The 219,791-nt window shown below is 35.6% G+C and overlaps 5 protein-coding genes across 7 annotated transcripts; 3 read left to right on the top strand and 2 right to left on the bottom strand.

Annotated features, from left to right (window-relative positions):
* The first annotated feature begins 5,592 nt into the window (after positions 1-5,592).
* Positions 5,593-69,959, top strand: LOC106138933 (mucin-2). 2 transcript variants are annotated; one of them, XM_013340240.2, is made up of 12 exons: positions 5,593-5,752; positions 32,663-32,688; positions 47,678-47,776; positions 48,338-50,449; positions 50,642-52,146; positions 62,908-63,072; positions 64,108-64,344; positions 65,620-65,757; positions 66,215-66,500; positions 66,932-67,120; positions 67,464-67,648; positions 68,089-69,959. In XM_013340240.2, exons 3-12 carry the CDS (start codon positions 47,743-47,745, stop codon positions 68,140-68,142), a joined length of 4,905 nt encoding a protein of 1,634 aa, XP_013195694.1. In that variant the 5' UTR covers positions 5,593-5,752; positions 32,663-32,688; positions 47,678-47,742; the 3' UTR covers positions 68,143-69,959. The 2 variants fall into 2 exon arrangements, with proteins under 2 accessions (XP_013195694.1, XP_013195695.1); XM_013340241.2 differs by lacking the exon at positions 32,663-32,688.
* A 5,088-nt stretch (positions 69,960-75,047) lies between these two features.
* Positions 75,048-82,691, bottom strand: LOC106138921 (uncharacterized). The gene is made up of 9 exons (XM_060948608.1): positions 82,602-82,691; positions 81,530-81,764; positions 80,481-80,617; positions 79,889-80,005; positions 78,666-78,809; positions 77,670-77,868; positions 76,652-76,728; positions 75,571-75,682; positions 75,048-75,175 (listed from the first exon to the last, which is right to left on the bottom strand). The coding sequence occupies exons 1-9, from the start codon at positions 82,689-82,691 to the stop codon at positions 75,090-75,092; spliced, it is 1,197 nt and encodes a 398-aa protein (XP_060804591.1). The 3' UTR covers positions 75,048-75,089.
* A 2,789-nt stretch (positions 82,692-85,480) lies between these two features.
* LOC106138935 (zinc transporter ZIP3) lies at positions 85,481-90,023 on the top strand. The gene is made up of 4 exons (XM_013340243.2): positions 85,481-86,363; positions 87,800-88,012; positions 89,183-89,339; positions 89,880-90,023. Exons 1-4 carry the CDS (start codon positions 85,833-85,835, stop codon positions 89,891-89,893), a joined length of 915 nt encoding a protein of 304 aa, XP_013195697.1. The 5' UTR covers positions 85,481-85,832; the 3' UTR covers positions 89,894-90,023.
* Positions 90,024-90,095: 72 nt separating this feature from the next.
* LOC106138934 (uncharacterized) lies at positions 90,096-194,089 on the bottom strand. 2 transcript variants are annotated; one of them, XM_060948501.1, is made up of 5 exons: positions 193,928-194,089; positions 145,939-145,987; positions 117,008-117,165; positions 96,025-96,119; positions 90,096-92,700 (listed from the first exon to the last, which is right to left on the bottom strand). In XM_060948501.1, exons 3-5 carry the CDS (start codon positions 117,041-117,043, stop codon positions 92,181-92,183), a joined length of 651 nt encoding a protein of 216 aa, XP_060804484.1. In that variant the 5' UTR covers positions 117,044-117,165; positions 145,939-145,987; positions 193,928-194,089; the 3' UTR covers positions 90,096-92,180. The 2 variants fall into 2 exon arrangements, with proteins under 2 accessions (XP_060804484.1, XP_060804483.1); XM_060948500.1 differs by lacking the exons at positions 117,008-117,165; positions 145,939-145,987; positions 193,928-194,089 and adding an exon at positions 114,206-114,514.
* On the top strand, positions 148,251-156,515 carry LOC132902665 (uncharacterized). Its single transcript, XM_060948624.1, has 2 exons — positions 148,251-148,305; positions 155,476-156,515. Exons 1-2 carry the CDS (start codon positions 148,251-148,253, stop codon positions 156,513-156,515), a joined length of 1,095 nt encoding a protein of 364 aa, XP_060804607.1.
* Positions 194,090-219,791: the final 25,702 nt, after the last annotated feature.

Below are 219,791 nucleotides of genomic sequence, written 5' to 3'. Positions count from 1 at the left end.
TTTACAATTTTTGAATGTTTTACAAGTTTTTAAAGTACAAGTGTGTAATTCCGAATACTTTTCGGAGAATCACGATTCTGCTTGGTAAAAAAATATACAATTTCAGTCCAATATCTCATGTCATGATCATATCCTTATTCAATCCATTTTCTCCTTTTACTAATTCATATTTCATTTAAATTTGTAGGAAAATTACCCATTTTATTAATATTAAGTACATTAAAATTTATGATGTAGCACAATTAATTTATGAGTTTCAACTCTGATCTGTTACCAGTTAACTTGTATTTTTTAAATTGTCAGTTACCTCATTGTTATTTTAATAATTGTACGGTCTCTTCTTTATATGAATAATCGCAAATATCTCTTTAAAAGGATTCACCCGGGGTACTTCCCAAAGAGTTCCAAGTTTTTACGTTTTAAATTAGTAAGTAAGTAAGTTTTTTTAAGTGTCATGGGAACTTTAATTCGGACCTATGTCTCCCCATTTTTAAAAAGTGCTGTGCTCTTGAATCTAATATACTTATTATAATTTTATCGATAACGTGACGCGAGAGTCATGTTCCCCTGCAAAGTTTCTGGAGGTAAGACTAGTCGCTTCGTGTAAAAAACCTGACTGACCCAATCCAAGATCATGATTGAAGGCGCGCCCCGGACTCCTCTCTAGAGGGGTGAGGATGTAGCCGGGGCTAACAGGAGTGTGATGGTGATGAAGAGAAAACATCAAGAAAAACCATGTCAACGATTATTGTTTTAAAAATAAATAAAGGGAGACCGTACATAACATTCCTTTAGTGATTATGTTAATGTGAACGAAGTCGACAATAATTAAGTTGTATCTATCGATTTTTGTAATACATGTACATCTCAATCGAGTGAATCTGATAATTATAGTGTTTGTAATCGCTGTTACCATATCGATTAGTGTGTTGCCCCTTGATGATAAACATTCTTTATTTAAAATTTTGTTGGCTTTAATTTTTTTGTTCTTAAACAGTCCGATGTTCAGCTGATATAAAAACGGAACTATAAGTTGACCTATTACGAGTGTATTATTGGTCTTCAAGTGACTATATTTGCAGATATTCGTTTATATAGCTAACTACCGAACGGCTCCGGCTTCGCACGGTAGCATTCATACATACAAACCATCGTCTTGGATCACTATCTATTAAAAAAAAACTCTCCAAATCCGTCGTGTAGTTTTTAAAGATCTAAGCATATATACAAACATACAGAGAGACAGGCGCGGGAAGCGACTGCTTTATACTATGTAGTGAAGTCCAGTGTATAGTTAAAGTTTTTCGTTACTGAGGGGTAAGTGCGTGTTTTACTCGATCAAACGCGTCGAGCAAGTAATCACGAATTTGTATGGAATTGCATTAGTACCATCGCGTTACCACTAGATGGCGCTAATCAATTCAAATAAAATTCGCGTTTCAAGTAAACGACTCGACCAACCCCTCTGATACCTCTAAAATGTCATATACAGTTTGATTAAAATGTTCGTAGCGTTGTATAATTCGTATGTTCTTTTGCCAGTGATTAAATTAAATTTACCATAAGTATTGTTGACTTTCACACCCTATAGTTTATTCTATCTAAGAAGCTATCTTTTTTTATTTAATATCCCGCCTATTTTTTAATTTTTTCCTGCCCCCGTAGTATGGCACGCGTGACGTCGTTTTATCGCGCGAAAAACTATCGCTGTCCCGTCTCACGTCATAATAAACAGCGAAACAGCGATAGTTTTTCGCGCGCACTGGCAAATAGTTTTATTTATCATCAAGGGGTGTTGTATTTTATTTATTTTTTCTAATCTTGTTTATTTATTTTACGGATAGCTTATTGTAAACCGTTGTTTTTATAACATATTGATGAAGTACTCTTGTAGGTACAGATTTGTGTGATTTGTTTGAGGTTGAGATTAAATGATGTGATGAAATATATATTTTCTTCATTCATTGGGTAAGCCAGTGCCAGCACTCTTGAAAGACTGTAAACGTTCAGCTGATAGGCTTAATGATATAATTGAGATTCAAATAGTGACAAGTTGCGAGCTCATCGCCTTAAAGAAGAATCTCAAGTTTATAAAGTCTTAGTCACCTTTTACGACATCCGTGGTAAAGACAAGGAGTGGTCCTATTCTTTTTTATATTGGTGCCGGTAACTACACGGCATTGTTTTATTATTTACATAAACAATTATAATACACTTTTCCTTCCATCCATCGACCATTTTTTGGTTTGCAAGAACAGCGGGATGTCTCGGTCCCTTTTATTTAGACCCCTCATCCCAGTATTATTACCAAGTAGTCTTATCAGTAAGAACACGGGGAAGTTTGATTTCACTAGACTTACCAGTAAAACAAAAATATGCTTATTACAGCGTCGGCGGTAGCGTTGCCAGGCGTCCGGATAAAGCCGGACATAGTTAGGCTTTTTGATCGCATGTCCGGCCAAAATAAACGGTGTCAGTCTTGTCCGGCTTTTGTTAGGCTTTTTACATTTTACATACAATTGTTTTGTCGTACCTATTAATACTAAGACAAAATCCTCAATAATATAGCGTGTCCGGCTTTTTTAGCCAAATGTCCGGCCAAACTGGCTGGTCTGTCCGGCTATTAGGTTTGGACCTGGCAACCCTAGTCGGCGGTCAAAACTAAGGTGTCCGGTTAAAAATGCATGATTCGTATAAAGGCAAAGGTTCAAATCTCGCCTCGCCATTGGCCTACTTTATATTTGTTTTTATTGTGATGTTACTGAGCGGCGATCCCACCGTACCATGTCCGCAGAAGAAACTAGATTTTCCGCGCACGCTTTCTTGCGACTCCCGAGTGTTTCGCATAATTTATTGACAAACACACGGCATCCACGCGATTTATTCGTTTTCTAACACCGCGCCGTGTGCTCGAATAATGAGATCACAGAATTTATACAGGGGGTAGAAATAATCATTAGATTTAGTCTTTATTATTGGGTGTGCCCGAGTCTCAGCTGTTGAGGGTGTGCAACCGATTTCAGATTTTTTTTTCTTATAAATAATCTCGTATACGTCAGATTTTTTTTCGGTCTACCAGTTTTACCTGACCCGTTTTAGGCGGCATTCGGATCTCAGATTTGGATTGTAATGACGTGTATCTTAGGAGCGCGTCTTTTATACAAACTTTAGGAAGAAATAATAGTTTAAAAAAAACTAAAAAACTACGCTTTTATTGCTAATCAAACTAAAAAATAGAAAATAAAAATTAATGACAAAGGAATTCAGTAGTAGCAAGTCGAACAATCAGTTATAGTCAGTTGTAGTAGTAATTACCTCGGATTAAAATTATAACAAAATTAAATTTATAAACAAAACAATTTAAATCAGAGTAAAAAGCGTGGGGTGCCTGATGTAGTAAATATTAAAATCATTCTATTAGCATATATTTATGACAAGAGAGTTATGAAAATGAAGTAAAATGCACCCCACGCTTTTTACTCTGATTTAAATTGTTTTGTTTATAAATTTAATTTTGTTATAATTTTAATCCGAGGTAATTACTACTACAACTGACTATAACTGATTGTTCGACTTGCTACTACTGAATTCCTTTGTCATTAATTTTTATTTTCTATTTTTTAGTTTGATTAGCAATAAAAGCGTAGTTTTTTAGTTTTTTTTAAACTATTATTTATTTTCTATTTTTTAGTTCGATTTGCAATAAAACGGGTAGTTTTTTAGTTTTTTTATACAATTATTTTTTGGAAGTTAACACTTCTGGTATAACTATCTTACTAGAAAAGACTTTCGCAACCATGCGCCCATCGCCGGAGGTTTTCACAACTAACTTTCTTAAAGTTATATGTGGCCTGATTGGATTAAATCTCATAATATTCTCATCATCATGATTCTTTTTAAGGCGATGGGCTTGCAACCTGTCACTATTTGAATCTCAATTCTATCTTAAAGCCAAATAGCTGAACGTGGCCTATCAGTCTTTACAAGACTGTTGGCTCTGTCTACCCCGCAAGGGATATAGACGTGATTATATGTATGTATGATGATTGTTAAACCCAGTTGAAAAGAATTTTATAGTGATAACACTGTTAATAATATTTTTGACTATCCAGCAAACATAATAATTTTCGATTGTGGCCTTGCCAGGAATCAAACCACTAGATTAAGAGGCAGATTGATACAGGAACAAAAATATTTCAAACATACCTCCACTGCCTTTACAACCAGGAACGCAACAAAGTTTATCTGAAGACATCGTGGCACTTTTGTTGTAAAATCTGTCTTTCACAAAAACAAACACAAACTTGGGACTCCTATCTCAAATAATAAGGTACTTTTTACAGGAGTCCTATCTCAAAATATCTGCACAACACAGTCAGAGTCCAATCTCAGATGATAAAATCACACGAATATCCGGAAGAACAAAGCTCGACTCAACGGAAGATTCCAAACTCCAAATAACGACAAGTTATCAGCACAAAACAAAGTGCAAATAGGTAAATACACAGGCACCGGTAAAAAACAACAGAAAGAAAGTTTACAGGTGTTCGAATCGAATTCAATCAAAACTTACTGCAAAACTTATAAAACTTATTTGACATAAAAAACTGTCACTCATTTTCCAAACGAGTATTACAGTGTTGCTATTATAAATAGGCAAAAGATACCTAATGTTAATTCAAGAATTGCATTAATATGTTAAATACGTATTAAATATCGCAAAGTTCTGTAGGTAGTAACTTTATTCTTGTATTTTTGTAAATTTAGTTGTTCAATTTTCATTTATTACTTTTGTTTTATTACTTATATATTTTTTATTGTTTTAAAATATTCTACTAATTCTACTATGGTTTCTAATGGTAATTCTAAATGGAGCAATGCGATGAAATAAAGAAGCCTCAGGTTAATAGTAACATTATATGGAAATATATTACATCTCTTTTTGACTCATTATAACTATTACTGGCACTGGTGCTATCTCTGTCTCTCTTACTCTCATACGAAGGATCTAAAAATGAATTTATTAATCCTGGCAGTTTTAATAAGGATAATGAGAAACTCTTATCAAAATATTGCATTGTCATCGGTCCTTGATACGTGTGCAAAGTTCCAAGTTGATCAGACGTTTAGAAATCAGTGAAAATTAAGCTCAAAGATTCCGTTACATACATACATACATACAACCCAAGCTAATAAAAGCGTAGTAAAATAAGCTCAAAGATTCCGTTACATACATACATACATACATACATACAACCCAAGCTAATAAAAGCGTAGTAAAAATAGAACCACAAAGGGGCAAGGGTGTGTACCGTTTACAACTGTTGTGACTTCATTACACCGTTAGTGAAGAAGAAGATTAAAAACATATTATCTTAACGTTCGGTTATGACGTTTGGGTATGCTTAAGCTGTGGTAACTCTTACACAAGGAGCGCAAAGGACACAAACTCCCAAAGCTATTTGCGTAGAATGCAACCCTTTAAAATTAGATAATAACAATTTTGTTCGCTCTTTATTTTATGGTATAATGCAATCATTATCTCGTGCGTGTCTGACCAGTGTTCTGGCTTGGCCATCAGTCCGCATTCAATTCAGTTGGACTGTAGACGCCTCGCCGAACGGTCGTATCGTTGTACGACGAAAAACGCGCGGACAGATCTATTTAATAGTGATCTTTTTTTATTGTGTTTAATTTGTGTAGTGCTATTGTGGATTTATTGGTGTATCACTGGACCTGCGCACCCAACAAGGTTGGTATAACGTGATCTTATTTCAGTTTTATGTCAATGTTTTGATTCGATAAAGTTTTTTTAATTAAATTTCGGAATGGCGCGAAATGCTGACTTGACGTAATATAATATTGCCGAGAAGTTTTGATATAATATATATAAATTGAGTAATCATATAGTTATTTTGATTATGTTTTATAACTGTAGATATTATTAGTGATAATGATAACACAATTGTTATTAGAAATCATTTAGGGTTTCATAAATTAATGATAATGTATCTTTATTACTTACATTATCATGTATCTATTTGTAATTAATTTAATTAGTAGGTTGTAAGTTACCATTATTTATTTCCTAACTTTCATACCTACGACCTTATGATTTTGAAATAAATACAAAGCTGTACAAAAAATCTTTGATTTTGTGTGTGTCCTATAAATTGTTTTATTTTATTTATAAAATTCCTTGTTTATAAATAGTAGGAAAACTTAATTTTTACTATCAACCAATACTATAAAGTCTCCTTGTTTTCTCTGTCTGTATGTATGCGCTAATCTCGGAAAGTTATGGACGGATTTTGTTCCTGTTTATGAGTATCTATGTATAAATGCTACCCGTGTGAAGCCGGGGCGGGTCGCTAGTTATACTGTAAAAGGTATTAACACATTAATATTTCTGAGAGCTTTAAGTTAAGGAAATCGCAAGGCTTACCGGTTGCTTATATCTTAAGAAGGAAACCGGTTTAAGCTGAGCTTTTTGTACCATTCGTAGTAAAAGACTTGTATAAATATTGACTAGTTTCGCTCGCGACTTTGGTCTACACATATACATAAACACATAGAATCACATCTTTATCCCTCACGAGGTAGACAGAGGCAACAGTCGTTTAGGTAATGATGAAATTAATAAGGGAAGAATAGATCGAACGTAGGCAAATTATCTAAGTTTATACATATTTTGTATTTCTGTTAGTATATTTTTATATTGTTGCTAAAAACACAGTGACTTGCCGCTTTTTACTTAATTATCTAGTTCCTTTATTGTTTGCCGGTTGACTGGAAGAGATCCCTTCATGGGATAAGTCCGCCGTTGCAAGTGATTTATTTCTATTATAACTATGTAGGTATGTACTATTTCTAGTAACTGTGCAAATTTCTGTGCAATAAAGATATAACATACATACTTACAAACATACATTCAAGTTTAGTAGCCGCACATAGGTACATACAGGTAAACACGTCTTCATCCCTTACGGGGTAGACAGAGCCAACAGTGTGAATATATTGAAACGCCAGAATTGAGACTATTTATTATTCGTTTTGATATTTAGATAGTTGCACCGTGTGGTTCACGGCACCAATATAAAAAAAAGAATAAGGCCACTCCATCTCATTTCCCATGGATGTCGTAAGAGGCGACTAAGGCTTATAAACTTGGGATTCTTGTTTTAGGCGATGGGCAAAGCAACCTGTCTCTATTTGAATCTGAATTCTATAATAAAGCCAAAAAGCTGAACGTGGCCTATCAGTCTCTTCAAGGCTGTTGGCTCTGTCTACCCCGCAAGGGATATAGACGTGACTTGAATGAATAAATACTTAGTTACAAGATAATGTGGATGTAATAAGTTGTTGTAAGAACTGGTATCGAGGTCGCTAGCCTCCGGTACTCCTGTCGTAACCAGGTTATGTTCTGACTCAGTGTCGTGTTTACATCGACCGTTTCGGATAATGGTATCTATGTACATTTTGTGCCGTGTGGTTCCCGGCACCAATACAAAAAAGAATAGGACAACTCCATCTCTTTCCCATGGATGTCGTAAAAGGCGACTAAGGGATAGGCTTACAAACTTGAGATTCTTTTTTTAGGCGATAGGCTAGCAACTTGTCACTATTCGAATCTCAATTCTATCTTAAAGCCAAATAGCTGAACGTGGCCTATCAGTCCGCTCAGGACTGTTGGCTCTGTCTACCCCGCAAGGGATATAGACGTGATTATATGTATGTATGTATGTATGTACATTTTGATCGATTTCAACGCTAGGTCAATTGTGCATCTAATATTTTTTAATTAATGTCCCTAATTTAAGCAGCATTTTAATAGTCCATTGAAAAGGTCTAAACGTAATCCCTCAACTTTTTTTTAATATTTGCTTTGTCTACCCTGTAAAATACAAGAACGTGAAATATAATATTAACTATAAAATAGACGCGAAAGTGATTTGTATACTCATTCGATCTAATCACTTCTAAGTAAGTACTTACTCTTGTGGGGATATGCGCCTATCACACAAGTTTTGACACCATTTCGTTCCTATCTATTAAAATCGTGTGGTTTTACCCGGGCGCCGTGTGGTTCCCGGCACCAATGGAGAAAGAGAATAGGACCACTCCATCTCTTTCCAATGGATGTCGTAAAAGGCGACTAAGGGATAGGCTTATAAACTTGGAATTCTTCTTTTAGGCGACAGGCTAGCAACCTGTCACTATTTGAATCTCAATTCTATCATCAAGCCAAACAACTGAACGTGGCCTATCTGTCTTTTTAAGACTGTTGGCTCTGTCTACCCCGCAAGGGATATAGACGTGATTATATGAATGTATGCTATTAAAGTCCCTAAAAATAAACAAATGAAATCAATACCTCGTCCGTCATGAGAGTTGTTTTTTTTTCTTATTAGATCTCTAAAGGTCACTCCGTGATGCAACCCTTTTAATTGCAACTTATCACTGCAAAATCGTGGGTGCTATTCTGCAACTCCATAATTCACTGAAAACCGGTGAGACTAATGACAACAAATCGATTGGGATTGATAAAAAACTTTTTAATTTTAAGATTAAAATCGAAATTTTAGGATATTTAAAAATCACTGTTAAATCCGTTACAGACGCGCTTTCCAAGAATAATAATTAAGTATTTAAAATAATCTTTCTGCGTTTTTCTGATAGAACGTGCGCTTACTCAAACCTTGGATTCTAGAATTGTCTAATTTTTACATTACCATAATATTGAAAGTTGATAAGTACTTACATACAATATATGATATACATATCTACATATGAACATTACATTACACATAATGTTCGTTCTATTGTAAATAGATAAGAGAAAAATATGTATCTTTGTCTTCCATTTACAAAATTGACCTTAAGGTCATTAAGAATTCATTTATAAAGTGGTCGACAGCACCATCAAGTTACGCTTACTACTTCTCAGTAGGTGAATCGTATGGTTACTTAATAGGAGCCATTATTTATTGTCGTGGTGGTAACTACTATAATGACGTTGAGTGACCTTCTCAGAGCACCATTGTATGCTAAAAAACTTCATGAAAGGGAAACTTGTTTGCTAAAAATACTGTTAGTCGTAATTTTGTTGATAGATTTAGAAATCTCCAGCTGAGATTTGAATAGATTGTATATGTTGGTAGAGGCTTTTTCGTATAGCGAATTATCTCGTTTATTAACCGTGGGTATTTTAAAAATCTCCCCCTTGATTACACAAGAAACCTTCATCTCAAATTTCAAAACTCTAGACTAAAATCAGCGTTAGTTATAGGCTGTGCGTTGAATATTTCAGTCAGTGTCCTGTTTAGTATGTTTAGAAGAAGATACTCAAGAAGATTTCTTATGACATAATTTGTAAGTTGTCGTGTGTCGTGTGGTTTCCGGCCCTTTAGGATATAACCACTCTACATATATCTTCCAATGGATGTCGTAAAAAGCGACTTAGGGATAGGCTTATAAACTTAAGATTCCTCTTGTAGGCGATGGACTAGCAACCTGTCACTATTTGAATTTCAATTCCATCATAAAGGCATACAGCTGAACGTGGCCTTTCAGTCTTTTTAAGACTGTTAGCTCTGTCTACCCCGCAAGGGGTGTAGACGTGACTATATGAATGTATGTAATTTTTAAGTACTTTGTTCATGGTTAAAACGCCAGGTAATAGAGTCAAAACTTATGCAAATTCTTATTCTTGTTGTAAACATCGTTATTAAGTGGTACCTTGTATCCTATTTTGAAACTAATATAAATTCATTACATTGGCATGTACCTAGCTGGGTCGCATTATGCAAAACGTAACTACATTGACACACAGACAGATCGGCCAATAATAGAGAATTTAAATGTCGACACGCGCCTTATTTCAGGGTTCAACGGGCACGATCTCTGAATATTGCGAGATCTATAGGTAATTACAAATCAACATTAAATTGTACTTTTTACTGTTTTTTTGAAAAGATGTTTTTTTTTATGAATTTGTTGGCATTGCATGTACCCTAATCTGTATTTCAAACATATCGATTTTAAATGCGGAATGCGAAACGGGCAGTGAAATGAAAATATCGTGAGGAAACCTGCACATACAAAATTATTCATCCTCGAGAGCTTCAACGATGCCCAAAATCTCCATCGCTCCACGCGGACTAAGTCGCGGGCACAGCTTTTACGATATAAAATTTCACAGTGCAAAATAAAACAAATGGCGTGTTAGCAGTTGGTAATTTATGATCGTTAGTTGCAGGCATGCGCGAGAGTGCGGCCCGATCTGCTTTTAATGGCACATCGCATCTCCAAATAGCGTGAAGATACCATTAGATCACTCATTGCAGCATGCACTTGCGCAGGAGTGCATTTTGTCTTGAAGCCACAGCGTAGAAACAATGTCTGGTACCTACTAATTTTTCCGTGTCTTCAAACGGGAATTTTCCAATAGACGTTTTGAAGAACGTTAATTTCTGTTCTTTAAGAGGGATCTTAGCTTCTTGGGGGTTAAGTGCTTAGGTAGTTTGTAGCTTTATGACAAATAATATTGTTTGAATTTCGTATAAATGAATTAATCATAAAGGTTTTCTATCGTCCACATTTCTATTCTAAGTTTGGATAATTGTCAACCGATGTTGTGAAACCAAAAGATATGACTAATATTAAGTGATGTTGAAATGTCCCATAATAATGAATAAAATTTGCATTTTGAATTTGGATTTTTTGAGTAATATATTAGATACTTTAACTTTAATTTAATTTATTGAAATGCTTTCTCATCTCTTTCACGATCTCGGATTGGGTAAGTTACAGTTTTTAACACAAAGCGACTCGAATCTGTAGCCAATCATGCTCAGCGATTTTGCCCGGGAATTGAATATACAGAAGTTTAATTTTTTTTTTGTTTGATTATCCATCAAATATTTCCCTATCTTATTAATTCTTTGGTGACAGAAATGTTATTAAAAGAACACTCGAATAGCTGATACAATCTACAGATGAGGCAGTACACGAGCAAAGTCAGTTTTATGATACCACTGTTAAGAAGACGCGACTGTAAGGGTTTTTACATACATACATACATATAATCACGTCTATGTTCCTTGCGGGGTAGACAAAGCCAACATTCTTGAAAAGACTGATAGGCCACGTTCAGCTGTTTGGCTTAATGATAGAGTTGAGATTCAAATAGTGACAGGTTGCTAGCCGATCCATGCAGTCCTTAGTCGGCTTTTACGACATCCATGGGAACGAGACGGAGTGGTCTTTTTAATTTTTTTATTGGTGCCGGGAACCGCTCGGCGCTTTGGTTTTTTACACATAAATTTTCCAGTTTCCTAGTCGATAGAAATAATAACATGCCACTTCCCATCTCCAAACAGCGTAAAGATACCATTACCTCACTCACTGCAGCATGGAGGTACTCAGACGTGCCATTTTTACTCTATTTAAATGAAACGAAGAGTCATGTTAACAGATTTTCTTCATATTACTATTTATCATAACACTGAACCTTTGAACTGTTCAAATTGTCAATGTAACAAGTATCCTTGAATGAAAATTAAGTACTAACTAATTACGGTTTTATACGCTATGTTACGTAGTTATTACTCTTCATTAATCACCGTTTTGTAACGGATTATGTCCTCATAATGTACTTACATATAGCCTGAGTAAAACAGTTTAATCGTTTATTTAAAACTAGCTGTGCCCGCGACTTCGTCCGCGTGGAATAGTTATTTTAGGCATCATTGAAGCGCCCAAGAATGAATAATTTACCCCGCTTTTTTTCACATTTTCCATTTTTCTTCGCTCCTAATAGTTGCAGCGTGATGTTACTCGTATATAGCCTAAGGCCTTCCTCGATAAATGGTCTAATCAACACAAAAAAAAATTCAATTCGAACCAGTTGTTCTAGAGATTAGCGCGTTCAAACAAACAAACTCTTCAGCTTTATATTATTAGTATAGATAAAAATACTCCATTATACGAAGTATTTTACATCGGCTAACCGTGACCGTATCACTTAGATTTTATTAAATTAATAATTCACAATTTTAATGAATAAATACAAACATCAACAGGTCACAAGTTATGGCCGTACGTGTAGTTAAATTTATACATTTGAAAAGGCTAATTATCATGCAAAATTCAAAGTTAATTATTCTTTAAATATACATGTTATCTTTTATTAAAAGAATAAGTTTCAAGTCACACTTCTGTTAGTTATGCATACATGCATAAAATCACGCTTTTTCCCGAAGGGGTACCCCAGAGACTATATATTTAAACTTACCACGATCTCTGCATTCTTCTTTCGCTTCATCCACATTCATATACTCTAACTTTACTACTCTTAACCTGACCTTTTAACCAGGAACTCCTTAATTTGATCTAGGTACGTTCGCCTAGGTCTTCCCACTTCTACCTTTCATTTCTGTAAATAACAAACACAGAAATCCCCTACAGAATCTCGTTGGTGTCTCTTTAGTTATGTATAACTCACCCCCTGTTTAAGGGGGGTCTGGCGATATGTGTTCCGCTTCGCGTAGCCATTCCATCGTCGAATCCGGAATAAATACATACAAACATATAATCACGTCTATATCCCTTGCGGGATAGACAGAGCCTACAGTCTTTTAAAGACTGATAGGCCACGTTCAGCTATTTGGCTGTAAGATAGGAATCAAATAATGACAGGTTGCTAGCCCATCGCCTAAAAGAAGAATCCCAAGTTAATAAGCCTACCCCTTAGTCGCCTTTTACGACATCCATGGGAAAGAGATGGAGTGGTCCTATTCTTTTTGTATTGGTGCCGGGAAACACACGGCACTACTATAATCCGGAATACAAATATAATTCCTTGTTGAAATAAAAATCCTGGTTTCCTTAGTCATCTCTTAAGTTATGCCACTTATACATCGACCATTTATAAAACAAAGGTCAGGTCAAGAGTATCCTATAACGACGAGCTTCTGTGAGACCCACGAATGTGGATATTGCGAAAGAAGGATGCGGGGATCGTGGCAAGTGGAAAGACGTAATCTCTGCCTACTCCTCGGGGATAAGGCATGAAACGGAACTCACATGCGTCACTCGTAGTGTATGCCTAACGCACTACGAGTGAAAAAAAAAAACACATATTTATTCAGTAATTACAGATCTTTACATAGGTTTGTTGTTGGAGCCTACTTTTAAGCATATAAATGCCTGTGCCAGCAGGCTCCGCTCTTTTATATCGCTAGGTCATGAATGTACTGAAAAACTTCTAAACTTTTGTGTGTACTTAATATTTAATACATACATACATATCATCACGTCTATATCCCTTACGGGGTAGACAGAGCCAACAGTCTTGAAAAGACTGAAAGGCCACGTTCAGCTATTTGGCTTAATGATAGAATTGAGATTCAAATAGTGACAGGTTGCTAGCCTGTCGCCTAGAAAAGAATCCCAAGTTTGTAAGCCTATCCCTTAGTCGCCTTTTACGACATCCATGGGAAAGAGATGGAGTGGACCTATTCTTTTTTGTATTGGTGCCGGGAACCGCACGGCACTTAATATTTAATTGTATTATTTATTTACAACAGTGACGCGTGTGAGTTCCGGCTCCACGCCGGTCCTCTGAATTTTCATGGTTGGCGGCGCTGTTCCGCGGCTGACTCCGTTACGTCCAATTAGATCGCTCTGTTGGCGACAGCATCCTTTGTTGTAGAACGCTGCTTTTGCGAAGTGGGGTAACGGCATCCTTTTAATTTTTAGGCGAAAACAAAGCCACTCGGGACTGTTTCATGATTTTGTAGATTCACGATATTTTATTATCTATTTCGTTGACTGAAGATTAGGGTATTGAAATTAAGTAATCCGTACTAAAATTTAAAAGACAAAATATTGGTTTTTTTGTTTATCTATAATATAAAAATGAATCGCTAAATGTAAAAATCACGTCTATATCCCTTGCGGGGTAGACAGAGCCAACAGTCTTTTCAAGACTGAATGGCCACGTTCAGCTATTTGGGCTTAATGATAGATTTGAGATTCAAATAGTGACAGGTTGCTAGCCCATCACCTAAAAAAGAATCCCAAGTTTGTAAGCCTATCCCATAGTCGCCTTTTACGACATCCACGGGAAAGAGATGGAGTGGTCCTATTCTTTTTTGTACCGTGCCGGGAACCACACAGCTCTAAATAAAATAATCCATACTAATATTTAAAAAACATATTTATGTGTAAAAATACTTGTGTTTTTGTTTATATCTAATAAACTTCTGGGTCGATTTTGATGACATTAACACAGGGACAGACAAAACTTTGGTAACATGGGCTTCTCTTTTGTTATATCGCAAAAGATAGTTACAAAACAAACGTTTAAAAATCGATCGAATGCCGAAAACTGAATCAGAAATAATGTTAACAAGACGGACGCAGTGATAAAAAAAAGATAGCATTAGAATTAACCTGAGTCATTTATCATTATCGCAACACCATACACCTCTTTTTTCACTTAAGTCAAACGTCGTACACTCATTAGTATGCAGTACAAGACGCTCATTGTAAGGCGACCTACATACGAGATGGCCCATCTGTGTTGCACCACATCCAGTACATATAAGGGCCCGAACATACTATAGGTACTATACTTTATGCTACCTTAGTACTTAGCAATTCTCAATTTTATAATATTTAGGTATTTGTTCATTTAAAGAATGTGCATTTTTGATAGGCTAGCAACCTCAATTTTATCATTAAGCCAAAAAGCTGAACGTGTCTTTTTAAGACTATTGGCTCTAAAGTTCCCGTTGCCAAAAAGAATCGCAAGCTTATGAGCCTATTAATTTACTTTTAACTTTGAAAAATTCTAAACACAGTACTACTACATCAGTAGACATCTGTGGTTTAATTAGCATGTCTGCTACAGCCCTTAGGTCGACGAAGATACGAAGGCCAAGTTTCTAAACGCTCACCGAAGCGTTCACTCAAAACGTCCATAACTTTAATTGTAGAGGTTTTTGTCTCCAATGATTCTCTGCGCTTCATTGGCTATTATTTCTAAATAATACTAAAATCAACCTTGTTCCGTTTTCAAAGAAATGACTGGAAATAATTAAGCCAAAAAAAAGATTTAATTACAGCGGAAGAAAAGCAATTAATAAAGCACAACTGTTGACTGTCGTATTTTTGTTGGGAACCGAAAATTATATTTCTCAGATTGAAGTTAAAAATAGCGTAAAATGTTTTGAAATCTGTTATAGCAGCACCATTATATCTTCTTCATACAACCAATTTTTTTAACGGCCTCTGTGGCGCAGCGGTAGTACGCTTGTCTGTGACATCGGAGGACCCGGGTTCGAATCCCGGCCAGGGCATGATGAGAAAATAACTTTTTCTGATTGGCCTGGGTCTTGAATATTTATCTATATAAGTATTCATTATAAAATATAGTATCGTTGAGTTAGTATCTCGTAACACAAGTCTCTAACTTACTTCGAGGCTAACTCAATCAGTGTAATTTGTCCCGTATATATTTATTTATTTAAAGAATGATTTATTGCAACACTTCCTGTCTTTCGATTTACCTCATAGATATTAAAAGAGGGAGAGGTTAATATACCTAAGTTTTATCTATACTTCTGAATAAACGCGTAGGTTTACGCTGAAATTTGGCAGAATTTCAACTTTGTTAGACAATTTAATGAAGGATTTTTATGGAAACAAAACATTTGTATAATTATTGATGTAACTATGTCTCAAAAGTCATTTTTTTAATTCGATGTATAAAACTCTTCCGGTACTGTCTTTTTAGAATCTTTGAAGATTGCTAGCTCTGTCCACCCCGCAAGGGATATAAAAGTGATTATATGTATGAAAACATGCTTACTTATATTTATTTATCTAGGAAAATAAGAATAAAACTTAAACAGAAATTCAGCACAAGGGCACTACTTATTTTACTTAAAAGATTGGATTTCTCAAAACACCCACGTGAAATAAATGACTATGAGACTTTTCGATTAACGTTAAAATCCTTATTCAAAAACAATCTGCGCCGTGTGGTTCCCGGCACCAATACAAAAAAAATAGAACCACTCCATCTCTTTCCCATGGATGTCGTAAAAGGCGACTAAGGGATAGGCTTACAAACTTGGGATTCTTTTTTAGGCGGTGGGCTAGCAACCTGTCACTATTTCAATCTCAATTCTATCATTAAGCCAAATAGCTGAACGTGGCCATTCAGTCTTTTCCAGACTATTGGCTCTTTCTACCCCGCAAGGGATATAGACGTGACCATATGTACATATGTATGTATGTAAAAACTATCTCTGTAAGGCATAGCTGCTGCCTGTTACTATCGAGTTCCGAAACACGCTGGATCGAGATGAATGAGCGTCAATGAAACCTGTTTTCTATTTGCAGATGAACTATCTGGTTGATCGAGAATTCTCGAATCTGTAGTTTACATACATGAGCGTAATTCACGGCAGGGAACTTATGTAGAACTTTTGCTGATCGTTAACAAAATCATAGAGATTAGTCCCCGTTTTTAATATATAAACCTTGAATTTTGGGAGCTAGTGCTAGTAAACGGAAGTAAGGAAATAGAATAGATTTATTTTCAAAATTGGATAAAATACACTTATTGACGTCACATCACTTAAATCTAATTATAACTTCTACCGCTTCCAAAGCGCATGTGTAGAGGAAGCGGCGGAACAAACTACACTGCAGCATTTTCAGCGGACGCCAATTTACAAATATAGGTAGATCTTTTAAATCTAAATCGTAAACGAATGCACATTGTCTACATTAAAAAAAATTAATGAATGTAGAACTAATAGGAATTTTTGCATCACGCCTCTATTCCGGAAAGGTAGGCAGGGACTACATCTTTTTACTTACCACGATCCCCGCATACTTCTTTCGCTTCATCCACATTTAAGTCTCTTCATATAAGCTCATCAGTTTAGGGTACTCTTGACCTGACCTTGACAATTTGAATCATTTGATTTATATCAACTGTAATATCCTACTAATATTATAAATGCGAAAGTTTGTATGTCAGGATGTCAGTATGGATGTTTGTTACTCTTTCACGCAAAAACTACTGAACCGATTACGATGAAATTTGGTATGTAGGTAGCTGAAGACCCAGAATAACATATAGGCTATATATTATTCTGGGTCTACTTTTTATCCCGGAGTTCCCGCGGGATTGATAGGGTTTCCATGCGGACGAAGTCGCGGGCGGCCTTTAGTCGTATATAAATCCGGCTTAATGCTATGAACACGTCTTTGGGAGGCCCATTGTGAATACATTTGAATAGAATTGATATTCTGTCTTACTTATTAACGTTGCTGCAACCATAGTATGATAGTATATAGGCAATCCTATTGCAAAACCTTGTTTATGTTACAGAAGTGTTTAATGTTTATCTTACACTAGCCGTGCCCGCGACTTCGTCCGCGTGGAATAGTTATTTTGGGCATCATTGAAGCCCTCAAGTCGTGTCGCTGTCGCTTAGGCAGTCAAAACATCACTCAATTACGGCGTCGAAATTGTAAATCAATTAATTTTCCGTAAATCATAATATTTTGATCTCGTATCGAATAGAATCGAGACCGATTACGGCTGGTACATCACTATTGAGTAATCGGTTGTGCAACCGAACGATGGCGAATCGATTCGTACCGACCGAATTGTGAATCGAGACACGTTATTGTTACGATTAATGTGGCTTAGATAGATATCTATCAAATTCATGAAAATATACAGATGTATTTGTCAGAGTTAATTGAATCACTGCTTTGGTTAATGTAACTGTCCACGTGAAACGTTTCTATTCACACATTTTGTATATTTGCTTAGTTAATCTGCTCTCATTTATTCTCTCCAAATAACCAAACCCTCTAAGCATTGCCTGTCTCTTCCTGTCACCATATCGAATCCCGGCCAGGGCATGATGAGATACTAACTTTTTCTCATTGACCTGGGTCTTGAATGTTTATCTATATAAGTATTTATTATAAAATACTAGCTGTCCCGGCAAACGTTGTTTTGCCATATAAATAATTTTTAACTAATTTCTAGTTAAAAAAAATGTTAAGGGTGGACAACCCTTATCACTAAGGGGTATGAAAAATAGATGTTGGCCAATTCTCAGACCTACTAAATATGCTCACAAAATTTGATGAGAATCGGTCAAGCCGTTTCGGAGGAGTACGGGAACGAACTTCAACAAACATTGTGACACGAGAATTTTAGATATAAGATACCTAGTATCGTTGAGTTATTATCTCGTATCACAAATCTCTAACTGACTAACTCAATCTGTGTAATATTTCTCTTATAATATTTATTTATTATATCGTTTCTCACATCGCAGCATCCCTTGTCACGGTATTCCTTATCTTGTCAATCAATCTTCTTAATTTTATTTTGTATTCTGGCGTTAGTTCCTGTTACATCCACATCCTCTGCAGAGGAGCCCTGAATGAGTCTGGTTTTTACACGAAGCAACTCCCGTCTGACCTCCACACCCTTTACAGAGAACCTAACCCATATTGGATCATGGTAAAAGCTGTTCTAGATAAATTTGTCTGTTCCCTCCCTTAGTCGCCTTTATAGATATCTATAGGAAAAAGATGGCACACTCAATCTCCTTTTTCATAACACTACAAAAACTGAATAAGAAGACAGTGCTAAACTATCTCAGGCCTTGATGTCCACCATCTTTCCTAGTAATAACGCAATTCTTGCTGGTACGTAAAAATTCCAAGTTACGTAGTCAAAGTAAATGAATTTTATTAGAATGTCGTAAATTCTGAACCTGCTCTGAGCATCACATGGTGGCGCACGCGCATCGTACACGCTCGTACCAATCGCACACACCACGTGGTTAATACAAAACAGATGTTGGTATCAATGGTTTTAATTATAATACGTATAGGTCTTGTTAGATAATATCAAATAAATATTTAAAGCGAAGGAAGTATGCAGAGATCGTGGCAAGTGGAAGATGTAGTCTCTGCCTACCCCTCTGGGGAAGGGGCGTGATCTTATGTATGTATGTATAACATTCTTAAAAACCCGTTCAGCGCGAGTTGGACTTGCAGGAAACGGAACTATTACAGACGGATAACAATTGGATTATTTTGGGATAAGGAACTAAAGGGGAAGGGGGAAAGGTATTTTCCCGTGTGGTTTTACGCATTTTAGAATAGGACCAGTGCAAGCGTCTTTGGTAATCTGGTATTCCCTTGTTAATTCCTTTTTTTCGGCTATGGACTAGTCAACCATTCGCTATTTGAATCTCAATTCCATCATTATGCCATACAGCTGAACGTGGCCTTTTAGTCTATTCAAGGCTCTGTTTACACCGTGAGTGATAAAGACGAATCGCTGAGAAAGTGCGCTGTACTTTTTTCTTTTCTCTAATAGCGTAACCTTTTTGGACCTTTATGAGGATCTGTGAGTATTTCTCTACATATTCAAATATGTGTTCATAATAGTATAGGAAATTCGGAGAACTTTCAATAGAATAACGTCTTTTAAGTAAGACTTTGAACCATTAAAATTAAGTACTCAAATCAGACCATGTTTAATGCCTTAACGGTACTATTAACCAGTTTACTAAGAATTCAGACCAAAACCCACGTCCAATCACCGAGCTTAAGTGGAACTATTTCGCAATAAACCCAACTGTAAATTACATGCAATTAGTACCTAACTACGCCAAACGTGAACTATGACAAGGTCCATAGCGGCGCTAACAAAATCCGTTGACCAAAGGCGCGATAGTCTCTTTGCAAACTTTTCAAGGTTATGATGCGAAATTTATTTTATTCTTCTTTCTTCTGGCGTTAGTCCAGGTTACATTCTGATCGGGAGAATAGTGCTTCTTTTGACCATGATCCATTATAAGGTGAGTCAGTTCTTAAGCAAGAAACAACTCACATCTGCCCTCTGTCTGCAAATTTCGCAGGAAATCTTTTCTTTGCAATGAATGTGCAGGTTTATTCACGATGTTTTCCCTCACCGTAAGAACATCGGTCAGCACTGAAATTAATGTAAAGTCTTTATGAGATATGTACTCATAAAGGGTCATTGGTACATAGCCAAGACAGGACTTGAACCTCTATGCATATCAAGCGTTTTTAAATCGGACACCTTATCGATTCGACCATCGACTCTCTTCCGAATTCTTTATGAAAATTAAAAAAAGAGAAAAGAAATAAATGCCAAGAAATAAATGTTATTTTACGGAAGTATTGGAATCGGTTTGATCCGGTGTTAAGAAAAGGTTCAAGGTACAAAAATTTAATTAACATTTCATCGAGTGTGACGAAGGGCCTTGCGTAGGGCTCGTAAAAATGCAGTGTTAAAATCCAATCAAAGTATATTGCTCAAAGTGAGTTGCATAAATAATTCCATATTTTTCTTAATCTTGATCAAAAGGCTCATTAGGATTTAAATATTTTTATATATATAGGTACATATATACCATCTCGCCTGTTTCCCTTTAGGGTAGGCAGAGACTATGGATTTCCAATTGCTACGATGTTTACAGACCTCTCCCGCTTCCTCTACACTCATTTTTCTTTTCATGCATATTCGACGATTACAGGTACTCCTAACATCTCCCTTTTTCAAGACATTCGAAATTTTATATAATTTTGTTTTTATCTTTTTTTTATTTCTGTCATGTTATTATTTTTTAAGATACCTCCTAAGACCTAAGAGTCAGTTTTCCATTCTAGAATCATCGGAATCATCATCTAATATATATAAGAAGAAAGTGAATGACTTACTGACATACCCAAAACTGGCATGGCCCAAACCACTGGGTCTAGAGACTTGAAACTTGGCGTGTAGGTTCTTTATGTGGTCTAAGATTGCACTGAGAGAGGATTTCCCGAAATTCCCGGAGGAACGGGAATTATGGCAACTTTTCTTTTAACGCGGGCGGAGTCGCGGGCGTCCTCTTGTGTTATATAAGTCAATAGTAGATATTTTAAGATCGTTCCACATTTGACCATTTTTTTTACTGATGACAACCAACAGAGCGTTGACTCCTTGTACGAAATCATCGGGCAATCATCATCGTTGAAAAACTAAGTGCATCCAGCGTGAAGGCAACTTACAATGCACAAAACGCTTGCTTCTGTGGTGGCCGGGGTTTTGTTCTGTGTAGCAATACTGATTTTTTTTTAAAAGAACTAAAGTTTGTTATTTTTTACGAATTATGGAAATTCTGGAGAATCTTTTTTTTAAAGTTTTCAAACGTCATGTTGTTTGTTCATTCATTCATTCATACGAGTCTATATAATCACGTCTAAATCCCTTGCGCACAATAAAGCCATACAGCTGTGGCCTTTCAGTCTTTTCAATACTGTTGGCTCTGTCTACACAGCAGGGGTAGTGACTATACATATGTATGTATATTTTACATGTTAAAAATGTTCCGAATTATTGTACCTACATGTTTATGAGAAATGGACGCGTCCCGGACTCTACATGGGTTTTTTTTCAAAACGGACGGTTTCAGACGGTTTTCAATGTTTCATGTGTATGCATTTTCTTTTTTCAAATTACAGCATTAACTCCGAAAATAAAAAATAAAAACATACAATTTTGACAAACAATCAAACTTATAGAGACGAAGCCGTGGGCTATGGTTTGTAGAAAAGATACGGTTGCCTAGTTATCACCATTCATAACTGATACAATTGTATCATTGTTCGACGGAATCTAGGACGAAATCCTTTTGAATCATCATTTCCAATAAGTTCAGTGGGTCAGTCGATTTAAGCTATTTTTAAAACGATGCTCAAAAATTTTATTTCTATTCACGTATTATGTTTGGAAAGAAGATAAACTTAATTGTGAGCCTTTTCTTCATTTTTGTTTAATTCAATTCAGTCGTTTTGCTGTAAATTCAAAAGTTATGTTAGTACTTTTAATGAAAAACATTAAAATAAATTCCATAAAAAATCAGGACACATACAAACTTATATAATTTATTTTTTCTTTTCTTTCCTCTCACTCGTAATGTAGACAGAACAGAACAACAACAGCCAACAGTTTCTTAAAGACTGAAATACTACGTTCAGTAGTTAATAAAAATAAGATTCTATAAAATATAAATTAAATATAACATAATAAAAATTTTAACAATAAAAAAATTGTAATGCTTAAATGGTCCATCGGTCCATTTAACATAATTAAGAAAATCTTAAGTAACCAGGACCAAAAAAGTCCTCTAAATAAAATAAAAAAAAAAAGATTATTTGAAATCGACATATAAAAACTGTCAGCCTTCTTCTGATGAGTAATCAGTTCGAGTTCAGTGTGTCAGCCTCGGCCGGGAATCGAACCGGTCGTACCACATATACTTATGGCCGCGTGTGCGGCGGTGGCGTTCAATGTCAATAATGGTGGTCTCTTCAATTCCGTGTATTTTTCGTGTATCTGTGGCGCAGCGGTGATACGCTTGTCTGTGGCACTGGATGTCCGGGGTTTAAATCTCGGTCAGAGCATGATGAGAAACGAACTTTTTTTGATTGGTCTGGGTCTTGGATCTTTATCTTTATACTTTGCATTTTATTTTATATGTAGGTAGGTACTGCGCCTATCGCCTTCCTATTTTAATTTCCTCCCACCCTAAGGTTGACTGGAAGAGATTGCTTCAGCGATAAGTCCGCCTTTGTACCTCATTACCTGTGTTTTTTTTTCTGTTTTTCATTTTCTTATGGTGCAGTAAAGAGTCTTTCTATCTATCTATCTATCTTTATAAGTAGCGCTGTCTACCCCGCAACTAGATAGACAACACAACAAAAGTGCAAAAGACGATTGAAAGAATTTTAGGGCATAACTTCCACATTTTTAATTTTTTCTGAGTTTCACAAATAAACATTTGAATGCTTGCTTAAACACCTACTAACCTATCATTAATCCATGTCTGATAAATACGTCTACTTTATTTGTGTGTTAATCATATTATAGGTATTTTAAAAATAACGCACTTTTTGCTAAAACTTATTACTTTTTGTACATAAGGAAAACAATTTTATTATTTCTTAGTATTACATTGAGATCGTGACGAGATTATATCCATATAAACAGACTTCGAATAGAATTGATAGCATCATAAAAACATTATATAAATGTTATTTTAACATTAGAAGGAGAAGGCCTACGAACGTACCTTCATCGAAACGGGGACGTATTGGCGAAAGGTCAGGTCAAGAGTACCCTGTATCGAGGAGATTGATTAAAAAAATATAATAGGATGTTGAGAGAGAGAAATAAAGGTCACGGGTTTGATCCCTAGTCTTCTTCTTTTTGGCTATAGTCCCAGTTGCTCTTGACCATGTATTCTGGATTGGGTGAGTCAGGTTTATACGCGAAGAGACTCCCATCTGACCTCTGTAACCTTTTCAGGGGAACCTAACCCGTTTTGGATCATATGGTTACACATCCAGTTGCCTGAATGTCGAATCGGTAAGGTAAAAATGCGTGATGCGCATAAAGCTCGCCCATGTACCAATGACTTTAGTTTATTAATTAGGTGAGGAAAAACATCGTGAGGTAACCTACACATTCAGGCAATTGGATATGTAACCATGATCGATCCAACTTGGGTTAGGTTCCCCTGCAAAGCTTACGAAGGTCACATGGGAGTCGCTTCGTGTAAAAACCTGACTCGCCCAATCCAGGATCTATGGTCAAATACCCCGGGCTCCTCTCCAGAGTGGTGAGGATGCAACAGGGACTAAATCCAGTAGAAAGAAGATTAGTTAGTATTCTTTTGAGGCTATTTGTTCTATTAAAATTTTTATTTATTTATTTTCTCCCTCCACAAGAGTTAAATATTAATTAAATATTCGCTGTCTCTATACATCGTAAGTACAGTTAGTGTCCTAAAAGCTATTAAACCTGTGGGCGGGTCCGGTCACTAGAGAACTTGTAGACCACTGTACAAATACTATAGTACTTATACAATGACACTGGGAACTAGTTTTTGCCTTTAATACCACATTAATACCAAACAGACACACAACCACGCTTATATCAATTGATTTTCAACTGTATATAAAAAGTGTTAAGGTATAATATACACTGGAGTTAAATAGCAGATTGTTGATAAGGATTGACGGAGAATGGACATAAATGCTTTGTAATTACTAGGTATTGAGAAATATCTCTTGTTAGTTTTGATGTTAAGAATTCTGTTAACTTATTGAGGGAAACTAATTTGCTAATGTCTTATTGTGGTACATACATACATATAGTCACGTCTTTATCCCTTACGGGGTAGACAGAGCCAATAGTCCCGAAAAGGCTGAATGGCCACGTTCAGCTGCTCGGCTTAATGATGGAATAGGGATCCAAATAGTGCCAGGTTGCTAGCCCATCGCCTAAAAAAAGAATCACAAGTATGTAAGCCTATTTCTTAGTCGTCTTTTACGACATCCATGAGAAAGAAATGGAGTGGTCCTATTCTTTTTTGTTTTGGTGCTGGGAACCACACGGCTTATTGTGGTCCTTTTATTTAATTGTAACAAGTATGTTATAAATGACTGGCGTGTGGTTTCCGGAGCTTTATTTCAAAACCATTTCTTCTTTCCCATGGATGACGTAAAAAGCGACTATAGATAAGGCATGATCTAAGGGATTAAACACATTGATCTTGTGCAAGCTTCTTTGAAGGTTTAAAAAACATAGATTGATTTTCTTACCACACCCATTGTTAAAGCCAATTAAGGGATTTATAGAACCAAACTGTTTTCGGTAACCTGTCATTATTTGAATCTGAATTAAATTTTTAAGCGTTTCAGTCTTCTCAAGTAAGGCTCTGTCTACCGGGATAATACGTGATTGTATGTAATATCATTAATTATGAACTAGCTGTACCCGCGACTTTGTCCACGTGCAATAGTTATTTTGGGCACCATTGAAGCCCTCAAGGATGAATATTCACCCCAGTTTTTTTCACATTTGCAATTAATATCTAATAGTTGCAGCGTGATGTTATACAGCCTAAAGCCTTCCTCGATAAATGTCTATTCAACACAAAAAGATTTTTTCAATTCGAACCAGTAGTTCCTGAGATTAGCGCGTTCAAACAAACAAACTCTTCAGCTTTATAATATTAGTATAGATAGTGCCGTGTGGTTCCCGGGTGCCGTGTGGTTCCCGGCACCAATAAAAAGAAAGAATAGGACCACTCCATCTCGTTCCCATGGATGTCGTAAGAGGCGACTAAGGGATAGGCTTATAAACTTGGGATTCTTCTTTTAGGCGATGGGCTAGCAACCCGTCATTATTAGAATCTCAATTCTATCATTAAGCCAAACAGCTGAACGTGGCCTATCAGTCTTTTCAAGACTGTTGGCTCTGTCTACCCCGTAAGGGATAAAGACGTGATGATATGTATGTATGTATGTATAGATATCACTAGCTGGTGAATTCAGTCTATTTATAGACGGTCAGAGATCAAACGTAAACGGTTTGCAAATGGCCGCTGGGCGCATACAGACTCCATTCAGATCATAAATATAGGTTAGATTCAAATCAAGGAAAAATCCTTTACGGCATATAAAGAGTAAAAACCAAATAGTCACAAGTCTCGAAGGTGTGACTGAATGGCGAAAACTTAGCCAATTCAGCCATTCAGGCGCCTCTTCACAGTTTGAAATATATTATAAATACACACAAAAAGGCGATTAAGGGATAAGTTTACAAACTTGGGATTCTTTTTTAGGCGTTGGGTTGGCAACCTGTCACTATTTGAATCTCAATTCTATCATTAAGCCAAATAGCTGAACGTGGCCATTCAGTCTATTCAAGACTGTTGGCTCTGTCTACCCCGCAAGGGATATAGACGTGACCATATGTTTGTATGTATGTATACAAATATTTTAAGCTAAACGTACATACATATAATTACGTCTATATGAATTTCGGGGTAGACAAAGCCAACAGTCTTGAACTACTGAGCCGCTGTGAGATATTATATATTGGATCGCGGTATGATGGATTTTATAAATAAAAAGTTCGTAATGTCTAAGTGAAAATGGAAAACGTGTAGGTTATACGTCTGCTGTACATAGATAATGATAATAACAGTTTCTCCTGGTGGTGGTATTTCTCGGAAACCTCGTTAAAGTAATAGTAGCGATCATTGTCGGGCTAGTAGGTACTCAGTTAGGGACATTATGTATTATTTTCTTTTAGAAAAGTGAAAATTATCGAGTAAAATTTTTTAACTACAAATGTTACCTGAATGTCTGACAAGATGACGTTCTTAGGTAAAGATTTTTTTTGGAATAAAAATATTTTATCAATTTAATTTATTGATAAGAAAAATGTTTAAACTGAATTTTTTTTAAATCTGTGTTCATCCTTCTCGCGTTTGTTGTGATTTAAACATTAGTGTTGATTTTAAAGAGGTTTTTTGTAAAATTCTAATTTTTTTTCCTGCAACTACTCAAGTTGTTTTACCTGTGAGAAAGACAAAATACGTTAACCAAATAAAAAATAACATGTAACCTTACAACCATACCGCACAGACAGACAGACAGTTCCTATCATTGTTACAACCGAATACATCAAAGTAACCTTGCTTGGCCCATTCTCCGGCCGTGAGTGCGAGTACAATTGCTCAAATTATGATTTGTCTGCTATGATACTGGCTGGCGTTTTGCTGTGCATTGCATCTCATATTTTTGCACAGATTAAAAATGTATAGAGTAAGGAAAGTAACTATTTTACTTTCGTTTTAAAAAAGCACGACTTATGACACATGCTACTGAACTCGCCCAGTTTTTGTTATTCTACCGTGTATATTTTTTTTCCTACATCGATACTAATATTATAAGCGGAAGAATTTGTTTGTTTGTTTGAACGCGCTTATCTCAGGAACTACAGTTTCGAATTGGAAAATTATTTTGCGTTGAATAGACCATTTATCGAGGAAAGCTTTGGGCTATATAACATCACGCTGCAACTATAAAGAACAAAGAAATAATGGAAAATGTGAAGAAAAGGGGAAAACTATTCATACTTGAGGGCTTCAATGATGCACAAAATAACTATACCACGCGGACGAAGTTGCGGGCACAGTTAGTTATCTACAAACGGTTCGTTAATTTTTTTTTCAAAGTAATTAGTAGGTTATATTATATTTCTCTCATCAGAATTTCATCTCCACTCCATAACGCAATTTGTGTACCAATAGAGAGACGAATACAAAGAGTCTGATAAAGTTCTGTTAACGGCAGATGACTGTACTAACTTACATTTTCCTAAAATAAATAGTTCTGTACTGGCCGCAAAAAAAAGAAAAATAAAATACATGAAATGTAGCTTAAAAAAATCTTTGATCAAATCACAGGTGTTTGAACTCGTACACTCCCTGAAATCTGCACGATCATTTACAGTAGCAATTTTCTGATCATGAATCCAATCCAACTCAAATACAGGGGGAGAAAGCCGCTTCTATAAATATGCATAGCTCAATGATTTCTCTCTCTGCACGCTAGGTGCGCGCGCGAAATGAAAACTCTTGGCCAAATTGAGTAACACATTTTTTTGTACTGAAAGATTACAGAGTTAGTGATGATGTAGGATTTCAAATGACTTTCAACCAAAGATAAAAAGGTGTGATTCCATCATCAAATCATGCAGCTAAACGTGACATTTAAGTCTTTTTGGGACAAAAGTCACGAAATACTCAAATGATAAACGATTAATTTTGTACGAGTATGTAGAAGTCATAGAAAATGCGTACAAGAATGATAAAAATCTGAAACACATTGAAAGCTTTATTGTAGTCGGAACTTTCCTGGCGAAGGTATAGATTTTATTCCACAAAAGGAAACTTAAGGTCTGTAAAGTCATTAATCATTTGGAGACACGGCCAGTCACGTCTCGTGTCAAGACCCAAACATTGGCTGACCCAAATCTTGCTGGCAACTGTGTAACTCACGTTCAGGAAGCCAATTAAGCTCGCTCGCATGCGCCGGCGTCGCTTAATGACCACGTTTCGCTATCGACATAGGTTTGCTACAAAACAAGGAGTTTGGGAGAAGGGAGTAGTAATTCTGTTACTCGTATCTTTGATATATATGTTTAAAGAAGTTTGAAATGTTATACAAACTCCTAGGTACTTGTTATGTTCTTGTTTATCTGTGCTGCAGCGTCCCATGCGCGCGCATCTTTCAAATACATGTCATTCGTGTCCAAGCTATCCTGTGGTATTATTGCATGAATATTTATAAATATCTATAAATATATCAATCTTACTCTATAAAACTGAATGATTAAAACTAAAACTACTTATAAAATAAAAAACAGCTGATAAAAAACTAAAATTTACAAATACTGAAATAAATATATATGTATATATCTCATACTGAATAAACGATATTTGTATTTGTAAATTGTATAGTCCCTGCACACATCCAGTTGCCTGAATGAGCACGTTTCCTCACGATGCTTTTCCTAACCTTAAGATAATAACTCGCAGAGTCATTAGTGCGCGCGGTAGGATTTTAACCTGCCTCTGCCTGGCATCATGTGCGTCACGCTTTTTGTTAGGCCCCCACGGACGCTCTTCAGAGCCCACTGCTTCTTGCAACATAGCAACAATTAAGTGACATCACATTCCTCGCGGTAACACCCCACTGCACTTGACCCAGAGCCGGCACGTGGCTGTTAGCCGGAAAGTTGAAAGCGATTGATTCTGATGTAACTATCACATAACTGTCGCATACTGATGATGAAATCAGCACCAATGTTCAGTACCTGGATGAAGTGTCACCGTAGTGGTAGTCTTAACGTGGTTTTAAGACGGTTCATACATACATACATATAGTCACGTCTATATCCCTTACGGGGTAGACAGAGCCAATAGTCCCTAAAACACTGAATGGCCACTTTCAGCTATTGGGCTTAATGATAGGAGATTAAAATAGTGACAGGTTGCTAATCTAAAAATATCTTGTTACCTAATAGCAATTGAACTAATTGAATGTAAGTTGTAACTCTGACTGGCATGTTCACGTCTTGAGGGCAACGCCGCGGGTTCTATTCCGGGTTGGCACTTCCGTTCGGCAAGATCTCTTCCTATAATTATTTGTAACAAATTACACGATTCATTGAGTCTATCTGAGGTAATGATATCTTATGTCTATGTAATTTGGCGGATCAAGAAAGTGTAGGTAATATATCTTGTTATTTCGAATAATATAAATAATGCAAAAGAGTTATTCGCTTGCCCCAGGGCGATCGATTTATAGAACATCACGTCTCTCAATTTCTCTTGTAATAATGTTTAGTAATTAAAGCAATTTTACAGGTTCCGCCTTTTCATTAAAATCCTGGATTTCGTAAGTCTTGGATAATATTAGACGATGGTTATTGAGCCGTATAAATTTTAATAGCATAATTTGATAAATGTACTACGTATGCTAGTTCATGATTATGCTAAAATTTTATGCAGTCTTAATTAATGAAATTTTTTAGGTGCTTTTAATGATTTATAGCATCTAAAAATTTAAAAAAAGGGATAGTATTCTTGCTTTGTATTGGGGATCTGAGAGATAGTAGGTATTAGTAATTCCATATGTAAACTGGAGAAGCATAAATAACTTGAAAATGTTAGTTCTAAAATCCCAAACGAAATATCAATGACGAGATTATTAACCCCTGTTAAGAGGGTCAAATGAGAGGTACAATCGCTCATCGTAAACAATATTACGGGAGAGGTCGTTTTTATATCATCTTACACAAGATATTGCGTAGTTTTTGCGTGATTAGTAATAATGAAAGTTAAGTAATATTGCCCATAATTTCACAAAATATTACCACATGAAGACGTTAATAGCTGTCTGTAATATTCCTTTTAAGGATGGAAAGTAATTGAAAAGTTACTTACGTATTTTGTAAGTTATGTTACCATTACGACTAGGTAACATTTATATGCAGAATGTTGTACATTTTGATGGTTACTTTACGCAGATTAGGATTGATCAAAACATAAGTAGATATAAACAAGTTAATCTGTGACAGATATTTAAAGAACAATCATTCTTGTTATTTGATATTAGCTCTATTTTTTATATTTGTTTGTTTGTAATATCTTTATTGCACATAAATTCACTCAAGAAATAGTTACTACATAATTATAAAACAAATAAATAACTTTTTAATTGTTTGTGTTGTCGTTTATGTTAAAATATTTATACTGTGTTGTGATTCTTTAATTGGGCAATAAAGTTTATTCTATTTTATTCTATACTGAACAGTATTTAAGTATATCATGCCAGTTGTAATAGTTCTGGAAGCATAAACCTCACCATAGCAGATTGCGTGGGATCCTCTTATTAACATGTCGACGTTTATATTCGCTAAATTAAGAATAAGTTTATCGAAGTTTAAAGTTATTTTGGGCATCATTGATGCAATCAATGATGAATAATTTTCCCCGTTTTTTTCACATTTTCCATTATTTCTTCGCTCTTAATAGTTGCAGCGTGATGTTATTATAGCCAAAAGCCTTTCTTGATAAATGGTCTATTCAACTCAAAAAGAATTTTCAATTCGAACCAGTAGTTCCTGAGATTAGCGCGTTAAAACCAATAATCAAACAAACTCTTCAGTTTTATAAAATTAGTATAGATATTTTGCGAAATTACACAGATCACATACAAAGTATAACTAGGTAGGTATTCCTATAATTGGATTTTACAAAATACCGTGTTGTCTGTGTCTTCTTCCTCCTGGCTTTAGTCCCGGTTGCATCCTCACCTCTGGAGAGGAGCCCGGGGTATGCCTTTGACCATAGATCCTGGATTGGGTGAGTCAGGTTTCTACACGAAGCGATATGTGCATTTGTAATAAACTTCGATTTGTATCGACATGTCCATTATCAGACAATCAATGTCAAAGGCATTTGCTTTCACAAAGGGAAATACATATTTTATTTCATCTATTACAGGTAGTCATTGACCATGTAAGTCATTGACCTACGCGTAAAAATATAGTCCAATCACCTCCGATGACCAACCCTTTGTCTGAAAGGAAAGCCTTGTTTCAATTCTTTACTTTATTTCCTACGGCACAGAATTCCAAATGCAATTAAGATTAAAATAATACCACCAATTTCAATAGACCTGCCGTTAAAGTGTAATTATATGGGTTTGATATGTCATGTTATATTGGTAGATAATGATGGGGTAAATGTCCGAACAGTAAGTGAGACATAGTGAACATGCAATGTTCGATTATATTATATGTACAGTCAATGTCACCATTATGTTATAGTATTGTTTGGATAATTATCCGGGATGTAAAATAAAATACTGGGCGTTGGTAAAAATAAAGAAAACTATAATAAAAAACTTAAAACATAAAAATAATCCTAACTTCAATACGTCTTAAATCATTGTTGTGAAAATTAACAATTGACAATTACCATTTTCCTTTTTTTTTTAAATAACTTTTTTCTTAGCGGCCAGTACGCTATACAATGTTAATAAGTATTAAACACTAGCACATAGTATTATACAGTCAAAAGCATTTTATTCTTAACAGAACTAATAAGATGAAAAGTAATTTATTTAACGACAACCAATGTTGTGAAACCAAAAGATTTGACAATTATTAAGCGATATGAAGTATTCTATAATAATGAATAAAAAATTTGAATTTGAAAAATGAACTGCTGAATAATCTACTGAATAGTACCGCTTTCCCGATTGAAATATCAACCGATTGTACCAAGAATGGTGTACGTAATCAGCAATGGGCCCCCTGTGTTGTCAGTAACAAAAAGCTACAATTTGGTAGTTAGCACGTAATAAGTATGACAAAAAACCTGTACGAGCGTCATTTCTTCTACGCAAACCAGGGTGACGACACTAGCAATCAACCGAGAAGGTTGTAAACTAATTTCGATGGTGCATGCAATAAGCTATTTACAAAAACTGGCCAAGTGTGTGTCGGGCTACGCGTAATGTAGGCTTTAGTAGGCACCGGTTACAATAAGCGAGTTTATTTCGAATAACTTCCTATATAAATTATTTTTTTACAATTAATACATATTGCTATTCTAGCCTATACTACATCATATAGTGCCGTGTGGTTTTCGGCACTTTCGAACAGATCCACTCCATATCTTGCCTATCGATATCGTAAAATACGACTAAAGGATAGGTTGATAAAATCGGGATTCCTCTTCTAGGCGATTAGCAACCTGTCACTATTTAAATCTCAATTCTATCACGCCAAACAGCTGAACGTGGCCTGTCAGTCTTTTCATTACTGTTAGCTCTATCTACCCCGCAATATACCCCATATGTAAATGTTTGCATCATGAAAATCCTTTCGCCATTAAAAAGATAATTATATTAGCGTGTGTAGGTTATTTATATGAAGGTGCCTCGGTTTCTAGTACAATATACAGTAACTAAACTAAGACTATTTGAATCTCAATTTTATTTTTAAGCCAAATAGCTGAACGAGGCCATTCAGTCTTTTCAAGACTGTTGGCCCTGTCTACCCCGCAAGGGATATAGACGTGACCATATGTATGTATGTAAACTAAGACCCAATTGTCAAATATTTAGATAGATACTTATAATTATAATTTGATTGTTACAGAATGCGTGCTGATGTAAAATTATAAGGTAAATAAAATTATGTAAGTATGTATGTGTGTAAAAACGTCTAACTGAGACAAAAAGAGCGTATATTAATTATTCATAGTATCCCATCTATACTAATATTATAAAGCTGAAGAGTTTGTTTGTTCGAACGCGCTAATCTCAATAATTTCTGTTTCGAAATGAAAAATTCTTTTTGTGTTTAATAGACCATTTATCGAGGAAGGCTTTAGGCTATTTATCATCACGCTGCAACTATTTGGAGTAAAGAAATAATGGAAAATGTGAAAAAAAATAAGGGGGAAAACATTCCTCATTTTGAAGCCCTCTTCAATGATGCTCAAATTAACTATTCCACGCGTACGAAGTCGCTGGCACAGCTAGTTAACAATAAAATATGATGTACACATTCAAAATGTTTGAATGAACTACGTAACGTGGCCTTACAATCGCTTTGAGACTGTTGTCCCTTTCTATCCCGTAAGAAATAAATACGTGATTATAGAATAGAATAGATTTATTTTCAAAATTGGATACAAGGTATCACTTATTGAAGTCACATCACTTGAGTCTAATTATAACTACTACCGCTTCCAAAGCGCATGTGAAGAAGAAGCGGCGGAACAAACTACACTGCAGCATTTTCACCGGGCGTCAATTAACAAATATAGATCTCTAAAATCTAAATCGTGGACGAATGCACATTGTCTACATTAAAAAACATGCATATGTATATGTATGTACGGGTGCCGTGCGGTTCCCGGCCATTCCATGGATGTCGTAAAAGGCGACTAAGGGATAGGCTTACAAAATTGGGATTCTTTTTTAGGCGACGGGTTAGCAACCTGTCACTATTTGAATCTCAATTCTATCATTAATCTAAATAGCTGAACATGGCCATTCAGTCTTTCCAAGACTGCTGGCTCTGTCTTCCCCGCAAGGGTTATAGACGTGACCATATGTATGTATGTATGTACGGTTACTCCATCCACATATACACAGTTAAGCAACACAAGTTTAAGAGTAATTCTACGAGTAATTACATATATACTTTTTTATTTTATTTATTTTTATTTTTATCTTTATTAGGGAAACAAACAGTTACATGGTCGCCTATTAATATTATCTTATACTATGGTGCATAAACCAATAAAGTTTCCTATGTTTACTAATACATAGTATCGAAAAGGCAAAGAAATTAATATATAGAAATTATTATAGTACCTAAGTGTGTTTAACATAAACATATTATTTATTATTAACTTCGTGAAAAATTTAACCAAGCCATTGATTAATCTCAGCCATTTTGTGTTTTTAAACTTCTTTTATATGTATGTACACCTAGTTTGTTGCACCAGATGAGGCTGCCGTGGCGTGTACTGCAAGTCGCGCTCCGCCAACCATCTTTACGCTTTCTACAAACGCAGCTTGACATGCGCGATGTTGAACGATGTGCACTTTGAATGTACATACATACATACATACATATGGTCACGTCTATAACCCTTGCGGGGTAGACAGAGCCAACAGTCTTGAGAGATTGATAGGCCACGTTCAGCTGTTTGGCTTTGAGATAGAATTGAGATTAAAAATAGTGATGGGTTGCTAGCCCATTGCCTATAAGAAGAATCTCAAGTTTGTAAGCCGATCCCTTACTCGCCTTACGACATCCATGGGAAAGATATGAAGTGATCAACACACTCACATTGAACTAACAGCTCACCCTGGTAGCGAGGAAAAACATAGTGAGCGCCAATTGCTTCTCTTCCCGTACAGATTGTAAAAGCCTGTTATGGCAAACTGTAATAATCTTGGGAAATCCCCTTGTAGGCGATGGGCTAGCAACCTGTCACAATTTCAATCCCAATTCTGTCATTAGGCCTAACAGCTGAACGTGGCCCATCAGTCTCTCAAGACTGTTGACTCTGTCTACCCCGCAAGGGATATAGACGTGATTATATAGATAAATGGATGGCAATTTTTTTTCAATACCAAAGATCTTTACTATAATTGCAAAATCTTTGTAATTTCTAATAGTTTATAACAACAATTTACTTTCGCGATCATCTGCGTCATACCGCGGTTCTCTCGTACGTTTTGTAATACAACGTAATTTGTTCTGTTGTATCTGAAAAGAAATAAGGTGTTGAGTTATATTCATAGAGACGACAATTATAATTAATTTTCCACTCAAGAGTAATCCTTGGGACTGAGAGGGAAGGATGTAACTGTGCCTTACAAGAGCAATCAAATAATAACAGTCTTGAGATAGAATTGAGATTCAAATAGAGACAGGTTACTAGCCCAACGTCTAAAAGAAGAATCGCAAGTTTATAAGCCTATCCCTTAGTCGCCTTTTACGACACCATGGGGATGAGACGGAGTGGTTCTATTATTTTTATTGTTGCCGGGAACCACACGGCACTGTCGAGAACCATACGGCACCGTATCAGTACACAGTAGTCAAAAGACTCAAATGGCTTACTGATGGAATTGAGATTTAATGAAGAAGACGGACCTACAGGCTGCTAGGCCATTGCTGAAAAGGAGACTCAAGTTAATAAATCTTAATCTGCTCTTAGATAAAGTCTACATAACATACTGACTACACGCCTCTTTCTCTAAGCTGAGATTACATCTTTTCTAGATCCCTGCATACTGCCTTTGCTTCATCCACATTCATCAATATTTCCATGTAGGCTTGTCGGATTAATATTCTCTCGACGGATTATGTCTGTTCTAGTAAAATACTTCAATGAGCTACACCACCGAGGTAATGACTGGTTGTATATTTGGCAATCAAACGTTATGCGTACGGCCAAGAGGCGTTCCTATTATCTTGGAAGTCTTACGAAATTGCCTTCCTGTTGCCGGCGGATTTCCTCGCTCAGATCAGAATTGCTTTGTCTCGAATAAATAACTTTATACTTTCGGGAGGTATGCGAAGATTTATATAAATAAATAAATATATACCGGACAAATTACCTGCACAGATTGAGTTAGCCCCGAAGTAAGTGCGAGACTTGTGTTACATTTTATAATAAATACTTATATAGATTAACATCCAAGACCCTGGCTGGGATTCGAACCCGGGACCCCTGGTGTCACAGACAATCGCACTACCGCTGCGCTGTATATATAAATACAGTATGATGGCTAACCTCCGCCCTCGTGGAACGAATAATCCTCTTATTTTCTTTCCCGCGGAAAATATTTGGGAAATCTCCACTTAGTGTACCTCTAGATAACATACGGATATTTATACCAAATTTTATACGAGTATTTATACCAAATTTTAAATCTTTAGCTCTATCGGTTTGCGTTGATAAATCAATCAATCTTAGGTATATATAAAATTCTCATGTCACAATGTTCGTTCCCGTACTCCTCCGGAACGGCTTGACCGATTCTTATGAAATTTTGTGAGCATATTAAGTAGGTCTGAGAATCGGCCAACATCTATTTTTCATACCCACAAAATGCAAAACAACTTTTGCAGGGACACGTAATGTTTTATAAAATTTAATCCCTGAAAATCTCGAATGTACGATAAATAACTACGCACGCGAGAGTAGTCGCGGGTAAAACATACTTAGTATTAAACTACCACAAAAATGTTCATACTTTCATGTCTTACAAGTAACTCATTCTTGAAGCATTTATCACATTCACACCTGACAATTGTCTATGCTCTTTCTACGCAGTTTATTAGGCGTGCCTGATCGTGCGAGCCACAACATATTTATGGTGATTTGTATGACAAACAATGCTTTCACTGGGATCTATCATTGTATCATTCTTATTGTCTACAATAGCCCTTTGCCAAAGATCTATAGAATCACTATTCTGCAATGGTTGGTGCGAGTTTTACTCCATCAAACGAGTCGAGCAAGTGAACGCGAATTTGCATGTGATTTGATCAGCGCCACCAACTGCATAATTCCTTCGCTTCGTCAACATTCATTTTTTTTTTCATAGCTCATTTTTTTTTTCATAGCTCTGTTCATGCAAGCTCGGCGGTTTCGGGAACTCTCGACCTGACCCTTTGTCAGGACGTCTTTTATTATTTACTAAAATTGATATATTACTTAAGAGTACCATAATGGGTACATATACCATAATATTTTCACCAGTTTCAGAGCCTGGAGTCCGTTTTCCGAAATATCTTGTTACACTTTATAAGGTATATATACAGCATCGACAGTTCTAAGACAAATAAACAGTAACAATTGGTACAATGTTCACCTAGTTTTCTGTTTATAACTTTTTTATTTTTTTATTATTTTACCATATTTTATGCAAAACCAAACTATAATCTACTTCTTAATGACATCATTAGGGCCACTATGGCGGCGATAAGATGTTTTTGTGACCCGAATGTGCACGAGAATATTGGTTCATGTACTTTGGGCGAGTGAAAGTGTTCGAATAATTTCTTTAATATCTTTTGTGACCGTACTGAAGAAATCATGACTTGAACGTTAATCTCAGTTGTTGATAAATGCAAAAAAAATTGTTACAGTTAAAAAGAAATTTTGATATCTGTAGAAATTTTAGAGTGAACCGTGTAATTTTATCACACTCTTATTTACCTACCTATCGCCTAAAAAAAAAAGAATCTCAATTATTATCCTCGCCTTTTACGACATCCATGTGAAAGATATTGAGTGGTCCTATTTTTTCCGGGAACCACGCGCGGATACGATAAAGACGTGATTTTATTAAATCAATCAGCTAACAGCAGCATTAGACCAAACTAGATTTTTCAGTATTTATTTATTAATCGTTTAAAAAAATTATTTTACCCGTCACAGACTTTAACTAGGTACCTAAGTAGATAACCTTTGAGCGATAATCATTGTGCAAGACGGTCTCAATAGTCGCTTCCTTATTAGTTTTGTGTACTCCTTAAGCCACTTTCCCTGCGTTTTTTATCTCTTTTTAATCCATACAGTTTGTTATGCGTCTCTCTCTAGCTGTCTGTCGTGCCTTTATAGTAACCTTGATAATATTTGGTAGAGAAAATTTCATTCATAATTTATATCTTGTGAAAGAATAAATTGGAAGAGATATTTATAGCTATATATCAGTCTTTTCACACATACGAATATAAAATCACGCCACTTTGAAGGGGTAGGCAGAGACTACATCTTCCAATTTGCTATATTTAATTTCTGCTGATAATTAATATAATTGTATGTATCTTTAGTTAAATGTTATTTATGCACACGCCATACCCCTCCAAAATTCATATCTCCTCTCATGGGTCTACTGGAAGAGATTTCTTTTCAAATTAGTAGCACCTTTGTACTAGAATAACTGTATTAAATGCTCCTGTACATATCTTTGTGTACATAAATAAATAAATAATTTCTGTAAAAAACAACTTGCGCAGAAATCACTTTGTAACTAATTACATTGTATCTATTGTGATGAATCAACAAAAATGTTATCTCTAATGAAAGTGGGCGGAACCATCTCCAATTACAATCAGTGATGATATTTTAATGAACATATTACAGAATTAATATGAATTATAGTGACGTACAGAACGGCTACTCCCACCCTCCCACTATATACATACATAAAATCACGCCTCTTTCTCGGAGGGGTAGGCAGAGGCTACCTCTTTCCACTTGCCACGATCTCTGCATATTTCCTTCGCTTCATCCACATTCATAACTCTCATCATGCAAGCTCGGCGGTTTCGGGTACTTTTGACCTGACCCTTTACCAGGACGTCCTTAATTTGATCATACATACATACTATATACATACATACATATAATCACGTCTATATCCCTTGCGGGGTAGACAGAGCCAACAGTCTTGAAAAGACTGAATGGCCACGTTCAGCTATTTGGCTTAATGATAGAATTGAGATTCAAATAGTGGCAGATTGCTAGCCCATCGCCTAAAAGAAGAATCCCAAGTTTATAAGCCTACCCCTTAGTCGCCTTTTACGACATCCATGGGAAAGAGATGGAGTGGTCATATACTTTTTTCTATTAGGGCCGGGAACCACACGGCACCCACTATTTAGGTATCATTATTTTATCGTCCTGGCGAAAATTCCGGTAACACCCTTAACTTTCTGGAGAGGAACCCGGGGTACGGCTTTTGACAATGGATTGGATAAGTCACGTTTTTATACGAAGCGATTGCCGTCTGACTACCGTATTCTCCGCAACATTTGCAGGGGAACATAACCCATTGGAGTTACGTCACAATACGTCATTGCCGTTAAAAATCATCTTCTCTGACAGGATTTTTTTAGGACGCTAATCTACTGGTTCGTACTGAAAAATTATTTTTGTTTTGAATAGACCATTTATCGAGGAAGGCTTTAGGCTATATAACATCACGCTGCAACTATTAGGAGCGAAAAAATAATGGAGAATGTGAAAAAAATCGGGGAAAAATATTCGTCCTTGAGGGCTTCAATGACGCCCAAAATAATTATTCCACGCGGACGAAGTCACGCAGCTAGTTAGAACTAATTTTACAATCTTTAAGAGGGCGTGGGTTTAGCTATCGACACGAGATCCAGCAGGTAGCCGTCTGAGGATAGCGAGCTACTCGGTGAGCGTTGAAGTAGACCAAAGGCGAAGGTCCGGGGTGCGCAACGCATATTAAAAGGGTCCCCGGACGGTGAAGAGGGGGGTTGGGGAGATGACGGCGGTATGACTTCACGGGTTAGTAGTCGATTGGCACGAAAATTATTCGCACGATCGTGCGAATTGTCCCCTTTCAATAAAAATATTTTTTTAGTAGGCGATTCGCACGGAAGTATTTAAATTGCGTGCGAATCGACCCCTTCAAGAATTAGTAGTATGCGATTACTAACCCGACTTCACAAACTCTTTAAGCAGATTGATATAATTTTATCATGTTATCTAACATTACAGTAGCAAAAATTACGACTATAACAAATTGTTAGGAAAGTAATCAGTGAAAGTGAGTTAATAAAAAAGAGACTATATTGTTCACAATTAATTTAAGATGAATCCCAAATATAGCACTTTCGCTACATACAAACTTGAACAAAAGTGAAATGATACGGCGGTTTGTGAAGCAGAGCGTAGCGGATGGACGTCTCAGAATAGCCGAAGGTACTATGTTTTGCATAAAAAAGATCACCTAGTTCTTTTGTTATTGTTACGGAAATAGAATTCGACAATGTTAAATTTATGAATGATCTTCTTTGACCAACTTTATATATGTATACTCCTATATTCACCCAGTACCGATCTCTGCTATACCTACACATATATATGTATATATATGTCTAAAAACGCATAGGTACCTTTTTACGCGTATATATTTATTTGAATCTCAATTCTATCAGTAAGCTAAACAGCTGGTTGTGGCCTTACAGTTTTTTCAAGACTGTTTTTTGGCTCTGTCTACCCCGCAAAGGAATGAATGTGGATGAAGCGAATGAAGTATGCAGAGATCGTGGCAAATGGAAAGATGAAGTTTCTGCCTACTCCTCCGCGAAAGAGGCGTGATTTTATGTATGTATGTATGTAAGTTATGATGTTTCTATCCAAAGTATCCAATTAAGTAATATGCCTCTTAATTGCACCTTTCTATGTTATTAATGTATATTATACACATTAAACGTTAACTCAGAAACATTTTACACATTCATTACAAAAACGAAAGTTGGGTATTTGAATAAATATTTAGATAAATTCATACAGTTTAAGGTATGTAACTTTGACTTTGTAGAATTCAATACAAAATTTGTTGATACATACATACACATAGTCACGCCTATATCCTTCGCGGGGAGACAGAGCCAATAGTTTTGAAACCACACGCATAATTTGTTTAAATTTTACCAAAATTATTTGTCTGCACTAGGAATCTAACCAGCTATTACACAAGTATAAATACATACGTAAAACATACGGTCCAAATGAGAACCTTCTTCTTATTTGAAGTGATAAGTGCGCCATTGCAAGTGATTTATTTCTTTTAAAACTATGTACTATTTCTTGTAAATATATACATTTCTGTGTAATAAAGATATTACAAACAAACTTTCTTTCACTATAAGAATAATATACATAACAACACAAAAGTAACAGAGATGGTATAAAGGTTAAGATTTATTTCTAAAGCAATCTTTGCCGGTCGATGAAGACCGATTGAAAAAAAAAAAACATGAAATTTTTCTTTTCTATGTAAATCTAAAATTGAGGAATCGGTACCTCTTTTAATCAATGCAATAATTAACGCTCTGGCAATATTTTTTATGCATTATTGCACACGCAAATAACACAGGCTAGTTTAGGAAAACTAATGTTTATCGCAATTGTTTTAAAGCACAAATTTGAATAACATCTGAGTTTAGTGTTGCCAACCGTTTAAAACCGATTTGCAATAAGGTTAGTACAGATCTCCATGGGAGGTAATTTAAATATTTATTGATTAGGCATTCTTTCAGACCGAATCGTAAACTAGACAGAAAATAAACTTTTTCGATTAGGTTTCTTGCAACAGTCGACTCTTTTTGGTTTAGCTCTTACTAATTATAATTTCAATGTTGCATTGTGCCTAAAAAATTGAGGGCATTCTATTATTTGGAAATACTTATTTTACTTACAAAAGACATGGCTTATAAACTTGGGATTCTTCTTGTAGGCTATAGGCTAGCAACCTGCCACGATTTGAGTCTTTCAGTCTTTTCGAGACTGATGACTCTGTCATCCCGCAAAAGATAACGTAATTTTATGTATGTAATTTAAGCATGAAATATCATATTAAACAAAACATAAATTTTATATTCAGTTAGTAAAAACACAGTAGATAAGCAAGAACGCATTACAATTTACTTAAGAGACTAGCGACCGAGCCCAACTTCACACGGATAGCAATTATAGATATAAACCTTCTTCGGATAACCCTCTTTCCAACATTTCAAACAGGAACAAAATCCGTCCACAACTTTCCGAGATTAGCGCATACATACAGACAGACAAATAGAGGGACTTTAGTGATATAACATTGCAATTGTTAAGAATTTAATTATGACGTAATAAGAAATACATTTTATTCTTGCACGTGTAGATGATTGATTCAGAGTGGGTACAAAATAATTGTAATTATTCATATAATCACGTTTACATCCCTTGCGGGGTAGACAGAGGCAACAGCCTTGAAAGACCAGTCCATTTAGCTGGTTGGCATAAGGATAGGATTGAGAATTGAAATTCAAATAGTGTCAGGTTGCTAGCCCATCGCCTTAAAGGATAATCCCAAGTTTATTAGCTCCAATCCGTGAAATCTTTGTTTGCGCGATGTACAGATTCATTGCTGCTATTGGCGGAGCGCGTCACATTTTTGGCCGTGTTGACAGTGGGTGTGTGACGTTAGAAATGTCGCCACATAAGCCTAAAACAGCTCTAAATTAAGCTCTCCATTCCATCTCTTTCCCATGGATGTCGTAAAAGGCGACTAAGGGATAGGCTTACAAACTTGGGATTCTTTTTAAAGGCGATGGGCTATCAACCAAATAGTGACAATTTGAATGTAAATTCTATCATTAAGCCAAATAGCTGAACGTGGCCATTCAGTCCTTTCAATACTGTTGGCTCTGTCTACCCCGCAAGAGATATGACCATATGTATGTATTAAGCACTTCTAGTTCTTGCGGTTGTGTACACAATAGGCTATTTGACTGTATTAAAAATATACATTTCTTTTATGTCATCAGTCTTAATATTATTTTTTTGGAGCGATTTATATTAACGCGAGATAAAAATATTGCATTATTTTAACATAATCCGTCTCAGAAAATTAGGGTTTTTTATGCAGCTGTCACGTGACTAAAAACGAACGTAATTGGCTATTTCTATTATGACGTCAATTATCCATAAACAGACTGTGGATCGTACCGTTCCTTAGTGTTTGCTATTATTTTTCAAGATTTTATAAGTGTTTGATCGCTCAGGATTACTCAGATAACATAGGTATTTAATAATGGAAACCAATTCCGCGAAAGCTGACAGTCGAAACCTACCAAAAGTGGACGCAATAATGGTTGGCGTCTTCTTCAAAAACAATCCAGATTTCTATGCTGCCGAACTGAGGAATGTGATAACATCAATGTATATAGTATATCTTGGTAACCAATGATCTTAGATCTTGATCTGAAACCACTTCTTGCGAATATTCAAATCCATCGGTATAGAAAAAAACAGTTTCGTAGGAGATTTTATTGTTGTATTAGTGCATTGAGGCACTGCACAACATTTATAGGAACTCATTTTAATAATTTTCACACATATGACGTGGCACAAGTTAAATTAAACAAGAGAAAATAAAAACTTTTCGAAACACCAACAAGCTTTGTATGATATTTACACGAAATTTACGTCACTGCATGCCATGGCCGCCATATTGCTAAAAGTCGCGTTTTGGCGGCATATTTGAATATTTCATTTTCTTTTTCGATTTTTTAATAAAATTGCTGTAATAAAGGCAGAAAAGTATTTTTGTAGGGCTCCTTATAAACAAATAAATACCCTAAGATAGTTTTTAGAACTTTGTCAAATAGCCTATTGAAGCTTGTTATGATTCGAGTGCCGACCCCGTATTCACATTTTATTGACATAGAGATGTAAAAATAAAATTATCGATATCGAGCATGTATTCGAATAACGATCCACAAGAAATATCTAAAGAATAGAATTGTTAAAAGAAGATAAAGGACATGTTGAGGAATAGGAAGATCAGGAATGGTGTTTTAGACACATATGTATAAGTCCGGTACTTTTAAATAAAAATATTGATAAAAATTAAGAATATCAAGCCATACAGCTAAATGTAGCCTTTCACTCTTTTCGAGAATGTTGGCTCTGTCTATTTCGTAAGGGATAACTTACTTACTAAATTTGTTATGACAGTAAACAGTATCACAGTAGCTAGACTACTAGTTTGTTTGTCAACTCTTTATTGCACATAAAAATAAATAAAACAAATTACAAAACAGTTATTGGATTTAGAAGAATATGTACAATGGCGGACTTATCCCCAATGGGATTTCTTCCAGTCAACCAAAAAGTCTAGTACTAGTAGTACTAGTAGTATTATATATCACAGTGTAGTAGTGGGCACTAGATTTGTTTTAATTGCATAATCAAATATGTATATTAGTGAACCATATCTACATACATACACACATAAATCACGCCTTGTTCCCGGATGGGTCATAACTCTCTTCATGCGCTAAGGTTCTTGAAGAAATATCAAGTGCTTAGATATGTCTAAGCACTTGACATTTCTAAGATAGTTTATTCGACAGTTAACTCACAGCTGTAGTGTTTTTTATCGACATAAATAACCGAGGGTTTAAACATATCTATTATAATGCTCATAACTGCGTCCTTTCGTGTTAACTCGAGAAACTATCGACAACACACGCGACATCACTAAACGTTGTAATCGGGCGCAGGCGCATTCTGTCACGATCTCAAATGCGTGTCTCTACCATTTAAGGTTTTATTACAACACTATGGCTAACATCGCCGTACATTGCTGTGTTTGTGACGCGAATAGTAAAGATTTCTATATGAATATCGCAATGGATGTTGTTTATTTTGTAAAGGTTAATTGAAGTGGTTTGAAATTTAAATATCAAGTTGTGCACGATTTAGCTGGCATGTCGTGCTGGTGGTGGCTTGTGTATAAACTTTGTAATAAGCTTCTGTATATTTGAAGTTAATTTAACACTAAACTGATAGTAAATAACTCTTTAGGCCTGCCCTTAGAATTAAAAACACAATGAAACTTTGCTTTATACAATTGACTAGAAATCTCTTTTTCACTTGATTGGAACTTTGAAGAAAAATAACAAATAATTATCTAGAAAATACCTTCAATACAATACTTAACATGTAAAACCTAAAAATTGGATGTTTATATATGTATTGTAAAATATAGTATCGTATACAGTTAGTATCTCGTAAGTTACGAAACACAAGTTTCGAACCTACTTCGAGGCTAACTCAATCTGTGTAAGTACTTAATCTGTCCCGTATTTATTTATTTCTTACACAAACATAGTAAGACACAGCAAAACAGCAATAGCTGGAGAGTCCAAAATAAGTCGCATCTGTTTTTTAATGTCATCAACACCTACTTCTTATTTTAGAGGTGACCTTAGTGAGTCATTACAATTGACAAGTATTTATTCATAACCACTGACCATGTTTGACCATGTTAATATACCTTGACATTGGCAATCGAGAGATATGTTTACACAATAGAATACAAAAACTGCGTTCACGAAATCCGTTAATAGTTATGAATGAAATGTCTAATTTAAAACTTCGTTTGTGGATCATGGTTCTATATTATATCTTTCTTGTTATAGTGTTCACTGGTAAGAACCCCAAGGTCCAATTACCAACCATGATATTTGAGAGTGTAGCGATATCACTAACGTCACACGCCATCAGCCAATCACAGCAAAGAATGAGACGCGCTCAGCCAATAGCAGCGAAGTGCCTGTGGCGACATCATAAACGTTCGCCAACAATCCCATCATAGCTTGAGCAAAAAGTCGCGATTTTTTAAATTCACAGATTTGTGCTATACAACCTCTGACTTAACATCGTCTGTCGTGCGGTTTCCCAGGCTTTTGTGGCGGTTGAGCACGAACTATATCATTCCCGCTACAAGGGGCTTACAAAAAATTGTGAGACTTAACTTATCTACTATCTTATAGACTACGTAGTCCAAAGAAGTAGTGCGTTAGCAATATTTAAAAAAAATTAATACCATTTAGCCGAACCTAGCCTTCTTATCTCTATTCGATCTAGTTGGCCTTGTCTACCTCGTCAGGTATAAATCCGTGCGGTTTGTGAGTGTGTTAGTAAATGGAAAAGTTATCCAAGTTGATAAAAAATATTCATGAATTGATTAATTTTTAAAGTTATCGCGTAATAATTTCTCGCGTCCCAATTTTTTTAATTTCAAAGTTCGCCAAACTTCTCAAAACATGGCCTAATTTTGACCTACTCTGTGCCTTACCCCTTCTGACCTACAGAACCTCAAATGACCATGTTCACGGTAATTTGCCCCGTAATTATTGTCACGGTGTTTGTATTGTAGGTCAGAGGCATTAAACTTGCCGAAAGAGTCATTTGCCAGCTAAATTACTCATAAGATGGAGAAAAAGATAAAATTATGAGGCACTATGGTAATACTCGTACATAGATTGATATCAGCTTTAGAAATTAGAATAATTATTAGGTATGAGACATTTTGATTTGATTGATTGACTTTAAAAAATACAAGAAAAAAGCAATGTAAGTAAGAACTTTATGAGAAAAATCGTAAATTTAGAGCGGTTGGGTGCCGTGTGCTTCCCGGCACCAATAGAAAAAAAAATAGGACCACTCCAAAAACTTGAAAACCAAATGAGAACAATTATAAAAAATTAATATAAATATATACCTACGGGACAAATTACACACAGAGTTGGTCTCGAAGTAAGTTCGAGACTTGTGTTACGAGATACAAACTCAACGATACTATATAGACGGTATCTGTGGCTAAGCGGTAGTGCGCTTGTCTGTGACACCGGAGGTCCCGGGTTCGAATCCCAGTCAGGACATGATGAGATAAGAACTTTTTCTGATTGGCCTGGGTCTTGAATGTTTTATATTAGTATTTCCTCCCTCCTCCGGTGACACAGACAAGCATACTACCGCTGCGCCACAGAGGCCGTCCAATAGTTTCAAATTTGGCTGTTACGAAATAAAAGTACCTAAAACATATGTAAATGTAGGTATTACCATTTCAATAGATTTATTTTCAAAATTGGATACAAGGTATTACTTATTGACGTCACATCACTTTAATCTAATTATAACTACTACCGCTTCCAAAGCGCATGTGTAGAAGAAGCGGCGCAACAAACTACACTGCATCATTTTCATCGGACGTCAATTTACAAATATAGATCTCTTAAATCTAAATCGTGGACGAATGCATATTGTCTACATTAAAAAAACATGAAATGAATGTAGAACATTTGAGTACCACTTACATCGGAATTACACCTCAATCCTCAATCACACCGATGTTACGCTGTATGACACCCATTACACCATATTGTTCAGTTTACGTAACCTATTCCCACATCAATAATGGCACAAATTAAAAATTACGCAGATGTAACAACACCTCATCGTCATTATTGTTGATTGTTATTTTTTTAAGAATAAAAGCATTCATAATTTTTATTAAAACAGAAATGTAGTGATTGGTCTTTTTGTTATTTTTTTTTTGTTGTCATCATGTGATCTGTCTTAAGGCTTAATAAAATAACATTAATCGACAACAAAAATAAATAAATAAAATTTATATAGGTAAATCAAATAAGAAATTACTTATATTGATTAAAGGTAAAAATTCTTTTGTTTAGTATGTGAACTGCAAATTAATAAAGAAAAATGCACTTGAATTTAAAAAAATTGCTTTATATCAAGTGATAATTTTTCATCATTTTTATTTTTTAGCAATGTTCACACGACTACATGAAAGGTTATCTGTCTGCAATTAAAATAATTTCATTTTACATGTGATGGTTATAAAGATTATGATTTAACGTATGTATTTAATAGCTCATTTTAAACAATTAAGTAGTCTCAAAATACTTGCCTCATTTGTTCAATTAACGATGTGTACCTAACTTAAAAAGCTTAGAGTATAGATTTAAAAATAAAACTCGTTAAAGGAATGTTGAGTTCTCAGGGAAAGTCCAGTCCATAACTTAGCTAAATGTTTTCAAAATATTGGCCTATCGCCTACGAGAAGAATCCCAAGTTTATAAGCCTATTGCTTAGTCGACTTATACTAAATTCCAAGGAAAGAGATGGAGTGGTGCTATTCTTTTCGGGAACCACACGGCACTCTAGAATAGAAATATAATATTCTAAATATTGTGGTAGAAAAAAACTTATTTTTTATTTTTATTTTTCATATTTGATTCCAGGGCAGACCATGCTAAGGACGTGATGACAACGCGCCACTGACGGCATTGACTGACGACAAAATGAAATGACCATGGAATCCCCAGTCAGAATATGTTTAGGTAAGTAATACTTACTAATTATTCTTTTAAGTCAATTTCAATAGGTACATATTCTACATGTCAACTAATAAATTGAAATGAAAATTTGTTTGTTTGTTTTGTCTGAACTGAACCAATCTTCTTAATGAAATTTTGCGTTTATACGATAAAGAATCTGGAGTGGAACATGCGGTACTTTTCATACCGGTAAAAACTATAGTTCCCGTGGGATTTGCGAAAAACCTGTATTGTTTTGTAGGTGTCGTTAAATTCGCGCGGACGAAGTTGCGGGTGAAAAGGTAGTTAATTATTTTTATTTATATTCTTCCTCCTCCACCTCACCATCGCCAACTTACCAATCTCAATCAAGGAAATAAACAAAAAAAAAAAAATTTAAATACATGAGAGACAAGAACAGTTATTTCAAAAACAAGTTAATAAAAATTCATCTTTTTCTAAGAGATGGCTTTAGTAATGTTAAAATGAAGAGATGATCAAAAGTTGTTAAGTAGTAAACATTTAATTTTAAGATTTTTATTAACTTAGGTGATATTTTGTAACAAGAACTTTCTGAAATTTCAGGTGCAGCATTAGTAGTACACTTACTACTCTTGAGCAGCACCATAGTGAGTGGAAATGCGTTACCTCACGAAACGACCTCGACTGCGGTGAAAGACGAGACGAATCCACGAACTGGAAGAACAAACACTACAGCCTGGGTGCCTAGACAAAATGTCAAAAGCCCAGACGTATCCCTCAATGAACTTAGCCCTAAGGAATCACCAACGGAAGAAAATACAGAAAAAAATGCTAAATATAAACATAGAGGTAGGGTACGATTCAACCCACAAGCAAAGTCTACAACAGAATCTAATTTAAGAAGAGTTAAATCTACAACAGAAACTCCTAATGTTATAATAGTTACTCCAACACCTGAAGTTAAAAAGCCAGCGCAAATTATAGATAGCATGAGAACTTACAAAAGAACTAAGATGCCCGTAGTGTCCACCACTGCGTCTAGTACAACAAGTTCCAGTTCTACAATAAGAACGTCAACTATGCCTTTGACTAAAATTGTGAAAAAAGAAGTCGAAAGTCATAGTGAAGAAGAGGAAGAGTATGAAGACGAAAATGAAGAAGAAAAAGAATCACTTGAAAAGTATAGTTCCAGTGATTTTGATAGTAATTTCTTTACTATACCCAGTTATAATGATTTCCCGGGATACCAAAATTCGGACACGAAAATTAAAGATTTCAGTAGTCCTTCGTTTGGTGGATTTTCTACATTTTTTCCATCTTTTGGACCCAAGGATAAAGATCATGAATCATACAGCTCTGATAGTTTTTTTGATTTCGGTTCAGAGCTAACAACTCCAAAGAACGACTTCTTTGATAAGAAGTTTCAAGAAATATCCGAAAGTATTCAGAAAAAAATAGCTTATAGTGCACCTAAATCAAAATCAAACTCAACTAATGTACATATTATAAAAGAAAATATAGGATTAGAAAGATTAAATAATAATACACCGAGTAATAAATCGACAGTATATATAAAAAATACCAAAGAAATACGTCTGCTAGACAATGAAGGTGCTGGCACAGCAAATAAAGAGCTCTCTGATGTTCAGGGTACAAGTATTTACTATGAAATGTCTGTGCTCTCTACAGAAACTTATGCTATTAATTCTGATGATGATTGTGACAACGACACGTCACCCACGGCTAGCACATCGGCTGAAGAAGAACTTGCTCCACTGAAAGGATCTACAAAACCAATATATTCTGATCCTCTTCCGTTAAAGCACTCTAAACGTAACTATCCAGATCCAATAAGTAAATCAACAAGTAGTACAAAGCCAACGTTGGGATCGATAAACCCGACATATTCAAACATCAGTTCTGAAACAATATCAACATTATCATCCCATTTCTTACCCGTTTCTAGTTTAATACCCGATGTTTACAATTCAATCAGCCCAGTTCCAATTTCAACTCAAAATTCTGTTTACAGTCTGCCTTCAACTCCAAGCCCTATAAATGGGGTATCTTCTAATGGGGTAACAGATAGAACAATTAAAATTTACTCATCATCATTTACTAGAAATAGAAGTTACTCGAAACGGCTTAATTTGAACGGGACAAGAGATTCTCCAAACAGCGTGACGTCAAGTACAAATACAACTTCAGTGTCGAGTAAACCACATACTCGAAGATTTCATCATACTACCCCGAAAAATAAAGCAATATGGATGGCACCACGAAGAAATATAACGAGAGTTCTTCCTACACGCCCTACAACTATTTATTCTGAACATTTTAATATAAGAGATAAGTATTCATCGACTCCACGAAATCATCAACCAAATAAAACGACGTTGACAACGGTATCTTCTGATATTGACCCAGTTCTGCAAACGGATATAGGTGGTGTTGAAAAGGTAGTACACTCTCCATCAATATCAGATAATAGTATTCCCTCTGTATGGAAAAGAGGATCTACAAAATATACAACATCAACGTCAACTTCATCAGAAACTGGGGGAATAAGTGACCTAGAGATTCCTCCGACCTTGACAGCGTGGGCACTGGCAAGTTTAAGAAGCCCACCAGTTTTAGCAAGTGCTACAAACGTGACGGTATCCACACAGAAGAGTTTCGATGAAAACGAACTACAAAAAGTTGGAGACGTCACAGGTGAGTTGTAAATTTTATAATTTTTAATTAAATAACTAGCGGTCATTAGCGGTGGTATCCATTGTTATTATGTTTTATTTGAACTTAGTGTTTGCATATAAGATCTTCAAAAGTATCGTAATTTTAGGTTTTAGGTCATCAATATTAGGTTTAATTATAATTCAATAACATGTTAACTTTTTACTATTTCAGACAAAAAGGAAATATTAACAGGGACTTCAACCACAGTACCGAATACTTTGAACAACGATATCGAAACTAAAAAAACAATAGAAGTTGAGCAAAATAAGCTTCCGTGGAGACCAATATTCTCTCCTACCAAACCTAAGACTACCACGAAATCTGATACTCCACCGAAAAAATCAGAATCTTTGCCTGCTGAGAGCGTGATTTCAGTTCAGAGTAGTGCAAAACCAGCGGAAACAACAGATAATGTAAGCCCTCAAACAACTATATCGCCGAAAGAGATTTCTGATACACAGACTTGGGTTCCTGTTACCATGCAAGTAGAACCAACAACAGAATCATCAGAATTAAAAACTGTACCTACAGTTGGGGCAACAAGAACTACTAGCTTTGAATCTATAACAAAATTACCTACAGGTGTGACTACCCCTCAAGATGAAACACTTGAAAAATCTGAACAGAAGAATCACCCTACGATTCAAGACATGCAGACCCCAACTACAACTGACTTTGAAATAACAACAATTAGATTCTCTTATGTTCCAACTGAAGAACTAACAGAAAGTACCGAGAGTAGTGAAACATCAACTTCAATACCTATGACTAATACAAATTGGCATGCAGTTTTCCCTACAAGAACTAGACAGACTACTATTAAAGATGAGCCAATAACAACTTACAGACCTATGTATACAACCTCAGATGAGATTGAAGAGACCACTATTTTACAAACAGATACTTCAACGTCTGTAGATGTTTCATCAGAAGAAGTTACTATGACTGAAAAAATAGCCAATAATGGAACTGAAAAAATTGAATTAATGAATCAAACCAATATAACATCTGCCAATGTTAACTCTGAAACAACATCATCTGTAGAACTTGTGACTGATGAAATAACAACAACACCTACTAATGAAATGATTCTACCTCATGAAACTACTACTTTACTTGAAACAACCATACATCCTGAAACTACTTCGATTGTAACTGAAATAGTAACAGAAATAAATACAGAAATCCAAACAAAAACCAGTACTGAAACAATGAGTACTACAGAAACGTCTGCAGAAATACAGGACACGGACTGTACTTCTGAGGAAAACAGTGACAGTAACGAAATCATTACTCAGGTATCTCCTAAATTGACTACGGTGCCTAAAATATCATTGGAAACTACTACTACTCCAAAAATTACAACTGAAGTTGAAGTTGAGACTACAACAGAAATAACGACTGTTGAAGATGAGCTAACTACAGATAAAAATGCAAAAATTTATGAAACTACAACTGTCCCTACGACTACTCAAGATCAAGAAGAATCTACGACTGATTCTAGTACTCGATCAGTGAGTGATCTGGAGGATGTTAGTAGTTACAATGGGGATATGACTACAGAAGCCAATGCTAGAGTGACGGGTGTGGATGAAGACACAGGGTCAGGAGCGGCAGTGGCGATTGCAGTCAGCACTATTGGTGTCATTGCTTTGATTCTACTGATAGGACTGTTGGTAAGTCTAAACTTTCTTATAAGAATTCGAAAAACACAATTATTTATTTATTTATTTAAAAAAAATTGCACAAAAGACGGACTTAATGTCGTTTGGCATTCTCTACCAGTCAACCAGCTGATCAAACTTTAAGTTGGTGATGCGATAAAGTGCACATGCATACTGAAAAAAATCATGAAATTATCTTGAGTTGTCGCAGAATCAAAAAGTGAAAAAGTCCAAAAAATAACTGTCCACGACCAAAAAAAAGAACAGAATAATGTTTCTCGCTTGATTTGAACACAAAATCTAGGGTGTAATTACAGAATAAGTAAATATTGTCACGGGCATAGTTATATTAACAGAATACTAAATAATTAGTCTCCGGGACTAACATGCACTTACAATGCAGTCATAGCCAATAATTATAGTCAATAGACTATGGCCACATTCAGCTTAACCATGAAAATGAGATAACGAAGTGGTAACGAATCAAGTTTTCAGCATTAATTCTACATTTTGACGTTATTCCCCGATAAGTTTTCTTTTCGAGAGCATTAATGTTCTTCAATTTCTTCATCATCTCCGCCGTATTTCGTAGAGCGTTCGCACAACGTATCCAAGGTAATGAGCATAATATCTATAGCTAGTCTCACGATAAATTACGTTCACTACTTTGGGGTACGTTGTCGACTTCCTGGTTCTAGGCGCTGGTACCCTGGAATGTGTACAACAAATATATATAATTACTTAGTTATCCATAATATCCATTTATACTTTTATATAAATACACCGTGCCGTGTGGTTCCCGGCACCAATACAAAAAATAATAGTACCACTCCATCTCTTTCCCATGGATGTCGTAAAAGGCGACTAAGGGGTAGGCTTATAAACTTGGGATTCTTCTTTTAGGCGATGGGCTAGCAACCTGTCACTATTTGAATCTCAATCCTATCTTAAAGCCAAATAGCTGAACGTGGCCTATCAGTCTTTACAAGACTGTAGGCTCTGTCTACCCCGCAAGGGATATATACGTGATTATATGTATGTATGTATAAATTCACATACATAATCTATATTAATATCCCGTCCCACGTGGCTTAAGACGCCATGCTATCATGGCTAAATCGACGGACTGGTTTTAATATGTTTTTTATAAAAATACAGTGTATTCGTGGAGCATACATATGTACATAAAATCACGCCTCTTTCCCGGATGGGTAGGCAGAGACTACATCTTTCCACTTGCCAAGATCTATGTATACTTCTTTCGCTTCGTCCACATTCATACTTTTAAACTGATCTTTTGCCAGGACGTCCTTTACTTGATCAATGTACTTTGTTGATTGATAAAAATATATATAAATACATACATACATACATACATACATATATATAATCACGTCTATATCCCTTGCGGGGTAGACAGAGCCAACAGTCCTGAGCGGACTGATAGGCCACGTTCAGCTTTTTGGCTTTAAGATAGAATTGAGATTCGAATAGCGACAAGTTGCTAGCCTATCGCCTAAAAAAAAAATCTCAAGTTTGTAAGCCTATCCCTTAGTCGCCTTTTACGACATCCATGGGAAAGAGATGGAGTGGTCCTATTTTTTTTTGTATTGGTGCCGGGAACCACACGGCACCAATACAAAAAATATATATATACGCACGTATATATTTATATACCGGACAATTGGAAAAAATAGTTCAACATAAGCGGAGTTATAAAAAAAAATATTATTTGTACGTGATTAATTTAAAATTTCTGTACATATTTATTTAAACTTTATTGTACATAATGCAAATGTAGAGTACAATTGGCGAACTTAATGCTACAAGCATTATTTACCACTCGACCATATATTTCATGGATGTCGTAAAAGGCAACTAAGGAAATGGCTATACACTTGTGATTATTAATTTTTGTAGGAGATGGGCTAGCATCCTGTCCCAAGTTGAATGTCCATTCCATCTTAAAGTCATGAATTTGAACATGGCCTATCAGTCTTTCAAGACTGTTGGCTTTGTCTACCCCGTAAGGTATATTGACGTGACAATATGTATATATGTTCTGCATTTGAAAGACAAAAAATTTATGGATAGATAATGCAGTAATTATTCTTGAAAGCAACGAATTTGTGCCGTGTGGTACCAATATAAAAAAGCATAGGACCACTCCATCTCTTTCTCAGGAATGTCGCAAAAGGCGATTAATGGATTGGCTTACAAACTTTGGATACTTCTTAAAGGCGATGGGCTAGCCAACCTGTCACAATTTCAATCTCAATTCAATCATTAAGCCTAACAGCTGAACGTGGCCTGTCAGTCTTTCAAAACTGCAGGCTTTGTCTACCCCGCAAGGGATATAAACGAACTTGGATGGATGGGGGCAACGAAATTAGTATCTGACTCACCTTGTCAAGACGGTACGCAAAGTCCGCCTTGCAGTGGACAAAGAATCTGAAAAAAATAATTTATTTTGTTTGAATTAAAAAATAAATAAAATATAGGTAACTATATTTTTGGAAAATAATAATAGATCACATGGCTCATTGGAGATAATTTAACAAAGTTTCTGAAGAATCGACAAACTCTTTATTTGATAACTCGGTTATAAAATTGAATAAGCACACAATTCAGCGTTTCATACAATAAACTCGGTGATACAATAAGCTCAGTCATACATACAACATTATACTGATGCTCTCACCTAAGGCCGGATGTGGAGTGATTAGTAATAATCAGATAGCATACACAAAGTAAAGTTACTAAGAAAACATTCATTGGGCTGATAACATTATTTAGTAATCAGAGCTAACTCTTTGGCTTAGCTGTTGTTCGTAAGTAACTAAGTATTAATTAATTTCCGCGAATAATTTGGTCGATTCCACTTTGACCCAAATGATTATCCTGGGTGATTAAATTCCACATTTTTGTAACTTATTTTTCACCTACATACCAAAAATTTCGGATTTTTCTTTAAGGCGATGAGTTAGCAATTTATTGCAATTAATTTAAGCAATCCCAGCCTTGCGCCTTTTTGAGACTGTAGGCTCCGTTTACCTTTTACGAGATAAAGACGTGATATAAGAAAATCCGTTTACCATTTTACCCGTGGTTTAGCTTAAAAACCGTCAAAAATCATTAAAGTATTAACTATGAATTACATTTTCCATACTGACTAGTATAATTCACACGTTCAAATCGTATCATGGTCGCGATACGCTAATCGCGATGATCTTGGTGAAGGAAAACATTATGAGGATACCTGCACATTGAGGCAGCTGGGGGTGTTACCATGATCCTATATGTTCCTGTTTCGATATTGCTTATTTCAGACCGGATTTGATTCATATAAAACCTGACAGTACAGTACAGTACAGTACTGTAGAGGTTGGTGATAGTAAGCGCAAAAAGAATAGTATATACCACTCCATCTCTTTCCCATGGATGTCGTAAAAGGCGACTAAGGGGTAGGCTTATAAACTTAGGATTCTTCTTTTAGGCGATGGGCTAGCAAGCTGTTACTATTTGTATCTCAATTCTATAATTAAGCCAAGCAGCTGTACATGTCGATCTTTTGATTCCTGAAAAATCAGGCCTGTTGGCTCTGTCTACCCCGCGAGGTATAGGTATAGATGTGATTATATGTATGTATGTAATAAATATAAATATGGTACAAATTACACAGATTGAGTTAGCCTCGATGAAAGTTCGAGACTTGTGTTACGAGATTCTAGCTCAACGATACTATATTTTATAATAAATACTTATATAGATAAACATCTAAAATTCAGGCCAATCAGAAAAAGTTATTTTCTCATCATACCCCGGCCGGGATTCGAACCCGGGACCTCCGGTGTCACAGATAAGTGGACTACCGCTGCGCCGCAGAGGCCGTTGAACGTATGTATGTATGCAATATGTACGCCCGCTAAAGATTTCCTAAAATTCCCAAGGGAACCAACCAGCGTACAACAGCTAGTGTATCACGCAATTAATTTTAACCCGATCCGAAGGGTCGCGATAACCGCCAGCGACGTCTATAAACATTCCAAAGCCAGTCGACTCGAAATAGGACACCTTTGGTTAGCAGAAATGCTTGTCGGTCAACCGTTAGCAGTTAGATTCATGTTCAACGGTTACAATTGATGATAAGAATCGACATCGATGAAAGATTTTAATACTGTACAGTTGAGAAGAGAGCGCTTAATTTTGTTGGGCACTCACAAGGGCTCGCTGGAAGAAATTTCTCTAGAAATAAGAAGTAAATAAATAAAATAAATGAATAAATATATACGGGACAAATTACACTGATTGAGTTAGCCTCGAAGTAAGTTCGAGACTTGAGTTACGAGATGCTAACTTAACGATACTAAATTTTATAATTAATACTTATATAGATAAAAATCCAAGACCCAGGCCAATCAGAAAAAGTTCTTTTCTCATCATGCCCTGGCCGGGATTCGAAGCCGGGACCTCCGGTGTCACAGACAAGCGTACTGCCGCTGCGCCACAGGGGCCGTCAAAGAAGTGCCCGTGTACTAAACATCTCTTTAGTTTAAGTTCTATTCTTACTTTTGAATAGAACTTAAACTAAAGAGATGTTTAGAAATGTTTATGTTTAAATACCTTGATGTACATAAATTAATGAAAATAGACGAAGGGGCAGACCCCGGGCCCCGAAACAGTTCTGTCGTGGGTGCAACCAGGAACACTCACGGATGAGAGAGACTAACATAGACGAAGAACACTTAAGATACTTAGTACGGTCAAGAAAGGGAGCGCTGTTAGGGGAAAAAGCTAGAAAAGTGCATCTCCCCCCCTCATGACTCGGCGAAGGTACCCATATGGCTAATTGAAGGATACCATGCACCAGAAAGCGCAGTGTAGGACGGCCTCCCGCGAGATGGACAGACGCCCAGCGGGGCATAGCATAGCATAGCACGCGCGACGCTGTTTTTATCGCGCGATAAACTATCGCTGTCCCGTTTCACGTTATAATAAACGGCGATAGGCTTATAAATTTGGGCTTGTAACCTGTCACTATGTTGTTCCTATGGATGTCGTAAAAAGCGACTAAGGGAGAGGTATGAACTTGGGATTCTTCTTTTAGGCGATGGGCTAGCAACCTGTCACTATTAATTTGTATTAGTAACAAACATGGTTTTCACACATTTTCGCATTTACAATAAGTAAGAAGTAAATATTAAATGTAAATCACTTACCTTACTCTTTTCAAAGTTTTCTATGACTGCCGCATTTTCTTTCGAAAATCAATTTCGTTGCTTTTCTTCTGTTGGCAAAATAAATATAATATTATATAACTTTTGTATAAAGACACCTGCCTCCAATCGAAATCCTCTTTTTTTGAAGTCGAATTAATTTCTAAACCCTTCCTCATTAATATAAAAAACACGTTTCTGAAAACTGCATCAAAATCGGTTCAGCGAAATGGGAGATAATCGTGGACAAACATACATACATGATAATTTTGAAGGCGGTTAAAAATTATTGTAATAAGCATATATACTCGTGCATATAGAGTATAATGTAAATGCCGCGTGGTTCCTGGCACCAATTCTTTTCCATGGATTTCGTAAAGGGTGACTAAGGGATAAGCTTATTTTCATCATATTTTTCATATAATCACGTCAGAGACAGAGCCAACGGTCTTGAAAATCCACGTTCAGCTGTATGGCTTAATGATGGAATTGAGATTCAAATAGTGACAGGTTTCGAAGAATCCTAAATTCACTAGCCTTTCCCTTAGTTGCCTACGACATCCACGGGAAAGATATGGAGTGGTTCTATTCTATAGTGCCTGGAACTATAAATTTATTTTGGAAAAAAACATTGTAATTCAACGTAGCATTTAGAAATTTGGACGAAGTCAACTAGGTACGTTTATAAAGAATTTTCTTCTTAAGACCTTGAACAACCTTACAATTCATAAATAAAACTTACTCATTGACAAAGAAACAGAAATAGCCATAAACTCTTCCTTTCTTCTCATTTTAACCACCTTAAAAAGAGGCGGTTCTCTTTTTTCAACAAAAGTTATTCAGTTTTAGCTTTTAAAGCTTAGAGAGTTTGCATTATGACTGATTCTTTACATTCTCTGTCTGCTGACATAAGCAAGTAAATTTTTCCCTGTGTATTTAAGGTATTAATTGTTAATACATATGATCTTCACCTTTTACAACACGGAATAATCTAACAGAAACCACACCTAAAAATCCATCAAACGAAAAATAAATATAAATTAATACGATTAACACTGAATTCAGTTTATCAAAAACCCCTTCTTTAATAAGGTTGGTTAAATACTAATATGTGTAGACAGTGCGGTCGACTCTTATCAGTAAATTTGTAACGAATTAACATTTCTAGGAAAATATTCGAAGCTGACTTCTGAATGGAGCTTTGTAATGTGATATTGAACCCGGAAACCCTGTTTCTATTATGAACTTCTTTTTTATAACATCACAAAATAATACCTAGTTATTTTCTTAACATCTTTCCTTTTATTTTTCCTACGGATGTCATAAAAGGCGACTAAGGGATATGTTTATAAACTTAAGGGTATTCTTCTTTTACGTGATAGGCTAGCAACCTGTCACTATTTAAATACCAATTCTATCACTAAAGCCAAACAGCAGAACGTATCAGTCTTTTGAAGGTTGTTGGCTCTGTCCACCTCGCAAGGGATTTATAATATATTTGAAGAAAATGCTGCAGTGCATTTTGTTAACGCTTCTTCTGCACTGACGCCTTGGAAGCGGCAGTAAACTTAGTTTTAAGTAATTTATTTGACGTCAACCAATGTTGTTAAACCATAGGTTTTGACAATTATTAAGCGATATGAAGAATCCTATAATTATGAATAAAAATTTTGAATTTGTATTTGAATTTAAGTCTATGTGTTATGTTTTAAAAATAAAAAGATAATAATTTTATCACGGTTCTACATTTATTCATCTGAAAATATGCATTCCTGCTTAAATTGTGAAAAATTTAGATAAAATTATGTATTTAATATAATTTTAACATATAAAAATAATTAAGTAGTTTTCTCACCTGTAGTACACATATTGGTAAGGTACGTCGAATTAAAATTTAACACTCTTACACTTCAAACAACGAATCTGTTTCTCAATATAAAAAATAAACTAGAAAATTATTTTTATTTAATTTTATTATTGTCAATACTATGTATTGTTCTTAATTTAAACCAAAAAAAAATTGAGAACAATAATAACAATTATTCCAAATTTAAAACAAACCTATTCAAAATAAATTTTGTAATTAAGAATTTGAAATGAGAAGCAGGTTCGTTGCGCACGCGTGTCGCGCGTGTTGGTACGTCACTCACAGTGTGAACTGTGACCGTGCGCAGGGCGCTGGGCCGTAGGGCAAGGAAGAAATCTGATTGCGAGGCACTCGGTAGTGGTCGCCGAAAGTACCGGATAGACAACTGAAAAAAAAAACTATTTATTTTCGAAATAAGTTACAAGATATTACACTGCGAAGTCGAACGTTTCTTTATTTTTTAATTTGATCCTCACACTTCAATTTAAATTCTTTAAAATAGTTGCAAATGGTAATTAGAACAGTATCGTCTAGTCTACAGTTTCACAGTTTTATGAAATTATTAGATTTTAATATTTTTTTAAAAGAGCAAATTTTTTTGATTCTTTCATTTTAAATATTCGATTTTGAAATCATATTGCATGCAAAACATAAAAACTCCATTATTTTAGACCCACATTCGGTTCAATCCTGCACTTTCCATCTACCGTACACATCCATACAATCCCATAATGTGTAGGTGTCAGCGTATCGACTAAGGATGTTTTAAATGCGGATTATAAACAATACGCCTCGACGACGGACCTCGGGTGCGTTGTTCCATTGTTCGCTTTGCAACGAATTTTCGACGATTTCAACGTACACATGTTGTTTGTTTGTTCGTAACATCTTTATTGCATAGGAATTTTTACAGTTACATTTACGTTGTTATAAAAGAAATAAATTAATTAACTCATTTTATAATATTACCTTTTTTAAGTTAAAGTAGATAAGACACATACAAATACATAGTGCTTTTAAAGCAAAATGAACATTTAACACCTTTTGGAAAGCTGTTATGAAGATTTTCAAAGAAATAAACGACACTAAAAATGGTTTTTGATTTTTAACAAACTAAAACTATACTTAAAAAACAGCACGAAATTAAATATAACAAGTATTTGAAATATAGGTAACAAATAAATAAATACACATGCGGCCAAAATGACTCTGACTGCGCTAGTCTCCAAGTTCAAGACTTATGATATAGGGTAACCCTAATGATACTAAAATATGTCTATCTCTAAATTCTACCATTTAGCTAAAAATGGTCAGCATTCTTGTTGACTCAGTTTATAATGTAAGGGATATAGTTGTAACTTTCTCGTGTCGCCGCGTCAATGTCGTTAGAATCTCGTTGGTAAATGGACACGTGTAAAGTAGAAAGCATGTCGTAAATTAAAATTTCGAGTGGTCCTCACCAAATGGTTGAAATTTTTAAGGTTGACAGGTTCTAAGTACTAGCTAGAAATTATTGTGGGATTTCACACTTGAATCAATATGTTATGAGGTGACATAAACTAATTTATGTATTTCAATAGTCCGTTGAATGATTCTTGGTGTGAAAGGTAATGATTATTTAAATAAGTATTTCGTGGTTGCAATACTGAGCTACATTTATTTTTGTAATTTTATTATGAAGTATTTTTGAGTTTTTTAATTGACTAAAGTTTTATTTATTTATTTATGTTAACATTTGAAAGTGTCGAGAACTACACGGCACTTAAATTTATGGTAAAAAAGTATAATTATTAGTTATTTTGCAACAGGTTTTATCTATTAAAATATACACATACACAATTACATCTATATCCCTTGCGGGGTAGACAGAGCCAACAGTCTTAAAGACTGATAGGCCACGTTCAACTGTTTGGCTTAACGATATAATTGAGATTCAAAATAGTGACAGTTCGCTAACCTGTCGCCTAAAAGAAGAATCCCAAATTTATAAACCTATCCCTTAGTCGCCTTTTACGACATCCATGGGAAAGAGATGGAGTGATCCTATTCTTTTTTGTAATGTAATTTTTTTTATTTTATTTTAAGTGCGCTTAAAAAAATGACTACATATTTTCGTAAAGGCTACATAACATATGTACGTTACCTAGCTTAAACGGTCTGTGTGATTTGTCCATTTTATATTTGTTATATTAAATACCTTTCGGCCGTGGCTCCGTCCGCGTAAAAAGTATTCCTTATCTTTTTTCTCACTATACGTATTCTAATTGCAAAATTAACATAAAAGAAATAGACATGTAATCACGTCTATATCCTTTGCGGGGTATACGAAGTCTCAGTATCGAAAATACCTATAGGCCACGTTCAGCTGTTTAGGCTTACTGAAAGAATTGAGATTCAAATAATGACAGGTTGTTTTGTTAGCCCATCGCCTAAAAGATGAATGCCAAGTTTTTCTTGCTATATGTATTCCAATTGAAAAATTAATGTATTAATGTAGTGATATAATATATAACTCTCCTTTACGTTGGGGGTTAATAAACAAAACTTGGCAGTTAGTTGAATCAACATCCTGCCGAACAGAATTTGGCTACGTGGGGCTTTTAAGCTTCGTTATAGTGACAGATGATATCACACGAATGACGTCACCGATTTACAGGAATCATTTGATTGTTATGTCTACGTGATTTACTCAATGAAACGTTCTAATCTGCTTTTATCAGTGTACACACATACATACACATAGTCACGTCTATATCACTTGCGGGGTAGACGGAGCCAACAGTCTTGAAAAACTGAAAGGCCACGTTGTTTGGTTTGATGATAGAATTGAGATTCAAATAGTGACAGGTTGCTAGCTCATGGCTTAAATGAAGAATCCCAAGTTTATAAATTAGCCTTTGATTTTATATTTGGTAACCATTTTATCATTGTACTTTTAAAGAAAAGAATATTAAAATTAAAAAAAATTATTCATTATTGTGACTATTGAAACATCACTTAATAGTTGTAATTTTTTTTATGTTCACAACATTGTTCCACGTCGAATAAAGTACTTAAGACTGAATTTACTGGCGCTTCCAAAGCGTCAAGGCAGAAGAAGCGGCAACAAAGTGCACTGCAGCATTTAAAAGGAGCATTTATGAAAGAAATTGTTCATTCGATAGTCGTAAGAGAATCACCTACATTTTTCATCCTACTTTTAGTTTACTTACATACATACATACATATAATTACGTCTCCATCCCTTGCGGGGCAGACAGAGCCAACAGCCTTGAAAAGACTGTTAGGCCACATTTAGTTTATAATGTCCAAATCCATATCCCGGCCAGGGCATGTTGAGAAAAGAACATTTTCTGATTGGCCTGGGTCTTGGATTTTTATCTATATAAGTATTTATTATAAAATATAGTATCGTTGAGTTAGTATCTCGTAACACAAGTCCAGAACTTACTTCGAGGCCAACAAATTCAAATTCAAAATTCAAAATTCAAAATTTTTATTCATTATTATAGGATACTATTATATCGCTTAATAATTGTCGTATGGTTTAACAACATTGGTTGACGTCAAATAAATTACTTAAAAACTAAGTTTACTCAATCAGTACTAGTTTCAACTCAATCAGTGTAATTTGTCCCGTACTATATATTTATTTTATTTATATTTATTTATTACATCGTTTTTTTTTAGCTAATAGTTCGCCGCCGTGGACGCCGTGGCGTATACGCCCAGCGATGCACTCCGGTATCGCTTGACGCTTACAGTTTGGACAGCGTCAGCGTGGGTCATAGGAAGGGGAATCACCGGCTGCGAGCTAGCAAGAGAAGCTACGGCAACCCGGCTTATGATGACGAGGTAACGATATGAAATGTTTGTGATGTATCTTATTACAAACATACAAAGGTTATACAGGGTGTAGCGGAAAGGATGTATTTTTTTAACAATATCGAATCGGCCTATGATAACGAACAACTTTCTCAAAGGAGCGTGGGGGGGCAATGAGAAAAAAAAATTGTCATACAAAAGTTAGTTGACAATTTACTGTTTGAAGTACAATTTTCGGGTTTTGTTCTTTGAGAAAAGTGGTTCAGTCTCATGAGCTAGTTCGATCCGGTGTGGATTATAACCCTCTTTCTGTTAGATATACCCTGTATAGCGTTTGTAAATGGTTTGAAATGAGACTAAATTTAAAATCTGTCCCGTTAGATACATCCTGTATAGCGTCTGCAAAGAGGTTTGAAATAAGACTTAATTTATTATCTGTCCCGTTCGATACACCCTGTATAGCGTTTGTAAAGAGGTTTGAAATGAGATTAAATTTTATTTCTGTCCCGTTAGATACACCCTGTATAGCGTCCTGTATAGCGTTTGTAAAGAGATTTTAAATAAGAATAAATTTAATATCTGTCCCGTTAGATACACCCTGTATAGCGTTTGTAAAGAGGTTTGAAATGAGACTAAATTTTATTTCCGTCCCGTTAGATACACCCTGTATAGCGTTTGTAAAGAGATTTTAAATAAGAATAAATTTTATATCTGTCCCGTTAGATACACCCTGTATAGTATAGCGTTTGTAAAGAGATTTTAAATAAGAATAAATTTAATATCTGTCCCGTTAGATACATCCTGTATAGTATAGCGTTTGTAAAGAGATTTTAAATAAGAATAAATTTAATATCTGTCCCGTTAGATACACCTGTATAGCGTTTGCAAAGAGGTTTGAAATAAGACTAAATTTTATATCTGTCCTGTTAGATACACCCTGTATAGCGTTTGTAAATAGGTTTAAATAAGAATAAATTTAATTTCTGTCCCGTTAGATACACCCTGTATAGTATAGCGTTTGTAAAGAGATTTGAAATGAGACTTAATTAAATTCTGCCTTTACAGGTCACATCTCATCCTATGCAATACGCGGCTCTTGCCAACTTCGCAATGGATGTTGAGTCAATGACGGCAGAATTTACCGAGATTCCATCAGTGACCGTGAGACCCGATGAAGTACCGCATGGCTGCGAAGACAAGAACAGATACTCGAATGTGCTGCCCCTCCCTGAGACCAGGGTCCCCTTGAAGAGGATGGGCAATGACCCCACTTCAGAGTACATCAATGCTAATTATATAACGGTGAGTGGGGTAACATACATACATACATATAGACACGTCTATATCCCTTGCGGCGTAGACAGAGCCAACAGTCCCGAAAAGACTGAATGGCCACGTTCAGCTGCTCGGCTTAATGATGGAATTGAGATCCAAATAGTGACAGGTTGCTAGCCCATCGCCTAAAAAAGGATCTCAATTTTATAAGCCTATCCCTTAGTCGCCTTTTACAACATTCATGGGAAAGAGATGGAGTGGTCCTATTCTTTTTTGTATTGGTGCCGGGAACCACACGGCACGGTAGGGTAACTATTGTAGCCATTGTGAGGTAAGCTGCGTCTGCCTGCCCAGAATAAAAACGTTAGTTACCATTGATGTAAATCATTCCTATTCAGGCATTTTTGTTTTTAAGGGTTTAATTGGAACACTGCTGGATAATGTCATACTAGAGGCCGCCCGCGACTTCGTACGCGTGGGATCAATCTCAAGGGAACCCCGGGATAAAAAGTAGCCAATATTCATCCTGACATACTCACAAACTTACGCATTTATATATAATATTAGTAGGATTACATTTCGTCAATTTAAATTCGGCTAAATTGCTTTGCAATTGGTAGATTAAAATTGTATTTATATGTATGTATGTAATCCTACTAATATTATAAATGCGGAAGTTTGTGAGTATGTCAGGATGAATGTCTGTGTAGTAGATTGAAGAGCTCAATTAAGCAAACGAATCGAGTGAAGTCTCCAAATCAATTCGGGGCGAAAAATATACATTTTTGTATATGTTTGTAACGCGATAACTTTAGAACCGTTAGTTTGATTTTGATGAAATTCAAAATGTATATAGGATGAATCAATCTTATTTGTAATTTTGTGTGGGGCAACACAATTGTTTATGAGATATTAACAAATTTTGTAAAAAATTAAAGTGTTCGCGAGGTCTAACTTCGCGGCGAAAGACCATCAGCATTAAGTGACGCCTCTGGTATCGTTTTATTTCGAGTATGCCTCGGCCATGGTATGCCTGTAACGGCCTCTGTAGCGCAGCGGTAGTACGCTTGTCTGTGACATCGGAGGTCCCGGGTTCGAATCCCGGCCAGTTCATGATGGGAAAAGAACTTTTTCTGATTGGCCTGGGTCTTGGATGTTTCTCTATATAAGTATTTATTATAAAATATAGTATCGTTGAGTTAGTATCTCGTAACACAAGTTTCGAACTTACTTCGAGGCTAACTCAATCAGTGTAATATGTCCCGTATGTATTTATTATTTATTTAAAATGCTTCTTCTCAGGGCCCCGGCAACATACGGAACTACTACATAGCGTGCCAGGCGCCACTCTCCAACACCGTGGTGGACTTCTGGCGCATGATCTGGGAGCAGAACTCTAGACTCATCGTCATGCTCACCGAGTACATGGAGAACGGAGTGGTAACCATCATTGATATGTATTTCAGGACCGTCATCTCATCTTACATACATACATATACATATGGTCACGTCTATATCCCTTGCGGGGTAGACAGAGCCAACAGTCTTGAAAAGACTGAACGGCCACGTTCTGCTATTTGGCTTAATGATAGAATTGAGATTCAAATAGTGACAGGTTGCTAACCCATCGCCTAAAAGAGGAATCCCAAGTTTATAAGCCTATCTCATAGTCGCCTTTTATTACATCCATGGGAAAGAGATGCAGTGGTCCTATTCTTTTTTCTATTGGTGCCATGAACCACACGCCTTAAATTTCTCCTGTAAAGAATAATTATAATGTTTAAGTTTTATTATTCTTTTTACCAAGCCTTGTACTTAAGGGAGTCTTCAATAAATATTATTTATAAATGATACTCGATTGTATAAAAGTAACTCTAATCACTATTTTATCCTACAGGAAAAATGTTACGAATACTTACCACCATCAGAAGTATCCGACAACCGCCGTACCTTCGGCGACTATCAGATTATCTTGAAGAAACGGGAGCAACGTGACAAATACGCCATCTCAACGGTCCAGCTCATCAACCTTGGCACCAGGACTTGGCGGGAAGTCACCCACATGTGGTACTTCTGGCCGGCTAAGGGAGTTCCTGATGATTACGATTCTATCATTGATTTTCTGTCAGAAATGAGGAGTTATATGAAGATCTCGCAGACTGCTAAGGAGTATGATGAAGAGGGTAAGATTTTTATATTTAGAATATGAGTCAAAAGGCATAAAGAAAATATATACAAGCACTAGTTCTCTCTTCACAAAATTTGCTTATTTTTTTTTGTCAAAAATTATTTATTTATTTATTCAGTAAGTATTTGGGTCAAAAATCAATAGGTCAAGTTAATTCAAGTCTTTTTACGACAGTTCCCCTTCCCAATGAAGAAAACCATCAATACCAGGAAAAGTATCAAATAACGACAATTAATAATGATAATTTGGTATCTATATTGTGTTGTCTGAGTCAATGAAAATAAGATGTACCAACTAGTTATCGAGATTTCTATATTAATCTAAATACTTTGATGACACAAGTGTCAAATTTCTCTAGTCTCTCCTCAAAGAAATTCTAAAATTTATCTAATTTAGATTTACATAGCAAATCATTGACGATTCCAGGAGTAGAAGTAATCTACGGTGACATGAACCGTTCTTCCTTCGGGAACCTGTCCAAACTGCGCAGTGACGACAGCGGATCCGGAAACGGCCTCAACGTGTACTCTCCAGCGAAGGCCGAGGAGCAGATGAGAAGGGGCAATGTAACCAATGGAACGCTGGGAAGAATGAAAACTGCTTCCGAGATTGAGGGTACTTGTATAATCTTTTTAAAGATGGGGTTGTTAGTTAAGCCACCCACCTGAACAAAGCTAAACGTAGCCGTCGGATCTATGTGACTATTGGTGATATTATGCATGTATGTTATTTGTAAAGTTGGTTCTTCCCTACACATAGTTCATGACACAACAAAATTCCTAAAATTTTAAACTTAAATTTCACTTACGCGTGTCTGGAACCGTCTTCAATGGTCTTTGTCCTCAGGCAATTATCCGAAAGGACTTTTCATTTATTCGTATAGCTTATTTTTGTGTGTCATGTTCTTAAAAACCTTTAATCGAGAAGATGGGATAAACTAATCCAATGTCTGTTCCAGGTATCCGTCCGTGCGTAGTGACATGCGCATCGGGCGCGGGCCGGTCCGCGGCGCTGATCGCGGCGGACGTGTGCGCGCGCGCACTGGCCGCCGGCGCCGCCGACGTGCCGCGAGTGGTCCGGGAGCTGAGAGCGCAGAGACCACATTCCTTGTCTAACAGGCATCACTATATTTTCTTATACAAGGTATGGAAAATGGTTATATATCAGTACATTTCTTATCTAACAGGTATTATTATATTTTTATATAAAAGGTATTGAAAAAGGTGACGCAGTATATAATGAGAATCCTCTTGTTTCGCCTTTATCGTTCACCATGTCAATACAAAAGAATTTAAATTGAGAATAAATTTTGAAGAAAATACCACAGCTTTTGACATAGATTTTATTGAGCTACTTCCATCTTTAACTTAAATAATTTCATCTAATCAAAGATAAAACAAATGAAGGTAACCTAATTATCTTAAATGAATATTTTGATAAAATTTTAATTTAAATATTAAATAAAAAATATATGTTAAGATTAGTGGCTCTGCAAGGTAATATTTTTGATCCTACTTAATTTATGTACAATATTTACTTAATCTTTTTGTACAAATTACAATTTAATGAATTTAATTTTTCAGGTGCTCAGTGAATACGGCAACAAACTGATGGGCGGCGGTGTTGACACGATATAAAGAGCATCAATGTGTAAACGAAAAATTCGCACATACGAGGTATTCTTTAAATTGTACATATAGGTTCTTTATATAAGCGAAACGCACAGGAGCTTGTACCTTATAGAATTTAGGCTTTATTTGAGACACTATATATGAACGGACTACATACTTATATTCCGAATTACAACATCCAATATTAGCAGCTTCTTGTCTTGAAAATTATTCATTTGTATAAGCTATAGGGTACAGTTTCTGCGTATAGTTTAGTATTGGCACTTCTGTTACCTAAACATGGAATTGATAAATTGAATAGATAGATTATTTAGAATCGATTGGCGCAATGTTCCTAGTTATTGCTTTAAAACTTGTTAGGTTTGTTTGTAATAATTAGGCTCTCTGAATTAAAATTGTTCCAACTATAACTTATGAATTTACAAAATCCATTTCTTTGATTATTATTTTCTCATCAGCAAAATAAAGTACATTAACAATAATTTCCTTTTAGTTTCATTTAGAATAGAATTATAATTTCTATATTTATTGGTTAATAATTTTTATACCGTAGTATTCTCTGTTCAAATGAATCATCTCCTAGAAAAGATGATTCATCTGAAACTGTATCTCATGCTTGTATGTAATTTTGTGGTGTTGAGATTTCATCTTTACTGTCTTACTTAAATACCATACTTATATTGCTTTTTTAGTTTTCATAATGACTACGGATTTTGTAGACCATTTGTAGAATTAGGAATTGATGTATTCCAGTACAGTCTCTCTTTATTGTATGATTGTAGCTGTAGTTTAGTTCTTATTGAGTTATCATGAAAATTTTTGAAAATTAAATAAATTTTGTAACATTTAAAGCGAAATATAATGAAAATTTTCAACAGGTTAGAGTAAGTAGTTCTGCTGATAAGTTTAAAAGATGTGCAGGTTGGGTAAATGGTGCTTATGGCATTCTTAAATATAAAATAATAAATAAATAATAAATATTTATACCATGTGCTGTAAAATTCACTATTTGGATTATACCAAAGCTTTTATGTTAAAAATTAGATCTCTAAAATTGAACGCTCAAAAAATATTTTTGTGACAATACCTATATTTTACGGAATAGAAAATTAATTTTATAATATCTGTCCTGTTATTAGAGATTATTTTAGGTAACGTTATGTTTGTATATAAGATGATTTTATTTCGAACAATTTTTATAATAATTGCGCTAGTCTAATACTTTTATTTTAATAATTAATTTGTTCTAACATTCCTTGATGGCAAAGCAATGATTTAATAACTACTTTATAACTTTAATGCATAATTTTCACATAATACTAGCACAACTAGTTCCATATCAGTTGGTCCACGAAGGAAACGTGATTATAGTATCTACTGAGATCTACTGTGATTTCTTATTAACACCATCCTTAGATATTCACTACATGCAAACAGCAAAAAAAAAATACTCTCTTATGATACAACTTTTTGTATAAATTTATTACTATAACAATGCAAAACATTCAATAGATGGTTTCAAATGAAAACATAGTATTGATTGTTGTTTTTTTTTTTTGTTAAATCGTTGTTAATTTACTTGTTATTTATTAATAAATTTAATCATTGAATAAACAGATTAATACAGAACATAATATCAAAGCATTTAAAATAGAAAATTAATAAAAAATGCACTGTTTTATCCCACACGTTAAAGTAAGTTTTATAATAATTTAAGTTTATTGTAAAAATATGTTTGACCAAAAATGAGTATACATTTATAATATACATGTATTTATAATATATAGGATTTTAAATATACGATTTACGACGAATACAAGAAGAGTTTTGTAAGCAATAATAAATTTAAAATAAGAAATTTGTTTTTATTATTTATAACAGAAAAACAATAAAAAAAAATATAAATTTTATGTTGTCTGGTAAAAAAACTCCATCATAAATTTAATGATCATCAATGTTTTCTTCAACCGAATCATCAGAATCATTATCAGCGTCCGTTGCTAGATCAGCAACAACATGTGTTTCACCTTCAATGTCATTCAACAGTTCGTCACGATTGTGTATTTCTTCAATTATAGACGCACAATCATCTGGTTCATAATCTCCCTTTATCTCTCTAGATATTGATTCAAATATTACTGGATCATCAAAATGAACATCTGATGTAGTAGATGATTTACGTTCCTTTGCACAAAGTGAGTCATGATCTATTGAAGATCTTTCACGATTTTCAGAAACTATAGTTTCTTTCTCCATCTCATCTTCATAGTTAACAAATGATTCAACTTTTTCTGGTCTAAGTAAGTCATAATTAGTTTGCGATATAATTCTTTCCTGACGAGTCCCACATAACTCAATCTGACTGGAAGCTTCATCTAATTCAATATATCTTGTGTCGTATTGGACATTTGATGTAGATTCAGCATTGCCTGCAATAAAAATTTAAACTAAAACCCGTTAGGTATAAAGACGAAGATGTGTTTGTTTGTATGGTGTTTCAAATAAAAACCTTTCCTTCATGAAATATAAGACTGAAAAAAAAAAATATTTACCTAAATGAGTTTTCCAATATTATTAAACGAGGTTGTTGATTTGAAATAAAAGCAAAACGAAGTGCAAAATTATCAGTCATTTTATAAAAATTGTTTTTTTTTACTGGTGCAGGTCAAAAGAGAAATATTTTGAACGAGTCGGAGGACTGACAAAAGATTTTTAAACATACTTACTTGATTCCGGTGTTCCAAACACGATTGCAGATTCACCATTCTTAAACAATAACACAGAACATATAAATAATCGTTGGCTCAAAGTTTGGTGTAGGCGATGCTGATTTTGCCGCATGCCGCATTTAAAAGCATCCTGTATATGAGTAGTGGAGTTATTCTTTTCAGTTTATTTAGTGCAATCATCGTTGCTAGTTCAGTAGAAAAATACAATAAGAAACATACTAGATGCTGTACAGATTTTGTGCTGTTTTGTATGTTTTACTCTCATGGGGCAATAAAGAAATTTATCTATCTTTCTACAAATATGCCGGTTGCTGGAAAGGACATTTAATAAGTCAAGAAAGGGAATGGCTTAAAACCTTTTTCTTCTGACAAAGGGTTAACCTCAAGCCATGCATCTGAACGTGACCTTCCGATTATTTTCGAGACCATCGACTCAATCAAATAGAGACATCAAAACAAATAGAGACATTATATTTATGTAGGTACTTGCGATTATTAAAATTAGTAGTGTTTCGCTCACTCACTTCGGCAAAGAATCGAATAAACTTCTTCTCCTTTTCTGGTGCAGGCTTTGAAACACACAATCGACGGACCCCGTAGGCGCGATATGCGGCCTGTAAAAATAATTTAACATACATACATACATAAAATCAAGCCTCTTTCCCGGAGGGGTAGGCAGAGACTACCTCTTTCCACTTGCCACGATCTCTGCATACTTCCTTCGATTCATCCACATTCATAACGAGAAAAAAATCAGCAACGCCTACACCAAACTTTGAGCCAACAATAATTTAAGACTTTAAAATATTTACAATAACAATTACATCTCAATATTTTTCCGAATGCTTCCTAAACAGAAGATAGAGCAATCCAAAGCTTTAATAAGATTTGTAATCATTATTCCCAGATTGATAAAATTTATTATGATTGAATAAATAAATTGCCATCTGACCTCGGCAAATCAAGAGTAGACCGAAGTATTCGTTGGGTTCATAGACGTTAGGCTGCACTACGGAGACCGACAATTTCTTTATAGTTCTCTTATTTATACCTACCTATATTTGTAGGTTTTATTCTTTCTTAAACTATTTATATCAAGAACCTGTATTCTCTTCGCTTTTTGATTGTAATCCTCCTCAGAAGGACCGGTTTTAGCATACAACTGCAATGTATGCACGGCAGCTCTGGATATGTCATCATCTGCTGTCGGCATCTGAGAATATTGAGATTGATTTTTAGAAATTGCGCAATAAAAGAGGACGATCTGAAATCTACGACTAATATTATAAATACCAAAGTAAGTGTTTGTTTGTTACAAATTCACGAGTTATCTACCGAACCAATCTTCTTGGAATTTCCTGTATGTATGTAAGTCTTGAGAAGGACATAGAGTAAATCCCGGTAAAAATGATAGTTCCCGTAGGATTTGTAAAACCTGTACTGTTATGCAGGTGGCGCTAAATGCGCGCGATTAGTTGGCGCTAAACTAACGCAGGCGAAGCTGCGGATAAATTAGTTGGAACATAAATGTCGAATTCTCACCCCCTAAAACGCAATATGGGTGTAACATAATTCAACAATCTTCAACAGACACACAAAAAAGTAAAAACATTAAACGACAGAATAATCTTTAGGAGTTACACACTAGTTAAGCTTTTTGTCTTTAAGATGCTACTTATAATAAACTTGGGATTCTTCTTGTAGGCGACGGGCTAGCAAACATATCACAATTTGATGGCTAGTGGTCGTGGCGTGTAAGCATTTTGACTATGTCTATCCCGCAAGGGATATAGACGTGACATGATGAACATTCAAGGTCCTAATCTTTACTAGAAACAACATTGCTTACTCAGCAATTGTCGAATGTCTCATTTGAGGTTGGTAATAAAACTAATTGTTTGAACGCGCTAATCTCAGGAACTACTGGTTCAAAGTGAAAAATTATTTTTGTGTTGAATAGACCATTTATCGAGGAACGCTTTAGGCTATATAACTTCACGCTGCAACTATTAGGAGCGAAGAAATAATGGAAAATATGAAAAAAAACGGGGAAAATTATTCATCCTTGAGGGCTTCAATGCTGCCCAAAATAACTATTCCACGCGGACGAAGTGGCGGACACAGCTAGTTAAGAATATAATTGCTTACCTCCCGTCTGGTTTTATCAATGTTATTGATATGATGCTGCACGAAAGCATTCTGTATTGCGTCTCGTACCATCTCGAGCTGATCTTGCGTTATGCTGACTCGCCTCAGGAGTTTTATCATGAGATTACTTTCTCCCACTAAAACAGAGGAGAGAAAGGTAGGTAGCAAATATATCGTGGCATGATTTAACGTTTTTATAAATAGCAGTGCCCGTGAGTTCGTCCGCGTGAAATAGTTATTTTGGTCATCATTGAAGCCCTCAAAGATGAATAATTTTATCCCTTTTTTTCACATTTTCCATTATTTCTTTGCTCCTTATAGTTGCAGGGTGATGTATTTAACATCACCCTAAAGCTTTCTTCGATAAATGGTTTATTCAACGCAAAAATAATTTTTCAATTCGAACCAGTAGCGAGTGCCTGAGATTAGCGTGTTCAAACAAACAAACAAACTCTTCAGCTTTATAATATTAGTATAGATAATACCAACATACGTTCGATCTTTATTAGTAACTTACAATACAGTAATACTGTCATCCCAGAGACTTCCCAGCTGTAATTCTGGTAAACACTATTAGTCGAGTAAACATTGTTGAACTTATTTCTGAAAGAAAAGCATTTGATCCTCACCTCTGCCTTCGTCGAAGTAGTCTTCAATAATCTTCTTTGCTTTAGTTGCATCCTCTTTACTTAGTCCTATGTTTTTCAATTCATCTTCCAACTCTGGGTGGCAAGAAGAGTCACAGATATCTTTACATAGGCGACTCGTAATGGATAGGTTCTCCCTGGTCACTAGCAATGCAGCTAGGTATCGGGCGATAAAGTCGTATAAGTTTGAAGGTTGCGCGCGAAGCACCTATTAATTTTCAAAATCATACATATATACATAAAATCACGCCTCTTTCCCGGAGGGGTAGGCAGAGACTACCTCTTTCCACTTGCCACGATCTCTGCATATTTCCTTCGCTTCATCCACATTCATAACTCTCTTCATGCAAGCTCGGCGGTTTCGGTTTCAAAATCATACTATTGATTAATCTATACTAATATTATAAAGCTGAAGAGTTTGTTTGTTTGTTTGAACGCGCTAATCTCAGGAACTTCTGGTTCAAATTGACAAATTATTTTTGTGTTGAATAGACCATTTATCGAGGAAAGTTTTAGGCTGTATAACATTACGCTGCAACTATTAGGAGCGAAGAAATAATGGAAAATGTGAAAAAAAAACCGGGATAATTATTAATCCCTGAGGGCTTCAATGATGCCCAAAATAACTATTCCACGGGGACGAAGTCGCGGGCATAGCTAGTTTTAAAATACAGGGTAATTTGGTTGCGGCTCCTGACTCGGCAGCGGTTGTAGCAATTTTTGTGCTAAAAATATTAAATTTTAAAGTAATTGACACTAAAGAAGATTATCATTATTATCACTACCAAAGCATTGTATATTTCCTAATATAGGCACATTGGCATAAAAGAGCTTCCTACAGAATGTATAATATTCACTATTTGTATTCGTACAAGGTCACAAATTACCATTACCTGTAATTTCAGATATTTTCAATTATCAACGTTGAAAGTATCGTGTAAGAGTTTACATCATAAATACTTACTTCTCGAGAAATATCACACATCAACTCTTTCAAGCCGTTAGGTAAAGCGAGCTTGCAGCTCTCCTTAATTTGAGATTGCAATAGATCAGACATTTTCTTTACAAGATTTTAATCCATTTGGAGTTGACATATTTATAAATCTAGGGTGCAATGATATTTAAAATTTTCATTGCCTTTTGTTGAAACTTTAAGTTAATTCATGACAAATCTTGTTTTCTAGCTAAATTTCAGCCGAACATATTATAGAAAATAAACGCAATATAAATGTTAACTAATAAAATAATATAAAAAGTTATAAATTAAGACTCTTTAAATCAAAATAAGAATTTATTTTTAAACCACAAGCTAAAATAACGAAATAACAAAACAAGAACTGAACGAAAGAAAAATAACGTGCAAAAGAAAATCTGTTTCACAATTTAATCAGACTCGTATACATAATACTCTCTCAGTACTTGACAAACTTTATTCTTCTGCATCAGTATCGCCGCGAGGAGTGCTAGCTGGAGCCGAAGACGGAGTACTTCTACCATCACCGTCGCTTCTTGAATCTGTTTGATGACAGTTAAAACTGTTGAGTATATCTTAGTACTAATACCCTCATTATAAGAGTTTAATCAGAACCAAAAATGAGGACAACAAAATACGGGTTTAAATTTTAAGATGAAATTTTTGTGTTTGTGTTGTGTGGTTGCTGGCACCAATAGACAAAAGAATAGGACCACTCCATCTCTTTCCTATGGATGTCGTATAGGGCGACTAAGAGACAGGCTTATAAACTTGGGATTCTCTTCTTATAGGCGATGGGCTAGCGACTTGTCACAATTTGAATCTCAATTCCATCATCGAGCCATACAGGTGAACGTGGTTTCAGTCTGCGAGACTGTAGGATCTGTTTACCCCGTAAGGGATAAACTCGTGGTTATATAAGTATGTAAATTCTTACTAGGAGCTTCATCCGGCACTTCAGGAGCTATCTCCACCAATGGCGGCGCTATATCTTCAGGTATCTCAGGCTCATCGTCATCATCATCAACATCAAAATCAATGTTGACTATCTGAAAATGATCAGAAGTGGTGTGTTAAATTCTATCATTAAGCCAAATAGCTGAACGGGGCCTATTAGTCTTTTCGATACTGTTGGCTCTGTCTACTCCACAAGGGATATAGACGTGACATGCATGTTATATCGTAAGAAGTGATGAATAGTTTATGCCTTGTACTACAACAGTAGTTTTTTAAGATATTGAGATATATGAATTAAAAAAGGTTTTAAAAATTTAGGTATCCTTTTTTTTTTGGAAAATAAAATGGTCTTTAAGTCAAATCAAATCAAATCAAAATTCAAATCAAAATTCGTTTATTCAGTAAAACAGTTTTACAAAGCCAGTTGTTGAGGCCCTCTAGTAAGTATAGAATACTCGTGTCAGAGGACCTCGCTCCCTCGTTACGTAACTATTACTGAATACTAAAATAATACAAAATGAATACAAAAATAAAAAAATATATGCAAACTGTATTTGTATGTGAAAGTCAAAAGCAAAAGATGATTATTTTTATCATTTTTAAAGATTTTTTGATAAAAATATACAACTATTACGCTATGCACCATTTTTGCTACGATGCAAATGGCAGTAGAATGATCTATACCGGGTGACTTTTATAATATTAACTAAACTGATGCCACTATGTAAAAAAGTCTGAATAATTTTTATACTTGCGGTTTTGCGGGCGTAAAACGAAAAATCCCGCACCCCGCGAGAATATTGGAAAACCTACTCTTATTTCACCCCTAGATTACATAAAAATAGCGAAATTTAAAAACACAAGATACAGCGATTTGGATTGTACATTGATATGTTAGTCAATTAGCCAGTCTTAGTATTTAGATGACTTAGATAATATTTCTATAAAAAGTTTTAGTGTACCATGTTCTTAGGTTAGGGATTCTGATGGTCGTATGTTATACAATTTGGTTGATTTTAAATTACACATAAACACACTAAATTGGATAAAACATAACATACCCCAGCGAATGAAATCCTATGAACAGAAGAGGCCGGCGTCGTGGTCGGATGAGAAGCAATACTTTGCTTTCGCTTCACTGAAATTTGAATTGGTAATCAATCAATCAATTAATAAATATATACGGGACAAATAACACTGATTGAGTTAGCCTCGAGGTAAATTCGAGACTTGTGTTACGAGATACTAACTCAACGATACTTTATTTTATAATAAATATTTATATAGATAAACATCCAAGACCCAGGCCAATCAGATAAAGTTCTTTTCTCATCATGCCCTGGCCGGGATTCGAACCCGGGACCCCCGATGTCACAGACAAGCGTACTACCGCTGCGCCACAGAGGCCGTCAGATAATCAATCAATCGAAAAACAATAAATCTTTTGTTTTTCTATAGTTTTACGCCATCAACAAAACTGCGTGGAAATTAGCATCGCCTACAGAATGCAACGCATTAAACACCACCTTCAAAAGAAAAAAGTCTTTATCGTCCACATCAATTTTGAAATTTTTGACAGCTTACAACTAGGTACGTAGAAAATTGCATGCGATGCAACACATACATAATAGTCACGTCTATATCACTTGCAGGGTAGACAGAGTCAACAGTCTTGAAAAGACTGATACACGTTCAGCTATTTGGCTTGATGATAGAATTGAGATTCAAATAGTGACAGGTTGCTAGCCCATCGCCTAAAAGAAGAATCTCAAGTTTACAAGCCTATCCCTTAATCGCCATTTACGACATCCATGGTAAAGAGATACAGTGATATTATATTCTTTTTTCTATTATATTACTTATTTCTATTATAATACACGCCGACACATAATTCTATTTTCAAATATATCTTATTATACTTTCAACTACATGTAAAAAGCTGAACGTGGCCTATCAGTCTTTTCAACACTGTTGGCTCTGTCTACCCCTATATGTCTGTCTACCTCTATAAGGGATATTGACGTTATTATATGTATGTATGCAACTACATGTACAGATTTTTGTTGTGTTCCCACGTACTGTCAGACCAATCCTCTTTCCTCGGCAGAATGGATATTTTCCTAGTGATCTCGCTGGGGCGTACCGAGGGCAGTTTCGGCTCTTCATAAGCTTCGTTCACATGGGTTATGGTCTTCATGGGGTCGTACTGGAGCCCCAGTTTCTTACTGGTCTGCCTTTCGTACATACCCATCACGTTATCTTCCACTACGTTCAGAGTCTGGAAGGTGTTCATATTTCTCTTTATTATTCATCTATGTATATATCATTATTTCTCTCTATATAATCACGTCTATATCCCTTGCGGGGTAGACAGAGCCAACAATCTTGTAAAGACTGATAGGCCACGTTCAGCTATTTGGCTTTAAGATAGAATTGAGATTCAAATAGTGACAGGTTGCTAGCCCATCGCCTATAAACGAACCCAAGTATGTAAGCCTATCCCTTAGTCGCCTTTTACGACATCCATGGGAAAGAGATGGAGTGGTCCCATTCTTTTGTATTGGTATCGGGAACCACACGGCACCAATACGAAAAATGAATAATTCTTGTAATGTTGTAAGGATGTATGTTAAAACATTAAAATTATAGCTTGACTTATTGACCATGCACTGGGATTGCTTAAATTCTAGCAGTTTTTGAATTAGCTAAACTTTCTGTCATCAATTCGTAATAAAGAGTTGTGCTAACCACATTATTGAACAGGAAGAACCTGATCTTCCGAATGAAAATTGGTATACAACGGAAGATTTATCATGAATGCATCTTACAGAAACAACTTAGGTAAAGCAAACCTCAACCTATACAATAACACTTGTTTACCTAATAAAATCTTCATTATTTTCCTTAACCTCTCCATCACTAAGGGTTTGATGAAAAACATGTGTCTTACGATAACAACTTAGGTCCTAAAGCGAACCTCAATCTATAAGATTTCACTTATTTACCTAATAAAATCTTCATTATTTTCCTTAACCTCTCCATCACTAAGGGTTTGATGAAAAACATGTGTCTTACGATAACAGGTCCCAGTTCTATGGTTCTGGATGCGGCGATATCTATCGGGGGTCCAGGCAGATCCACTTTGGGTCCTGTCTTCTTTGGCTTCAGCTTCAGGTGGCGGAGAAGATTCTTGCGGACATAGTAACCTCGATAGGCTGACTGAAAATTAAATCTAGTTTCAGCCAAGTTTGTAAAGAGCGAGTGTGAATGTAAATAATAATGATAATAGGAAAGTAATCTCATTAATTAATTCATATAACCACGTCTTTATCCTTTGCGGCGTAGACAGAGCCAGCTGACAGAGTGACATACCACGTTCAGCTAAAAGATATCTAGAATTGAGATTCAAATAGTGACAGGTTGTTAGCCCATCGCCTAAAAGAAGAATCTAAAGTTTGAAAGCCTATCCCTTAGTGGCCTTTTATGACATCCATGGGAAAGAGGTGGAAGGGTCCTTTAATGTTTTTTAATGTTGGTACCGGGAACCACATGGCAAAATGTAAATAATTTTATGCTTCAGAAGTCATGAACGTTGATAAAGTGAAAGATACACTTCTTTCGCTCGTGACAATAGATAGTCTCTGTCTACTCGGTCAGTAAGGAGGCGTGTTATTTGCATGAAAGAGTATAAATGCAATGAGCTTTCCAAATAAGGCTGAAAAGATTCTCTTTGTAATTACGACCAGGTTGAAACAATAATGCCCACAGAATAAATACCTACTAAAAAGAATAGGACCACTCCATCTCTTTTCCATGGATGTCGTAAAAGGCGACTAGGGATAGGCTTCCAAACTTGGGATTCTTTTTTAGGCGATGGGCTAGCAACCTGTCACTATTTGGATCTCAATACTATCATTAAGCCAAATAGCTGAACGTGGCCATTCAGTCTTTTCAAGACTGTTGGCTCTGTCTACCCCACAAGGGATATAGACGTGACCATATGTATGTATGTATGTAATAAATACATACCTGTCACTACCTACCATTCGACGGCCGAAGTGGCGCAGCGGTAGTGCGCTTGTCTGTGACACCGGAGGTCCCGGGTTCGAATCCCGGCCAGGGCGTGATGAGAAACGAACTTTCTCGGATTGGTCTGGCTCTTGGATGTTAATCTATATACGTATATATTATAAAATATAGTATCGTTGAGTTAGTATCTCGTAACACAAGTCTCGAACTTACTTCGAGGCTAACTCAATATGTGTAATTTGTCCCGTATATATTATTATATATTATACCTGTATCTTTTGGGTAGCTCTATTGAGTTCAGTGTATGACGGCCTAGTTTTCTTGTATATTTCCAGGGTCCTCTCAGCTGCAATTTGCCAAGGCTCTTCTGGTTGTGTTCTTAGAGCCTGATGAATAGATACAGTTTCATAAATCGCAACGGATACATTTCTTAAGAAGATCTTACATTTTATAATAACTCTTTTTATTGCTGCTCTCTGCCTGCCGAATCGAAACTTTAGTGGTAACTTTTTCTTCATTCACCTTTCCAAAAAGTCCCCAAGGGTGGAGGACTCGGGAAACGTATAGTGTATCCCAAGTCATAGAAATATAATCGTGATATGTTCTGAAAGCCTCTGTGGCGCAGCGGTAATACGCTTGGCTGCGACACCGGTGGTCCCGGGTTCGAATCCCGGCCAGGGCATGATGAGAAAAGAACTTTTTCCGATTGGCCTGGGTCTTGGATGTTTATCTATATAAGTATTTATTATAAAATATAGTATCGTTGAGTTAGTATCTCGTAACACAAGTCTCGTACTTACTTCGAGGCTAACTCAATCTGTGTTATTTGTCCAGTATATATTTATTTATTCTACAACTTACCTGTTCCATCAGCTTCTTCCTGTACCAATAGTCACGGTAGGCGTTCCTGCTGACTTGGCACACTCTCTCCGCCATGTCTTCATCGAGAGACACCCTTGTTAAAATGTTCTTCAGGATTAACATTTCTCTTACTTTCTCTGTTATCCAGAATAAAAGGCAAAATGAGTTTCGTTTACCTAAAGCTACTCGTATAACCCTTTGTTAAGACGTCAGAATCTGAATAATATTTTTTTTTGACATAAGTTGACTAAGCAGATATACAAGGAGAGTGTGGAGGGAAAGATCGGAGTGGGAAGACCTAACTAACGTATCTTGATCAAATTAAGGACGTCCTGGTAAAGGGTCAGGTCAAAAGTACCCGAAACCGCCGAGCTTGCATGAAGAGAGTTATGAATGTGGATGAAGCGAAGGAAGCATGCAGAGATCGTGGCAAGTGGAAAGAGGTAGTCTCTGCCTACCCCTCCGGGAAAGAGGCGTGATTTTATGTATGTATCTGAATAATATACTTGAATTTTGTCTATCACGTCACTGAATATTCTAAGCAGAAGCTTGGAATCATCATTGACTGGACACATTGGAAAAGAGTTTTTTCTACCAGCTGCAAGTCTGTAATCAACCGGCCTTGATATAAGATTTGTTCTTAGTATCACCATATTCGTTGGAAAAGGTTTATTAGACGCACACACGGCTGGTAACTGCAGATCTTATATACTCATTCCTATTGTATCTGAACAAGAGGAAGATGTACCTTTTCTGTGCTGAGCTGTATGGATCCCGGCAGTGCTGTGTGGTTCCCGGCACCAATATAAAAAGAGAATAGGACCACTCCATCTCGTTCCCATGGATGTCGTAAAAGGCGACTAAGGGATAGGCTTATAAACTTGGGATTCTTCTTTTAGGCGATGGGCTAGCAACCTGTCACTATTTGAATCTCAATTGTACCATCGAGCCAAAACGCTGAACGTGGCCTGTCAGTCTTGTCAAGACTGTTGGCTCTGTCTAGCCCAGAATGGTTATAGACGTGACTATATGTATGTATGTATGTGTACCTTTTCCTTGAGCCGGTTCAAACACCTCAATCTCCTCCTTGATCACTTCAGAGAGTATCGTAGCAGTGTCCCGTTCCAGACCTAATTGCAGCAAGTGTTCTGACACAGTCGGCCGACAGTCGCAGAGCTCATCCAACAGTTTCACTGCCAGTAGACCATGCTCTCTTGTGAGGATCAGAACTGACAAGTAGTTTGTTATGAACTCGTAGATTTTCTCGGGTTGTTCACGGAGAACCTGCCGGAATTAGGTTAGGTATGATTTGGAACAGATTGGGCCTGTGGAGTGTAAAAGAGAATCAGGAGCGTCGTTGGTCGAATCGACAAGGTGTAAGACTAAAATGTGTGTGGTGCAAAAAGGTTATTATAGTTCAAATCCTACCCCGGCCATGTACTACGAAGTTATGTATTTGCATAACGATGCTATAACGGTAATGAAAAAAACATCGCGAGGGAACCGGCACATTTAGGCAACTGGATGTGCAACCATGATCGATCCAATACGGGTTAATTCCCCTGCAAAGGAGGTCAGACGGTAGTCGCTTCGTGTAAAAACCAGACTCACCCAATCCAGGATCCATGGTTAAAGGTATACCCCGGGCTGCTCTCCAGAGTGGTGAGGATGCAACCGGGACTATACCCAGGAGGAAGAAAAGTGTACAATAGAATCACAAATACTGTTCAAGAAACAACGAGGTGTCTCCTCAGGTCGTTAACTAAAATCATGTGACCAGGGATGAAACAACCTTGTTATTCAGAGGCGCTATATCACCACTGCGCCATAGAAATCTCACATACATAAATTACGCCTCTTTCCCCGAGCGGTAGGTAGAGACCATATCTTTCCACTTGCCACGATCCCTACATACTTCATTCGCTTCATCCACATTCATAACTCTCTTAATGGTCGGTTTCGGGTACTCTTGACCTGACCTTTTGCTAGAACGTCTCCGATTTGATCAAAGTACGTTCGTCTAGGCCTTCCCAGTCCAACAGTCATTCACACTTCCTTTGTATATTTGCTTAGTCAACCTGCATTCATTCATCCTATCAAAAAAATAGTATAAATACCAACTTCCCGGGTAATATCTGACATAAGCTCCTTCAAACCCTCAGGAACACTAAACACCACGGAGCAACCATGCTTTTGCAATAACTCATTCATTTTCTCTTTAGGCAGCAGCTAGGCACTTTGAACTTAAATTTTTTGTAAGCAAATCATCTGCTTAGAATTATGTCAAGAGGGTGTCAGTTCTAAAGTCAGAGAAAAATAAATACCTTTCAAGTTTTTCATAGCATTTCAGTCTGAAGATGAAGTTTCAGTAAAACTTCCATCTTAAAAAAAAAGATTTGTATTTTTGTTTATAACAAATAAACTCGAAAAATACTGAACCGATTTTGACGAAATTTAGTCAGACAGTAACATAAGCTATTTTCTCGGGATTCAATTCCCAAGGGACGGGAGCCGCGCGCACAAACAATTTTTCAACGAAAATGAAGTAGGTACCTACGCTAGGTATTTGTTCTAGTAGAAATATAACCCGGCACAAAAACATTGTAATAATTGATAAGATCTTTCACTGGCCTATCATATTCGTTGGAAAAGGTTTATTAAACGCACACACGGCTGGTAACTGCAGATCTTATATACTCATTCCTATTGTATCTGAATAAGAGCAAGATGTACCTTTTCTGTGCTGTGTGGTTCCCGGCAATTCTGTGTGGTTCCCGGGTACCAATATAAAAAAAATAGGACCACTCCATCTCGTTCCCATGGATGTCGTAAAAGGCGACTAAGGGATAGGCTTATAAACATGTGATTCTTCTTTTAGGCGATGGTGGTGATGGATGGGAAAAATACTGAACCGATTTTGACGAAATTTAATCAGACAGTAACATAAGCTATTTTCTCGGGATTCAATTCCCAAGGGACGGGAGCCGCGCGCACAAACAATTTTTCAACGAAAATGAAGTAGGTACCTACGCTAGGTATTTGTTCTAGTAGAAATATAACCCGGCACAAAAACATTGTAATAATTGATAAGAAAAAGTACCGATTACTTACATATTAGTAATTACAAATATTTTCGATACTTTGTTCCAACATCCAGTTTTTGAATTATTGATAGGTAGGAAATGGTAATCCCCTAAAGATAAAACAAGGTAGTGAGTAATATACAACAAAAGACTTATGTTTTGCTATTTAAATACAATACACTTATTAAACGCGCACGTAACGTACCTTTATTTTGTCTCATTCTTTCATTCTTCATATAATCACGTCTATTTCCCTTGCGCGGAAGACAGAGCCAACAGTCTTGAAAGACTGATAAGCCATGTTCAGCTTCTAAGCTTGATGATAGAATTGACATTAAAATAGTGACAGGTTGCTAGCCCATCGCCTAAAAGGAGATTTTCAAGTTTATAAACCTATCCCTTAATCCCTTATACGACATCCGTAGGAAAGAGATGGAGTGGTCCTGGTCCTATTCTATTTCATATTGGTGCCGGGATCTCGGCCGTTTCGAATCATGTTATAATGATCCGTGGTATTAATGGTAATTACGTTTTACATTGGTGGACGTCCTGGTGAAATGTCAACCCTAAATCAACGAACTTTGTGAATCTCGATGAAGCGAAAGAAGTATGCAGGGATTTGTGGCAAATGTAAAGTTGAAGCTCCGCCTACCCTTCTGGGTAAATGTAAAATTGTGTGGTTTTATGAATGAAAATAAATACCGGATCAGGATATGATGAGAAACTAACTTTTTCTGATCGGCCTGGGTCTTGGACGTTTATCTATAAGTATTTATTATAAAATATAGTATCGTTGAGTTAGTATCTCGTAACACTCGAACTTACTTCAAGGCTAACTCAATATGTGTAATTTGTCTCGTATATATTTATTTATAAGGAGAGTGTGGAGGGAAAGGTCGGAGTCTTGATCAAATTAAGGACGTCCTGGTAAAGGGTCAGGTCAAAAGTACCCGAAATCGCCGAGCTTGCATGAAGAGAGTTATGAATGTGGATGAAGCGAAGGAAGTATGCAGACATCGTGGCAAGTGGAAAGAGGTAGTCTTTGCCTACTCCTCCGGGAAAGAGGCATGATTTTATGTATGTATGTATATTTATTTATAACTAGCTGTGCCCGCGACGTGCATGCGACCCAGGCCAATCAGAAAAAGTTAAAAAATATAGTATGTATCGTTGGGTTAGTATCTCTTATCACAAGTCTCGAACTTACTTCGAGGCTAACTAAATCTGTGTAATCTGTCCCGTTTATTTTTATAATTATTTACTTATTCAAAGTAGGTTTATAATTATAAAAATATACGAAGATAAATTCCTTATAAATAATCCCTCACACCACTTATTGCCCGTGGCTGACCTGAATGAGTAGGGCAATTTCATTTCTTTCTCCTGTAAAAGGCAACTAGGGAAATAAGCACTTTTATCTAGGTCTAATTATCCAAGTTGAGTAAATTTCCTAATGTTAAGTGTCGTGCGTGCCGTGTGGTTCTCGGCACCAATAAAAAAATTAGGACCACTCCCCCTCGTTTACCCCACAGGGGATATAGACGTGATTATATGTATGTATGTATGTTATGTTAAGTGTCACGTATCTACATCAGACAGGAGACGCTTCGTGTATTTTCTTGATGTGGGTATACCTACTGGATCGGAGTCATGCCCGTCTGTGACTGCGAGTATTTTGGGATAAAAAGTTTAAAAGCAGCCATCTTTGTTTGTCGCTATCCACTTTAATTAGACCATTACGTTTACTTTCATAATATTATGTTAAAGGTCTTATTATAATTGATACAAATATACAACTAATTTCAAGAACGTCTTAATATAGACATTTTAAAAATACACCTTATGGCGCTTGTAATACAAGTTAATATCATAGATTGAATGCGTTATTTACAAATCAGGCAGGAGTGACGGTCATCACATACATACGGTTTATTCATTTGCAATCAGTCGTGTCGGGTAGACGCCATGTGAATAAATAAAAAAGATAAACATGTGTGATAATATTGATATCAGTGTAAATACATAATGATAGCATTGTGAATCAAAACGACGAATTTAAATTTTCCTCGTAGGTACATCTAGAATTTTTTGTAAACGATACGATATCGTATTCCAAGTTTAAAGTGACAATATTTTTTTTTTGAGTGGCGCTCCAATATGTTGGAAATGTGACGGAGTTATTTTAGAGCCAGAGACAAGCTTTATTTTTAAATCAATTTAAAATTGGAAGACTCAAATTGAAGATTGTTTTTTTCACAAAGGATAAAACATGGAGGTTTCTACAGCAAAGGCGATTGCAATGTTGACATTAGGGTTAGGTAGTTTTGTTACTGGCATGCTACCGGCCTGTTTTTCTGAGACAACCAGACAGAGGCACCCTTTGTTCATATCTTGCCTCCTTTGTTTCGGCGCTGGCGTACTTCTTGCTACTTCTTTAACCCACATGCTGCCTGAAGCGCGGGAAGACTTACCAGATTATTCAGAATTGCTTTTGTGCGTTGGGTTCTTTTTGGTGTACATTGTGGACGAGATTGTTCATTTGTTTTACCAGCCTGATAATGGGCATAGTCAAAGGAGGTCTTATGGGAGTAGCGAAGAGACTGGACTGCTTTCTTCACAAAGGGATGGTGAGATGAGAGACCGGTGCTGTGGTGATGCGGATAATCCAAGGATGTGTCATGTCAGTCACACGGAGCCTTGCAATAAGAGCTCTTCAGGCGTGGTCGGGTTATTGTGTGCATTGTTTGTGCATAGTTTTCTTGAGGGATTGGCGATAGGTCTTCAGAACAGCGCGTCACAGGTAACTCTTATCTATATTTTATATGAAAACTCAAAGGTAACTAATTGACTGACTATTCTGCCAACGCCCAGCCCAAACTACTAGTTGGATCGAGCTGAAACTTTGCATGAAGATAGTCCCTATGATACAGGCATCCGTTGAGAAAGTATTATTGGAAATTCCCACGGGAACAGGTGATAACGGGATTTTTATTTTTATGCGGAGTCGCGGGCGCTATCTAGTTGTTTTATAGTTTTCTTTCCTTAGTAATAATCTCACTTTAATCTTATCTATCAGTATTTTTGTATTGTCTTGATTGTGAATACTAAAACACAAAACCTGTTTCCGATAAATGCTCATTTCGGGGCTAAAAAGCGTAGGAGAAAGATGACTTATGTACCTACTGAAAATTTTTAACGATACTTAACTTAAGTATTGCAATAAATATACTTAAGTAAAATTGCTATCGTTCAAAATTTTCAATGGAAAACAAATTGGAGTACGTAACTAGGTAGGCAATATTTATTTATACTGATCTAATAGAACGAAATAAAATAAACTATACTGGTGGTTTAATGATGGAATTGATGTTCAAATAGTGACAGGTTGCTAGCCCATCGCCTAAAAGAAGCATCCCAAGTTTGTATGCCCATCCCTTAGTCGCCTTTTACGAATACCTGGAGAGGGTTCCCTTTTTTACATTTGTGCCAGGAACCACACGGCACATTGTGTGTATTGGTTTCAACGGCTTATAACGGCGTTATCGAATGGCCTATTTACCACACGAGGTTTTAGAGATATCAACACGATAAAGAGACAATTAGATAAAACAATTCGTGTATTGTAATGAAATGACTTTTGGGTATTAAGAGTGTATTAAACACAAGTCGTTTGCCGCAAACATAGATCTCACGAAGATCTCAAAACTTAAATCCATACATATATAAATAAATAAATATATACGGGACAAATTATACCTACAAATTGAGTTAGCCTCGAAGTAAGTTCGAGACTTGTGTTACGAGATACTAACTCAACGATACTATATTTTATAATAAATACTTAACTAGATAAATTCTTTTCCCATCATGCCCTGGCCAGGATTCGAACCCAGGACCTCCGGTGTCACAGACAAGCGTACTACCGTTACGCAACAGAGGCCGATATAATAATGTCTATATCCCTTCCGGGGTAGACAGAGCTACCAGTCTTGAAAAGACTGCTAAGCCACGTTCAGCTGTTTGGCTTAATGATAGAATTGCGATTCATATTGAGATAAGTTGCTAGCCCGTCGCCTAAAAGAAGAATCCCAAGTCAAGTTTATAAGCTTTCCCTTAGTTGCCTTTTACGACATCCATGGGAAAGAGATGGAATGGTCCCATCTATTTTTTCCATCGGTGCCGGAAACCACACGGCTTACCACATATAACATATTAATTAAAAATAAACTATTCCAGGTTCTACTCCTCCTCGGAGCGGTGTGTTCTCACAAGTTTGTCGTCGGCTTCTGTCTCGGCGCGGAACTATGCGCCAGCGCACCGGGCCGGCTGTGCGCGCACATCGTCAGCGTGGGCCTGTTTAGCGGCGGCTCGGTGGCTGGCATCGGCGCCGGCGCAGGGTTGGACGCTGTCAACACGCTGAAGGATTCTGTTGCAGTGCCTATTATGCAGGTAAAAAACTAGCTATGAGCCGCGAATTTTAATGCGCAAGATTTTTCCCCGCTTTAATGGGAAATTCGGGAATTTTTATTGTTACACCAACTACATTAAAATGTCAGATGTCTGAACGTCGGTGGTCGAATTGGAACAAACAAACTTAAAGCTATAACAAATAAAAAAAAAATGGGTAAGGTACCGCTTAAAATGCGTGATGCGCAGAAAGGCACAGGTTTGAATCCCATCTCGGCCAATGTACCAATGACTATTACAAAGTTATGTAGGTACATTAGTTTGTATACTAACCCATGCTCAACCCATGGTGAGGGAAGACATCGAGAGGAAACCTGCACATTCAGGAAATTGGATGTGTAATTATGATCGATCCTATACGGGTATATATAATCAAATCCAGTTAGGGTTACTTGCAAAGTTTACGGAGGTCAGATGGGAGTCGCTTCATGTAAAAACCTGACTCACCCAATCCCGGGTCAATGGTCGAAGGCTTCTCTCTAGAATGCTGACAACGATGCTACCGGGACTAAAAGCAAGGATGAGGAAGAAAATTCAAATTTCAGATTTAAGTAGGTACTAAAAAAATTCATTACCTAATTGTTTATTTTTTAAATACAACTTGTATGTAGTAATGAACTGAAACGTCATTATGTAATCATGATCCAATATATTATGTATAACAAATTAATGTACTTACATACAAACACGTCTTTACCCTTTAAGAAATAAAGAATAGATCTTAGGAATAGACAGAGCCTACAGTCAGGTCACGTTCAGATTTAAATAATTCAAATAAGTTCTTTAGCTTTTAAATATAAGTAAAAATTTTCTTTAAATTTCAAATAAACTTTTTTATTTAAATTTAATTATTTAAAAATTATTTGCATTTTGGTGCCGTGTGGTTCCCGGCACCAATACAAAAAAGAATAGGACCACTCCATTTCTTTCCCGTAGATATCGTAAAAGGCTACTAAGGGATAGGCTTACAAACTTGGGATTCTTTTTTAGGCGATGGGCTAGCAACCTATCACTATTTGAATCTCAATTCTATCATTAAGCCAAATAGCTGAACGTGGTCATTCAGTCTTTTTAAGACTGTTGGCTCTGTCTACCGCGCAAGGGACATAGACGTGACCATATGTATGTAAAAATTATTTGTTATTCTTTCAGGCTTTGGCGGCCGGTACCCTCTTATACGTGACAGTGAGTGAGGTGCTTCCCCGCGAGAGGGCGCGCTGGCACGAGCGCAGGCGCAGCGCGGGAATAGCGCAGTTCGTAGCCGTGGGCGTGGGATTCGCGATCATGTACCTGCTTACTAAGTTCCTTGGTGAGTTCATTAGGCATACCACTTGCTGTTGGCTCTGTCTACCCGGCTAGGGGATATAGACGTGATTATATGTATGTATGTATGTATGTCCCTTGGGGTAGACAGAGCCAACAGTATTAAAAAGACTGAATGGCCACGTTCAGCTATTTGGCTTTATGATAGAATTGAGATTCAAAAAGTGACAGGTTGCTAGCCCATCGCCTAAAAAGAATCCCAAGTTTGTAAGCCTATCCCTTAGTCGCCTTTTACGACATCCATTGGAAAGAGATGGAGTGGTCCTATTCTTTTTTGCATTGGTGCCGGGAACCACACGGCACGGCAAATTTAATTAGGTAAATTAATTAAATATTTTAAAATTTCATCTGAACCCTTTTAGAGAAATTTTGTGTGCACAAGTAGATAATAACAAATAATTATAAACATTGATCATGTTGATGATTTGATGACTGTTGACTCTGTCCGCCCCACAGGGGATATAGACGTAATTATATGTTATGTTTATCAACTTAAATGCTCACCAACTTTTATTTCTTATTTCAGATCATGATGCCTAGAGATTTAAAAAAGTAAGTAATATAATAAGAATATGTGAAGTCTTGTAATGATTTTACTATGTAAGTAAGACTACCATCTTTATAGGTATAATAATGATGTTTTTTTATGACAATAAAACAACTTTTGCTATTTCTGGTTTTTTATTTTATTTAATATTATGTTTTGACGTCAACAATAAATGTACAAATGTAGGAAATATGGCAAACTGTATGTAAAATATAATTTCATTTATATATGAGTATAACAATTATTTGGATATCCTGTAAAATTGTTGAAATATCATCACAGATTTAAAAAAAAGTGATGTATCGATTCAAAAGTTAAAATTATAACAAAATATGGAATATTAAATGATGAATGTTATTTATGTACAAAATATGTGAATGAAAAACTTAAGTTACCTATTTTATATTGATGTCCAGTTATTCCATTAAACTATCGTTACACAAATAACGTTTGGATGAAAATTATGAACTTTTTCCAACATATCATTTGGTAGAATTGATTTTGCCAATGTCAATTTAAATGTTTAGGTAAGTAGTTGTCAAACAAGACAATGACAAAATCATGGCACTGAATATTTTGAGTAGCGGCATCTATCTTTGGACAATGTAACCATTAAGTAACCAAATAGTTTGACTACTCCACAATAGATGGCGCTGTAGTCAATACGTTACGAGACTATTCGCTAAAAGATGGCGTTAATACAGATTACAATTTTATTTTTCTTAAACATTTTAAATGCACAAAATAATCTCCGTCCACAAAATACTATTGCTTTTTTTACAACAATACATTATGAAAGCGACTTTTGCGTAGAACTAATACTCATACTGATTATGGGAATACCTCGTATTTAAACAGTATAAATAGATAGTAATTAATTCTTACAATAACTAAACTTTAAATACAATAAAAAGTATTACAAAATAGATAATAATACAGATCTTTGACTCGATGTTCTTACATCTAAGAAAAATAAGTGCCGTTAGGTTTATAATAACAAAAAAAAATATCAGTTGTTAATTCGAAATAAATAATCTTAATTTTAATGGGAAGAGAATCAGAGAGCGAGTTAATGAGTTGGCGCAACTTCATTGATTTGTTTGAATTAAATATAAAGGCACTTATTTTGGTGTCTCTACAGCATGTCGCAGCAAGTTTGTTTTAGTGTAAAACATACCGCCCACCAGAATAAGTGAACGCATATTAGTTTTAATAACAGTAATTATGATTTTATAGGAAACCTCTGCCTACCCCTCCGGGAAAGAGGCGTGATTTTATTTTAGTATCATGATTTTAGCTTAGTACAAAAGCAAGATAACATCGTGAATATGTAAGTTAGCAAAAATAACAAAATGCTCTGTTTTATACAGTTAGGCGAATAAAAACATTTCGTGTGAATTTCGATTTTATATGATATTTTTAAAGTGTAAAACATACCGCCCACCAAAATAAGTGAACACACATTATATTGTAATACTTACAATGAAGGCATACAAATTGATTATCTCATTCATATTACTGATACGTATTTGAGGTCGAATCAAAACTATAAAACTTTTTTTTACCAGTTTTAATAAAAAGTAATTAAATACCCAATTGTAAGTAAAATGAATTGTAAAACTTGTGATGAGATAATCTAAAACAAAAAACAGCAGATTTTTAACATTGAAAGATTAAACATGAAAAATAATACTTAGTAAATACATATACAAAAAAATACGTATTGGAATAGCTATGCACTTACATTTGCAACAATTTTAAATAATAAGGCACTGTTTAAGGCACTTTCTTTTTACCATTTAAACGCAAGAATTGAAATTGTTACATAAATGCTTAATTGTAGTATCCAGGTATTTTTGTTCCACATGGAAGTATAAGTGAAAATAAGGCGATCTTAAAAATGGATATATTTTTTATTGTAAGTAAACTTTTTATAGATTATGCCTTATTCTTCATTGAAATAAACACTGAAACATTAAGTAATTCGACAAAATCCAATTCACGCGTTTAAAAGGTAAATAAATAGGTCAGCATCAAAACCGACGTTCGACACTAAAATACTAAAACAAGCGTATTATAATTAAATAGACAAAATTTCCAAAATAAATACAGTGAAAATACATCTACCGAATTAAGGCGTTCTCCCGCCGTCGGTAACATAAATGATTGGTCGCTGACATCTGGTACCGAGACCAGGCGCCATCACCCCAATCCACGTAATACTAAACAGGTCGCCTGTTTTATTTTAAGTCCCACTGGTAAGAAAAGTATCACCAACGATCAAGTTTCTTCGTCCTCTTCCAGTTTTCTGTTTTTCCTCCTCTGTCGGTGGCGTTCTTTCTTCTTGTGTGGGGCCTTCCTTTTGGGCGTGATTTGGCACTCGCATCCGGCTCGCACTTTCACATAATCCATGGACCAGTCTCCGGAGCCCGGCACAGCGAAGTGTCCCTCAGTCCGCGGGTGGGGCATTTCTGTCGCCGTCGTGTACCGCACTAGAGCGTAAGAATACGAATACTTTTGAACACACCGCGATTGGTTATACACTCGGGGGTCAACGAAACGGCATGGTCTGTCAACGACTTCTGGGGCACAAGAGAGTTCGTAAAGTCGTTGTTTGTTCTCGCCGTCTTCGTACAGTTCTACGTAGAGGCCGCTGTAGGTCCTGCCCCCCTTTTTGGCGACCATCTCGAGGACGGAGGGGCAACACTCGACGACCTCCCGCTCGCGGCGGAGAATGGAGTTCATTTCGCGCCAATGGGAGCGACGCCACGCCATCGTCGCGTCTAGCTCCTCATCGGTCCTGGAATGGACAGATTTGTATCGTTAAATAGGTTTTTCATGAAGGGCATGACAGAAAAAGCGGGTCTGTCAATTACAATAAAGAGAGTACTCTCTTCTCTGCAAGGAAGAAGTGCATGACGTGGAGTAGTTGGCGTAAGTCTAAAGCGCTGTCAATTATGGAACTACACGATGAAGTTTGAAAAAAATCATGTTAAGTAAACAAAAAATTGTTTAGTAAAGAAGTGGTGTTAATAGTGGATTCACCATCATTTTCATAACCATTACATATCATATTTTAGTTAAGGGCAACATTTTTGCGCTCATGAAATTATTACAAATATTTAACCATCCAACTACAAACTTAACATAATGAAGCCATATACTACATTGTTACTCGTATTGAAGTATTGTTGAAATTCTAAGCTCATATAATCGACTATCAAAGAACCTATTGACATTTAGCATGCTGTTGATGGGTTTGGATTAGAAACGACTCCTGCATTATTGGAGGTAGTATGGTCAGCATCAGATAAGGTCATTTAAAAACAGTTTTTATTTTAGTACAAACTTTTATTATATATGATCATTTATTGGAGAGTTTTCTCCTGAAACCATTCCAGAACAAGAGGCTACCAACGAACGCGCAAAATCCTAAAGTTAGTCAGTTAATCATATAGAGTTGTTACTCCCGTCTCACGTCACGCGTTAAAACCTAAAATCATTATAAATAAATGATTTGGATCAAAGATATTGTTCTACGTAAAAGTATTTAGTTCCACATACACGACACGAATGAAGTGATAATATTAATACGAGTGTATGATTTTAATCCTCATTTAATTCTAATTTTTATAACGACTCATGATGACAACAAGCATGTTGTGAATCTAAAAAATATGACAAGACAGTTTGCGTTTAATAAAAATTGTATTGATATTGAATATAATATGCAAAAAGAAAGTCGAAATTTGTTAAGCAACGTGGCCTATTTTTGTTTAGATAATTAAGCCAGGATTCAAATAAAATACTGTGTTGGTAAACATAAAGAAAACTGTAATATAAAAATTTTAAAACATTTAAAAAAAATTTTACTTATTGCGTCTTAGATCATCGTTGTAGAAATTTAACAGAAGACGATCGTACTTTGTTCGTCTCTTAAAATTATTACTTTTTTGTTAGCGGCCAGTGCGTAAATTAAACAATACATTTTTAAAATAATTGTACCTACTTGGTATTTGTTAACAAAGTTAGAAAATTTATTTGACCAATTATCGCCGATTGTAGAAGCATGTAAGCTTAAGGTCATACATAATCAAAGCAATCTGTAATCATGAGATTAGTTCTGGTCCTGACGCTAGATTCATGATAGTGATTCTGTTTAAAGTGGATATGGTGTTGAACTTTAAACAGATAAATTGTTGGCCATTAGGTAAGTGTGTTAAATTGAGACTTGAGATTGGAAATCAAATGGTGTGCATTAACTATTGCATAAATATGGCAATGTTAAGATGGTCAAGGTTAAGTAATGAATGATGCAGTGATTTGTGGATAATCTACTTTTAAAAATAAAGAAGTCGAATTTATTTATCAAAAGATTAAGTAGGTAGGTATGCTGTAGATCTTAGAATCATTAAAAAAATATTGCTAGTGATATCAGCAAACGAGAGAAATAAAGACATTTTATAAGCAAAGACTCGTACTAAATGATCATGGATACTAAGAAGTGCTTACAAATTGCGCCCTGAATATCCTAAAGACAGCAGAAGCCTGCTAATATGAAAAAGTAGAACTAGATGCAAAATACGAGTAAGGGCTAGTTATTTCTACCAGGAGACCAGAAACCAGCAAGAGTATTCACTGTATGCGATGTGAGTGGTGTGGCTGTGGGGAGCGCCGCACGCGGCTCGTGTATAGTATTATTATAATATTAATTAAATCAATTAATATTATAATAATACTATACTTATAAGGCGCAAATTTCATCGCTGGTAATTTGAAAAGGTAGAAGCAGATGTAAAAGAGTAGTAAGGACTAGTTATTCTACCAGGAGACCAGAAACCAGCAAGAGTACTCACTGTATGCGATGTGAGTGGTGTGGCTGTGTTGATTTAAATAATATTGATTATACCTTTAAGGCACAAAAAATACTATGAAAAAGTAGAAATATGTAGATGCGAAAGACTAGTAAGAACTAGTAATTTCTACCAGGAGATCATAAATACGCTAGAGTACTTACTGTATGCGATGTGAGTGGTGTGGTTGTGTTGATTTAAATAATATTATGATTATACTTTTAAGGCACAAAAAATAATATGAAAAAGTAAAAACTGGATGCAAAATACTAGTAAGGACTAGCTATTCTACCAGGAGACCAGAAACCAGCAAGAGTGCTTACTGTATGCGATGTGAGTGCTGTGGCTATGGGAGCGCCGCACGCAGATCGTGTTGATTTATATAATATTATGACAATACTTTTAAGGCACAAAAATTCATCGCTGGTAATTTGAAAAGGTAGAAAGCAGATGCAAAAGAGTAGTAAGGACTAGTTATTCTACCAGGAGACCAGAAACCAGCAAGAGTACTCACTGTATGCGATGTGAGTGGTGTGGCTGTGGGGAGGGAGGGAAATTTATCGCTGGTAATTTGAAAAGGTAGAAGCAGATGCAAAAGAGTATCTACCAGGCGATCAGAAGTACGCAAGAGTACTCACTGTATGCGATGCGTTGCTCATCAGCTCGACCGCAAATAATATCATTATAATACTTTTAAGGCACAAAAATTTATCGAAAAGAGTATCTACCAGGAGATCATAAGTACGCAAGAGTACTCACTGTATGCGATGTGAGTGGTGTGGCTGTGGGGAGCGCCGCACTCGGCTCGTGTTGCTCATCAGCTCGCCAGCAAATAATATCATTATTATAATAATTCATCGCTGGTAATTTGAAATGGTAGAAGCAGATTGAAAAGAGTAGTAAGGACTAGTTATTTCTACCAGGATACCAGAAATACGCAAGAGTACTTACTGTATGCGATGTGAGTCGTGTGGCTGTGTTGATTTAAATAATATTATGATTATACTTTTAAGGCACAAAAAATACTATGAGGAAGTAGAAATAGATGCGAAAGACTAGTAAGAACTAGTAATTTCTACCAGGAGATCATAAATACGCTAGAGTACTTACTGTATGCGATGTGAGTGGTGTGGCTGTGTTGATTTAAATAATATTGTAATACTTTTAAGGCATAAAAAATAATATGAAAAAAAATAATAAGAACTAGATGCAAAATACGAGTAAGGACTAGTTATTCTACCAGGAGACCAGAAACCAGCAAGAGTACTCACTGTATGCGATGTGAGTGGTGTGGCTGTGGGGAGCGCCGCACGCGGCTCGTGTTGCTCATCAGCTCGCCCGCGCCCGCCACTGCACCACACAGCACCTGCAAATTATACAAATGTATTCATCTAATTGTCTTAGAAAATAAACATATATACATATAATCACGTCTTTATCCCTTGCGGGGTAGACAGAGCCAAAAGCCTTGAAAAGACTGATAGGTCACGTTCAGCTTTTTGGCTTAATGATAGAATTGAGATTCAAATAGTAACAGGTTGCTAGCCCATCGCCTAAAAGAAGAATTCCAAGATTAGCCTATCTGTTGTTAGTCTTACTTAAAAAATATAGCTATAGGTAACCACTATAGGTAACACTTCACCAAGTTTGTAAAGTAAGTACATAAAAATATCATCTGAAGTTGTCAAGAAATGTGCGAAAAGTTTTTTGTGTTGATCATCTCTTTAATATTGATGTCGTCAAAAAGACGACATGTACCGAAGAAAAAAAAACATTGAGTGTATCAGTGGTATCACTTCTCGTTCCCAATTTAATAGATAATTATAATCAGAAACAAATTTTTGCTTCAAATCTTAAGTACTCTCATGTTAGTCAATTAACCTAGTATCATTTGGCTTCATGCTTATTTCCATACAATTAAACCAAATAGGTACCTATTTGTAAATAAAATGTAAAATTATTTTATTACATAAAGTTAAAATAATACTATAGAAAGTTTCTTATCAGCAGGACAAATCTGATATGTAAACTTAATAGGATTTTTTTACAATGACATCAAATTCAAATTTCAGTCAATAATAACATTATTACGTACAAAATTTAATCAAAATCATGACAGAATCTGTTTTCTCAGAGGTGGCCATAGCAATTTAATCACATCAAACGTATGAAACACTAGATTACCAAACACTAGTGTGGCTGCAACAATATTATGAAATCAAATCAGTTTACTTTTCATTAACGAAACACTAATCTCTCGGTATTTTCAGTTAATCAATTCCATTTCTTAATAGAAAGGAATAAAGTTTAAATTAGATCTTGAATTAGTGTTCCGGCAAGTAAGGTTGAGGTATTGATAGACAAAACAATGCCGTGGATTTGGTTCACGTCAAAACGTGACCCCTACTAACTGCACGACTGGTGACAATCATAACGGTAATGTCTAGAAGCCTGGAATAGTCTCAAATTGAGCAAGATAAATTACACATTATGAATTTGCAATATTAGCCTAAGATACCTCCTTGAGGTACACCTTATGCAATAAACTGAATGTACCGAGAGAAATAAGGTTTCCCGTACAATTTACGATTATTAACGATATTATTATTATTTACATCCAGTTTTTTATTGCTTATCTTCATTAAATAAAATACTGCATTACATTAAAAATAACTTTGTTAAAGTAACGCATTTGTTAGTTGAAAAAAAAGTGAACTTACCTATAGAACGTTTTAATATTTTCATTTGAAAGATTACTGTACTATAAATTTCAAATAAATATGACACAGATAAAGTTTGGCCTGTTAAAAAATTATCTGTGAGAAATTTCGTTATTAACAATAATTATTCGCAATATGAACCTGTAGCCTATAGTAGTAACTCAAGTCAAACGACGTGATTATAGTTCGTCATACTGCGACCCACATCTATCAATCTTGATACTTTACCGCGAAATCTAAATGCGGTGCGTGCACTAGGTGATTGGGTTTTAATGTTGTGTACGTCCGAAATAACTCCAGCAAATGAAGATTCTATTCTCTCGTTAAATGAGTTCGGTACGAATAAGTACAAAATAGGACATTTACGTTATAGAACTGAACTAGTTTCTTAAGAAACGCCCTCGTATATTTCCGATATCCCATTTAAACGTATATCTTTCGCTACGGTTTCTGGGGTAAACTTTTCGAAATTATTCTTTATACTTTATAACATCTTATGTTTTAAGACCGTTTGGCTTGTTTTAAAAATGTATAAATATATTTCAGGAATAAAAAGAACTTATCATTTAAATTAACTTTCATGGGTACATCTGAAAAGTAACTATAATATCATGTTAAGAAACAGGAAAACATGGTAAAATTATATTATATTATTACCCAGAAAATTAAGACTTATAATTCCAATGGGTCTAAACTATCTTCAGCTTCCTTGTCTCTGTATTTCGTAAGTTATTTTGTGACTCTATCCATGGAAAGGTTGGACGATCATTAATAAATTATTAATAATTTATAGAGATTTTATGAGGTGTATAATTAATAGCGGAATGTCTGACCCATTGAAGATTCATTTAATTAATCAAACATTAGGTAAGCAGTCATTGATTGACGTACGTCATTTGCAGGCTGACGAAATTCAACACAAAATTGAGCCTAGCAATGTTTTACTGTTGTATTATGGAAAGAATTTGGTAATGTTGAAGAAGGCGAGTAAAAGATAAATTGTGAACTACATTATAAATTTCAAAATCAGTGTCACATTACCTTCCAACAACATAGTATGAAAATTTTTCTTCACACGTGACTCTCTAAAATCACTGCCAGTTATTGTATTTTTTTTAGATAAGGCCCCAGTAAGTATAGTGATCAAGAAAACGACATAGTATAATAAGAATTAAGAGGTAAGACCTAATACAAATCAGCCAAAATAGTAGCTAATTTATATGGGAATACTGTTTAAGCAGATTATTATCTGTTACTGTTTGTCTATCTAAAACAGTTTTGACCATAGACATCGAAATTAATCTCATATTAAAACGATTTCTTTGGATATGCCAAAATAAACTAAACTTCCCACAGGACCATAGTCTCATGCAAGTCCATTAATTTTTAATATTATTAATATCTTGGCTTTCCCTAGCGCCACAGCTGGTGCGTTGAACTTGACTTTATACGAGTCTTATACGACTCTTTTACGACCTCACAGACTCAGGAATAACGTTTTCAATGAACTTGCCTGGATTAGCGCCGGATTGTCGTTATATTTTAAAGGTTGGCTAAACAGTAAAATGAGGATTATAGTGGTGTGCCTTCGAGCAAAATTAATAAAAAAAAGGAATTGTCGCCAAGCAAAGATAGATAAAACAGAAGGTATGAAACTGGATATTAAATGAGTACTTATTCGAGTTATAGCTTTATTAATATAAGCATATTTTGTACTAAAAATTATATGATAGTCTGAAGAAGGATAAGAGGTGAGCCAACGCCCACGGATTAAAGTATTTACGATCTCACCTATATGGCGTTTTTATCATATTGTCAGATTATTGTCACAAATTGTGATTATTTATCTAGAATTTAACAGTCTACAGGCTTATGTAGAACTGTGCCATTTGCGTAATACCTTGGGCTCTGTCTAACCAAATTCCTATTTAGAAGAGTAAATGTAATTATAAGGAAGATTTTACGTTCAACCGCCTTAATTTGACAGTAATAAGAATTTTATTGCAATTGTAAGTTATCAACTTCTTCTTCATTTTCAGGAAGAGATTAGCGATCGTTTTCCACACTGCGGAAACCAATAACACGACTAATGATTGAATCATCCATGTATTAATATAAATTATTAATTCAAATTCAAAAACAAATTAATTACAATCAAGTTTTGTCAAAAATCAAATCATCTAGTCAGACACCTAATTGAATGCTTAATAAATTTATAATAGATGTTGAAAACGCAGAAAGGTCACTTAATTAATAGCTCATATAGATTCGTGGACCAGAATCATAAAACCACAATACTAATGAGGCAATTCGTACAGCTACTGATAACAAAAGACGTTATAGCGATAGTTTATTAAAAGAACATAACCATAAGGGAAATAATGTTAATAAATTAGATAAAAGTGTTAAGGATATGTCTCTAAACTGGTCTGAATTCGGTGAGAAGAGGTTGATACGTGAATGTTCAGGTATTTTGGACATAGTTGTTTCTGATATTTTAGTGCATGACATTGATTTTCACACAAATTTTGACTTATTAAATGCCTTAATTATATCTTGACCATTGGTTTTTAATTTATTTGCATAATGTGGTATACTTATATTTTGAATTCATGTACAAAGGCGCTGACTTTGTTAATTTTGTCTAGTGTTTATTCTGGTTTTATTTATATCATTTACTAAATTGTATGTTAACTCTTCCGGCGTGTTAGACAGAGCCTCATCTTTCCACTTGCCATGATGTCTGCGTACTTCTACTTCATCTTCATTTAATCTTTCCATGCATGCTGTCAGTTAAGGGCGTGCTAGACATAACATTTAACTGTTTGAAGTATAAAGTAGATCTTTTTTTAAATCTTTTATTAGGTGGAAGCGGTACCGATGTAATTTATTGATATAGTGATGAAGTAATGAAGTCTATACCGACACTATGAGACGAGGGGTCATAAAAATGTTGATCGGCGGCGCATGCGAATGGGAGATTATGAACCGGTAAGGGTTTCGTGACACACAGACAAGTAAAGACATCGTACATTCGAAAAATTATGGAATTATGATTGAGATTTAAATATTATTTTTTTTCAGTGACATTTGGTTATTAATTTCGACTTAATTTTTCATAGCTGATTTAATATTTTTGCGTTTATTATACTATTTATAAATAAAAAAAATTTAAAGTATGATTTACAAAATAGAAAAATCTCTTGAGATTAGAATTATTGTTGATATTCCAAATGAAAAGTTCACGCACATGCAGTGTCAAGTAAAATTAAAATAAGGACGTAAGTGAAAAACAATAGAATTGAAGCATTCTTATGATAATGAGTTTATTCAACTTATATTTTTTGTTTCATTATTCATGATAGAAAATAAGAAAAAAGTAGGTAACTCCACTACTTATTTCTAACTAGAAAATTATTCCAAACTAAATTCAGACGATTCCATTTAGAATGCTACTCGTAGTTGGAAGAACATTAAAACAGTAAGTATTTCTCATTAGATGAATGAAATTACCACAGACTAAAATTATGCAAAAACATCAAATATAGATGCAGATAGGCCTGGAATTTTAAATAAACAGTTAATTCAAACAGTTTTCCAAAAGTTATATGAGATTTGATGGCCTGACGAAATTTCTTATCGTAAGAACCAAATAGAATTTTAATAATTTAGTCACGTCATAGATGAAAAGATTGGAAATGTAAATATTTATTAAAATTAATAAAGCTGTCAGTCTATCATATGACACTTTTGGTTTTTTTATACGATAAAATCAATGATACCATGATTATGTATACTTAGATATTAGTTCTATGAATCGATTATTGAGAATTTGATTTGAAATCGTCGATTCCAGTTTTGAACAATTCGAGAAAATATCACAAAGGTCAATGGAGAATAAATATGTAAATTTAAAAAATTGATCAGTTTTCGAATAATAAAGATAATGAAGACGCTATTTACTATAGAACTTGTGATAACAAAATAATAAGGCATTGAATAAAATTGCTAAGTTATAGACTGTATTAGAGTTATTAAATGACTTTGATATCTATAATTTTAATCTATACTAATATTATAAAGCTAAAGAGTTTGTTAACCGCGCTAATCTCAGGAACTACTGGTACGAATTGAAAAATTATTTTTGTATTGAATAGATCATTTATCGAGGAAGGCTTAAGGCTATATAACATCACGCTGCAATTTTTAGGAGCGAAGAAATAATGGGAAATGTAAAATAACTATTCCACGCGGACGAAGGGCACAGCTAATGTAGAATAAAGAGTTAACAAACAATTAATGTCACTAACTGTAAAAATTTGCAAAAAATTATGCATCCTTAAGATTGATTAATTGAAAATCAGCCGGTTCGCCTTGTAACCACAAATAAAATTGGGCCCACCTCCCGCTGAGTGTATGAACTAGCCACGGCACCTGGTTTCGCCTGCGTCAATGCAGAAACCGGAGCAATAAACGTTAGTATTAATTGTTGGAATCTAGACTGTGTTTGTGGAGCAGCGTAAACGTCATTTAAATCCATTTTGAGATGTGTTTTATTGTCATGATTTACTGTGACTACTATAGCTTGAATGTATAAGCTTTAGCCTGTGGATTTTCTTGCTTGGGAATATTCAAAAACACTTTTAAACTAAACTCATGCGTCTTAATTAACCGAGTTACGGCATTTTTTTGAGATTTTTTTCTACATACATAGAATTACGTCTATATCCCTTGCGAGGTGGTCAAAGACTTTTTTTTACTTTAAAAGACTGATGGGCCACATTCAGCTGTTTGGCTTAATTATAGAATTGAGATTCAAATAGTGACTGGTTGCTAGCCTATCGCCTAAAGAAGAATCCCAAGTTTGGAACGACATCCATCCATATATATATTTATATATATCATGAATCACAAACTAATATACATCAAGAACACAATCGGCTTCAATCAAGAACAATGTAGCCGTCAATCGAGCGAAACGATCGATTGTCACCAGAATCGATAAACTCTGCAATCGATTAGAACCGTGCACAGGTAAACTAGGATTTATATTCCGTGACATTCGAGATATGATTAGGATGTACATACACAAGTCCCGTGTTTATACTTTATATATTACACAGAATTAATTAGTACAAACGGCCACGTTTTGCCGAATGGCTAGACGGACTCGGGTGTCAGAAATAGTGACAGTTTATAGCCCAAAAGAGCCAATAAATAAATCCCAAGTTTATAAGAGTTCACTTTGATTGAGAATTGTCACGACAGTGAGACCAACAAACACATTTGAACACTAATCATACAAACATAATGAACCAAACTTATTGTCGAATGACATGAAAAATATTTCAAAAGGCCCTATGAGAAATCAAATTGCTAATCGATCGTTTGTCAGACACGATTTTGCATCGATTGTATTCAATCGATTGACGTGATCGATAACGAGGTAGGGCGCGAATTTGAATATAATTGCGTGGGATAATGATGGGAAAGTGATAAACGATTTGTAAATGATAATTTGTATTGAGCAAATAATGCTACTGGCAATAAATATGGAAGAGAAAAAGAGAGGAATGTCAAAAAGAGCGAGAGCAAGTGATTGTGTGGTTCCCGGCACATTAGAACAGGACCACTCCATATCTTTACTATGGGTGCCGTAAGAGCGACTAAGGAAAAGGCTAATAAACTTGGGATTCTTCTTTTAGGCGATGGGCTAGCAGTCTGTCACTATTTGAATCTGAATTCCATCATTAAGTCAATATAGCCATAAGCTGAACGTGACCTATCAGTCTTTTCAAGACTGTTGGCCCTGTCTCCCCCGCAAGGAATAAAGACGTGATTATATGTATGCATGTGGAAATCAATTCTATTTTGCAAGGTGCATTTCGAATACAGATTCGCAATAATATTTTCTAAGGGTGCCATATCCTTAACTCCTTAAGTATAATCAAGCTTGTTAAGTAGGACATTCCTTGTCAGATTAATATCGGTTTGCAAGACAACCGAAGGAAATCGAGTGCCTACTATTGAATTACAACGATTTTCGTTCTTTTTTCGTTATTTATTTTATTATTTAGTGCCGTGTGGTTCCCGACAGTGCCGTATGGTTCCCGGCAGTGCCGTGTGGTTCCCGGCACCAAATAGAAAAAATAAAAGGACCACTGTATCACTCTCCCATGGATGTCGTAAAAGGCGACTAAGAGGTAGGCATATAAACTTGGGATTCTTCTTTTAGGCGATGGGTTGCAACCCGTCACTATTAGAATCTCAATTCTATCTTAAAGCCAAATAGCTGAACGTGGCCTATCAGTCTTTACAAGACTGTTAGCTCTATCTACCTCGCAAGGGATATAGACGTGATTATATGTATGTATGTTTCGTTATTTACGATTGATGACGATGAATATAAGCAAGGACCATTTATAATATAGTTAAACCGCCCACAGAAAACGAAAAGTCCTGTTATCTTCCGTTCCTGCGGGAATTTCTAAAAATCCTTTATTAGCGCACGTGGCCTAGTTAAAATCTGCCTTCCCGCCAAATTTCTTCTTTATTGGATCAATAATTTTTGAGATTTCATGATAAGTGTGTTTTCGTTTTTATATTTATAAATTATCTTCAGTCTAAGTACATGTGCTTAAGTCAGTTAGTCAAAACTCACCCTGCCACTGTACGATCAATAATGGCCAATTAATATATAATTAGGTATATGTAAAAAAAAATTAGAGAGTTTAAGCACCCTAAACTCTCTAAATTTTTTTTACATATACATAATATCTTACAAACTATAAGCGCTTCGATACTTTTCGACAAAGCAGCAATTTAAAACAAAATCAATAACCCAACAAGATTCATACCACCTAAAGGCTCCACGATTCTCGTTCGCAGCAACGTCAAACAAGATTGGACCATACATTTCAAATCATAAGTTTCAATTTATTTTAACGTCATCATCAACGCAACTGCTTACGAAAACACGTTGCGATTTCATAGTAAGATCGGGACACAAATCCGTTCCATGGAGAATTGACTGTCAAACAACCTGGGGATTATACTGAACGCAATGTACAGCATACTGCAAGTTGAAGGGGAACCTGTTTCATTAACTAACAAATACATACATACATAAAATCCACACCATTTTCCCGGAGGGGTTGGCAAAGACAACAATTTCAATATCAATTCATTTATTGAATATCATTTAGTTCTACATTATTTCATGTTTTTTAATGTAGAGACAATGTGCATTCGTCCACGATGTAGTTTTAAGAGATCTATATTTGTAAATTGACGTCCGATGAAAATGCTGCAGAGTAGTTTGTTCCGCCGCTTCTTCTACACATGCGCTTTGGAAGCGGTAGTAAGTAGTTATAATTAGATTTAAGTGATGTGACGTCAATAAGTGATACCTTGTATCCAATTTTGAAAATGAACCTATTCTATTCTACATTTCAGTTCTAATTACTACAATAGTCAATGTTTTTATAATGGGTTCAACATGAACCACGTAGGGTATAGCAAAATTAAGTATGGAACGGCAAACGGTTAAGTCCAATTTAATTTAGGTATGATTTGATTTTATATAATTCGATTAGTTCATTTGTTCATCGCACTACATCTTTCCACCTGCCACGATCTCTGCATACTTCTTTCGCTTCATCCTCATTCTAAACTTTAATGCAAGCTCGGAGGTTTCGGGTACTCTTGACTGTCTTTTTGTCAGGACTTCCTTATTTGATCAAGGTACGTTCGTAGAAACTACAAATTCGTAGAAAGTTATTGATTATGGTTATATTATAATGAATAGAACAAAGAGATTGTCACATTTGTCCTTGTTTGAATATTTCGACCCAATTTCCCAACCAATATTATACATTCGAAAGGGAGTAGATGAGTTATATCCAGAATTAATCTACTTAAAATATCACGTATATAATAAAGAGTCTGCAGAAGGACATACTCTTAATCCCGGTAAAAAAAAACAACTATTCCCATGGGATTTAAGAAATGTATTTATTTGTGGGTGGCGTTAAACTCGTTGCTTTTTGAAGGTGGCGCAAATTACATTGCATGTTTTTAGATGGCAATAAATTTGGCGCTGTTTGTAGATAGCGCTTAATTTGCGCATGCGTCTCAACGGATGAAAGTTAAATAATAAAATACAGTTAAATAATCAAACTACCAAAACATTGTTACAAAAATGAATCACCGTTTCTATCGCTTGCGTCTATTATACATTTAGTTTGACTAATGTCCTGTGATCTAAATGTATTTTGTTACTTATCTCCTTTTACTTATAACACCCATTAGTGTTATATCGGTAAGTTCACTAGTCGCTTAAATATATTCTTTTCAACTAGGGCAGCTATTTCGAAACTAGTGACTCATTTAATACTGGCGAGGTGGATACGTACGATATATAAATAAATATATATAATCACTTCTATATACCTTGCGGGGAAGACGGAGTCAACAGTCTTGAAAAGACTGATAGGTCACGTTCAGCTGTGTGGGTTAATAATTGAATTGAAATTCAAATAGTGACAGGCTGCTAGCCCATCGCCTAAAATAAGATACACGTGTGATAAGGTTCAAATATTTAAAAAAATATAATTATAACTGGAACTTAATACATCAAGTTTCTAGTAAAATAAAATGCTTAAACAAGTAATGAGTTATGAGGAATCTTAGAAAATTTGAAAAGATCGTGAACACTTTCTTTAGTCAGGCCTTAATAGTTTGGCATTATTATAAGGATCAATGAAAAATATATTAATAGAGATTTATATACTATACACTTTTAAATAAACGCAGGCGTCGATTTTAATTTAATGTTTCTGTCAAACAGATTGCTTTGTACTCATATTCGATATAAGTACCCATAACGACGGCGAAATCATACGTATCGCTCGATTTGAGTGACTCACCAGTTTCAATAATAGTTCCCATGAATTTGTCCTTTGATATATTGGTATCTGAAGAAGCATTCTCTTACACGATTAGAGTTAAACACGTTCGTTCCTACTACATGTCTTGGATTTATGGGTTTAAGATCCGTGCTACGGTTAAATTTATGATAATTGTGTGCAACCAATTTATCCATAGTATCCATATTTTGATTTCTTTCTGATTTGTGATGACTCCTTTGGAATTTAACACAAAGACAGGTCTAAGTCAGACCTTAAATAATCTGAGAATTTATCGTTTACGGCACCAATAGGAAAAAGAATAGGATGGAGTGGTCCTATTCTTTTTTCTATTGGTCTCTTTCCCATGAATGTAGAAAAAGGCGACTAAGGGATAAGATACTTTAGAATCTTCTTATAGGCGAAAGGCTAGCAACCTGACACTATTTGAATCTCAATTCTATCATTAAGCCAAAGTGCTGAACTAGCCCTTCAGTCTTTTGAAGACTGACGGTTCTGTCTATCCCGCAAGGGATATAGACGTGATTATATGTTACGTTATTACATACATACATAAAATCACGCCTCTTTCCCGGAGGGGTAGGCAGAGACTACCTCTTTCCACTTGCCACGATCTCTGCATACTTCCTTCGCTTCATCCACATTCATAACTCTCTTCATACAAGCTCGGCGGTTTCGGGTACTTTTGACCTGACCCTTTACCAGGACGTCCTTAATTTGATCAAGATACGTTACGTTGTCGTCTTTTAGCGATATTATGCAAAATTTCAAGATATAAAATTAAGCAGGTATTTATAGGATTTGTGCATGTAAAATGTTAATCACACCGACCTTGCATGCAATCAGTTAAGCCGTGCAAATGTATTAGATAAAGTATTCTCTAAATAGGTATACGAATCTAGTTCTACAATATACGATCTAGAATAATAATTTCTGCTCAGACTTTGTATAAAATTGAAAGCGTTGCGACGGCTGCTCGCGTGAAACACAAGAAGTCGCTACGTGTGAAACGGGCCGTAAAATTTATAAAACACTAAAAGGGTTGCCACTTCAAACATGCCAAGATTTACACAACTTGATAAATTACGATCAAAAACGGCGATTTTGTCGCACAAACCAACATTAATTTACAGTCGGTGTACACTTTACCTTATAAATAATAAAAGCTATATTGTATTGTGCTAATTTGCAATTTAAGTGGCAATCGGGGTGAATTGTTTGACAGCTGAATGTGGCTGTGACAACTCTATGTTGGGTGCAGTTACGAGACTGGAAACATGGTTGTAATTCTTTGTTTTTGTTGGAATGAGTCGTTATTTGTTAGTTTGTTTCGTGGTTTACAGTTTTTTTATAATAACATTATTATTATTGGGTCCTTACGTGTGAAATTTGCGTTTTCTTGTACTGCCCACTTTAATCACTAATTTCTACCATTTGGGAATTCCAAATTTAAATTTAGCTATTGACACGTGTATTTGTATTTCGTTAACTATAATGTCTAAGACATTTACCGTAGTCCCCGGACCTGCTCCAACAGAATACTATTTTTTTCCAAATTTGAATTTAACTTTAATTAACCGAAAATTAACATTAATTTTTTTCTTTCGAAATTTAACAATAATAATTTTGAAAAAGTTGTGACAAATAAATCAAGTTATCTGTTGCTTAAGACTCAAAATAACGAATACTTAAGTCCAGAAAGGTGAAAAAAAAATACAGGGAAAGGGTTAAAACCAGTGTAGTCTCGACAAACATTCCGACATAGTTTGATGAGACCCTTATCGCTAACAAACAGGAAATGGATCCAAGAGGTGTTGGACAAATGACTTACATAAACTATTGTGTTTGTCAAACATTGGCCCAACATTGGGCTGGGACGGCGCGCTTTGAATCAGATGTAGGTGCAAACATTTGGGAGCAAATAAACGTTGTTCATTCATGTTATTGGGATAGTTGACTCAGAGAAGATGGGTATTTTGGTCTATCAACACCTTTTGTGAAGTTGAAGAAAAATTGTCTTTATGCCGCTTAATCGATGGGCAGTGGTGTATAGGTTATTTTTATAATCGATCCTAAGTCGACGAGTTTTCATAAATAAAGCGATGAATTCAATTATAAATAAATAAATATATAAGGGACAAATCACACTGTTTGAGTTAGCCTCGAAGTAGGTTCGAGACTTGTGTAGAAGAAGCGGCGGAACAAACTATACTGCAGAATTTTACACAGTCGTCCGCCACAAACTATTGTGCATAATAACACAATGATTACATAAAAAGGAGGAAATATCCAATCCAGATCCCTATACAAATAAACCATCTGTCCAATAAGAGGCGTCCAATCAAGTCCCTATTCCTTTACGCATGCGCCCTGCTAAAATTGGCGGCCATATTTTTTACGACTTGCTCCGCCTTTGTACAGATAGACTTTCCTTTCGACTCCCTCATGATGTATACATCCTACTACTATTATAAAGGCGAAAGTTTGTATGGATGTATGGATGTTTGTTACTCTTTCACGCAAAAACTACTGAACCGGTCTCTAGTATAACCAACCATATATATATGTACATTCTACCTTGCAAGGGATATAGACGTAATTTTTATGACCTTTTACGACATCCATGGGAAAGAGATAGAATAGTCCTATTCTTTTTTCTTTTGATGTCGGGAACCACACGGCACTTAATCAAAAATTTAAAAAATCGTAAGTTATAAAGAGAAAGTCGTAAAGTCTCTGCCTACCGCCATGGAAAACAAGCATTACATTATTTATATAAGAATCTACCGATTAAATAACTTACAAGTCACTGTTCAATATCGTTTGGAAATATTTACAATCAATTTATTTATGATTTTACAGTGTGAAATAAATGTTTAATCAGTCTGTTCGGAGTATTTCCCCACAATAACCAGTTTTCTTTGTTCAATAAACCTACAATGAGCGATTACCGTTTCAGAGTCATGTGATATAATATAAAAATTACTAGTTTATAGCAGTGGTTTTGCCATGTTCCGTGAGGTAAAATTTGTAATTGCTTGATTAAGAAAATGATTAAGTATTTCGTAACAAAAGTCTCGAACTTACTTCGAGGCTAACTCAATACGTGTAATTTGTCCCGTATATATTTATTTATTATTTATTTATTTATTAAGTCAATATTACACGCCTCATGAGTACTTTTTCTCATTGGAGTACTTACTTATTAATGTATTGAAATATTATTCTAAACTTATTTATAATGAAATCAAGACCAATAATCGCCTGATGTGAAGGCACCCTGTAAGTAGTTGAATAGCTAAATTAACAGGGTTTTATATGACATTAAAAATCAGCTATCAGAAAATTTATGAGACCAAAGACTAAAGACAAGTTGGATAAATCACACACACAATGATCTAGTTCCCAAGTGTATTTGCTCGAGTTATGGAGTACTACATACATTCATGCATACAAATAATCACGTTTATACCCATTGCGCGGTAGACAGAGCTTGAAAATTTTGTTGTTTGGCTTAATGATAGAATTGAGATTCAAATAGTGACAGGTCGTTAGCCGACCTTTTGTCTGGTCGAGAATGGAATCCGGGACTTAAGGTTGACCATAAAAATCACTACTTACTACATCATACCTAGAGATCAGTAACTGAAGACAAATAAACGCAGATTTTTAATAACTTTTTATCTATTGTGGTTTGTAATACGTATATTAAATTGGCGGGTGTGTCACGTATGGAATTAACTTTATACAATCGCATACCAACCCGATTATTTATATCACCTATCGCATTTTTTAATAATCTTAATAATTGAATATTTTGTAACATAGTCTAGTCATCGTCTGATAAAATGTTATGGTACGGAAAATTACTGGAAAATCTGAAATTACTCGTGATACGTAATAGGGTTGTATGTTACATTTTTTTCTTAAATTATTTTCTTAAAGATAAGCAAAACATTATGGTGTTTTGCTTATCTATACTAATATTATAGAGCTGAAGAGTTTGTTTGTTTGAAGGCACAAACCTCAGGTATTATTGGTTCGAAATGAAAAATATTTGCGTTGTATAGACCATTTATCGAGGAAGACTTTAGGCTATATAACATCACGCTGAAACTATAAGGAGCAAAGAAATAATGGAATATGTGAGAAAAACGGGGAAAATTATTCATCCTTGTGGGCTTCAATGATGCCAAAAATAACTGTTCCACGCGGACGTAGACGCGGGCTCAGCTAGTCATAGGATATGCATCACCCTTATTTAAAGTAGATTTTAAAAAAAAGGCAAACTTTGATCTTTGATCTGGCTTCTGGAAAAACCATTTATGATTACGTTTTATAAGTTGAAACGTCAAGTATTTACAATGATATCCAAAGACTCTTTTAAAAGTAAACCGTATCCAAATTATCTTTTTGTTTGGTCTTCTCGCGAAATTTTCTATCACCTAAAAATAATAGTTGAGCATTCAAAGTTCTTACTCAGAACAGAGGAAAGATTCGTACCCCGAGCCTAGACCGCACGATGCGTACAACGTAACCGCTCAACCATCGACTCTAACACTTCTTTGTGCATTTGAAATAGGTCACGTGACATATGTAGTTATTACATGACCTATTGGCCCATTCAGGAGGTTTAAGGAAGTAACGGGTTCAATTTGCCGCATGCATGGAAGCCACTTCGGACTGGTTTTTACTGGATTCAAACCTCAGTACCTACCGTTGGCTCCAGCTAAGCAAGTCTTTGGCTAACTGTGATTTTTCTGTGGTTTTCTAATCATGTGCCGTGTGGTTCCCGGCACCAATAGAGAAAAAAATAGTACTATTCCATTTCCTTTCCATGGATGTCGTAAAAGGCGACTAAGGGATAGGTTTTTGAGATTCTTTTTTAGGCTATGGACTAGCAACCTGTCCCTATTTGAATCTCAACTCTATCATTAAGCCAAACAGCTGAACGTGGCCTTTCAGTCTTTTTAATACTGTTGACTCTGTCTACCCTGCAAGGTATATACGTGATAATATGTATGTTAGAATGTATTCAAGAAGATTAGTTCAGTATTAGTTGAGATTGTGATAAGATTAACTAAAATAAACAGTATTTGTAGCAAAGCACTTTATCAAACTGTCAACTGTCAAAATCAAACTAATGAAGGAAATGAAAATTAAAAAGCATGGCGGGTGGTCTCAGAAAAGTCATTGTCAAAAGAACTGGTCCAAGACCAAGTCCAAGTCATAAGAGTCAGACTCATTTTCAGAGTTCAACATTTTGACTGCCATTGTTCTCGACACGGAAGATTGCATTCAACAAGACGCAGTTAATTCGATCATTAATCGATTGTATTGTTTCGATTTCAAACAACTCGATTTTTTGACATGGCAGCAGTTAATTAAAGACTTATAGTCGGAAGGAAATGAGTAAGTTTGTCCATCATTTAAGTATTTGATCACATTCATTTAAAAATGAGTCATAATACAAGCAAATATATGTATGATGTCAAATTATGAGATTGCCCATAGATAGGCCTAGAGCTGTGCCCGCGACTTCGTCCGCGTGGAATAGTTATTTTGGGCATCATTGAAGCCCTCAAGGATGAATAATTTTCCCAGTTTTGTTCCACATTTTCCATTATTTCTTTGCTCCTTATAGTTGCAGCGTGATGTTATATAGCCTAAAGCCTTCCTCGATAAATAGTCTATTCAACTAAAAAATAATTTTTCAATTCGAACCAGTAGTTCCTTAGATTAGCGCGTTAAACTAACAAACAAAAAACTCTTCCGCAAGTGAATCATGTGGATTACGGCCCTTAAGAATAAAATCGGTCCATCTGCTTCCCATGGATTTCGTAAAAGATTACTAAGGGAAATGCTAATAACATTCTTCTTTAGGCGATGGGCTAGCAATCTAGCTATTTGAATCTCAATTCCATCATGAAGCGATACAGCTGAACGTAGCTTCTCACTTTCGTCGAGAATGTTGGCTCGGTCTACCCCGCAAGGGATACAGACGTGATGTATGTATGTACAAAAATATATAAGCGTAAAAATAATATATTGTAATATCCACAAGTAATTTACACCAATAGTAGGTGGTCATTTATATTCTAAGATAAGTTTTATAACCAATTAACTGAATCTATGGAATTTAATCACTGGCGAAATTAATTAATGAATGAATGATGAATTTTATCATTTATCTAATATATTATTTGATATTTATCGTATGAATGTAAACATTATAATAACATAAAACTTCCTGCTTAAATACTTATTTGTTTTATGTTTTTGTTTCATTATTATCTGCAGTTAACAAGATTCTGCGCATTTGTAGGTGCGCATAAGCATAGTGGAAATAAAGCTAGTTCCATTAAGGATAGAGGTTTGATTTTATGTGTGCTACACAGCAGCAGTTTGTTCCGCCGCTTCTTTTACATATGCGCTTTGGAAGCGGTAGCAGTTATAATTTATATTAGTAATATTTAAGTTATGTGACGTCAATAAGTGATACCTTGTATCCAATTTTTAAAATAAGTCTATTCTATTCTATGATTTTAACTACAAAAATTCAATGATACTCATAACTAGTATTTGCCTGCAGGGTCGCCCGCGGGATTCTGGGCTTTTCTCAAATCCCACGGAAACTATAGCTTTTACCGGAATGAATGGAACCCTATGTCCTTCTCCAAACTCTTAATTATATATACCTACGCGAATTTCATCATTTCAGTGCCGAGTGGTTCCCAGCACTACTATAAAAAAGAATAGGACCACTCCATCTCTTTCCCGTGAATGTCGTAAAAGGCAACTAAGGGATAGGCTTATAAACTTGGGATTCTTTTTAAGGCGATGGGCTAGCAAGCTGTCACTATTTGAATCTCAATTCTATCATTAAGCCAAACAGCTGAAGATGGCCTTACAGTCTTTTCAAGACACGGATGAAAAAGAGAATTAAATCTACACTTTGGGACAACACAACAGAAATTCGGAGATTAATTTACTTAAGTCGTCATCAACAAAATTAAATTGTAATTATTATAACAACTTATTGAAATAGCACTTGAGAAAATAAGGAAGGAACCGCATTACCCACATAATAGTTTTTCACACAATGCTACAATAAAATAATCGTAAAAAACATTCCCTCCGTTCACGCGTTATTTAATGTTAAAAATCGTTACTCGTTTTAATGACTAAGTATTGACCATAGACATTGAGACGTAAATTTTTTACTGTCGCATGAGTACTTGCGGTTGCCAAGTTTTATAGTTTGCCATTTTTTTTTATTGTGGAATATTAAAATATTTTCTTTTGTCAAAGCGTTTAAAAATAATAACTCTCACATTATAATAAATTTTATTTTATAGCTACGGTTTTTGGTAAAATTTTATTCAGTTATATTTTTAACATTAGATGTTTTTTTTTGTGTACATATTGAAGAACCTAATTGCATTTTTCTGAAGTCCATAACATTTTTAACATCTTGCATTGGAGTAACTGTTATGTTTATCTTATTTTGGTTTAAATAGTAATACTTTCTGATAAAGTATAAATATCAAAATCTTTTGCAGGAAAGTTGATTATCATAGGATAAGACGAACAGTCAAAACAGATTGATATTTAAAACTTGTCACACAGTTTGCGTAATTATTTTTATATGACACGTAAAAAATGTGGAATTATCCCATTTAATTAATAAAGTAATTAAATACCCATTTAATTAAATCACTTCTTAATTTGAATATAAATGAGCAGTTACCTACTTGGTGATCCAAGTCTGCTACGTAAAACATACAAAAATAACTGAAACTCACCATGTTAATTGCCGTCAGCAAAATTAAGTTTATCCAAGGACTTGAATAAATCATACATAAAATTTGAGGTCACCACCACCGTTCATTTGAAAATGTTTATATATGGAACGATTTTATGCAACTCTCCGACATTATTAACACTTAAAAATTAAATATGTAACTGATCGTTATAACTGTTAAAAACTGGACATCACTAGAGTTAAAATATTTTAATTCGTGCATTTGTATTCCATTTTTTAAATTTTGAGCGCGCGCTTTATTTGACAGGTCGTAGACAACGCGCCTAATTTTTTTTTCAAGACTAGCGCATTGCACGGCGGTTGGAAGTATACTGAAGTGTAGTTTTGCTCGATTCGATAAAGAGGTTTGATGTGTTGAACTGTCGGAATGCCATGGTTGCTCATCACGTCGTCTAGATAAAACTAATTCCAATACGGAGAATATCGGCTAGCTTTTAAAATATGCATGAGAACTTACGGAATAGGAGCGGTAAGAACTTGTTTCAGTTATAAATGGTTCCGTTCACGTTTATTCAACGTGAGAAATTTCGGTTACCTATGCTTGAGCAGTGATTTATACAAATAAATAGATAAACAGGCTTACGGCCAGGATGTTTACGTCTATGTACGCCGACTCCCCAGGAGAAGACATTTTGAATCATCTGTAAGGATTCCCTAGTGGAACTTGAAAAATCTGTGTTACATACTTCTAAAAGGTTTGTTTTACAGGTAGAGGACAAAATCACTTAACAAATCTTTTTAGTGACTCTCTATTACTAGAGAGTTTATAATAAAGTCTTTTCTAGTCACCTCAGGCTTAAAGGGTCGTATAGAAAGTTAATTTTCATTTTCTTGGGTAATCCCAAGTTTACAAAGGATTCCCATGACAATTTTGCAAGCTATGCAGGCGACTCTTTATACATACAACTGAGAATAAAAGAAATGATTAAAATAAATATTCCAGGTATTAAAAGCTCGGTGACAACGGAACATTGAAACATGATTCGAAATATCCGAGATAAAATACTCGTAAAGGTACGTTACTCGCGCGTTTAATACTCGTAACTGTAGTATTGAAAATAAAGGCGAAAGTTTAAAATCAGTTCAAATGCAGATTTTTTATAAAATTAGGAAATATTGTTATTTTTTTTGAACTTTGTTCCTAAACGTGTAAACAGGTGCACAAAAAAATTAAACATTTGTTAAAAGAGGTGGTGACGGAAAATACCTTACGGGAACAGTTGTACAAATACATCGATTGTATTAACATACAGTTATGTACACAATTTTGTAATTTGTACCAAACACCTGTTCTTGTTATTGTTTGGCTTTTGGCCGATATAATCAAGGTATCTTTTAGCTATTGAACTAGCAAGGAATTTCAAAATATCTTATGTAATGTCTATTTCGAAATTAAGGATATCGTGGCGAAAGGTAAGGAGTGATGAGCGTGTATGAAACGAAAGAAGAATTCAAATTCCAAATTCAAATTCAAGATAAACAGATGATAGAGAAATTAACTGAGGAATTTTCATTTCATTGTCTATTCATAACGTTGTGAAAGTATGTGTCAGTGCCTACTTAAAAAAAAACTACTAATTGCTTACTGGGCAATAAAATCTGACTAGTTACGTATTCCAGCTGACGCGACGACGTGCAGCCATCAATAACTCGTTTTACTAATTGGACATTATTTACTTAATCACTTGTTTTTCGGAAGATACATTAACTAATATTTTACAAGTCTTTGATTTTTTACGGAAACTATTAGTAGGTAAACCAGTATATATTCTTTTTGATCAATGCGTCCTATTATTCTCTGTATGACATAGAAATTGTTTGAGCGATCAATGATTAAATATTTAGTGCCGTGTGGTTCCCGGCACCAATACAAAAAAGAAAAAGGTAAAAGGCGACTAAGGTATAGGCTTACAAACTTGGGATTCTTTTCTAGGCGATGGGCTAGCAACCTGTCACTATTTGAATCTCAATTAAGCCAAATAGCTGAACGTGGCTATTCAGTCTTTTCAAGACTGTTGGCTCTGTCTACCCCGCAAGGGATATAGACGTGACCATATGAATGTATGTATGATTAAGTAACTGCAGCTAAATCTTCTTTAACCTTCTTCTTCTTCTTTCTTTTTTACCAATGCTGATCTTTAACAATCAAACCACATTGCGGTAACACTTTGACAGCCCTCGCAGCATGTCTCGCGATGTTATGACGTGTCATAAATGCTAACCAACCATAGTTATGTTATGTGCGCGATAAAAACGGCATCGCGCGTTATATACCGCTAAGGCTGGTTTAGAAAATGTTGAAACTTCATGGTTTTGTTTTTCATAACGAACACCCTGCCCGTAGTGTATTTAGTCAAGTGGATTCAAAATAAGAGCTACTGCTCATTCTCTTCTAAAATCAGGTGTGTCATGTATATAATAATAAATAATAATTTGATTGTTTTTTTTATTTGAATACTTTTTATAGTTTCTCTGAGGTCCACCAAGCACCGCTCGGTCGCTCAGGCACTACAACTGTAATCATACAGCTGTAGCACCTGGGCGACCGAGCGTCACCCAGGTACTACAACTGTAATCAAACAATTGTAGCACCTGGGCGACCGAGCGTCACCCAGGTACTACAATTGTAATCATACAATTGTAGCACCTGGACGACCGAGCGTCACCCAAGTACTACAACTGTAATCATACAGCTGTACCACCTGGGCGACCGAGCGTCACCCATGTACTACAACTGTAATCATACAATTGTAGCACCTGGGCGACCGAGCGTCGTTCTTACCGCGAGCAGAGTGGGCAGGGCGCTTGCCATGCGCATAGTCGCAGCGCGGCGGTGTAGCGGGCGCCGCTATGTGACAGAGGCGGCGGACGGACGGGCGCGCGCGGGCCGCATCCCCCCGCCCTCCGGACCTCTACCACCTTTGCCGACTCATCGTACACCTGGGAACAAAAAAATGAAAATGTTAATAACTGCAAATATTCAAAAATAATGAAAAAGTTGAAGTTTTTCCGGGATTTCATTTAAACATGATACATTTAATTTTGAGGGAAATGGCTTACAGCAGCGCGAGCTATATATTTGATACTCGTACTGGAAGCTCGCATTGCTCTGGTTCTGTTACGTATGTTTGTCCGCGATTATCTCGCGTTTCGCTGAACCGATTTAGTTGCGGTTTTCAGAAAAGTGTTAATTACACTTAGGAGTAAATATATTATAAAAAAAAGCAGGATATCCATCGATTTATCCAGCGGTTATCTTATTACAAAAGTTATACTTTTTTAACGTGTTATCAGTTCCACCTTACGTTTTATAATGGCGGTGCAAACTGCATTTGTTTTTCAATATTTTAACCTATCATCATCATTATAACTGCTTACTCATCGTTCTAACCTACTTTTTTCTATACGGAAAAAATTATTAAATCATTACTTTTTCACATTAAAACAAAAAACTATCAATGATATTTGATTATCGAGTTATTTTTCATCTGTAAATGACTACACGAGCCCAGGAAAAGCTGTTAAATAAACCATTAATCTCTAAGAAAATGTTTACAAGAAAAACAAATTTTGTTTGTTGTAAAATAAGCCGTTTGAAGTCGACCCTGGCTTGACCGGGGCAGGCAGATATAGGTCGGTCCATTAGTTCCGCTTTGAACTGTATTTAGTCTAACGTTTATAGGCGGAAGGTGATCAAATTGTTGGGTGATTTGATTAGTTACTGAGTTATTATTGATTCCAAATAACGTTATTTATTCCTTTCGGGTAGACAGACAGCCAAAAGTGTTGAAAAATGTAAGGCCAGGTTCAGCTGACAGATGACTTAATATATACAAAAACATGATCACGTTTATATCCCTTGCGGGTAGACAGAGCTAATAGTCTTGAAAAGACTGGAAAAACCAATTTAAGCCGAATGGCTCGATGATGGAAATGAGATACAAATAGTGACAGCTTGCTAGCCCATCACCTATATGAATAATCCCGAGTTTATAAGCCTATATCTTAGTCGCCTTTTACGACATCCACAGGAAAGCGATCCTATTCTAAGTGGTCCTATTCTAAAATCTTGATTTTTAGACAGAACTTGGGCTCCGAAGCTTTGCTTTGGAAGATGGCAAATGAGAGAGACTAGTCTTATATATGACGGCCTCTGTGGCGCAGCGGTAGTACGCTTGTCTGTGACACCGGAGGTCCCGGGTTCGAACCCCGGCCAGGGCATGATGAGAAAAGAACTTCTTCTGATTGGCCTGGGTCTTGGATGTGTATCTATATAATTATTTATTATAAAATATAGTATCGTTGAGTTAATATCTCGTAACACAAGTCTCGAGCTTACTTCGAGGCTAACTAAATCAGTGTAATTTGTCCCGTATAAATGTATGTATGTATTTACATGACGGCTTCTTTGTAATGCCTCAAAAAAATGTCACCACAATAATGAATAATGATTTTAATGATCTTTCTCATTACGCCAAACGGCATTACCGTTTTTTCCTCGATCGCGTAAACCTATAGGAATGGTAGACGTCACGGTTCGCGTCGTGACGTCACCGAACAAAGTTCGAATGCCTTATCGGTTCTCGTGAAGGTATGTTTAGAGATTATCTGTATCTATGTATATACATACATACATACATATGGTCACGTCTATATCCCATGCGAGGTAGACAGAGCCAACAGTCTTGAAGACTAAATGGCCACGTTCAGCTATTTGGCTTAATGTTAGAATTGAGATTCAAATAGTGACAGGTTGCTAGCCCATCGCCTAAAAGAAGAATCCCAAGTTTATAAGCCTATCCTTAGTCGCCTTTTACGACATCCATGGGAAAGAGATGGAGAGGTCCTATTCTTTTTTGTATTGGTGCCGGGAACCACACGGCACATCTATGTATATGTGTGGCGCTAGTATCGTCCAGTTGCATTGTTTAACCTAATCTAGTAAGTATGTGATGCCGTGCAGTTGCCGGCACTTTAGAATAGAACCACTCTATTTGTTTCCCCGTGGACGTCGTAAAAGACGACTAAGGGGTAGGCTTATAAACTTGAAACTCCACTTGAAACGCAATGGGCTAGCAAACTATTTGAATCTCGATTCCATCATTAAGCCATACAGCTAAACGTGGCCTTTCAGTCTTTTCGAGACTGTTGACTTTGTCTACCCCGCAAGGGATATAGACGTGACTATATATACCTACGTAAGCAGTCCCATTAACATTATCACTCTATGTAAAAAAAAAAAACAGTTGGTCCACTGTTTTCAATGTTATGTACGCAGTATAAATTTGCGATGTAATCAGAATTGTACAATTTCTTACAATTAATTTCCCTTATTGACATCACCGGCGCCGTTCACACCTTCAGCTCGCGTCATTCCCTTATCGCGTCAATATCATTCACATATCAGCCAGTACCTACATTATCTCGGCGCCGTAATATCGATCAACATATTTCCACAATTATTCATTGGCATTGGTAATGATTTTATGCGAAATATTGTTGTGTGTATAATTAGGGTTGATATCATTGCGCTGAAATGAGATATGTTTTATCGGTTTTGACATGAATTGGGATTTATCGTCGATGGTAGGTAAATGATAAAAGACTTTGGTCAAATATTTCATAAGTACATAAATATAGAGCCGTGTGTGTGAACCAATACAAAAAAAAAATAAGACCACTCCATCTTTTTCCCGTGGATGTCAAAAAGGCGACTAAGGGATAGGCTTACAAACTTGGGATTCTTTTTTAGGCGAAGAGCTAGCAACCTGTCACTATTTGAATCTCAATTCTTACCTACCTACAAAAAGCGACGAATTTAGCGCCATCTACCTACAGGTTTTCCACTTATCCCACGGGAACTATAGTATTTACCGGAATGAAATGCACCCTCCTTCTTTAGACTCTTTTAGACGTCATATTCTAAGAAGACTAATTCAGTGGATAACACGTGAAGAGATAACAAACATACATATAGTCACGTCTTTATCCCTTGCGGGGTAGACAGAGTCAACAGTCTTGAAATACTGAAAGGCCACGTTGAGCTCTTGGGCTTAGTGATAGAATTGAGATTTTAATAGTGACAGGTTGCTAGTTAATCGAAATGAGAATCTTAACATAGAAATAAACTTATTTTCGCATTTATAATATTATTGACGATTGATATTTACCTACAGTTAATTTTAATAAGGTATTGAAGATATGCTAGATTACGTGTTTCACAACATAAACCAAGTGTGAACATGTCATAGGGTCTCACTGAATTGTCAAACAAGGTGTCATTAATTAGCGACATAACGACAAATACGAACTTGGGCTTTACATTTTGTAAATGTAAAAGTTTTTTTTTTTTAAATTAAAATAAACCTAGTTTAATATCGACAGATACATAATAAGGCTTTGTATTTCGTGAAATAAAAGTTTTCTGTCGACAGATACGGACTTTAAGTTTAATTTTTAACGTTAAATACATACATACATAAAATCACGCCTCTTTCCCGAAGGGGTAGGCAGAGACTGCCTCTTTCCACTTGCCACGATCTCTGCATACTTCCTTCGCTTCAAACGCTAAACCGATTTAATTAAATTTTAGCTTTTTTATTTAAGTTGTTTTTGTTATGTTCAACATTTCACGATGTCTACTACTTCAATACAAATTTATGATTATTGAAAGTTTAACATCTACTTTTGTCAATACTACATCAATTGCATTTCATGCATGAAGACATGTTAGTACACAAAAACATCATAAATTAAAAAAAAAGTTAGAATATCGCTTACTTAAAAATATATATATTCTTTTAAACATTCGAATTTTAATTTTTTAAGTTTCGAATCGTGATCACGTCGCTTGGTGACAACGGATCATTGTAACATGATTCGAAACGTACGAGATAAAATTAATATAGATACGTTGTTACGTACGCGTTTAATACCTGTAGTATCTATAAATAGCAAAATATGTATAACACGATAAAACAACAAATATTTTTTTCTTTCCCCTGGCTTCCCGGTTAAATTATCACCCTTTGGAGACTGCTCTCCGAAGGGTTATAATTTGACTAAATTTCGCTTCGTGTAAATTCAGGTTTTTACACGAATCGACTTCCGTCCGATCTCCTCAACTTTGCAGAATATCATGACTTATATTTGATCATGGTAAGACTCAATGAATGTACAATGTACATATTCCCTATGAACGGTACATTTTATAGTTGTTTTATAGTAATTGAACACACAAAACAATTTGTTGGCAAAATGATGCCGCGGTAGTAAAATATTGAAACTGGTATTAAAATAAATGAATCGTATTCTTAAACACTGAAAAGATGTCTAAATGGCGAAATTACAACTTGTATGTATGCAAATAATGTTTCTTGCATTAAGTCCGCTAATTATCTTATAGATTTTTATTTTGTGCAATAAAGTCTGAATTATATGAATTAATTAATAATCTGAACATGGCCATTCAGTCAATTCAAGACTGTTGGCTCTGTTTCCCTATAAGGTATATAGACGTGACCATATGTAGGTATGTAAGTTTGAATTAATAAATAAGTATATATAGTATGCAGTATATGAAATATAAACATAAAGTTTCATAGCATGATTCATGATCAATCATTCATATAATTAAAAATTAAACTAGTAAACGAGTGTGCCTATAAAATTATCCCAATTAATTGAATTTAAATATTGAGATAAATCGTGTGACATTAACATAGCGCACAGGTAATGTGAATCGTTCGCTTCATTTGCCTTAAAATTTATCAAAAGTTCATTAAATTCTGACCCAATTGATAAAAACGAGCTTTTAACTGGACCGGCGGTCAAGAGAACTCACACGAGCCGTACGAGGCTATCTTAGGAAAACAATAATATTCCTCCTGGCTTAAGTCCCGGTTGCATTCTTACCTCTCTGAAGAGGAGCTCGGGGTATGTCTTTGACTATGGATCTTCGATTACCCATCTAGGTTTTTACACGAAGCGACTCCCATCTGACCTCCGCAACCTTTGCAGGTAAACCTAACCCGTATTGGTACCCGAATCCGTGGTTACACATCCAGTTGCCTGAATGTTCAGATTTATGCACGATGTTTTCCCTTACCGTGAGAGGGTCTCACGAAAACTATATAATTGCGCAAGTAATTGGTCGTAATATTTTATACCAAAAGGAGGTTTTAAGTAGGTTTGAAAGCCGGCCTGCACTATGTAACAATACAAGAAACGCTACTAAAGAAGCTGTCTATGGTTTTCCCATACATACGACATAAACACAACGAATTGTCATTGGTTTAGCTTTCATTTCTGGACACTGCAAGACATATCCTACTTGTCAATGTAATCAGTCGTCACTGCGGCGCGGCGGCAGTTTCAATTTGATGTGACTAGTTCGAACAGTTTCTTGTGTTACAACTTCGTGGGGCTTTAAAACTGCTGTGCTTATGACCTGTTTCTGGGGTGCTCGGGCCTTATCCAGGCGAGCGCGGTCTGAAACAGCCTGTGTGAGTTCCCGTTTACAAAAACCATTAGAGTGTGTCGGATATTGCCCAAGCTAACGATACCTCCGCGTTAAATCAGTAATGATTACTATAAATCAATAATTATTTATTTAAAACTGCTGTCCTTTTGATAAATGAAGATAATGTATCAATATTTCTACTCTGTGGAATATCGATATAATGAGACAAGCAGTCGGTCCTAAAAATGTCTAACTTCCGAACTCTTATAACCTTATTCTGGTTGAGTCAGCAGATCAGTTCTGTGCCATAATAGTTTTGCTTTGTCATTTGTTCAATTTGCCATTTATCTAAAATTTCAGGTCAATCGGTTTGCCGAATTGAATATAACACGCAATATGATGATTATAGATAGACATTGGAATAGGTAGAAACTAAGTAAAATCTTATAAAATATATGGAGAGAGAGAGAGAAAGATGCTGAAAAAAGAGAAGATTCTTTTTTATTACTACCATCTCAAACCCACTACAATACCTTCATACTTGACGTGTCTATTTGGCGCCACCGATTTTCCTAGTCAGCTTTTGACGTCAATCAATAATTATAATCAAAAGATAAACAGGTTTCACATAATACGTCTACCAAGAGACTGATTCGCCGTCCAGTAAACTGGAACATTAAAAACCTACATATTAATTGCTACATTTATTTTTACACTATTTTCCATAACCGTAATACGGTAAACATGTTTATTTATTAAGAATATTGCGAAGTAGGAGTGTCTGACAGGATCCTGATTAACGATTGGTCAGAGTTTAATGAATTATTTAATAGACGTCGTAAATTAAGCGCCGCGAATGCTGCGGCCTTGCTGCGGCGGAATTGAAATGTAAAGCTGACATGACTTCCGAAAAGTTATAAAGATTCACATCAGTCAAAAAAAGATATATATATTTTTTTATTTATTATTAAAATTTCATATAAATAAATTAATTGAACAATGTTTTCTTTGGTCCACATTTCTATTCTAAGTTTGAATAGTTGTGAAGTTAACGTTGTTGAAGAAAATGCTGCAGTGCAGTTTGTTACCGCTGCTTCTGCACTGACGCCTTGGAAGCGGCAGTAAATTTAGTTTTAAGTAATTTATTTGACGTCAACCAATGTTGTGAAACCAGAAGATTTGAAAATTATTAAGCGATATGATGTTTCCTATAATGATGAATAAAATTTTTTAATTTGAATTTAGTTTTTATTTTTCAAATTTTGCTGATTAGTGGTCAGAATTAGTATTATAACCTGAGAAGCAAATAACATAGTTAACACATTAAGTCTGGGTCAAAAGCAAATGAGGAAGAAGACAACGGTTAAAAAAATCAACCCACTCTGCTCATACATGCATACATATTACTACTTCTAAATCCCTTGCAGGGTAGACATAGCCTTAGAGGTAGTCTTGTAGAGACTGAAAGGCCACGCTCAGCTCTTTGGCTTGATGATAGAATTGAGATTTAAATAGTGACAGGTAAACTTATATATATTCTTATATATATATATATAATCCCAAGTTTATAAGCCTATTCCTTAGTCGCCTTTTACGATATCCATGGGATATAGACGTGATTTATAAGATTTAAAAAAATTTGCTTAACACATATTTCAATTAAATTTAATTCATAATCCATTCATCATGGCTACTAAAACTTACATATTAATAAATAGACGGTCTAAGAATAAAATGTATGATTTTTAGCAAGATTTTAGTGTAAATGAAGTATGCAGAGATCATGGAAATTGGAAAGAGGTAGTCTCTGCCTGCCCCTCCGGGAAAGAGGCGTGATTTTATGTATGTATGTATGTTTTAGTGTAAATCAATCGCTTCTCGCGAACAGACAGACCGAAGCTTTACTAGCACATCGTCGAATAATCTCGAGATGTAAAAAAAGTATCTTGACAGTTAAAAAGACTAAGTCAAAGTGTTACTTATCAGCTTTTAGCGTTGTAAAGCAATAAATCATTTATTCTATACGCGATGAGACTCAATGAAGGCAGCTTATTTTTATTACACATCAATTAAAATTTGCTATATATCTATATATAGCTTTATGTAAGTAGGTTTTTGTGGATATGTAATTATCATAATGTATGTAGGTATATTAAAGTATATAAGTATATATATGTATGTATATTAAAGCCTTAATATTTACTTACATACATACATACATAAAATCACGCCTCTTTCCCGGAGGGGTAGGCAGAGACTACCTCTTTCCACTTGCCACGATCTCTGCATACTTCTTTCGCTTCGTCCACATTCATAACTCTCTTCATACAAGCTCGGCGGTTTCGGGTACTTTTGACCTGACCCTTTACCAGGACGTTCTTAATTTGATCAAGATACGTTCGTCTAGGTCTTCCCACTCCGACCTTTCCCTCCACACTCTCCTTGTATATCTGCTTAGTCAACCTGCTTTCATTCATCCTCTCCACATGACCGAACCATCTTAACATACCCTTTTCTATTCCTGTAACTACATCTTCTTTCACATCACAACATTCCCTTATCACGCTGTTCCTTATCCTGTCACTCAATTTCACACCCATCATACTCCTTAACGCTCTCATTTCCACTGCATTTATTCTGCTTTCATGCTTCTTTTGCCATACCCAACTTTCACTCCCATACATTAATGTCGGGACCAACACGCCCCTGTGCACAGCCAGTCGAGCCTTTTTGGATAGTTTCTGACTGCTCATAAAGGCATGCAAAGCTCCATTCACCATGTTCCCCGCGTTCACTCTCCTTTCAATATCACTATCATACTTGCCATCTGATGTAAACTTTGATCCTAGATATACAAACTCTTTCACTTGCTCCACTTTTTCTCCTCCAATCAAAATATTACATGCTGTCATTTCTTTCTCCATTTCAAAAACCAGTGTTTTAGTTTTACTTACGTTCACTTTCATTCCTTTCTCTTTTAAAGCTTCATGCATACAGTTTACCATCTCCTGTAACTCCTCCGCTGATGACGCCAGTATAACCTGATCGTCGGCATAGAGCAGACATTTGACGAGTAACTCATTCATCCTTAATCCACTTTTAGACTCTTTCAAATCTGTCAAACAGCTATCCATAAATAGGTTGAACAGCCACGGTGACGCAACACATCCTTGCCTAACGCCTTTCTCAATCTTAAACCACTCAGTGTGCGCTCCGTTTATCCTGACACAAGCACTCGAATCCTCATATAAGGATTTCAGTGCTCGTATTAAGAGACTGCTCACCCCATGCATAGAAAGTGCTGACCACAATTCATTCCTCTCAACTCTGTCATAGGCCTTTTCCAGATCTACGAATGTGCAATAGACTTTTTGACTCTTGGCCAAAAACTTTTCGGCTATGCACCGCAAGGAAAAGACCTGATCAGTACATCCCATTCCCTTTCGAAATCCCGCTTGAGCATCCCATATTTTGTCATCAGTTTCATTCCTGACTCTATTAATCAATACCTTAGCATACAATTTGCCGACGACGCTAAGCAGGCTTATACCACGATAATTTTTGCAGTCCAGCTGTGACCCTTTTCCTTTGTAAAGTGGCACGATAACAGCCTTACACCAATCTTTTGGTACTCGGCCGCTTCTCCAACACAAATTGAAAAGGCAGTACAACTGACTAGCTACTACGCCTTTTCCTGCTTTAAGCATCTCGACCGACACTCTATCACACCCAGCAGCCTTTCCCGCTTTCATACTCTTAAGTGCTTCCACAATTTCGAACATTTCAATTTCGCCTTCCATCTCATTCTCTTTTTCTTCGCTATAGCAGAAATCTTTCTTATTTCCTTCCTTTTTTTCAAATAAACTTTCAAAATAGTCCTTCCATATCTTTAGTACACATTCTTCTCCTTTCACAACGCTACCATCCTGGCATCTGATCCTAGTCAGCTCTCTGGTTATAGTATTTCCTCGGGCTGACCTTACGGATTTCCAGAATACTTTCAGATTTGACTGAAAGTCTTCTGATAGCCTTTTATCAAAATCCTCTTTATACTCTTCTTTCTTTCTAATCACAGCTTTCTTAACCAAATCTTTCATTTTCTTATATTCCTTACGTGCTTCATTCACACCTTCATCTATAACCTCTTGCATTCTTAAGTTAGCTTTTGCTGCTAACAAATCCAGCCATGCTTTCTTCTTTAATCGCACCAGTTCTTGCACATCTTTACTCATCCACGCATTTTTGTGATTTTTTCCTTTCCTTCTTCTACTTACACCACACACTTCAACAGCTACTTTCACAATTCTTTCTTTAAATTCCTTCCATCCATCTTCAATATCGCTCATTTCCTCTAAATCCTCACAAACAAATTCATCCTTCAGTCTATTAATATACTTCTTACCTACATCCATATCTTGCAAATTTTCTACTTTTACTCTTTCCAAAGCGCTGGTTTGCTCCCTTACCCTGTGCCGCCAGCGATTGAAGATACCCCTTATCCGGGATATCACCAGTAAATGGTCCGAGTCAATGCCAGCACCGCGATATGCACGGGTATCCAGCACTTTGTTCTTCAATCTTTCATCTACAATCACAAAGTCTATCATACTTTTTAAAATACCTTCCACTCTTGTGTAGGTGTGGATCTCTTTATGTTGAAACATTGAGTTCGACACAAAAAGATCCCACTCTAGACAAATTTCTAATACACTTCTTCCATTATCATTCACCTTTTCGTCACCAAACGCACCAAGCACCTTTTCATATCCATCACGCTTTACACCCACCCATCCATTAAAATCACCTAACATAATAATCTTCTCATTTGGCTTGGTAACTTTCAATACTTCTCTTACACTATTCCAGAACTCCTCGTTTTCGCTTTTTGCTGATGTTGTACCCCTCGAACCCACATCCCAAGGTGCATAAACACCTAGAACGAAGATCCGAGTGATTCCAACTTTCAGCCTAATCCATAGAAGACGAGGGCTGACACACTCATACTCATTCACGCACTCAGCCATTCGTGCAGAAAGAATTAGACCGACCCCTTGACAGCCTCGGCTGGTACTGGAAATTCCAGACCAATACGCCGTGTAAGGGCCGTGCTGCGTCGCGTCGCATCCTTTCCGCTTCGTTTCATTCACGCACAACACATCCAAACGTCTTTCATCCATCATCTGGCATACTTCCTCAATCTTATCCTTCATTCCTCCTCTTACATTCATCGTCGCAAAGCGGCTTTCAGCAGACCGCATACCGCTCCCGCCGGGAACGAGACGTGATGGGGTGCGGACACCATCGCCGCCATTTATATGCTTTTTAAGGTTCATAATGCGATTCCCACGAGACGCTAGGGAAAAATTTTGTCCGCCCCAGCAGAGCCCCGCATGCCAGGGTAAGGCTAGCCATTACCTGGGGGTCGCCCAACCCCATGGCGGAAGTGGCACGCTCGAGACTAGGCTCGCCCCTAGCCATGCATCCATCGGCGCGGCAGACCTTAGATTGGCAGGGATTTACATTAAAGAGGAATCCCAAGTCTATCCCTTAGTCGGCTCTTACGACATCCGTGGGAAAGAGATGGAGTGGTCCTATTCTTTTGTAATGGTGCCGGGAACCACACGGCTTATATATTTACTTATAGTACAAAATTTGAATTACTTTTAAGTATTGGTGCCGTGTGGTTCCCGGCACCAATACAAAAAGGTATGGGGTTACTCTATCTCTTTCCCATGGATGTCGTAAAAGGCGACTTAGGGATAGGCTTATAAATTTGGGATTCTTTTTAGGCGATAGGCTAGCAACCTAGTGTCACTATTTGAATCTCAATTCATCAGTCTTTCAAGACCGTTGGCTCTGCCTACCCCGCAAGGGATATAGACGTGACTTAATGTAATGTAATGTACAAAATTAAAATCAATCAATCAAGTGGTACGTTAATTATTTTGATGACAAAACGGTAATGTTATTGCGACAGTTTGTAGAGATGTGTGTTAGTTTGTTACTCTTTAACGCAAAATCTATTGGACAGATTTTGATGAAATTTAGACAGATTTTTCTACCATGGAATTAATTCAATATAATCGAATTACTATTGACGTGGTTGTTCTCGTTTTGTAAGAACTTGGCGCTTAGAAAGTACATTAAAATTTTAACATACTCCTAATTATTTCGTAACATTGTTTGCTGCGAAATCTCGTACAGCATACGCTTTCCATTTCTCTGACAAGGTACCCGCATGATATACGAGGGCAGAATCCGACTACAAGGCTTGGGAGTGGCCTTGTTCAAAGCCGACATACCCTGTTCATGAGACATTAAAACTGGCCAGTCCAATCCTAAAAGAGCATGTAAGCAGTTAAGTGATAAATTAAAAAAAAGAATCCATTCATGGAATAAGTCTGCCATTGCAAGTGATTTGTTTCTTTTATAACTATGTACCACTAAAGCTAAAACTAGGTACTTATAAAAAAAGAAAGAAAAAAATTAAAGCTGATTACAAACTAAAATCTAATTTACAAATTGCACTATGTACTATTTCTTCTTATTGTGTAAATTTCTATGCAATAAAAATATTACTACAAAAAAAAGAAATTTATATTTCTTTTTATTTTAATTTATCATTAATTTAAAACTCAGTTTACCTACACAAATTTCCCCAAAATTATGCATATTCAAATACAACAACAACACCGACTCTCGAGCGATAAAGAAACGCAGCTTTTAACAAGAGTATTTTTTGCCTCTGTCCAGAAATCGGTAAATAGAGCTTTCAAAAGCTTCCCAAAATGACCTTAAACATCAAAAAATCATTACTTAATCTTATGATTATACTTAACAAGTGAACTATTCAGTCGTTTCTTTTGAGTTAAACGCTACTAATATTATGAACACAAAAGTAACTGTCATATTAAGCCTAAAACAATTTTGACCCTCAGGAAGAATATAATCTTATTTTTATAGCGAAGTCACGGCCAAAAACTAGTATAAAAACAAAGAACGAAACCACTAAGTTCATAATCCATTTTATTGAGGGGTCCTTTATTAATTCGTCAGAACTTAAACAAAAAATTTTGAACTAAACCAAAGCCTTAATTTTGATACATTGGCAGCTCACCACAGAATTATAAACGTCCAGATCGCTCACTACATATCAATTAATTGCGCGGAAATTTTATAATCGCCTCACGCCGCATTATCCGACTCATTGGTCTGTGAAATAGCTACATGGGTGCGATTAAACGCATGCGCATACAATTTAGAGCTCGTTTCATTAGAGTCTAAAATACACGACTAAGGAATATGTGACTAAGTGATGGGCCTATAAACTTGGCATTCTCTTTTAAAGCGATGGGCTAGCAACCTGTCACTATTTGAATCTCAATTCTATCACTAAGCCACACAGCTAAACGTGGCCTATCAGTCGTTTTAAGACTGTTGGCTCTGCCTACCCCGCAAGGGATATAGACGTGACCATATGTATGTATGTTCTATACAGAAGACTGGTAAGAAATAAACAACAATCAGATTATATTTTCAAATTCATTTTATGGCGCAATTAATAGGCTACAATAGTAATTGTATTACCTAATGAAAACAATAACATTTAAATTGAAACTATTCATTATAATTAATTAATTCAATTATGCCGTGTTACAATACTCGCATACCGTAATAATTAACAGACATCTCAGCTTCGTTCAAATTTGTACTCTATTATAGAAACATAAAGATTCAAAATGAAATATTTTTCAAGTACAAAGAGTTGCACCATATATTAAAACGATAGCCAAATCTTAACAAGCTCTCTTATCTCCCATAATATTAAGCAAAATTAGTGTGGCACTAAATACACTTTTATTCAAATTTGACGTAAACTACTCGTATGCAATTATTACTGACATTACATAAGTGTGAATTGCACCACATTCTTAATTAACGGGAGATAAGATTTGGCTATCGATTTAATATATGGTGCAACTCTTTGTAGGTACTTCAAAAATAGATATCGGCTAGTTACTATAATTATATATATAAATTTATTTATACACTTAAGTACCTATTCAATATGAAATAAATCATCAAACCAACATCTACACGTGTTCGCCCACGCGACTTCGTCGTAAAATTAAATGTCCTGAAGACCACACAGGTAACTGCGATATAAAATAAATATTCTATTAAATAGACACTAGCGCCGCTTAAACGGACCTTTATGACTCTTCTTGGCTAATAAATGGTTTAATAAAATGCTCTAATCTTGTGCCGTGCGGTTCCCGGCACCAATACAAAAAAGAATAGGACCATTCCATCTCTTTCCCATGAATGTCGTAAAAGGCGACTAAGGGATAGGCTTAAAAACTTGGGTTTCTTCTTTTAGGCGTTGGGCTAGCAACCTGTCACTATTCGAATCTCAATTCTATCGTTAAGCCAAATAGCTGAACGTGGCCATTCAGTCTTTTCAAGACTGTTGGCTCTGTTTACCCCGCAAGGGATATAGACGTGACCTTATGCATGTATGTATGTATGATAAAATGCTCTAAGGCTATATAGACGATGTACTAGTGGTTGTCCGATCGTAAAAGGCGACTAAGGGGTAGGCTGAGGGTTATACACGTGATTATATGGATGAGTGGATCTTATTATTTAAAGATAATCTGTGTAATCTGAAGAAGTTAGCTAAACATACTTACACATAATCACGGAGTATCATACCCTTGCGGGGTAGACAGGGCCTACAGTCTTGAAATGACCAAAAGGCCACATTCAGCTGTGATGGATATAGGATTCAAATAGTGACAAGTTGCTAGCCTACAAGAAGAAGAAGAATCCCAAGTTTATAAGCATATCCTTGAGTCGCCTTTTACGACATCCATGGGACAGAGATGATATGGACCTATTCTTTCTTATATTAGTGCCGGGAACCACACGGTACAAATAATAAGATACTTAATGATAGGCTTTACAAAGCTGTTAGTCTTAGCGACACCTAGCGCTATAAATGTCTTATTAATCGTTCTAACTCCATTATAGGCTTACCATAAACATTGAAATTGTGGACGCAATTTATCATGGAAATATTACGGTTTGTCAGCGACCTTCGGGTTTAGGCAATTTTAGGTAAGGTTAAGCTTGTTTCGACGTAATTGAGAAAACTCATGGATACTACTATATCCATAACTAGCTGTGCCCGCGACTTCGTCCGCGTGGAATAGTTATTTTGGGCGTCATTGAAGCCCTCAAGGATGAATAATTTTCCCAGATTTTTTTTCATATTCTCCATTATTTCTTAGCTCCTAATAGTTGCGCGTTGCTAATCTTAGGAACTACTGGTTCGAATTGAAAAAATATTTTTGTGTTAAATAGACCATTTATCCAGGAAGGCTTTGGGCTATATGACATCACGCTGCAACTACAAGGAACGAAGAAATAATGGAAAATGTAAAAAAAGGGGGAAATGATTCATCCTTGAGGGCTTCAATGATGTACAAAATAACTATTCCACGCGGACGAAGTCGCGGGCACAGCTAGTATATTATAAACCAGTAAACTAATGATCACTTTATAAGTCGATCCCATAAATATTCAATGTCATAACTCGAGCTTATGCATGCGTAATCAATACATGCATGCATATTGCAGGCGCCATAAGTACAATAGCTATATGACGGTGGCAAATGATTACTGTTAGTATCAACTTGGGACAATTTTGAATGATACATACATACATACATATGGTCACGTCTATATCCTTTGCGGGGTAGACAGAGCAAACAGTCTTAAAACGACTGATAGGCCACGTTCAGCTATTTGGCTTAAGATAGAATTGAGATTCAAATAGTGACAGGTTGCTAGCCCATCGCCTAAAAGAGGAACGTACGTATGTAAATTTTCTTAGATTTCCAAAAGAATTATGAACAAGTTTCGATATATATATAAATGATTTATTGCCTAGAAAATGCGTCTTTTACACAGCAAAACATTTTTAACGTTAATTATAAGTTTAAGTGGTTGTTAGGTCTATTAACGGGTAATTAAATTATCTGGCGACAAGATAAGGACATGGTTCGCCCGATGAGACGCAGTGGTTTACTAACATTATCTATAGTTCACAGACATGGATCTAGCTAGATGCAACCAGAATGCCAAATTTTTTTTTCAGTCGCTTAATTTAGTTTACAGTTTTTTTTTTAAAGAACCTTTAAAATTAAGCTTCAGAATACAGCACGATATTATTTATATTTTTAACTTAGACAAAACCTGCATTAGCGTTTATTTTAAATTGTGTTATTTGCATTTACAAAAGTGATCCGTTCCTGCCCTTGACTTGACACACCATTGGGTGAACCTTGGAAATATATTATCCATACATACATACCTATAGTCACGTCTATATCCCTTGCGGGATAGACAGAGCCCACAGTCCCAAAAATATAAAAATAAAATAATAGAATTGAAATTTCAATAGTGATAGGTTGCTAGCCTGTCGCTTAAAAGTAGAATTCCGAGTTTATAAGCCTACCCCTTAGTCACCTTTTACGACATCCAAGGGGAAACAGATGGAGTGATCCTATTCTTTTTTCTATTGGTGCCGGAAAACACCAGACACGTATTATCCATTGGACGTCAATATAGCGAAGTATCATAAACTAACGGGATCTAGCGCGTTCTATGTCTGTGGTGTATTTCACCGACCTATCTATAGATAGTGATTGACGGTGACAAGACAGGCGCCGCCGTGGAATTTGCAAAGGGAATTTGTAGTTAAATGCAATGTTTCAGACTAGTTTTTGACAAGGCTGCTGTCAATTACCTACTGGTCTTATAACAAATTAAATTAAATATTTATCACTTCCTTACAATGTAACCTGTGTCCTGTTCAAAACATTCAGTAAACAAGAAATAGTTCTGAATCATGTAAGGGTAATTTTCGTACATACAATGTAGTTTCGCTTTCTTATGAAAGGATATTATCTTTTTTAATTAATTTTACCTAAGTATTTATAATCTCTATCTCGTCATAAATCCATACAGCTGAACGAAGCCTTTAATTGTTTTCGAGACTGTTGGCTCTGTCTACCCCGCAAGCCATATAGTCGTGACTATATGTATGTATACCTACTTATATAATGCATTGCCAAAAATAATAGATCTTACAACTTCTTAGAGGGAGCTTTAAAGTTGTCATCTGAGAATGCGCTTGGGCAAAAAACACAAAAAGAGATTGGAAAATATTGTGCCATATTACACCATGCAGCATATTAGAGCCTCAAAAGCAATTAGCAGTCACCAAAGAAATTTTTAAAATATATTCCGTGTAAGTACACTGTAATTACGATTCAGTGTTAACGTGTTAAAATCGGCCGTCAAACTGCCGCTCATGTCAAGCGAAAGTGTGCGAAATTTGAATGTTTACTACCTCCGCAAACGATCGGGACGCTTGCGCAGAAATGTGATTGAAATTTTTTTTTTAAGAACAAGATAGATAGATGAATAAAACTCTTTATTGCACCATAAGAGTACAACATACAAAAACGAGTTGAAAATCAAATGTTTTTTTCTTGAATATTTAAATATGTAATGAACAAATAACATAGATTGAGTAGCATTTAGCCTCAAAGTAAGTTCGAGACTTGTGTCATGAGATACTAACTCAAGGATACTATATTGTATTATAGTTAGCAGTCGTCCGCCACGAACTTATACCTCGCTATCACTTTAAATTTTGATGAAATTGTGAATATCTCAAAATTTGCTAAAACAATTTTTATGACCTACAAAATTAAGATTTCTATTGACATAACCTTAGTTAATTTAGAATTTCATTCAAATCAAACCAACGGTTCCAAAGTTATCGTATTACATACATACAAAATATAATTATCGGCCTCAAGTTGGTATTTTTGGTAGATAAATATATTGAACGAATCTTGATCAATTTCTGGTAAAAGATCAAGAATATGAAGAAGAAGTACATACATATAATCACGTCTATATCCCTCGCGGGGTAGATAGAACCAACAGTCTGGGAAAGACTGATAGGCCACGTTCAGCAATTTGGATTTAAGACAGAATTGAGATTTAAATAGTGACAGGTTGCTAGCCCATCGCCTAAAAGAAGAATCCCAAGTTTATAAGCCTACCCCTTAGTCGCCTTTTACGACATCCATAGGAAAGAGATGGAGTGGTCCTATTCTTTTTTCTATTGGTGCAGGGAACTACACGGCACAATGAAGAAGAAAAATTAAAAAAAAAAACCGTATATAGGAATCGTGTCAAGTATGTATAAATTTTGTACACACCAGTACCTTTGCAAGACACAGGGATGCCGCCATTGAAAAACCATAAAGTTTTAACAAGTATGGCGGGTTGTTTTAAATGATTTCATATTGTGAAATGCCGCCTCGTGGTAACCGTTAACCCTGTTCGAGGTAAATAATGACGGTTTCAAAAGACGGTTCTAAATTAAATATTATTTTTCTTACCTTTGTACTTGATTTTAAACCTTTTTTTTTCTATTTTCGCGTTACATTCTACGAATTGTTTAAAATAATAGAACCACTCCGTTTCGTTCCCATGGATATCGTAAAAGGCGACTAAGGGATATGCTTATATACTTGGGATTCTTCTTTTAGACGTTGGTCTAGCAATCTGTCACTATTTAAATTCCAATTCTATCATTAAACCAAACAGCAACCAAACAGCTGAACGTGGCATATCAGTCTGCTCAAGACTGTTGGCTCTGTCTACCCCGCAGGGGATATAGACGTGATTATATTCCTTTTAAAAAGTGCCTTTTAATGAGCAGACATGTCTTGTCTTCAGTACCGCAGAAGTCATAAAGGCGAAGACAACAATAAAATAAAAACCACTCATTTTACTAATAAACCACAGTATGATCTCTGAATGATAGTGGCAACACAGGTTTTAAACCTTTTGTGACATTTCACGTATTCTTAAAGTCTTCGTTTCACATGTATATAAAGATCCAAGAAAACAACATTTTTAATAACAAAAGGATACTTATTTACCTACAAAGTTCCTTATGAGCGTAAGTGAACGCACTGCAATATCTCTTCTCCATAGATGTGAGAACAATGATGATGATTTCTTCAGAGATGTGAGAATGACTATAAAATATTTCATATACATATGTGAAGCAAAAAATTGTATACGTCGATGTAACAGGTGCGTTGTGGTTACCGTTCATCAATATTAAAAAGAATAGGACCACTCTATCTTTTCCGCATGGATGTCGTAAAAGGCGACTAAGTGATAGGCTTTTGAACTTGGGATTCTTCTTTTAGGCGATGGGCTAGCAACCTGTCACTATTTGAATCTCAATTCTATCATAAAGCGAAACAGCTTAACGTGGCCAATCAGTCTTTTCAAGACTGTTTGCTCTGTCTACCCCGCAAGTGTCTCACTAGGTTATAGAATTAAGATTCAAACAGTGTCTTCCCCGCAAGGGATATAGACGTGTCATATACATAAATGTTTGTATGTAAAGAACTCAAAATTGAGAAGCTCTTCATTTATTCAACCACCATTGAAAATAGATTGAATCGTTAAACGCGAGGTTAACAAAACGCATTGCACCAGTCAGTTGTCATAAAAATATCTTTTTTTGTTCTTGTTCATTTGCAATAACATTCAAAATGGCGTCGGCTAGCTCTAATAATACAGTGTTTGCGGTACCGCAGCAGCTAAATACCTATAATTAAATACGGCTTTTTATTTTCTGAGCCGAGCCGGGTAACGATTTAAGTTGAGCAACGTTATTCGTTTGTCGCAACGATTTTTTTAACGCTACTTTTTTTTGGTCTCTTCTTCATCCTGACTATAGTCCCAATTACTTTTTCACTACTCTGGAGGGAGAGAAGTCCGGGCCTGCTTTTGGCCATGGATCCTGGATTAGGTGAGTCAGGTTTTTACACGAAGCGACTCCCATCTGAACGCAACCTTTGCACGGGGAATCCCAATGTGTTCATGATTACACTCTCAGTTGCCTGAATGTGCAGGTTTCCTCACGATATTTTCCTTCACCGTAAAAAAACATTAAAGAAATGTATGTGTGTGTAGTGTAGGTACACTGGTAAATCAATCACAGAATTCCAACCTAGGACCACTCAATCTCTTTCCCATACATGTCGTAAAAGGCGACTAACGGTTAGGCTTATAAACTTGGGATTCTTGTTTAAGGCGATGGGCTAGCAACCTGTTACTATTTGAATCTCAATTCTATCATAAAGCGAAACAGCTTAACGTGGCCGATCAGTCTTTCCAAGACTGTTGGCTCTGTCTACCCCGCAAGTGATAAAGACGTGACTATATGTATGTATGAATTACAACCTAACACAGCACTCTCCCGGAAACGTTTAAGCTTGGGTTTTATTACACAGCATAGCTTTATAACCCTGTAAATTAGAATGGACAGTTTGACCCCAGAACGTGCAAAAACGTTTTATTGTCATGGAATAGTACCTTAATATTTGTATTGAATTCAATATGATTGAACTTTAAAAGGTTAAGTGATATTTTGCATTGATACTTGTTATAAAGTTCCTCTATTTTCTCTGTCTGTATGTATGTGCTAATTTTGGAAACTTGATTTTGACCCTATTTGAAATGTTGGTAGGAGGGTTTTCTGAGGAAGGTATATACTCGTATCTATTAATGCTACTCGTGAGTAGCCGGGGTTGTTCGCTTATTGTTTTGATTGTAATATCTTTGACGGCCTCTGTAGCGCAGCGGTAGTACGCTTACGTCTGTGACACCGAAGGTCCCGGGTTCGAATCCCGGCCAGGGCATGATGAGAAAAGAACTTTTTCTGATTGGCCTGGGTCTTGGATGTTTATCTATATAAGTATTTATTATGAAATATAGTATCGTTGAGTTAGTATCTCGTAACACAAGTCTCGAACTTATTTCGAGGCTAACTCAATCTGTGTAATTTGTCCCGTATATATTTATTTATTTATTTTATTTATCTTTAAATATTCCTCATTTAGATTTAGAATGCAAACTGCACAGCTTCTGATCTGCTATCGGTGTGCTCAGGCCTTTATTAACAGCCCTCTAAATTTAAAAACACAGATAATATTTCCAAAGACTATTATGAAGTTAAGACCGATTAAAAACATATAAAAATGGGTGCATGCGGCCAGTAATAAAACGTTTTTTTTTTGCGGCGCGGCACCCAGCGAATTAGCCAATAAAAGAGTTAATTGAGACATCCAGTCGGAGCGATCGTAATCCGCGTATCTTGATCGAAAATGTAATGTCGGTGAGAAAAATGTTATACATATTGCACTTTAGAATACCTACATAGCATTTGTTTTTATTTTATGTACATATTAAAATGTGAAGCACTTTAGAATAGAAACACTACATATATTTCCCATGGATGAAAAGGCGACTAAAGCAATGGCTAATAATCTTGGGATTATTCTTAAAAGCAATGATTGATTTTTAAATCTCAATGCTAACATTAAGTTTTACAGCTGAACGTGGTCTGTTAGTCATTCAAGTTTGCTGGCTCTATCTACCCCGCAAGGGATTGAGACGTGGTTATATGGATGGATGGATTATTTTTGTAGGCGATGGGTTAGCAACCTGTCACTATTTATTTGAATCTCAATTCATAAAGCCATACAGCTGAACGTGGCTTTTCGTGATACGTCATTATATGTATGTATGTATTAAAAAAATTACATTCCCGGACCTCATAACCTTAATTAATACGGTTTCCAAGCTTAAGCAGCGTGCTCGTGAGAATTTCCAGAAAAAAAGTAACTTATATGAGGTTTTCATGAAGATCGCTCGAGGGGTTTAAACCCTAACCTAAACCCCTTGAATACGAAAGTCTTTATTATTGATGGTCTGTTGACCATCAATAATAAAGACTTTCGTATTAAAAATATTCATTAGCTATAGGTACATTCTTATAAACATTGATTACAAAGCCACAAATAGTCTTAAAGATTAATAAATAATTCATACAAAAAAGGAAGCACTTTTGCGTGCCATATTACTTATGTGCATTCATCTGTGCAGCCATATAGCCACACCCCGATGTTTATCAGAGGCAGAACTGATTACATCCAGGTACAGTACAGGTGGTAATGTGTTAAGTGTAAAATTTCCAATAAGAAACGTGTGACCGCATGTTGAAATGTGGTCTCTGCCTACCCCACCGGCGCGATTTATGTATGTGCGTATGAAGAAACGTGTTCCGTGTGGTTCACGGCACTCAAGAGTAGGACCACTTTTTCATGGATGTCGTAAAAGGCGACCAAGGGCTAATAAACTTGAGATTCTTATCGCAGAGGTGATGGGCTAGCAACCTGTCACTATTTGAATTTCAATTTCATCATTAATAGGTAAGCCAAACAGCTGAACGTGGCCTTACAGCATTTTCAAGACTGTTGGCTCTGTCTACCCCGCGAAGGATATAGATGTGATTATATGTATGTATGTAAAAAAAGTAAAATTAAATACTCATCCATACTTACTACTACGGCCAATCTGCCTTGATTGTCCGCCTCTGATAAATTCAAATTCAAAATTTTAATTCATTATTATAGGATTGTCATATCTTATGGTTTCACAACATTGGTTGTCACATAAATTACTTAAAACTAAGTTAACTCCCCCTTCCAAAGCGTCAGTGCAGAAGAAGCGGTAACAGCCTTCACTGCAGCATTTCCTTCAACACCGTCAACTTAACTACCCAAACTTAGAATAGAAATGTGGACGAGAGAATACAATGTTCGGATTAATTTATTTCCTATATTTAATGTGCTCGACAGTACCATACCTCCAAGTATTGGTCCTGACAGGTCGATACGTGCGTATAGGCGCCATTATTTATACTGTCAAACTGGACTTAATATACGGAAAATAATATTGTCCATATCGAAGATTAACTGCCATTTAATTTTGTGGCGAATTGCCTTTGTCCGGAACTCTGCGTATTTTCTTTGCGTAAGATTAAAAGCGCATGTGTAGAAGAAGCGGCAGAACAAACTACACTGCAGCATTTTCACCGGACGTCAATTTACAAATATAGATCTCTTTAATCTAAATCGTGGACAAATGCACACTGTCTACATTAAAAAAAATCCCATGGATATCTTAAAAGGCAACTAAGGGATATGCTTGTAAACTTGTGATTCTTCTTCTAGACGATGGACTAGCAACCTGTCACTATTTGAATCTCAATTCTATCATTATCGCCTTAAAGAAGAATATAGAATGAAGATAAAAATAAATAATATTCATACATTTCGTAGCAAGAAGACAGATGTAGTTACTGCCTGTCCCTCCGGGAAAGTATCGAGATGCGTGTTTGTATGTATGTAAAGAAAAGCAGAGTTTATGAGGTTTCGTGACCAGACCAATCAAATTTCAAGGCCTGGGTTACAATTACAAAAAGCGCACTCGACTCGATTACTTACACTAACATAAATTAAAGAGGACACAAAACTAGCCCAACTGTACTTGAAATTTCTTGAATTAAATTTAAATATTCATTCATTAATTTGTTAAATTGATATACCGTTGTAAATGGTATCAAATTATTATATTATACCTAATAATATATTTGGTTAATAGAAAGAAGATGTAGTTACAGGAATAGAAAAGGGTATGTTAAGATGGTTCGGTCATGTGGAGAGGATGAATAAAAGCAGGTTGACTAAGCAGATATACAAGGAGAGTGTGGAGGGAAAGGTCGGAGTTGGAAGACCTAGACGAACGTATCTTGATCAAATTAAGGACGTCCTGGTAAAGGGTCAGGTCAGAAGTACCTGAAACCGCCGAGCCTGCATGAAGAGAGTTATGAATGTGGATGAAGCGAAGGAAGTATGCAGAGATCGTGGCAAGTGGAAAGAGGTAGTCTCTGCCTACCCCTCCGGGAAAGAGGCGTGATTTTATGTATGTATGTATGTTAATACAATTATAGATTGAATACGCTTTCTCTTTCATCTCTGCGGTGGCACAGAAGTGTTTTGGGGCCCGGGGTCTACCTTCTGACTTTGCTCTCTCCACTTGGTCGTGTTTTCAGCGTCCTCGGATTTCAGTCCATTACCATATTTTGCGACGTCCAGCCATGATCTTTTTTCCCCTTCTACCTGGGCCCGGCGTCAGCGGCATGGCTAGACTTAATAAGAGGTTCTAAGATTAAATAATAAGTTGTGTTGACGCAAATAAGCGTTAGATAAAAAGCCGTGACTTTTTGTATGTATAATCGCAAGACAGTCCAAAACGAATCCAATAAAAATAAATGCCGTACAAACACATCACAATAAGAGCTGGTTTTAGCGAATCGATAAAACGTCACTAGTATCGATTCGCGCCCACATCGAATCACTTAGCCGAAGTATCGCAGACGATTTCTTTCACTATCGACGTTGGTGTTCGAGCGATGAGATTTACTGCTGGTAAAATTATTTGCGTCAATATTAGGGCGAGTATTCACTTGAGCAATTCGGCTTGAAAAAGTTTTGACTGTTAGGCGATACGATTTACTGCCGTAAAATTATCTGTGTCAATATTCAAATTCATTAATTATGGGACACTTCAACATTACTTAATAATTGTCATATCTTTTGGTTTCACAAAATTGGTTGACGTCAAATAAATTACTTGATTAAGTTTACTGCCGGTTCTAAAGCGTCAGTGATGAAGAAGCGGTAACAAACTGCACTACAGCATTATCTTCAACAACGTCAACTTTATAATTAACCAAACTTATAATAGAAATGTGGACGAAGGAATATATTTTTGTGATATGTGACTTATAAGAAATTTAAGAAATAAAAAAAAAAAATTATGGCACATTTTCATTTGTGAAATTCGCTTGCGGCTTGAAAATGTCATTTTTATGATAAATCCCGCCTCTTTCACCGAGAGGTAAGGAGAAACTATATCTTCCTGCTGCATACTTCGTTTTATCAACATACTAAATCTATTCATGTGTGTTGGCATAGTGTTCTTTTGTCTACTCTGAATCAAAAGTACCCTTTATTTTATCAATTAAAAAATGTAGGATATTTTGTTTATTTTTAGGAATAATCGTTTAGTTTACTCTTATGACTCTATGGGAGGTAATTTGTTTTTATTTTAATATTTTTTTGGTTATTTGTTTTTTATTTGATTAATATTTATATTTAATTTATTTAAATATATGTCTTGTTTGTCAATATTTGTATAAAAATGCCGACAGTCAGCACAAGGTTTTATGAGAAAGCTTACCTTAGTACCTACAGTAGATATTAAACTAGGAAGCTCTCCAAACATCAAGGTTGAACTAATTTATTATATGGTTTAGATAAATTTAATCGAGATGGTGAATCCGATTGATTTGTAGGTGCCATAAAAATATTATGTGAGACACGAAAACAATGATGAATCTGGTTGCTATGTAAGTTTAAGAAAAATGAACGAAAATAATAATGTTGCCAGGTTTTTAAACAAAAACGCTAAATATTTCGATTTGTTTGACTGTAAAGGTAAAGGTTAGAGTATATTTAGACCAACTAATAAAGTGCCGTGTGGTTTCTGACGCTTCAGAAATGGACCACTCTCTTTCATTCGCATGAATGTCGAAAAAAGCGATTAAGGGAAAGGTTAATAAACTTGGGATTCTTCTTTTGGGCGATGGGCTAGTCACCTACCAACATTTGAATCTGAATTCCATCATTAAGCCATACAGTTGAAAGTGGCCTTCGAATATTTTAAAGACTGTATTTAATGAAGGCGAAAAAGTAAAAATTCATTAGTTATTACAGTGATAACTTAATTAGTTGCTTTAGACAATTGCAAAGTTGTACAACTGTGACAAGCAACTATGGAAACATTTTTTTCTTTTTTTTTATTCGTAGGGGTAATCTTTTTACTGACTACCCCCCCGGGTTTTCACCCGGAAGAGACTAGGATTCCTGTCACCTAATGTATCAGCCTACCCACTAAAACGCCTCCGTGCGCCCTTCTTGCCATTTTGAAACATTTACACGGTCGGTCAGTTTTTCTTTTAAAACGACAAAAATCGGTAAAACAGAAGAAAAAAAAACGGATAAAAATTAAACATAGTGTCTACTCGCAAAGCAATAAATCTTTACGATTAACCTACTAGATAATTTGACGGCGGTAAAGGCATCAATCTAACGACACCTACACTGCACCTAGCTGAGTGAAATTACAGTGTTTAATCAATGTTCCGATCGTACATAATAGCCGTCGTTGAACCATTTAGTATCATGTTTATTTATAAGATTTTACTGCGAAAATATAGCGAGTTAGGTAGATACATAATTTCGAGTTACATGTTGATTGAAAGCGAAGGAAAAACCATAGAGAAACAATTGTTTCTATTTCCATTGGGATTCTAAACTCAATAGAATAGAATAGATTTATTTTCAAAATCGGATACCTACAAGGTATCACTTATTGACGTCGCATCACTTGAATCTAATTATAACTACTATCGCTTCCGAAGCGCATGTGTAGAAGCGCAATGTGTAGACTATTGGCTCTGCCTACCCCGCACGAGATATAGACGTGACCATATGTACTGTCAGTACCGCTACATTATCATTGATCCTGTAATTTGTCGTCATCAATTTGCTCCAATCGAAGACGACCTTAGCAGTGACAGTGGAGAAATGCGCATTTGTGCCAACGACCGATTTGACTTCATCAAACTGAATGAGACCAATAAATCTAGATTCAGCAGGAGCATTAAAATGTCCTAAGTCACTTATGAGTTGCTTATTAGTGGAGACGCTGTTAAGATAAAAATAAATGAAAAGAATATAGAAATCGAAATAGCTGAACGTGGCCATTCAGTCTTTTTAAGACTGTTGGCTCTGTCTACCCCGCCAGGGATATAGACGTGACCATATGTATGTATGTAATATAGAAAGTAGTCCTAATGATAAAAAAGTTGAAACAGTTCGACCCGATAATCACACAGATTTAAATCATTACCAGTAAAGGTGAGAGAAAACTTGCGAATTCAGACAACTGGATGAACCCCGGTAATAAACATCCAATTTGGGTTAAGTTACCCCCTGCAAACGTTGCGGAGGTCAGACAGGAGTCGCTTCGTGTAAAAACCTAACTCATCCATCCATCCTGGAAGATCGAAACATACTGAAGTGGAGGGCGCGACTGAGACTAACGACATGACCAGAAAAGGAATAAGATTTAAGCTCTAATTAATGAAACGGCCCTTAAAAAAATGATTTCATATGGATGCTAAATAAAAGTGCCTTTTTTGACGTATGTTCTTGACAAAGACATAAACAAAGGTTACTTGATGTTACTTTATTTCTTAACATAATTTGTCAACAGCACAAATATTTGGAAATTTGTTTTTAATGTAGACAATTTAAAGACTCTTAAACACTTATCAATAAAAACTATTTACATGACAAAGGAAATAAGGTCAAGGTATGCTATGCCCAAAAAAATCGCGACGTCATTTGCATCAGTTAAAAGGCACCAGTAGTTATATAATATGGGTTTTATATACTTTACTTATCTGGGTTTGTGCTGCTTTGTAGTATTTATGCTATAATATAGCATAAATACTATGTAGAAACTATCAAATTTATCGATCACTTCGGATTCAATACAATATTATTACTAAATTCAATGCACTTACGAAAAGACGTAATAATATATTTTAGTCTGTGTATGGAGTCAATTCGGTCCCAATTTCCTTTGATTCGTATTAATATATTGCTGTATCAAATAAATTTTGAATCTTAGTACGACATGTACATAATTTCCAGCATGTAAGATCAGTTTTGATATATTTACGGACTATTTTAGGTAAATTGTAAATGATTCGGTCGGTACGATTGTAAATCATCTATGTTATGTCCACAGCGCGGCGTGTTTGTTCTGTCTGACATTGACTTTATATCAAAAGTCTTGTAAATTTTTTTGACATAATGGTAAATGAAATTACTCAAAAGCAGTGTTCGAACAATTATTAGATTTAAATTTAAAAGAATATAGACCTTAAAAGTCTAGACGTTAAGACAGCGAAGATGTCCATTGATATTTAAGAAACAAATGATCATCCAAGAAATGTTGGCGCTAAAAAAAAACAATGAAACTCCGACTCCCTTCAGCCCACCACTTAAAGTGACAAATGACAGTTCTCGCCACATTAATTTGTCATTTCATTTCTTTGTTTCTCGTTCTCATTAAGAGAGACAGCGGCGTTGACATCTCAATTTAAATTTCTAAACGCTTTGTTAGCGGTGCCGCCAAAGGATTTTCACACAAGTGTTGTGAAAATGAACATACTTAAACGTAATCCGAATGTTGTAAGATCATAACTCATACATAACCTATTTAATACCATAACGTTTTACAGAACATTGAGTTTAGTTTTTTTTTTTGTTAAATGTATAACTGTAATGACACATGACGTCATTTAGCGTTTAAACTGGAAAACATTAAAATATTTATAATTTTGAAGATGGCATTATGACACAGAGAAGAATTAATAATTATGTATTCTTATGAATATAACCACTGCTGTCAACAAGCAAAAATCGGAGACAATTGGAGTTAAACAAACAAAATTAACTGCTGGATATAATTTGTTTATGTGTTATGGTAGGTATATGGCGATAAGTCCGCCTTTGTACCATCTCTTTCTGTTTTATGTTGTTTTGTATGTTTTACTCTTATGGTGCAAAAAGAGTTTTATCTATCTATCTATCTATATATTTGAAAGAAGTGGAAATTCCCATTAAAACATAACCAATTGATGCCATCCCGGCCGGGTCGGATAGCGACACAAAAATTGTTATTCTTTCAATGACTTTCATCACCATTATTAATGATATAGATTTATGGTCATCAATACGACACTCTTCTTTGATCAATGACAGAGCAATTGACTGAAAAAGTGGTGTAAATTTATTAACCTAAGAAAAAATATTCATAAATGCTCATAAAAAAAATAGTAAAGGTTTGTTCTGCAAACAGACAGATTTCGATACATTTCGGCACCATTAATTATTTTTTTCTACTAATAATAATTATAAAATCATAAGTATATAGATTAAATATAAAGAAACGACAAATCAGAAGAAAAATATACATTTGCTGATTTCACTGTCAATGATTTCATTGCCATTGCCAATGAATTAGTCAGTAGTAACAACGGTTGAGACTTGATCAGTTAAATTCTTCATGAACTAAATGGAAACAAAGAAAATACTTACCTTATTAATATTCGACTGCTTAGCTCGTCAAGATGCCGTGGCGTTCGACCTGAAACAAACAAATGCATTTTCAGATGTTTTTTCTCACTCCATTTCCATTACAATCTGTATAAGTAGTAAGTATAAGTACGAAAAAAAAATTGAAAAGCAAAAGTAGGTTTCTGATAAGTACACTTGAATACTGAGCATTTAAATTCCTCTGAAACCTACGTTCGCTTTAATAAAATTCAAAATGTTGTCAGGCGAAAACTTTATAATAAATTAACCAGATGTTGATGTTTTGCATTTTTGAAAGGTATTAACTGCAAAACTCAGGCGTTAGTAGTCACTTCAAGTAGGGCTATATCTATTTAATTTACATTATTAAATACTCGGTGATTTGAACTAGCAGCGTAGGTAGATTACGTGTGTTTATCATCAGTTTATGATTTGAAGAGCTTAGAACAAGAATTTAAAGAGTAGCTTATTCTTATGAATCTTCCACAAAACTTTGAAATCAGTTAATTAATAGTTTAATTTCTTTAACATGTAAGATTTTAGTTTTTTCACTTTTGACTTAAATAGCAATACAATAAAATACGAGAATCTATCCACACTGCAATTTAAGCGAAATTCTGACATTATTTTGGGCAACAATAGACAATTTTACATATTGAGAAAGGTAGTCAAGACACGAGCTACACGGTCAGATACAGCTAGTTGACGTAAAAATAGGTATCTAATACAATTTTTAAATTAACTTTACCATGACTAATATTGCAAAAATATATATTAAAAATTATAATCCCATCTCCTGAACTATTCGATTCAGACAAATTTATGACTGCATTACTGCACAACACATTTGCATCAAAGTGTAATTATAACAAATCACGATGTTTGAACTGCATTTGGAGTGCGTATGCGCTAGTACACTTGTGCAGTATTTCGCTTAATCAAATGGTTATTCGCAATATTGTATTCAGTGCTGTTGGAAATAGAAGCATATTTTCTTTAACTGTCTTTTACTTCCGTTATGTAATATCGCATTTGACGGGGTTTTAATGTTGTAGAGATGTGTTGCAATATTTTGACAAGAATAACACCAAAACTAAATTTTGATTCAGAAAAATGATAAATTGAATGAAATTTGTGACTGGAATAAAATACATAGTTAGGTGTGAATGAATTAACTAACTTTAAAGACACTAGTAACAGAAAATAAGAAAACATCATAAAATAGACGAATGAAAATTAATTTTATGAAAAATTTGAGTGGGTTTAACCATAATCTGCCTGATATTTAGCAAGATGACGTCTAAAGTGGTACACTCAAACATAAATAATAAGGTTATCAATTCCAGAATTTAAGGTTTTCACTCTTCAATACCAGTTGCTAGTTGTGCGTTGGATGGGATTTCAACTCCATATGGGCAAATTTGGGTGCAACTCTTGCTCATGCCATGTCGCTTGATGTTGGAATAGTAATGGACGAAACAAATTAAGTAAAAGTCACACAGAGTTGGTAATAGTCAGCATTATCGTCGACATTCAGGACCTAGGTGAATCGGAACAATTTTACTTCTCGGAATCCAGCTCGACACCTGACGAATCCACTGGGCCATGAAAATCGTCTCCAACTTGTATCATATTATTGGATCGGCCTAATCCCATCACTAGCGTTATGAATAATGCGTGGCGCCCCGCTGCGTTGTTTGTAGCACCTGTCAGAGAGCCATTTTAATTTACCAGTTGCAAAACCACGCCTGCTTGGGCATCTGAGAATTTTCCATAACCTTTGGTAGAATTTTAATAGATAGCTTCGATTATCATAGATCTGGAGTATTTTATTGTCATCTTAGACTGAGATGGAAATGGCAAATTAATAAGAACTAGTTACCAAAATTTACCATTCTAAATAAATGTTGATCATAGATTTTGTTTAAAATTACTTTTTTTTATATAAAAAAGTATCAAACTTCTTAGTAAAAATTATCAACATTCTCTCCTAAAGCTTACCGCCTTGAGCGCTCTAAAGTGACCTACACTCTGCTTGTATTAATTTTCCGAAATCATTTTAACACATACAACAGCAAGAATTGATGTTTTATCTCACTAATAATGCGTTCTGAGCTGATACGCATCTGAAGACATTTACATTATTGTGTGGTTTAAAATATTGTTCTGTCATTATATGCAAAATTTACAAATTACTGCAAGATATGCATAATGATCCTAAACTGACTCCCCATTATTCAACGGTATTATTCACTTGATTCCTATCTATTTTTATCTCAATCTTAATGCACATTATAATACGCAATAATTCCAAGATGATTGCGTTATATGCGTTCCATAATCCTGACAAGAACCCAGACAATAAAGTACGTAAGCTGTATTCAAATACAACACCTAAAATAACATTTATCATCTCAGAGATGTGTTACTTCATACAAAATGTTTCTTCATTCGTATTTTGATTCGATCGTCAAATGGACATCTCAATTTCCCTAGTCTCACGCAATTCACTTCTTAAACACCATAAACAAGGATCAAAAGTGGATAGCGATTACACAAAAATCCAATTCAATTACCACGTCTTTTGTGACTTAAAAGCCGCCTTTGTGCCCTCGACCATCGGCCAGTACTCGAATAATCAGACTAAATATTTGAGTTTCAATTTGTTTACTAAAAATATTAAACGGCAGGCGCCCAGTAGTGTTACATTCAACAACCTGAGTTTTATTTTACTTCATAACATGAGAAAATCCGTCAGGACACCGTGGGAACGTCAGGAGTTACGCAAGGGTCAATATTAGGCCAAGCATTCATTGTAGATGCGCCTCTAAGGTAGTTTTTCGGTTGTATCATCAAACAATTTCGGTACCGCCCGTAACTTTTACACCTACGTTTCTTTGGTGTTTAAGTTTGTAATTAGTCTGTCTGTCGCTTGCCGATATATAATAGTAAATAATGCATTGTTGTGGGTCACTTTTATGACTGGAAGCTTGGAATTCGTCATGGGTGGCTTATGGTTGCAGTATGCTTTTTATTTGTTCACTTTCAAGCCACAAATGTTATTGTATTACGTTCACTAGTCAAAGTAATTAGTTTTAAACAGAGTTATGGCTACTAAGGTTGCGAATTTCATTGCAGGCAATTAAAATACCAGAAACATTATTAGTCCTCGTCACGTCCACGAGCAAGCATTAAATAGATGATGCTTTAGTTAATTATTATTAAACTTTAGTTTTATTATAAGTGTTGCCTAAGTTGTGTTAAATAATGAAGGATTTTTATCTAAGAAAATACATTTTGTGAACATCCATATTTGGAGTGAAATCCTTAACATAGTTGATAGATTATGTCAAAACAATATTGCTAAATATTTGAATGCCATACAGCTTTCCTTTCAATATTTTCAAGACTGTTGGCTCGGTCTACCCGGTAAGGAATAAACACGTGATTATTTGTATGTATGTGTTTGAATTTAAACTTAAGAACAAGTCGGCTATTAAAGTTAGTGGCGCCAAGACATTCAGTTCTGGATTTTCTGGTTATAGACTTTCCACTTTCATTAGCTTCATCATTGGTAAACTTATATGCAGTTTATCTTATTGCTTGCTGGTAAGTATCCACTCTTGTTAAATTTTCCCGCAGACTTCAGACTTTCTTCAATCAGAATTTGACACTTGACAATGAAGTTAGGAACTTTGAATAACTAAATGTGAAATTCATAACAACGTTTGCAGTTTAAGAAAACCCAATATCAGTTTAGTAGAAATTAAACATAAGTTTTGAACTTTTACTCATAGATTTTACAACTGAAAGCGAAATGAGGATCATACAACAAGATGTATTAAACATCCAATTGATACGGCTGATCGTAAAGCTAAATTGAATGTTTTCAAACCAGTCAGTTAGATATTATTTATCACTAATGAAAAAGTATTGAACACCACAAGGCAACAACTTTGTAGTTTTTATTAACGACAGTAAAGACGCACGTACAGTGGGCTGTAAAGAAAATCGTTTCATGTTTGCGCCGCGGTGATGTCGGACCTTGCGATTAAATCTACTTACCTCGATGATTTTCTGATCCGTGACCCGAGACTTTGGCCGTGGTGAACATACTAATAGTTTAGTGAAAATCTCAATAAAATAAAAGAACCCCTGTTCGATAATGCTCTTTTAGTGAGAACGGGAATCTTTTTTGGCATACCAATTTTTAAGTCGGAGCATTATATTTGAGGAAATCGCCGTCGAATCAGTGCATAGTGTCATAAAATCTCATAATCTCATATTAGCAAATTCAATTAAATCACATTTGACATCCCAATCCTATCAATAATCCAGAATTATGATCAAAAGTCTTCCCGTGGTCCTCTCCAAAGAATTGAGGATGTAACCGGGAAAGAAGATGCTTTTTTGAGGAAGTAATGTCGTATTTATCAATTTAATATACTTACTCTGAAGCCCGCTGTACATTGAGTTTAACCAGTGAGAACATAGGATTTAATTTTACGATTGATGGTGTTATTACATGAAAGTTAAACGCGTAGAAAATGTAGTTACAGAATATTATCTTTAGTTGGTTTGTTTTCTTATGCAGTTCATAGCAGTCGTAAATCGATTAGCGGATTTTAGAGCATTCCATTTTTATTAGGAACAACAACTAAAGTTACTTTTTAGACCACACTAGACGTCCGCATTTGGGCATTAAGGTCTTCGAAATTTATACAAATTAATGTTAAAGTGTGACGGCCTCTGTGGCGCAGCGGTAGTACGCTTGTCTGTGACACCGGAGGCCCCGGGTTTGAATCCTGGCCAGGGCATGAAGAGAAAAGAACTTTTTCTGATTGGCCCGGGTCTTAGATGTTTTTTTTTTATATAAGTATTTATTTAAAGTGTATTTGTTTGTTGGTTTCAACATTCATCTACTCGACCAAACGTCATGAAATGTTTCAAACACTTTGTAGAACTAAGAAGGAAGAAGAGTAACTTTCATAAACGAGAAAAATAAAACAAGTACCGTGGGATTTTCGTCAAATGACAATATAGGTACGCGATTAGTCAAATGTTTCATAGAAAGAGATGTACCGGGCAAACACAATGCTGTGTGGTTCCCGGCACCAATAGGAAAAAGAATAGGACCACTCCATCTCTTAGGCGACAGTCTAGCAACCTGTCATTATTTGAATCTCAATTCTATCATAAAGCCAAACAGCTGAACGTGGCCTATCAGTATTTTTAAGACTGTTGGCTCTGTCTACCCCATAAGGGATATAGACGTGATTATATGTATGTAAAACGTTTTCTTGACGAACTTTCCAGACGAACATGGAAGTTAATAATTTTATAGATTACTTGAGAAAATAATATTGTCTGAATTTCTTGTGCACGCGCACTCTTAAGCATGTAAACTATTTTAAACACTTCAGATTGACATTTTACAAAACAAGTGCTCGAGATCCAAGTTATGCAGCCGAGTGGCTTACCTGTCAAGACCATGAGAAATGCCCATGTACTTCTTCCCACGGACGTTTCGAGATTTATTACTGTAAATATTATGAATTGTGTAAGTGTATGACGTCAAAAAAAAAACTTAAATTTACAACTCAAGTTTATAAGGATTTCTTCTTTTAGGCGATGGGCTAGCAACCTGTCACCAATTGAATCTCAATTCTATCTTAAAGCCAAACAGCTGAACATGACCTATCAGTCTTTTCAAGACTGTTGGCTCTGTATACCCTGCAAGGGATAAAGACGTGTTTATATGTATGTATGTTACAACTCAAATGCATTATGTAACAGATCAGGGTCTTTCCAAATTTCTGCCCTGCATCAATCATATAAAAATAATAATGTGGCTAGCTCAAATTGTCCGGTATATGGTTATTTATTTCTAGCTTTCGCCATCAATTCAGCGCTCATTAAAGTACAAACCACCATTTTCCTGGTCCCTTAGGAATACCAAACAAGGAGCCCAGTTCTTTCCTGAGACTGGTTTCAGTATGAAGAGGTGACGAATATTTGTTTTTATTTTATATAGGTATATAAATCTATACTAATATTATAAAGCTGAAGAGTTTGTTTCTTGGAATGCGCTTATCTCAGAAAGTACTGGTTCAAATTGAAAAATTCTTTTTGCGTTGAATAGACCATTTATCGAGGAAGGCCTTAGGCTATTTATCATCACGCTGCAACTATTAGGACCAAAGAAGTAATGGAAAATGTGAAAAAAAAACCTGGAAAATTATTATTCCTTGAGGGCTACAACGATGCCTTAAATTACTATTCCACGCGGACGAAGTCGCGGGCACAGCTAGTTATAAATATAAGATTGTTTTCCCAATCACAACGAATTTTAATATAGATGTACTAACATAGTTTGTAAGACTCTCTCTGTTACTAACACTGTATAGGTTTTTAAACTTTTATTTTTTTTTTAAAGAAAAAATAAAAATTACTCGAAGTCATGAGTCGATGACGATGAGTCACTCCGGCACTGGCTCATCACCTGACCACACACAACATCATATGACACCTCGAATTGAATCGAAATTGGGCCTGTGGGTGATGGATGCCATTCACTGAACTATTTCACGGTCATTGGCCTTTTATTTGGCATCACATGACTGTATTTGTTACCGGTAATCTAGTATTCATAACGCTATAGGTTCGAGCTGTCTGTGACTAGTTCAGCTTGTTTTTATGATGCCATGGATTACTAATTTGATTAATAATTTGCCGTGTGGTTCTCGGCACCAATAAGAAAAAAAGGACCCCTCCTTTTCTATGAATGTCGTAAAAGGCGACTAAGGGATAGGCTTACAAACTTGGGATTCTTTTTGGGCTAGCAACCTGTCACTATTTGAATCTCAATTTTATCATTAAGCCAAAAAGCTGAACGTGGCCATTCAGTCTTTTCAAGTCTGTCGACTCTGTCTACTCCGCAAGAGATAAAGACGTGGCCATATATATGTATGTAATACAAAATACAGTTAGGGTTAACCTCGTCATGAAAAAAAAAAGGAATTTTTCAAAGTATACAAATAAGTAAGTCGTTCAAAAACGTCATTTTCCGTTGTAGCCTCAGCATCGCGATAAGCCTTCGCCGTCTGTTAGGCACTTTTCAAGTAATGGAAATTCTGCAATCTAGAATTAAGATTCCTCTGCATGTACTTATGTCTAGACATGTTAATGTTGCATGTTTGACCTGAGTACGGTTTGTATCGAGGAATATATCAACACGCGACACCAAGGGACGTAGCTGGGAGCTATGAAATAAATTCCACTAGCAATTCTAACCTGTCTTAACTCTATCAATCATTGCCATTTGAATAATAAAATTAGCACATTGTAGGAATTCTTGAATGTATAATTTGATAGAAAATATGGTATTCATAGTTTACAGATAAGTAAATAAACTTGAACATGTGTAATTTAAATTTAGAGTTTTAAAAACAACGTAACGATTATTTCTTAGTTTTTTAAAAGTACATATAAAAACCGGACATTGATTAACTGACAACGCACAATCCAAACGGCAGAGTCTAAAGTCTATCGATTTGGCAGTCTTATCTAGTCTAGGAGTGCACTAAAGGAGTATTCTGAGTATTAAAAAAGGAACATTGACCTACTGATTAACTGACAACGCACTGTCCAAGCCGCAGAGTCTAAAGACTATCGATTTGGCAGTCTTCTCTAGTCTAGGCGTGCTCTAAAGGAGTATTCTGAGTATTAAAAAAGGAACATTGACCTACTGATTAACTGATAACGCACTGTCCAAGCCGCGGAGTCTAAAGACTATCGATTTGGCAGTTTTCTCTGGTCTAGGCGTGCTCTAAAGGAGTATATTCCAAAATATCCGAAACGAAAATTAACTCTTTGAAACAGTATATACAGCGGTGAACAATATCACAGAAAAACACTAAGATAACAACACTGAATCATATTCACACAAAACCAACGACCAAATCAAATACACGTGAAGAATAGATCAATAAAAATTCTCTCAAATTATCGCGTTTCACACTCGTCCCTCCAGTATAATTACTATGGTTCTCATAGGGACAATTTGAAGGGTGGGAGTGTGTTAAATAAATTATTGAGCTGTGAGATACGTGGTAGAAATGTTTTTGTCATTGAAGTTAAAAAATATTTCAAGATCAACAAAGGATTTGTCTGCGAATCAAATGTTTGTAGTTTCGTTACTACAATTTCCCAAAGATATAGAAATCAAAAAAAAAAAATTAGTTTATTTCAATCATCATTCTTCTGGTTGTTTCATTATTTTATCCATCCATATAATCAAGTTTATATTCCTTGCGGGGTAGTCAGAGCCAGCAGTCTTAAAAACTTGACAGGCCACGTTCAGCTGTAAGGCTTAATGATTATTAAATTTTACAGCTACATCTGATAAATTAAGGCCTGTGATTAAAGCTTTTGCATACTCTGTTAGCTATAGTCAGTTAATATGTTATTAAAAAAAATATGCTCTAACCTAACTCACATTGATATTAAAAAAAATTTAGGTAATAAAATAATGTAAAGATCGACACGCGGCCTCTATGTGACTGAGGCTCATGTGGTTAAACCCTTTTAATAAAACTACCAAAACAATTCCACCTCTGCCAATAATAGAAAATTCACAAAATCTTAAGCAAAAACCAACTAATTATATTACGACGTTGCATCCTCGAGATTTATTTATTCACTAGGTAGTACACTTCTCGATGTACTAGGCATCGCGCACAAATAGTTCAGATATAAAAAAAAATCTGAAATAAAAGGTAATGAAATGATTAATATCGCCCCACCCCTAGCTCCCGAGCCGTTGCGCCCGATTGTGTCAAACTTCATTCGCTTTCTTTGTGCGGGCATCGCAACATCGTATCCGTTATTTTTTATGAAAAAATAAATAAAAGTATTTTATCTCGTGGAAGTGTGTTAGAAGTGAAGTGAAAGATGGGAAAGAGAAAACACAAGGATTGCCATTCAAGGAAAAGGCGAGAGAAGCGTCGACGGTATTCGGATTCGTCGACATCGTCAACCGAAGGTCAGGAATTTCAATTTTTTCTACCTTGTTTGCAATGGATTACTATTATCATAACAAAATAAATACACATGTCCATAACAGACTCTAATTGGATCATGAATACATTTAATTTTTTCTTCTACCGTCAAATTAGAAACATTTTTTCTATTGTTCCTTATCTATTGCTCACGCGATGAAACTTCGTTACGTAAACAAGTAACGTTTGTAAGATGCATGCATAGGAAACTAACCTTTATTTCAAGGACAAGAAATCACCTCATACAACTATTTTAAAATATTACGGGTTATGATACCTCGTGACGCGCGCACGAGTATAACTCTAACATAGTCTAGCGACGTAACGGGCTTACGTTCCATGACTATAAAAAATATCATAATTATTTTTTTTAGCTAATATGGTTACACATCATGTCGTGCACATGGCATATACCATTCAGTCCAGCGTCATAACGTGCTTATGATCAGAGACTTAAAATATATTTTCTGTATTATTACAGATGAGCGTGGTCAAAACCATCATAATTCATATCACTACGAAAACCCGCCACGATACTATTCTGAACGGGAACCACCACGGTCCCCTGATATAGATTATGAGTACCCTAATTTGGACGACTCCGACGCTTCATCTGGGGTAGCTCATGAGCCCGTCGTGGACACTGTGCCCACAACCGGCAACGAGCTGTCAATGCACGTCTCTGGAGAGCCTCAACCAGGCCCCAGTTCTACCTTGGTCAGTACAACTCCTAGCGGAAATACAGACACTGGTCCGCTACCACCGGAAATTTTAGAAGCGCTCGGAGATCCCAAAAGCAAAGAGGAAGTATTTGGACCAAAAATCCCAAAAGATATTTCTAAACGTTGGGGACGGATCTTGGTAGACGGCCTCACCAAAGACCAAAAACAAAGTATCCTAGAGAAGTCGTTAATACCTGATAACTTTCGATTAGCAAAGGCACCGATATTAAATCCGGAACTAACTCCCGTGCTAAATGAACAAGCTCGCAATCGGGACAAAGCCTTAGAAAAATCGCAAAAACAACTAGGTGTCGGTATATCTCGTCTAACAAACCTCGCATCCAGTATCATCGAAGGAAATAGTGATAAAATAGAATTATTACGACAAGTTTCGGAAGCAAGTCAAATATTTTTAGACTTGCACTACGAAGATACTAAGAGAAGAAGAAAATTAGTGGCGTCGTCGCTCGACAAAAAATTTCTTAACATGATTACTGACGTTAAAAGGGACACGTTTCTGTTCGGAACCAACTTGGGTGAAAAAATAAAAGCTTCAAAAACAGCGGAAAGATCTGGGCTGCAAATCAAGCGCAATGATGCTCCCACAACATCCTATAAGAGGTACAATAACCAGGGAAATGCGAGGGGCCCACCCCGCTCGATGATTCAACGCGCATACAGGCAGGGTGGGCAGAAGAACCGTTACCAGACATCGAACCGGCGAGCCCTGCCGCCAGCCCGCGATCGGCAACCGCGAGCTCCGGCCAAATCAACCGACAAGAACTCCAAGGCTCAGTAGAGGTACTACACCTTGAACTACCCCATGCAGGTAGATTACGTCATTTTTATAAAAAATGGGTTTCCATTACAGATGACCCTATTATTTTAAGCTATATATCAGAAGGTTACATCATACACTTTGACGGTCCTGTTGTCCAAAAAACTACACCAATAAATAACAATTTTAGCTTAACTGAAATTAGTCGGCTAAACACAGAAATACATAAATTAAAAGAATTGGGAGCTATTGTTGAATGCCAACCACATCCGAAACAGTTCTTATCAAAAATATTCCTTACTCCAAAACCGGATGGCTCATATCGCTTTATTCTTAATCTAAAAAACCTCAACAAGTTTATTCCTCATACACATTTTAAAATGGAGGATATACGAACAGTTACAAAATTAATGACCCCGCAGTGTTTTATGGCTACAGTTGACCTCAAAGACGCCTATTTTTTGGTACCTATGAATAACTACTGCAAAATTTTTTTTCGATTTAAATTTGACAAATTATACGAGTTTCAATGTCTCCCGTTTGGTCTATCTACAGCACCGCTGGTTTTCACAAAGCTGTTAAAACCAGTAGTTACTCATTTGCGATCTCAAGGTCTAATAATAGCTATATATATAGACGATATATTATGTATAGGATCTACATACAATGAATGCGTTGACTGTGTCACAAAAACAGTAGAATTACTTGAATCGTTAGGATTTATTATAAATCTTAAAAAGAGTAAACTGAAACCGTCACAATTACAAACGTATTTAGGTTTCGATCTAGATTCTACAAAAATGAGTTTATTATTACCCCAGAAAAAACGCCAAAAAATTAGAGACCTAGTACTTAAAGTACAATATCAAAAATCAATTGTAATTAGAGATTTCTCTAAACTGTTAGGATTACTATGCTCGGCCTGCCCAGCTGTTACATATGGATGGCTGTATACAAAGTGCCTCGAAAGAGAAAAATTTCTTGCACTGCTTAAATGTGATAATGATTATGACAGGGTCATGTCATTAAAACCTCACTTAAATAATGACCTCTCTTGGTGGATCAGTAACATAATGAATGCGAGTAATCCTATTCGCGAGGGAAAATATGCCATCGAAATTTATTCTGACGCTTCATTGACAGGTTGGGGAGCTGTTTGTAATAATGAGAAAACTAGTGGTTTTTGGGACACAGACGAAGCTAAACAACACATCAATTTTTTAGAATTATTAGCCGCTTTTAACGGTCTTAAATGTTTTGCGAATTCCTTAAGTAATTCAGAAATATTATTACGCATTGATAATACAACCGCTATATCATTCATTAACAGATACGGTGGCGTTCAACATGAACACTTGAATAATATTACGCGAAAGATTTGGCGGTGGTGCGAAAAACGCCAACTATTCATCTTTGCTTCGTATGTCAAGTCAAAAGATAACGAAGCAGACGAAGAGTCTCGACGAAGTAACATTGATACAGAGTGGAGTTTGTCCCACTCGGCGTTCAATAAAATCACACGTAGTTTAGGCTGTCCAGAAATAGATTTATTTGCGACTAGATTAAACGCAAAGCACTATAAATATATTTCATGGAAACGAGATCCAGATGCATTTAATATAGATGCGTTTACAATTAACTGGGGTGAATATTTTTTCTACGCGTTCCCACCTTTTTCTCTTATATTAAAAAGCCTACGAAAAATAGAGAATGAGAAAGCTGTGGGCATCATGGTTGTCCCGTACTGGCCCAGTCAACCATGGTACCCTTTGTTTTTAAAACTTTCATGTTCCCACTTGGTATATTTGGGCCCAAATTCTGAGCTACTCACCTCTCCTTTCAGGACACAACACCCTCTATGGAAGCGTCTTACCCTGGTGTCATCAATATTATCAGGGGCGCCTTCATAAAAGAATCCCTCTCAGAGTCTACAATAGACGTTATAGTTTCTTCCCTTGCGGAAAGTTCGATCAAGCAGTATAACGTCGCTTACAAAAAATGGTGGCTTTATTGCTCAACACACAATTGTGATTGTTATAATAATAATATTCCATTTATCTTAGATTGTCTTACCGACCAATTTAAAAATGGAGCTAGTTATTCTACTCTGAATACATTTAGATCTGCGTTGGGCCTTATTTTAGGTAAAAAAGTAAGCGAACATGACCGCATTACTAGATTTATGAAGGGTGTTTTTAGAATAAAACCATGTTTACCTAAATATCAATCAACATGGAACCCTAATTTAGTCTTCGATCAAGTCAGCGATTGGTTTCCCAATGAGAATTTGAGCTTAACTCAAATAACAAAGAAGCTGGTAGCTCTCTTAGCGTTGTCGACCGCACAACGCGTCCAGACGCTATCCCTAATACGGTTGTCTAATATAAGGATCAACGCAGAACTAAATAATATTGAAATTGTAATTAATGATCTCATTAAAACATCAGGTCTCGGTAGACCAATGCCGCGACTAATTATTCCTTTTTTCTCACAAAAAGAATCAATTTGCCCCGCAAAAACTTTAGTCTCGTATATCGAAATGACACATCAGTTTAGACAATTACCTCAAACCGATAGACTCATTTTAACCACAAAAAAGCCCATCCATAACGCTAGTGCTTCAACAATAAGCAGGTGGATAAAGGCAGTGCTCTCTGACAGTGGCGTAGATGTAACTACCTTTTCTGCCCATAGCACGCGCCACGCATCGACGTCGGCGGCAGAAAGAAAAGGGGTGTCTATAGATTTAATAAAAAGAACAGCCGGATGGACCGGACATTCGTTAGTTTTTGCAAAATTCTATAATCAACCGGTCATTGAAGACGAGGCTAACGATTTCGCGGTGGCAGTGTATGAATAAATAATAATTATATACAAGTGTATTCATATATAATGACAATGTCGCTTAAGTTTACTTGTTAATCATTGGAAAAAATAAAAATAAAAAATAAATTGATTAAAAATATAATCTGGTTAAATTACATCAACCATATAATTCCCTCTGTTAATAACCTATTTCGCGTTTAGCGCTAAACATCTACCTAGTGAATAAATAAATCTCGAGGATGCAACGTCGTAATATAATTAATGGTTAAACAAACTTACCTTAAGTGACGTTTGACCATAATTATATGAGACGTTGCATCCGAAGAGATTTATCACCCGCCCTACCCGAAGATTCTTTAAATTACTATTAGAAGAATCTCGCCCTATTATATGTATACGCGAAATAGCCTGGCTCTGAAAATAATGAAGTTTGACACAATCGGGCGCAACGGCTCGGGAGCTAGGGGTGGGGCGATATTAATCATTTCATTACCTTTTATTTCAGATTTTTTTTTATATCTGAACTATTTGTGCGCGATGCCTAGTACATCGAGAAGTGTACTACCTAGTGAATAAATAAATCTCTTCGGATGCAACGTCTCATATAATTATGGTCAAACGTCACTTAAGGTAAGTTTGTTTAACCATTAATTACTTTCCCAATGAAAAAGACTTCAAGCTCACACATTTCAGAAGTAACAGTAACCGATGATTGATCCATGAGACCAATATTTATTCAACCAAACAGCCGAATAAAATATCGTCCGAGACTTAGAGCAATAACAATTCGGCTCCTTTAATGACTGGACCATTACGAGTACAATCATCGATTTACGATCACAAATCATCGAACGGGATCACTGATCAACAAATGTGTGAGTGATTACTATTTTATCACCGACTGGTCATTAGTTGATCGTAAACTTTGATTTTTATAGCTAAATATAGGTCAGGGATGTCAATTGATGGAAATTCTGGGAGTTTTATTGGTATTACCACATCTCAAACAGTAAATAAAAATAAATAAATATACATACGGGACAAATTACACTGATTGAGTTAGCCCCGAAGTGAGTTCGAGACTTGTTTTACGAGATACTAACTTAACGATAGTATATTTTATAATAAATACTTATATAGATAAACATCTAAAGACCCAGGCCAATCACTAAAAATTCTTTTCTCATCATGCACTGGCCGGGATTCGAACCCGGGATCTCCAGTGTCACCGACAAGCGTACTACCGCTGCGCCACAGAGGCCGTCAACAGTGACAGTCATTTCGATATATTATTGCAATAAATACATACTATGTAATGAGCTTGAAACTCAGTAGCAGAGAGTCGGTGGTCTAAGGTGCCCGATTAAAATGCGTGATGCGCAAAAAAGCAAACGATACAATCTATTCTATAATAGAAAAGAATAGATTTATTTTCAAAATTGGTTATTCTATTAGTGCCGTGTGGTCCTCGGCACAAATGAAAAAAAGAATAGGACCACTCCATCTCTTTCCCATGGATGTCGTAAAAGGCGACTAAGGTATAGGCTTATAAACTTGGGATTCTATTTTAGGCGATGGGCTAGCAACCTGTCACTATTTGAATCTCAATTCTATCATTAAGCCAAATAGCTGGCCATTCAGCAAGACTGTTGGCTCTGTCCACCCCGCAAGGGATATAGACGTGACCATATGTATGTCTATTCTATTATTTTTACTAACACACTTAAAAATAGGTTTATACTCATTAGCAGTCTATAAATTGTTGCAAACGCTTTGTATGCATGCACCAGTTGCATTGGAGCGATAAGATCAATGTTTTGGTTGGCGTCAGTTTCCTACTATACTCGTATATGTTCTGTTTTGTATGTTTTACTCTTATGGTGCTATAAAGAGTTTTATCTATCTTTTTTTTTATATTCAATACATCTTACAAGCTAACAGATATTACATCCAAAATGCTGACAAGATAAATCTATCTATTTTTATAAAAAAAAGCTTCTTGATTCGTAACATAACGTATAATCACGTCTACATTTCTCTCTTTTTTAATTATTATTATTTATTGAAATTTAATCCATCTATCATAAAGCTAAACAGATGAACGTGGCCTTTATGTAGGTCTTTTTAAGTCTGTTAGCACAGTCAACCCGCAAGGGATAGAGACGTGATGTATTATATATAATTGTAGATATTAATACTCTCGATTATTCATATTTTTATCTTCAACATCATCAATTATAATTGTTGCATCACATTTCATTTAAATAAAGTTAGATGCATCTAGAAGACCTAATAAATAAACGTAATTATAATAGTAATTATTAATTCAAATGAACACAGGATGTTTTTCTTCACTGTCATAACTAACTTAACATCATAAAACATATCCTTTATAATGTAAATTTCACGTTCGCAATAAGAATATTATCATGTATCATGAGTAATGTATAATATTTCATCCTATCAAAGGACATTATTATTACAGTACAACCATATTTCAAAATTAGGCTCTGTGTTAGCTATTTCAATTGATTAAAAACGTTCAGATTTGACGAGTAAGTAATAGTTTCAATTTTATACTTTTTAAAGATATACATTCATACATACATACATATGGTCACGTGTATATCCCCTGTGGGCTAGATAGAGCCAACAGTCTTGAAAAGACTGATATTCCACGTTCAGCTATTTGGCTTAATGATATTGTATTATAGATAGCTATTTGGCGATGGGCTAGTAACCTGTCACTATTTGAATCTCAATTAGAGATTCAAATAGTGACAGGTTGCTAGCCCATCGCCTAAAAAAAGAATCCCAAGTTTGTCCAAGCCTATACCTTAGTCGCCTTCTATGACATCCATGTGAAAGAAATGGAGTGGTCCAATTTTTAAAGATATGTTGATGGAGTAAAGATTATTATTGAGAATGTGAAACGAAAAATGAACGTATCAACAAATAAAAAAATTAACAGAGAAAAGAGATGCATAGACTTAACGACACTTAACTGCACAGACAAGTAGTAGCCCTTAAATTTAAGAAGAAGGTGTGTTAAAATCGGAACTTTTTCAACAACTTCAAATTAGTAGTTAGTAGAATCTTCGATTGTGTTAGTAGATAAATATAATAATAGTTATATCTTTCACCAAAAATGAGAGGCCTAGTTACCTGTAACATAGGACCACCTGGATCTTTTTCAGGAACTTGGCTTTTCGCAGGACTTCAATGTCATTTCTAGATTGAACACATTATTGTTAACTAGTTAGTAAGGACATTTTTGTGAAGAGCAAATAAACGTAATATTATATAGTAATTATTTTCTCAAAATTGACAAATAAGCGGTGTTTTTTTTTATTACCTCGATGTTCTGGATAATCTAGATCATAACTGGATCAAATTTTATTAACAACTTAGGTTCAAAAAAAGAATAACGAAATTCCGCCTAATTCTCGGCACTTTAAAATAGGACTACTCCATATCTTCCCCATGGATGTCGTAAAAGGTGACTAAGGGAAAGGCTTATAAACTAGGGATTCTTCTTGTAGGCGATAGGCTAGCAGCCTCACTATTTGAATACCAATTTCATCATTTAGCCATACGGCATGAACGTGGCTTTTTAGTCTTTTATAGATCATTGGCTCTGTCTATCCCGTAAGATATAGACATGACTATATATTAAATAATATTTTATTTCCCGCTCAGGTATTGCAAATTTAATGTTAATGTACAGTTAACTCGCCCAATGTGAACTTCTATAATCTAACCTGAGATCTTTCTTGTAATATCACTTGTTGCCAGTTTACCTGTTTGCCTTTACAAGTATAATAATAAATTATTAACCGATATCATCAGAATTACGATACGACTCTAATAATGTGCAAATGTTTCGGTGTATCAATATCTTAGCTACTTACTTAAATTGGCTATTGAGTGGTAAATATGATTATAGCTGACGATGATTAAGTAATATTGCTACCACGCTAGTCTGGTGGCAAAGAAATTCCAATTCGAGCGCCATTTTTAAAGCCTCTCTCGAAAGAGGAAGGCTTATGAAATGGGTGCTTTTCATTTTGGTAGTGTAAGGTATTCGTAGCAGCCTGCTTCATTTTATGATCTCAATTCCATCAATAAGCTATTCAGCAACAGCGTGATCTTCGAGTCTTGCGATCATTGGCACTGTCTACCCCATCTATAGTAATATTATAAAGCTGAAGAGTTTGTTTGTTGGAACGCGTTAATCTCAGGAACTACTGGTTCGAATTGAAAAATTTATTTTGCGTTGAATAGACCATTTATCGAGGAAGGCTTTAGGCTTTATAACATCACGCTGCAACTATAAGGAGCAAAGAAATAATGGAAAATGTGAAAAAAAAAGACGGGGAAAATTATTTATGCTTGAGGGCTTCAATGATGCCCAAAATAACTATTCCACGCGTTTTAACCAGGCACCTCACCGATTCGTCTACCGACCGAAGTAAATGCAAAACAGCTTTACAATCCGAGTTATCTAATGCCATAGATCTTCAGGAATTTGGCAGCGTCTTCCAAAAGTTATCCCTTCACCTTGCCTTTGAAAGTTGATGTAGTTCCAATAAATGCCAATGTAAATCCTATCAAAGGAAGTGAGGAACCTACAGAAGATATATTCTGTGGCAGCAAAGCTTATGGTGAATCTCAAATGGTGAATAACGGTATGGTGTGCGTCAGTACTGGTTTTATCTTGATTACAAGGTTGTATCAAACGGAGTTCCTGAGGTTTTGAGGTGTGAAGCTGTTCTCTTTTCGACACTTTTTTGTTTACTTCGTTCAATTGTTGGTATCATCATTTCATACAATCACGCCTTTTTAAAATCGTTTCATAGATTCTAAAGATCAGGTTTAAAATTCCTTAAGCTACATCTATTTATTGGCCCGAACACCTGTTGCACTAGGAGTACAGTGATCTACAAAGAAATATAACCCTATATTCATATCAACAAAAACTATATAAAGGACAAGTTTCTCTACGGATGACTCTACTTTTTTTGTAGTATTTTTCAATATTTTCTACTCTTACTTGTTAACCATACGGAATAAACATTAGAAGATATAAATAATGTATCGTCCTGACATTGCCAATGACCGTAGGTCACCACAGAAGGTTTACTTGACCGATCTGAAGGGTATCGCTGGATGAACGATGATTTTTCACGATACAACGGGTTAGCTGCAGTTTCTAACAATTTGTTTGACCTTACAAAGGCCTGTAGTCACCCATCCGCTAGATGTTCTACTAACTTGTTAACAATACGGCTAGAATGAATATGTTTAGAAATATTTTACGAAAATAAATCCAAAAATTTACGGATATTACCCACAATCAGAACATTCAAAGTTTGATTAGTTTAACAATCGTTGATACAATTAACAAAACAAATCCAATTCAACAATTAATATTCAATCCAAAATAAAATTACATAATTCGTTTTTTGAAATGACGATAGAAAATTATAAAAAAAAATTTGAATGATTATACCTAATGAATAAAATTTCAAACCAATTTTTTAAAATTTTTGAATGTAAATTTGGAATGCCTCACTTTAATTTTAGCCGATGCTAATGATTTGTGAGAAGAAGAATATTGTTTTATTATATATTCGGTCACAATAAATGCAGTGCAGTATCAAAATTTTTATTTCATTGTTCGGGTTAGCCCGGTGACACACCAATTCTGCTGTGCCTTAATGTGTGCTTGTGTTTTTCAGAAGCATGGCAAATCATCTCACTAACGAGGTGTCAAGGGACGTGTGAAACCTCAGCAAACAATGACTCACATTGTGCCAGTGCGAAAAAGCACAGAATATGTAACGAGTTATCACCAGCCCGTTACTTACCCGTGTGAATTTAAACTACCGAATGTAGATTTACTCGTAACGGCTATTAGATAGCGTTCTGATTAGGTTTATATGTAGCAAGGTAGAGTTACTTTTGTAGCTATTTTCAACTTGTGCGGACCTCAAACGTTGCAGCACCAAAAGAAAACGTATGCGATTGAGAACAGATAATGATAGCTAAGACCATAGATATTTTCTTTTCATTGAGTGAGTTCAAAATGGCGGCTTTGTTTATTCTTAGTTACAATTGAGATACTTACTAGTGTTGCTTGCTTTTATTTTACTTTTCAATCGAATCGTAATACATACATATTTCAGTCTGCTGTACGTGGCTTTTCGGTTACTTCGAGAATGTTGGTGTGTGATCGATCTATCTATCCCGTTAGGGATAAAAACGTGAATTTATGTATGTATTTATGTATGTTCACCACGATCCCCGCATGATTTTTTTTTTTTCAAATTCAAACTCATAATCTTTATTTCATATCATAAAGTACATCAGTTGAATTACAGTTACTGCTTAAAAATAGGTACAATGTGAACGCAGTTGGGCATTGCAATTTCAAAATAATATGGAACGGCGGGCAGGTTTATGTCGTCTATGTTTTGGTACATCCACACCAATCTTTCCTTGCAAAACATATCACTATGACATCTAAATAGCTGGGCGACTGCACACCGCGTGGACCTGAATGATTCCAGTTCGCACCAGATGCCGATCGCTTCCTCATCACGAGGTGTTGCTGCCGGCCTCATGTCAGGCCACGGGTGTAGGTCTAGGACGTTTGTTACTAAGTTGCGTAACACGATTTGGCTTCTAGGCCAATTGATCAGGTTTCTAGACAATTATTTGGGTGAAAATTTATTATTGGGGTTATTCTTTTAGGCGATGTGCTAGCAATAGTAACACTATTTGAATTTCAATTATATCATCATATTTATATAATTTTTTATTTTACAGTTATCGCACCACCCGTACATCCATCTCAGTTTGGTCCAAAGGTTCGACTGGCAGAGAATGCCTTGTGGCATTAAGTCCACCTGTTGTACATTTTACGTGCATAAAGTTTAAATAAATAAATAAATCATTAGGCCAAACAGCTGAACGTGGCCAATCGATCTTTTCGAAACTGTTGCCTCTGTCTACACAAGCAAAGGATATAGACGTGATAATATGTATATATAATAACATTAACAAAGGTCATCGAGATTTTTAAGTATATTGACTTTAACAATTTATTAGCAACAACTATTCAGGCTGTTACCCCAATTTCTTCACTCACAAGTTTGGACTACATACAGGGTATAACATCTTGGTAAATTTTCAAGACAAATACAGGATTTTTAGATGTTTTATGACAATACTTTCATAAAAAGCTCAGTAACAGCTTGTCTTTTATTTGTTATTTTATTTTATACGTACTGCGCCAATCGCCTTTTTATTCTTTAGTTTCCTCCTACCCTAAGGTTGACTGGAAGAGATTGCTTTAGCGATAATGCCTTTCCACCTGATAACCTGTGTTTCTTTTTCTTATGGTGCAGTACAGAGTTTATCTGTCTTTAGAAATTAATCAACACGAAACTGCCCGTGTTAATATTTTATTTAATCACAAGTTTCAAACTGTCAGACAATTTTCCATATCTTTAAACGAAGACAGACAAGACTTTCAGTTAAAAACTGGTCCATTAATCTACAAATTTATATAGATACAAATGCATAACGTACTCTTTTTGGTCGTACGGTTAAAGAGATGCATTGCAGAACAGCCATCGCATTGCATAATAATGTAGACAAGGAGGGTAAAACAAGCATACAGATTAAAGATGTTTATTCTTCAATGCTTTGAAACACCCACGATGGCGAGATCCTATTTATATGCAAATTCGCGAGAAACAAAGTCACAAACAGACGGATGGCACGTCAAAATTAACATTAATAAGGTTGGCGTTGAGTATGGTTGAATATGTGGGGTTCAAGTTACTTATTTGAACTTTATGACATAGTACCTACATGATTGTGAATTTGCTGTTAATTATTGTGCCGTGGGGTTCCCGGCACCAATACATACATATGGTCACGTCTATATCCCTTGCGGGGTAGACAGAGCCAACAGTCTTGAAAAGACTGAATGGCCACATTCAGCTATTAAACTTAATGATAGAATTGAGATTCAAATAGTGACAGGTTGCTAGCCCATTGCCTAAAAGAAGAATCCTTATAAGCCTATACCTTAGTCGCCTTTTACGACAACCCATGGGCAAGAGATGGAGTGGTTTTTTCATTGGTGCCGGAAACCACAAGGCAAGACAAGGCAACTATTAAACGTTAACTTGTACCTTTTGACTTTGTCTACCCTGTAAGCGCTAAAGTCGTGATATCTGAATTCATCTGGGACTGTGTTCGAGATAAAACAATAATATATCTTGGCAAACATTGTTGAAGCGAAATGTATTCAGAGTTATGAAATATCAAGATATTTGTAACTATTAAGTGGTTCTTACCGTCACTAAAGTTTGTTTATTGTGCTGTTATTTCAACATAACTGTTCCGCTATCACAATGCTTTAGAAAGCTCAGACTAGGTTTTGATCTAGGATTAACACTAAAATATTTTCAGAAATTCAGGAATACATACATACATATAATCACGTCTATATCCCTTGCGGGGTAGACAGAGGCAGCAGTCTTGAAAAAAACTGATAGGCCACATTGAGCTATTTGGTTTAATGTTGACAGGTTGCTAGCCCGTCGCAAAAAGAAGTATAAAAAATTAGGAATATTTTCAATTTCTCGATGATTCAATGAACTAATTTACATTTTAAGCGTAATCCTTGAAGGAATCAACTTTTGGAAACGACGTGCTATTTTTCGTTAGAAAACTTAAATTTATTCAATTCAGATGTTTAATTTTTTTTTTAAATAAACCTAACAACAATTTGATTTTAAATCAGTTTTTGTAAACTCATAAATTTTATTTATTTTTAAATTTATTTCTCTCTTTTTTTTTACATACTTGTGAGTGATAGGCAGAAGCTACATCATTTCATTTGCTACGATCGCTGAATTTACATTTTGGTCATCAGTTTCGTCACTATTCACTTTAATTTGACTTTTATTTATGCTGAAAATGCTGCAGTGCAGTTTGTTACCGCTTCTTCCGCACTGACGGCTTGGAAGCGGCAGTAAACTTATTTAGTTGAGGTCAACCAATGTTGTGAAACCAAAAGATTTGACAATTATTAAGCGATATGAAGTATCCTATAATAATGAATAATTTTAAATTTTTAATTACTACTGATTTCCTTTTTTTCTAAAACATTTAATTAAAAAATAGGGATGTGAACTTCGTAACAGTATCGACAATACCGATGTCTCGTGACAAATACTAGCTAAACTACGTGTCACAGGTACGCACTAACTGGTACTGTCAACAGTTAATATTGTACGCGTATTGTCGTGGGAACGAATACGTTTTGTTGGTCCTAGTGTTGCTATACTATGCACGCCGTGGTAGGTTTAACAGGTGACATACATACATACATTATGGTCACGTCTATAACCCTTGCGGGACAGACAGAGCCAACAGTCTTGAAAAGACTGAATGGTCACGTTGAGCTATTTGACTAAATGATAGAATTTAGATTCAAATAGTGACAGGTAGCTAACACATCGCCTACAAAAGAATCCCAAGTTTGTAAGCCTATCCCTTAGTCGCCTTTTACGACATCCATGGGAAAGAGATGGAGTGGTCCTCTTCTTTTTTTGTATTGGTGCCGGGAACCACACGGCAGGTAGTGACACTTTACAGAAAAGGCTACATCTAACCCCCGTCACTATTTGAATCTCAATTCTATCATTAAGCCAAACAGCTGAGCGTGGCCTATCAGTCTTTTCAAGACTGTTGGCTCTGTCTACCCCGTAAGGGATAAAGACGTGATCATATGTATGTATGTATGTATGAAGTATCCTATAGTAATGAATAAAAATTTTGAATTTTGATATGCGTGCTCGCCGCGGCCTGCCCCGTTTTTTTAGAACAAGGGCTACTTACCACGTGTGCGCTAATGGGTAGCGAACATGATGGAATTCCAAGAACTAATATTTTAACTATACTGGTTTAATTGTTTGACTTTTTTTGCACCGACATGTCGATTCGTTAGGCGTCGGTGGTCGAGTGGTTATATGACACGAAGTATACTCGTATTAAAATACATACATACATATGGTCACGTCTATATCCCTTGCGGGGTAGACAGAGCCACCAGTCTTGAAAAGACTGAATGGCCACGTTCAGCTATTTGGCTTAATGATAGAATTGAGATTAGTAGTACGAGTACCTTAAAACTTGGGATTCTTCTTTAAGGCGATGGGCTAGCAACGTGTCACTATTTGAATCTCAATGCGGGGTAAACAGAGCCAACAGTCAGAAAAGACTGAAAGGCCACGTTCAGCTGTTTGTCTTAATGTTATAGTTGAGATTCAAATAGTGACAGATTGCCAGTTCATCGCCTATAAGAAGAATCCCAAGTTTAAAAGTCTATCCCTTAGTCGCTTTTTACGAAGTCCATGGTAAAGATTAGGAGTGGTTCTATTCTAAACTGCCGGAAACCATACGGCACGAACAAAAAAGAACCATCAAAATCGGTTAAAATGAACGATCGCGTGACACACATACATACGAGTAAGAACAAGAAAAATAATATTGAACTGAACAATTACTATTTTTAAAACGGTCACACAAAGTAATTCCCCTCATATTACCTATACTATACAGATCTTGTAACAATGTAGTTGCTAAATAAGTAAGTAGACCTCGGAATGCGAACCTGAGTGTAGTTCTTGGAATTGAGACAGATTTTGGTCATGCCTTTAGTTTGTCAAGGCCAAAATGTCTGGAGTCTGGGTTCAAATTAAATTTCTACTAATATTATAAATGCGAAAGGTTGTATGTCAGTATTAATGTTTGTTAATCTTTCACGCAAAAACTACTGAACCGATTACGATTAAATTTGGTAATGTCAATCAATGTAGGTAGCTGAAGACCCAGAATAACATATAGGCTACTTTTTTACCAGAGTTCCCGCGGTATTGATTCCACGCGGACGAAGTCGCGGGCACAGCAAGTATTTAATAATTTGGAATAAAAGTTTTTCTTTTACAAAATACTCTCTTTGATAGGACTTCCATTTTTTTATTAAGAATGGGGATATCAGCGTTTCTTCATTGCATCTTTACGCTTTATCTACTTAGTGTATCTAATAAATTATTACTAGTCATTAGTCGCGAACTAAGACTTCACAAACACTTTTATTTTTAACGAAATTGTTTATATTTCAACAATTATTCAACCGCTTATGTGATCCTCGAAAATTCTATTGACAGATACATTTTCATTAAAATACGACAAACATATGGTCACGTCTATATCCCATGTGGGGTAAACAGAGCCAACAGTCTTGAAATAATAATAATAATAATAATAAAAGTTTATTTATTTTCTCCACAATAAACAAAGTATTAACCTAGTTACAGTAAATAATTCAAAACATGTAGGAGTGGAGACTGGTGCCCGTGCTAGGCTCCGAAGATCCTGTGTTACGGGTCACCAGGTCTCACCCAGTAATTAAGTTAAGACTAATCTATGTTAGTACTTATTCAGATGTATTCTAAAGTATGTGGAGTGTATGTGTTGCGTATGGCCTGGCCAGGCGAGAAAATTATTATTATAAAATAATTTTTGGTTACTGTGTGAGCACACACAAGCACCATGGTTGCTCAATAGGTACACAGACAAAACTGTAACCCAACTGTGTCTGTGCTCAAGGGATATCAACGAAAATATATATATATATATAGGAGTCTAGACAATAGGGGGACATATCACTGACATGGACAAAGATTGGACTAAGACTAAGACAATGAGATCATTAGATCCTCAGTCTCGTCATAAGTGAGGGTTTGTAACCAGACGCTTACAGTTTTTTTGCAATTAAATTTGTTGAGACTATATATATTGGTAATAGAATGAATTTTCTTATAAAGATATGGTCCGAGATAGTGAAAAAATTTCTTTACAAATTGGGTTTCAACGTCTGGCAACGGAAGTCTGAGCCTTCTGTTCCTAATTTCCGGTTGGGGTACGTAAGGAAGCCGAGAGTGTTGTAGCATGACAGTTGCAAGAATAAAAAGCTGCCTTACTGTAAGGACACCACATAATTTATAGAGATCGGAAGTGGGATATCTAAATGGTTTGAAGGTACATACTTTTAATACAGCCCTTTGGGCCCTTTCGAGAAGAAGAATGTGGGATTTAGATGCACCACCCCAGGAAGTGATGCAGTAAGCAATGATGGACTGACATAGAGCCAAGTATGTCATACGGAGGACCTTCGCATCTGCCACATAGCGTAATTTTTTGAAAATATATATAAGTTTTCTTGTACGTTTAGCTAGTAATACGATATGGGTTTCAAAACTCAAATGTTGATCAATGGTGATGCCAAGGTACTTGGTGGTGCTCACACTTTTCAAATTGGGACATTGACATGAGTTATCATTGCATTGGGAAGACTTGTGACAGTGTGCAATCAAGCAGTGCTCAACGGGGTTTGGTCGGTTTACATTTCTAATAGTAAAAGCAATATAATTGGTTTTAGTAACATTCAGTGTCAAATAATTATCATTTAGCCACATTTTTACACAATCCAAACCCGTTTGTGCAGATCTAAAAGTTTCTGACCAATTCGTGCCTGTAAAAACAAGGGCTGTGTCATCAGCAAATGACACGATTTTACCGTTATGAAGTGGGAGATTGCACAGATCGTTCATATATATCAAGAACAGACAAGGACCCAATATACTCCCCTGAGGAACCCCATAATTGACGCTCTGGTCTGAACTTGTGTACATGCCAATCTTCACACGTTGAATGATGAAATGACTGATCGGTCACGTTCAGCTATTTGGCTTAATGATAGAATTGAGATTCAAATAGTGAAATGTTGCTAACCCATTGCCTGAAAAAGAATCCCAAGTTTGTAAGCCTTTCTCGTAGTCGCCTTTTACGACATCCGTGGGAAAGAGATGGAGTGGTCCTATTCTTTTTTACACTGGTGCCGGAATAGCGTTGAAAATTCCGAAAGAAACAAATTGTTTTTTACGGTGAAAGAAACGTTTTTTCGTTTTTTACCGTTTTATTGGTTTGTTACATTGAAATATATCAGAATAAAACCTTGGGGGAAAAACAGTTTTATTGAGATTTTCGTCGTTGTTTCGAAAAATAAAAAAAAAAACGATTGGAAAAAAACACGTTTAGTTACCAATTTTTAAAACAATGATGTATATTGTAAGGAAATCAATACTTTTCCTATCGTATTTTTCCGTTTCTTTCATATTTTTCCGTTTTATTAATAAAAAACATGAAATATTTCATTCTTATTATTCTTGAAACTTTCGTAAAAAAACTTGTATAAATACGAGGGAATTTGAAAAAAAACAGGAAAATTTCCCGCTTTTTTCAACCCTATGCTGGAAACCACACGGCACTACGAGAAATACGGCCTTTGATAAAAAATAATTCATTTCCTTTCGAAGATTTTAAGTGGTACAATAATAATATTACCTTTGCCATTTGTATTGTCACTAATAGCAAAATTATGTTTTATAATTTACGTCTCAGACTTGGTAATCGTTTAGCTAAATTGATTATGATCACGATCAGCCGTCTCTGCTCAGGCGCCTAAGAGATTCATAGCGTTTTAGCTAACATGTAATGATCGTCATCTTCCTTGATTATTTTTGACTAGCTGTTGCCCGCAACTCCGTTTGCGTTTGGAAATACGAAGGTTAAGGTTATTATGCTTACTCATACTTTGGTACATATATTGTACATACATATTATCAAGTTTATATCCCTTGCGGAGTACACAGAGCCAACAGTCTTTAAAAACTGATAGGCCACGTTCAGCTGTTTGGCTTAATTAAATTGAATTGAGATTCATTATAGTGACAGGTTGCTAGCCCATCACCTATAAGAAGATTCCCAAGTTTACAAACCTATCCTTTTGTCGCCTTTTACGACCCTTGGAAAGAGATGGAGTGGTCCTATTCTTTTTCTCTTGGTGCCGGGAGCCACACGGCACATATATTATGTATAGGTACCTATTATGATTCAGATCTTCCATTTTTTTTTCGCCAAAAGAAATAGCTCATCAGGTTGAACAACTTTTGTAAAGACGTCTTTTCCACATAGTTCGGATGATTTAGCTGGTAATAATAATTCTGCATCTGGTGTTCCAGATCCTCGATTTTTATACGCCAACAGAAAATGATCATCAAGTTGAACGTCTTTTGTTTAGGCGTCATTTCCATAATTCCTATAGTTTAGCTTAGTTCCTATGATTCCATGTCAGCTGTTTCAGAATACAACATAAAATATATCCTATATATTGGCCAGGCACAAGAGCTATGCAACAAAAAAAAAATTCATTGAAATCCGTTTGAAGTTACGGAGATTAGCATGTGCAAACAAACATACAACTAGACAGACTTTTTTTTCAAATTCTTGCTTGGTTACTATTTCTTATATGCATAAATACATATAATCACGTCTATATACCTTGCGGGGTAGACAGAGCCAACAGTCTTGAAAAGACTGATAGGCTACGTTCAGCTTTTTGGCTTGATGATAGAACTGAGATTCGAATACTGACAGGTTGCTAGCCCATCGCATGTGACTATTGCATGTAAGTATTATTTACAAACTGTGTTTCCATTTTTACAGAAATTCCTACGAGAATATTGCAAATAGCGTTCAACAAAACAGCTGTTCATTTCCCTATTAAAACACCCCGCCATTTCTGTCAACACGGAAGGCTCAAAGGTTATCGATTGACCGATAACGATTACGTAGTCGTTTCGAAACGAATATCGATATCTCGATAATGGTTTCTCGAATCTAGATATCATGTGAAACCCCGCTGCGTAACAGAGTGGAAGAAACTATTGAAATAACCAGATTTTTGTGGAAATTGAATTAATTATTATAATATAGACATGAAAGCAGGTTGACTAAGCAGATATACAAGGAGAGTGTGGAGGGAAAGGTCGGAGTGGGAAGACCTAGACGAACGTGTCTTGATCAAATTAAGGACGTCCTGGTAAAGGGTCAGGTCAAAAGTACCCGAAACCGCCGAACTTGCATGAAGAGAGTTTTGAATGTGGATGAAGCGAAGGAAGTATGCAGATATCGTGGCAAGTGGAATAAGGTAGTCTCTGCCTACCCCTCCGGGAAAGAGGCGTGATTTTATGTAATGTAATGTAATATAGACATGTCGAAGATCGTCGCTGGTCGAATGGATAAGGTGTATGAGTTAAATGCTTGAACAGTGCGCGTGGTGGAATAGGTTCAAATCCTTCGTCGGCCGTGTACCAATGACTCTTTCTGAGCTTAACGATGCTCTAACAATGAAGGAAATTGTAAGAATAACTGCACATTCGTGCAACTGGATGTATAACATACATTCATATACATATGGTCACGTCAATATCCCTTGCGGGGTAGACAGAGCCAATAGTCTAAAAAAGACTGAATGGCCACGTTCAGCTATTGATATACCTACGAGCGGCTTAATGTTAGAATTGAGATTTAAATAGTGACAGGTTGCTTACCCATCGCCTAAAAAGAATCCCAAGTTTGTAAGCCTATCCCTTAGTCGCCTTTTACGACATCCATTGGGAAGAGATAGAGTGGTCCTATTCTTTTTTGGATTGGTGCCGGGAACAACATGGCACATTCGAGACATTTTCCGACGAATTATGCAAAATACTGGTAATGCTAAACAGTTTAGCTGGCGTTAGTGTAGAATTATATCCTGAAATTACACCCTAGCCCCTAAATAGGAAATAAATAGCTGCCGTATCAAATTATTTAAAGGGACATATAAATTTATTGATTGAAGGGCCACAATCATTGATACAATTACTGTTATTTTGCAAAATAACGACTTTTAGCAACGATTGAAACTACATAAATTAGTTTAACTAGATAGCTCGTAGCCAAGAAATTAAAATCAAGCATGTTTGTACTTAATAACAATAATAGCCTGTTACAATAATCTATTTCAGTGATAACAGATTTCAAATGAAGCAATGAATGAAAAGTGAGGAATTATCTTTTAAATGGTTAGTCTAATACACGTACGTACAAAAAAGTATTGGACACCAACCATATACTAAAATGGAAAAAAAGATGTGGTTCCCGGCACCTTATAAAAAGAATAGGACCACTCCATCTCTTTCCCATGAATGTCGTTAAGGGCGACTAAGGGATAGGCTTACAAACTTCGGATTCTTTTTTAGGCGATAGGTTAGCAACTTGTCACTATTTGAATCTCAATTCTATCATTAAGCCAAATAGCTGAACGTGGCCATTCAGTCTTTTCAAGACTGTTGGCTCTGTCTACCCCGCAAGGGATATAGACGTGACCATATGTATGTATGAAAAAAGGCCTAAAATTACTTATACCGCGTAATCTAGTACGCAAAGAGAGAAAGCAATGACTATACTTGAAATTGTTTATTTTGAGAAAGATGATCAGTACAAATAAACATGTACTAACAATAAGAAAGTTATGACGGTCAAGTGGTTTTCCAACTACACAATAAAGAAACTCAGCTGCAGCCATAACATTCTTTAAATATCAAAAGAAGCAATATAAAACATACACTTAACACCAAATAATAGACCACATATAACGATAAAGCTGTTTAACAGCGAATTCCAAAAGAAGCTACAATTTACGAAGTAAAATAACATAAAGAACTAGGTGTAAATACTACTATAATTTTCCCATAAGTTCTGTATTGAGAAACGATTTATCATGTACCCGACGACATGTCCAATGCGTGTATACAAACACTTAATGAGGCGAAAACTCAAAGAAAACAAGCTATGGATGACGCCTACGCAAATTCCAATGGTGATCTATGAGGAACCACTGAAACTTGATCCGATGGAGCCTTAATTTTGGTCGTTATTATAGGTCTTCTATCGTTGGCTGGAGATGTCAATGCGTTTGATACATTACTTTGTTTAGTTACTTATATTGTAGCATTGATATGAAAGAGAAAGGACGCGGAATATAGTACAGGTATACTAACAAATTGATCTTTATTATAAATGTATGTTTTTATATAGTACTAGCGGTAAGGGGCAATGTTGATCCATAGATTTGCCCGTTGTGGCGACTAAGTCAAAATAACGCTTTTTAAAGCTTTTTGCCAGGGTTTTTACGCGGGCGGTCTGTGGGTCCATTGTACCAAAAGATCGCTGGATGCCATTCGTGTCCAGTACAATAATATTTTTAGAATGCTGCTAAGACTCCCTCGATTCTGTAGTGCCTCTGAAATGTTTGCTCAGGCAAGAACGGATGGAGTTCATGCTGTGATCCGTAAAAAAATGGCATCTTTGCTAGGGCGATTAAGAGCGAGTCATAACAGCATCCTGAAAACTGTAGCGGATAGACCGGAAGCACCAATAATGGGCCACCTTGTGCGGGGGACCATGCCGATAGCTGTGTATGGCCAAATATGAAGCCGAGTTTTTCAGCGGCATCCCGGTGTACAGTTATTCTTTTTATTGGGTACCTTTTAAAATTTCATTTTCCATATGTATTTACTAACACTATCTCTAAGTTTTCTGTATTACTAACAAAGTGGATCATGATATCTGAATAAATAAATTAAATTATATAAAGAACTAGACATTGTACTAAACGATATTAAAGTAATAATAACTTAATAGCTATGATTTGTTACAAATAATAAAATATATTATGACGTCAAATCAAAATATGCAAAGCAAAAAAGATGACCATTTAGATAGAAAGCATGATATTCGTAGTGAATCTTCGTCTAATTATTAATAAAAATGTGTTTATGTAATTTATATTTTTTGTTTATTCTAGTGCATTTAGTTCATTTGGTTCCCGGCACCAATAGAAAAAAGGATAAGGCGACTAAGGAATAGGCTTATGAACTCGGGATTCTTCTTTTAGACGACGGGCATGCAACCTGTCACTTCATTTGAATCTCAATTCTATCAGTAAGCCAAACAGTTATTCTAGTTTACATGGTTCTTATGGATTTAATGGAACAAAAACTGCCAAGAATATTAGAACTATTTTATATTTAAAACAGTTACAAATAGACTTTGCTTTCAAAGCGTATTTTCACAAAAGACCGCTACACATTGATATACCAGGCACTTAAATGATGTGGCTTCGACGAAGTGACGATTCGCGAAAATACCTTCAAAAATGAGACGCCATGAACATATATTGTACACTATATGTAGGTAGCTATAGATTAAAAAATGCAAGGTTTAAAACATGCGACATCGGGGCAGTTCGCTCGTCTTAATAATTGTGAAACAATGCCATATTAGCTCCGGCCCTCATACTGTTAAATTGACACTTGAAGCCCTATTGTTTCCACAGCCATCGATATGGATTCTTTTATTTTCTTTCGTCTACCTGCATTTCTTTAAACGTCAAGAACTCTCGTCTCTAGCACCCTTAGAGGCGCCAGAGACCTTGAGAATCGCACTTGTGTCCGGCTAGTATTCCTGACCTTTTTAATCGCTGAGTTGTAAGGTACTGCATATCGTTTACTTGGTCGATGTCATAATTATAATCGTTGCAATAGTTAACACTAAAAAAAAAAAAAAAAAACTGAGTCACGGAATAAAGATTATGAGTGTTTAGTGGGTTGGATGCCAGATCAAACCTTGCACATCTTGTGACAGAGCACTAACTGGCTCCTAGCCTAACATAATAAACATGCTCCATTCATTAGAGCTAGATTGAAAAAGTTGTGGCAAGTTTAAATTAGAATAGTAATAAGTCGTTATTCGAAAATATAATAGTATTCTGACTTTTAATATCACGGAAATAACTATCTTTAAAATAGTAACAAGCATACTAAACATTGTAACTGCTAAGATGACACAATCTTTTATTTGCCATCGATAAATATTGACCGACGATTTCTAATGGGATTCCACACGCGATGTATCGATTTGCAGATAAAGTCGTCGAGGAGCGTACAAACGTCGTATTAATTCAACAATACTTGTTAATTTGTGCACTAATGTGTAATGTGAATGATCTTTTGGATCCGAGCCAATAAGATAAAGAAATCGAAACTGACAACTGGATCGAATAAGACACAGCTTGATTTTAAAATAAAATAGAACTGGACAAAACAACTACACTAATTATGTTTTCGAAATAAAAGTTGAACGTCAGACTTGTATAAGAAAACATAAAACAAAAGCAGAATCAAAAAATAGATAGATTATTTTTAAAACAGCACGCTAAAGATATAATGAAAATTATAACATCAGAATGGCATTTAAAATTAAATATAGAAGATTATATTTAAACAAACACGCACGAGAGAAGCTGATTGCGGCCAGACAAACGTCTGTCTACATTTCGAAACTGTCACAACTGGCCGCATAGCTTAATTAAGTACATTTTAAACGGAATCTTTTTAGACACTTCCATTCTGACTCACAATGAAACTTTTTTCACACACAACGTGATCACTCAATCGTTGTCAACCACAAGATAAAAGACCTTTTAAAACACACTTCATGAGATATCAAGTAAGTACGAAAAACTAAAAGTCTCATCTGTCGCCGCTAAAAATATTAAAGAGTCAATTGAATTATGATTTATGGCATATTGAGGCCAAATGGAGCCTGGCCAACTTCAAGTGGCAAGTATTGTGACTTGTACAGATGAGAAAAACACTTTAAATGTCGACTATGATGAACAACATAAATAAACAATTAGCGACAAAGTAGTCACTGGATGAATACGAGTACTAATGGAGTATGTATGTTGTAGTGACGTAATATGCAATGTAAAAGATTATGGACTACTGAAGCTATAAATTTTGCGATATTTATTAATAAACATTGCAATTGCATCTACGACTTTATTAACAAATCAGTTTCGCAAATTATAAATTATCGATTTGCCTACTTAGCAACGTTTAATTGTATTATTATTATTCATTTTATAGTGCGAATCATTTATTTATTAAAATTTCATTCCATGTCATCATATCGTATGTTATTTCTAAATATATGATTCTACTGGTCAAATTAATTTCAATAATTCCTTATACGAGTTATTCTGTTAAGAATGAAATTGACTATTATAATAAAATTTTATATAATTATCATAAATTATCTAAAATCATAAGTTTAATTAAAAATATTAATATTGAGCAAGATGTTCATAAAGATGTCAATGTTTTTTCAGTCTATGTATTTCGAAGCATACGCTCATTGTGTCCCCTAAAACATCGATCTACACCATGAGCTATCATCAGATTAGCAGAAGGGATGAAATAATTACTGATTCTAAAGCTAAACTCTATTTAATTTAATTTGAAATCAAACTTGTGGGCAATGGGTTAGGAACCTGTCAACCTGATTCAAAATCTCAATTCCATCATCTAGCCATACAGCTGAACGTGGCCTTTCAGTCTTTTCCAAACTGTCGATATAGACGTGACTATATATATCAAACTTTTAGACAGGTCCATACATGTTTCCGTTGGTAACAGAAAGTGTCAAATTACAATTTAAGACACTTAACTATGTTGACGACAGACGACTTCCCCATTGAGTGACGGCCAATTTGTGTCGTATGCTTTTTTTTGAAATAGATACGGGTTACAAAAAATCATGTCAACAAACGTAATATTGGAGTTGGTTCGTTGGCGCCGACGATTCTGCTTAATAAGATAATGACTGTTGAATTTTTTGAGTTTTGTATGATGTTGAAATATTACCTGCCACTTGTGGATGGGTTTGCACAAAAGTTTCCTTTGCTTTCTAGTTTTAATATTTTTTTGTTGAATCGTATTGTTTATGATTCACACACATAAAAAATATTTAAAGGTTTTGGAATTGTTACAATTCTCTAGGTTTATTTTCAAAGTTACCTTACATTTCGCGTAAATTATCTACGATTCAGAACTTCAGATTCTGCTCCTTCATAAAGTTTACGGTACGCTCCATTTTAAGAAGAATGAAGTTTTAGTTAACTGTAGCTAAATTTCATTATGGACAACTTAACAGCTTTCTGCTGAATGTTAAATACAGCTTTCTAACGGCCTTTATTTCATCATCAATAAAAAAAAATTTAAAAATTATGTCACCTGTCTCGTTATATCTTATTATTATATTTTATTAATTCATTTATATTTGGTTAGTAACTAAAATAGGCAACAATGTAACCATTAGGTAGGCTGACATTTTGGTTCTTCACTCCCATTATAAAGAAACATATTGTTTTTGTAATCTGAGTCATGAGGTAAAGCTATTCTGTCATCGCATTACTTGGGACTTTCTAAGACATCTTTATAATTTTAAAGTTGTAAGCGACCTAACGGTTTTAACTTTCGGAAATTTTAGAAGCTTCAATTGTAATCTAAATATTGTAATGTTTTTAACTCGTCCCGATACCCCTTGTTGAAAACAGTAAGACAATATTCATATAGATTGTAGGTTTAGGTAACAAAGCAATTAGATCGATTAGGTGGTGCTCATATTATGGAAGTACTTACAAAGATGTTAGAAGTGGCAGTCCTTTTAAGTGACTTTTTTAATACTTTCACAAGCAATTTGTTAATGGAGATGTAATAGCATTCGGTATATATGTCCAGCTAGTAAAGTGGGGATAGATTTGTAATTTTAGGAAATTCTTAAATGCATATGAAGAGAAAAAAGGAACAACGTGGAATAATTATGATTGTCTTAATTTACTAGCCTTAAGTTGGGAAGACCACTTAAGTAATTTAAAAGTTGACAAATGGTTTCTGGAGGCTGTTCCGCGCAGGCCTCTCGCCACCTAACATGTCAAATTATGGAAGGAAGTATTACAAACATGGGTAGGAAAATTATATCCAGGTAAAAGTTCTGGTCAAAGGCAAACAAACCTACCTGCATGCATGAAGAGAGTTATGAATGTGGATGAAGCGAAAGAAGTATGCAGGGATCGTTGCAAGTGGGGAGATGTAGTCTCTGCTTACCTGGGAAAGAAGAATAATTTTATGTATGAATGTAAATTAAATCTCTCCTACAACTTTAATCTCGTCTCAGCGCAGGCGTGGAATGATAAATCAAATAAATTTTCAATTAATCGACGCCAACCTAGTCTTATGATGAATTGTGTGGTAGCTTAAGGTTTTGATATCACTTTAAGACTTATCCAATCGGAGTTTAATTAATCTGAAAATTTCGCATTGAAATTCTTAATATTTGATATGTATTTTGCCATATTTTCAAGTTAACACTGTAGTAACTTTGTATTATTTTTTATAAATTTAGGGTCAATTATATTTATATTTGCTAGAATCAAGAAAGTATTTTATTAGTAAGATAATCTGTTCCGCATTAAGTGCGCCATATTAGAAAATGAAAGGCGACTAAAAATTATTACTTTCTTTGAACCACAAGTCGGTTCGATTCCTGGTCAGGTCATAAAAACGTAATCTTACTTAATCTGCCAATATCCTTGATGTATATCTATATAGGTATTTTTGACAAAATATAGTATCATAAAGTTAGCACCTCGAATGACAAAATTTGAAAATAATTTAGGGCCAGCTTAATTTGTGTCGTTCACAACATATCCCAACTTATTTCATATTTATTTTTTTAAGACGAACGACGGCCTAGTCAAACGTTATTTTAATCAAATCAAAGACGTTCTAGCAAAAGGTCTGGTCAGGACTGAGACTGGGAGTTACGAATGTGGATGAAGCGAAAGAAGTATGCAGGGATCGTGGCAAGTGGAAAGATGTGGTCTCTGCCTACCCCTGCGGAAAAAAGGCGTAATTTATGTATGTATTTTTTTAATCTGCTGTCAAAACAAACCCTCTCACACATTGAAACATTTCGTAAACTCGAGATCTCGCGTTTTTAATCGATCGACAACCGCATTACCATTTCCCACGTAGCATTGTCACGAACAATTGCTTGCGGTCCATTCAAATGGTCATTCTTCAGTTTCCAAGAAAACAATAACCGAAGTCCAAATCGCCGGGGTTTCTCGGAAAGGGTGCGGTCAGACCTTTCTTTGTTGGACGAAAAAAAATAATCGCCACGATGCATTTGAACTCTTATTTGTAGGTTAGTTGGTTAGCGAACGTTTGTTAATATATAGTTATGTTCTCGTCTTTGTAATATTTTGTAGGATTATTTTAGACTAGCCGTGCCCGCGACTTCGTCCGCGTGGAATAGTTATTTTGGGCGTCATGGAAGCTCTTAATGATGAATCATTTTCCCCTGTTTTTTTACATTTTCCATTATTTCTTCGCTCTTAATAGTTGCAACGTGATTTTATAAGGCCTAAAAAGTTTCTCGATAAATGGTCTATTCAACACAAAAACAATTTTCAATTCGAACCAGTAGTTCTTGAGATTAGCGCGTCTAAACAAACAAACAAACTTTACAGCTAAATATTAGTATAGATTACGGATAAGGAATTTTTAAGTTATATACTTGGATTCCTCTTGTAGGTGACGGGCTAGCAATTCAGATTCAAACAGTGAGAGGTTGCTAGCCCATCGCTTAAAAAGAAGAATCTCAAGTTTATAAGCCTATCCCTTAGTCACCTTTATGACATCCATGGGTACGAGATGGAGTGGTCCTATTCTTCTTTAAGGAGAATGAAATTTTAAAATTTTGTCGTTATCAAGGTAACTGTGGTGGTTTAGTGTTAGGCTTATAATTATTTTAAGGTACCTAATAGAAATATGCAAAGTTCAACGCTTAAATACGTCCTTTTAATACGACTATAGATAATTTAATACCTTTAATATTTACGATTACAATAATCAAAGTCTTTTAGAATCTAGGTATTCTGTCACCTAAAAACCAAATAAAATGAGATTAGGCGCTAAGCTGAGTTTCTTTTTGTTTAAAAGAATTGGTACAAATAAAACACGGACCCCACACGAGCCCTTGGAGCGTCCTGTTACTAAGTAAACATTACGAGGTACGAGGAGGAAAAAAAAGGTAATTTATATTTCCGGCCAGAGGTTGAAGTTTAAATACAATTTTGAAACAATCATCGGAATTTTACGATTTTGATTACTCAAAATATTGAGTGATTGGTGTTGAATTTTGAACGTATGGTCCATTTCTTAAGGTTAAGAAAGAAAGAAAAAATGTTTATTTGGTATAACAACTTTTGTATCAAAATGCTCTTTTATTTATTTATTTAAACTTCATTGCACAAAATACAAATGTATAGCACAATTGGCGGACTTAATGCTAGAAGCATTATCTACCAGTCAACCATTGGGTCTGATAGAGAACTTTTTGTGTTTTATTGCATATTCGACGATTCACATCTCTCTTTTTAAAATGTTCGAAATTTAATACTTAAAAGTTCGATGAGGCCCTGTCCCACTTTTACAGTCAGCCAGTCTTATAAATTCTTTTCTTTAGTCTGTAAGCCATTCTGTCAACATGTACTCAAATAAAAGTAACTTGATATGTCTATTATATAACAATATTATTTAATAGTTTTTTTTTGTAAATGCGAGTAGTTAACGGGTATTAAATACAACGCGCAGTGATCTACTATAATAATGACGTTGCGTTATCAAATCTTTATAATTTTTTTAAGAAATAATAATAATTAAACTAAAAAGATTAAAGGTCTAGTTTTTAATATAGTTTTACTTTCGAAGAAAAATTGAAAATACGCAGGTTTGGAAAACTTTACCTGTCCAATTTCGGATATAAGCAATCAGATACACAAATAACACTAAGTGCAAGTTAAGATATCATTGAATTCATCTGAATATAATCTGAATATTGCGCATTAACACCAAAGGTAGTTGTTAATTTCAAAATCAGGAGACTTATAACTAAGTTGTTGGCGCCGCTGACTAATTATATAAAATTATATACCCGTAGTGCAGTAAATAAGTCAGGATTGTTGGTAAATCATCGACACTTATCTTGTTAATATTGTACTTGTAATTTAATACGCGAAAATTTATGTTTTTTTTTAATCTTTCATACAAATAGCGAAAAGTAAACGTTAGAAGATATCAACAAATAAAAAAAAAATACTGAGAGAAGAGATAAATGGAGGACGCTCCAGTTAACTCCACCGAAAAGAATTAGCTCTTAAGAAGAAGAAAAAGAATCTTTCAAGCAAATACTAACTATGAAATGTTTCTTTATTCTACGCGACACATAACCTAAAAGAAGTATTCTAAGTTTTTATGCGTTTCTCTTCATTGACTTTCAATCTGCACTAAAATTGCGCAACATCTTTTCTGATATTATACCAAAATATTAGCTCAACTGAACATATATCATAGCCATATGATAGCCTTAATGATATAATTGAGATTCGGGAAGAAGGCATATCCCGGGTTCCTCTTCAGAGCGGTGAGGATGAAACCGGGACTAAAGCCTGAAAAAGAAGACCAGAATAGCAGATCAACTGAACATCACGATTCAATAAACAGTTACATAACTTCTGATGGTAAAAATTTGTCTATATCTTAAAAACACTTCATAAGTAGTAATAGTAATTTTATGTAAGCCTACTCAAAAGAACATTTACATGATATTAATGTCCAAACAATGAATATAACAGTCAGTCACGCAATCATATTGGCTCCATACAAATCGTTATTTTCACATTATCGTCTCTAGAAGTCTGGACGTATTAATTGATTTAGGTACTTTGTTTTTTGAGAGCAGCAACCATTTGATAGTTTGAATACATTTCAATTTAACAAATTGATACATTTATTCACGTTTTTTTACCCGGAGGAGTAGGCAGAGACTACTGCTGTCCACTTGGCAGGATATGTTTGCTTCTTTCGCTTCGTCCACATTAATTATTTATCTTCTTTTCTGCCGGTTCGTTCCCGATTAGATCAAGGCTCGTTTCACAAGAATTGGTTAAATGAACTGAATAATAAAAAAAAAATCTCTTCATCTTGTGGTCTAGCTACTTGCTCTTTAACTACTCTACTAACTTGTGAAATCAGTTCTTATTAAAAAACCTTATGAACTAAAGTTGTTTAAACAAATCCTCGTATTTTTCTAGTGCAGTTAAAAATTATTTCAGTCACAAATTATTGTTCTAAAAAATTATAAACAGTTAAACCCTGGCTCTCACTACGTCTCTCACTGCTAGATCCAGTCCAGTTATCGACAGTAAAGATAAAAACGTCCAACATGACGATAAAGACGATAAAGTAGGTACAAGTGAAACAGGAAAACTCTGGAAATCTCCACGAGGTCTCATCTTGGTGTTCGACAATCGGAGAAACATAAATACTAACTACTTTATGAGCAAATATTCACTTTAAAGTGATAGCTTCCGGCACCCTCCAACTAAACCGGCTCAAACACGGTTGCAGTGGTTTTAAGGTCGCATTCCATAGTTAAGTATGAGTCAGTAGGCTACGCTATTGATAGAGATGCGACGCTATGCAAAATAATTTACACTTAAAAGTTTGATGAGCTAATCATGAGGTTTTTAAACAGAAGACGCTGCGTATGCAAATAAAAATAAAGGTAAAATACGAATAATTATTAAGACGTATGATGATCTATTTACATTATGTGTAGTACGATTTTTAAATATATTTATATGCTAATTTACTTAAATCATAGCTAACACTAGCAATTTTTTTTTTCGTAACGTGTATTTTCAAGATACAGATTCCATTTTTCAAAACAGATTCCATCAGATACCAGGTGTCCATCTTCTAGAGTTTTGTGAATGTTGGTAAAGTCGTGGTAAACATAAAAGGGTTATATGTTGACTCTTGCCACGGTCTGTGCAAACGTCTTTTGCTTCATCCACATTCATTATTTCACAGAATCTTTTTGGTTAAGGAAACTCATTTTAACCATAAAAATCACCTAAAAGACTCGAAGCGATGCTTAGTTTCCATAGCTCTACATATCTATACGCAAACGTGGAGTGACGCCCTTACTTTGGGAACAAACTTAATGAGTTGCCGGCCAAACACGCTCTATTTGCAGCGGCTGTAACTTTGTAATACCTCCATACTTTCTTCTTGGAAACAATAGTGTGAAATCAGTTGGTTTATTTAAAGAAATTTTAACAAATATTGTTGCGAGAGTATGACTCGATGATGCATAACAAATTGAATGTTACTATTTCTAATTAATTATTTTAAAATTTCTTATTGAAAGGACATACATTTTTAAAGTAGCATTAATTTTTTTTAATAGAAACACTATACTTTAACCTCAAAAATAAAGCTATCATATCACAGTGTATTCCCATTTCTAAAGAAGGCGAACAAGTTGTACTAAGCAGGCTGTAAGATGTGATAAAAGTTAGAAGAGAAACTAGAAGATATCTGGACCGACGCGATCAAAAACCTGAGCATAAGTTGGTAGACAAAAACACTGACAGACAACTATAGCATCTATAGTCACATCTACTTATATCTCCCATGGGACAGAGCCAATAGTCTGGAAAAGAGTGAAAAGCCACGATCAGCTGTATGACTTGAGGATAGAATTACAATTTAGATCGTCACTACGTGATGTTGCTAACCCATCGCCTTCAAGAGGAATCCCATCTCAATCCCAATATGTAAGGCTTTGCCTTGATTCCAAAAGCATTTTTAAGATAAATAATAGTTTAAAAAAAACTAAAAAACTACGCTTTTATTGCTAATCAAACTAAAAAATAGAAAATAAAAATTAATGACAAAGGAATTCAGTAGTAGCAAGTCGAACAATCAGTTATAGTCAGTTGTAGTAGTAATTACCTCGGATTAAAATTATAACAAAATTAAATTTATAAACAAAACAATTTAAATCAGAGTAAAAAGCGTGGGGTGCCTGGTGTAGTAAATATTAAAATCATTCTATTAGCATATATTTATGACAAGAGAGTTATGAAAATGAAGTAAAATGCACCCCACGCTTTTTACTCTGATTTAAATTGTTTTGTTTATAAATTTAATTTTGTTATAATTTTAATCCGAGGTAATTACTACTACAACTGACTATAACTGATTGTTCGACTTGCTACTACTGAATTCCTTTGTCATTAATTTTTATTTTCTATTTTTTAGTTTGATTAGCAATAAAAGCGTAGTTTTTTAGTTTTTTTTAAACTATTATTTATTTTCTATTTTTTAGTTCGATTTGCAATAAAACGGGTAGTTTTTTAGTTTTTTTATACAATTATTTTTTGGAAGTTAACACTTCTGGTATAACTATCTTACTAGAAAAGACTTTCCCAACCATGCGCCCATCGCCGGAGGTTTTCACAACTAACTTTCTTAAAGTTATATGTGGCCTGATTGGATTAAATCTCATAATATTCTCATCATCATGATTCTTTTTAAGGCGATGGGCTTGCAACCTGTCACTATTTGAATCTCAATTCTATCTTAAAGCCAAATAGCTGAACGTGGCCTATCAGTCTTTACAAGACTGTTGGCTCTGTCTACCCCGCAAGGGATATAGACGTGATTATATGTATGTATGATGATTGTTAAACCCAGTTGAAAAGAATTTTATAGTGATAAATCACTGTTAATAATATTTTTCGACTATCCAGCAAACGTAATAATTTTCGATTGTGGCCTTGCCAGGAATCAAACCATAAGATTAAGAGGCAGATTGATACAGGAACAAAAATATTTCAAACATACCTCCACTGCCTTTACAACCAGGAACGCAACAAAGTTTATCTGAAGACATCGTGGCACTTTTGTTGTAAAATCTGTCTTTCACAAAAACAAACACAAACTTGGGACTCCTATCTCAAATAATAAGGTACTTTTTACAGGAGTCCTATCTCAAAATATCTGCACAACACAGTAAACACAGTCAAGAGTCCAATCTCAGATGATAAAATTACACGAATATCCGGAAGAACAAAGCTCGACTCAACGGAAGATTTCAAACTCCAAATAACGACAAGTTATCAGCACAAAACAAAGTGCAAATAGGTAAATACACAGGCACCGGTAAAAAACTACAGAAAGAAAGTTTACAGGTGTTCGAATCGAATTCAATCAAAACTTACTGCAAAACTTATTTGACATAAAAACTGTCACTCATTTTCCAAACGAGTATTACAGTGTTGCTATTATAAATAGGCAAAAGATACCTAATGTTAATTCAAGAATTGCATTAATATGTTAAATACGTATTAAATATCGCAAAGTTCTGTAGGTAGTAACTTTATTCTTGTATTTTTGTAAATTTAGTTGTTCAATTTTCATTTATTACTTTTGTTTTATTACTTATATATTTTTTATTGTTTTAAAATATTCTACTAATTCTACTATGGTTTCTAATGGTAATTCTAAATGGAGCAATGCGATGAAATAAAGAAGCCTCAGGTTAATAGTAACATTATATGGAAATATATTACATCTCTTTTTGACTCATTATACGTCAGAACTTCTTGGTTTCTTGTATGGAGATTACTGGCACTGGTGCTATCTCTGTCTCTCTTACTCTCATACGAAGGATCTAAAAATGAATTTATTAATCCTGGCAGTTTTAATAAGGATAATGAGAAACTCTTATCAAAATATTGCATTGTCATCGGTCCTTGATACGTGTGCAAAGTTTCAAGTTGATCAGACGTTTAGAAATCAGTGAAAATTAAGCTCAAAGATTCCGTTACATACATACATACATACAACCCAAGCTAATAAAAGCGTAGTAAAAAAGGGAATAAAAGTTCTTACAGCAGAGAGCCCAGGCGACACACTTTTATCAGCGATCGTGGTAGGTAAGTGTAAACATACATACATACGTCACGTCACGTCTATGTCCCTTGCGGGGTAGACAGAGCCAACAGTCTTGAAAACACTGAATGGCCACGTTCAGCTATTTGGCTTAATGATAGAATTGAGATTCAAATAGTGACAGGTTGCTAGCCCATCGCCTAAAAAAGAATCCCAAGTTGTAAGCCTAACCCTTAGTCGCCTTTAACGACATCCATGGAAAAGAGATGGAGTGGCCCTATTCTTTTTTGTATTGGCGCCGGGAACCACACGGCACTAATATATAAGTAATAATAATCGGTGTGAAATCAACCTGCTTGATTAAGTTCGACTCAGCGGGTGTGGTCAAATTTCCGTTAATTGATTGGTTGATTTTAAATTGCCAGTTTAATAAAATGTTGCGTCGCATGACACGGTTGCGAATATTGATAAATTATGTAAGATCTTTGATATTGCTTCAATACGAGAGTGTACATGAATAGAATCAAAGAAAATATAACTTAGGATTTTTCTCATAAGCGATGGGCTGGCAATCTGTCCCGATTTGAATCTCAGTTCTATCATTAAGACAATTAACAGCTGAACGTGGCCTATCAGTCTTTAAGACTGTTGGCTCTGTCTACCCCGCAAGACTTGATATTGTATGTATGTATGTATGTGTATGAATAGAACCAACATTCACCATTTTCCACCTGGTGTTAGCCTCAGTTGCGACCCCACCTCTTTGGAGACGAGCCCGGGGTCCTAAGATCACTCATGATCCTGGAATAATTAAGTCAAGCTTAAAACACTAACGTTGCAGTAGAACCTTTTAACCCATGTTTGAGATGACATGTAGGCAGAGACTATCTCTTTCCAATTGCCACGATCTCTGCATACTTCCTTCCTTCCTTCGTTTTCGCGTACTCTTGACCTGACCCTTTACCAGGACGTCCTTAATTTGATCAAGATACGTCCGTCTAGGTCTTCCCACTCCGACCTTTCCCTCCACACTCTCTTTGTATATCTGCTTAGTCAACCTGCTTTCATTCATCCTCTCCACATGACCAAACCATCTTAACATACCCTTTTCTTGTGAAAGAAGATGTAGTTTCCTGTAACTACATCTTCTTTCACATGACATATACAGTTGCCAAAATATTTTGGTATGGCGATATATTTAAATGCCAAATAGCTGAATGTGGCCATTCAGTCTTTTCAAGACTGTCTACCCCACAAGGGATAAAGACGTGACCATATGTATGTATGTATGTATGCGGGCAAAAAAATATTGCCTATAAAGGCGAATGGATTTTTTTTACAAAGTATTGATTAACATTAATATATTAATCATTATCATTTATTTCTTGAATATGTACAGGTTATCCATAGGTCTTAATTTTCTTGGTATTAAGTTCAAAATACCTTTGTTTATTTAAAAAAAAAAACCAAAAAATACTTTAAAACTAATTTAAACTAATGAACTTTGTTTGCCATTAGTGTTGCCAGAATTAACTGTTAATTTTCAGAACCTATAAATGACGCAACAGACAATGAACAGAGTTTACAATGGGGTGTTAGAATTAACATTACAACTTGAACTGTTGCATTAGAAGCTAATAATTACTCTATTTGTCAAAGAACATAATTATGTCGTGCGTGTGTTCTGACCTTTATGTTGTGTGGTCCAATTGATAAGATGATACAGTTGTATTTTTTAGTAAGTCAGTTTGGGAATTCTTAGTCATACTACATTTTAAGGAAGCAGATTGTATCATCGCAATCTCGGTTTATATCTAATAACGATTTTTTCAGTATTGAACAGAAAACTGGTATCCAGAGCGCACAATGTTGAAAAGACTAAACGTCACGTTTAGTTTTATGGATTATATTTAAAGATGGAATTGAGATTCAAATAGTGACAGATTACTTGCCTATTGCCTACAAGTGGAATCCCACTGTGAATACATTGTGATTCTAAATTTAAAATCAGAGAGAGAGAGATAAAGAGTACTATTCAACGGGTTTTAATAATAATATTACACTTCCCTTTTTACGTTTTCTAACTGTTACTAAATTATTCTCAATTCCACCACTCAGCCCTCCAGATGAACGTAGCCATCGAGCCTTTAACTTTTGGCTCTGTCCACTCCGTAACGAATAAAGACGTGATAATATGCACGAGGTGTTTATTCTCGCCCGGGATATACTTGCACAGAAGAGTAATTATATTATTTTATATGGATATATAAATACATACATATAATCACATCTTTATCCCTTGCGGGGTAGACAGAGCCTACAGTCTTGTAAAGACTGATAGGCCACGTTCAGCTATTTCGCTTTAAGATAGGATTGAGATTCAAATAGTGACAGGTTGCTAGCCCATCGCCTAAAAGAAGAATCTCAAGTTTATAAGCCTACCCCTTAGTCGGCTTTTACGACATCCATGGGAAAGTATATATATGAGCGATTTGTATATCGTAATATTTTATATTACGGATATACAAATCGCTCAGCGCGTATCTTGGACCACAAAATAAGTGCCCCCGGTAGACTATCAATATTTCAGCGGAGGGCGGCTGGGCCCGGCTTGATTTATAGGCAATATGCTCTTGAAGTTGTTATTCCCATCCGAACGTCTGTGTTCTTACGTTGCTGACATAACAGTGGTCTAATTGACAGCTGTAAATCTTTATCTCCGTAGTCATTTCGATTTGGGTGGAATATTTCGTGAAAGTATTCAGGGATCGTGGCAAGTGGTAAGATGTAGTCTCTGTCTAAGTGTCTTCTCTTCTAGGAATAATGATTTCATTTATCAACGTTTGAAGGTTGTTAGGTTGACGTGCCGTGTGGTTCCCGGCACCAATACAAAAAAGAATAGGACCACTCCATCTCTTTCATATGGATGTCGTAAAAGGCGACTAAGGGATAGGCTTATAAACTTGGGATTCTTCTTTTAGGCGATGGGCTAGCAACCTGTCACTATTTGAATCTCAATTCTATAATTAAGCCAAATAGCTGAACGTGGCCATTTAGTCTTCAAGACTGTTGGCTCTGTCTACCCCGCATGGGATATAGACGTGACCATAATATGGTCACGTCTATATCCCTCCATGCCATGTCCATGCGGGGTAGACAGGTATACATATTATGTATGTATGTATGTATTCAGGGATCGTGGCAAGTGGAAAGATGTAGTCTCTAAGTGTCTTCTCTTCTAGGAATAATGATTTCATTTATGAACGTATTTCTTATAGGTAAGTTAAGTAAAGATTACTCTAAACTAATGAGCATGTATAAAGAAGTAATTATGTAATTATCAGTTTAGACTGATGAGCTTGTATAAAGAGAGTTGTGAATGGAGATGAAGAGAAAGAAGGAAAGGATAGTGGTAATAGAAAGATGTAGTCTTACCTACTGCCCTGCGAAAAAGGCGAGAGTTATGTATGTTTTTTTTTAGGTAAGGGTTCTCTTACGGTGAGGGAAATCATTGTTATGAAACCTGTAGGCAACTGGATGTGTTACCATGATCCATGATCACGGTTACACATTCAGTCGCCTGAATGTGCAGGTTTCCTCGCGAAATTACACTACACCTTAAGATTCTTATATCTAAATACCATTAAATAATCCTAAGGTAGTCCACTTGGTTCACTCGGTTAGTGTACCAAAACTCTTATATTTTGTGTCTCTAATATTATAGCGCAAATAGCAGTTTTTAAGATAATATTTTAATGTAGGCCATATTATAATCGAAAACTGGTTTTCGCAAACAACTATACGACTAGAATTTCCACGTTGTCTAAGGTTTTCAAATTAAGCAGAAAATACTGTTAAGTGATTAGCAGTTAACACGAGCTTTAAGTAGTTATTTGTTAACTATGTTCTTAGTGGTTACCTACTTTTGATTTAAGATATTGTATTGCAATATATACTCTATGATTTATCTTTTATCTCAAAAATTTATGTCAAAAATATACATGCATTAAGAGGCCATTATGTCAAGCTCGGGTCATACATGGTTATCATTAATATAATCCTCCGTGCTGTAATAGGCTTTCCTACAAAGGTCTACGCGATTAAGATTCTCTTTATGGCGATGGGCTAGCAACCTGACACTAACCCAATTTCACTTCCATTAAATCATCTACCTATCAAATAACAAACAAACCAGAAAGCTAAAGATAAGTTTTAAACACTAGTGTCAAACAAATTTAAAGCTTTAACAAATAAATAATAAAAATAATCATCTACCTGAATGTGGCCTTTCAGTCCATTGGCTCTATCTACTCAGTAATGATAAATTCGTACCCCGGGCTCCTCTCCAGAGTGGTGAGGATGCAACCGGGACTAATGTCAGGAGGATGATGTGGAACGTGAAATGTTTCCTACGGAACCGGTACGTAAAGGCGGACCACGGGCGCCAAGCAAGTCAAATTTAAATTTTTTATTCATTATTATAGGATACTTCATATCGCTTAATAATTGTCTAAACTTTTGGTTTCACAACATTGGTTGACGTCAAATAAATAACTTAAAACTAAGTTTACTGCCGCTTCCAAGGCGTCAGTGCAGAAGAAGCGGTAACAAACTACACTAGGTAGCGGAGGGTGCTACTGGGAACACATCAAGATGAGAGAGAGAAAGAGAGTATAGAGTTGTATTTGGTTAATCTATTATGCCAAAAATATTATTCAGTTTGTGCTTATAACAGCCACATGGTCATTAAAAAAAATCTAGCGTTTTAATTTTTTTATTGTTACGACAATTCAGGAACGAGATAATATTAATTTGAAACCACGTATTCTAATAACGTTTATTTATTACGATACTGGCCGATAAAGTTTTTCTTATGAACACCCTCATACACACACAAAAAAAAAATTAGTCGGAAAAACTTACCCGCCAAAACAGCGCACATAATTGGTCGAAAAAAAAATACACAATCACAACACGTCACCAAAATCCACTTCACTCTAACACTGAATCCGACAAAAAATCAACGAATCCCAAACACAGATCGATGTATCGATATTCGATAATCGTTGCAATCGATAATGGCGGCGCGTGTTATCGCCGTGCGCGTGCGCATGAGACTGGCGTAAGCTCTCGCCCGCTATTGAACTTGGCAAGTCTGAAAAGCTTTTGACAATGCGATTCGGTTTGATTTGCAATGATTTATTGTTTGACGTAGATTTCAATGGCCTGCTCAAATAAAATTTCTATAATAATAAATCTACAAGATAATGATTGAGATGAAAGCCATTCTTTTAAGTTTATACATATAATTCCTAAACTACTGAAGCGACTGATACTCTCTTTTTAATAAAATTAATTTGATTTGATTGACAAAAATAGTTTCATCAAATACAAACAATGAAAAGGATTTTGTTTTGAATTCTTATGATATTGTCATTTTTACATACCTATTCCAACGTACTTTTCCTACTGGCGACTGGAAGAGATCCCTGCATGGGATAAGTCCGCTATTGCAAGAAACTTTATTTAATTTTGGAGAAACAATAACAATAATAAAAAAAAATAGCAAAATGTCCATGAACAAACCGTTAGTTAGTTGCTTCTCAATAGTAAGTCAAAACCTGTCAAAATTTGATCAACAAAGCAAAACAACACCCAGAATTTATATCCGAATGTAACTACCACTTTTACCCTTAAAGTTTATAATTTATTCGAAAAATATCGTTGACAGTGTACAGTCACCGTTCAAACAACATTTACCGTCTATTGTTATTTGCGTACCTGCTGTAATTGCCCGCATTGTTGTCTCCTAAGACTTTCCTTAACTACAAAAGATTACAAATTCTATTATTTCAATTTTAGGGTTTAAAATCCAACGTTAAATAAAAAGGGCTTATTCTAAACAGTTACCTTGAAATATAAACATTTAGCGAAGTTTACTGTCTACAAAATAGAGTTTAAATTCGAATGAAGAAAGTCCAGTCTGTAGTTTCGCAAACAATCATAGGTCCATCTTCACAAATTCTTTATTTAAAATGCCTTGTCGCAGTCTCTTTACTTCTAAATACCCTTTAACAATATTTCCTTGCATACTCGTTGAAATAAGATATTTAAAAATATGTTTCACACGCGGTTTAAATTATTTTAAGTTGGTTCTACAATGTTCTGAAATACCTTCATTGAATTTCTTCCACGATCTGGTAGTGAAAAAGCACCCAGTGTTTGTCATTTGCTTTTCTTCCTACCCAGATTGTATAAGACGATCAAGGAAGGGTTATACGAGTAAACTTGAGATTTTTCTTTTAGGGCTAGCAGCGCGTCACTCTGTATCTCTTCAATCAACATAACGTGGCCTTTGAATCTCTATAATGCTCACGAATAAAGATATGTCTTATCGGGTTCATTGATGGTAGAGGTGGGATTCCAACTCGGCATCCCTCGTTCACGAGTCGTATATCTCAACCACTAGTCCACCAGTGGTCTAAAACTGTATCATGTTCCACTAACACAGTAGTTTTGTAAGCTCACGATGAATTTAACAATCGTATGACAGATAAACAAAAAGTCGTCATCTTCATCATTGGGTTTCCCACACCACTTTTAAAATAGAATACTAGATCATTGTTAAGTAATCATTGATAGATGATCTACATAAATTGTACTATGGGTTTTCCAGAACTGTAGAAGAGGACCACTCCATCACTTTCCCGCGTATGACTAAGGGAGAAACATTTTTACCATGTGCAACTACAAAGAGAAATTTGCTAAGATCGTAGCAAGGGGATATATTTAGGAAGACATCGTGAAGAAAGCTGCACAAGCAAGGAGCCCTCCAGAGGATAGAGAGCTTCTAAACTTGGTGATCGCTGTAAAGGGTAAGGTTCCTTTGCAAAAATCTCTAAGGTCAGAACGAAGTCAGAGAGAGCAGAAGAGAGAACGGAGAGGATCAGTCGCGTGTTACCTGATCTTAATCCAGGGTTATGGTCAAAGGCGTATCAAGACTCCTCTCTAAACAGAGGTGAGGATGTAACCGGGTTAATGGAGGGAGAAAATGACCCACTTCTAGTTAGTCAAAGATGGTCAGATCATCTCCAAGGAAGACCAGGTTGAGAGTCAAGAGCATAATGACATCCGACAAAAATTTAACACAACCGAATAACAAATCAAAATGAAACAAGATATATTTACGAACATTGTCCTCATTTAAAACACATGAACTTCGCAAAATCTCAAAAATATTTCAGAAAACATAATCATAATTGTGCGTGGGCGGACGGTACATCAAAGGAACTTAACTGTCTCTCAGTTTGTCAGTTTTGTCGCTATAAACAGTTGCTTACACCTTCGCACTGTCATGGCTGAGAGCTTAGCAATTTAATGTGGTATTGTCCTCTAAAGAGCATAGCAGATGAGACAGTTATTATACTCGTATAGCTAAACGCGTATTTGAGAGTTGATTGGTTATGTTTGATGGTCAAGTTTCTCTCGTGGAAGGTCATGAAGGTCAAATGACAGTCAGTTCACAGTATTGCAAACATGCATACAATCACGACTTTTTTCCATTAGCGACTAAATCTTGCTATTTCCATACTTCTCTTACTCTTATTTCTGTTACTTCGAATTCATTCAATAATCTTTTCCCCAATGAGTATATTAGTTGTCATTAGCCTTGATCTAGCTTTTTGCCAAAACGCTAAGTGAAATCTAAAGATACTGCAAGACAATTCTCGACAGAGTCAGTGGGGCCTTAAAACCATGGCAGAGAAGATGGAGATCACATTCAAGCGAAAATTGGATACTTACGGCCCAAAACAGAAATGAAGAGGTTGACGGAGGCCTACATCAAAATTATTCGGACAATTGAATGCCTATCGAACTAATAACGTTCAATTTTCCGAATAATTTGATGTATAGAGTTAAACAGAAGAGTTAAATAGAGTGTGCCGTGTGGTTCCCGGTACCAATAGAAAAACGAATAGGACCAATCCTTCTCTCTCCCATGGATGTCATACAAGGCGACAAAGGGATAGTCTTATATACTTACCTCTTTTAGGCGATGGGCTAAAACTTGTCACTATTTGAATCTCAATTCTATCAAAAAGCCAACAAGCTGAACGTGGCCTATCAGTCTTTTGATGATTGTTGGCTCTGTCTACCCCGCAAGGGATATAGACGTGATTATATGTTATGTTAAACAGAATACATCGTAGTACGTTTGGTTTCACCTATGTAGTCTCGTCAATGCACGTCGGGAATGTATTTTAATCAGACTACGTTGAAAAAGTAAAGACCACGTAACATGGATATACTTTCGTTATTAATTGGCATATTATACTTTAAGGCGATGGGCTAGCATACACACAATCACGTCTATATCCCTTGCGAGGTAGACAGAGCCTACAGTCTCGCAAAGACTGATAGGCCACTGGAGACCCAGACAGTGACAGGTCGCCAGTCCATCGCCCTAAAGAAGAATCCCAAGTTTATTAGCCTACCCCTTATTCGCCTTTTACGACATCCATGGGAAAGAAATGGAGTGGTCCTATTCTTTTTTGTATTGGTGCCGGGAACCACACGTCACTCTATGGGCTACCAACCTGTCACTATCTGAATTTCAATTTCATCATTTACTCATGCAGTTAAACGTGGCCTCTCAGTATTTCAAGACTTTCTGGCTTTGTTTTCCCCGCAAGGGATATAGACGTGATTATATGTGTTTGTTATTACGCTGCAAGTGTAGTAAAGTGTAGTAAATTGTACATAAGTTACGAAATGGCAATAATTTACAATAAATAAAAAATGAATAGGACCACTCCATATCTTTCCAATGTTTGTCGTAAAAGGCGACTAAGGGATAGGCTTACAAAATGGGCTAGCAACCTGTTACTATTTGATTCCCAATTCTATCATAAAGCCGAACAGTTGTATGTAGCCTATTGGTCCTTTCGAGACTAAATACTCTGTTCACCCCGCAATGGATATAGACATGTCGATATGTACATATATGTATGTAAATAATAAAAAAATTGGCATATATATGTATGTAAATAAAACAAATGTGTATATACAAAAGTGAGAATAATTCCAATTGAAAAAGTTAAAACATTGTGCCACTCAGTCTTTACTTCTAACTTTCTCAAGCAACGGGGCACGGTACAGACGTAAACAAAAACGTCTTTACATTCACGCGTCCGATCTTCGGTCACGTAACATCTATTTTTATGTACAATCAGCGCCGAAAGCCTTTTGATATCGGTATATCGGAAACTTTGATCTCAACGGTGGCCGAGATTAACGCGGTTCGAGGGACAAATAGTTGAATTGAATGATTGATGTGTAGTGTAACGTGTTAACTTTTTTTCGGGTGACTGTACTTACTTTGTAGAGTTATTTTGAATTTGATTGTGTGACAAAATTATGTCATTTAATTCTGTTCTCAGATGGTCTGATGGTTTAAGGTGTCTGAATGAAAATTCCTATGGACGACACAAGTTCGAATCCTGTTTGACCAATGACTGTTTTTGGTCAAATGCGCATACATTTGTAACTGGGACTAGGGAATAGGTACTTATGTGCCGTGTGGTTCCCGGCCTTTAAGAAAAGGACAACTCCACATCTGACCCATAGATGTCGTAAAAGGCGACTAAGGGAAAGGATAATAAACTCGAGATTCTCCTTGAAGGCGATGAGCTAGTAACCTGTCACTATTTGAATCTCAATTTCATCATCAAGCCAAAAAGCTGCACGTGGCCATTCAAGACTGACTTCTCAAGACTCGGCTCTGTGTCTGTGTGACGTCAATAGGTATGTTTAGAACCTCCGGCTAAGTCGGCGCCATCGATGCTTAATTTGTTATCCGAAATAAACAAGTGTTCAACTATTGTTTGTTTTGTCGAAAGCTCACGGGCGGTCGACGGCTGAAAGCACAACTTTGAAAGTTCAATTTAAGCACGCATCATGTTCTCCACTTAGTGTTAATATTTTAATTATATATTTCGTATTGAAAGGTGCCGTGTGGTTTCCGGCACCAATTGAAAACAGAATAGGACCACTCCATCTCTTTCCCATGGATGTCGTATAAGGCGACTGAGGGATAGGCGTATAAACTTTTGATTCTTCTTTTAGGCGATGGGCTAGCAACCTGTCACTATTTGATTCTCAATTCTATCTTAAAGCCAAATAGCTGAAAGTGGCATATAAGTCTTTTCAATACTGTTGGCTCTGTCTACCCCGCAAGGGATATAGACGTGATTATATGTATGTATGTATGTAAAATGGCATAAACACTGCCGTTTGTGGACAGAGGCGGACCCCGGGCTCCTTTCCAGGGAGAACGCAATTTGTGTCATAATGGACTCAAGCTGGTTAAACACCTTCTTTATCCTGGTGCACCAGTTATATCCTCACCACTCTGGTGAGGAATCCTGGCTGCGATCATGATCCTGGAAGGTCCAAAAAGGGTTTTTAAACAAAGCGACTCCCATCTGACGTCCGCAACCTTTGCAGGAGAACCTTAATCCGTAAAAGTTGCACTGGCCGAATGTGCCTTTCGCCCTGACGCCCTCGTCGCCTTTTACGACATTAATTGGAGAAGCTGAAGTGGTCCTATACTTAAATACATGGAATAACAGGGATTGACACAATGAAAGAGTATAAATAAATATACTTATATCCTGACTAAAATGAATGTGCCGAGTGGTTTTCGGACACCAATAGAAAAAAGAATATTACCAGTCCATCTCTTGGATGTTGTTAAATTCGACTAAGGGATATGCTTATAAAATTGGAATTCTTCTTTAAGGTAATAGAGAAGAAAACCTGTCACTGTTTGACTCTTAATAGCAATTGAACTTGGCCTATCAGTCTTTTCAAGAGTGTTGGCTCTGTCTACCCCACAAGATATATAGACGTGATCATATGTATGCTAAATGGTTTGACAGCTTTTTAAGGTTCGTTTTACAGTAATATGGAGTAACCCAAAACTAAATGGGTCGTCGAACTCGTCCGACAAAGCGAAATATGAAAGTAAAAGGTACGAAATTACCATAATTCATGTCATAATGGCCGCGAATGAGACGAGACACGCGATCCGCAGACATGGACGGTGTCAAAATTTTATTGTATTTATTTATTTATGTATGTACACAAAATTATATACAGAATCATTTATAACAGTAATACTAGAACAAAGGTGCTACTTATTTCAAAAGAAATCTCTTCCAGTAGACCCATGAGAGGAGAGATTAATTTTGGAGCGGTATTGTAATTAGATCTTCCGCTCACCAAAATGTGAGAAGGCTTCGCGAAGGTTAAGCTATTTGCAATATGTTACATACACATACATACATATGGTCACGTCTATGTCCCTTGCGGGGTAGACTGAGCCAACAGTCTTGAAAAGACTGAATGGCCACGTTCAGCTATTTGGCTTAATGATAGAATTGAGATTCAAATAGTGACAGGTTGCTAGCCCATCGCCTTAAAAAGAATCCCAAGTTTGTAAGCATATCCCTAAGTCGCCTTTTACAAAATCCAAGAAATGGAGTGGTTCTATTCTTTTTCTATTGTCGCCAGGAACCACACGGCACTTTTGTATATTTAGATTGGTATAATATAATTTGCTAATTTAATGCTACTTTGGCAAGCTACCTAGACGTCATACTAACTAATGGAGACTACAATAATCCAAATAGAGGTAATTTATTTTAGACAAATCCTACTTTGCTCAATAAAGGTATTACAGACACTCTAATATCCGTCGGTATTAGTACATTTGAGTTTAATATTATGTTGTCAACCATTTATATCTGACGCTTTGGAAGCGGCATGTCAACTTAGTTTTTAGTAATTTATTTGACGTCATATAAAACCAAAAGGTATTAACAATTATTAATTGATGTTGAAGCGTCCCATAATTATAAATAAAAGTTTTAAATTTTTTGCTGTAGGTATGTCTTCAAAGGTACCCTCAATCGTATACCTCTAAGAATTACGCATTGGAAATCATCATGATTTACTTTTTCTTTTATAGCATCAGTGGTCATCTATCAGTCTTTTTCAATCAAGACCGTTGGCTCTGTCTATCCTGCAACTGATATAGACGTGATTAAATGTATGTATGTATGTGCCGTGTAGTTCCTGGCACCGATAGAAAAAAAGGGACCACTCCATCTCAATCCCATGGATAACGTAAAAGGCGACTAAGGGATAGGCTTATAAACTTGGGATTTTTCTTTTAGGCGATGGGCTAGCAACCTGTCACTATTTGAATCTCAATTCTATCTTAAAGCCAAATATCTGAACGTGGCCTATCAGTCTTCAAGACTTGGTTGGCTCTGTCTACCCCGCAAGGGATATATACGTGATTATATGTATGTATGTATCACCCTTACCTGCTAAGTTTAACCTAAACGTCACATGTTACCTCACCATCAGTTAACATCCTAACTAGGTAAACCGTCTATTTCGTATCCCGTTATTGTACCCGGATGTCCGTTTAAACCTGCTGCTATACCAATATTTACATAGGCACAAAGTATTTCTCAGATTTTTAACGACTTCCTAACTAATAAATTTCCGTATTCAAGACAATTTCAATGCTATTTTAATATAGTATTTAGTAATTAAAACAAATTTATGTTACCATCTACAGTTTCAAGCAATTACGAGGTAAGTCGCGAGTGACATTCTTGAAATTTAATTGAGACATTCATTGATTAGTTAGTATTTATTTCTGCTTTTATGGTCGTGGTTAGCGCATTAAAAAAAAATATTTATTAGCGCGGACAGAACCTATTTGAGGCAAATAACTGGAGCAATTTCATAAGAAATGCGTGCAATTATTTATTTGCCACTATTGAATGCAAATTTGTAACTGTATTTACACTTGTTGGAGTTTGAATTTTTTGCGAACTTGACTAATCAGTTCATGTGGAAAATATTGAGGCTGCATAATGATGTAAGTATGTACATTTATTTATTTATTTAAACTTCATTGCACTAAATACAAATGTACAACACTATTGGCGGACTTAATTCTAGTAGCATTATCTACTAGTTAACCATTGGTTCTGACTAAGGATTGACTAAGGGATAGGCTAGCAACCTGTCACTATTTGAATCTCAATTTTATCATTAAGTCAAATAGCTGAACGAGGCCATTCAGTCTTTTCAAGACAGTTGGCTCTGTCTACCCCGCTACTAGATATATGTATGTATGTATTTTTAATTATAATCTCAGTATTTATTTACTTCGTCCGAGTGTGATATAATTTACAGGAAAATACTCCAAGTGATTACTTATATCATGATAATAAATTCTCAAATAACATTCAGGTGTAAGACCGCTCCAGAAAATGATATGTGAATTTAACATCAGCAAGAGATAAGGTCTGTTTGTTATTGCAGATCTTATATTTGACCTTTCGGGGGATTTGGCAAGCTGGAATGTTGCCACGAACTTTGGATTCTGTCAGAATAGAGTTAGAATAACTATGTTCTTGTTTCTCTGCTCGTTTCGCTTGTAAATTGTACATACATACATATAATCACGTTTATATCCCGTGCGGGGCAGACAGAGCCAACGGTCTTAAAAAGACTGAATGGCCACATTCGGCTGTTTGGCTTTACAATATTTAAGCCATTTAGCTTAATTGACTTATCGATTGTTATAATAAAGAATTATACCCGTGTATTTGTTAGCTCATATAAATGATGTGATAAAGTGCCGTGTGGTTCCCGGCACCAATAAAAAAAAGAAAAGGACCACTCCATCTCGTTCCCATGGATGTCGTAAAAGGCGACTAAGGGATAGGCTTATAAACTTGGGATTCTTCTTTTAGGCGATGGGCTTGCAACCTGTCCCTATTTGAATCTCAATTCTATCATTAAGCCAAACAGCTGAACGTGGCCTATCAGTCTTTTAAAGACTGTTGGTTCTGTCTACCCCGTAAGGGATAAAGACGTGATCATATGTATGTATGTATGTATAATGATTTTGGTAAAAAAACCCTGACTCGCTCCAGGTTCATGGTCAAAGGCCCACTCCGGCCTCGTCTACAGAGAGGTGAAGATGTAACCAGGACTAATGCATCGTAGATTTCTTTTTTTAAAGGTAATGTCACATTTCTCTTTAAACTTTCCTTCTCGATTTCAGATAAGTCATATCAACAGCAAAGTTATTAACAATTTTGACAAACAACCAATTGTTATCTGCGAAGCCAATGAAGATAAACATTGTGAAAACTGGATTCCGATCAGTTTTAGGAGAGACATGGTCTTAACTAAATCCGGTTCGCTTGAATCGATCAGAATTTAACTAGACTATGTATTTTACAACGGAACCGTTCCTTAAAATAAGTCCACCTCCATCTATAAATAGTAATGTAGCTCGGAATTTCGGAAATTATCACGAGAGCCGTGTGGTGGAGCACACCCTCTATTTCCTATTGTAATCGACTAAAAGGCGACCAAGGGATAGGCTAATAAACTTACGGGATTCTTATTTTAGGTGATGAGCCAGCAATCTGCCACTGTTTGGATCACAATTACATCATTAAGCTCTACAGCTGAACGTGGCCTGTCAGCCTTTCAAGACTGCTGGCTCTGTCTACCCAGCAAGGGATATAGACGTGATTATATGGATTTTTTAATCTTTTGTAGGAAGCGTATAATTCGCTGATTTCTGTAGGTGTTAATTTCATCACTTTTTTTTTGTAGACGGCGTTAAATACGTCGCTTTTTGAAGAAAGAAGCTGCGGGTAAAAAAAAACAAAGATTGATTTGTAATTTTTTGTTGTAGTAACTCAAAAATGTGCCGTTTTCTTCGCGTTTTCTAAATTCCTCTGCCTACTTGTTTTCAATGGCTAGCCAGCGTGCCCGACGCACAACCGTAAATGTTTTATGATTGTAAAATATACGTCGTATTATTGAATCTATTTTCGCCAAACCCACATCGGAGTATTGAATTCCGAAAGTGTGTTTTCACCGAAGACCTGTCAATAATATAGACGATGAAAGGTTAAATAAGTAATTTACAGTATTGTGCTAGCCCAGATTTTTTTTTAAATGTAAGAAAAGTCAAATTTACTGAAGGTTTTATTACATTCTTCTTCCTCCTGGCTTTAGTCCCGGTCGCATCCTCACCACTCTGGAGAGAAGCCTTTGACCATGGATCCTGGATTGGGTGAGTCAGGTTTTTACACGAAGCGACTCCCATCTGACCTTGGTAAACTTTGCAGGTAAACCTAACCAGCATTGGATCGATTATGGTTACACATCCAGTTGCCTGAATGTTCAGTTTTCCTCGCGATTTTTTCCTGCACCGTAAGAGAATCGGTTAGTATTCAAACTAATGTGCATAACTGAACATTACTAAATTAACATTTTTAATATGTGAAATTAGAAATAATAATATGCAAACTAACCATAGAATTAGATTTTTTTTTTATATTTTGCAATTTACTTACTGGACTATTAATTTGATAAAAAAAAACTTATGATATTCAGCACCTTAGATAGTTATTCTTTAGGACGCTTGGTTTATTTCCCGCCTACTTTTAACAAGAAGAGTGTGAGACTCCTAGCACCTTGTAGTTTGTTTGTATGTTTGTAATATCTTTATTGCATAAAAATTTACACAGTAACAAGAAAATAGTACATAGTTATAAAATAAACCAATCACTTGCAATGGCGGACTTATCCCATGAAGGGATCTCTTCCAGTCAACCGCAAAAAATAAAGGAACTAGATAATTTACATCATGGAATAGCATGACTTTCCACCACGATACCCATTGGCTTCCTGGCGCTATTTATTAACTGTTTGGCGACCAGGAACAGCCCCCTATTTCACCCCGGGGTCAGTATCTGGCCAACAGATTTTACCGTAATACTTTTACACATACTCATTTAGCGAACATACTTCGAGGCTAAATCAATCTGTGTAATTTGTCCCGCATATATTTTGGTATCACTTATTATAACCAGAGATCGGAATAGGTAGATTGATTTTATGTACTTGCATCATGAATAACCATAGAAAGCATAACATGGATAAGCCTCTTTTCCGGGATTCCATTTTAGTACTTACACTTACAGTAAACTACATTGTCCGCGGGTAACATAGGACTACAATTTACGTGAACGAAGTCGAGGGAAAACAGCTACCACTAATATATTCTTTATCCCATTTGTAAAAATTCCGGAAAAAATGTTAATAATTTACAAATCCCGCAATCCCGGACGGAGGCATGTCCATATTAATATAAACGTTTCAGTTCATTGACCCCAATTCAACCTACCTATTCCGATCTTTAATTATAGCTCATCTATTTCTTTAACATCTATGGGTTTTCAAAATGTCCTACTTCGGATGTCAAGGGTACTATTGTGTGGTTTTCATCGTTAGGTTCCAAGTTTATGGTGAAAAGGAGACGTTAAGTTACTTGAAGTCTGGTCAGATGGACGTTACGGTTAGAAAGTTAGGAACAATATCGTAGCTCAGATAACTTTAAAATTGAAGAATGCGGGTATCTATGTGGGTCATTCGTTGCATAAAAGCAAGAAATTGCAACAATACATACATACATACAATCATGTCTGTATCCATGGCGAAGTAGAGATCTTGAAAAGATCTTGAAAATAATGATAGGCCAAGTTCAGCTGTTCGGCTTAATGACAGATTTAAGATTCAAATAATGACAGGTTGCAAGCTCATCGCCTAAAAGAAGAATCTCAAGTTTATAAGCTTATACTTCAGTTGCATTTAACGGCATCCATGGGAACGAGAAGTAATGGATCTTTTTTAATATTGTTATACATACTGTATAATTATGAAATATCAAATAAGTTATTATTATACATACAAAGCTATAAAATGAAATATTACATCGTTCTCCTAATCGGGTTGCGCACTTAGAAACAATCTTGTTTGCAAAATTTTATAAGTACCATAACGTACGATGTGCAAATTAACCTAACATCGAGTAAAGCACGGCGTCGCAATTATTTTAGACTAGCTGTGCCCGCGACTTCGTCCGCGTGGAATAGTTATTTCGGGCATCATTGAAGCCCTCATGGATGATAAATTTTCCCCGTTTTTTTCACATTTTCCATTTTTTCTTTGCTCCTTATAGTTGCAGCGTGTTGTTATATAGCCTAAAGCCTTCCTCGATAAATGGTCTATTGAACGCAAGAAGAATTTTTCATTTCGAACCAGTAGTTCCTGAGATTAGCGCGTTCAATAACAAACAAACTCTTCAGCTTTATAATATTAGTATGCGAGTAGATTACTTCCAATGTGCAAATTAAACTAACATCGAGTAAAGCACGGCGTTGCAATTATTGCACATAATCCGATTAGTAACTTGTGAACCGTTACATAAATTGCCGTGCGAAATACTCGCTCTGTGGCGCAGCGGTAGTGCGCTTGTCTGTGTCACCGGTGGTCCCGGGTTCGAATCCCGGTCAAGGCATGATGAGAAACGAACTTTCTCTGATTGATCTGGGTATTGGATGTTTATCTATATAAGTATTTATTATAAAATATAGTATCGTTGGGTTAGTATCTCGTAATACAAGTGTCGAACTTATTTCGAGGCTAACTCAATCTGTGTACTTTGTCCCGTATATATTTATATTTATTTATTTAACTAGTCCTTATCTGGCTTTGATGTCAAAGTCAATAACAGCTAAAAGCCTAAATCGCGCAAGCAAAGATTTAACCGTGCCGTTTGGTTCCCGGCACCAATACAAAAAACAATAGGACCACTCCATCTCTTTCCCATGGATGTCGTAAAAGGTGACTTAGGGCTTACAAACTTGGGATTCTCTTTTTAGGCGATAGGCTAGCAACCTGTCACTATTTGAATCTCAATTCTATCATTAAGCCAAATAGCTGAACGTGGCCATTCAGTCTTTTCAAGACTGTTGGCTCTGTATACCCCGCACGGGATATATGTATGTATATGTTCCAAATCTGAGACAGTCAATCACTTGTGTGGTCCAGAATAAAAAATACGCAAATGTCCAATGAAAATCCGATAAATTTTTAATGATATTCAAACCAGATTAATTTTCATTAACTCCATAAGAATTATTAATGATTATTGCCTGCATCAATATATCAGACTAGTCGCTGGCTGACCAAGGTTGTTTTGGTAGCAACCATTCGATATGAAGCCATATTAATCGATTTCATTTATCACGATTAGCTTTCTAAGAAGCGATTGGCACTGGTAGTATTGACAGATGTCTAATAAATTCGCAGAAGGAAGTTTAGTTATTGCGAATTGTTTGATATTTTTGGGGTTCCGAGATCTGAGATCGTAAGTGATTGATTTATCAAATAAATCTGGTGGAGTATCTAATCTTCTTCTCCTTTAGTCGTTTTGGTGTAAGTATTACATGAATGAACATTAGTTTGAATACTAACCGATGCTCTCACGGTGAGGGAAAATATCGTGAGAAAACCTGCACATTCAGGCAACTGGATGTGTAACCATGATCGATTTAATACGAATAAGGTTTACCTGCAAAGTTTGCGGACCTCAGATGGGAGTCATACATACATACCTACACTTGAGATTCTTCTTTTAGCTGATGGGCCAGCAACTTATCACTATTTGCATTAGATTCATTTATTAACCCAAACAGCTGAAACTGTTGGGTCTGTCTACCCCGCAAGGGATATAGACGTGATTATTTGTCTATATCTAGAAGTATGCAGAGATCGTGGCAAGTGGAGAGAGGTAGTCTCTGTCTACCCCTCCGGGAAAGAGGCGTGTTTTTATGTATGTATCTATAAGTATGTAGGAACAAATTCAATATTGTACAAAGCATATAATGAATAAAATACTGATTTATGTTCGTACGTATCAATGTTGATCTCTCTAAACTCATCAAAATTTTACGGTTGACGTGGAATATTTTGGATTCCAATTCCAATGGATAGCCTAGTTCGTGGGCTTACGGGGTCAATGTAATACCATCGATAAATCTGAAGTAATCCCCAGTATTTTAGTAAAATTTTCAATAATCTAGACACTGATTAGGTATAACTCAAGCGTCTGGTATATAGGTCGATCTGGTAATCTTCGTATTATGTTGGTAAAGAATATAAATCCTGAAATCAAAATGTAATGAGATTATTCTTATAATAAAGTCTACTACGATTTTTCGCAAATTCCACGGGAACTTAAGTGTCTACCTTGATAAAAAAAAATACCCAATGTCCTTCTCTAGATTCCTAATTTTATATAGATACGTGATATTTCAAGAAGATAAATTCAATAGATAATCCGTGTAGTGACAAACAAATAAACTCACTTCCGCATTTTTTATTTATTATCGTACATAACAGAATACAACTTAGTATATATAATAAGATAAAAAGAAATAGTTCACGCATTCATCCCGGTAAACACTGGTAAAACTGTATTTCCATGGGAATTGCGAAAAACCTGTACTCTTTTGTAAGTGGCACTATATTCGCCGCTTTTTGTAGATGGCGTTTAATTCGTTTCGTTTTCTAGGTGCTGATAATTTGCTGTTGTTCGTAATGGCGCTAGGTGCTGCTAATTTCGTCGTTCATAATGGCCATAAATTCACGCGCGCGAAGCTGCGAGTATATGCTAGTGAACTATAAATACAACACTGATTCTTCAATAGCACAAATTGGCCGTAGACAAACATTGTCATGGCAGAAATAAACCTAGACATACAAAAAGACATTACCAACAGTAAGTATAGTTCTAGACAAAGAATTTGAACCATAATCCTTTGTATTAAAGACTGATTTAAATGTTGTTGAAGATTTCGTTCTTGATATTGTTTTAATTACTGACTTTGATTAGTAATTTGAATCTTCTACCGTTCTAATAGAAGCCATTTGCAATAACAGATGACTGTCTCCACTCGTTCTGATCTTCACTAATTATTACACGTCAAAGCTTTGAATGTAACAGTTTTACTAAACACTTGGACGATATTGGCTATTTTTAATTCTTCCGTGTTAATTTGTAATAAGGGATTCAATGAGATCTGCAGATTGTTGTTCAGTATTATTGTATTTGTATCACAAATACATTATATCAGTCATATTCATCAGATCAAAAAACTATCTCATACCACAATCATAGTCTACCCATTGCTATAAAAATGTCAACATAAAACAAGAATTTTGCAATGTATTGTTTTTCACAGCATATTTCATCATTATATTTAACATCTCTAATTTAATTTTAATATCATGCAGGAGTTAGGTAAAGATACGAACTTCACTTTCTTATTAAACGTACACTTTTTTTTTAAACATTCACCGTATTAATTGAACGAATGAAAATAATAATTATTATTTGATTAAATTGTAAAAACATGAACTAATACCAACAAAAAAAGAAAGCACGCGATATCTGTTTCTTTTTTTTTCAAGAACAAATATATTATAACTGGCCACTCTTTGGCCTTTGCAAACAGAGAATAGAGGTAGATTTGTATATTTTCAGTTACAATTTTACACAGAAAATGAAAAATCGCAAATTGACTTTTTAAAATCTGAACGGGGAGAAAAACAGCTGTAATACGCTATGTTTTTTTTTTCGCTATTAGACCTCTTCAAGCTTCATTCTTCAAAGGGAAAATACATACAATCAATTCTACATACATATAAGCACGTCTATATCCCTTTCAGCGTAGCCAGATATAATATAATGAAATGATATAATGATCAAGATTGCCTATCCACTTATGTGTGGTCAAATATAAGTAACATATACTTATAACCTATACTAAGGCAGAATTATAGCTTATCTGAGATTGACCTAATTAACAGTATGCTGAGGAGAAATTCACGAAAGTAGAATTAAATCCGCCCACTACGGCATCACAATGAAACAGTTATTATGTTCCTTGGTTAATGCAACGCTCTAGTTTTAATGGTTTATTGTCTAGAATCTAGAATTAATATTGACTGAGGGATATGCTTATAAACTTGGGATTTTACTTGTAGGCGATGGGCTACCAACCTGTCACTATTTGAATCTCAATTCTATCATTAAGCCAAACAGCAGTACGTGGTCAGTCTTTTCTAAACTGTTGGCTCTATGTATTCCTTAAGGGATGTATGCGTGATTATATGTAGGTATGTATGTCAATAACATAGTGCCGTGTGGTTCACGGCACCAATACAAAAAATAATAGGACCACTCCTCTCTTTCCCATGGATGTCGTAAAAGGCGACTAAGGGATAGGCTTACAAACCTGGGATTCTTTTTTAGGTGATGGGCTAGCAACCTGTCACTAGTTGAATCTCAATTCTATCGTTAAGCCAAATAGCTGAACGTGGCCTATCAGTCTTTTCGAAACTGTTGGCTCTGTGTATTCCTTAAGGGATGTATGCGTGATTATAGGGATGTATGTATGTATGTCAATAACCCTTAAATGTAATCCCCGATAGGTTTGCACAAATTTTAAACGCTTACTCTTTCCCAACCAGACTCGGCGCACATAAATCTTGCAATATTGTTTTCATTGAGGCTATAACTTTCATAATATTTGCGTTCGGACCGTAGATTCACTGTTTATCTGGTTCAACGGTATAGGTTTTATTGGACAGTTATCTAATAGTTTTCCTAAATATTCGTTTGAAATATTGATATCTTTAGAGATTGAAGATTTTGAAGAATCAGTTTTCGAAATTAATTTACCTAGTAAAAATTGATTGATCACCGAATACTTATATAATTAGCTCATATAAGTCACAAGATTAATTAAAATTTGTTATAACCGTTTCGGGGTTAAAAGAGTCGACAGTCTCGATCTGAATTGTCGCTAGCCAGTAGTGTAGCAATGTCTTCAAGAAGAATCTCAAGTGTCATCTTCCTGGCATTGGTCCCGGTCGTGTCTTTTTCTTTCGTTACCTTTCTAGAGTCCCCTCTAGAAAGATAAGGAAAGAAAAAGACACGGCAACCGGGGTACGACCATAATCCTGGATTGGGTAAGACTAGTTTTCACACGAAGCGTCACCCACCTGACCTCCGCAACTTTTGCTGGGGAACCGAACCCATATTGGATCATTATTGTTATGGTGTTTTATAAATAAATTCTTTTTACTTACTTTTACATTATCAAAGAAGAATCTAAGCCAAATAATAATCAAAGTCAATCAAAAGTCTTGATTAATTATTTTAACGTAATTTTTTTTTCTAATTTCTACATCATTGTCATTGTCAAGACATTGTCAATTGTCATTGGCTCCGTCTACCCCACAAGGGATATAGACGTGACCATATGTATGTATGTTGTCATTGTTGCATCGTTGTTATGTAAAGCCACGCACGATCTTGCATTACTATCTTTTCTATATCTATATTCATCAACATTTTCATGCAAGCTCATTGGCTTACTAACAGCTGTTAACTGTACAATATTGGCTTGTCAATAAATTCGTAAACTTGACCGTTGTTGGTAGTAAATGTCATGACGCCAGCAGAGTCTACCGGAAGAGCGCAGTATGACGTCTGACTGTCTCGACTGGTTCTAAAAGGCTTTTCATACATATATCGTCACGCCTACATCCCATGCGGGGTAGACAGAGCCAACAGTCTTGAAGACTAAATGGCCACGCTCAGCTATTTGGCCTAATGATAGAATTGAGATTCAAATAGTGACAGGTTGCTAGCCCATCGCCTAAAAGAAGAATCCCAAGTTTATAAGCCTATATCTAAAAGGCTTTAACAGACAACATTCTAAAGATTCAAATGGTGTCGGAGGCGGACGTTCGTGAAAAAGGGAACGTCCACATTATACATTATCTCTATCAATCAATCACTCAATATATTTTTAATTGTGTTAACAAATTATTTGAATTGTAAAAAAAGAAATAAAATTTAAAATATAGTTTCGCGTATTTAATAATATAAAACTTCCAGTTACAAAATCGAATTTACGCTGTGTGCCATAGACCTTCATTCATCTGTTTATTGTTTGCCTTAGGCTACTTAGGTTACCATAAACGCCTAAGCTCTGCCATTGACCTAGGCATTGTAAAAGCCACGAGACTTTGCTTACTAAATGGTATACGTAATTGTTTGAAATGTATTTAAATTTCACTCCAGTGCCGTGTGGTTCCCGGCATTAATACAACAAAGAATAGGACCACTCCATCTCTTTCCCATGGATGTCGTAAAAGGCGACTAAGGGATAGGCTTACAAACTTGGGATTCTTTTTAGGCGATGGGCTAGCAACCTGTCGCTTTTTGAATCTCAATTCTATTATTAAGCCAAATAGCTGAACATGGCCTTCAGTCTTTTCAAGACTGTTGACTCTGTCTACCCCGCAAGGGATATAGACGTGACCATATGTATGTATGTGAATCTGTGTACTAGACTGGTTCAAAGTCAATACGGCGTTATTAAAACACATAATCTTGATTTTACTATTCATAGGTTATTTTATATCACAGATAGTATCAATTACCTGTCAATACAAATACTATAATATTAATATTTACTGGTTACAAGATGAAGAACTAGTTTCGATAGAAAGTCGTCAATTTTATAGTTCAAGATCGATGAAATAGGGTTGGAATAAGTATTTATTTTAATTAGAAAAGTTATTGCTAACTGTACTTGTTTCTACCTTAATTTCGTATATATAGCCTGTTCGTTTTTCTACTAAACATACATACATATAATCATGTTTTTATCTCTTGCGGCGTAGACAGAACCTTGCTTCCTTGCGGGGTAGACAGAGCTAACAGTCTGTTTGTTTTAATTGTTTTTACAGTTCAACGGTATGGCTTAATGATGGAATTGAGATTCAAGTTGTCCACATCATAGATTTCTTTGATACGGTTTAATCATTATCATATAACTTCAGCACTTATCAACTTCAAAAATACTTATTACTGCTTATATAAATTTGTCGTGAGCCGTGTGGTTCCCGGCACCAATACAAAAAGGAATAGGACCACTCCATCTCTTTCCCATGGATGTCGTAAAAGGCGACTAAGGGGTAGGCTTATAAACTTGGGATTCTTCTTTTAGGCGATGGGCTAGCAACCTGTCACTATTTGAATCTCAATCCTATCCTAAAGCCAAATAGCTGAACGTGGCCTATCAGGCTTTACAAGACTTGTAGGCTCTGTCTACCCCGCAAGGGATATAGACGTGATTATATATGTATGTATGTATAAATTTGTCTTTAGTTTAATTTCCATTCTTATTTTTTTCCTTGTTATACATTAATATATATATCAATAGATAATGAATAAGGTTTTTGCTTTGGACAGACCTACATCAATTTGTGCTGTGGACCACGCCACTTCATAAATATTTTTAGAGATATATTTATTTATTTTCCTAATATTTTTTATTTTATATCAATCCTATACGCATTATAGTCTTGACTTTTTAGAGATAATTATAATAGGCATAGATATGCATACTACAAGTATGTGGGAGGCAGGTTTTAGGCACAGCTAGCCAAAGAATCCCAGTACTAAAAGTATCATAAAATCGCTACTAATGTATCTCACTCGATACTCGTAAAAATCATGATTTACTCGCCCTAGTGTCGATGTGTTTATACACCGATCACCTCATTTGAAACACATAAAATTCATTTTATTTCTTTTCTACAAGTTATTAAAGTATGCATTGCATTAGGAATACCATCTATTCGTAATTCGAACGCAGTAAATTCATTTTAAATTTTCGAACGTTCGAGAATTTTGTGTGATTCTATTCAACGACCCGGTTCGAAATTTAAAAAGAAATTATATTCATACATAGGTAGGTATGATTACGTCTGTATCCCTGTACGGGGTCATAAATGAATAAATAAAAATATATGAGACAAATTACACAGATACTGAGAGTGAGTGAACGGCTTAGTGATGGATTTGAGATTCAAATACTGACAGGTTGCTAGCCAATCGCCTGCAAGAGGAATCCTGTTCCAAACCTCTTGATTTCGAAAATAGAAAAATCTATTTTGCATCACTAGAAATAGAAATTGCAAATCGTTAAAATGAAACAAATACCCGATTTTACGTTCACAAAATGATTTATGCCGGAGAGAGATCGTTAAGAGGCCACGTTTTTGATAGATGTCGTATTAAAGAGCATGTCAGAACGATTTTATGACTGTTTAGCGAAGCTGCAGACGTTAACTGTGGGAACCTCGCTTAATATCCCACATCCGCTTTTACGACGTTTTAAACATTCCCTGAATAATTAGCATTTAAGTTTTACTGTGTTAGAGATGAAATCTTCGGTAATGTTTTAAAATCAGGTGCCGTCAAAATGGTTTCATTTATGCCTTTTTGACTTACACTTAATCTATCATCTGTATATTTACCTCTTGACTTAAAAAGCTATAGCTTGTGTGTTATTTTGATAAGTATACATACATATGACATATCACGTATATATCCCTTGCGGGGTAGACAAAGCCAACTGTCTTGAAAAGACTGAAAGGCCACGTTCAGCTGTAGATATGGCTTAATAATGAAATTGGAATTCACATAGTGACAAATATATAAACTACTTAATAACTGACATTCTCTATCCGCTTAGAAAATTGATACTAACGATAAATGGTTACCTAGGCGAAATCGGATTTCGAAATTAATTATATATTTTTTTCCATGTGAACTAATATGATAGGTTTATTAATCCAATTACTCATGATTTCACCCAAATACCAGATTCCATCATTACGCCGGGCCACTCCACTAATATTTCGTCACCATAAATTTTAAAACAGGCAATAAAAACTTTATGTGCAACTAAATAAAAGTCATTTTCGAAAACACGCCATAAATTTTATTTTTTGAATTCTGATTAATCAAACGAATGTCTTTGCTAGTATCGTATTTTACGATTTTTTAATGACTCAGATAAAAAATGGCCACGCGTTGCTACAAATTAGAGCTGATATGGAGTCAATGAACCGATTTATACCACAGAATAAAGCCATATCTAACTAATACTTACGAGAAAAGTGCGCGAATGTAAAATAACTATTTTTCGAACCAGAATCATAAACGGGAAAAGAATACCGCAAAATGAGTTAACAATTAAAAAAAAAATATCGTCTTGAGAAAACTGTATTTTTTAATTTTTAAATAAGAGAGACATTTATATAACTGTGCCGTTTGGTTCCCGGCACCAATACAAAAAAGAATAGGACCACTCCATCTCTTTCCCATGGATGTCGTAAAAGGCGACTAAGGGATATGCTTACAAACTTGGGATTCTTTTTTAGGCGATGGGCTAGCAACCTGTCACTATTTGAATCTCAATTCTATCATTAAGCCAAATAGCTGAACGTGGCCATTCAGTCTTTTCAAGACTGATGGCTCTGTCTACCCCGCAAGGGATATAGACGTGACCATACGTATGTATGTATGTATTTATATAACTCAACTAATAATAAACGTGTACATAAGTAAGTAACTTAAAGCCGCGCGCGACGCCGTTGTTATCGCGCGAAAAACTATCGCTGTTTCGCTTTTTATCACGACGTTAGACGGGACAGCGATAGTTTTTCGCGCGATAAAGAAGGCATCGCGCGTGCTACGCTACTAGGGCTGGAATCAATTCGATAAAATGACTGAGCAATATGAAATCTCTATATTGATTGTTTGATTTGATTGCGGACAGAAATCAAGAAATGCCACACGTCAGTTACCACCATCATTTTTACAAATTTAATTTAGATAATATACAAATGGCCACGTCCCCTTGCGGGGTAGACAGAGCCAACAGACTTGTAAAGATTGATAGGCCACGTTCAGCTCGCTTTAAGATAGAATTGAGATTCAAATAGGACAGGTTGTTAGCCCATCGCCTAAAATAAGAATCCCAAGTTTATAAACCTACCCATAAGTCGCCTTGTACGACATTCCTTTGTAGATAAATGCATATTGTATTTATTTAAACTTATTGCAAATCATTTTAATTCTGACATAAACTAGTGCATTAGACCATGATCTTGAAGAGCGCGCTCTATGAAAAATAAAACTCATTACTCTGCAACTTTTATTAATTTCTATTTTTATAGGCAATTTTTTATGAATAAATACAACAAATACAAGATTATATGGAAGTAAAATATAAGTGAAATCAGTCATTAAATTGATAAGAAAACTTTATACACGGTTAATTTTTAATTGCATTTACACATTTGGCGGTCGTTTATTTAATTTTATTAAGTAGGTTATTAGTAAATCTAACTAAATATTGTGTTAGCTCCTTTTCTCCGTGCAAATCGTAAAAGTTATTCAAGGGAATTTGTTAAACTTGGGATTATTCTTTAGTTAATCTGCCTCTAGTTAAGAATAATTTAAAAAGAGAAAGAATATTAAAACAAAGCCATTCATAAATTAATCCAGTCATAATATAAATCACTAAAAACTTCAATAAATAATAATCACCGAAATTACGCGTTCCAGAAAAAGTGAACGCGCAAATTCGAAATTCAAAAAGTTAGGATTGCATTTTAGAGTTCGTTCACTTAGGCCTTAGGGTATCTGCACACTGCCTATTAGGGCTCCTCAATTTATGATTGCTGGTCCTTTGCGGGCGATGTGTGAGACCGCCTTGGCGCGTAAACATACGGGAGGTTATAACTACTGTGACTGCTGTTTGAAATTCATGTAAAAATATTGTTTAACATACAGTATGTGGCTTGTGTGTGTGATTAAAATGTGTACGAAAAAGAAGAAAATTATTTTCCCAAAAAAGAAATTAAATCTCTAAAGATCTTATGGAAGGCAAATTTGCAATACTAAAACGATACATTTAAAAAAAAAATAAGTTTGATGCTATGCAGGGTATGTACAATTTGTAAATTTAAGTTTGTTATCTTTTTTTTTTATAAGTAGTTTTAGTATTAATTTTGCTTATTCGAAATATATAGTTAAAAATATATGTATACATTTTAATGATATCTTTTTAAAATATGTAACCTTGTCAATCTTGAAAACGTGAATAAAATAATCAGACAAGAAGGGCTTAATTTAATTATTGTCAAATTTCCTATAAGTAATTCATAAACAGCGTCGGAAACGCGCAATATTCCAACTTATTTTTCTTAGTCACGACTAGTTGCACTTGGAAATAGAATTGAATTCGACTTTTTCGCGTGGAAAAAACGTTCAAAACTGTGTAACCCTGTTTTTCGGCAAATGATACCTTTCGCAACAATTTAATTTCTATCTTAGTAATAAAAAAATACAGTTTATTTTCAATCGTTTTGTTTCATCGATTGCATATCTCCAAAGCTTGTGATGTCTCAATTGCCGATTATTTCGTGAATTTATGGGTTTGTAACAACCATCGCTGTTTGTTAAATGTTTTAATTTTGGGTTTGGTGTATTTCATTTACTGGCCTTTAAAAAAAGTTCTAAATTCGATTGTATCATGGCAGAATAAATTTTAGCAGAGGCCTTAGAATAGGTACTTGTGTAGGTACAATACATGATTTAAATCAGATATGTATGCTCCTTGAAACGCCACAGTATTGTAACTGACTATAACAATAAATCAATTACTTTAAATTTATTTGGCCATTTTATCTTTAAAATGTATATTATCATTTAATATATTTTTGATAGAATTGAGATTAAAATAGAGACAGGCTGCTGGCCTATCGCCTAAAAGAAGAATCTCAAGTTTACAAGCATATCCCTAAGTCGCCTTTTACTGCATCCATGGGAAAGAGACGAGCCGGGACCCACACGACACTGCTAGGAACCACACGACACTATACATAGTCTTACTACAAATATTATTACATTTTATATCGATTTTATTAACATACCATTTGTATCATACGAGATAATCCGAGCCGTAAATTTAATGCATACTAATATTTACGATACAACACTCTCTTAAATTTCTATATGAATAATTCTATTTATTCATGGCATTAGGTGTGAAGTTACCATAAAAATATTTTTAAAATATCCCAATAAATAGGTACAACACATTATTTATGTATCGTATATGTTACATCTTGTAATATGACACGTACCTAATAAGTTGTAAGTTAGTATGTCATAAGTTAGTATGTCAGTAATTCTAATGAGTAGAGAAGCTAATATCACCGCCTGGGGACCCTATATAAGCGCGTGCGCACACCTTAGACCTTCGCCTTTGGTCTACTTCAGCGGTCACTAAATTAATTAGATCGTTATCCTGTGGATGAAGCGAATGAAGTATGCAGAGATCGTGGCAAGTGGAATGAGGTAGTCTCTGCCTACCCCTCCGGGAAAGAGGCGTGATTTTATGTATGTATGTATGTTATCCCCTGGCGTCTACTTGGGGGATCTCGACTCTATAGCTAAACATACGCCCTCTTAAAAATTGTAGGACTAATAAACATACATACATACATATGGTCACGTCTATATCCCTTGTGGGGTAGACAGAGCCAACAGTCTTGAAGACTGGTAGGCCACGCTCAGCTATTTGGCTTAATGATAGAATTGAGATTCAAATAGTGACAGGTTGCTAGGCTGTTAAGAAATGGAGTGGTTCTATTCTTTTTTGTACTGGTGCCGGGAACCACACGGCACAAGCTAGTTAACCTTAGCTAGTCCTAATAAAGGTTGTAGGTACTTATTCTATGGGTTTTGAAATTACCTCTCATCACTCTTACCTGCGACGCTTTACCTAAACCCTTCTTATTCTTCCTCCTGGCTTTAGTCCCGGTTGCATCCTCACCTCTCTGCAAAGGAGCCCGTGGTATGCCTTTGACCATGGATCCTGGATTGGACGAGTCAGGTTTTTACACGAAGCGACTCCCATCTGACCTCCGCAACCTTTGCAGGTGAACCTAATCCGTATTGGATCCACGGTTACACATCTAGTTGCCTTAATGTGCTTGTTTCCTCACGAGGTTTTCCCTCACCGTAGGAGCACGTTTTACCTACTCGTCACAGTATAATCAAGAGCCTGGAGAAGAATATAGGATAATTTTTATCCCGATAAAAACTAAATTATTGAAACTTTAGGGATTTGCAAAAACCTGTATTCTTTTGAAGGGGGCGCCAAATTCGCGCGAGCAGTTCTTAAGAGTATCTAGGTATTTAATTATAAAATGGTGATTGTAATAAATCATCTCAATTCGCGCGTATAGATGGCGCTAAATTCGCGCGGGCAAAAGTCAGTTTAATAATAAAAAAAATTGATATATTTTTATTCTAACCTCATGAACAAATCTCGTCTGGTCACTACAAACAGGCTAGAATATATCCGGTTTCTAGTCTAGATTATGTATGTTAATGTCAAATGTAGATCAGTAAAGCTGAGCCTAAAAAAAGTCAAAAAATGCTACTTTAAGTGATAAAATATACAATCCGCTTGGTTTTAGAAACTGGAAATTAATTAGATATTTGTATGCGACGTATGAATGAAATCTCGACCACCTACCGGGGCTATTAAGTAAATTTTTATTTAGCTATATGTATGTATATATATAGATATGAAACCCCATAGTCATTCATATTGGTCTGGAGTGAAGAAGCACATGCACAGAGCACAGAATGTGATGAAAGCTGCGGTTGCTTTTTCGGTCGTAAATTGAAATTAGAAGGCGACGGACAGCGTGTTATTTTTTTTAATCATTAATGAAACATAGCAAAGAAATCGTACACATACGAAATATACTCATCTATCTTGTGAATAAATAACAACACTGACTGACTAATTGACTGACATATGCACAAACCATTGTCCCGAAACTCTAACGGGAACAGAATTTAAGGGGATTATCTGTG

The sequence above is a fragment of the Amyelois transitella genome, chromosome 16 (genome assembly GCF_032362555.1).
Source record: "Amyelois transitella isolate CPQ chromosome 16, ilAmyTran1.1, whole genome shotgun sequence".
NCBI classification, from domain to species: domain Eukaryota; kingdom Metazoa; phylum Arthropoda; class Insecta; order Lepidoptera; family Pyralidae; genus Amyelois; species Amyelois transitella.
Note: the sequence above shows the minus strand (reverse complement) of the source record. Positions and strands in the feature narration are given on the sequence as shown.

Bases quoted from the DNA above. Each gene is read 5' to 3' on its own strand.
- LOC106138933 (XM_013340241.2), top strand. From the start codon at position 47,743: ATGACCATGGAATCCCCAGTCAGAATATGTTTAG. The intron at 64,345-65,619 runs GTGAGTGGGGTA...GCTTCTTCTCAG, and splicing joins TCAATGCTAATTATATAACG to GGCCCCGGCAACATACGGAA. The intron at 67,649-68,088 runs GTATGGAAAATG...TTAATTTTTCAG, and splicing joins ACTATATTTTCTTATACAAG to GTGCTCAGTGAATACGGCAA.
- LOC106138921 (XM_060948608.1), bottom strand. From the start codon at position 82,691: ATGAATGAGTTATTGCAAAAGCATGGTTGCTCCGTGGTGTTTAGTGTT. The intron at 81,765-82,601 runs GTTGGTATTTAT...TAATTCCGGCAG, and splicing joins TGTCAGATATTACCCGGGAA to GTTCTCCGTGAACAACCCGA. The intron at 75,683-76,651 runs GTATGTTATGTT...GATCATTTTCAG, and splicing joins ATAGGATTTCATTCGCTGGG to ATAGTCAACATTGATTTTGA.
- LOC106138935 (XM_013340243.2), top strand. From the start codon at position 85,833: ATGGAGGTTTCTACAGCAAAGGCGATTGCAATGTTGACATTAGGGTTA. The intron at 86,364-87,799 runs GTAACTCTTATC...AAACTATTCCAG, and splicing joins TTCAGAACAGCGCGTCACAG to GTTCTACTCCTCCTCGGAGC. The intron at 88,013-89,182 runs GTAAAAAACTAG...TTATTCTTTCAG, and splicing joins TTGCAGTGCCTATTATGCAG to GCTTTGGCGGCCGGTACCCT.
- LOC106138934 (XM_060948500.1), bottom strand. From the start codon at position 114,259: ATGATTTATTCAAGTCCTTGGATAAACTTAATTTTGCTGACGGCAATT. The intron at 96,120-114,205 runs GTGAGTTTCAGT...TATAATTTGCAG, and splicing joins TGCTGACGGCAATTAACATG to GTGCTGTGTGGTGCAGTGGC. The intron at 92,701-96,024 runs GTGAGTACTCTT...TGTCCATTCCAG, and splicing joins CACCACTCACATCGCATACA to GACCGATGAGGAGCTAGACG.
- LOC132902665 (XM_060948624.1), top strand. From the start codon at position 148,251: ATGATTGCGTTATATGCGTTCCATAATCCTGACAAGAACCCAGACAAT. The intron at 148,306-155,475 runs GTAAGCTGTATT...GTATTATTACAG, and splicing joins GAACCCAGACAATAAAGTAC to ATGAGCGTGGTCAAAACCAT.